General features: G+C 42.3%; 3 protein-coding genes and 1 long non-coding RNA gene across 9 annotated transcripts in view; 2 read left to right on the forward strand and 2 right to left on the reverse strand.

The window, feature by feature from the left end:
* METTL13 (methyltransferase 13, eEF1A N-terminus and K55) overlaps nucleotides 1-3,431 on the forward strand; it is a 7,280-nt gene extending 3,849 nt beyond the window's left edge. For both annotated transcript variants that reach the window (XM_067300691.1, XM_067300692.1), the window contains exons 5-8: nucleotides 238-381; nucleotides 758-970; nucleotides 1,531-1,662; nucleotides 2,436-3,431. In XM_067300691.1, the coding sequence (XP_067156792.1) occupies nucleotides 238-381; nucleotides 758-970; nucleotides 1,531-1,662; nucleotides 2,436-2,710 (764 nt within the window). In that variant the 3' untranslated portion in view covers nucleotides 2,711-3,431. The remainder of the gene's footprint in view (nucleotides 1-237; nucleotides 382-757; nucleotides 971-1,530; nucleotides 1,663-2,435) is intronic.
* Nucleotides 3,432-10,056: 6,625 nt separating this feature from the next.
* Nucleotides 10,057-204,862, forward strand: DNM3 (dynamin 3). 4 transcript variants are annotated; one of them, XM_067300695.1, is made up of 20 exons: nucleotides 10,057-10,218; nucleotides 27,418-27,491; nucleotides 41,236-41,385; nucleotides 43,188-43,391; nucleotides 43,979-44,077; nucleotides 44,798-44,958; nucleotides 49,281-49,423; nucleotides 52,712-52,847; nucleotides 54,218-54,285; nucleotides 58,186-58,324; nucleotides 62,076-62,162; nucleotides 65,860-65,930; nucleotides 69,624-69,672; nucleotides 79,380-79,493; nucleotides 133,216-133,325; nucleotides 144,286-144,397; nucleotides 177,669-177,833; nucleotides 182,954-183,180; nucleotides 184,429-184,665; nucleotides 204,684-204,862. In XM_067300695.1, exons 1-20 carry the CDS (start codon nucleotides 10,073-10,075, stop codon nucleotides 204,718-204,720), a joined length of 2,529 nt encoding a protein of 842 aa, XP_067156796.1. In that variant the 5' UTR covers nucleotides 10,057-10,072; the 3' UTR covers nucleotides 204,721-204,862. The 4 variants fall into 4 exon arrangements, with proteins under 4 accessions (XP_067156796.1, XP_067156795.1, XP_067156794.1 ...); XM_067300694.1 differs by lacking the exon at nucleotides 204,684-204,862 and adding an exon at nucleotides 202,824-203,197; XM_067300693.1 differs by lacking the exon at nucleotides 204,684-204,862 and adding an exon at nucleotides 198,665-198,854.
* On the reverse strand, nucleotides 96,621-112,883 carry LOC136992502 (uncharacterized). The gene is made up of 3 exons (XR_010884786.1): nucleotides 112,621-112,883; nucleotides 100,849-100,929; nucleotides 96,621-98,906 (listed from the first exon to the last, which is right to left on the reverse strand). It is a non-coding gene; the product is annotated as an uncharacterized lncRNA (long non-coding RNA).
* A 9,172-nt stretch (nucleotides 204,863-214,034) lies between the features above and the next one.
* PIGC (phosphatidylinositol glycan anchor biosynthesis class C) lies at nucleotides 214,035-216,589 on the reverse strand. Of its 2 annotated transcripts, none has more exons than XM_067300433.1 (2): nucleotides 216,492-216,589; nucleotides 214,035-215,534 (listed from the first exon to the last, which is right to left on the reverse strand). In XM_067300433.1, the coding sequence occupies exon 2, from the start codon at nucleotides 215,373-215,375 to the stop codon at nucleotides 214,482-214,484; it is 894 nt and encodes a 297-aa protein (XP_067156534.1). In that variant the 5' UTR covers nucleotides 215,376-215,534; nucleotides 216,492-216,589; the 3' UTR covers nucleotides 214,035-214,481. The 2 variants fall into 2 exon arrangements, with proteins under 2 accessions (XP_067156534.1, XP_067156535.1); XM_067300434.1 differs by lacking the exon at nucleotides 216,492-216,589 and adding an exon at nucleotides 215,988-216,291.
* Between the last annotated feature and the right edge of the window lie 26,481 nt (nucleotides 216,590-243,070).

Consider the following 243,070-nt stretch of genomic DNA (forward strand, 5'->3'; position numbering starts at 1 on the left):
AGGGGCCAAGGGCAGCTTTGGGGTGGCAGAGAGCGAGATTGGTACAGGGAAGAAGGTCAGAGTCCTTGTGGATGTGTCTGTCCTGTCCCAGGGTGGCTCTGGGAGCGCTTTTCTCTCTCTCACATCTGCGTCACTGGGGCAGAAGTTGGGGGGGTGGAGAGTTCCCAGAAAGCACCCCTGTCCTGAGCCGGTGCAGCTGCATTGCCTCCTCTCCACCTAATACCTCTTATAATTCAGGGCAGAAGAAGCGGAGGAAGGACAGGAAGAAACCCGGCTCCACTGAGCCGCTCTCGGCCATCGACAAGAGCTACCTGTGCTGCGAGCACCACAAGGCCATGGTGGCCGGGCTCTGCCTGCTGGGGAGCCCTGACCCCCTCCCAGGTAACGAGGCTGGCGGCGACTCGTAGCCCCGCACGCGCTGGTGGGACATGGGTGCTCAGGGTGCCGGCCTCGCGTGCCTGCGGCACCTCCCATGTGCCTGGCAGAGTGCCTGTGGGTGTTGCAGGCACCAGGTGGTGGGAGGGAGATGCTCTGCCCCCGGCGTGTCATGCCTCGAGCCATAAGGGGGGGCAGATAAGGGGTGAAGGGCAAAGTGAGCCCCAGCTTACTGGGGAAGGGGTTTCCTGACCACAGGAGCCCGACATGCCCTGCCAGAAGCTGCCTGGGGCAGCCAGGTGAGCTGGTGGGACAGGCAGCCTGATTGCAGCTCTTCTGGTGGTTCGTCCTGGTGGTTCACCCTGGTGCTCTCTGTTGGCAGGAGCCCCACTCGCGGTGCTGGTGGTGGGGCTTGGCGGGGGCAGCCTGCCCCTCTTCCTCCACGACTACTTCTCCCAGGCCCGCGTGGCTGTGGTGGAGATTGATCCCTCCATGCTGGAGGTGGCCACGCGCTGGTTCGGCTTCTCCCAGGGTGACCGGATGCGGGTGCACGTCTCCGATGGCCTGGACTACGTGGCCAAGCTGGCGGCTGAAGGTACCACCTCGTGAAGCACCCCAAGGGCTCCCACTGAGCATAGCAGGTGGGATGTGCAGGACAGGAGTCCCTGAAGCAGGGGACATGTGCAAAACCTTTATGGAGATCCCATCTGCACTCCCTCAGTGGGCTTCTTGAATCTCTGCTTCCCATCCTGCCCTCCCAAAGATCTCCATCTCTCCTGGAGGCTCCATTCCCCCCACTGCTCCCTGCCTTGCCCCTCTGTGCCAGCCCTGATCTCAGGTGATGTTACCACAGTCTCTCTGGTACCTCCTGCCATGTGTCACAAGCTCCTGCCTTGCCAGGTCTCTGCAGCTAGCCTGCCTGTCCTTGCCCAGGTGTGCAGGGGACTCTGAGGTTGTTGCTCCCCCTCGAGGAGAGGCTGTGCTGGGTTTCACTTGGAAAGAGAGACCCTGCTAGGGAGGAGTGGCTGTGACACAAAAGAGGGGTTGTATTGACTGTCTTCTTCAGTGCTTCCCCGCTGATCACACTGTGAGCACCATGCATGGCTCGTCACCCCATCGTGCAGGGCTAACGACTCTCTGCTCTCCCTCCTGCAGCCCCAGCCCAATATGACGCCATCATGTTTGATGTGGACAGCAAAGACCTCACGGTGGGAATGAGCTGCCCACCCCCAGCCTTTGTGGAAAAGCCTTTCTTGCAGAAAGTTAAAACCATCCTCAAGCCAGAAGGTATGAGGGGAGGTCTGGTGGTGCCCCTGCCCGTGCCCTGGTGTCAGTTCTGAGCTGGGGAGAGCTGCTGCGGTCCCTGGGCCGGGCTGGAGAATGGGGCTCTGTGGCTGGACCTGGTCCTGCCTCTCGGGGTCTGAGTAAGGGGCTGTCCATGGTTTCTCACCCTGCAAAACAACTGCCGTGGCCAGGATTGCTGTGAGGCATCCGTTGCTCCTAGCAGACCCAGAATCCCGTTGCTTTGTTAGTAGGTGTTGTGGTGGCAGCAACGTTGGGTAGAAAAAGAAGGTGGGGTGTAACTGGTGGCCTGCGGTGCTGCTGGGTCAGGCAGGCCGAGAAATCACTGGGGTTTAAGGCTGCTGAAAAGCAGATTGCGTAGGTGGTATCTGGGAACAGATTGTATGGCCACCTACGGCCCACGCGGTGGCAGGGACATGGAGCTGGGCCAAGGGCACTGGTGGGGTGTCAGTACTTGTCGTGCAGCCAAGGGCTGGTGCGAGAGAGGGAGCAGACTTCCACACGTCGGGTTATTCCTGGCAAATGTTTGCTCACCCGTTTGTCTGCCTGTATGAGCCACAGGGCCTGAAACTGGGTGAGAGCCAGAGTCAGCGGAGGTGCGACCAGGGGTGGTCTCCCAGCCCTCGTGAGAGCACTGAGCACCCAGAGGGGGGTTTAGAGATGGGGGGGTGCTGGCAGAGAGGGTTCAGGGGGGTTATTGCTCTGTGGGTCACCTCTACCCAGGTGAACGTCCCCATCGCTTCTCGCCCCTGCTGCAGGAGTCTTTGTGCTGAACTTGGTGTGCCGAGACGCCCGGCTCAAGGAGTCCGTCCTGGCCACCCTCAGGGAGGTCTTTCCGCTGCTGTACGCGCGCCACATTGACGGGGAGGTCAACGAGATCCTGTTCTGCCAGCCTGGCCCCAAGGGACCCCAGGACCCCGCAGAGCTCCTGGTGCGCGCCCAGGCGCTGGAGGGGGCCCTGCGACAGCCCGGGCGCCCCTGGGACAGCTCCTATGTCCTTGCAGACATGCTGCAGGCCGTGAAGATCCTGTGAGAGGGGCCGTGATGGGGGAGAGGGGTCCCTGCATGGGTGCTATGGCCACGGCCAGGATTGCTCACCCTGCCGGGGGGCCGGCACTGGCCTGGCTCTGCCTGAAGGCCGTGGCAGGTCTGAAAGGCTCCCTGCAGCGGGAGGGAGCCCCGTGCGGCTCGCAGGGGCGCTGGGGCCAGGCTGTTTGCCACGAGCCCCCTTGGTGCGGTCTCTCGATATGGGGCTTTTCCGCACCGTGGAAGTGGGGCTGGGGAAGGGGCCAGGCTGGCAGGGGAGCACACAGCCAAAGAAGCTGTGTTGGGGAGGCGAGGGGAGGAAGGTGCTCCTGGGGGCGCAGGACTGCGTGTTTGGGACTGACCCCCGTTTCCTGCAGTTTGTCCCAGGTCCTGGGCGAGAGCCCAGCCTGGCTCCCTGCTGGGATCCTCAGCTCACGCTCGGGGCAGCTGCTCTTCCTGGGCAGCACCAATGCAGCCGCTTGACGCTGCTTTGCAACGCTGTAATGTTGCAGGGACATAAAGCCCCGTTGGTGGAAAAACGCTCTGCCAGCTGCCCCTTTCCCTTCCAGCACGGCTCCCTCCCTCCGATACCGCCTCTCTCCGCGTCCACCATCTCCGTGCAACCCCACAGACCTGCCCCAAGCCCAGGTGTCGGGGCAGGGCATGCGCGTACGTGGACTGAGAGCTGTAACAATAAAGTGCTCGGGCTGCCCCACGGCCCGCTGGGCTTTGCCAGGCTTATTTCTCACTGGCGGTGTCGAGATGGGTCCTGCCGTGGGCCAGGGAGGGGGCTGAGCTCGGGGTAGGGGGTGCAGAGGAGGCTGCAGCATCTCAGGATCGTATGTGGGAGCGGGAGGCGCTTGGGTTTTACTTCCAGCTCTGCCACCGTGTGTCCTCGGAGCAGGATGGGGAACTCCGCACACCCCTGATAAAGGTGAGCTCAGCTTTGCTCCCCAAAGACACGTCCCGGGGGGGGGGGGGCAGGTCAGCACCAAAACACCAGATCTACCAAAACACGTCTGAGATACTGGAAGGTCTAAATCACCAGTGCTTCCAGGCACTGAGGCAGGTGCTCGGGCAACACTGCGCTTTGCTACCACCCCCCTGTCCTCGCCCAGCGTTGCTGTCTGCTGAGCGTGTCCTGGGAGAGGAGCCCTCTCCTGCAGCTCCTTCACCAGCACCCTTCGCCGGCCTGGAGGTGGCAACAACCTGCGGAAAGGGGCTCTAGGAGCCATCCGATTTCAGCTGAGGCACCGCAGGGCTGCTGCTGAAGCCACGTCGCTGGCTTTTGCAGCCTCGCGCAGCCGTCGGTGCCTCTCGTGCCCCCGGCAAGCAGAGCCCCACGTTGCATTGCCCACGTGCCAAGCCGCGGGGCTATGCAGCAGTGACGCAGTGGCAGGAGGAGAGAAAGGCGCTGGGCAGTTCTGACTAATTGCACCTCCAGGGTATTAGCTTGCCATGAATCATCAGCCTGGTTTTGTCAGCAGGACCCAGCCATTTTGGACCTGTAGGGAAAACCTTGATTTAGAAAGCAGAGCAGCGCGGTGGGGTGCGTGAGCATGAACCTGCTCTCCTCCTTCAGCACAGGTCGCGGGTCTGCGGCTCGGGAGTGGACGAGCACCACGCCATGTGGAGAAGGAGCCCGGGCCGCCTGGCGAGCAGGGTACAGGGAGCGTTGCGGGGCTGCAGCCCATGTCCTGGGAGGGTTTCCGATTGCCCAGCCCAGCGGGGCAGAGGGGACCCTGGAAATCGCCCCCCGAAGACTCTCACCATGCTGTGTCTGGTGGGAGTCTGAGGGAGGCCCGCGGCCGCCGCGTGGGAGACCCCAGGCTGGTTTTTGCTTAGGCGGCACTATTGCAGCCGTGCTCAGCCAGTCCAGCCCCTGGGGCCAAAGTTATTGCTGTATTACAACTTCAATTTGAGACAGGGATCTGTTTTGCAAATGGCTCCATTCTGATCCCCTGCCTGTGTTATTCTCCTTCACATAAAGGGACAAGTTCGTGCCCCAGTTTCTCCTTCAGCTGGCCTGCTTCTAAGCAGAGGGAGCAGATGCTTTTTTTAAAAAGCTCTTTAGCTCCTTTGCAGGCGTGTGGAGCTCTTGCGCGTGTCAGCATTCGGCTCCGGGGCTGGCCTGCTTCCTCCTCAGATAAGCCAGGGCAGCTTCAGCTGGTGTCCTTGCGGCGTGTGCTCACCACCTAGCCACCCCATCCACACCGCACTGCGCGCGGGGCAGTGAGAGAGACGCGGCCGGAGCTCGAGCTGTGTCCCGTCTGGTTGCCCCCACGCGCTTGGTTTCCAGATCTCCTCTGCGACAAGCACCCTCTGTTCAAGAACATTTATTATCCAGCCTGGCTTGGCACGGGCAAATTTCTCAGCTGGATCAGCCGTGCTGCATTTAATCTATTTTTAACTGCATTTTCAATTCTTGACATATTTCTGATGATGGAGATCTGTGTGTATGCCCTCTATTTTATCTAAACCACTTCGTTTCTTCCCCCCGTAGCGCATACAAAGGGCGCGTTCATCCCTGCCTTGTCCACTTCTGCGTTTCTGCTGTGCTTCCTAATTGCTGTGTAATGCCACATCCTGTTGGAAGAACAAAAGACATCTATGAGGAGCAAAGTCATGATGAAATCCCAGCTCATCGCAGCTGTCCTTGCAGTTACTGGCAGCCCCACAGTTCTGGTCTGGAAGTACGTTTCAGCTGGAAAACTGGCAAATCAGTGAGTGCTGCAAATACCTGAAATTCTCCTCAGCAGGTAAAATGCTCTAAGGCTGGATGCATATTTGGTGCGTAGCAATCTTCTTCTCTCATGGCAGCCAAAACATGTAGATAACGTGTGTGTTTGGCAACTGTGTTTCTGTTGAGTATTTTGGCAATGCACTTATGTTTATATCCCTTACTTCTCGCTTCCTCGCTTTTAAGCGCAGTCACACTGTAAATGAGGGGATGGAAACAAGCGCTGCTGTCACTTAGCAACCTCAGATGGGCTTTGAAATGTTGACTTTCTTTCTCGCTGGATTTCCCAGCGCAAGAAGAGAGTGCCATGAAAATCATCGCACAGCTCGGTCACGAGACCGTAGGCAGCCCGGGTGCTTTGCCCTGATCCAGCCCCATCGCTCCCGGAGCATTACTGTCACGTCTCGCTGCCGCTCCGAGGAGCGAGGGAGCCGGTTCAGAGGTGGGGACGGGCCAGTCCTGGTTTCCGTGGCGGAGAGGGGCCAGTTGGCTTGGGCACAGCAGTGGGGGCGCCCGCTGGCGCGGCTCCCCCGGCGGCACGTGCCCTGCTGCTGCTGCCCCTCGGTCCCCAGAGGAAGGTGAGGCTACGAGGCTCGCAGCGGCAGAGGGCAGCCCCGGACGCCGTAACTGCATCAGGTGTTGCAGCACCGGTCCCTGCTCTGCTGAAGGGACTAGGCTCCGGGGAGGAGGCTGGGGCCACGCTGTCACCAGCCGAAAGTATGTTAAGCAGCTGGGAGAAATCTTGCAGTAATGAAAGCTACAGGTACTGAGCACCCAGGCTGATCTCCTCCAGCTGGAAAGACCTCGGTGAGGGCGAGCCCAGCCCAGCCGGCCGGGGATGCTGCTGCCTGGGCATGGCAGCATTGCAGCACGGAGAGGCTGCGGCAGCCTCGAGGGGCGGAAGGCACCGGAAGGTGTTTTGCCCTTCGCTGCTTCCCTTGGAGAAGCACTTGGCTTCCTGACGGAGGAAGAAGTGACACTCAGAGGCTGCAGCTAGGGAGCACTGCTGCCTAACAGGGGCCCTTCCCGCTGCCGGGAAGCAGCTCCGCAGGCTGCGACGCAGCGCAGCACCGCGGCCGCCTCCGACGCTGCAGCGGGACGCACCGGCCTGCGGGTCCAGCACCCCGCCGGAGGGCACCGGGCAGCAGCGAGGCCGTCGCGCTGCACTGCGCTGCCCGGGCGAGGTGCGCAGGTGGCTGTGTGCAGCAATGCCCCGTGCCGGGGATGCTCGCGCTCGCTGCGGGAAGCCGGCAGTCTGGAGTGGGTCCCTGGGGTCGTGGCACTGCTGCAGCCATGCAGGCGTCTGCCCGGGCGCCCCAATCCTGCACGTGCCATCCCGAGCTCTGCGCGTCGGCACGGCCGCAGGCTTCAGGGGAAAGGCAGAAAGCGCCCTCCGCCTCACGGGGAGCATCTGTTCGTAACAGCGGCTCTGCAGCCTCTCTGGCTTGCTCTTACTGGCTTTAATTCCACCTTTTGCAGCCTCAAGGCCTTAGCAGGGAGCTCTCCTCCTTGGCAGGCACACAGGCACTGTGCCGCCTGGCACGTTAACGCCAGCCCTGCAAACCCGCACCGCGGGCGCTGACGATAACCTGGGCGCTTCCCCTTGGCGTGGGGCCGTTGTCTCCACGCCTGCTGCTTTATGCAGATCAGCCGCGGCGTGAGGAGCTCTGCCAGGCTTGGGGCTTGCAGCTGAACCAAGGGGGAGGTGAGGAAGGTCCTGGAGAGAAGGGAAAACCAGGCATGAAGGAGCTCGCCTGCTCTAAACGCTGCCGGGGGGGAGGAAGGCACCTTTCCTCTGCTCCGCTCTGCTCCCCCGCAGGGCCGAGTGTGCTGCCCTTGCAGGCAGCAGCGCCTGCCTCTTCTTTACCGGGGGCATCTCTAAGTCTCCTCTGTTATAGTTCTCGTGTAACTAATTTTTCAAGCAGTGAATTACACTGGGGCGTGTTTATAAAGCAGCCTGGGGACCTGACCCAAATGCCCTCAAGTTGTTGTTACGCTTCCTGGTTAGGAAGGGAAGCGTGTGGGTAAGTACCGTGGGCTCCAAGGCTGCCACTGCGCCCTCCAACTGGAGCTTTTTTGCCACTTATTTTTCCAGAAGTCCAGGTGGGACAAACTTGCTGTCCGTAGGCTTGATCCGAGCTGGAGCGCTCCCAGGCTAAGGGCTTCTCTCTGTGCTGAGCCTGTCACCCAGCAAAAGTAAATGATAAATTTCCCAGGGCACAAGGCTGACTGCAAGGTAAAAATAGAGCAGCGTGTTTAACTGGCGGGTGAAGCAGCTCTGCTCCCGCTGTGCCCTCCGAGATGGCAGCCTAACGCTCCCCAGGAAAATGGTTTTTGGCGTGGCTGGCTGACATGGGTTCGATCCCTTTTTTTTTTTTTTTTTCAGGGTTACAAATTACAAGAAGCTTGGCAAGGGACCCTGCTAGTATCGTCCCTGTTTCCCTTGTATTTAGCCACCATGAATCTCAAAAGAAATTCAGAAAGCCGGAGTGGGCTCAGCACTGAAGTTTGGGGTCTTTTGGAACAAACCGTATGGAGAAATACGTTAAGAAAAGCAGGGACCCGAAAATACACCGTCCTCTGCTTTCTCTTCTTCATGGGTCTCTTAGAGCTGTTTGAAAAACAACTACTTTGTGATAACATGTGCATGCATAATAAAAATATTCATATCTTTCCTAGGAGGTGGGAAGTTTATGTCCTGGCTGCTCATGGCCTTGCTTCTGGGAGAGATTTTCTTAAGTGATGGAGTAGCTGGGTGAGTGTGGTCACTTAGCAGCCTTAACTCAGCTCGAACAGAAAAAATGTTTGGTTTGGAAATTTCCTGGGTTTGGGAAGATAATTTAATCTTTTACTAACAGTAGATATTTTCTTCTACTAATAGCAGATGTTTTCTTCTTATTTAAAAATTTTTTTAAAGAAAAATTGTGAAAGCAAAGATGTAATTTAAAAACCTAATGGAAAGGACTGTTCGCAAGGTTATTAATTTCAAGGTGCGCGTAGCATTGCTCCCAAGGATTCCTGCCTTTTTTAACATTCACTCGTCTCTTGTGTCGACGTGGTCCTGCTGCCAGGCTGCTCTTTTACTGATCTTAATTATTTCGCTGAGGGTAGTACGAAGTGCTCCTACGCTCAGGCGAGGAGGATTTTGCCAGAACACAGCACTGTTATTCCTGAATTCCAGCCTCGGTAGAAACCCATTATTTGGAGGAAGGCCAAGAAGCTACTCTAATGCCCCCTGGCACAGCCAGCTCAGTCAGGAGCATGGGGGGGGGGGGGAATCATGCTGCTAATTGGCATAATTATGTCAATACCCCCCAGGCCCCATCTAAATAGAAATGATCACAACAGGCTCTTTCCCAGAGAGGGTGTGATATTTGGAAAGCCGCTGTAACCGTGATGACAAAGTAACTGCTATATAAGCTGTCTGCATTATACCGATAAAACCCTTTTTAGCCTGAGCGAAACCAAAATCTCTCCCGGCTGGGTGACGGCTGTTTGTGCTCGATGCCTCTTTTGTTGCCCCTTAAACTGCTTCAGCTTCTACCTTACGCTTTCTGGGGAGAGGGGCTTAACGATACGGCACGTTCGAAAAGGCCCGAATGCGCCGTGGTTCGTTTGCTCACGCGTCCCGGTGGTTAAACGCCGCACCAAAAGCCGCGAGCGTTACTGGGGCGCCCGTTTGAGGGCGCGTTGCTGCGGCTCGCTGCGCGGAGCGGGGCCGCGGCGCGCGCCTTCCCGTGGCGTGTCTGCCCGCAGTTTGCTTCTTGTTCATGTTTCCACTGTCACAAGTTGGTCTATGGTACAGAGCGACGTTTTACGTTTACGGCGAGCTCTGGCCAAGACGTTTTGGTAATCCCCCAGATCATTAATATCCATCAGCCAATGGATGTTCGCGGTTCCCTTCTGTTTTGCTGTTCCTGCTGTGCGAGTCTGGTGTTTGCTTTAACGCAGAGGATAACTTTTATCACCGTAGGACTCCAGAGCTTCTGTTTTGGATGTTTGTGTGTTGTGACTGCTGCCAGCAATCGCAGACAACTCTTATCTCTGCTGTTTGCGTATTGTTTTTGCTTATTCTCAGCGTGCATTTTTAATTAAACTGACTACAGTTCTTTCTCCTGTGTGCAAATGGTCTCCTGTGGAGAACGGCATTTTCCCTAATGTGGTGCACTATTCCCGCCGAGGATCTCGGCTCTCGGTCTGGAAGCCAGCGTTGGGCTCCTGGTTTTTGCAAGCTCGCAGCAGCAGCGTGCAATAGCCTTTGCAACAGTGCTTTGGCCTTGTTAGCAGCTTGTTTCTCGACCAGCCATTTGTTAGCGGCTCCCCGGCACCTGGCCGCTCCGCTCTGGTGAACGCGTGTCTCGTGTGTGTGTGTGTGTGGGGGGGGGGGGCTCGTGCCGTGCCGCGGGGGAGCAGCGCGCCCCGCCGCCCCCGCCCCTGCTGCCGCGGCGTCCCGGGCCCGCGCCGGCCGGGGGCGTGGCCTTGCTGGCCAGGGGCGTGGCCGCCCCACCGAGGCCCCGCCTCCGGGCCCCGGGCTGCGGCGCATGCGCAGTGCGCCGGCCGTTACCTGTCAGCTGCGGCGGCAGCGGAGGAGGAGGAGGAGGCGGGGACGGGACGGCGCGGCGCGGCGGGATGGAGGGGCTCATCCCGCTCGTCAACCGGCTGCAGGACGCCTTCGCGGCGCTGGGCCAGAGCTGCCTGCTCGACCTGCCGCAGATCGCGGTGGTGGGCGGGCAGAGCGCGGGCAAGAGCTCGGTGCTGGAGAACTGCGTCTCCAGGTGAGCCGGCGGGCGGCGGGCACCGGGACACCCCCGCCTCTCCCAACGGCCGCCTTCCCCTTCCCCCCCCCAACGGCCGCTCCCCCAACGGCTGCCGGCGCCTTCACCCTACCCCCCCCCAATGGCTGCCGGCCGCCCTAACGGTCCCCTCGGCGCGCGCCCCCTGCAGCGCCGCACGCGCCCCCCCCCCCCCAAATCTCGCGCCGCCCCCGGTGTTGTGAGCGCGGGCAGCAGCAGCGGCGGGGCTGGAGCTGTGCGAGCCGGGAGGCTCCCAGCGTCGCGCGCACCCGGGATGCTGGGTGACACCCCCCCCCCCCCCCCCCGCGGTGCCTGCGGGGCCGGGGTGCCCGGGCAGCGGGGCAGCGCGGTGGCGTCCTTGGGCGAGGATGCTGGTCTCTGTGCTGCGGGAGCGCCAGCGCAACTTTCACGTGAACTGGTTCGTGTGTACAGCGGGGCGGTTAATCTGGGAAAAGCTGTTAAAAAAATAAAAAATAAAAAAATCCGAACTGTGGCAGGGGCTTCTGGGTTTTGCTGTTTAAGGATTCTCATGGTATTAATGCTTACAATTCATGTGTTCCTCTTTATGCACGTATGGGTATAGCATCTTTCCTTAAAATTGCCGAAAAAGCAGAGAGAAAGCCTAAAGATGCAGCTGGTCCTGTCAATGGACTGACTATATCTGTGAAGCTCTCTTGAGATAAACATGAACTTAAGTGTCGTTTCATGAAGTTCTGCTGTATTTGCGAATTGTTGTTTGCAGGCTCTTAGAGAGCGGTTGTGTTTTCAGAGCGTAGCCACAATTGTTAGTCTGTATATGGGATCAAAAGTACTGTTTTGTCAGTGATTTGTGAACTTTCATGTGCTGACATCCTCATTAAAAATAAGATTAAATGCTTTGTCTCTACAACTGGCTGTGTGTCAAAGTGGAATACCTCCTAATATGCAGTATAAAAATACCATATAGTTGTTATTTCTATATCTCAATTTCAGAATTTACTCTCGCTGTGCTAAATTTCAGTTCTTCCTCTTCCTTCTACATGAAGGCTAGAGCTAATTACTAATGTTGACAATATTGTGAGTCTCTGGAGGTTAGAAAGCACGTGTGAGGTCCTCAGAAATCACTACTGGCCATCTCATTATTAGACTTTTCTTTAAACAAGTCTTTGAAAAGTATTTTTGTCACCTTTGAGATCTTAATCTATTTGTCCACGAAGCTCTACAAAATGTATGTGCTGAGGAAAGGCAATCTTCACACTTCTGGCAAATAAGGGTGTTTTGGTCCCTGTCTCAAAGGCTTGTCTGGGGCAGCACCCACCTGGGCCTGGGGCTCAGGGTGGTAGGCTGTGGACAGATATCTTCGTCTGGATGCAGCTGTGCTGTTGGAAGGGGTTAGTGCTCTCAGATGCGTGTTGTTGCTCCGCTGCTGGAGGGTTCTGCTCCATCTGATCCGCAGGTGGAGCTGTTGCTTTGAGTGTGCCCTCCCCCTTACCCCCCCTCCCCCCCATCTCCCCCGAGATGAGCCAGGCTAGAGCAAAAGTAATAAATGGGAAGTCTGCGCTAATCTGGCTCATTTGGACAAAAGTGGGTTAGGGCCTGCTGCACGAAGGACACACAGACATTCCTAGCAGGAACTATGAAGAAATGGTAGGGGCAATGATTTTTTTCACTTGAATAGTTATTTATTCTGCACCTCACTGATGCTACAAGAGAGTCCCTTCCCTGAAGATTTACAAACTAGTGTAAAGTACTACAGTGTTTTTGTCATGCAGGAGCTGGAATATGGTTTTTTTTCAAACCAGTCTCTGAGTTCTGCATGATTGTTCTTTGCAGTAACTTGCTGAGATACAGTATCAATGGTACCTCCGTATTTGCGAGTTTGGAGCCTCTTACAAATGTGAGATTAAAATGCATTACTTTAAATCTATTTCCGTGAGATTTGAGCAAATATATTTTACTCATGCCTTTACTGCCCGCTAAGTGAGTATGTGTGGTCAGCAGATGGGTAGTTACTTGCTAAGCTGCGAGAACTTGACTGTGAATCAGATAAGCAAATATCCATGAGATGGGGAGCGCATTTTGGTCGTCGGATCAGCAGGCAAAGCAGTCTAGCTCTTTTTCCTATGCTGAAGGACATTCCTGTTTTTACAGATCTGCAGGTGATACCTTTGATAATGAAGCTGCTTTTTGAAAACAAGAAGTTTATTACATCTATATACTACTTAATATGACCAGTACAGGCAGCATGTCTCAATGCAGAGACGTGTTGCACTCATTATTTTTTTAACACCATATGAATCATTGTTGTTAGCAGATTTTGAACTCTCAGCCTACAGAGTGACAGTTAAAATCTCCTTTTCCTCAGGAACAACAGTTATTGGTAACAGGAGGGCATCCTATCCTCCATGTGGGGTCTCTACAAACATACTGTTGGTTGGTTACCTGAATATTTGTTAGTGGAGTTCTAGTGAGAGTTAGTAAGATTCTTGTTCATATTAACTCTAGGATCAGATTTTTACTCTGTTGCCTGTAGCCACTAGACCACTGTGCCCCTATTTTAGTCCTTCATAGCGTCTCTGCTTGTGCAAAGATTACTTTTTACCACTTGGACAGAGGAAACATTTTCTAGCTTGCAAGTGGCACCACAGCTGAAGCTTTTCTGTGGCATAAATGCCAGGGAAAGATGCTGGGCTAAACTGCATTGCCCAGCATCTAGTTTATGCATTGCCATGATCTTTCAGGACATGCGTGAAGGACGTGGCTCTGGTGTAACTTTGTGGGCTGGCAGATGGTTCTGGGAGTTGGATCCAAGTTCTGTTATTTCTGAAGGTGTTGAGTGACATGCATCCTTTGCTGTCCCCAAGGCAGCACTGTTATCCAGTCATGTTTAGGTGCACGCAACACCTTTTGTTACTGACAACAATTGGCAAATAAGTTGGCATTAGTTTGCCTGTTTGGTATAAGTTGGTGCTGATGTTGCACAAGGATGAATTTTGTATGTTTGCCTGCTTCAGGAATTGTGTAACAACCGGAGCTACTTATGTCATTGTGGGTCAGCTTGGAACAAGGCTGGAGTGGAGCAGTGTCAAATCTCCCAATTTAGCTATCATCATTTGAATTAGCATTCACTAAGGTATTTGGAGAGCTTACCCTTTACTTACTGCTTCTCTGTGTGTAAGGAGACTTTGCTGCTTCTGGTAGTCTAGGACTATGTTTGAAGGGTTTCCTCTCTTAGACTTCTAGGTGGTATATTTAGAATAAAATAGAGACTCTGGAGAACAACTGAGAAAAACAGCTATTTGCACTTAGGGGTTAAACCTTCATGTGTCCCTAACTAGAGCTCGTGGCGCTCATTTGAGGAAATGCTATTGTCTGAAGAAAGAGTATTGTAAGAGCAAATGTTCTTCTATCCATTCCACTTTGTAACAGAAGTAAATATGTCCACGAAATACTGAGCCAGTGTTTAAAGGAAAGGGTGTAATCTAGTCATGGTGGAAATCGGTGGAAGAGATATTCAAAAGCACAAAAGGGAATTAAGCACCAAATATGAACAGAATGTCCATAGGAGCTGGGCACTTCTCCTAGTCCTATTGCTTTGCTGTAGATGAGAACAGGATCATGACCCTATATATCATTTATGCTTTTTAAACATCTTTCGATAATAACAGGATAACTTAAAAGCAAACTAATGGCAGGAAACAATCCTTGGAAACTGTATTTGGAGAGAAAGCATTTTCTATTACTTCATACAGCAAAATGGGCTTTTAAGATAGCTTGCCATCTGTGACTTCAGTTATCTTGTCAGGGCTTCTTTCTCCAGGTTTGAATCAGAGCCTTATTTTATTCTAACAAATAATGAAAAATTAATAATTAGATTTTAAAGCTAAAAGCTCTTTACTTCCTCTTCTGCTTAATGTAATATAAACTGTATGTGGCCAAATAATTGTTTTATAAGAGATGTGAACTCTCGATTGCAACCCTGTCATTCATAATCAAGCACTTTCATTTTGAGAGCCTGAGGTCTGGTTTTGTAATACAGCTGCACAGCTTTCTGATCTGAGATGCTTTTGATAATCTTATGGCCACTGCTTATTGGATAACTATTTCTTATGAAATTTGTGTTTTTCAAATTACAACAACTACTCATGTGCCCAGCTAATTCTTTCTTGAGATGTCAGCTGTGGAAAAAAAAAGACTGTATTGAGTCATTGGGGGGAAAAGAAAGGAGTCTCAATCTGACTGTTGAAGTAGAGCATTTCTCCAAAGAGAGAACATGTACTTAGATTGTGTGCTTCCTAGGGGAGATATAGTTAAAATCAGTGCAGGTATTTTATAGTTTTAGCTATTAGTTGTTGTCAGAAAAAACCTTTTTTACAGAATTTTTTTTTCCTCTTATGTTAAACAGATATGAAAATGCTAAGCGATAAGAGATTCAAACAGAAATCTGGTGCTGTGTGGTTTTTTTTTTTTTTAATCTTAAGGATCTTATGGAAATGAGAATTGGCCACTCCTTTTCCTGACTAATTAAGCTATTGTGCAGCTGTATTTAGTGTATTAATCTAGTTATCAAAATATTCTGGTACACTGAGAACAAGAAGTGTTTCTGGGTGATCTACTAAATAGAAACAGTAGAAAATAAGACAATGTCTTGTTTATATTTCTTCCCCAAATACTTTTTTACATTTAGAGGAAGCAGAACAAATCTGGACTTTTGGATGTGATAGAGATGGCCTGGTTTTGTCCTTATCTATAACTCTGTGTATTTTAAGTTTGTTTGTTTTTATATTGAGTTTTGAGAATTGTTATATGCAAAGTGAAGCAAATATGCAGTTCAAAACAGGCATGCAAACAACATTGCTGTTTTTTTTTTTCTTTAACACTTAAACTAAAAAGTTTTTCTCTAGAACTGTTTTTGAGGAGCATTTGGCTTTATTTCTAGCATTTAAATTTTGCTGGTTGGAAGACTTCTTCTTTTCCAAGAAAAGCTATGCTCAATAATGAGCAATAGTATAGGAAGCCCTGCCCCATATTCTGGCATTGGAGTTCAGTGTGTCAAACAGTTTACAGAGATGCTAAGTCAAAAAGTAATAAATGTAATACTTAAGACTTTTGTGCACCTATGAAAATACGTATGGTCTTAATCTAATAACATACAGTATGGCAAAGTCATGGTAGTCCTGTGATTTAGTGCACACAAGCTTGGTAGTTGAAGTCTGAGACCTAGCCTTCAAAGAAAGAGGAAAAAAAAAAAGAAAGAAAGAAGAAAAAAAAAAGAAAAAGAAAGGAAAAAAAACCCCTCTAAAAATCAACAAAACCCCCTGGTCTTGAGTGCCTTCTGGGAAACTGATGCTACTAATTCAGTGGCTATTGATAATGGAATTCAATCTGTCAAGGTACTGAAGGTGATGCATGCTACTGATGGTTTTTAAAGGTATCTGCTTCCATTTGTCTAAGCTTTCGTAATTCTTAATAGAGGAGCACTTCTGAAAATTCAACTTTTTAATGGATTGTCTGACTCTCTAGACTCTTGTGTAACTTTTATTGTATAACTTGTACAAATCCTGGTCTTTGCTTCCCTCAGGAAGGAGCCCTAACTTTGGAATTTTGCAGTGTTGGAGTCAACAAATAAAAAGTGCATTTGTTGTGTTGCTGTCTTTTGATAGGCATTGCTTCTGCTAAGGTTTCAGGCTTATGTTAGTTGTCCTTGTAAATGAAAGATAGAACAAGACTTTCCAATTTAGATAAATATATATTCAAAGTATGATTGCTTGGAAATTCTCCTGTAAACCTGGGGAGTGATGCCTGTATGGGTTACAGCAGAGAAGCAGAAGTAAGGATGCAGGCTGCTCTCTTCTCTGCTGCTGAACTACTATATGAACTTGAACTGGTTTTTACACATCATCTGCATCCGTATGTGCATTCTTCATGTCTTAACTCTGTCTTAACCGTATGTAGGATTTAGACTTTATTCCTTTAATTTCCATCTATTTTTAAAAGAAGAGGTTAGCATATAATTTTTAAATTGGTGTGGGTTAATTGTGATTGCAATCTAAAACTTGCTGTTTTCTGCTTTATTTTCTGCTTCATGTGACAGCTGCCTTAAATATCCATGTGACACCAAAACTGAGAATTGCGTTCTGCTTTTTACAACTGAGACGCAGCAGTGTTTCTTCTTTCAAAATACAGATCCTTGCTGATGTTTACTTTGTACTTCTAACAGCTTGGTCACTAAGACAGATCATGTTTGTGGTTTGGTATCCATCAATGCATACAGTTGGTCACTGAACAAATCAATGATATTAATTGGTTTCTCAAATAATGTCTGCTTAGAAAGTAAGCCCTGAGGGGCAGGGGCTATTCTTGCCTTCTCTTTTTTAAATATTGCATTACAAAATGAGGCCTACTAGTGAATACAAGCCTGTGAACTTCCCATGTTTTTTGTGCTGGTGTAATGGGTTACTAGGAATGCTTTTGATGCTGCACTGTGTGTCTGCAGTGTAAAGCCTGTAGCATAAATATGCTGAGACAGGAAATGAGCATTATTTAACTGTGACCTTGCATCTTTTTCTTCAGCAAGTTGCACTGAGATGAACAAGACAGTATTATTGAACTAGAGAGGAGCAAAATCCCATTTAACTGCATTCTGGGCTTTGATGTACTGCCAAGTACTGTTGTCTGTGATGGCCTCTGGGATGCAAAGGAGACTGTCGCTGTAGATAAGAGAGATTTTTAACCAAAGCATCTATCAATAAAGTCAGTTTTCATAATTTGTATGAAGAAGTTGTGCTTTTAATTCAACACTTAGCATAGCATTTCTGCATACTAGTTTTCTTGCAAAATCACTAAGATTTCATTCTTCAGATATGCAGAAGTTTAAGTGTTTGCTGTAATACAGCTAGATTTCCATTCTCACAGATGATATCATCAAAGCTGGATTAATCTTAAACACTCAAGGCTTCATTTGTTTACTATGTATAGTACAGATGTCTACAAGTGTAAACACATATTCAGTAGCGCTTAGATGTATAGGATACTTTAAAATGAAAAAACTTAATATCTGTATGTAAACTCTTCACCTGCAGACGATAGGCAGGATTCTGTGTAGCAAGCACAAGAACAACTCTAAGATATCTTAAACCTCTGCTGCCTGAAAGTAAATGAAATTCGGCTATGTTCAAGATCTATTCAGCAGCCAAACTGGTAACTGCTGAAGCAGGTTTTTAACATGATCCCTCAGCAGCAATGTTATGTCCTTGTATGCTCACCGTGAATTTGTTCATGTGCTACACAAACATAGAAGTTCCCCGTTCTCCATCAGGTCTAGGGCATGGCCTGGGAAACGTAGGAGTCTGTGCTCTGACCTCCAGCACTTTGACTTGCTAGTGCTTTAGGGATGTAGTCTCAGCAGCACAAAACACTGGTTTGGTCAGACCTTTAGTATAAGATTTTCTTGCAGTAATATTTCATAGTTTGGGGTGAGAGGAAGGATGGGAGGTTATGGCTGATACTAAATTTCAAGAGTTAGCTAAGCAGACATTACCTTGTCATATGGATAGTACATCCATCTGCACATATCACTGGCTGAAAAGCAAGATAAATAGGCAGGTAAAAAGATAAAATGGCTAGATAACAGAAGTAGTTTAAGAGACTTGGTTCATTTGTTTTGGAAACTGCCCCCCCCCCTTTAGTTGTCTTTCTGCCTCTAAATTTAGAATGCCTTCATACTGAGTTTCTGTTGCACATGCTTTGTGGAAGGAGTAGAAAAACTGGATCCAGTTGCATTCCAGCTTTGCAAAATGACCTGAAATGGCTTGTCTTGTACGAAAGAAGGTAATCCTGAAGCTTGACGCCTTGTCTACCGCAAAAAAGATGAATGTGTGTTCGTGATGCTTCTGAAGAAGCAAAGTTTTGGGACTTGACTGGGATATGGCGTGGCTGATAGTACACTATACCACTGGTTAAAAAATCTGTATTGGTGGATCTGAGTTCAGGATAGTGTAATTTGGGGCAAAAGGCAGGAGCTTATTTTTCCTGGATTTTTGATGACTGAAATGTGAAAACTTTTTGAGCACAGAAAACTGTAATACCTAAACTATGTCATGATAGAGTATCCAGAATTACATGCTAAATGCAAGTCACTGTATAATAGTTTGCTTCATGTAGCTGATATGTCCATAGCATGGGGACATGTTGTATCATGTTTTCTGTCTGATCCTTGCAATCAGGAAGATTTTCTGTTTATATCTGATTGTATTATAGAGGAAAACTTCTTACTCAGATCTTTTCTTAAAAAAAAAAAAAAAGTGTTTAGCAGCTGTAAGCAATCAAAACCAACAACTTCTGTTCAGAGCAATGAGCATGGTTTAAAGTGAATAAGGTATTTTTATTTTTCATTTCTTGTGTCGAGATACAAAATCTTACTGCATTTGTGTTCATCTTGAGAATGGATGTGCTTTTATGCCTTCACAGCCTATGCAAATTAGTTCTCCCCTAAGAGCTAACATATCTGATTAAGGAGAATACAGCTGTCCTGAAAAGTCTGCTTTACTCTTTTCAACAAGAAAATTCTAAGAATTGTTGGGGTTTTGTTTGTGTTTGGTGATTTATTTTCTTCCCCTGTTTGGAATTGTTGGAGAGCACCGTTGAGCAGGAAATAGCAGAAGCTTTTGTAAAATCTTAAAAGAGAGAGAGGAAAAGAGCATTTTTCACAAATGGAATGAGAATGATGCAGCAAAGTTTTGGATGCCTGCCAGGGAGGACAGATGCATCGTGCACACAGTGGCTTGCCTACGAGCCTGCACGTTGGCAGCTTCCTGATTTGTTAACACAGCAAGCCTACAGCCCAAGCATAATCAGTGCAAACAGAACACTGTTCATCTTAGCACTTTATGTTTTTGCCTGGCAAGTTTTCATAGCTGTGTATGTTGGCAAATTTTCAGCCCTATAAACAATATTGAGACTTTAAAACTTTCTATCACATAAAAGATTTTTTTAAAGTAGGGAGTGCCTTTTCTTTCTTTGCTTCAGGGAACAGGCTTGTCTTTTCTGTGCAGAAATGCAATGTAAGGTACTTTCAATGCTGTCGGAATATGATATTAGCATTAGGGTACCAATCACGGTGTGTGCCTTCTTAGACTTCTGTTCAGACATCCCCTACTTTGAAGAAACTTTTGGCTCTTGTCATCTTTAATGGTACTAGAGTAACTTTTGACACTGATTTCCGGATAGTCCTATAATGTTTCCTTTAATGGGGGGGAAGACAGTAATTTCTGGTAGCTTGTTGAGCAAGCATGCAGCTGCCGGTTAAACTTTATCCCAGATCTGGGAGAAGTATAATGACAGTGGTTTTTAAGCCTGCTCTTTAGAACATCTCCAGTCTTCTGCAGGAAAAGGGAATCTCAAACTTTGCTTCCTCACCTTAGTAGTGACTAAGCACTTTCTTTGAACATAACTGTTATGGAGGTGTCCAGCTAGCATGATTGAAATCCCTCTGCATCTTCTTTGAATTTCTTTACTAACATTTAAAAAAAAAGTCTTATTTATTACCTCTAAAGTCAACACTCACTGTATTCCCATGGGTTATTATTTTTTTTATTCATCTATTTATTTTTATTTAGTACCGTTGCCTTCTGGATTTGTATGCTTGGTTTCAGCTCCATAGAGAAGTGGGAGAATGGAGACTGAAAGAGATCTTTAAACTGCTAGCATGTAGCACTGTGTAACAGTTTCAAGATTTTGTTCCCCAGAAGAAATGGATGTTCATTCAACTTGTGTGTGATCACCTGAAAGTGATGGGTGGGCTAACTGGGGGATAATGCTTGCTTTGACTGTTCAGTTCCAGTGGATCAACAGTGGTGATAAAGGGCACTGCTGGGGCTGTTGGTCCCTTCCAACCTCAACCATTCCCTGATTCTGTAAAAATGGCTTTTCAAAAACAACAAACAAGCCTTGGAGCTGGGAGACCAATTTTTTCTACCTGCCTTGGAAGAAAGAGGTAGTTAATAGTCCTGGATGTCTGGATACCCAGTTTCTCACCCCTGGAGTCATGCACAAGTTGCATAGGCTGCAGTATGTAGTTGTTATTCCTGCGAATTGAATTGCATCTTGATTCAGCACTTATTTAAAATCATCTCTCAGTTGAAAGAAGATTGACTGACCTTAAAAGAATGGTTACTGCCAACTGAGACCAAATTTCATAGGAGATCTTGAATTGAGCACAAAAGCATGATGATAAGGATGCCAGTATCTGCTGTTTGGTTTACCAAGAAACCTGAAAAAGTTGCTTTTAAGCTTTGAGAACTAAAATATCCAAGGTCACTAACACTCCACAGCCTCTTGACACATTTAGCTTGCCTAGTAGATCTAATAGAGATCTAGTAGATCTAATTAAGATAGGTATCCTCTTCAATAAAGAGGATTAATTATTTTGCACATCTTCCTGTAAGCCCATTTATGTTAGGCTGAGATTTTGCTATCATTGAACGAAAGCTGTGGGAGATTCTCTTGACTGACAGACACTGCCAAAACAAAAAAACATTTACTCTTCTGTAACTAATGAAAGGAGGTGAGGGATCAAGTGATGACTGATAACAAGAATTGGTCTGTGTGCTTTGAGTTAATGTGGAAGAACATGCATAGCCAAATATCAGTGTGATAAAGTTTACTATTTTCTAGTATTGTTGAATAAAAATGGTGTGTGACTGGAAACATATCAAAACACAAAACAGATGTACTGCCCTGGAGCTTTTGGGAATTCTTGAAAATGTAAGTGTCTCAGGGTTATCTCTGTATTGTCATTTGGAGGGCAGGAGAACTGTGCTTCCAAAGACCCTAGGGAAGGATAAACAGAGCACTGCCTGTGCTAGCAATGAGAAGTCTGCTCTGAGAAAGTAATTAGGTAACTCAATGCTAAGAATTTAATTCCTAAGAAAGCCTCTACTAAAATACGAAGTATACTGCCCATCACTTGGGCATATCTTGCAAAGTCCAAAAGTGTGTGAAGGATCTAATGCTAGGTCCTCTGTGGTGCTGGTGAGCACAGGAGCAAGAGGAGGTAGAATGAACATATCTGTGCCAAGTTAGGTCCTCAGAAGTAAATTTTTAGGTTTAAGAATTATTTTTTTAGTCATAAATTAACTAATTTCAGTTTATGGTTTTTAAGATGTGATCCTGAGAAAAGGTGTTAGCAATTATTAATGTCTCTCTTCTATAGGCTTACACTGGACAATGTTGGGCCATGATTTTTTCCTGTTTTGTTTTTTTATAATGCTTTGCATTACAGCTAAGTATGATCCATGCAAAAAAACCCCCAAAACAAAACAACAAAAAAACGCCCTTTGTAGTACTTCTGCACAGTGTAAATTTACCAGGGAAGGGGGAGATACTTGGGCGATAAGCATGTGTTGGTGTTCACTGTGAAACAGTAAGCTCTTTTGCACAAGATATTGCCATTCAGCGGGCAGCACACGCTCGGTGCTCCTAGCGTGCCAGGCTGGAATCGTGTAGTGTTTCCAACACACAATGAAGAGTGTGTTGGAAAAAAGCCTAGGAAAACTGTTGACTCTTGGTATAATCACTTCCTATTGCAATTAAAGCTGCATTGTAGTACTTGGCAAACCTTGGGGATAAAGACCTGTGTGTAATGCTACCACAGCAGCACTGCTTATATGAACAGCCCAAGGAGTACAGCCTTTCTGCGCTTGAAGGAGGGTTAGGGACTTGTGGAGAGGTTTGGGTTAAATGGGAAAACTTTTGTAAGTGAAATCATTTGGCAAAATGAAATAGGTTTTGATGGGTGATTTGTGCTCCTCGCTAAGATAGTTATGACACTTGCCCAGAGCCACGTTTCTACAGTTTGTGAAAAATGTGGAGGCTTTTTCTTTGGAGGGACGTATTTTTTGTCAGCTCATTGCTATCACAGTTTTACATTGTTCCTAACACTTATTAATTAATGCATTTAATGTGTAAACGTTGACATTTTCCTCCATTATTTGGTTTCCTGGAGTGCCCTCTATGTTTATATAAATTTATTATATTGATATTAGTATAAATTCACTGTTTATTCTACAGAAACCTGTATAATAGTGATCATATAATTGATCAAAGTGCAGAACATTCCACGATACTATACTGGCCAGGTAAAACAGATTGAAGTGATTTTGAAATAATGATAACACTTTAAGTACTGATACACTCCTATGCACAAACTGGGGACTGTACTGTATTTTTTCTTTACTATGATAAATACTGCTAGTGTACTAGAGAGCTGCTAAATGAAAACATTTTTTGTGCCATAGAGTGAACTGCTGTAGCGAAGATCAGACTCCTAATTGTCCTGTTTACTATTAACTATTAATGTTTATTATTACAGCCACTGACAACATGTTTTTCCATCATGTGACATCACAGTTTTTGAGACTGGGGTTTTAGCAAGTCAGATTTAGACTAAGATCTGTGATGCCCTTGTGACCAGAATTGGAATATAGTCATATGTTGCTCTTCCCTAAACTTTTGAAAGAAAGCTATGTCTCGGATTTGAATTACAGCCCTATGTGTGATTAAAGATTTTTTTTTTTTAAGTAGTTTGTTTGTTTGTTTGTTTGTAGCGTCTGATTTGGGCTGCACAGAGAAAGTGTACAGATGCTGTTGCCTAGTGGTGAAAGCTGAAATTTCAAATGTATTTAAAAAAAAAAAAAGTCTCCCTATCCCTATCCCCATGGGAGCAGGCTTATTAATCTAGATCAATGTCTCTTTCATACAGGTGAAATATACATTTGGCAGCTACTGAAAAAATATGCCTATCTTCTACCAGTATCTTTCTCTGCATCTTTGTGCAATGCTGCAGTTTGGATGCTCAGGCTTCTTCAGCACTGCTGTTTGGTTACAGATATGCCAGGCTATTGGTATTTTTTCTGAACTCTCCCAATAAACCCCTTGCCCTCCCCATTCCTTGTCAATTTTTCTTCTTCAAACCATATATTTGAAGCAGAAGCCTTTTGTCTTAGCCAGCTAAACAGTGTGTGACAATGTGATCAACAGAGCTCACCTCCTCATCAAGCATGAACTGCTCTCTGCTCAGTGACTCTCCTCGGCTCCCTGCTGGTACTTCTTTGAACAGATGATGGGTTTTTCAGTAACAGCTCAACTTGTTAGAGAGGGTTGTTAGATGCCATCTAGTTTGTGCGTGGTAGGAGAATGTTTTGAAAGACGACTGTTACCTTACATTTCTCTGTAATTTTGCTGTTGAGGGAGGGTCAGTGTTGTATAACTAGGAGTTGCATTAATACGGTGTTCTTTATCTCTGGATGTGCTTAGTCTGAAGCAGAAAATTGCTAATAGACTTCTCAGCCTTTGACTCCCTGAAGAATGATTTAACTGTCTCCTGTGTTGTTGTAGAGGGCCCTAGTTTTTGTGTGATCAGTTTGTCCTGAATGGCAATTTTCTTTAGCTTCTTGATGGAAAAAATGTTTGTTTTTTAATCAGGTGTGAAATGCTTGAAAACCGAAGTATGAAACTGCCATCTTGCTAGGCCTTTTCTACATATCAGGCTACTTGTCATTTCAACGCATACAGAAAACTTGATACATTTTTGTTAGAATCTTCTTCCCAATGAGAAATATCAGTAGATGACACTTCACTGAGACACAGGCATCTCTCAATTAGTAGGTATTGAAATTGTGACGGGTATTTTGAAAACCTTTGGCACCTTTTCAAGCTAATTCTTGTATTCTATTACTGTCTCAAGTGCTGTAAAACATCGCAGCAGGTTTAAATCTGTGTGTTTCACTTTCTTTGTTTCAGAAATGACTTAAACTTCTAATTGATTACTTTTGCCTGTAGATCTGTGCTTGAGTACAGAAGTTAATGAGCTAGCTTGTGTTTGAACAGCCTCTTCTTTTATGGTGTGAGTAAGCTTTAGTTTGCAGTCATCAACATTGTAATAACTGTGCATTAACAGGTACTGAGAAACGGAGACTTCCATTTTATCTAGAAATCAACGTTGTTTCATTGCAAATGCTGGGGATTCCTAAAGTGCTGTCAGGCATGGCTGACAGCCAGTCTTTCACATGTTCCTCAGAGCCTTAGGTCTGCTTGGTTATGTGATTTTTTTTATGTCTAGATGTTATGTTTGGAAAGGAAATCTTCAGAGCATGTACCAAAAGTAGGGTTGCCATATTTCCAACAGTGAAAAAGATTGTGTCTGTGTGGTGGGGAATCTGTCTGGTGTGGGTCCACTCCCCAAATCAGGCTGCTGGGTGGAACATGTTGGGGAGGGGAATGTCCCATGTGATAATGTCCATGCTTCGTGTCCCAGAGCTCCTCCTATTACAGACACTTCTTTCTTGTTCCAGAAATGATCTAGCCAACTCATTCTTTTCCTGTTCAAACTTTTCAAACTTTTCCTATGCCATGCCATGCCATTCCAACCAGATCTCTTCTCCCAGGTCCAGCCTGCACAGATGTTTTTTGCAGCTGTCATGCAATTCCATTTTTGCCTTTTTTAAACTTGCAGCTGCCCTCTACTCTCGTTTGAAAAGTAGTGTGCTTGGGAAGGAGTGACAGAAGACCTAACAATTGTTTCTGACCTTGATCTTCAAATCTGAATACAAGATATAATTGTTAGAAATATTCCTGGGTCATACTCTGTGGGAGAGGGGAGACAGGTCCAAGAAAAACAAGTGTTTGTTAGCCTAGTCCTGACACAGCAGTGCTTGAGTTTACAGAAAACAGATTTAGATGAAGTGAAGTGAAGATGGTAGACCACATCTTATCTTGGATACTGATGATACTTTACATTATGATCTCTGAAGCATCATCACCAGCAAGCCTTAATCTGTGCTGCTGTGGTGTTTGTACAGTACAGCATAGAAGGGCTCTCTGATTTAGCAGACTGTGTACTGATCCACGTGGGAATCATTCTTCTGTCACGTGAGGCAGGTATCGCTTTGGGACAATGGAGAAGATAAATTCAACGTAATAAAACTGCTCGTACGAGCTTATACCAGAAGAAACTTTTCTTTTTAAAGCTTTTTTTTAATATAATTTTAATATTCTTTTCGCAAAGAGGACCTCTGTTGCTGAGCTTAAACGCTACTATGTGATAACTTTTGCCAATTCAGAAAAAAGTTTTTCCTTGTTCATTTTGCAGCTATTGGAGGTACTTGAGACTGCAAGGGATTTTGTGCTTTAATAGGCATTTTCTCCCCAAATAGGGAAGGGTAGTATTAGTAGGGTAGGGTAGTATTTAGTTATCTTGGAAATAATGTTGTTTTAGGAATATTAGAGGACCTCTTTCCTTGATGTTTTTTGTGGCAAGTGCAGTCTTAAGCTTCTCCGAGAAGTGTAGTGGATTCCCGGTAGCATCTGCTTGTGATGGTGTGGAGGGAGCAACTTATGAATCCAGTTCCTCATTCAGAGGAAACTGAATTACTTTTTCCAGTGAAGTCTCTGCTCCAAGGACAGACTCTTTTGGATTCATATGCTAATCACTTAGGGATTTTTACAGCTGGGTTGTGCATAAGGCTACTCACGTGCTTATGCCGTGTATTCGCAGGTATGCTTGCTGTATCATGCTTTTCAAACACTGTAATGAAGACATTACATCTTTCATGGGTTAATATACCTGTGATGTTGGAAACTTGTGTATAACTTCGGGATTTTGATGGAGGCAGTGATGTTCTAAAGGAACAAATGCTCTCTGCAGATCACCAAAGCTTTTCTACTTTGTTTCCTTTTATGGGGAGAGATTTGCTGGTGTTGCAGTCCTGAGCTGAGACTGCGTACACCTAGAATCTTCTGACTTGCACAACTCGTATCTTGAAGCTTGATGAAGTATTTGTGTGGTTTTTTTGGTTGTTTTGGGGTGGTTTTTCATAGATGTACCCTATAGGCTTGTTTTAAGCCTTGTAGGTTTAGGAGCTACCTTAAAGGAACTGCTAAAGTCAGGCATCATAAGATCGTCTAGAAATGTGAGGGTACAGGTAAGGTGTAGTTTCACAAGTGGCTTGAGCAGACCCCTCTAAGCAGTACTGTCAGAAGGGCTGACAGGGCAGTATCTTTCTTCCTTATCCTCCCCTCCCTCTCCCCACCCCTCCTAAACACACTCTGCACATTCCTTCCTCATCCTTTTTACTGGCACTAGCACTTGTGGCTACTTGGGCACCTAGATCAGCTCTCTGATCTGACTGAAATCCATGCCCTGACCATTTGTTGGATTACTTTTCACCTGAAACAGAGAGGTGATTCAGCATTGCTGCTAAGGCAGGCAAAAAGAGGTGACTTAATTGAGCTTAAGCTGATTGTGAAACTGTACATTTGCGTCTGATTTTTATTCTTCTGAAGATGCTTATTTGAAAGGAGTGCTCTGCAAAGCCCCTCGCTGCACCTCATCTCAGGGTTTTTAAGAAGTTAGTTGGTATGATGACAGAGGCAGACCCTAGAAAAAGGTCTCTGTTCATTATTTTGCTTTGGGTTTCTGATCATCAGTTTTACGAATAATAACTGATTCAAAGTTTTTCTTGGCTGTTGGTTGCATAGGGACCCTCCCTATCTTTGGAGGCATGGAAAGTATTGTGGGGATACATAGTTGCTGTCTCTGCCTTATTGCTGATTTTCTGGTCCGAGGACACTCCCTCATGCTGTAGAGTATGTCTATGGTTTGGCTTTCACTCAAGAACTCCTGGGGGGAAGTATTGCTAGAAAAGTGATTCGGGGATTTGAACTGGTGGAAGTTATGTGCGTGACAGAGTAGGTGCAGAGTGCTGGCAGTTTGGTTTGGCCAGGGCTTGGGTGTGGTGTGTGAAAGTGTATATGTTCTTATGTCTATACTTTCTGTGCATCTTCAGATAAAGTAAAGGGTGTGGATACATTTATTTAGGGAGCTCCATAAATGTGGACGTGGCTTAGGTACCCTTACTATATATGGTGAGTTTTGAGATGTTATATATGACAGTCGTGGAGAAAGGGAATTGGTAACACTTCAAGCCAGTAACTTAATTTTACCGTGTATTTGGTGACTTATTGCTATCGCAAGCCAAAATTAATAATACTGTTTTATAGTAGTGTTCGATATAAATCCGTCCTGCTAACTTTTTGATTTCATTGTACCTGGAGATACAGTGGAGCTTCCAAATTAGTCTGATATTTTATATAACTGGGCAGTGTTTCTTGGTTGTAGTTGTTTTATTTCTTTATGTTTTTTAGGGATTTTCTTCCACGGGGATCTGGAATTGTAACAAGACGGCCATTGGTTTTGCAACTTGTCACTGCCAAAACAGGTAACCTGTCTTTTTTTTTCTATTTCAATGCCTGGATGAAGTCCTGATTTACTTCAGTAGGAGGGGAAAAAAATTCTAGGAAAACTTCAGCAGTGTGAAGAAAGGTGCCACTAGACTGTCTGGAACAAAGGCCCAGTGCTTCAAAACTGTATGCTTAAGACCGGTTAGTCCTATCTAGGAAAATATTAAAATCTAAATCCTAGAGCACACAGTAAATTTAATTCAAGGTCAAACTTGAAGCAGAGGAGAAACATTATTATGTACAAACTATTTTATAAATAATTTTTGATTTATTCATTTGTTGATGAGCATTACAATTGTATTAGTTAACATACCAAAACTGCTGTATTTTTACTTTCAACTCTTTGCTCCAGCGCACACAGGCTTGGCTCCATGCAGCTTGTTTTCATGACTTATCTTTTTTGGTTGGGCTCATTGCACTAAGTAGAGCAGAAGGTAGACTTGAGAAGAATGAAGCTTCTAAGAACTGTCTGGTCAAAAATAAAAAATACAGCAAGTGTATACGCCTGAGATACTTGAGGTATTGAGACCTTTGTCAGAATTCACTGCTTCATAATCTTGCAAGTGGCACTTACCTGCTGTTGTATAGTTCGATCCCTTGGCAAATTTAAAAGCAGCTATTGTTTTCCAACATTCTCTCTTTTTTTTTTAAATCATTTCTTAACCAATGTGAACAACAAAATCACTAACATACCACTACACCAATTACATCCAGAACAACATTTAAAAACATATTTACTTTATGAAGTGGTCAGAAATTGAGGAGGAAACAAAATTGAGTCTGCCCGTGGAACTTTAGTCTGTCCCTATGTGCAAGTGTTAATAAATTTTTTTGCGTACGTTCTTTTCTTGAAAAAATCTCATTATTGTTCAGTAGGAAGGTAGACTTCAGTACTTATATCTTATGCATTCAGTGATGTGTGACCTCCATAGTGTACAAAATCTTTTTTTTTTTCTGTGTCAGTACTTGTAAAGCACATTCATAGTGTTACAGGTGGAGAGAAGGAAAAAACTGTGGAATGCAATAGGTCTGTGTGCTCAGCTTAGGAACCTTTGGATCTTAGAGTGTGTAATATGCTTGTACTGCCTTATATATATTAAAAGATCAAGTTTGCTGTAGTTGGAGATACGAATGCTTGCCGTTTCTGCACATCTGGCTTTAGATCTCTGGCAGAGCATGCAGAAATGCATGAATAAATCCTAGCTATGAAGAATCTCCATCTAATTTTCCCAGCAACATGTAAGAGCAGAAGAAAGAAAAGAACCAAATTCTGTGCTGGCATTCTTAGTACAATGACTAAACTGCAAGGACATATGAATTAGTAAACTTATACTCTAATGTCAGGTGGTTAAATACTTCACCCTAGACATCCATCCTAAACTTCTGGCTGATCTCTGTTGCCTTATTTTTAAAATCATCATCGTCCCTTGGTTAAATACCTTCTCTCTCTTATTTTACTATATTCACATTATATCACAAGCTTTTAGGTAGGTCTTTATTTACTGGATGCCATGACATGTTTTGCCTTTGGGAAATGCTGTATATAGTTTGTTTGGAATTAGATGCCAGAGCCTTAGAAAATACAGGCTTTGATTATTTTGTTACTTTCTTTAATCTTTGTTCCTTTTTCTTTTTTTTGGCGGTGAAATTCCTTTATCTTTTGAGCCACCTTTATCTCTTAAACTAATAATAAAAAAAGAATAAGAAAGTAAAGGGCAACTGTTTAGAGAAGCACAATGTTCTTTTACAGGAAGCAGATGCTGGACTGATTATCAAGTTCATAATTATCTAAAATGTTAGAAAATGTAACTAGAGGAGTGTGTGAGGTTCCTGGTACTATAGCAAGGTTAATAGATCTCTAATCCTAGGCTCTTTCTTGACTCTTTCAAGAGTAACTATTTTTAATCTTGCAGTATTCGTGGGGGAGAGAGGGGATGCTTTCTATATACTGTAACATATAGGCATACAGAGTTGATTGATTGATTACAAGATAGTTTTAGCAACGTTTTATAACAGTTGAGTTGAAGATCTTTTGGGAATGTGAATTTGACTGATGAGGGAGGTTAAAGCTTCATTTAACTGTGAGTCACGGCACTGAGGGCTGAAGGTTGACAGCTGAGGCATTTGTACACGCCCAGGTAAGAGAGAGATTATCAGGGGGCTCTCCAACATCTGGAAGGATCTGACACATCTGGGGAAAGAGCTGGACTCTTTCTGTGCTTTGAAAATGAGAATAGGCAAGTAGTAACATGAAACAATTCAGTGCTAAGAAATGTATCTCCTATGGAAAGTGGAATATTTTAATAATTTTGTTTACTTCCTCTTTTTAAAGAATTCTGTACAATTAGTACAAAGCCATTTTGTAGAGACCTTTTGACCTCGTTTAATCACTGTAACAGTTTTTTATGGGAACACAGCTCCTACAACCGCTTTACATGTTTTGCACTTTTACGTCCATGCAAATACCGAACTTTGAAATACTGGAGGCAAAGACAAAGATTTTAATTAAATATTACAACTGACAAGGCAGTCTTCCATAGTTATGACTGTTTTCCTCTCAGTTTGATAATGTCAGGAATTTCTGGTAGCACAGAGTAAGTCAAAACCTGGCTGTTAGAAATGAATTCTCAATCTTTTGGAGGACTCTAACTTGTATCTTGACTATTCTATTTTAACAGCTGCCTTTTGGGGGCTGCCCAGCTGAATTTCAAATGAAATTGTAAATGTGGCCTATATTTAATAAACTACTGTACCGTCTAGAGGAGGAAAAAAATTCTCTGTCTTGTAAATATTTTGAGGCTCCAAGACGGCTCTCTTCTGATGCTGAGATGCATAGTACTCATGACTTGTCCCAAAGTATTTCATTGGGAGTCCTGTAGGTAGGGTCACAGTTTTTCATGCTTGGTCTTCAGCTCATGTTTTCAATTCAGTTGCTTCTCTTCTACTGAAGAAAGACGGCATATATGATATCTCACTGAAAGAGAGAATTGAACCAAATATGCATAAAGTCTTTGTTCTGTGATAAACAGCTCTAAAATGCAGCTTTGTTTCCCACACAAAAATCATAATTAAAAAGAGTTCCTGTCCTACATAAAGTATGGTAAAGAATATAGAAGTACTTTGATGTTCTCCTTTGTGGTCACTGTGTTTGGCCCAGGGCAGTTCCCCAATGTTGGGAACGCTAGTGCCAAGTCTAACAAGAATCTTGCTCCTAGACACCTTCATTATTGCTAGTGACTAAAGAAGTTCAGAGTACAGAATGGTTTACAAGAAAATAGTCCCATCCGGAAGACACAATTCAGTTAGTTTTTTAGAAGGCACAGTTGTGTTAGCTGGCAGACTGTCTGATAGAGAGCTTCAGGTTTTACAAGGCAGGCAAGACAGCTTGGGTAAAATAATTACCACATTTATGTCCTTGGGAAGAATTCCATCTACTCTTTTCCTGGGTGAGAAGTTGGATGTGAGGGTAGTTCATTTTGTGAGAATCTGATGTCCAAAACAGGCAAGAGAAACACCACTGCTCTCAGTATTTGACTGCTGCAGTGAAAGGTACAGGAACTTCACTCCTTCTGACCAGAGAGCGTTTGCTTTAAATGCTACACTGTCCTTATATTTCAGCAGTTACCAATGAGTGTAAAGTGCTGGTCTCATACTTCCTTACTCATAATTCCTTTTCAGGAGGAATAATGCATTCCGTATTCCTGTAGTTGTACTCTTACAAGGATTTTTCCTTGTGTATACTTAGGATGCAAGTGTTGGCACACAGCATGACCTGGGACAGGAGTTTAAAGGACTGCATTAGTGTTCAATAGTTTTGGAGCAATATATCTCACATTCTGTGTAAGGTACATCAGTTTTGTTTTGACTCTTAACCTCCTCTCTGCCAAAATTTGCCAGGGAGCAGAGATTTGTCTTGTGTAATTATGTTTTCTTCAAGGAGAGCTAGTGAGCTGGTGGGTTTTTTTGTTTGTTTGTTTGTTTGTTTTTCTTTTTTCTTTTTCCTTTGAAAGGCTATGTTGTAATTTAGATGTTAAAACCCATTTCTTAAATATGTTCAAAGTTTTTGTGTTTCACAACTTTGTGTGTTGTCTAAGTTTCACACTTTTAGTATACTTCTTAGCTTGACAATTCTTTATAATAACGAAAATAATAAATTTAATAAAATTAAATACATATTTCTTAGGAACTAATTAATACTTTTAAACGGTGCTGCTGAGTAGGCTTTGGGAAGCTAATGACCTAAAACACCTGAGAATGTCTTAAGAAAGTTGCTTTTTTTCTGATTGCTCCTGCCACAGATTCTGTATAACCTTAGGCAGTCTGTTCTTCCTTTTGCTGTGCATTTCCTGCCTGTGAAATGGAAATAATTATCCAGATATCTTGATCATGGGTAGTTTTTCTTGATTCTGGTGGTTCTTCAGCAGCAATGACAACAAAAAATGCGCTCTGGTTTTGGGTGAAGCTATTACTGTAGGTCTACTGCTTGTTAAAAATGCTTTTCCTGCTATATTAATACTGCTTATTTAAATGTTAACATATCTTGTCTTTAAAAGGGTATTTTTCCTCATTTTGATAACTGTTTTTTGAAGAATTTCAAATTTGCTTCAAGGCTAGTTCTTACATTGCTGTGCCAAAGAAATGGCAGACTAACAGATTTTAAAAATCATTATCAGGCTGGACATTTTAGATTAATGATCCATATGTACAATACCCACATTTGTTTCAGTTCTGTTAATTACAACACTAAGTGGAAAGTAAATCACTGTAAGGTTCAGAAAACATTGCGAAATGTTTGCAAATATCGCAGATGCTCTTTTCTATTAAGGTTGCTGAACTTTAATGCAACTATCCTTTATTGTGAGACTACTCCTAATGCATACCCATCTTTTATTGCCATCTGCTGGCAAAAAAAAAAAATCCTCTAACAGAAAATGAAAAATTGATGAAAAGAATTTAAACTGGTTATTTCAGCTAATGCAAATGATCTTAAAGATTTCATTAACAGGAATGCATTCAGAGGCCTTCAAGGACAAAGAAATTAGAAAGATACCACAGTACCAATAATAGGGGACGGACTGGCCACTTTACAGGGAGGAAAGGAAGCTTGTGGCTGGCCTTTTCTGGGTCCCGCTCCCTGGCAGCCACTCATCATTCAGATGATGAGCAGGGATGCTGTGCAGACCGGTGAAAACTGAGGAGGCAGGTACCCCAGAAGCTAAGAGTCACAGTCACCATGGGGAAAAGGTGATAGTGACTGGTGACCCAAATCTGGAACAGCAGGGGACCCATCATCCAATCAGAGCTGATATGCTAGAAGAGGAATAGTGCTGCCAGTCTGAAACCTGAATTTAAGCTGTTACTGTAAGCTTGCAGAGACTCTGTCTTCCTTGCTGCTGTTTGTCTGTGTGTCCTAGCATCAGTGCGTGCAGTGACTGCTGAGGTCTGTCAGCTTGGGTTTGAGGGCTCAGCCGGCTTTCCCATCAGTGCCTTGAAACAGGGCATGGACCTCAGCTCATGCTGGGACAGATAAACCATATCCACAAATACTTGGTTTTACAAGTGGTGTTACCCGGAAGATTTTGTTTCCTTGATCTCAGGTTGATGCTCGTTGATGTGCTGAGGAAATATGGAATCCGCTCATGAAAAAGTAAAGTAACTACTATACTTTGTAACTGTTGGCTAGCCTAGGGACAGAATCACAGAATCACAGAATCGCTGAGGTTGGAAGGGACCTCTGGAGATCATCTAGTCCAACCCCCCTGCTCAAGCAGGGTCACCTAGAGCACATTGCACAGGATTGCATCCAGGCGCGTTTTGAATATCTCCAGAGAAGGAGACTCCACCACCTCTCGGGGCAACCTGTTCCAGTGCTCTGTCACCCTCACAGTGAAAAAGTTTTTCCTCATGTTAAGATGGAAGTGTCTGTGTTTCAGTTTGTGCCCATTGCCTCGCATCCTGTCGCTCGGCACCACTGAAAAGAGTCTGGTCCCATCCTCTCGACACCCTCCCTTCAGATACTTGTACACGTTGATAAGATCTCCTCTCAGCCTTCTCTTCTCCAGGCTAAACAGGCCCAGCTCTCTCAGCCTTTCCTCATAAGAGAGATGCTCCAGTCCCCTAATCATCTGTGTAGCCCTTCGCTGCACTTGCTCCAGTAGTGCCACATCCCTCTTGGACTGGGGAGCCCAGAACTGGATGCAGGACTCCAGATGTGGCCTCACCAGGGCTGAGTAGAGGGGGAGAATCACCTCCCTCGACCTGCTGGCAACACTCTTCCTGATGCAGCCCAGGATACCATTGGCCTTCTTGGCCACAAGGGCACATTGCTGCCTCATGCTTAACTTGGTGTCCACCAGCACTCCCAGGTCCTTCTCCGCAGAGCTGCTTTCCAGCAGGTCAACCCCCAACCTGTACTGGTGCATGGGGTTATTCCTCCCCAGGTGCAGGACCCTGCACTTGCCTTTGTTGAACTTCATGAGGTTCCTCTCTGCCCACCTCTCCAGCCTGTCCAAGTCTCTTTGAATGGCAGCACAGCCCTCTGGTGTATCAGCCACTCCTCCCAGTTTGGTATCATCAGCAAACTTGCTGAGGGTGCACTCTGTCCCTTCATCCAGGTCATTGATGAAGAAGTTGAACAAAACCGGACCCAGTACTGACCCCTGGGGGACACCGCTAGCTACAGGCCTCCAACTAGACTCTGTGCCACTGATCACAACTCTCTGAGCTCTGCCATTCAGCCAGTTCTCAATCCACCTCACTGTCCACTCATCTAACCCACACTTCCTGAGCTTCCCTATGAGGATGCTATGGGAGACAGTGTCAAAAGCCTTGCTGAAGTCTAGGTAGACAACATCCACTGCTCTCCCCTCAACTACCCAGCCAGTCATTCCATCATAGAAGGCTATCAGGTTTGTTAAGCATGATTTCCCCTTGGTGAAGCCATGCTGACTACTCCTGATCACCTTCTTGTCCTCCACATGCTTGGAGATGGCTTCCAGGATGAGCTGCTCCATCACCTTTCCAGGGATGGAGGTGAGGCTGACTGGCCTGTAGTTCCCTGGGTCCTCCTTCTTGCCCTTTTTGAAGACTGGGGTGACATTGGCTTTCTTCCAGTCCTCGGGCACCTCTCCTGTCCTCCATGACCTTTCAAAGATGATGGAGAGTGGCTTAGCAATAATGTCCGCCAGCTCCCTCAGCACTCGTGGGTGCATCCCATCAGGGCCCATGGATTTGTGGGTGTCAAGTTTGCTTAAATGATCTCTAACCCACTCCTCCTCCACCAAGGGAAAGTCTTCCTCTCTCCAGACTTTCTCTCTTGCCTCCAGGATCTGGGGTTCCTGAGGGCTGGCCTGAGCAGTAAAGACTGAAGCAGAGGCGGCATTCAGTAACTCTGCCTTCTCTGCATCCTTCGTCACCAGGGCACCCACCCCATTCAGCAAAGGGCCCACATTTTCCCTAGTCTTCCTCTTGCTGCTGATGTATTTGAAGAAGCCCTTCTTGCTGTCCTTGACATCTCTAGCCAGATTTAATTCCAAACGGGCCTTAGCCTTCCTCGTCGCATCCCTGCATACTCTGACAACGTTCCTATATTCCTCCCAAGTGGAGGAATTGTCCCCCTTTCCACTTTCTGTATACTTCCTTCTTCTGGTTGAGTTTTGCCAGGAGCTCCTTGCTCATCCATGCAGGTCTCCTGCCTCCTTTGCTTGACTTCCTACTCATAGGGATGCACCGCTCTTGAGCCTGGAGGAAGTGATGTTTGAATATTAACCAGCTCTCTTGAACACTCCTTCCTTCTAGGGCCCTCACCCATGAGATTCCTCCAAGTAGGTCCCTGAAGAGGCCAAAGTTTGCTCTCCTGAAGTCCAGGGTTGTGATCCTGCTTGGTGCCCTGCTGCCTCCTCGCAGGATCCTGAACTCCACCATCTCATGGTCACTGCAGCCAAGGCAGCCCCCAACCTTCACATCTTCCACCAGTCCTTCTTTGTTTGTTAGTACGAGGTCCAGCAGCACACCTCTCCTTGTTGGCTTCTCCACCACCTGTGTCAAGAAGTTGTCACCAATGCTCTGCAGGAACCTCCAGGACTGTTTGTGCCTAGCTGTGTTGTCTCTCCAGCAGATATCAGGGTGGTCAAAGTCCCCCATGAGAACCAGGGCCTGGGATCGTGAGGCTACTTCCAGCTGTCTGTAGAAGGCCTCATCGACTTCCTCTTCCTGATCGGGCGGCCTGTAGTAAACACCCACCACAGTGTCCCCCATGCTAGCCTGCCCTTTGATCCTTACCCATAAGCTCTCGACTCGCTCTTCATCCACCCCTAGGCACAGCTCAATACATTCCAGTTGCTCTCTCTCATAAAGAGGACAAGCTCTTTAAAACAAGGAGTCGGCGATAAAAGCCTGCAGATGGCACGAACACTGAGTGTCTAGAGAAGGATGTAAAAATTGAAATGTGGGTTTGCAGGAAGAGGAGGAGAAATTAGGGTAATTGACAATAAGGTGATGGAAAAGTTGAGGGAATAAAGGACTTGCATGACTGCAGTGGTGGACTGCAGCCAATTTTTGGTATGGGGTGTTAACTAGTCCCTCTCCTCCTCCCACCAAGCACTATATAGAGGAAGATCTCTTACCACTAAATGGTAGCTGATTTTGGAACATAAATGTGGAAGGCGACTTGGCTGAGAATAAGCATGAAATGCAGAAGGTTGCAACCCTTGGGAAAGAAAGGAGGAACAGCAGCAGAATAAAGCCTTCTACCTGTTTAAGTCCAGTCTCAATAAACTTAAAAGAATTGGTAAGGAAGATATCAGAGGAGAGAAGGGGGGGATTGATACTTCTTCAAACAAATACCTGAAATCGTTGAAGACCAGAGGATGGCTCTATATATGTCCATCTTCAAGAGATAATAAAGAGAAGTGACAGACAAATCAGTCTAAGTTCACTTCTGGGGGAAAAAAAAATCTGTAAGTAGTTGTAACTATCAATCTGAAAGCATTTGAAAGATAAGAGATGAATAGACCAGACAAATTCATCAAGGAAAAAAATCCCATCTATCAATCATTTTTTATTGTAGGGTTGTGGGTTTGTAGGTAAAGATGTGGTCGGTTTCTTTTATCTTGGGTTCAATACTTTTTAAATTATTATTATCTTGCATGTTTTTTATAATAAACTAGCTCAGGAAACATGGTCTAGAAAAGGCTTCTATAAGATGGGTGCACTATTGGTTACCTTATAGAGCAGAATGGACATCTCTCCAGGTCCCATTCAGTATTTTGTTATTGACAGAATGATGGAACAGAGTGTGTTTATTAAGTTTGAATTTGACAAATACCAGAGAGACTGTAAATAAACTGGAGGGCAAAATTGGAATTCAGATAGCTTGCAAAATAAGAGAAATGGTCAAACATTCGAAAGAAGTTCAGTAAGGATAAGGGCTGTGTATGTACTAAAAGCCTAGTATCTGAACAGGATCTGGCACTTACAGTGGGTCACTAACAGAATGTAAGCCAATGATATCATGCTTCTGTAAAATAAAGAAGTAAATATCGTACAAGATACATCAACAGAAGTGTAGTCTTACAAATAGTTCTTCCACTTTTTTCCATTCTGGAACGATCTTAGTTAGAGCTCTGCCTCTGCAACTTAAGAAGAATATGCCTGGAGGATAATACAACGTTTCTGAATAATCAGAAGTCTAGAAAACACAATCTGTAGAAAAAAAATTGAAAGAACAGGGATATATTTCTTCCAGAAACAAGAATTGTCAAGGGTGTAAAAGGCTATTGCAAAGAAAAGAATACTTTAAGAATACTTTACTTTTTTTTTTTTTCCTGTATGAACTTCTGCCCTAATAATTAACCATTTCACTGGTTTCTAAGAGCATGACCTAGTTACTTTCATCAGATCTACACCTTTCCAATTTTCTGTGCTTTTAATCTCTTCTGCTATGATATTCTTATCCTCGTGTGCATTAGCAGGATGTTCTGGCTTTTCTTCAGAAAATGCCAGGGCACTACTTCTTCTTGTAGCCTTGCTATAGGTTGTTAATGAATGCTAGCAGTGTAACTCATGAAGTCTGAATATTCTATTTTCAGCATCTTACCGAAATAAGACAAGTGCTTTTGAATCAGTCTGCTCTCCCCTAGGAAGAACTGTATTGAATGCTTTGCTAAGGTCTAAATAGATGAATTTATTTGCATTTGCTTTGTTCAGAAGAAGCTGATGTATCATCATTGTAAAGGTGATGCGTTTTAGCTCATATGATGTTTATTTTCATGTTTTTAGTCATTCTTTTGGAAAGCATTCTGAGGCTTGTGGAGTGCTTAGTTGAAGCTAGCTAACAAGACTGTTGTTGCCTGGGTGACTTGTTTTCTCCCCAAAAAATTGAAAGATAGAAGTTGCAGTCACAGCAAGTATTCCCCCTATATCATATATGTTAAAAATGTTTGCTATAGGCCTGCAATGTCATGTGTCAGCTTTTTTGAAAACTCCAAGCCAGAGACCTGACTCTTGTGAGTTGGGTACCACAATGGACTTGCATCAACTCTGCCTGAAACCAGGCGGGGGAGGGTTCTGAATCCAGGTCTCATCTCGCTGGGAAGTTTCTCACCTCCAGTAACGGGTTAAGTCTGTGGGCTTTGTCAGACTTTGAAAGGTCTTAGACTCGGCTGCTGTGCAACAAGGACACTTTCCAAAAATCTGTCATGTATTTCTCAGGTAGAAACACCATTCCCTGTCTTGTCACGGGGCCTATCTAACTTAGCTTTCTTTAGCTTAGAGACAGATTTATGAAAAAACGTGTGCATGCAATTAACAGTGGCTCGAAAATGTCAATAGCTATTTATTGTTCATAAGAGTATATCATTGTGCTAGATTAAATCATAAAAACATAAGGAGAAATATCTCACATGACAAATGAGTGTCTTGAGAAACGTTATCCCATAATACCTGTGTGATTTGTTTAATGTAATCAAAATTGAGAAGAGAAATAATCACTTACCATGACATTTGTGGTTGGAAATGCACTGCACAGAATTGTGATATGCTAGCCTTTTCATTCGGTATTCTCCAAAGTGAATGGTTCTGTAAAAAGATTTTGTATTCTACATGCAAAGAAAACATTTTTTTTCTGAAATTATTCTTTCTCTTGACATAACTTCAATTTTATATAGAAAATACGTGTCTTAAAATTAGCATTAGACAGAGTCCCTCTTTCTGTATGACTTCATGTCCACTCTCACAAAAATGTAAACATAATGTAATATAATACTATATACTATAATATAATAATATTTTCCTAGTATTTTTCTGTGCAAAAAAGCTAAAAAATGAATATTGCATTAAAATGTGTGCTCATCCAGTCTGGCTAGGGGCATCATTGCCAAGGGCAGGCAAAGTGCTGAAAGGAACAAAACAAAGCACTGCTTGTTCATTTGAATTTTTATTCTGCAGGCTGTGTGTGGCATCTCATATATGCCATAGGATATGAACAACAGTAAAGTCTATTCCTTCAGAATTAGTGGGACCCCAAATGTCACTGAGAGCAATGAGCTAGTGATAATTATTAACATAGCTAAAAAGTAGTAAACTATTTTTTCATTTGATTTACTTTTTTTCATTTAATTTGAGCCATTTCAGATAGGGACTCTTTCTGTTACCAAGTGTCAAGTGGGACAGAGAAGCTTCTCTGAGCATCAGCTGAGTCAGTCAGATCATGGAGTAAGCAAGCTGGCACCAAGTGTTAATTGTCTGAATTTTGAAATCTTTTTCTGAGAAAATCTAATGAGCCACTGAATAAAAATTGTAGGTGAGAAGAATACATTTTATTTTATGCCAAGAGCCGTGCATGAAGAACTCAATCAAAATAAGAACCTCTTGTTTTTTTGGTAGGTAGCTATTTTCTAAATTTGAGGTAATAAATTTTACAAGTGTGAATTCCAAAATGTGTTTAGACCAACCGAGATGTGTGGGTTTTTTGTTTTTTTTTTTTTTGTTTGTTTTTGTGCACCATGTTATCTTACAGTTTGGAATATTTGAATATTCCTTGGTTTTTAGATATTGTTTAATATTTTAAACATACAACCCCCCACTCATTGTCTATTTGTTGCTAGATCTGAAAAAGGACATAAGATATGCAGGAGTTCTTAAGTTTTCCAAAGTTAAGACAGAGGTTTTTAAGTTCTCTCTTGTTTTTAAAATAATTATATATAAATATTTTTTTCTTAACAAGGATGGGTTCCCCTGTCCTCACACTTTGAATCCAAAGAAATCGTGCTTTTGCAGGGCAGAAAGGTTGGTGTTTGTTTCCCCTCCCATCTTTCCTTTTTTGGCTTTCAGCTTGCTTTAAATGTCGTAATGGTTATGCATGTTGTTTCAGCTATTTTATTTGTTAACGTCTCCATCAACAACAGTAATCAAATAACTTCTGGGAGACCTGAGGAACAAACTCGAGTACTGATACATAAGGCACTCTATTAATCTGTGTTCTCAGATCAGCTCTGCTGAGCTGTTCTTGCTGCCTTTCTTTGAGTATCAAGCAAGCTCTTTGCCTTGCTCTTTGAGTTTTTTTTTATCAATAAACTTTTTAATGGGAAGAAACACTTAAATGGCACTTTAAGATTCGGCCTTGATTGCAAAATATAACAATACTGGAACACACACAACTATATCCAAGCTTTTTCCAGTCCTAATATTAGGGCCTTTTAGGGGAGGATTGTGGGGACAGATGTGAGCTCATATCTGTGATAGCCATTTATATCATAACCTGGTTATACCCTTACTAGTAGGCTAAACTTTTTTTATTCTGTTTTGCCCTGTTTTAAAAGAAGAAACTCCAGTTTTAAAATGCTGAGATGTGCTTTTGGTTATGTACCATATTTCTTCTGGGCAGAAAATCCAGAAGGATACAATAATCAGTGTCACTACTTGGATTCAAGAGTCAAAACAGGGACTTAGTGTCATACTGAAGTCAAACATGTTAGACTGTATTTATCTCTGAAGAAAGTGGGAAGAAAATTCCTGGCTGATACCCTTTCCAGGTAAGAGGGCAAGTGTGTGATGATTGCATAAGGCACCTTACAAATTCAGTGTTTTCTCCTACTTTGGCAAAATTGCAGTAGTATCTGTAAAAGCTTTTAAAAACTTCTTTTGGCATGGTTTGGATTTAGGCTTCAGGAAGTCTCTAGGAGATGAAGAGTTGAGTATTTTATTAATTACTTCACAATGTTTTCAAGTGATTTTATTTTGATCGTGAACTTGTACATAACTCCTGTGTTAAAATCACATGTAGCGTGGACTGTTAGTTGTTGAAAAAGTGCTAATATTCTTTCATGATACATAACTTGAATCTTTTCTTCAGTTTATTGATATATTACAGGCAAATATAATCAGATGAAAACTCAGAATGATTACAGTCTGTTTCTTATTCTATTAAATTTAATAGTATTTATTGGAACCTTCTAGATTGTTCTAGCAGATGATATGCTAAAGATAAAAGCAATAAATCATGTTCAGTCAACTTGACTTTTTTTTAATTAACCCTTTCTTGTTGTAGGCTGGTTTTCATCAGTGCAATTCCATATATAGCATGTGTTCGTATATAACGCTTTCCTGTTATCTGTGATGACATGCTTTTGTGCTTACACGTCTGAAGAATACTAGGTGCTTGAAAGCAAGTGTCTCAGACTGTAAGCCTTTGAGATACAGAGATGCTATTGATATTTTTCACAGAGTATGCTGAATTTCTACACTGCAAAGGGAGGAAATTTACTGATTTTGATGAAGTTCGTCAGGAAATTGAAGTAGAAACAGATAGAATAACAGGAGTGAACAAAGGCATTTCTTCAATTCCTATTAACTTAAGAATATACTCCCCACATGGTAGGTAAAATCATTCTTCTTCATGTTCCTGTCATGTAATATATTATCTATCTCTGTTTAGCTGTCTCCTTTCGTGTGTGTTCTCATTGCTTCATCAGAAGTCTTTGGGGATGAAATGATTTCTGAGTTTGAGTTGGACCAAAAGCGTTGTATCCATCTGCTCATTAGAAGAATCCTCAGCTTCTTCTGTGTTGTGAAACCATCCTACTGCAGAGAGCTGTTGCCACTAGAGCTGGGCAGAAAGCAGCTTCTCTGTCATGTTTAATCTTATTATGATTTAAAAGTATTCCTGTTCTGCATCAGGATGAAACCGATCCCTCCCCTAGTACACATACTGTTAGTTAGTAGCTCAGCAGTTAAGACACATTAATAGGAGTTTGGGGGACTTAGTGTCAAGACCTTTTTTTGCTGCCCTGTTACATCCTAGATGGATTCCCTGATCAGTGGTGTAGAAAACCAGTGTCTCCCCCTGCCCTATTGGATGTTTATTGTTTCCTGTCACTAAAAACATATTTAGACAATAAGGGTGTTTGAAGCTGCTTCCTGTTGTAGACCCTCAGTATAGATCAAAGTTAGTTCCTCTGGTTGCCATCTGCCCGATTTAATGAAGGCAGTCTTGAGAAAATGTTTTGCATTGAATCTGTCTTGGATCCAGGGGAAAAGTGGTACATTTGGCTGAGGCATTTTGTTTTCCTAACCACCTCATCTGATGTCTTGATTGTGAATCAAAGAACAGAAGGATTAAAATAAGAGGAGAGGTAATTAAAGAGATACTGAACCTCCCTTTGATATGCTGTGATCAGACTTGGTTCTAAACGCTTACCCCTGAGCCCTGTCTCTGCTGTACAGCTGTGGCTTAGCCAACAGGAGTGGAGCTGAACTAAATGCCCTGCCTCACAGCTCAGTTGTGGAACATGCTGACTCCAGGAGAAGGTGAAAATTTCCTGTCTAATGCTCTTACTTTGTTTTATTAGGATCAGTCGTTCAGTTCAGCAACTGTTGCCTGTATTAGTCAGACTCAAACTGTACTTTCTTGTGTTTCCTTTATAGGAATACTATTTTTCTCACTTGTCTAAAGGATACCCTATTACCCCAGTGTTTTATGAGAAAGCTAGGATGCTTCTAGTTGGCCTTGTGGCCTGGGCTGGAGGGACCGTGCTTAAGCAAAACAGCTTTTCTTACCAGATAAACTTTTTCCTGTTTTGTTGCTCTTCTTAAGAAGACACCCACAATATCTCAACTACTGGAAAATAACCCACTCCCCCAACCCCCCCTCCCAGGAATTTTGCTATATGTGTTAGTTTAGTTGTTGACTTTCAGTTGGGAAGTTCTTAGTTGGAGACACTGTTGAAAGATGGTCAGAGAAGGACAGTATTAAAAAAACAAACAAAAAAACCCGCCAAAACCCCTGTTTGGGTTGGTTTGAAAGATGAGATGGAAATGGCCTGTTGTCTGTACTTCTATTGGTGGAAAAAGCTCAGAAAGTCTTGTTCAGTTGTCTGGGATCTTTTAAGGTTTTTCAGCATGAGAATCATTCTCCTATGCCAATTCTAATGTTTAAGATAAATAGTACTCTTAAATCCAGAGATGAAAAACCAGTAGGGAAACAGCTGTGCTAACAAGTGTAACTTTCAGATTGTCAGGCATTTTATTTGAACCATTAACAGTGTTTATATACTTGTAAAGCTAATTATGTAGGGTTTTATGTGATTAAAAAAACTGTCTGCAGCCAGAGATCCATCGATCTCTTTAAATATATCTGGCATGCTAACCAGTTTTGTGATCCTGTGTTTTCCATTTAGTATTAAGCCTGACTCTTATTGACTTGCCGGGAATCACTAAAGTGCCAGTAGGGGATCAACCTCCAGATATTGAGCAACAAATCAGAGACATGATAATGCAGTTCATCTCTCGGGAAAACTGCTTGATACTAGCCGTGACTCCAGCTAACACTGATCTGGCCAACTCAGATGCACTGAAGTTAGCTAAAGAAGTGGACCCTCAAGGTAAGCATGATTGAATGGTCAGTGGCTTTTTGTTCTCAAGTACAATAACATAAATGGAAGTCTGTAATAACTAAGACTATTATGCTTTTTTCTTTTACTGCTAATGTATATTATAATACAGATCTGTGTATGCATTATCCTGTAGACTTCAGCATCAAAATAATTGTTTGTTAGCTCAGCATAATTCATATAAAGATGCTGTAAATTGTGGGGGTTTTTTAATTTTAATTTTGTCACTAACTCCTATAAGCAAGGAAGCGGGGCAATGCCTATCTAGAAAAAAGTAGCAACTAGCAAAAGGGGACTTGGATGCCAATGGGATTTCTGGATACTCTGTCATAAACATTATACAGTAGTGTCATGGGAATGCTGAACCTGGTTAAAGAGATTTGAAGAATGCATTTCAGCACTGGGAATGATGATCCCTTCTTTTCCAGGTGCACCTCAGCTTGCAGCTGTGCCTGACATTGTTTATGATGCATGCTTTGTGAATGTCACATTTCTTAATAAGTATTACGGAATTCTAAGATATAATTGGTCTTCCTGACTTTGTTATCTTTTTTTTCTCTCTCCCCCACCCCGGTCAGGCCTTAGGACCATTGGTGTGATCACAAAATTGGATCTGATGGATGAAGGAACAGATGCAAGAGAAATTCTAGAAAACAAACTACTCCCTCTTCGTAGAGGTGAGAATGTTCAATTGCCTATATCCTACACAACCCAGACAATGATTTGGGCCAGGGTGGTGTTTAAAACAGTTCTGGAGGTGAATCAAAGGTTACATGGGTCTTAATGAGTTACAATCTTTTTATCATTATCTAAACAGCAAATATAACAGGAGGCTGTGGCAAAATATTGAATATTTAAGAGACTTTTTTACTGGACCTGGAAAATAGACTGGGCTATTCCAGAAACAAGAAATGTCAGAATAAGTAGTTAGCAAATTTTCTTTTCTGTGCCAGGCTGCCATGCCTTGCCAAAAAGGACTCTTTCCTTATCTATCTTGGAAGCAAGCACCAGAGCTTTGGTAACATCACTGTCAACCAAGTTTTGCCCCTTCCAGAAATTTTCCATGTGATTGTTCCTGCAGCTACTGTCAGAGTCACTTGCACTGCTAACAGTATCAAGAATTTTGATTCTAATTACACTTTACAAGTGAGACCATCTCCTCTTCCTGTTGTAGCAACACAGAAAACAGTCTAGGAATGTGTTGAACCAGGGAATTGTTGCATTTGAATCAATGATTTGGTCATCATTAAATTCATTACAGTACTTCTAAACAATACTTGAATTGCTTTAAGTGGAAGGTTTTGTTTGAACTGAGCCAGCCTAGTTCAATTTAATGTGAATCCAGTAATTCAGGCAGTAGCTGCATTGACTTACCCACTGGCTTGCTGTTGTTTTAGGTTATATTGGTGTTGTAAACAGAAGCCAGAAAGACATTGATGGGAAGAAGGATATCAAGGCAGCTCTCCTAGCAGAAAGGAAATTCTTTCTTTCGCACCCAGCATACAGGCACATGGCAGATCGGATGGGAACACCCTATCTCCAAAAAGTTCTAAACCAGGTAAAACCTGAAGTTTGTATGGTGAGAGGCAGCTTTTATAATGATAGAACCAATATAAAATCCTTATTAGAAGGAATGTGCATCAGTGAACCTAATTGATTCTTTCCTGCCTTTAACCTTTTAAAGTTTCACAATGAAATAAACAAAGCTGTATATTGCGTGTGGCGTATGCAAATTCACTATGAGAAGTAGAGGACCTAATTTTCAGGCTCCTGTCAGTGTAGAGCTAAAATAATTAAGTCCGCTAGTCATATGTTATCAAGGATGGCAACTTCCATCACATTCAAACACTGCTTTCTTCAGAGTAAATGTTTTTTTGGCTCAAAAATAAAACAAATCAGTCAGATTTGCTCCCTTATGCATTTAGGCATAAGCTACCAATGGTGTTTTATGACTATGTAGTTTCCCAGATCTAGAAGTTCTGTAACATTTTATCCCACTTTAGGTTTTAGAAATTAAATTGCTTATTATTTCTCACTGTTATCTCAAGCTGAAGTTTAGATTATAACATCAGTCACAGTTGCAGTAAAATAATGTGGGCATACCTGTTGCAAACTCAGAGAGGATGTTGGGGAGTAATGAGCCATTAATGTACTGGTCTGCGTATAGCAGTCGTCGTCTCCCTGTGGACTTGGACTGTGCTTGGTTTGGGTGGAGCAGGTAACCCTGAGTGAGTAGAAATCTGTCATGACCATTCAGGGGTACAGAGGTGCTTTGCTGCCATGTGGAAGACTCGACATTCCTTGCAAAAACTCTTTGAAACATGAGTTTGCTCTAGCAAAGCCAAATGGTATTGATTTACAAAACTGGAAGCGTGGTTACAGAAGACAGAAAACAAAGCTGACAAATTTAAGTGGCCTTGGAGGACTGGAAACCTACCATGTACCAGCTTCAGGCTGCTATTGCATCCATTCCCTGCCCCTTTGTTCAGGATGAAATCTCTTCTGCTCTCTTGAATACTGAATATGAACATAGAAAATAAGATTCTGTTCCCTTCCTGGGTATTTCTCCAAGCATACATTTCTATTCCTTAATTACCACATTTCTTCCACTTTAATAGGTGTTCCTGCTGATCAAAATATCAAGACTAACAGTGTTTTAGAAATCATACATTCTGAGGGTTCACTGTACATCTGTACTTTAACCTCGTGATCTACATTTCATTCTAGTTTTTAGCAGAAACAATGTACCATATACTATTGATGTAAATGACAAATACAGTTATCAGAGCACTTTGTTTGCACTACCTTTTTCCCAAAACCTAGGGTCTGTTTTCAGAAGTTCATGTCAAACTGTGTCAGGTCACAGCTTCCTTTAGCAGGAAATAGAGAAGTCTGTTTTCCATTTACCTGAGGAGAATCCTGTTCCTTCCTGTTCTAATCAAGACACTGCCAACACTAGAGGAGGAGGAGTACATAATTTTCTTCACTATTACATGTTTCTCTTTATCACTGTGCTAACTGGGAGAGACACAGGAGTTAGTTATCACTGATGGATGAGATTTCTGTGATCATCTCTAAGATATTCATCAATCAGTAGGCTGGTAACTAGACTTTTGTGTCAGGAGTTGTTCTCTGTAAAGTAGAGCTCTGGAGGCAATAAATCTGTAGGTAGATGCCTCAGGTACTCATGAGTTTTCTAAAGGAAGTCTGTAGGTCACACAGTTTTGCTGTTTGAGAGAGAAATATGCCCTGTGTCCGTGATACCTGGTTCCATTCACCTAACAAGCTTATCAATCTCGCTAGCAGATTGTAACAAAAAGTATAATGAGCCTTTATTAATCTGGTTTTAAAGTCTGACTCTATTCATTTGTATTTAGTATTGGTTGAAATGTTAAGGCTAGTCTGTTCTTCAGGCCAGTGTGAGCATAGTGTCTATTTAAGAAAGATCCCACATTGTCACAATTGTAGTTAACTATGCCATTAACTCCTTTTTGGATCATCTGGTTTCTAGATGTGTCTTTGAGGAATGCCACTTTCATAGTGCGAACTTGGGCAGCATGTGCATCTCAAGGTGATGTACCTCATAGCAAGTTTGAAGAGGACAAGATCAAATCATGCATGCCTTCCTAAAATGCCTGATGATGTAATATGATTTATTAGAAACTCAGTTTATCAGCTGACCTGTGTTCTTGGCATTCCTACAAGTCAAACTTCATAAGAAGTTTTTCTCCAGTTCACTGTCAAATTGTGGCCTTTGGTCTTGGATAGACAGAGACCAGATCTACCTGGATCTATCAGTTTTTAACAGAGGTTGGAAACAGCAGAGAGAAATTATTATTTACTAAGAGGAGCAAGGCTAAACAGCTGGCCTGTTTAATTTCTTGCTACAGTGACTTTGCAGATGTGTAACTTGACAGCAAGGTTGAAATATGCTGTGGATCAATGCGAAAAGAATACTAATGCCATTTATTTGTGCTGCAGAACCAAGTTTTCAGCAGGGTGCAAGAACTCACCTGTGTTTAGAATGTTTTGCCTTTTTCTATATATTAAATGTTTAATACCATACATCTTAGTTTTGAGACCAAAACAATTGATCTTCTTATTTCTTTGGACTGTCTCATCCTTCCTCAAGTATATTACTTTAAGTACTATTAACTTTGTGGGGAACTGTTTTATAAATTTACGTGTTTCAGTATGAACTGTTTGTCTTCTGGCCTGTTACTGTATGTAGAATGTTATATATGGGGAAAACTATGTAAGTCTCATCCCTAAGATATTAAACACCTGTTAGGGTTTGTGGTTTCAGGTGAAATTTAAATTTCTCTGCATCCACAAGGTGGTGCTCCAGGGAAACTCCAGCTTTTGGTTCTGTGCTGTCACATCTGCTGAACAACTTTTATTTTGAGATTAAGGGTTTCGGTATATAACATTCTTCATTTGTAGCTTGTCTGAATGGGGGCTGGGAAGAGAGTTTGCAACAAATTGCAAGAAGTTTATTTTGGTTTTAATCAAGGAACTGTTCAGAAATGATACACTTACAGCACAGGTAAGATACTGATAGTGCTTTCCAAACACATTACAACATACATGCACAAAATAAATGAAGTATGTCAAACCCTAACAGATTTGGTGAGACTATTTTTTTTTATCTCCTTCAGTTTATTTTCTAGTGCTTGTAGGTATATTTTCAGAAATGAAAATTGATACTCTTGAAGTAGAAGTTAGAACTTCTTCTTCAGCCAAAGATGAAGCATTTAAAAAAGTTAAAATGCTATAATCTTCAGGAAGGAAAACTCTCTTCCCTTCAATATACTTCGTACAAGGGAGCAGAAAGGATGTGGAGGTGATATTTCTTAATGGTGAGAGAGTCCCAAGTAGGTACTCTGTGTGTCTGTGCTTCCTTCCATCACCCTTCTGAACTAGTTGTCAACTTTGAGCATCTCTTCCTTTTCCTGCATTGCCTTTTGCTGTAAAGGAGTCATCCAGTGCAAGCTGAGTGGCAATTCCACTTTCCTGCAACCTTGTATACAAGGGGCTGTTAGAGATGATGTTGTTACTGATGGCTCTATAATAATAGCAGTGATTTAAATACTTCAGTTTGAGAAATATGTCTCAAAAACTGAATTTTTAATTTTTAGAAATAACTTCTTAACATGGTTGACCAGAAAGCCCAGAGTTGGGAATCTGGAGGCAAGTGAGGCTAATAACATTCTAATAAGTGTAATGGTGCAGTAGAGTGTTTCCAACAATAAACACACAGACCTTTAGGCGAAACTGTTTATCACATTGTCTGAAGGGAAGCTGATGCATTTGTTCATCTCCAACCCTACTAGGGATCACAAATGGAGCATATTCAGATATTGGCTGTCTTTTTAAGTAAGACAGTATACATTCACTGCAGGAGTAAACTAAGATGTTTAAAGAGGTATTTGGAAAAAAAAACCCTCTGTGTTGTTGCTCCTTTAAGAAGGACCTATGAAGCAAGGGGCATTCATGCAGAGAACTTGCGTATCTAGGGAATTAGGAGACTACCATTAGCAGGAGAACCAGCCAAAGAGGAGGGCAGGGGCATCAAAGTGCTGAGTGGTAAGAGAGGTCATTTCAGATTAAATGTGTATAACTGTTGAGTGTGTAGCTAAACAGGTATGTAGTAATAGGGCCCAGTGAATGAGAGGTCCAAGAAAAATTTCAAGCTTCTATATAATATGTCTATGAAAGGGATATGTATTGTTCTTTAACTGTCTCCATTGCTACAAAGATCAAAAGGAAGTATACTAGTACAGTTCATGGTTGATATGCTTGGCAGTCAGAAGGAAATGTCTGTGCTTTTGCTTTCATCTGTATTTAGAGTATAAAAGGTCTTTTATTTGTTTTTTTTAGCAACTTACCAATCATATTCGGGATACCCTGCCAGGCTTCAGGAGCAAACTCCAGAGCCAGCTGCTTTCTATAGAACATGAAGTAGAGGTATACAAAAACTTCAGACCAGAAGATCCAACCAGAAAAACTAAAGCCCTGCTGCAGTGAGTGACTAGTTTTTCATCTGCTTATCCAATGCGTAAAAAGTTTTGTTTTGCTTGTTCCCCCCCCCCCCCACAACAGGTTATATTTAAAGATTAGGATATGATTAAGGATACTATGTGCAAACTCCGAAGAATTTTATGTGCTCGACGTTCTAGAACATTTTTAGCTACTTAATGTTTCAGTAGGGTTTTCCCTAAATTAATTTTAATAGTCATATGAAGGAGTTAAAGTAGAATAGGAGAAGATACAAAGATGGGCAGCATAGATGATCAAAGGTCAGAAACTACTTCTGATTGTATAGACAGATTCTTGAGCTTGGAAAAAAAGATGACTGCAGGCCAGGGGTGAGGTTGCATTAGAAGTTTATAAGGTGAGGAGGCTGAAGAAGGGAATGCTTTTTTTTCCAGTATAAGAACTTGAGCATCTGTAAGACCTTGAAGGTAGCAAGCTAAAATTAATCATAGAAGGTAGTTCTTCACATGATGTGTGTTTAAGCTATAGGAATCCTTGCTGCAGAAGCTGATACTAACAATTCATGTGCTTTCAGAAAGCAGCTAGGCAAATTCTTGGGGATGTGGAAAATATTCAAGGTTAATAAGCACAAGGACACATCTCTATGGAACCTGCAAACACCATCTTATTGAGGCCAAGAGAGTATCCTGGAGAAATACCACTGTATGCTTGTCCCATTCTTGTACTTTTCCCTGGGCGCCTACTATTGATGTCTGTTATGATATGGCTTTTGTTCCACTCTAGTGCAGCCATTCTTATGTTCATGTAATAGTGTATTGGGGTGGGTGAAAACCTCTTTGTTGCTTCTGAGGCTCCAGAACTTACATAAAAATAGATGTTGGGAAATGCCAGCCATGCTTGTGGTAAAACTGACTTTCTGAGGTCTTAGATGCTGACTTTCTGAGGCCTGAGAAGCCACAGGTTGTACACTGTTGTTGTGTGATGAATTGTAATTATTTCTAGAGCTACGTTATTATCATAAGTGCTAAACTAGGAAGCTTTTCACCATTAAAGTTGCTGTCCGGTTTCGGTCTCATCCACAAAATACTTCTGTCTGTCAAGATTTTGGTAACACTAATGTAATGTGATGCAATAGAGGTGACTGTTGATCTGACTTTGAATCAAGTAGGTGGAATCAGAGAGAAAAGAATCCTTACTGTGGTTTTAGCACTAAGGAAAAAGGGCAATGCTGACATTAGGGACTGAAGCCTAGTTAGCACCCACTGCTTCCCCTCCTGTAGCTTCCCAAGTTGGTCTGATTTCAGGGAATGCTAGCCATTCAGCATTGTGTGCCTCATCCCTCGTTGCCTGAAAGATCTGCTATTCTTAATTTTCTTTTTTAAATGTGGCCCTTTGTAGCCACTTGTATGTTCATATGCAATTAAACTTATCCATTAGAAGAGAGAGCATCTACAGAAAAGAGAGATGCAAAATAGTCCTAGCTTTTCTGCCTTATGTGACCATTCTCATATTCCTACCTGGTTGATTTCAAAGGTTTTCAGCCTTCTCAGTTCTCTGGGTCAGATGATAAAGGTACTGAATTGTAAAAATGCCTAAGTTCTGAACAGGATGCATTCTCTCATAAGCAGTCTAGAACTCAGAAGGGAAAATGGTCACCAAGACTAAAGAGGCTTTCTTGAGCCAGCTGAAGACTTTGATTTAGTCCTTGTTTTCATAACAGCCATGTCCAAAAGAGCGACATTAGTGTCTGTCCCTCGTGGCTTTGCTTTAGATATTTTTTTTCCTGCCTAAACGTCTAGGGAGATCACCTAGGACTCTTCCATGAGAGGAAAACGAAAGTGTTTTTTCTTACTATGTATATTTGGTGAATTAGCTGATGGAAACAAGTATATGAAGTGTATTGAATTGTTAGGTGTTGCTGGCATCTCACGCTGCTTCTACTGCTGTAACGCTTTCTAAAGAAAAATGAATTGAATTCCATTTCAACCTAAGTCATCCTACTTGGTACTTCTCTGCATAGTTTTTCTAATTCCTTCATCATAAGTAGGTGCTATAGGAGAAATTAACTTCTTTTGTCAGTAAAAATTGTCCTCATTTTTGCTTGAAGAAAAAAACCCTTCTTTTTCATATGGAAAATAACATATCTAGAAACCTTTTCCTGTGACACTCGAGAACAAGTTCCATAATGCATTTAAGAAAATAAAACCTGCCACCCCAACCCACAAAATGATATTAAGTTTCTGTAATCCTCTTTATAAATTCAGTTTGGGGCTCTACATTTGCACCGTTTCCATAACCCTCTTAACCTAGGCTATACAGGTATCTGGGGTTTAAGCACAGCTGATTCACAATGTTACTTTTTGGCAACTCTGTCACTTTAAGTTTTATGACCAATCACCTGTCCTTACTTTAATTAAAAAAAAAAAGTTGTTGGACTATCCCTGAATATTCCGTAACTGGAGGAGTTCTCCCGAGTGCTTCTGGTGCAGAAGTCTAAGCACAACCAGGCAAGCTGGAGCTTATGGTACTGATAGCTGCCACATTGACTTGTTAATACTGCTTCTTGGGCTACCTCATTTTGGCATGGGAAAGTGAGTTCCTTGGTCACCTCTTCCAAATCCTCCAGTACAGGATCAGCTTAGAGGCTTCATTCACATCATGCTATTAACTGTATCTTTTTGAAAGATCTTGGAAAGATCAAAGGGGTGTTGTGGAGAAGGGAGCTCTCCTCAAAGGATACCTTTTGTCATAAGACTGGCAATTTTTGTCTGCACCCTTGAGCTCTGCAGTTTCTTTAATAGCATCTAAATGTGGGCGTGCTTTTCTATCCAAATAAATTCGAAGTGTTATAGCTTAAACCTCAAGACTTTTATTTGCTTACCCTACTACAAAGATTGCAATCGCTTACTCTTTTCTAGAAAGTGTATGTAATAGATGATTGTAGCTTTTACAGTTTTGTCATCGCTGATAAAATCAGGAATGTAACCTGGTACCCTGTTCTATTTATAGTTGACTTTAACATACAGTTTCATAAAAAGTATTTAAAAAATATGAAGAAAGAAAACAGTATACTGAACTATGTTCAGTGTGGGATGAGGATTGTGCATATGTAGAGGATTGGATTTACAAAGACTGAGTAGTACAGCACCTTGGATCGGCAGCTTGACTGAATGAATTTTTGTTATAGATAATCTTGTCAGCTCCTAAACATGTTTTAACTGGGCAGTAGTCATCACATAATACTGAAATATGGGGTTGGTAGTTGACATGCCTAAGTGTTTTTATTTGTTTGTTTCCCACCCTTTGAAATTTAGGATGGTCCAACAGTTTTCAGTGGACTTTGAAAAAAGAATCGAAGGATCAGGAGATCAGGTTGACACATTAGAACTTTCAGGAGGTGCAAAAATCAATCGTATTTTCCATGAACGTTTTCCTTTTGAACTAGTGAAGGTATTTATCTTCCTGTGTGTTTTGAGTTTTATATGTGTATTTTTATGTGCATATTGATAGAAGTAAAGCAAAGAAGGTTTGATTGGAAGAACATGCTCTTAATTGAGAAACAAATTACACTAAATGATTATTGGGGTACTTCTTTTCTAGTTATGAATATTGAGACCTGCTGAGAATTGCAAAATAAAATATTTAGATAGTAACTATGGTCCCAGTTCCTACTATTTTCCATGTCTTTTTTGTTTGTTTTGTTTGTCTTTTTGTTCTAACACAATTGGCATCTTCATTCTGCTTAGATGGGGCAGGGAAGCAACTGCAGTTGGTATAATTTAGGTTGCTGTGTTCAAGTAGCTAGTATATATTAAAATGGGAGTTGCAGAAAATAGCCATTTTCTGACTTTTTGTCTTCTAAGCATAAAACAAAGCCACTTTTCAGTCTCATATTTTTATGATGAGAAGAGAGGGGAGAAGCAAATTTCACTTTCAGAGCTAGCTTCCCCTACCCCATGCCCCCTCTAATACATCTCCCCTTACCTGTCCATCCTTTGGCTAACAAAACAAGCTGATGTTCGGTGGGCTCTGAACTAATGGAAGCTGGTTTCCTATGGATTTGTGTTGTATGTTCTTTCACCTTTTCTTGCGATGCAGTGACTTCAGCTTCCCCTCACCTTGCACCCTATTGTATTTTTAGTCCCCATTCTTTCTGCCACACATTTCCTAAGCTTCCTTTTCACCTATCTTATGCTCAGCTCCCTTGATATTCCCTAACTTTCAGCTGGATTCCCTAACTTTCAGCCAGGATTGTGGCTGCTTCCAGGTTAGCCAGCAGGGCAGCGGAACAGATAAGAGTTGGGTTTAAATAATGACCCTTTTGTTTGTGACAAACTTAACTTGGATCTTTCTTCTCTTGCCAGCTGATGTGCCAAGAAATTTATGGGTACTTCATAGACCACTACTCTCTCAATTTTGGTATAAAAAATAGTAGGGCGGGAAGGAGAGGATAGATAGAGAACATAATCATAGAAGTTACACTGCTTTAGGAAACCTGGCTTAGAAAAGTTGCATCTTCCAAATGCTGTTTCTGGTTCACTCTGTCATCTCATCTTTCTCTTCGGATGTTCTGCAAAATCATTCCAGCCATTAGTGTGTCTGGAATGGGAGGGTGCATAATTTGCAACAGTCTTTGCTGCTGCCTGTAACCTTAGTGTTAAAATGTTTTAAAATACTCGTGCTTCATGCTTAGCGTAGTTAGAAATGAATATTTTGCCAGTTGAAATTGCCTGGCTTGCAGTTATACTGGGAAAAGTAATATTTTCTATTTTATTTAAAAGCTGTCCTTAATATGATCTCAAACGTTTTTGTTTCTTTAGATGGAATTCAATGAGAAAGAACTGCGGAGAGAAATAAGTTACGCGATCAAGAACATACATGGTATCAGGCAAGTGCTTCCCATGTTTACAAGCTCATACACATTATAGAAGGTGTAGTCTCTTTTAATCTGTGGACACACTTGCTATCCATTGCTAGATTACATTACAAACTCACTGCTCCCAGCACCTGACTTTTTTCTTCCAGTCCTTCATACTTTGGTTTTCTAGGTAGGTATTTTTGATTGACAGTTGCTTTGCATAAAGAGGTTTAACTTGCTTAGAACTCATGGAAAATTTTTTTACAGAGAATCAGTGACTACTATTTTTTCTGGTAGTGCTTCTTGCTCCTGCTGAAGTATATAACTTTAACTTCCAATATAACACAGGATTTCCACTGCATTGAGGCTGTTGGAACTGGTGTAACTGATTGCAACTGTGCATTCACGGTGGAGCGATTCTTAGCTTTCCCTTTTCTGCTTATTTTTAATTGCCCTATCAGTTAAATTCAGTATCAGCTGCAAATCCTATATGAAGTTTTGGATGCGTGGTGGATATCGCTGAAGGAGAACAAAGCATTTATTGAAACTGTGTTCTTTGATTATAATGCCCATGGCTTGGGGGAAGCTGGCATAGTGGCTCACTTGGGGGATTTTTAGTTTGTATGTTGAACTTTGTTCCTCTAGTAAAAAGATAAAAAGCCATGAAAAAGTATTTTAATTCTGCTTGATAGTACACAAACCCTCTGTGGACAAGTCAGAAACCTCTAGAAAGTAAATGATGAAGCACCAGTTCAAAGGCCACATGTGATGGTATTTAAACTTGAATGTTAGTCCATTGGGATGCTGCTGGAATTTGGGATGTTACGACTGTTACAGTTGAGTGAAGTTCCACTTCAAAGGCTGACTGTTAGATATGATCGTTAGATGTCAAAGATGTCAGCATGAAATTTGCTCAAGTGTTGATAACAAAGTATCCACAAAACATCAAATAAGTAAATTCTTAAACAAATGCTGTCCTACTCGGAAGTGTTTGTTCATGGCTTGGTCTGTACCTCTTTCAGTCATGATATGGTTGGCTTCTCCCTGGCTCCTTCAGTGGCAAACGTGTCTAGATATTAAACAAACGTCACCTCAAATATTTTCTACCAACACTTTGGGCTTATACTTCTAGCTATTCTGGATGCCTTATCAACATCCTAGATCTTTTCGTTAAACAGTGCCCTGCAGAGCTATTTTCTCAGTCTTTTTCTCCTTTGTACCTCATGACTCCTACCAGAGTAATTCTCACTGCTTTTTAAAAAAAGAAGCCATAATTCTGTTTATGTCTGGGTCTAAGAGTGGTGATATAGCCAAGTCCACTGCCATTTGAACTGCGAGAACAAATAGTCACACTCCTATTAAACTTTCTTCTTCCATTGTATCTTTCATAAACTTTGTCACATAGAACAAGAGGAGACTAAGAATCGAAATGTGTCACGCATCAACAGTGGACTAGCAAAGTTAATTTTTAGCTCTGAATGCATTGTGCTAATTCTTGCTAAAGACTGCTGCCTTTCTGACAGGTGAAAGCTTGCAGCTCCACCTTCTGGCATTAGATAAGAGTTTCTGCCTACCTGTTCTCTTACTGCTTTATTGACTAGATTAGATTGAATTCATTCATATATCTGCTGCTGTAGAAAATTTCTTTTTCTTGCCTTTTTTTCTATATTGTTTTTGCTCTGAGTCTACTGCAACTTCAAGGGACTGTATACATTTTCTGTCAGGGATAACATGGAAACTTTCTAGTGAATGTTATAACTTTGCTGAAATTGCATAAGCATATGTTTGTAAGTGGCTTTTGCTTCTGTGAGCCTAATGCCAGTTCTTTATCTAGGCTTAAAATGAGATCTCTAGTGTCATCATGCAGGATGATATACTGAAATATGAAAGATTATGTGCTAAGCAACACGTTACTTCAAACAATCTAAGGCTCTAAAGGTGTATGGTGTTCCTCTGGTCTTGTCTGAGATTAATATTTGTCTCAGGTGTGTGTTGGGGTCCATCTGCACCATCTTTTGGTACAAGGCATTTAGAAACCAAAGAAATCAAAGTTTACAAAACTCTGGTAACTTGCAGCAGTTTGTCTAGTACTGGTAACTTTGTTTTAAAGTCAGTGGCAATTCAGGTCAGACTTTGACAGACATCCCAAGGTCGGAGTTTGTGTTAACTAATGGGCAGAGATCGCTCCTGGCCATTTCTACCAAGAAACTGTCAGGTCTGGAAAGTGGTGCCTTCTGTGCAGTGCTGTATCTCTGGCTTTCCATTTGAATGGACAGCAGCCTGGCAGAGACGACGTCTTCTGGAATTCCAGTTTCATTATGAAAGCTTTTCCAAGAATTTGGCTATGTTGGCATTACAAAAACATAGGATTTCTTTGAAAAGCTCCCTTTGTTCTGAAGGGGAATTGTGCGTATCTGCAGTTTTGGTCCAGAGGTGTGATTCTGCATCTGTTAAATCCTTTTCTGTCCTGGGGTCATATTTTGCTTTCCATTCCTGCTTTCTTATGTTTAATTCAAGAATTCTGTGGAAGACCAAGCAGGGCCAGTGGTACCAGTTGAACTGTATCTTTCTGCATATCAGTATTTGATATTTGAATCTATTACTCTGGTCTTGGAACATCAAATCTGTCTTTCAGTTTTCATAGCATCAGAGCCACACCATCCAGCTCTGAGATTCCCAAATATGATGACTTGGAATGTGTCATGTCAGAGTCCTGATCCGGAGTCCTTCCAAGCTGTTGAGCTAGTATTCCTGAAAAATCATAAGTCTTTGAGGGAAAACTTATGTCTTGAGGTGAAAAAGAATTTTCAATTTGTGTTGCTGTCCAGCAGGCTCCTTGCACTGCCTTACTTTCCCTCATTCTTGACCGTTTCTTGAAGTGACTGATTTGCAAATGAGTTTGCTAAGATTTCACTTTATGCATATATATCTGCAGTTTATTAGGTTTGGGAGGAGGAAATATTTGGTTTGGAATGGTTTAATTATCTCACTTTGTAGTCTGTTTTGGAGGGACTTTCAGAGGCACACCTGTTTACCTGTTTTTGTCCTTTTAACAGTAGCACACATTCCAAAAGGCCTGGGTTTTGAAACTGTTGCTTACAAGCTTTGCCACTCTTAGTCTTTTGGAAAAAGTTCTTTGTGTTACTTGTATAGGAAATGCTGTGTTAGAAGTGTTATCAAGGTGACTCTAAGCCCTGAAACTTTGGAGCAATGCAGTATTCTTACCTGGTAACACGCACACACACGTATATTTATATATATACACATATACATATATATACATACATCTATATATATATACACACACAAATATATGCACACACATAAGTAAAATATTTTATAGATATATAAATATATTAAAAAAAAAACACCTTCTCTGTCAAGTATAGATCTTTGCAGGCGGACTTTGAAAGAGAAGTAATGGCTTTTTGTTTAGGACTGGTTCTGTGAGATATCTGTTTATATAGATTCATATACCCTGCAGCGACCATCTGTGTAAGTCTCCATATAGGAGGACTCTGAGTAACAGAACCACTTTTGCTGTTGTGGGTGAAGAGAAAAATGCAACTGTAGGTTTCTTACTGGTTTGCTATGCAAATAGTTGGGTGTAGAGTGCTGCAGCTGCCATTCGTCTCTGCTCTAAGAAGGTTTGATGCACTGCTGAAGAGGCTTCACCACAGAGCTCTTCAGAATTCTGGCTGTTGTCTTCAAATAGTAGGGCATGTTTCTACTTTTATATTCTTACTCCACAATGAAACTTTGTTTTTTAAGGAGAAACCAGTAAATTGAGTTCTGTGGAAGGTTGTTTGTGTAGGAATACAATTCATTCATCATTCATCTGTAAGTATCTGAAGATACGAGCAGTTCAGTAGAAAATATTCTTTGCATAATGTTTGTGTTACTGTCTTACGTATTCTATTATCTCCACAGAACAGGTTTGTTTACTCCAGACATGGCTTTTGAGGCTATTGTTAAAAAACAGATAGTGAAGCTGAAAGGACCTTGCCTAAAAAGTGTGGATCTGGTGATGCAAGAGTTAATCAACACTGTCAAGAAGTGCACTAAAAAGGTAACTTGCCAAATAGATTTGTATGGGATGATATAGTAGATAAGCCTGTTTTGCATTTTATGGTATTACAATAAATTTCGTATCCAGTTACTTGCTGAACAGATTAAGATGCTCTAACGTAATTATGACTTCTGCAGAACTCAAAACAATGTAATGCTGAAAATGTTCATTTTTTTGATTCCTGTGTTTTGACTCTGCGTACATGGTGGTTGGATTTTTCTTTTTCTTTTTCTTTTTTTTTTTTGAGTCAGGTGTTGCCCCCAGTTTCCTTTTTATAGCCCTGTTTTCATTGGTACTGCAAATGGAACGTAGACAGTGGTTCTGCCGATGTATAAATCAGAGAAAAAAGATCGTGCTCTAAAGTTTTATTATATAATGCAAGTAAGAGAAAGAAACTGTGAAACCTTTCTGGAGCAAAGGTCTCAAACGTATTCAGAGAGCAGATATATCGAGGAGGAGAAAATGCTCTGTCTATGTTGAAACTTTACTGGGTGGCACCATATTTCTTTGGTATGTAAGGGGGGCACTAAACTTTTTCTGTGCTTTCTTCGTACACAAGCCCAATACTTCCGATCTCCAGCTGTCAAGAAGTTAGAAGTGGAACGCGAGGAAGACTTCTTCTCCCTTGTACTTGTTCATGTTCTTGCATTAGAGTGTTGAAGAATGCGATTGCTGCACAGGAATGTCGAACTCTTAAGTGGAGAGAACTGTTGTGCATTGAACTTCCTGATGTGAAAGTTGTGTGCATCAATTAAAATCTAACCCAAGATCCCACAAATATAATAAATTGACCTGTTAATTTATCAAAACTAAATCAAAACTAAACATAGGCTTACTGTGAATATTTGGGAAGAGGTTTCCTGAAGTGTGTGCTTGGGTTTGATTATGCTTTTAGAATAAACACCAACCTTCCCCCCCCCCCCGCCCCCCTAAGCTGTGACTAAGGAAGAATGTCAGATGTTGATATGAAAGATATGAAGCTGATTGAATGCAATGATCAGAAATCAATTGAGTCTACTTCATTGACCTGGAGAGACTTTTTTTTTTTTCTTTTATATTTCCCCTGCATAGTAAAGTTGTCATCTGTAAATACAGTAATTCACTTGTCTGCAGCATTATCTTTTCTCCCTTTGCTGTGGGATATTCTGGAAGATCCCATTGACTCTTGTGGACTTCTTTGCTTCCAATATAAAGAATTTTCTTTGTCGTCTTTAACTGGCTGGTTTTATTTCTGTTTTGCCTTCTCTTGTTCTTCTGTCTTTCCCACCATATCAAAATACAGGGCACCTTAATAGTAGCAAGTAGAAGAGTGGTTCTGGGATGTGAGCACAGGTCTGCTGAGGTTGTTGAGAAATATCCTGGCTTGTCCTCTGAATAATTCAACTTTTTGTACCAATAAGCTGCTAAAGGAGCTATTTTCAAAACCAGGAAAGGATGACAGACTTTTGGCAAAGATCATTGAGAAGCAGACTCTCTTCGATATTTTGAGCTGAGTTTCTAGGTTTTTTGACTTTTGTCAAATTTTGGAAGATATGCACTTGAATTAATTGTGCAGATTCTTTTCCCAGTACTCTTGGCTAAACTTACTGTGACAATTTTGCTGTTCACATTTTAAAGTACCATTCTTGAGAGGTATAGATGTTGCCACAAGGTGGAGCCTTCAAAGAACAAGACACTTGGAAATCAAAGTACCACTCTGCAATAGACACAGGAGGAGAGAGATGTGGAGGCCCCTCACTACAAGGCTGATAAATGGGGTTTGCCTGTGGGTACTATAAATTGTACCCTGCTCAGTTGCTCTTGAGTTAATACACTTACAGCATAGCATTTCTTTTAGGGTGTATGCGATGTTTAGGAGTTGTATTCAAGCCTGTGTTTTGTTTTTCTTCTGTTTAATTTTCTTCCAGACAATTCAGGCATGCATCTTATTGGTAATACTGCAGCCCCGTGAGTATCTAAGTTAGTGTATCTAAGTAGGATGACTGAACAATTTAAAGATAAATATACTTACCAGTTTAAAATTTTGCTAATGTCATAATAGGCAATAAAGTAGTTTGGCATGGAAAGCTCTTCTTAGTCCTGTGATTTCTGGACAGTCAGGTAAAACGTACTTTATCTGGAGTACATTCTCCCCCTCTTAGAATGGTTGACTACTTGTGCTTTAGCTGTTAAAGCTTTGTTACAGGGCTATCTGCACCAACTTTCAGGATGTATAGATTTAGGGAAAAACCTTTACCTTGTGCCTTCATGTTAGCTTCAGTGGAGCTTTGTACTGGCAGCATGATACATACATACATATTTATTTATTTATTTATATGTATCATGATATCATATGATATCTATATCTCCATCCATACAGGGGCCATGCAATGTGCTCAGGTGGCATGCAGCATGCAAGAACAGTCAGCCCTTTCTGACCTCTTATCCCAGACCTGCATTTGGAGTCTTCCACTGCCTCTTAGTGGGGTTGTCTAGACTGTGGCGAATTGAACTGTTTCTAAGATTATTTATTTAAAGAGATCATTTTGCAGCTTTGTCTTTAGTATTGAGAACCTGCTCTGGGAAAAGAAAATATTTTAAATGTGTACTGCTAGGAAGAGCTGTTATTTTTTAGCTAATTTTGACAGCTCATTTTCACCAATCTGGATTGGAAAGAGACCATTTTAAAAAATGAAGCTAGATAAATGATAAATATTTGTTAACATTTAATTTTAAGGAGCTTGAAGTGTGGTCATTCTATAGGCATATCTCTTTTCCTTCCTTGATAAAGTATGTATATGCACATACATATGTATACACATGTGTATATCCACATCTACGTACAGGTGTGTAATACAAGCTCTTGTTGTTACAGAAGAGACTGGGGTATATCTTCCCACTAGTGAGGTACTTCTTTCTTTGCTGGAGTCTTTCATCTCGAAACACTGACTTCAAAACAGAATAATTTGTTTCCATTGTTAATGAGTCTAATATGAACCAGCTGATTGAATGAAATTCTGTATCCATCAGCAAGTCTATCAGTTATTCAAGCTTCATGTTTTTGTCTAAAGGTCATAACAATTGCCCCAAAGTTTGGAGTGTATGCTCCAACTTCTTGTTGTACAACTCCCCCCCCCCCCCAAACAAAACAAAACAAAAACCCAAAACCACAAACAAACAAAAAACCCCAAAGGAAAAACACTAGACTGATTCGGTACAGGAACAGTCTGGATATTTCTTAGTAACACCTTAGTTCATCCAGACCTTCTAAGTACTGTGTATAAAGATGGCTTTCATTCAGACCTTTTCTTTATAGCAAATCCTAAAAAAGAAAGAAAGCTGTCTTAACAGTCTGCTATTCTTGATGTATATTTATGGATCAACTTCTTTTGTCTTTCCTTTTTACATTTTTGGAGAGATTTACTTCATATCCAGGCACAAGAAAAGAGCTGAAAGTATTAGGATTCCGGTGTCACAGTTGCTTTATTCCAAAAATTTGTGTCTAAAAAGGCTCACGCTTCCAGAATCATCCTTCTTCTTGAATGTTCCATGGAGTGAAAACGCAGAAACAATCCAAGAGTTTAGGTCTCTCCAGGCTTTCTCAAAAATCACCATTACTAGCAAGTAAGGCTTGGTTTGTAGTGTAGTCAGTTTTTTAGTACCAGCATTTATAACACTTGCTTTCCTCCAAACAGGAAAGCTGGACACTCCCCTGTCTATACTCTACTGAAGTCACCTGCAGGTGTAAATTCCTATTCTTTTTGCTTTTCAGCTGGCAACGTATCCAAGGCTGTGTGAGGAAACAGAAAGAATTGTTGCTGGCTACATTCGTGAAAGAGAAGAGAAGACCAAGGATCAGGTGAGAATAAATAAGAGATTTAACAGTTTGGGGAAATGTGTGGAGAAGGACTCTCCTGGAGAATTTTTGTGCTATGTTAGGAAAGTTCTTACATACAAAGTACAGTAAGATAGTGAAGGATTTCCCCCACCAACCCCCAGCAGACTTAGGCAGGTTACACACTTGGGAAAGACAGAGAAACTGCTCCTCTGCCACCCAACTTTGACAGAGGAGACCGGAATTGTTACAGAAAATCCTAATCTAGTCTTTCAAGAGAAAGTGGAGACAGCAAGTTTAGGATAGGCACCAGCAGTAGAGGTCCAGCACTAGCTGTTCTTGTTAGTGCCTGTGGAGACTGTGACCCGGGAAGGAGGGTGGTGGTCTGATTTTTAATGCTTGTCTTCCTGAGCCACAGCTAATCAACCTAATTTAGAATAAACCTTGCATTCCCCTACTTTATGGTGAGGATCTGAGTACTCTGTCGCATATTTATCTTCCTCTTCCTCCCTATTGTATTGTGTACTTCTTGACTGTAGCTGATGAACATGCTTCTTTCACAGGAAAGTTATGAAGGATGGGGGAAATTTTCTGTTTTCTTTATTTTAACACAGTGGCAGTAGTTGTCCTGTTCCTCTTGGTGAGACTGCAGGCATACAGGACTGGGGATTACCATTAAAAAAAAAAAAATCTTCAGGCAAACTTTAATGCTTTTTTTCTCTTCAGTATTTGAGTACTTGCTTTTTTTTCCATGAAGGATTAAGAATGCTGAGTAAGAAAAGGAGTCACTGTCTCAGTGCTTGTGAGCTGGGATGTGGGGAGACAGATCTCAGTTCTTCTGCCTGTTCTGTGAGCTGCCTGGGCATGGTACAGCTCTAGGACTGCATTCAGACAAATACAACCTGCCTTGTTATAGCAGGGCTTATTGGCTTGGATACAGCATCTAAACAACTGTGGGCATGTAGACTCCAGACCGTGGTACCTTATATCCAGTGAGCTCAAGACAGGACTCTAGGATATTGGGCCCCAGTGGCAATGTTGGCCTAAAGCAGTTCCTGTGCCACAGTGTGGCATCCTCTTAGCTGTGCCACAACACCTGTTTGTGGGAAACAGATTCGTGATTAAACAAATGCACGCAGAAATATCCAGCCTTTTTTCTGCTTTGTTTTTGTTTTTTTTTAAACAAACCAGTTCCATGTTCTGATTACAGTTGGGTCCACAAACAATTGTACTGAGACACCTGAGGGAGTGACAAGCCATGTAGTGGATGTGGGAGCTCAGGCAAGCATGGCTGCTGAAGTCCTGGGTTATCGAACAGTAGTGTCAGCATGCAGGTTGAGAAACTTGGCCTGGCTCTCAGGCCATGTCAGCAGGCTTGCTGAGGTGCGTGGTGCAGAACTACTGGAGCTGACCATGTTAGTGGCCAAGTGCTATTGTGTGCTTTGAAAGTCAGTCTCTCAAATCTGAAGATCGGTAAGACAATTTCTCCTTTGGATTCTAAAACTGGCAAGAAAAAGACTCCCTCCTGTAGCCTTTCTAAAAGGGACGGATTGTTATCAAGGTGATAATTATGAGCTGTGGTGTTTTAAACTCAGGCTTTCAAAAGTTTGGTAATCAGCACCATTCCATGTTCTTGAGTATACAGCTTTTCTGACTGTTGAAAGTTGAACTCTTGAAGTTTAAAAAAAAAAAAATTCTATTCAGAGCAACCTCTCTGAGAACATTCATCAACCAGCCAAGCACTCAAATCCAGGAATCTTCAAAGCTTAGATTACATGTGAGAAAATCTACTGGAAGTGGAAGCAGGAATTATGGTCTGGAGAGTGCAGAGTTGGATGACGGAAATATTTGGGGGAAGCAGGGCTAGGCAGAACTCCTGCATAGTTCTGTACTCCTGGCTCTCTAGTCATGTTCTTGTGCAAGCTGGAGAGCTGTGCAGCATGTCCTGCTTCTTTTCTCTTGATCTGTGCTGTGAAAATAGTCTTAAAAGTAATTTTAAATACTTGCATTTGCTGGTCTTGTGCCTGCAGGGAGCTCTAGTTAGCACACCCAGTTATTTCAAAATTTGGAAGAAGATACAAGTTACTCTAGAATAATTGAGTCTTTTTTTTCTTCTTATTTCACTCTTCATTGTGTGCACATACCTGGCAATTTCCCAGAACAAAGTACAAAATACCAGCTTTCTGTAAATGCCAAGAATTGGTCAAATAGGTTATTGTCACATATTCACATAATTATTTATGCTGTTAGCAGTTATTGTTAATAAATCAAAATGCTAGTGAGGAAATTCTGAGAGGCAAGAGCTAGATGTTAAATCTTCACTATCTTTTGCTCTGGGTGAGGCTCTTGGTATCTTTTGGGATTGATGCCATATTTGTGGAGCTACACAGAAATAACTGTGTACGCTTTGAGGAGATCAAATGTCAAAGAAAAGAATCCAGGCAAACGTATTGTTTAGTGGTTAGGTCTTATTCTAAAGCACAGCAGCCTGATGCCTTGATAGGGCCCAGTAAGGCATGTAGAAGTTAGGGTTTCAAATTGGAAACAAATTGGTGGGATATTTTTGTTAGATAACTTTTTTTTGGTGAGGTAGAGCATTCTATTTTCATAAAGTGATCATTACTTGAATATTTTATCAAAATAAAACTCACTTCACTTTCACAGCTGAGGCATATCCATCCAAATGTTCTTGCCCACCATGGTCTGGCAACAGCATTTACTGATAAGTTGCTGTTCCTGAGTCATAGGCTTAGCATGTGAGCTGGATTGGATAATTATGCAATTTTATACTATTAGTCCTGGTTATGAAGCTTTAAATAGGAGCAGGAGAAGATGCTAGAAGGCTTCCTCTTTTCTTATGTGTTCAGCCAGGTTTCTTAGGAAATCTGGAGACTCTGTGGTAGCAATTGATTAGGTTTCTTCATTGCTCCCTGCTGAGAAGTGGAAGTCTGAAAAGACGGTGGGGAAGGTGCAGCCATGGTTCCCTTCAGTCTTGTGCATGTTCAAGAAGCTGTCCAAGTGTGGAATGGAGTGGGCTTTCTCCAGTATCTTATCAAGTTCTCTGGCTAGGTAGATTGTGAAGTTTCATTTAAATTCTGTCTCTGGAATACTGAAGGATCAACAAATGATAAGTTGAAACATTTTTACAAACAATTTATTTTGTTGTTTCATTGACTAGTCCATTTCTCAAGCTTGATTTGTGCACCAAAATGGCTCTTTAGTACCAGGGCTATTAATTTTCTGGGAAAGGGCTAGCTTACATATCACTTCTTAATGTAGTACCTAAAGAAAATGATGCCCTAATCTTATGTTTAAGGTTCAGGTTCATTGCTAGTCTGACTAGAATGGTACAAATAGACTGTTTTGCTTAACTTGCAAAATGTAGAGCTAGAATCTGTGCTACATATTATTAAACTCTTCTTCTGGTCGCGTGTGATTAGTCTTAATGAAGTGAGCAACAGCCTCACTGGTAAAATTGAGGTCTGTCAGGAAAAGGACAGGAGGATGGGAATCTCTCTTCTGGTGTCTAGCTTATGAAACAAGCACAGAAACAGAGGTGATGGAATTTAGGAAATATTGTTGCTTTTTGCTTGAATAATTAAGAAAGAAGCATTCAATATTGCAGCAAACTCACAGTTCTGTTCTTCTCTCTCTTCCTTTTTCTCAATCTCCCTCCACCACCTCCCCGACCCTCTTACTGGTCTCCCCTCTCTCCTAATAGGTACTACTGTTGATTGATATCCAGGTATCTTACATCAACACCAACCATGAAGACTTCATTGGCTTTGCAAAGTATGTATATAGAGATTCTGTTAAAAGACACTTTTTTTTTTCCCCTAAGTCCAAAAAACAAACCCTGAAGTGTGGCAGTAGAGATGTTCTTTCTCAGTATATACAGTGCTGAACTCTACACTTTTAGCTATAGAAGGGATTCTTTCCCCAGTTCACAAGCCTGGTTTCACTGGAGCTCAAACTTATGTCTTGGTCTGGAATAACGCGAATCTCTGGAAGCAGCTTCGGAGGCCTGATGCCCTCACTATATCCATTTTAGGACCACAGGAATGTATAATTTTGGTGGTCTTTCCACATTGCTACCAATGAATATTTTGGGAGCTGTGAGACAGTGTATGAAACAGTGTTGCCAAGGGTAATGGATGTTGCTGAATTTAAGCGTGCCTGCTGTTTGGCTGTAGAGGATCATAGTAGCAGAATGTCCTCCAGGGCACGATTTGACAGTTCTCCTCACTTAATTGAAAAGACTGTGAGAATATTCTCCAGAATATTCTCCCAGCTTCCAGCAAGTTGTGCCTCAGGGACTTCATATAAACATTTTGATGCTAGTAAAAATGTTAGAGATGTCTTCACTGGACTGAAGAACAAATGTTTCTTCAGTCATGTTCATGCCATATTTGTGACTCCAGACACGTTATGACAGCAGGTTTCATCTGTGTGTGATGTTGGCAACTAACTTTGGCACCATGGTACATGTTATACTAGGACCTATTCTAGATAGCACTGTGGAAGAAGGTCTATGTCTTTGTCAGTATGCCGTAAAGGTTTTAAACATGGAATCCGGTAATCTGAGATGGAAATTGGCAAAGCCAGACACTATTTGTGTGTTTGGTTTGAACAGATTTCTCTGGTATTGTTTGCAGATCCTACCTTTATCACTTCTCTTGAAAAATGACAGGATGTTGTAGGAATAGTAGCTGGCCTTCTAGAGGTCAAGATAACAACCTGCCTGCTATTTATTCCTCTTCATCCTTTTCTAACAGGGAAAAGCCTGCTGAAAACACTCCATATATGTATTGTATGTGTATAGACAGCATATAGAATCATAACTCAGGTTTGAGAGGACCTTGGGAGGTCATTTAGTCCAACCTCCTGCTCGGAGGAGGGTCAATGTTGAATTCCTACCATGTCGCTTAGAGTTTTGTCCAATCAGATCTTGAAAACTTCCAAAACTGGAGATTTCCCAGCCTCTCTATGGAGCCTGTTCCAATGCCTGCCTGTCCTCACTATGAATTTGTTTGTTTGTTTGTTGTCGAGTTGGAAACTCCCCTGTTTTATAGCTGTGGATTCTGGAGTGTCAGAATCTAGATTATTTATTATTTTTATATATTATATTATTTATATTATTTTATTATAATTATCTAGAGCTATCTCATTATGCCTCTCCCTAGAAGAATCTCTTTCATGGATGCTGCTGCTGAGGACTCTAGTTCAGTCTGTGGTCCCCACTGCTGCTTCTTTTCCAAGGAGCTGCAATGCCCAAGTTCAGTTTCATGGGAAAGCTTCTTTCCCTTTTTCCAATTCAGACCTGGCAATTCGCAGCCCCTGTGTGAGTGGTATAAAGAGATAACAAATGACACTCCACCTAAGTTCACTGCATATGCTAAGTTTAAGAAAGTGTTTCTGTGGAAACTGATGGGAAGGCAAGTATCTTTATTGAAGCACGCTCAATTGAAAGATGAAACTTGGATAGCTAAGAACAATTTAAAATTTAAAATGTATTAATGAGCTAAACAGTAGAAAACACATTTTAAACTATAATCATGTTATTTTTACAGCATTTATATGTTAGAACTGGATAATGAAATAAGTTTTGGGTAGCTTACAGGCTTCTGCAGTATCTAAACATCCTGGACTATAGACTCCCCAGATGCCCTAGTGTTTCGTTTCTTTTGCTGAGCCTCCCAGCCAGTTGTCTCATGTCGCTGCAATGTTTTAGAGGTATAAGTTGTTAGCCGTGTTCATAGGAAAGAATGATAGCACAAGACACTTCAAAATACTTTGCAGCGTTGCAGGGCCTAGGACAGGTACAGCACAATGTGAATTGACCTCAAAATGATTTAAGAATGCCAATATTTTGAATGATTTTGCTCTTACAGTAATTACAAAGAAATGTATTTACTTTTCTGAAATCTTACAATATTAATGTTTGTCTTGTTTAGCAGAACGAGTGGTAAAATATTAGAACTGAGTTTGTTTCCAGTTGGTATAAGCCAAGCATAGCTACATGCCTCAATCTACAGGAAGAGTAATTTGTATTTAGAACAGTAAATAAAGGACCAATTGCTGGGCTTTGTTTAAAAAAAAGTGGCTTTCTTAATATGATGTCAGCTGCCTATTTAATTAGCTTCCCTAAGGCAAGAGAATGAAAACAACCCACAAGAGTGGCAATTAGGTTTTCTAAAGCAATCTTGGGCCTGTTTCTGGAACAACTGGTCAGCGTTAGTGAAGGGTTAATGTTTTCTGTGTGCAGGTTATTTAACCATAATTTATGCAGTGCAGATGAGGCACTGGAGACATGCAATGTAATTTGGTCACAAGTATCTAGATGACTGAGAGCAAAGCCCAGCAAATAGGCACAGGTAGTAAGCACGGTTGTGGATTGTCACACTGAAAGCAAGTGCACTGCTGATTTGATAGGGTGCGGTCTTAAATGCAGGATCAGAGCTGGGACAGGGCTAGACTTGGTGCTTCAGCAATTCTTTAGGACAGCAGTTGTGCACAAAAGAGTTGCAGGATTGGGCCTGTAGGCTGTGATCCAGGCACATCTCTTACTTTTTTATAGTAGTGTTTGTAGCTGATCTAATATATATGCTTTTTTTTTTTTTAAAGCCTTTTTTTCCCATCACTTAATCAATGCCTGCTGAGATGGTATAATCTTGTCCAAACAAAACTTGCTGTCACCAGTAGCCAATCTGGTGGCTTAGTAGCCATAGCCTGCTGTTTGAACACTTTTTTCATCTTCCCAGCAATATTTTAATTGTGTGGTCTATCACAAACCACATAATGCAAATGCCTTTAGAATTAATAGCAACTTGTATGTTTTTGAGACAGGAGTGTGTTTTGTTTCAGGAATCGGAATACCAGAGTTCAAGAACTGAGCAAAATATTCTGAATACATTCTAATTTCAAATATGTTCTATTCTTTTAAGATTCCAGCTCTTTGAACCGGATTTTGCGATGGCTTCATCCATCGGTTATGTATTTACACCCACAAAGTGCATATAAATATTATAATAATATCCAAAACAAACTGTCAGGACAAAGCTGTTAAGGAGCCTCTGGCAGGGGAGGATTTTGATGAACTGCTCTAAATAACAGAAATGCCTTGCCTTTTGTCTCTTTTTAATATTTATAGAGGCTAATGTTTCCAAAGTACCCCAATGAGCCATAACTTCTCTGTGCTGTTAGTAACCTTTACCAAGGCAAGTAGGATGTAGTTATAGAGGGCATAATTAGCAGGGGCCATCTGCTGTGCATGTCCTTCCTGTGCTAAACAGGCAAATATTCCTATACTGTAAGAAAAAGTAGTTGAAAGATACATTTATATGTAATGATTTTGCTGTGTTTCTTTGTTATGCTAGCTTTCAATGCTGGAATCACAAGTAACTTTCACTGCCAAAATCTATTGCTCAGGAACTGGTTCAGTTTTTGAGTTTCTTCAGAATAACTTTTTTCCTCTGCTTTCCTTAGTGCCCAACAAAGAAGCAGTCAGGTTAACAAAAGTGCAGTGGGAAATCAGGTAGGCACCTAATAGAGAATGGATAATGGCATGTGCAAGTTAATACAAGCTGTTTTGGTTTTCTTGGCTGCATTTATTTGTTGTAAATGTGTAATTTACTTTTTCTGTTTGAAACATATAGACAATACATCATCATCTTCTTTTTTACTGAAGTTTTCAGAGCCACCTGACACTTTCATTATTGTCATCATTTATTGTTTAATAACTCAGCTACTGTTTGCACTGCTGGTTAGTGTCTCCCCTCCCATGCTATTCAGTATATTGAATTTCTCATGTTACACCAAAATGTATTTTTTCATTAACTGCTAGCTTGTGAATTTCAGAATCCAAAATGCTGGTGAGTACTTGCTTGTATGTGCTTTGTCATACAGTAATTTCACTAGTTTTCACATGTGCACAGCTTATATAACAGTGAAGGGGCAATCCAGCAAGCAAAAGCAGATTTACCTTTACCTCTTCTGAAAACTTTCAGTTGACTTCATAGAGACGTTGACTACATACCATACTCCTCTCTCGAAGTAAACAAAGTATAACTGATCTGGTCTCAGATTTAATAGTGTTTTTGCTGAGATGCATTAATTAAACTAGTTGATTGTTTCTTTTTATCATGTATGATATGGGATTGATTCTGCAAGATGCTAAGTGCTCCTGAGCTTCGCTGCTTCCTTTGCTTCTGTGCAAGTCATGGGTGCTTAGTACTTCACAGGATCAGTCCTTTGTTATTAATATGAAATTAAAATAATGAAAATGCTACAGGTGTAAAATCTATTCTTGCTCGCTTTGAGGGTTTTGCAAAGTCTTAAACAGAAAGAAAATATTGTGACATTAGTAAATTCTTTAAATGGTATAAGTGATTCTGGTGAAAAAGAAAGGCATTCAATTTTTATATAAATAACTACTCGTTGAATGCACTCCTGATGTTTTCGTGTGCAATTTGGTCAAACAATTCTGAAGAGTTGGAAGGTCAAGATTTCCAAATGTGACCGCTGAGTTTAGATCCCTCAGCTTTGGGGAGTGATAAACCTGAGATTTGTGAAAGTTTCCCTGTTTTGCTGTAATAGATTAGGGTTCCAGCATTTTCTGAAAATTCAGTAGTCGTTTGGGGGGATGGAAATCCAACCTCTCCCTCCCCCCAAGAAGCTGCTAGTCATTTCTGAGAGGTTAGTCAAAATGATCCATAATTTCTGGAATGTGATGGTCCTCTAGAGTTTGACCGGTGTGAGTGGCATTTTTGACATAATGCACTATTTGGACTAAAAAAAATAAAAAAAATTGAAAGGTCTAAACACTGAAATGCCTTCAAAGACTAGTCACTCCCCTCTGAGGAGAGACTTCCTTCTTATCTAGCTGTGCAAGAACATGTGTCAAACACAACAACCGTCATCACTTTGGAGTGTCCCATAAAAGGAAAAACAGCCAATTATCTGATTCTTCAAAAATATACAAATGGAATGAATGATTCTGTGAGTGAATGTTCTCTTTCTAAAGAAGTGGAGAAAAAAATTGGAGTTTTAAATAAGAATTTGAATCTTGATTACTTGTTATATGAAGGACTTTGCTGAACCTTTTGTTTTAAAGAGAATAAACGAGTGTTTGTAAGTTAATTTTTTGGAGTTGAAAAGAATGAGAAAACGTTTCTGAAATCAAACTTCATTTTTGTAATTTGCTATTTCAGGGAACCAATCTACCGCCTTCAAGGCAAATTGTACGAGCTAAGTTCTGTAAGCTTTATTGTTGCTTTTTCATTTAGCTTCTCAGAGGGCAAAGTTTGTCTCTAACTTATTAGTTTGTTTAATACTTGCTATTAAACTACTTAATGTTAAACTAGCTCATCCGTAACACTTCCTCAACAAAGTATAATTGCAGTTCATCTCTTAACTGCTACTAACCTGCTGTTACGAGTATGAACTAGTAGAACTTAAAATGTGCTAGAAAACTTTGAAGAAAATTAATATTTTATAACTTACTGAGTTTCTCAAACTAAAATGACTAATTCATGTTTATTTTATTATATAACTGGAAAGCAGTATTTATCTGATGTAAGTGCCTCTATTTGTAGTAAAACTTTTTGAAAGGTGGGCAAATGAGTTTTTGGTAACAAAAAGGAAACATAAGCTATTGCTAAATGAACTTACTGTTTATGGGTACAGGTACTGTTATTGGTATTTTGTTTACACAAAGAAATAACTTCTGATAGAAAAAATGAGTTTTATTAATAAACTTTAAAATATCTCAAGCCTTTTTAGCATTCTTCTTATAGCACCAGGAGGACCAATATGTCATGGACAGACTCCTTTCTAACCCTTCCATCTCATGAGTAAATAAATGTGTGAATGCATTTAATATTACTAATTAGAATTAATAGTCTAAACAGCAGTTAATTTTGTAACAAGTCACTTCTGGACCAGTGACTGTTGTAAGAGGTAAATCTCTATCATGTTCATTCTTTGGTATTATTTGTGATGAAAATGTATACATTTTTCCAGGATGTTGCCATATTGTCACATCATATTAGTTATTATTGCAAGCAAACTTAAACTCAACAAGTTCAATAAAGGAAAAACGACTAGACAGCACTGATTCTAACAGCAGTTGAATTGAATCTCTCTGGATCATTAAGTTTTTCCAAAGTGGTGGGGGTGCTCATTTGCAATGTTACTGCTTTTCTTTTTTGTAACTTGCTTTGAACTGTGATGATGCAGATAACTATTGTGTATCTCAGAAATAAGATGAGTGCAGCAGCATTATATTTTTGGAAGAAGTGTAATGCTAATTCCTCTTAACATGTTTTTGCTCCTTTTTCTCCCTACTACTAATTTATCCTCTCACGCTTAATCTTTGGCCTTTTTTGTTTGTCTTTTTTCTTTGCTACCGCCTGAGGTTTTGACCTGACTCCACAAAGTTTCTTTTTAAGCCACAGGTTAGTCTGTCTTCTAATTCGCTTGAAATAACCAATGCAATGCTTGGTTTTACGTAGCACTCTAGCAAGATCTGGATCCTGAAGGCTGACCCACTCTTTACTGTGTTTTTCATGTGGTGAGATTTGTTTTTGTCACTAAAACTTTGTGTTTAAAACTCCCCTTCCTGATAAGCCTTAGAAGTGTAAAGGTGCTATTGCTCTATGTGCCCAATGAATACCAAAGTTTGTGAGAATGCAAGTTACTCAGATTACAGAGAATTATCTATCACACAAAATTCTGCTTTTTGTTTTACTTCTGTGGCAAAATCTGGTGTTGCTGTGTTTGAAGTAGCCCCTGTAATTGGAGCAGGGACTTAATCTGAATCTTAAGTTTAAAGTCGCTGTCCAAGAGATTTTGAGGTTTGGGTTTGAAGAGTTTGACCTACATCTCTTACAATGTTACTCCAGCAATTGCATTCATTTTCTTCTGGACACAAGTAGTATTCAGACCTCATCAGTGGGCCTGAACTACTGTGCTAACTTTTCCCATAGCAATGCTCTTTTTGTTGTTGTTGTTTTTTATTTTTTTTCTGTTTTAATCCCATTTCATTAGTGTAGTTTGCTGCTTCTTGTCTTCAGATACTATACTTAATCCTATTACCTTGCATGACCCAGAAAAAATGTGTTTATAGACTTTCTTAAAGCGAGTAGATGAAAATGGAAACTTGCACCAGAGTCAGGGAGGTGGTCATGAAAAGACATGATATGGCTGTTCTGTTGAGAAATGACAATGTTTCTGTGAAAGATTCTAGAAGTGGTGCAGATTGACAACAGCATGATGCTAAATTTTGAAATGTCCTTGAATGAGACATGCTCTTGTATTTTCCTCCTATCAATGCTATAGAAATAGTCCTGTACTTTACTGGCCTTTAGCTATACTTATTTTTAGGTTGTCATTCCTTCATGGTTGACTTAATTACCTCGATGTTTCTTTAATTACATTTGCAAGAATAAATCTGTTTCTCACCACTGAGTACTTTGTTTCACTAAAGACTGAATTTTTCTTTAAAGTAGAGGTATGTTTAGGACTTAAACCACTGTCATTCTTTTTAAGTTATGCAATACATCTTGCAGTGACTTCAAGGAAGTAATGTCGTTTCAAGAAGCTCTGTTTGGATACTGAGCACAAACAAGATGATTAATCTGCTGAGGTTATGCTCTGACATTTAGCAAATTATGATGAAAAACTATTAGATTTCCTTCCAGCATGTTGTTTCTTTTTGTCCTCTGTAGTGTGAGTGAGAATCTTCATATCTGAACCCAAAGAACCAGTGGGTTGTAAGGATGTCTCGCATACTATTTTTTGCGATTTTTGTTCTCTCAGTGGGCTTACCATTTGGTAACACACATTGTATCACAATTATTAGAAGATAAAGCAGTGTAGTGCTGGCAGCTGTGCTGCATGTCCAGCATTATTTCAATGGGGATATGTAACATAACTCTACAAAGTTATGTTAATTCAACAAAATGCAACTTGCTGTACTGGTGCTGAAGTAACCAGTCTCATGATTTTCTCGCTTATGTTTCCCTGTCTGCCTAGCCAATTTCACTTATCTTTCTTTAAATCATCTTTCAGATATTACCTTTAAAGTGGAACACATACTAAATTTCTAGTACATTTCTTTCATAAATATCTTATTAGGTGTAATGGAATGAGTAAGTCATGTAGCCATATATAAAATGTACTTTATTTTGTCAAATCCTGCTTTCCTGTTTATCCATGAAGTGGTGGACAATCAGAAGAGCAGATTTTTTTTTTGTGTGTGTGTGTGTGTGTGTGTGTGTGTGTGTGTGTGTGCAATTAAACTATCAGAAAATGACTTCCTTCTGACTTGTTCGTGTGCATTCGTACCCTCTAAGTTTCATTTTTTCAGACACCCAGATTAGATATCGGGACCCTGAAGGAAGGAACTGTGTCATCTCTTGTTCATCCTGTACATGGAGCCCAACTACCGGTCGGAATATTGTCTTCACTAGCTTCTGGCAATGTTTATGTTTTTCACCTTCCTGAAGTTCATAACTCATGTCACTAATATCCGGTTTGTGCAGGGTGACATTTAGAAATATGATAGAAAATATTGAAATGAATCTCTTAAATCCAAACCAACCAGAAAATGAACTAGTGAAAACAATAAAGAGAAAAACTACTTTCCTTTTCCATGCTTAGTAACGTAAGACATAGCTAACACGATAATTAAAAAAAAAATAAATTAATCAGGGTAATGGAATTTAAAAGTCTCTTTAGAAACACATGCTGCTTATTGTCTGTGGAAGCACTAAAAATTATCATTTGAGCTATTTGTTTTTAAAGATGAAATTGGCTGGAGTCTATAGTGTAAGTCAACTCCTCTGGGAAGTAAAACCATGTTGCTTAAGCTCACTTTGTTTAAAATTTACACCTTGATCTGAGATCTCTCTCTCCCCCTGCCCCAACGTGGAATACTGAATTTTTCAAAAGTGTACCTGTTTGTTGCACTGTATTTAACAAAATATGCCTAGGGAATGTGAACAATTCAAAGAAAAGGACGTCGGGCTCCAAGATTAGTCTTTGGCTGTTACAGTGCACCTAGATTTTTTTCTCTCCCATGACATCGTGTGGAATGGCTTCCAAATATTTTGGATAACTATGATCTTTTGTAGTGTTCAGGATATTTTAGAGAACTTGGTTCTCTGTTTTCCCAGAGGGGTATAGATAAACAGATCTAGAAATTTGCACATGAAAAACACATGCTCAAGATACTGCTGTAGCTTGGTGTCCTGCTCTTGATTCAGTGTGGTGTGGGAATGACAGCTGGATCTAATCCCCAGCACACAGGATTTTTGAAGAAACAGCTGGCAAATTCCTTCTTCTACAAGACAGAGTGACCAATGTTTATATTACCAAATCAGCCTGTTTCTGTGTAGAGCCAGTGGTGGTTATGCATCTATGGGGCGATGTCTATCAGACCAGAGCAAGATGGTCTTTAGGAACTGTGCAATTGAGGTAGTCCCACATTAGAAGGGAAACATTAAAAACTTCATTATTTCTTAAATGGCTTGTATAGTTTAAATTTTAAAACGTTAGCTTGGTCTGTACTGAGACCACTGCTGCAGATGCATTCTTTGTGGAACTGAGGAGGACTGCCTGCATTAACATTCTGCAAAGCCTAGGCTAATGGGGGAAAGCCTTGAATGGAACACACACAGTAAACTACTTCCCTTACCACTTAAATTATTTATCACCTGTAAGGATCTTGAACCTGCTATTCAGGTGTTTCTCTTTGGTTTGCTTGTCTAACCCACCAATTTATCCCCGCTATGAACTCTGTCTTTAAATCTTTTCCCTCTCTAAGATCTGTGTCCAAACCAGTTTTCAGTATTGTGTTGGTCTGGCTGCCTCTGCTTCCTGTATGTGATGTGTTGCTTCCTATGAAGCACACAGCACTTTAAATTGTAGACAGCATGGTCCAACAGCATCCTTTCAGCCTCTTATTTCAGATTCTTTCTAACATGGGAATAACTATCTTTGCATGTTTGCTGTGAGATTGTTTGAAATGCTCAAGTCGCGTAGAGCCAGCTATAAAAGCACAGCTCACCTTGTTATGAAGCTAAGTTAAAGTGGTAGGAAAATCTTACCTTCCTGGATTTTTCCTAAAATTTCTTCCACAGGGCTGCATTCATGTAGTTAAGTGCAGAAAAAAAATGAAACTAGTGTGGTTCTACAGCTTAAGCTGTGGAAGTTGCCTAAAGGCCAGTACATTTATTTGCCTGTGTATGCATGTTGTTTGTTTTCTGTTAAAAGTTTTGTATTCCATATGCTTCCATAAACAGCATAAAATTAAATTTAAAAACAAGGATTTCATGGGTTATTGAATTAATACTAGTGTATTTCCCTTAACTTACACTCATACAAGTATTCCATGTCTGTTTATATAAAGTAATGTCCTCTCTCTGACCCCCCTCCCCTTTTTTTAATGTTCATGAAAATAAAAATAACAGCAAACTTCTGAGACCTTTGTGGTACTGGCTGCTCTATCCAGTCTGCTCAGCCCATACCCTTGAGTCCGTCTACAGGAGCTATGCACAGCTCTCTCATAGCTTACTGACTCTTTAGAACCATTTTAATTCATTCTTAGCAATCTGCTTATGAGCTGAAAACTCATAGACTGTTTTCAGATCTATAGTGATTTTCTTCTCTAGACTGTTGGCCTGCTTGGTAGTAAATGAAAAACGTGACCATCTTATTTGAAATGGAATTGATACTCTCAGACAAGTTCTTACGAAATGCAAGGAATGAACAATTTTTTTTCCTTTCCTACCCATTTGTTAACTCACTGCTATTTTAACTTTCTCAAAGATTTATTTCTGAAAAGGACTAGGTGCAGCCATCTTCGGTACACATCAGCAATGCTCCAAGCACTGACTAGAGCTTGTTGCTTGGATTTGGTCTGAGGTGATTTGAACAGAACAGAGCACGGCGCAGGAGCACCTCCATCTGTCAGGCCAAAGGTCCCTCTAACCCAATAGCTTTTCTATTATGGCAGGTGAAAGTAAATGCCTAGCAATCTTTTTTTTTTTTTTTTTTTTTTAAATTATCGGAGCAAGCGTCTAAAGCTAATTCCTCCGAATGCAGTTCCAGCCTCCAACAGTAATTCCCAGGGCTTCTTTGGCCAAAGTGTTATCTGATAGACCTCTGCAGATACCGGTAATGAACCAGTCCAGTCTGAGCTTGCTGGTTGTGAAGCAGCCTAGAAGTTTAGGGATTGTCAATAAACAAAACTGTGCCCCTGCCATGGAAGTGTGCAAATACCATTTTTCAAAGAAAGGATTGGTGAAATATCAGAAGAAATGCAATGAAGATTACAGTATAGATTGGCTGTCTGTTTTCTTGGCCTTGGGCAAAAATGGCATATGAAGCTTATGTGGTTAAGCCGCTTTGGTGTAAGATTATAGAATCTGAAATCTTTGTTCTGCCTCACTGGGGAGGCAGAACATGGCGACTTACCCACAGTGATTATGGGGCCCAGTTATATACAGGACTCTTACAGTCAATGATTGTGTATTTATCATGCAGTGGTGGTGTGTGCAGAGCCCTCTACCTATGCCTGAATTTGAGTAACCTGATTTTGCTGTCTGCAGGAACATGATCTTTATACAGTCTGCATCCTTCCCTGTACATACAATTTGAACTTGTTGTGTTTTCAGTCATTTTAATTGTCCTGGGCAGTGACAGATGCATATCCCCTTTGTGATATATGTATATTCCACTTTCTTGATATGTTCTTTCTTAGCTGAACTTGGAGTAACAGGGACAATGCTTTTTTTTTAATTTTTTTTAATTTGCTTAAGTTTGGAGGAAAACTTAGGAAGTAGGTCAAAATTAATAGATTATGTATTACCAACGTTTTTGCCAGTGTGTCAGGTGCGACTCCTAATCTCTTTCTTATTTGGTTTGGTTATTAAATATAAAGCAGTCTCTTGCTCTGTGCATACCAAAGCTGGTTTTCTTCCGGGAACTTACATTAACATGCATGCTGAATGGAGTGAAATTCTGACTGAAACGTCTGTAGATGGCAAGGAATAGATATTGAACCATGTTTTTTGATCTGGCTATCTGCTGATATTGGAGTTATTTGTCTTGTAAATCCCTATGGGAGGAATGTCACAGTCTCATGTATTTCCCTTAAAAGCAAGAGAAAATTCGTGTTTGATCACACAAGTCCATGCTTGTCCAGACACTGGCAGCTGAGGGACTTCTGAAGGGCTTTTCTGAGCATTTCTTCTTACCATCTCAATACCTCATAGGCAAGTATAGGGTGTTGCACTGGAGAGAAACAGAGTAGTCTGAGGTTCCCTGCATCTGTGTGATTGGAAGAATTCTATTTTCCTGTTAGGATGATGGTAAGGAACATTGGTTATGAATACATATAGGAAAGCAATAAATTTTTCCATAAAACTGAGTTTGTATCTATATCATCCATAAACCAGTTCTCATAACCTTTCTCTCCTCTGTTTCCCCTCTTGAGTTGCCTCATTCCTCTTTAGTTTTCTTTTGTGCTTCTTTCTTTTTGTGTGATATGGCCTCCTGACCTTAACATTCATAGGTATGTATTCCCCTCTGTTCTTTTGTGTTTGAGTCGTATCTGTTTTCTCCAAGTTCTGCTTTGCTCATTTTTTTTTCTCCCAACATACTCTTATTGCCCTCTTAGTTTTTTTTCTCCTTTTCTGCATTCCATTTTGAGTCCTCTTTCTTTTGAAATTAACTGTAGAAGACCTCTCTATTTTCTCAGTTGATTCAATCCTTTCTGAAAGTCTCTTATGCATACCAGAAGCCACCTGCTTCCCTGCAAGGTGCTGTTCCTAGTATCCAGCTTTACAATTGACCTTAACAGTTGGACTAGACAGTAGGAGTAGTCATATATAATGTTGTATGGGCTTTTACAATGTGTTATTATACAGCAAATAGATGTCCTCAATGTTACATTATCCTTTGTTCATTTATATTTCCTGTAAATACAACATGGTCATCCTTAGGCTTCTCTCTTCCTCCGACCTATCTTTTGTCTGAAAATACTGTTTTTACTGTATGTTACACTTTTCTCAAATGATTGGAACCTGTAAAAACTGTGTTGAACTTGCCAGGGAGTGAAGAAAATGCACCACCTCTTATTTTATGTAGCAATTCTTTATTTGAAAGAATGAATTTAGTAGCTGAACAATGTCAAATGAATAATGAACTAAACTTGTGCCTGACTGCACCTCTGCACAGGTCATCCGGAAAGGCTGGCTGACCATCAACAATATTGGAATCATGAAAGGAGGATCCAAGGAATACTGGTTTGTTCTGACCGCAGAAAGCTTGTCCTGGTATAAAGATGATGAGGTAAGGAATGAAGAACTTCTGTGTACTGAGAAAACAGTATTTATTCAGTCCTCTGATGTTAACTTGAAATACTAAATCAGCTTGAATAGACTTGAACTGAGAGAACATTTTAAGGGTTGCAACTTTATATTTTTGTTTCGTGGAGATACTGACCCTCTGAGACTTCTGTAGAAATGTTGGAAACATAAATACAGGGTGTGTTTGGGGGGTTTTTTTTGGTTGGTTTGTTTGTTTTTTCTTTTCCCTCCCTTCCTGTGGTTTCGCACATAGGACTGAAAAGAAAAAAAGAAAAAAAAAAAAAGCTGTTTTGGAATGTTCTGGTTATTGTTCTGTGCCTGTTTGGACTTCTCCTACGCATCAGCTATAAGCTGGCCATAAATTGTCTAGGTAAAGTTACTGCGATGAGCTACTACAGCAACTGATTTAATGATAACAATTGTTCTGCTTCATACTCTAAGAAGTTGCAGAGTTCGGTAGCCAGTTTGATACGGATTTCAAATTTGCTACTGAAAATTCAATAAATGCACCTTGGTAAGAAATACTGATGCTAATCAAAAATATATGGGTGAGTAATATGAGAATTAGAAAGCAACAGTTCTATAACAAACAGGACATCCAGGTTCCTCACTTTATTGAATATTGTTAGACAGCTTTGGGAACCAACTTTTTGCTAGTCTGTTCTGCTTGGTCATTTTCTTACAACAATGTTAGCAGTGTTCTCCTCTACCTCAAACTCAGCTGCAGTCCTATTTTTAATTTTTGAAGATTAAAATGGGGTTATTTGGTGCACTATCAGCTTTACAATCAAGTCCTTGGATTTTTTTTAAGGTTTATTTTGGTTTTCGTAGAAAAATTGGGCTTTCAATGTAACAAAAACATTCTAGAAATATTTTTTCCTTTCATTTTCAGATTTTTTTTAAATTAAATGTTTTCAGCAAAAAGTTAGTGCTTTTAGGTTCAACCAGTCTGTTGAATGGAAGTGGCGCAAGTAAAAAGACACTTTTTGACCAGCTCTAAAATATCACTCAATTTTTCCATCTTATTTTTAGTAATAATCAAAATACTGAATTACCTCCAACAAAACAAGGATTTAGCTGATGTGGACTGTGCAGACAATTCATATTATGTTTAAACTATATTAGCATTTTGCTTCAGTGAATTTTCTAGAGCCACTGGGTAAAGGTCCTGCACTACATGTACATAAACCAGTACCCAAAGTCCTGCAAATCCAGAGTGTGGTACTTCTGATAAGCAGTTACTTCAGTATACTGCTGATGTTGGACATTGTTCTGGTCACTAGTGTGTTTTTTGTTTCTTTGTTTTTTTTCTTTCCTGAATCAGTCTTCATTTTGGGATAGTCCCTAGGAATGAGGGAAGGTTGGATTAAGTTGGTTAATCTTGAAGATTTCCCCCTTCCCGCCCCCCCATTTTTTTAGATTTAAAGGGATTCAAGTATATTTGCTGTAACAGGAAAATGTCAGTCAAAGGGAAGGAACCAAGTGCTAGATCAAGAAGAAAAGTTTTATCCTCAAAATATTACTGGAATATAATTTGAAGTATTTTATTACAATATCACAAAAATAAATTAACAGCATGAAATGTAAAGGTTTATAAAAATTTAAAGCTAACTGTCTTTTTTCTGGTAAGTTTTGATAACTCATAGTATACCTGTTGTCTTAAATTAAGTACACATAACTGTAAATATAAATAAATATAACTGATGCATCGAAATTAGCACCTCCTGCTATGTTTCATCTCAAACACTTAAAAATGCGTCTGTGATGTGCCATGGCAGTTTTGAACTCAGGGTTTGGGGGGGACTGAGTCTGATTTTTGTTCAGTGGGAAATATAAAAATTCCTGAAAATACCTACGGATTACCTTCTGCTTTGCACTTAAAAATAAATGGTTTGTTTTGATAGACTGTTAGAAAAATTCACTCGGGAATCTTGAAACAGTACGAAAGACATGGAGGGGCTTGGCTGCTGTCTGATTTCCATAGGTGTATTTTAAAATACTGTTCCTTAAGTGCTAAACAGTTGGTTCAGATAGTCATGAAAATATCAGTAGTACATTCAGACTGATGAGGGAGATCACCCAGGAACATCTTACAGTGGTAAGAGAAGATAACAGCCCGGTATTCCATGTTTTTTCATGGAAAAGTTTCTCCTCAAGTACACGTTTGCTGTATAGTTTGGTTATTTTGTTCTGAGAAAGAGTTCACAAAGCTTTATGTTTAATTTTTTTTACTGGGTCTTTCTCAATAGGCCTTAAAAATTAGCAAGATCTGTTTTAGATGCGTTTCTGAAAATGGTTAAAGCCGCAGCTTGACCATTAGGTTAATCCAAAGACTAGTGACTTGTTTCAGAAATGAACTACCTGCTTCTGAAATGAAGAAGCAAATGTTTGGTGTCCTGGCTGAATTCCAGTTTGGATAATTGCGTTTTGTCTCCTTAAAATATTCTCCTCGCTTTCAGCTAGGTTTGGTAGTTGTCACGTCCTGTTCTCGGATGATTACTGAAATGGCTGTATGCCGTTGTGTTTCTGCCCTGGTAGATATGTAGCCTCCAGTGATGTGTGAGGTGATGCCCGTCTCTGCGCCTGGGCTGTGCCTGGGCTCTGTGCAGATGTGCGCTCCGCGAGGTCGTGAGGAGTTCACGTCCCCCCTGCCTCCCGCTCGGGGACCGGCCGCTTCTGCAGCCAGCTCCTACCCAGTGGCAGGAGCCTCTCCATCGCAGTCGGGAAAGAGGCAGAAAATTAGGTCTCACCTTTGATATCCTTGGCAGTTGGCTAGCCCCGGTGATGAGAATGTTCCCCCCTTGCCCTAAGGACTGTTGTAGCTTCTTGTGAACCACTGAGCTCCTTTGACAATGCATCGTATTAAGCGACAGCGTTTGCTAGGAGCTCTGAGGCTGTGTACCCCCTCTGGTGTAAGCTGAACCCCTTTCATGAGGTCTGGAATTTACTTTGAGAAGAAAATTGCGCTGTGGATGCGAGTAGTTGCTGGCTTAGTGCCTTTTGAAGGATGTGAATTATTTCCTTTACTTGTGAGTTACAGCTTTTATAGTGAAGAATTCACAGTGGAATACACACTGAAGCAAGTTACTTTGGCAAAAGATTTCAAAATTTGTTGTATGATTTCAGATCTTAAAATGAGTAATTTTTTCTGTTCCTTATTGACATGATGTTGTTGCTGCTCAAACATACAACAGGATTTTATTGATGAGATGGGAATCAGTGGCTAAGAATGCTTTTTGATCTTGTAATTGTGGAATTGTGGAAAACTGATGCTTGATCAATCTGGATAAAGTAGTTATATTTTCAGATATGTGAATACTAATCTGAATTAGTTTCTGATCCTGAAATAGTTGCTTGTGTTCATAATTTTGATGCATGACCAGTACCATGTCTTTATGCTTTTTCACCATGCTTAAAATTAAACATGTGTAATAGTGCCTACAGCTTTGAGGCTGTTGTAAATAAGTGCAAAATTAGTGTATTCATTCAGCTCGCAAATACAGTTTTCTTTAGTAGGGTATTTCATGTCATACTAGCTAAAGTGCTATGAGACATACTTGCAAAAAAAAAGATTAAATCTGAGCATCTTAGGTCTTGGTTACTGCTGCTTTAATAAGTGTGAAAAGCTGCAAGTTTTTGTGCTAAGGTTCATGCATTTGAGAGTCAAACTGCAAATTTGAAGTTTGTGGATTAGCAGCCGCTGCATTCACATAAAATGACCTTTGAGAATGAAGAATGTCATTCTAGTTTGTGAATCAAAAAGCTCTTTATTGTAAACAAAAATACTGTTTGTAAAGCTATGTACCATTTTTGTAAGGCATAGTCAGAGAATGTGGTCTTGTATTCTGTATAAATCTAAAGCAGCCAAGATTTCACTGGCATTGTTTCCCTGGTGTGCAAAGGATGCCAAGCTGGATCCTAGGATAAGAACTTTTAAAGTATGAAATTTACATTTATTTGAAAAGTCCCGATTATTCTTATTTCCAGATCAAGTATTTCCATTTTGTTTCAAAAGTAAAGTGCAGCATCCAGTGATAGATGCAGGTTATAATTCACAGTTTATTCTCAGTTGTAAAATTCTGTGTGGTTTGGGATGGAGGAATGAAAATAGCTAGGGGGAGGTAAGATGGTGGAAAGGGGAGGAATTACTCTAAGGTCTAACATTCTGCCTGTTTATAGAATTAACTAGCCGCAGTGAACTGCTCTGGGCCTCTGTGACTAACGGGAATCTTAGCATTTTTTATACTGACAATAATCTAAAAAAGCAAGTCGTTCAAGATAGGAGTGAGAAATATGTTTTGTTCTCCCATTTACAGTGGTGCCGCAAAGCTGCGTATAAATAAAACTTATTGTTAGTGAGTTAATCAGGACAACTAGGAAAAGAGTACTATAGAAAGCACAGTAAAAATTTCATCAGTGGGTTTTATTGTATTTTATAGGCACTGTTTGCTTGACTCTAGTGGGTTGCAACACACAACTTGGTTACTGACCGACAGTCTGAGATCCAGAGTGACTTCTGGCTGTAGCTCTTGGTGAAGATGCTCTAATGTCAGAGCTGTTTCCCACTGGCTGGCTGTCACTCAGGCTGGGTTGTCATGTGACTGCCTGTCTGTGCCTGCTGTACAGGTGAGAGGATGTTCTGCACAGCAAGTGTAGACAGGCAGACACATGACAACTCCGTCCAGCCAGTCCCTTGGAGCCATCACCGCTGGTGTGAATCAGTTTGTACCATTCCAGTTTGGGGGGCTTTGTTGGGGGGAACACACATAACAGAATTAAACTTTAAAGCATTGGGAGCTGTAGAACAAGAACATAATTTGATTTTATTCAGAAAATATAAGCATTTTGGTACCTTAGTTATCGTTGTGCTGACATGTATCAGAGATGTGATTTCAACAGACTGGTCACACCAAACATTTGTAAAAAAAAGCAAAAAGGATTGAAACCGTGGTTTATTTTAGATGCAATTCATACAGGAGTTTGCCTGCATATTGTACTTGTGCAGAACGTGGTAATTTAGCCAGATGTTTTTACTCTTCTTGGAAGCACAGAAATACTGAAGTTCAAGATAAAGGATATGTTTATACAGTACATATTTTCTAGGAGCAGATAAGTACAATAATCTTCTATGTTAAAATAAAAATCTTTCTGTATAAATGGAGGCAACCGCTTGTACAGTAACACAATTAAAGGAAATAGCCTGGAAAGAAAGCTGGTTGCATTTTAGCAACCAGCATATTATTTAAATGTATGTAACTTAGCCTATTATTTAAATTTACTTTTCTCCTGAAATCCACACTTCATAAGCAAATAACTTTATTGAGCTTCAATAAGTCTTTCTGTTAAATGTAGACTATGCTATACATCAAAAGCATCCAAATAGCATCATTTCCACAGGGTATATTACTTTGCCAATCTTCTCTGAATATAAAATGCACATAGTGAATGTGATCTACTTCTGAAATGACACACACCACATTATTGAGGTATTATTAGTTTTAAAAGGTATAAAACACATTGGAAGTTTAAAAGGGAAAAAATAGCTGTATCAGTTTTTACACAGATTAAACGATTGTATTTTATTATGGTGTTCTTAAATCACCGTTGCTCACTAGTGCCACCGTAGGTAAGTCACAAGCTAGTATTTTCAGATGCTTCTCAAACATATCCCATACAGAATAACAACATAGTAATTTACATTGTACTAGGCTGAAAACTGACCTAGCCTAACAATAAATTAATATTTAGTTATTCTAGTGTTCTGGCACTAATCATTATCTTGTCATAAAGAAAGAGATGTGTCTTTGGCTAATAGACAGGTTGAAGTATATGAATTAAGTATATCATTTATACGAATAAAGTATATAAATTTTCTTTCAAACAGGACAGAATAAGATATCTTACAAAATGAATCAAGTACAAAACATGACTAGCTAATTCAGACATCATATATTTATTCCAAGCCATTAAATATGCTTACTTTGACTTTATAATATGCTTAACTTAGGTTTTTGTAGTTTTTATAGTTCTAAGTAAAATTTTAACTGAATGCTTTAAGGTGGCGTGTTCTCCTACCCGCCTGACACGGTAAGAGGCTTTACTTAAAAAAAAAAAAAAAAAAAAAAAAAGTGACAAATCAGAAATGCTTTTAAAACAAATATAAAAAGTTTTGCTTGATTTATAGATTTCATTTAATTTGACTTATGCATGTAGTGGTTGAAGAAATCAGTGATCTTTAATTTGGGAGAGAATTAGGTCTAGGTTTCCATACTATGAATGCTTCTTGAAACAACAGAAGAATTAGACAGTAAAAATCATTGGAACCTATAGTATGAAAAGACTGGAAAAACAGAAGTATGCATTTTAATTAATAGTTTTTCTATTAACAACTATCTTTGAACTGGTGCTGGGAGGAAAAGTTGTAAGTGAAAGATTGTATGTTCTTTCTAATAACTGTATACAAGGAGAATTTGTCAAAGAAACAGCAAAGAGCTTTATATCTTGAACTGAGGCAGTTTTATTTTGCCTTAAATTAATTCATTGAGTACTACTAATGACTGAATAGCTATCTGCACTTGATTCTTATGTTTTGAAAGGAATATCAATTTTTTTAAATCAAACTTTAACTCAGTTGCTAAAAAAGGCCTAACATTTGCGTGTGCTGTATCTAGTTCATTCATTAAGCCAATAAAAAGTTCAAGAATACTTTAAAATACCGGGAACAAAGAAAGAAAAATCTCAGGATTACAAATATTCTAGTTACAGAAATGTATATTAAGGATCTGACTGTAAGTTTAGGTAGTTTGTAAATTAATTTGAGAATTAAATTCCCTCCAACTGTGATTTGGACTCTTAATTTGAGAGGAGGTTATTATTTTATTTTTAGACACTATTTTGCAATGCAGCATAAAATACATCACAGAAGCACAGTAGCATTATTCAAGAGAGTTTCATTCTTAACTCTGGTATTTCCTGTCTTTTTGTAGGTTAAGCCTGATCCTTAATATTGTCTTAATTAGGATATTTTTTATAAAGTACAGTTCAGGAAGCAGAGCTTTTTGCAGTTAAGAGTGAAGTTATAGCCTTGACAAAATTTAAAATAAAAAATTAAAACCAGAATTTATGGAAAATATCTTTTTATTTTCCATTCTGTATAATAGATTTAAAATAAAAGAATATAATCATTTAACACTATTTAGAAGTCTGGAATTTTTTGCAAGTATTTGGCTATTTTGCTTATAGAATTTTCCACATAGCAATGATACTTGGGTGGTCTGCAAAAATGTGTGTGTGTATGTGTGCGCGCATGGTGATAGTACAGGCTGTGAAGAGTAAGGCGGGCAAGGAGTATGGAAGGGACAGAAGTGACTTGTAGCCGTCTGAAAATACAGACCGATTAAACAGCACCGTTAACCTTAATACAGAAAGACAACATGCAATTTAATGACAAGCCTGAAACTTGATGAGTGACTTTTTTTAACCTATATTTTTTGTCTTTGGATGCTCTTTTCATCTGCATTTATTTCTATATAGCTCAGTGGCTTCTCCCTACTTGTCTTTCCTTTTTTCTTAAAAAAAAAAAAAAAAAAAAAAAAAAATACATTGAAGAATATATAGAAAAAGTTTTGAAAATTTTTCCCCTCTTCCCTATTTAGTTTTGTTGATTGTACTAAATAAACCATGCTCCTTAAAGATGAAAGAAAAAGTCCATCATATTGAAATGCTGACCTGTTTAAATGTTCATGCTAGTTTTAATTTGCTTTTCCTGTTGTTCATTCTATAATAACATGAACTGTATCATTTAGTACGTACAACAGGTTTAAGCATCGGTATAATGCTGGTTACGTAGAACTCTGTCCGTGAGTGAGTATGCATTGGACCTTGTTAATATTTTTCAGTCACTGCAAAATGTAACATCTTTATATTTTGGTCTTGAAAAATTTGTATACAGCTACCTTGTGTGTTTGTTGACATGCATATTTAAAACCTCTGTTTTATAACTAGAGAAGTCTATTCTTCTGTATGATTATTATCAGCTAGAACTTTTTTCAGCTAAAACAGCACTGTTTCAAGAATCACGGAATCACTTAATTCACTTTGAAAATGTTTTGATTACTGAGCTGAGCAGATACTTCCTTATTCATTCCTAACAATACAGGCTTTCTTTCTGTATCTATTGCTTTGCACGCTGCAATCTCCCTCCCTTTTTCCAAACCCCATGCCAAGGGGGCCTCCTAGATCTCAGCCTTACAGTCTAAAAATGTAACTTTGAGGAGTCATGGGTGTATGGGAGGGGAATCACTTCCTAAATACAGAAAGGTCATTTAGAATAAAGATTAATGCAAATAGTGGACTAGAGATAAGAGAAACACTAGTTGCACATATATTCATTCTCTTTTTCTATTTAGCAGAAGTTGACACAGGCTATCTTTAACAGTATTTTCATTAAAAGCCTATTATTGAGTGGATAACAACATTTTCTTTATAATTCTGATCTAGAAATAAAGAAAAAAGTAACAGTGACTATGAAAATAAGTATTATATAGAAAAAATATTTGCACACGATCATATTTCCCTTGAAAGCATGACTGAGCAAGTTTCTTAACAGGATTTGAAAACTATTTTTCTCCTGCTTAAACAAAATCTAAATCATAAAGTTTTTCAGGCTTGCTATGCCTAAAAGAACAATCATATATAAAGCAAGACTGAGAAATATTAATGCAAGTTTGAATTTTGTTCTATCCCTTCGATTTCTTCCTGTCTTTTCAGATTTTCTATTAATAACTACATATAACCGGGTGTTGCAACTTCACTTTAAATTAGAATGAGAATGAAAATTCCTTCACATGCCATAATGAATTAATAAAAATGAATTTAAATATAAAGATAATTTTTTTGAAATAAGAGAAAGTGGATAACGTTATGTATAAAATATAAATCTTTTAGTCAAAATACACGAGCTTTGATGGGAGGGTAAGGGAAATGACAGCGCTAGTTCTTGCTTCATAGGCTTTAAGACAGCCAGTAAAGGCACTGTCGTGCTAATACTACATGGCCATCTCTTCTCAGTAGGACTTTTATTGATCTTTGAAGGAGCAATGGGAAAGGTAACAATAATATACATATTTTTAAAAATTGCACAGCATCAAAGCTGTCTAAAAATATAACATGCATTCTGCAAAATAAATTGATTATAATACTAATAGCTGCATATTTATGCTAATGTTGTTTATAGTACAGCTATTCAAAGCTTTCCTAGCAATACGAGCACCATATAGATGGGATTTTTTTTCCGGTTGCAGTAGTTTGTTACTAGTGTTAACTTTAGGGGAGCTGACTCTGGAGTTCAGCTGGTATCAAATTGCAGCCCAGACTTTTTGTATTATTCTCTCCGTGGGGATTTCATTCAGCCTGAGGGTTTTTTTCCCCTACCAGGACAGCTGGAAACTCACCAAAGCAAACTTCTGCATTCGTTTACAAATTCCATTTTTATCAGTGGGATTCAGGACAAAGTAACTTATCATTTTGAATGTTAGAAGAAATATCAGCAATGCAAACTATACATGAGAGCGGTAACAATCAATTGGTGCTGATCCCTGTAAGCAATGGCCAGCCATGTATTGGGATGGAAAGCTGTTAGTTCTGTTTTATTCATCTATTGTTTTTGCATCTCATCCTGCACTTTCAGGGATAATTTTTCCTGACGATCAAAGATTTTGTATTCTACATGGCAGAAGCTTAACATGGAGTAGTAGCCATATATTCGCTATGGCTTTCCTCCCAGTTTTCATTAGCATATAGCATAGGTTATTTGCAAAGAAGTTTCAGCTGCATATAAAATCAAAGTACAATTCTCCCAATAGTGAGACAGTATATTTCACAATATTTTAAATTACTATTCATGCATTCTGTTCTATTATTTTATTACTTCAAGAGAAAATAATTTCTTAAAATTGATTTTCAGATCGTAGTCTATAACAGGAGCTATTTAGAATACATACTTCTATCAAGCTTTTTTTTCTGCATTTAAAAAAATTTACTCCTTAAATATTTATACGGATTGCTATAATTAAAAAAAAAATTAAATTTACCTTTTTAGTTTGTGGGGAAAAAATAAGCTTTATTTTAAGAGAGGAAAAAAAAAGAAGGAAATGATCGACTTTAGCTATGCTCTTGTACACCTCTCTAGGTAATATACCTCTCCCGTTTCTTGCATACGTTTTAGTAAATCATCAAAGCTCCATCTTTCTTGCAGTGATGACTGGAGGAATGGGGGAGGGGGAGTCACCTAGGTTCGCCAGGTCATAGGCCAGGTGTTCTTCCAAAGTAGGCCTTACCAGAATGTCTTCCCCGCATTATTCTGAAGTCCTCCTTTTTCACAGTGTCCCTTAGCGTTTCTTATTCCCTAGTGTGCAAAACCTGTGAAGAAAAATACTGTATATGAGATCTGAAAGGAGCAATAACTGTCTTCTCCTTGGCAATGGCAACTTGCGTCCCCAATAGTCCATCTCGCTGCTTTCCCTTGCCCAGTCTAACCAATGTGCAGACTACTGTACAACAGCATTGTCCTGAACAGGTAGTCTGAACACTGGGGCGACGGAGCAGGATCTCCGGACGCTTCTATTTATTTATTTTAAATCCTCTTTTAGTCTTTGGGAAAAACTGCCTTCCTGCATCACGGGTTGTGCTCGGCTCTCCCTCACACTCTGCAGCACTCACTGAAACACACTGAAGTGCTGTGATTTCCAGTCTTGACGTGGCACATTTGCAGCAGACTGGGGATCTGGCAATGAATTTAGGACCAGGAAAAGGGGGAGGGCTGGGCCTGAGAGTCCATATATGGGATGATGTCACCCTAGGGAGGTTTGGGTATGCACTGTGCCGCTGGTGAGACCGCTAGAATTGCCTGCTCTCAGACATGGGTCTGTGTATAAAATGGTACCAGATGTTTTAGTGTAATGTTAAGCAGTCATTTCATCTTCAGGCCAGATTTTTTTCTTCAACTGGGCAGGAAGTGGGCCCCAGTATGGAAAAGCTGTAAAAAGTCAAGATGTACAGTTTCACTGCAGCCAACGGAGAAGTGAGTTAATGTAGACGCAGAATTTGCTGTTTTGTGAAGACTGAAAAAATGAATTTATAAAAAGACTTGTGCTTGAGAAGCTCATGCAATAAACCGGTGCTTATTTTGTTTCTTCCTAATGACTCCAGTTGTGCTTTTATATTTTGGCATTTCAGACTAAGAAAAGGGCAAATAGGTTCATTTTTTCTTGGAACTGTCAGCGGCATGCAGGCTGCCGAGACTTGAACAGTAATTAGAGTTACTTCCTGAAAGTGAAGCCCCCATGAAAAGTCTGGAGAAATGTTCTTTGTCATAGCCTCTACATGAGTAATTAGTTCCACATGTGGCCTTCCTATTTCCCTTCAGCTATTTTGGCTGGCTGGCTGAATACTTTGCTATAGCTCAAGACTTAAAGAAGCTTTAAAGTTTTCATTTCAAGCATCCACTGTGAAAATAGCTATTTCTGGTGTCATAATAAATTGCTTCTGGTAGATCAGTGCTATTAGGCCTGGCATTGTTTTTCACTGGTAACCCTGCTGGTCCCATTTTTCTTTTAATGGTGCTTGATGGAATTATCCTGCTAAATTTTATCTTTGATGTTTACCAGATCTATTGAATTTTGCCAAGTATGACTTTACCGTAGATTTTAAGATATTCTCCCCACAGGCATCTATCCTTGTTCTCCTGCAGACTCTTTCTTTCTCTGTTACTTGTGCCTCTTGATTCTAAGTGTTGTACTTGCTTTTTTTTTTTCTTTTCTTTTTTTAAATGTGCCTTAACCCTTGATCTAAAACAAAGGAATACTTATCAAGTGTTCAGTAGTAAGCTCTTCTGAAGTCAAAACTCTAGGTGATTTTAAGTAGATTTAAAAATGCACATATGGAATTGTTGCTGGTAGCTTTTTTCTGCCTAGAAGCCTGGTCGATATGAGGCAAAAGTCAGTACTGGGAGTATATCCCAAAAGGTATATGCCCTCTAACTTCTTGGACAGCTTTTGAAACAAGCTGATATGCACATCTAAGTGCATGCTGTGAGCTCTGGTGTCCTAAATAGTATCCGCATGATACAGTTCTTCCTAGGTGATGGCAGGTTCACTGAGACCCGTAACTCCTAGCAGCACGCACAAAGCAGGTTGCAGAACTTCAAGGAGGATGAATACAATAAATTTGAATGGCAGGCAGGTTGGATTCGGAGTCATAGGCCAATGAAAAGAGTAGCGACTATCGGAGCACTTTGTTGTGGTGGCAGGCCAAGCACCGTGTGTCTGTTTTGGATTGTGTATCCAATTCTACCATTTTGATGACAGGAGACTAGCATGTATCCAAGCAATGGTGAGATTTTTAATTAGAGAAGATAGAGGCTTGAAGAGGCTATGCGAAGAGATTTGATATGTAGAGTGCTTGGTCCTCTTGGGAACAGCAGCACCACATCAGTGTGTAAGAGTAAGTAAATTGGTGGGTAAGAGCTTTCAGAGATGAGGCTGCTATAATGGAGAAAGTAGGGCACAGCACGGACAAACCAGGAAGGCTCCTTACCTGCACATCTTACCTGCTCCTTACCTGCAGGTGTAGAAGCTGGCTCTTCCCGTTGGTATATTCCCACTTGGCATTTACCTCATGAAAGGAGAATATGATTTTGGAAAGACTGAGCAGTGAGATTTTTGTGAGTAGGACCCCTACTTTAGAGGGTCAGATTTTCCCTAGTGAGGAATCAGTAGAGATGAATTGCTGCATGTGCCACCAGCGCAAGATATTGTTACGTTGTCAAGAAAAGACAGAGTGTTCGAGGGATCCTCTTTCCACATCCGCAGAAGAGGAGGTAGGCTGACTTTTCAGTCCCTGCAGTTTAGGTTGCAAAGATCCTGAATAAAACCGGAGGCAATGCTTTACTGATCCAAGTAGGCTTAGGGGCTGAGGGAGGTGAAGTTTTGAATCTTGCTGCTGACTGCAGCAGCGTTAGTCCGTGAATTCTTCCCGAGATGGTTAAGCAGAACCAGTAGCTCACCACATTGCAGCCTGGAAATTCTGTCCCTCTAAGCATGTTTCCTGGCAAAAGCAGAGCTCCAGAGGAATGGAGTATATGAAAAGGGGTTTGGGGTTGTTCTGGGTACCCAGAAAGATGCTAAATCTTTACTGGGAGGATCCTCTAATATAGTTCAAAGCTATTTGGCCCTTTTATGCACCTTTCTCGTCCCTTCCTAAGGGCTGATCAATGAGTTCCATGTATCTGTGTTAGACCTTTAGACCCAGCCCCTCCTTTTTCACATGATGCCTGTTTGGAAAAGAGTAGGCCCCAAAAGAAATCAATATCTCGCTTCCTTCTGATAACAGGCTCACACTATACTTGAAATATTTGAAATCTTCTGCTAAATAGCTCTCCAGTTATACTGTGAGATTTTAAAGTGCTTCTGACAAAGTTGATAAAACTTCTGAGGTTTTCATTTAGTTGTAGTTTCTTAAATGGCAAGTCACTTTCATGGTTGCAGTAATCTTGATTCAGAGTGAGAGTGTTTATATCAATAATAAATTGCTACCCAGAGCTCATCTTAAGTGCCTTCTGGAGGTGGTAATAAGCTTTCATTTTTTATGAGTTTGTCATCCTGCTGACAATTCTGTCATGCCTGTGAACTCTGCCCAATGATAAAATTATTTTCCACAAGCCTAAAATGCCCCCCCCCTTTTTTTTAATTTGGAGGAAACTAAGGGTTTTGAAAAGTCCAACTTCCTCCTCTTCATTGATGCTTATTTGCAGGGCTACCATGAAAAAGAAAATTGCTGTATTTCTGCTTATTCTTTTACTGCTGGACTGCAGTATAGTGCCAGGCCATTCTTCAAACTGAATGGGACAGGCATCTTTGAAACCGTCTTGGAGTGTGTAGCTAGCAGGGAATCTATATACTTCTCTTTTTTTTTTTTTTTATAAAGCATTCTAGGTTGTATTCAAACTAGTGAAGCAGCTGAACTGCTGCTAATGTGTATTTTTACATTAAAAACACAGTTGTTACAGGAAGTGTTTGGACAACTGTAAATTTTTTATCTGTATTTTTCAAAAGCTCTAGATAAGATCCAGGGAACTACAGAATAGTAAGCTGTATGTCTGCAGCTGATAAATTAGTTGAAGTAACAGCAGACAATTGAACATAGTTATTCTTGAAATCATTCTGCAACAGAAAATCATGTCTGCCATGATTTGTTCTAGATTTTTTCTTTTTTGCATATTCAGCAGTAAAAGTTAACCCTTTTCTGCCCTCAAGAAACTGAATCCTGAGCTAAGAGAATTAGAAACAGGTAGGTATAGGACACATGGAACAGCAGGAACAAGCTATCATTTTCATCATCGCAAAAAAACATGCAAGACTGCCTCTAGGTCAGACTTTGTAGCCAAAGTTAATATTATCTGTTTGTAAAAGGGCAGATAGTAAAGTTTATGGATGATGATTGTTTAACTTAGTCAAGGCTAGGAAAGGTGATGGTGATCTTTAGAAAACCTAACTAAACTAAGTGAGTGGAGAATTTAATGGCGACGAAGTGAACAAATGCAAAGGAGTAGTGTCAACTTGCAGAAAAGCCCCCTTGAGTTACATCATAAAACTATGTTCACTTTTATCTGGAATGCTTGGGCTATGGATCTGAGAAGGAAGATAAATATTATGTGGGGGAAGAGGAGGAGGGTTTGAGGAAGCATCTCCATGTAAGGAGGGAATATCTGATACTCGGTTGTATAGTTTGTCACCTTTCTGTTAACCAGTTGATATCAGTGACGCTTGGGCAAGGTCTGATACAACCTAGCAATCCTGTTGTTTCTTAGTACTCCACTGCAATCTGACCCACTAATATCTATCTATATATTTTTTTTACATTTGCCTCTTAGAGATTTTGTTACTTCTGGCCAATACATGTAGGAATGATCTATGTTTATAAGTAGCGTTTTCCATTATTATGAGAAATGCAGTGTTGCTCATTTTGCACCTTGAGCTTCATCTGTTGGTTGTGACGTTATATGAGACATGACAAAAAATCATGAGAATTGGCAGCAGTTTATCACAGTGCTGAGCAAAGATCCCCTTTAGTAAGGACCCCTGTATGAAGACTGCATGATGGAATAGATGCATCTTTAAATGCTGCTTTGTTTTCTGACCAGTCTGGCCTTGGTAATACATTTTGGTTTGCTTTTTTATAAGTTACTTTTGTCCAACTCCATGTGTGCTGGATACCCTTCCACCAAAGTCCCTCAGTTGTGTAGTTCCTGTGAGTAAAGCAAATAATGGACAGATGAGCCATAACCTCTAAACACTGTCTCCTGCTCCCAGTCCTGTTCCCTCCCCCTACCTTTTTTTCACTTGCCCCCCTCTGGCCTGCTCTTCCTCTTCATCAGACATTTAACTTAGATGCTTGAATATATTTACTATTCTGCCTACTCCTTAGCAACCTGCTTTTTCCTTTCTCTACCCTATTCCATTCTTCTGCTCTTCTCCATGTGTTTTGCCTCACATTTGCTGCAAGAGTTTGCAAGAGAGATGAATGGGAAGAAAGTAGAGCCAGAGGGGGTCAATCCAGCTCTTTTGGGCATCTAACAATGCTGAAATTCATAGCAGCTAAGTTTTCGAGCCTGTTTCCTGCATATGCAGTGAGCAGAGGACAACTCAGTGCCCCTGAGGTGGGTACTTCAGCTAGCTGATGTTGATATCCTCCCTTGTGTGTATATAGAAGTGAACAGTGACAGGAGATTTGGTACTGATGCCACTTTTTTTTTTTTCTCCTCATTAGCAGTCCTGGTTAACTTCACCCTAGTTGTAATGTGTGCATCATTTTGTGTTCTTTATTGTTCAGTATTTTTATTGCCTTTATAGCCAGTGGTCAAAGTTTACCAATGCATAATTAGAAATGTTTGAAAATAACCATAGTACCACAGATCAGGAATCTTCATGCATGGGTAACTTCATGCTTGCTTAAGTTTTCCCAGCTTAAGTTTTGGTGTATGCACATGTGCATGTAACTGAACATCTGAACTGATTTTTGGGGGGAGCTGTATATGTTTAGCACAGTTCAACTGTTAATTTTTTTTTTTTACTCATGGCACAAGTGATTGTAATGACTGAATGGCAATGTTTAGTTTGCATATAGGTTTTCATTCTTGTTAAAATAAATATCAGCTTTGTTGAATTGTTATGGCCTAATGGGAGTTATCCTCTCTGCCTGTCATGTTATACTGCAGGAAAGGAACAGGATATGGAATAGCTTTGACATTTCCTTAGTCACTGCTTACTCATACACAACACACAATTACTGGAGATGCAAAATTAGCTGAGCTAAGTTAATTTTCAGAGTGCTGGAGAAAAGCATGATATGCCCTGGATTAACACTGTCTTCGTTCTTGAATGCTGTGATCTCCTCAGACTTTGTTTTAGCCCTGAAACACGTTAATGTTAAACTTTTAGTTCCTTTATAAAACCCAGATGTGCAGCTGAATCAAGCATTTTTCCCCCCACTCAGACTCAAATGATTCAGTCAGGTTACAACATCACTGAAAAATCATTGTTTCTCTCATAGATCACCTCTGCCACAAAGTAATTGTAGTATTCAGTAAAGCAAAATAATTGGGCAATAAAGAGGAAGGAAGCATTTGAGTGAGTGTAGTGGGATACTGTTTACTGGCTAACAAAAGCAAAGGTAGATAATAGATAAATTTGCAGTGATATTTTCATTCCTTTCCAGAAAAAACTTTTTGAAAATAGAACTGTCTGGATGATTTAAAAAAAAAAAAAAAAAGTGCATACATTAAAGAAGTTTCTACTTTGAGAATTCTATGTGAAATGTTTTGGGTTGGGAAATGTTTTGTTGGGTTTACACTGCTGTTTTTGTCTAATTAGAAATCAAACCCCTCAAACATATTTTTTATGAGCATTCTTTCTTCTGCCCAACTGAGAGACAGTTTGTTGTTGCTTTTGTTTTTTTCTGGCAAAATTTTGCGTTGCAGCTATTTCTATGTTTCAGTAACATAATACACTCTGGGGGCAGATCTTGGAGATCTTTGACTCTAATACCAGTCACGTGAGAGCAAATGCATGATTTATTACTTGAGAATATTTTTGATAGTAAAGCATGGAGTGTGTTGTTTTTTTTCCAGGGGGAAGGGAGATCAAGGAAGAGAAAGATGCAATTGAAAGAAATTAGTGGCAGAATGATGTTAACTCTCACCTCAGTTGAAGTCTGTGGTTTGCGATGCCAACATTGTGAATGATCCCAAAACAAAAACATCCATCCTTTTCACGTTTAGGAATATTCTCAGGGGAATTCTGTTATAGAAACTGATCTTAAAATGAACACCAGCAATACTGCTCAGGGCCTCTAAAACTGAAAGCCATTTCTTCTAATATTTATTGTCTTTGGCAGAACTATCACCCTCTCTTTGTATTAACTGCTGCATGAAGTGTCGTCTTTGTCTTGCCAAAACTTCTGTTCATAATATAATTTTTTCTTAAGTTGACTTACTTTTGATAAAGACTTAGCAATAACGAGTCAGGTTCTTGAATGTGAAATAGAGAGTTCCCTTCCTGAGGCTGAATGTAGAAATCAGTCATCTGAGCTGTGCGGAGATGTGTGCTCTAAGAAGAGGTGATTGTCAAGGAGCCTCAGTGGAGTTGCATTGCTCCAGCTCCATGAAATATTTTAAGTGTGGCCACCTAAAAACTTCATTCATTCTCTTTTATGGCTTTTTGAGTTCTAAATCACATTTTCAAAGTTTAAGAAGTAATATCCAAGGAGCAGTCAGGTCATGAATATCCCAGGGTAGGTATAAGAGCTGGGTATTGTTTGGCTTTTCTGTAGGTTCTGATGATTTAATCATGTACTGCTTCCATCAGTCTTGAGTATCTAAGCATAAATGTTTAAATCGGAGTTAAGGATCAAGTTAAAAGCGTTTTGATTGTTCAGAGATGCTGAGGTGTCTTGTCAGATCTGCTCTCTGCAGAATTCATGTGAACTGTTGAATGCTGATCCTGCCATGTGTAACTCTCGTATTTGTATTTTTTTAGGGAAATTTTTTCTGAAAATATGTGAAGCAGAAGGGTTAATAAGGAGTAATAATCTTTTTGTGATTTACCACACATGGTTACTTTACAGTAAAGCTCTAGTGCTTTGCCTTTTCTGTTGCTTTACATAACAACATAAGGAAATGTGTGTTTATCTTGGCTTCACTAATGTCCTCTCAGAAGTTAAGACAAGCTACAGTCAAGATACCTGTGAGCCACTGTCCATTGTATTGGTCAGGTGGATATTTCTGAGTTTTTGACAGCACCGAACTGTCTAAATTCGCTGCAGCTATTCCTCAATAGTTTAGTAAAACATACACTGTTGAGGTTTTTTGTTATGTTGGTGGTAGAATTTCCTTTTTCTTGAATTACCGAGTATTTTCAGAATGTTTATGTAAGTTTCAAAGTAACTAAGCAACTTACTAACTGAGATGGTTTGAGAGATAGAGCTGCATGAGGAGGACTATGAAGAGCTTTTTAATGGTCAGTTATTTTAAGTTCCTGGTTTCTTTCTTTGTAGACCTTCCTAATCACAGCAGATGATTTAAAAATGCCTCTTGTGTCCTGTACTAATGATGAACACCTAGATTGATGCCGCTTGGCTTTCACTCTTCAGAGGTCAAAAAGCTGTGGGCTTTTCTTTTTTCTTTTTTTTTTTTCCCCTCCCCCCATTATTGTTCAAAATCACAGCATAACTTAACCTGTTGCAGTATAGAATCCCCAAAAGGAATAAAAAATAATATTGCACTCCTCCTTTGAAGTCTGTCTTTCTGCTGCAACATCTTTTTCCCCCCAGGATCTTTGGTGACTCTTCTCCTCTCTTCTTTTGTATATTTGCCAAGCTGATCCATGCTTTATCATCTCTCACCGATAGTAACCTTCACTGTGTATTTATGTGTTCCTTTCATGGCAATCTCCACAGTTTCATTCCAGGCCTCCCTTTGCTGGTGGAAAGACCTTTCCTTGGATCTATAGAATTACCCGCCTGTCATCCAGTTGAGGACTTTGGTCTAAGACAGCAAATACATTAAATTAAAGTGTACTCTTGTATGTATGGTGCTTAACCTGTTGAGGATCTGGTCTTGATAGAGGCCTCTCCAGGTACTATTGTAATACAAAGAATTTGCAAGATAAACTTGCCCGTATCATTGCACACATTTCACGTATTTACAGTAGTTTCCTATGTTGCTCTGCTGATGTCTATCCACTGTGTGAATTTTAGTGTGTTCTGAAGACTGTCTGAAGTTTAGGGTTGAAAATTCTGGTAGATCACTCTGCTTTTGATCCCCAAATGGACCTTCAGTCATCTGTGGAAAAAACGGAACTTAATCAGGGACTGATTAAAAGCTAGTAGGATTCTCTAACAGAATGAAGGGCTGCTACAGAGTGTACGATCTTTTACTGCAGCTACAAGGTGTGCTTATTCAATATGTCTTTTCTAAAAACGGTAGAAAAGCATTTTCATTGTACCTTAAACCAAAACATTCCCTTGTACATGCAGCTCTGTCTGGGATTGGATGATAAGAACAAGACACATTTTATGGGCATTAATGTTGCTTGCAACATTATTCACAAATGTAATATATGTAGGGTGAGACCAGGAAAAGCAGTTTGGTGGATAAATTGAAGAGAGATTCATGAGAATGGTGAGCGTAGGTGCCTGAGACGTTATAGATGCCTAAGTACACTTCTGTAAAGCTCTGCAAACAAGCAGGTTTCACAAGCATAACTGAGCATCTTTACTTCTGAAAAACCTCACCTAACAGGTCCATGTATTACAAAAGATTTCATAGAACAACATTATTTTGCAGTAGTTTCTTCTCCATGCTCCTCTCTAGAATACTTCCGCAGGACTTTTGGTTGTTAATAAGTGCATTAGTCTTCCATATAACTTGTAAATCCCGTGCATTCAAGCATTCCAGCTTTTCTGTGACCTCTAATGTGTCCATATATCAAATGGTTACATTAAGGAAATGAGAAAACACTGTCAGGTCCATGGCCCTCACAGTCACTGGTTGCAACCCAAAACACCATTTGTAAACATAACTTTCTGCATCCCATTCCAGAAAGTCAAATTTTAATGATCTTAGCAAAGTCAAACTGTCAAACACGTGTATCATGTACTTGTGCACATAAGAAAAGGATTCAGACTGTGTGCTCCACAGACCAGAGTTGGCTGGAAAATACTGGGGAGATGTCCTGGGTCTTCCCATAGCTTCCCTCCACAGATGGACCTATACAGTGGAGACCACTGGATTTTTACTTTTTGCTCAAAATAGGAAGACAAAAAGAAGGAAGACAAAATATTTGACAGTAGACATAGCACTAAATATTAGCAAACTGAAAAGAGTTGGCAGAGCTCTGGGAATTTTCTGAAAGTAAATTCAGAGTTTGGATTTGGGAAGTTAAAAGTGTAAAAAGATTGGGAAAAAAAAGTAATGGGAGAGTGAAGGGGAATAACTGATAGAAAAGTTTGTTCACTTAAGTTCGGATTTGTTTGGAGGTGACTTTCATATGAAGACACTGGGATTAGAAAGTGTTGTCCTAAGCCCGCTTTTTCAATGACCTGTCATAGCATGGAGTGCCTGGACTCTGGGCCAGCCCTCAAGGATGCCAAGATCTGAAATGCCAGCTTGAGCTGAGCTATAGACTTTATGGGGATGCTAGGTCTGTTACTGGATTTTAGGCCATGTGATGCTGTACAGATAGCTCGCTAGGTCCATACATACAAAAACTGTATTTTTAATTCCATGAATATATATTCATATATTTAATATTTTAAAGTTTTCTACTGACTGCATCTTTCCCTAGGTTGTTTTTCATTTTTTTAATGTACAATATAAGGAGATATATAATCAGCAAAACTTTCACATGTCAAAGAATTTTCAGTCCACAAGTCTCCATCAAAGATAGACCTGCATAACAGATAACCTTTGATAGGTGTGTGATTTTGCTGAACAACAGGAATAGTATATAAATGTACAGATACTAATTTTAAAGTTAAGGCTATGCCTGTCAGGCTGAAAGATGCTTTCATCCTTATTTTCTCAAAGACAAGACATCAGCACATCATGATTTCCTAGGCTTTGCTAGACTTGTTCTTTTCTTCCACCTGCAACTATGCAAAACATAAAAGTAGTCTTACCTTTTACTGGGATCTGTATTGTGTTGTTCTGATATGCTAACCAAGTAATGCTTATTGAGAACACAGTTTTTCTCACATACATCCCTTCCTACTTGGACTTTTACCTTGAAGGAAAATAGGGAAGGTATTCCAAGTTCTTCTTCTTCATTCTTGCCTCCCGTTCATGCCTCCTTCAAAGCCTTTTTCTAAAGAAGAGGAAATCAAAACAATTGTTGACTCATGGCACCAATAAAAGTGTCTGACCAACGGCAGCTCGTCCCTCATTCTCTGTCACTGACATGGAAGTCCCCTGCGAGTGGCCAGGGAAACCAGGAGCTTGCTGCTTTCCTAAACCTCCCATAGGCTCTGATGGAAGCATGGTATGCTCACTTTTGGTGTTTGTATGTCACCAGGAACAGCTGAGAGTGCCAGAGAAAAAAAATCATTAGTACAAGCAATGAGGAATAGGAGGAAAAGATGCATTTTATGTAAGCAAAGTCAGAAAGTGCTTGGAACTAATTACTTAAAGCAGCTAGGAAAACTGATGGAATATAATAGTTATGGAGGCTTCTTGGCAGAAGTACTATTTATTGGCTGGGCTTAGTATAGCACTGAGCATGTCAACTGGGTATAAAATCATTAGCACTGGAAAAATCCATGTGTCGTGAACAGGCATAAAATGCAATAAGCTGTGTGCCATGGACACAAACTTAGTATGCCTGAAAACAGGAAACTCTATGGCAGGTCCACACAGCCAGCATCATTTGGGTATGCATATTTTATATATACTGATTTACTGACCAGATCCAATAGTACTTCTTATGAATGATTTGCCCTGACGAGATAGAGCACAGACGTGCTGCGATGTTTTCATACAGAGCGAGTTGTCTCCTAACTCCTGTGCTGACAAGATTCTGAAAGTGGGCTTCAGATCCAGATTTGTGGGAGGGATTTCTCAGTTGACTGTCTATGAAACATTGCATGAAGGAAAATGGAAACCATATGCAATTCACTACACAGAGATCTGTTTTTCATTTAAATCTTTTCCTGTATTATATTTTCTGCTAGTAGAAGAGAGAGAAACAAACTGCTAGTTGGAGCTTAAAATAAAGGGCAGTGTATTTTCATATATTTAGAAAAATTGGTATTTGATTAGTAGTATAATTTTGTGTAGAATTCTGTAGAAACAGAAAAATTTTGTAAATACTATGCCGGAACATCCATTGTTTTAAATCTTAGTGGATTAGACTGATATGACATCAACAGAACTGTAAGGTTGCTGACTTAGTAGAGCTGCACCATTCTAGTAGTGGCACCACGATGTAAAAGTTTTGATGAACTCTGCATGCAGAACTTAAATATTTAGTAGACTCTAAATATTTAGAGTAGAACTCTAATATTGTTCAAAAAATTCATGACCTGGTGTGGAGTTATGGAAAATTTCACCATCTCTGAAAACAGTCCAGTCGATTTAGTCAGAGTCTCAGGGTTTGGTGTTTTTTTTTTTTTTTTTCTTCTAGTTTTGAACAGAAGTTCCATTTTAAAAGTTCACTGAGACTCTTTACGGCCAAGGTAGTCCTTTGTGTTTGTACAGATCCCAGGAAAAGCAGTGACACAGGACAAATAAAATTGAATACAACACTTTAAAAAAGCTGAAGTTTTTAATATATTGGATATGTTTTACTGTAAGTTCAGTCAGTGAATAAAAGACCTAACTTGCTTGAAAGGGAATCTGTGAAAATCTTCAATTCTTGTTCAGAATCTTGGACCTTTTGGAAACTATACAAAATGGAGATCTTCAGTGATAATTATCAGGTGCTCAGCAGTACATATGTGTGAGTAGTAAATACCTACATTTGTCCAGTGATTGCAAGCTGTTGAATGTGCTATCCAGAAATGTAAACAGCATGGTAAGGAATCTCTTTTATTTGGTCAGAGTAATAGTGAAAATTAAGCAAAGGAGAGGGATCCTCAGATTCAGTTTTCTTAGATTTCCAAGGATAGAGTTATCTAAATCATCTTGGAAAAAATAGTAACACTGTCATAAAGGAACACTGCAGGCTTTCAAAAGTGTTTCTGTACCTACTGTCAGCTGCACAGATTAAGGAAGGTTGAAGGGCCAGTTTCAGTTGCTGGATCTCTTTAAAGGAACTTTCTGTATTTATATGTAACTACTTATAAGAATGTTAAAATTGCTTCTGAGCACAAGAGATGCTTTGATCAAATGATAGTGCACATTTTACACAGCGAAGAACTTCACAAAGAGGCACTAACCTCACAAAAATAATCAGAGGAACTTTCAAAAAGCCTCAGCAGATTGCATGCCGATGACGCTACTGTCATGCTGTTGGTAGAAATCTGGCTTGATTTGATTAACAACAAAGACCTGAAGGCACACAAGGGTAAAACTGGAAAGCAAGTCAGAGAAGCTATTGAATGTTTCTGCCGTTTTGTCAATGTTGCACAAGTCACACATTCTATCAGAGTAACTGAATCCTGAACAGGAAAATAAATCTAAAATGTAATTCAATAGAATACAGTTCTGAATTCCTGCTTTTTTTAACATCAAATACAAGAGAGAATTGTTTTGACTTTATTCTTCTTGAAAAGGTGTTAATGAGATGTACCTAATTCAAGAATTCAGTCCATTTGTAAAATGCATTGAGATTTCTCTGTCCTGTGAGAGTAGCCACAGTGTAACTTGGGATTGGTGCAGACAAGCTTCATAGCAAACCAGGCATTGAAAAAAATGGATATCATGTTATTTATGTAGTGCTAAAGTGCAAAAGAGCAGACAGGAGGAGATTGAATTATTGTATGCTTGTGTCTTATTGGCAGAATGTGTAAGTTCTTATTTTGACTGATACAGAACAATTTGTAAATATATTTCACTCATCAAAAATCTCAAGTTAAACGAAGAACTACAGCAACATGATGTTATTACTTATTAGATATATTTGCCTGGTGTGTTTCATTCCCATCCAGTGCTCTTTGCTTGTGTCTTTAAACTGTAAGCACTTCAAAATATTGTCTCTCTGTGTACTTGCAGATCTCAGTGTGAGGGACTTGGACCTAAGCTATGGCATTTGGATCCTGCAATAATGAAAGTGTTTACTACCAGTAATATTAACATTTGGCTTGTGCTTTGTTTCATGGAATCTTTTGTTTTTAGAAGTTTTCTTTTGCCTCCTTTAATTTTGGAGGGATGGGAAATATTTTGTTTCTCAGGTTGGATAAATCACAGTGCTATCTTTGGTGTGAAGTTTTCATTTAGAGAGAAACATGTTTTTCTGTGGAAAATTTAGCTATTTGAATGTATTTGAATTATCTGAAATTTTATTTATATACTTTCTACCTGTTGAGAAATATTTGTGGTGTTCTTTTAGCTGTCGTTCATAATTCAAGCCCCTGTTTCAAAACTTCATATTTGTCATACTTTGAGATATTGATAGACTGTTGCCTTGACTAGGAAAAACAATCTCCTTTCTTCACTTTGAAGATTCACCAGGCATTTAATTATGTAAAGTGAATATGCTGCTATTTTAGAAGTCTGTTATGTTTAAAGAGATTATACATTCAATCTTATATCTGTTAATGTTTTGTTCATTCAGAAAAGGGATGATAGAAAATTTCCTGTGGAAGACAGCAAGCTTGTATGAATCTCCATGTAATGTGAATATTTCTTTTCATGACTCCAGTTTAATGTCAGTTTATGATGCCATTTGCTTTCCTTTAAAAAAATTTTAAAAAAGCATGATGTCTTTTGCAATTGTAATAGAATCATAACATGGGAGTTAAACAGAGATGTGTAAGTTGGTCAGTGATAGGAGAGAGAGTAATGTATAAAGACAGTATCTTATTACTTGAGAAAGGATGGTCATAACAGACTGTCAGATGTGATAGGTTACACAGCCCACTCAGTAATCACAGTGTCGCTGTCCTCCGTGCTACCACATCATCCCCGCAAATCAGCTTGTTCTGAATGACCCATCTCAAAGCAAGCTTGAAAAAACAATGAAGAAACCAGCTCCAGTGGGTAGATTGTACTCCAAAGAGAGGCTGTAGCCCTACATGATGTCTGTGTAAGCCTCTTTTCCGAAGACTGAGACTATGTATGTGTGTATATATACAGTCCTTTATATTATGAAGAAATCAACAGGATCTATTCTGTATTTCTCACTGGTTGTTCATTTTCATTATAGTATAGACATGGGGGTTAAAAGACACAGCAATAATGATGTATTCGACAGAAGAAGACGCTGAGAGCTAAGTCTCCCTTTTCGAACTCAGTAACTTGGCAACTCCTCTGTCCACCTGGTGATCGGTGGCCTTACCACCACCATACCAGCATCATCATTTACCAGTCCATTCCCCTCACCTCAAGGACCTTCAATCCATCCCCCCAGTGACTCTTTCTCTTCTGCTGTTACCTCTGCAAACCACAACCTCCTAATAACTGTCATCTCAGAGGACGTAATACTGCATTTCTTTTTGCCGCTGCAGTCCCCTTCCTTCACAGAACCATTCTAGTCCCACATAACCATTTCCATACTGTTCTCCTTCATGTCCAGTATATTTCAGTCACATCAGAAACCTAGTGGCAAATTGCTTCTGTATCTTAATCATCCTTCACCAGTACTTCACCTCAACTTCGTTGCCTGTGACATTACCCCAGTTCCCAGGGATTCTCTCTCCAAATCATGTTGCTCTTTTCAAGTTTCTTTTTGCTCTCTGCACAGATCTCTCTCCAGTGTGATTGGTGGGGTTAATAGTTCATTCACTGTGCATAAAAATAAAAAACAACCAAAAACATTCATGTGTCCTTATGGCTATATATTGAGGGCAAGTAACTACCAATTTGCCAAAAAGGCCAAAAAAAGACAAAAACCATTTCTCTCAGCTTTGGGCTATTTGTGGTGGTGTGTCTAGTTGTGATGAGCTTGAAAATTCCGCCAGAGATCTGGTTTTGATGTGCCTTTTTTTTTTTCTTTTGTATTCAACTGATCATACAGAAAAAGCCTGTTAGTTTGTAGCCAGTCTGCCATAAGCTGTGATCTTATTAGAACATGTGTGTTTGGGTTTGGGAAGAACATCTTCTAGGAAAGCAACCTGTGGAAATCATGTATCTTTTGTTCACCTACTTGCAGCTGCAGTCTAATCTCTTGCAAAATCTCTTTCTATATAGAGGTTATATTTATCTTCACTCTCTATCATAATTTTGGTATTTTAAAATAATTAATAATGATGTCTGGTAAAGGCCAAAAAACTAATGGTAAATTCCTTTTACATAGCGTATGTGCATATAATTAAAGAAAAACATTCTCCAGAGCCAGGAAGTCAGAAATGAGGGCTTGTTTTATGGTATCTAAAGGTAACATCAGGGAGAACTATTAAACACATGCCCAATTTATAGTCTTCTGTTCAGAACCTGATATTTTAGACTGTGCTGCACTCTTCGTATGTTTTTGAAGATGTTGCTGATTCATTTTTTTAATGTAGCTCTGCTCCTATCTGTGAATTTCTTTCTCTTTTATTTTATACCTGGTCCTGAACATGCTTATCTGATTGAGTCATAAATTGTCTATTTAAAAATAAAAAGCAAAGAACCCTTCATCATCTTTGAAGTGATTGTCCTTAGCTGCTTTATATAGGTAGATCATAACTACATCACATTTGTTTACCCCCTTTGGCCTGTCTTGCCTGAGTTAATTAGTGCCTTGACTTACAATGAGAGTGATGTGCTTGATTCGAGGTCAAAAAAAGTGAGGAGTAATACTAGACTGTGATCATTGCAGCTTTTATCTTGGTCCAATGGATAGCTTTGAATCCTCTATTCCTCAGTTATTTCCTTTGCATCTTTCCTGCAATATTGTGAAGAAAAAAACCTAATTAGAGGTACAGTCTTGACTGTGTTTCTGAAATCCTTAAGTGCATAAAATAAGGTAAGATTTGGCTGATTTCTTTTCTTTTTAACTGAATGCAGAAATATTTAAAATGGGATTCCTGATTTATGAAACACAATAATTTTTTTCTCAAAATACCCACAAAAATTATAATTCCCTTGCTATTTAGTGTCCCAGTCTCCTGCAGCAAAACAGTGAAAGTGAGAAAAGATAGTTGGATTTGCTAGAAACAGCTGATATTAGACTCTTGCTTAGTCTCTGAAGGTTAAGAATTTTAACAGAAAAATGGCTCTTTCACTGTGGGATTAGAACAGGACATAACACTGGCTACCTAAACATACTTTATCACTCCTACTTGTACAGATAAACCTGTAAGTATGAACTGGTTCCTTGCAAGGCTTGTCATTGAGAAAGGGAATTTCAATTTTTTTGCCCCCAAAATTTGAGTCAATAAGATATTTATACATTTAAATGTTTTTAAAAGTGCGTGTAAACATAGTTAGAAAATTCTTCAAAGAATTTTGGCAGATCCCAGGAGGAGGCAAAAAATTGTTCAGCACATCTTATGAGAGAAATGTTATCAGATTAACATCATCTTGTGGATAGTCTCCAGGTTCTTATTTCTGTGGATACACTGGGATATGGGCAGCCACCCAAAAATCTTCCTGTGATGGTTGCATGGTTAAGGATAAAAATTAAACTTGTCCATAGCTGCTAAATTCTCCAAGGCTTAGTGAGAAAAGTGAAGGTGTTAGATGGGTCCTGAAAGAGCATCCAAAGGTTGCGATAGGTATGTTGGAATATCTCATCAGCTGACTAATTAATGAAGAAGTTGGTATTTAGTTAGTACCTTCTGTCTCAGCTAAGCGGCTGCTTACTGATGGATCCTAGTTCTGTCTTAGATTGTCTAGAAACACAGATTATCAAATAAGCACCTTGTCTATTGTACATGAAGATGTGTACCTTGAATTGGTTTGAGCATATGAAGGATGTTCCCTGAATGTGCTTACTGAGCAATTAGAGTTTAGCCTTGAGAAGCTCTTTCCATATATTTGTTATTTGCTCTTCAGACTGATGGTAATATTGTTCTGAAAAATATTTATTTGGAAACAAAGATGTTACTCTACTGTGTTTGGGGAGAAATCCTGCTTTCCTGTCCTTTAACCATCTCCTATCATTTCTGAAAATAAATGCTCACGTTTGCACTATGCAGCATAGAAGATTTATATTGAGGCTGTCACTAAAGCATGATTGTGTGTATTCACAGAAGTCTGTGTTTGCTTCCATATTGCTTTTATAATAAAGTTACATTTTACCTAAAAATGCTGCATTCTGGTTTCCATCTCCGTTAAGAGCCACTGTAAACTGTGTTATGGAAATTCCAGAATGAATTGCAATACCAGAGACCTGTTTACCTGTTTCCAATAGAAGTGTCAGCCCCAATTTACCTGAAATGTTTAGTCTATTTAGTGAAAAACTTGTATTCTCTAAGGGGTGTCTCATTCAGGACTCTGTCCAGGCTCTTCCCAAAATCAAAGGGAAAGTTTAAGAATTCTTGCAAGTGCTGGATGGCATGGGAAGCAACTTGAAGAGGAGATAGATAGATATTCAGGGAAATATTATGTCTCTACTTGTATTCTTCTTAGTGCTGACTTAATTCTTTGGGGTTTGGATTTTTGTTTCACTGTTTCCTTCTCTCTGCCCTCCTCAGCTCACACAATCAAGAGAGTAGAGTAGACACAGTAATTTGCTAAGTTCGGTTTGCTTCTGCCCAGTACGAATACCCTAATGCTTGAGGGGAATTGAGCAACTAAAATTAGACAAATACCAGAGACTGCAAGGTGTGTATTACCTTGGAGATGTGGCATAGATCCCAGGCTGAGCTGGCAGAGTTTTCATCCATGAGCTCTCAAAATGCAATCAATGAGACCTGGTAATATGGGACTGTTTTACGGTCATTTTTCAAAGTGGGACTGCTGTTTACTAATCAGCACTGGTAGCTTTCCTCAGAAATCTGTTTGTGGGCTATGGAGTAAAAGTATCATATCTATATTAATCCAGTGCCACCTGCTGAGCCAGCAACTGCATTGTACACTGTCTTTTCTGATAATAGGGGCTTGTTGAGCCAGGTGACACTTACTCTGATAATCTGATTTAGATATAAAAGCTACCTTGTTTGAAAACATATTTCTGGAATCTTAAAGAGGTAAAATTGCTTTCTGTTTTTCTTTAAAGTTGTGTTGGATAAGATTTGTGCCTTTTTCTGCAACTCAGAAATTTTGCTTTACTAAATAGCACTATGATCCCTTAGTAGAATGAAGGGAAAACCGGGATTATTTCATTTATTGCTTTTTTTGCGATATTCTACTGCAAAACTGCAGTTAAAGTGCTGTTTACTCTAGGTTAACCCCCACCCCCACCCTCCTTAATTGTTTGCTTGGTGCTCAGAGAACCCAGTTCATTGCTAGAAGAAGGAGAAGAAGCCGAGCAGCTTGGCCAGTCAGCGTGCAGCTTGCTGCAATTGTTATACTCCTCTATTGTGTGGAAAATATGACTTTTTATAAGCTTGGTAGTGCAACCATGAAATGAGACTTTTTCAAAATGTTTTATCCATAAAAAGGGAGGATTTCAGCAGTTGGTCATATGCTCTTAGAGGATACTACAATGCAACCTGTAGCAGGGTTCTTTAGGTGTGTGCTGTATAAGGATTACAACCAAAGTGCACATTAATAGAACATTATTTGCAAAGTCAAGCACTCAGAAGCTAGGAAATGCCAGATTTATGGTTGTTTGTGCAAATGTACTTCTCCCCTCTCGTATGTGCTTTCTGCACAGTGAATGAGGCAGGATTCCGGGAGAAAAATAGTGCGCAATCACGTAATCAGATACTCAATCACAAAGCCTGCACACAGGGAGCAGAATTAAGGTTGTATGGGCAACCGTAAATCTGACATTCCCTCAGTCCCCGATATTTGATGTTGAAAATATTTCATTTAAGTTGCAACATTTGTTGGTTTTAGGTATGATTTTCTAACTTTGGAAAGGAAAAGGCTGAAATACTTTATTTATGCAACTGCTGGGATTGGATGCAACTGTAACGATGGTAGTTCAGGGTGAGGGGCTGAGCTTCACAGCTGGTCCCTTTCTCAAGTAACACAGTGTGTGCTACTCCAGCCACGGATAGTGCAGGCCTGGGGACATTAGCCATGCTTGCCCCAGTAATTAACCCTCTGCAACTGCAACCACTCTCCCTGCATTTGGATCTTGTACCTTCAGCACTGCGACACAAATCATTGCCAAAGGAGATAGAAGGATTAACTGTGGTGGTTGGCAGGAGGAGAAAATAGTTGCTGTGCAGTGGGAATTAACTGCCAGATTCAGGTATTGTGGGTATGAGGAGTCCCAGCCTCAGTCTCCTCCTTCTGGACTAAGAGAAGTGGAACAAAATTTCATGGGATGGAAAAAAAAAAAAAAAAAGATCCTGGGTCAAGGAGTTCTTTTCTTCTGCCATGTTTTATCAAAGGTCTGCCGCAAACAGCACGGATTTGAGAGATCTTCAAAGATAAACACAAGAAGGATTGATAATGGGAAATGTTAGGAAATTTAAGTGTTTTAGACTACTATCATCTGCTAAATTTGAAACGATATGCCTATATTACCTCTCATACAGTGCATCAGGATTTTTGGAAAAAAGAGCAGCGTGGTTGTAAGAAGTTTTCAGTTCAATGTATATTCAGTAAATAGTCCATTGAATCTGATGGGTAATTGTTAAAAAATATAACAGCCGTCGGGGGAGGGGGTGCAAGAGGGTGGAGGCAGGAAGCAAGTCTATAGCTATCCGAATGTCTCTGCCAGCAGCTAACTGCTTTTGGAAAAGCTGTGTAAGCTGGGCACAGTTCAGCTCCCCTGTCACCCTGCCTTGACAGCTCCATCACAATGTGGAATTTAGTGTGGTGTGGGAGCACAAGTGGAACCTGTACATGCAGCACTGTGTTTGGGTCAGAAAGCTTGCAGTGAAGTGCTTAAATTCTTGGCCTTCGACCCCTTGCTTTTTAATACATCACCTAAGTTCTGTAGCTCTCATGTGTAACTGCACTGATCAGAAGTGTAATGTGAAACTGATTTTGCAAAACAATAAATTGCAGAGAGTTTGAGGAAACAGGTGGTTTTGGTTAGTAAATTGCACATAAAATACAAAACATCAGTAAATGGAAGTCTTGGCCCCAGGAGAGGAGAAGCAATGTTTAGCCACCCTTGCTTTCCCTATTCTGCTGATTGACTTAAGCTCACTTGCTTTTGGCCCCAAAGGGGGCAGTTCTAGCAGCCTGGAATAGCCAGAGCACAGCAGAAGTCCAGGCATAACCTTCCTGTCAGCATGCGCTGAGGACTGTAAATAGCAAGTTATAGCAGCAAGGAATCTATGAGCTCCACATGGGAATACCTCTGATATGGGGATTTCCCAAGTTGCTTGATGTGCCAACTCCACGGACCTTGTTAGTGGCTGCAGTGGCAGGATGTGCTAGATTGTCTGCACCCCTTCGTGGTTTTACAATGTTTCTGTATTTTGTGATCTCGCAATGGTCTCAAAGACAAACAAAAGCGTAGTAAGAAAGGCTGAAAATATCCTTCCTTTGCAATTTAAACTGAATAACTTCCCACGAGGCTCCAGCTATCTGCAGTAATATAATTTGGTTGATATTGAATTAATCTTACCAACTTGGTGCCTGTGGTAAGGATGATGGTTGCTTCGATCCTTACTGTGCCAAAGATGTATAAATGTAAATTGTATTTTCTGAACTGAAGCTGCTCTTTAATGTTGACTTCTAGCTGTGTTGCTGCTAAACCCGTGCCCAATTCCAAGACTGCAGACGCTCACACACAATTAATCTCACAAATTTATGAATGCCAGAGCATGGAGCAAAATGAAAACAACTGGAGGAATGTATAAGGGGAATAATTGGACTGTATCCAGATGTGCATGTGTAAAACATCACCGATAGACTCCTCCCCCATATCCTGTCTGAAGAAAGGAATTTTTTTCAGAAATAAACTGGGGTTATTTGAAAGAAGTTGTGGTGTCTGACTGAAATCTAATAGGCAGGATTAGTAGTAATTAGGTTCATTCTTTGCTCCCTTTTATTTTTCCTTTTTTTTCCCCCTTAACTCTTTTGGTATCATTAAGTTTAGCAGATTCATTGCCAGGTTGTGTGCTACTGCTGCAGCTTTTGATACATGTATTTGAATGGCATGATAGAAAAAGAGAAGCACAAGGATCATATGGGTGTGCATGTTGAGCATTGTAAATTTTATGAGTAGCAGTGGACACTTAAGTTGTCTGTCGGGGTATTTTCATGGCAAAGGCTGATTAAGAGGCAGAGGGACACTTGAAAGCTTTTAAGAGATACTTTACTAAACTAAAAGAAAGAAATGGACCTTCCCCATTTCTTATTTGCAGATAGGGATACAAAAGAAGGTAACAATCATGCCATTACACAGATTTTGTTGAATCGCCGACTAGGAGGACTGTCACTGTGTATACAGTTAGGGCCAGCATTTTTCCTATCAGCCACTGCTTTAGACTTCTTTCTGACAGATATATGATTACAGTCGGGATGGGAAGAGTGGCAAAGAAGGAGGGAAGGAGAAAAGAAGTCTAGACTGGAAAAAAATTCAGCTCTTTCTTTACTGCTTTGCTAATAAATCTATCATTCCCCTAATGATTTTGATGCACTTTTTATGTTCTTCCTCTTTAATAAATTGCAATGCCCACCTTTAAATACTTATGTGATTTCTCAGCACAAACTTTTCCTAGACATTTTGTAACACTTATTTTTCTCCTCAAATTAAAATAGCAGGAACCTTGGCTGAGTTTCACAAAACACCCTCACAGGCTTGCTCTACTGTCTTATGTTTACTTTGGTTCTGTACCCAAATAGGTTGAGAAAAAGAAAGAAGTAGCACTGAATCTTCTTAAAAACTGCAGTTATTACTTACTGTGTGGAAGACTCGTAACGTTCTGGTTCTTTTTCTAGTCCTTGCTCACACAGCGTTGTCCTGAAGCCAAGGACATGAAAATAAAAAAAAATTCTTTCAGATTTGGACCATGAGACTCCAACCACCTCCCTCCACAAAAGCCTTTATCACAGAAGCCCTCTGTGCCGATTTCTTTGCACAAAACCGTGTTTTGGATTTCAGCTTTTATTTTAGCTCTGTTTAAAATGGAGTTGAAGTAATAGTACAGTTTGGCTTCTGTTGAAGGGATGGGTCAGAATTTATGCCTTCTGTGCTTCGAGAAGCTGGGCTTTTCTATCTTTCTTTTTTTCTCTCTTTCTTTTTTTCTCTCTTTCTTTTTTTCTCTCTTTCTTTTTTTCTCTCTTTCTTTTTTCTCTCTTTCTTTTTTCTCTCTTTCTTTTTTCTCTCTTTCTTTTTTCTCTCTTTCTTTTTTCTCTCTTTCTTTTTTCTCTCTTTCTTTTTTCTCTCTTTCTTTTTTCTCTCTCTCTCTTTTTTTCTTAATGAAAAAGGACATGCTGACTGTCCAGGCAGGCTTATATTGTTGCCAGAGATGTAAAATTCTTGTACTTAAACTGAATGAACACAGAGGCATGATACTGTTTTTATACCAGGTATAAAATTGCCAGACACAAATCTGATTTAATAGAATATGTTTTTGAACTTAGTATCAAAATGTTTCCACTAGAATATGGTGAAAGATATTTTTGAGGAAAAGCATAGTCTTTGGAAAAAGAGCCCCAGAGGTGCATCTGAATATGCTTTATACTTGGAAAGACTCTTATAAAAAATATATAATAATTCAGAATTGCCACAGCTCGTCATGTTGATTCATTGAAGTTGCAGCAGCTGCTGAGGTGAGATTGAGTTGCCTGGGCAACAGCACATATTGTATAACAGTACCACACCACCATCAAACCAGCGAGGTGAGAAGTAGTTTAAAAACGTTACTAAATTTTTATGATACGTCTGCTACATTTTCAGCCTTGTGGTTGGCTGAGTTTACCCAGCTTAGCCTTCGCAGAGCCCAGAAAGCTCGGCTGCTGAATGCTTTTTGTTGAAGGGAGGAAGGAGGGAACTCAATCTGTGTTTGTAAAATGTTGAAGTTAAGCTGTCTCTATATAACTGTTCTTGTTAATTATGCCCACACTTACATGTGGAGTTGCTGCTGTAGGTGTGTAAGTGCATTTCTCTATCCCTTTTATACCTTCTCTTACAAGCAAGAGTGACTTTCTTTCACTGTTTTGGGTGATGAAAACAGGAGGTATTTAGAAAAGCCTATTAAAACTTTGGAGAGAAAACTCAAAAAGCATGAAATTAGCCTGGTTTTACATTTCATTACAAATTCGACCAAAATCCATAAAACATTCAAATGGCGAGGTTTTTTTCTTTTGTGACACCTAGGTACCGTTCCTGCTGAAAGAAAAGGGAAATTTTCTTTCTTTCCAATCCTTTGTGTTTCCCATAGCTGCTTAATTTCACAGAATATATGATCACTTCCAACCACATTATTCACAAGGGATATCTGTTTGAGTGCCCCACCCTCTATATCATACTTTCTGCTAGAGGACTTCAAATCTATTATTTTACCAGTCTAGTGACCTCCCAAAGATACTTAAGGCTCTTTTCAGCTTTGTTTTTACTAACAAGCTCCTGTGTTGGTAAAGTGATTAGCCATATAAAAATTTCACCTACCACCACCATTGTTTCACTGCCTTTTGATTAACCTTGTCAAAGATTCAGATAATCTTGAGTCTTTTTTTGGACTGAGATAGTTGCTTGTAAGTGAAAGTGCCATAATACTCTGTAGTATCTGGATGGCTTTGATTAGAAACTAGGCAATCCACTGGCTAGGTTACTTCATATTTTTAAACGTAAACCTGAAAAACAAAAAAGCACAAAGACCTTAAGTAGAAGGGGAAAAAAAAGGCAACAAGAGGGGCAAGTGTTGTGAAAACCTTGCAAACCGTAACCACCTGGTTATAGTAGTGAGTTCAATGTATCTTAAAGGAGAACTAATTCCAGTTGCAATATCTAAAAACAAACCTGCAAGACGCTGCCCAAAACACTAGTTAATAATTACTGCATACAGCTTGGAGACTGTCCAGATTCTACAGTGCTGTTGGATCCTCTCATGGATTCATGCATACCACAGTGATTATTGAATGCTTTTTCTTCTAGCTCCTTTGTATGTTCTTACTTATGTGATTTGGTGCCTCTAGTGTTGAGCTGTGGAACTATTGAACAAAGCTGCATCAACAGGAGTATGTATGGTAGCATCTCCGCTCTGTGGTGATTTCATGGGCTGTGTAAGTTCACTTGGTTTGTGCATGCCATACAGATCTGAACAAAATGATTTCTTGTGCCTGTGAGCTGATATAGCTATTGAATATTTTGTAAAAGTTAGTCATGGTGTACTTAGAGTAGTTGGAGTCACTTGCTGCAGGCTGTTCTTGAGAAGCAGAGTGCATTCAAAAGGCATCTTTTCTGCTCAGCTGTATTTCCAGCAACCGACTTGCACGTTCAGTGCCTCGCTTGGCAAAGGGAGGCTGTGGGAGTGTCCTTGGGTACAGTTTGCTGCACGGTCACACTTGGAGCAAGGGCAGCTAGGCCATGCCCATACCATGTAACGATGCTCACTGAGCAAGCTTGTAGCTGTTCTGGAACTGAGAACACCATAACCACATCTACGCAGGGCCTGTGCTGATAAGCTTTTAAAGGTCAGGGCTGACTAACCTGGTTACAACCCCTTGGCAACAGATCTATCCTACTTGCAGATTTGTGCACGGTATCTTCATTCAGTGCTACTCTGCGCAGAGTGACACAGCACCTCTGGTTATAAGCAGTTTAGCAGGGCTTCCTGCATCTTGTTCTGTTGTGTCCTTAACACAGGCGTTGCTGTATTCTCTTTTCCAGTATTGGTCAATCCAGCTAATGTTTGACATTCTTGTCTTTACCCTCAGTATGCAGAGGAGCCAGTTCTGTTTGCAGTCTTTAGGATGTGAATAGTGTTCGCAGCTTCATTGCAGGAATTTGGGGCTGATCCTTTCAGTCTGGGAATTCCTGTAGTAGCAAAATGTCCTTGCCTCTTCCTCAGAGCTAGACTAGATGCTGGTGGGGGTGGTGGAGGTCTATTTCAATTTTCTGGGGTTTCTGAATGGCAAACCACCAACCTTTCATGGCAGGTATGATGACAAGCTGTGTGATGACAAGCAGTAATCAGAATATGGCTGAATTCTGCTGAGTTATCCCTCCCTATTAGCCACAAGCAACAGAACAAATAACTGCAGGGTTTTTTGGCTGAAACATTTTGTTAATTCCTTATTTTAGCTGCTTGGGTGAATGACTGTCTTTGCTGGCCTATTAAATCTTCTATTAGTTTTAGATAATAACTTGAATTTTGGAAACTATTTTCTATTAGATGAGACAAGCAAATTCATGTCTTGGCAGTCAGAGCAAAGCCTGAGAACCAGAGCAAAACCCATCAGGAAGGGGATTAGAAAGTTAATTAGTACTCAGGCTGTCACTTTTCATGAAGGTTCCTGAGTTCTGTAGAAGAGAAGCTTCTTCTGCCACAACTTTGAAGACAGACTTTTACCTTAGGTTCTAGAAAATATTTTATAGGGCACCACTATTTTTGATTTGTTGATAAAATTGCTTTTGGGGAATTGTATAGCAGATGCACTTGTCTGTTCCTTGTTTCCATTTGTTGTGGTGGTTATCTTACTCATAGTTCAGGTCCTTAGACCAATACTGTTTGATTTCATTCTATTTTTCTTTGTAATAGCAAATAGAAATGTTGATATTTAAATGCGCTTATTTGGAAGAATTACCATGACTTGTGTAAACATGCTTTCTTTTGCATTGATGTTTGTTCTTGGCCAATAATAGGGGCCCAAACCACCACCCTCACATGCAGTAGGCTAAGTCATTGCATCATCTAGTGATTCAGTTGTTTTTCCAGGCTTCTTTGCTGTCTGTCTGTATACGTCGTTGTCATCTCCACTGGAGATGTGCAGTGAAGCATTGTCCATGCCCTGTGGATGGAGGCTGATATGGATGTGCATGCAGTCTGTATGCAGCATCTTTGAGTAGGCTACCTGGATTCTGGAAATCCTGGATAAGTTGTCGTGTCCCTTCTTTTCCACTAAGGAAAGATTTCCATATGGGTAAAAAAGAATGTTTCCAGGGAAATGTTGTCATGTGGTGCCTTAGCTGGAACACATCTATTTTACTGATTGCTGGAATATGAGGCCTCAACAAAATTAAAACACTGAAGCAGGAATTGAAGGAAATCATTAAGTATGAATTGGTGTACACTTGGGTTCTGTTAAAGTAAAATTTGCCATTTCCCCATCCACACTGTCATTTAACAAGTCAGAGAGACTGGAGGTGGTTCTTGGATTGTACAAAGCATCAGTGCAAGAGATGACAAGGAGCCCAATCTGAAAATAAGAGTAGTACAAATAGGAATGTTCTTGTTTGTTTTTAATAGTGTGAGAGTAATCGCAGCATTGAGATGAGTTACAGGACTGGGCCCAGTATTGCTTCGATTATTATTTTTTTTTAATATGACTTTTAGTTAATCCTTGGCTATTGATGAAGGTTATGCACCAGAAAGTAACCTTCATAGTATGTGAATAGCTTTTATGAGATGCATCATCTTTTATGAGACATACCCCATGTGCTAATCCATGTTTCTAAGTACATCTAATGTGTTATCCGTGTACCTAAAAGGCTTCCTATTGGTTTTCTATTAATGTTATTACCTGACTAACAGGTGGGAAATAGAGGCAAGGTAGGGATTTAAATATTTTGCAAGAAAGGATGTTCTTGTAACTAAAGCATAGGATGAAATGTTCAAGGCTATCGTTCAGTTCCTACTACTTCTACTGGTTATCCATATCATTGGTAAAATCGCTGTAAGGAGATACTGTCAATCTAAAATCAGACTTCAATCTGTAATTTTGTTATCTGTTTTATGTAAACCAAACATTGTGTATTTGATAGTTCCTATCTTGAGTCAGGTCACTGTTTTGTCTGCTCCAGTATGTTTGTCTTGAGAGCAGCAAATGCCACATGCTGTAGAGGAGCTAAATCTAATGGAGTACTAAAGTCCCCACAGCAGATGGTTGGGTAGCATTTGGCTTACTCTCTGGTTTTACAAAGTTTTATTTTCCTTTCATGGTTTCCTCTTTTCTTTTCTAATGCGGCTGTGGTTGTCCATAGGAAAGGATTCCTGGAATCATATTGAATTCTTAGTCTCAAGGATGCTTGGCATCAGTGGAGTCCATAGCTTAAGTATGTGTTATGTTTAAAGTAACTTCTGTTTATCAGCTTTCACAGAGGAAATGCAGAAGTCAGCCACTTGATTGATTTTGTCTTCTGTTTATGCTGGAGAAAACAATATTCACAGACATAGGAAACTGATTGAAAAGCTAAAGAGTGATAGTTGGGTGCAGAGAGGAACAGGCAGAAGCTGAAATTGATGAATACAAGAGTATTGTTTTTGTTAGTTTTAAATTAAAACATCAAATTGATCTCCCTTTGACCTCTGATCCCTTATTGATGAAAGCCTCATCCATACAATACTGTGCATCTTCCCTTTAGGAGTTCAATTTAATAATATTCAATTTATGTTTACAGAGAGCATTTAGATCCTTTACGCAGTGTTGTAGAAAGACAAAGCATGAAAGCTGCCTAAGCATTTCAATGCCACTGCTCAACAATGGGTTAAAAAATACTGCACATTTTTTGGTAATGTTAGAAGCTCTGATGGGTGGAGTACAGCAATGGGCGTTTTAGTGCAGATGGGTTTACTAACCCTTTGCTGTACAATCCAAATATGAAAAACTGAGGTAAGGGCCAGCAAGAAAGTGGATTCTCAGGAAGCTGTGTTTAACGAAGGCCTGTTTGGAAATCCCTCCTGCATGAAAGAGATTTAGTGTGTCCTGCTGCAGTAGGAGCAACACTTTTAACGTTTTTTAATTATTAGCTTTTTGTTGTTAATACTGTAGGAAAAGGATTGCAAGAACAGCTTTAAAGAGTTAGGAAAGCTCACTAGCAACTAGTTGCCAAAATATCTGTTTCTACGTAACTCTACCAAAGTTAGAATAATCAAATTAAATGAAGGATGGTTTGTACATCTGGTTTTGAATCTGGAAATAAGTTGATACAGGCAGAGATTCACTGAACAGTTTAATTGCTGTCATAAATTTACAGTAAACCTTGTGGAAATAATATTTTCTTTTTTCACTGTGAAGATTGGTACATCCTTACATAAAGAGAAGACTGCTTCCTCTTTTGTCCTATTGTTAACAACTGTAAATTTTCAGTTAGATTTTGTAATTGGTAACTACACATTAATCCCATCTGTATGAAAAATTACAGAAAGTGTGAGCATCCACAGAGCTAAGATGGTCAATAAGCTGCACTTTTAATGACAAACTCTAACAAGAAATGCCTTTTAATTATGCTTTTCAAACATAGCCTCTGAAGATTCTGCATGGGTACTTTGTGGGAAGGCATTCCAAACTGTGGGAGCAGAACAAGTGCCTTTAGGCATTTTAGGTCAAAATGTGAATAAGGGCTTAAGACATTTATAGCTTTGTTTCTCCTTGCTTATGAAGAAATTTATCTCAACAGTTTAAGGATAGCTTATATAACAAGCTTAACTTGGGGATAACCAACACTTCTTTGGCACAAATTACATGAAGCTTTGAATTGTAAGGTCTCTAGTATTGCCATAATTATCTTCTTTGCTGTGTACAGTGCATATATTTCTATAGTCTTCCTTTAAGATGCATGAAAAGATTCTTTACTATAAATTATTTGCCACTGAGGCGAGAGAACAACACCCTGCTCCACCAAACAGAAAAGACAACTAGCTGCTCCTGAACTAGGCTGGTGCCTTTCCTGAAGGGGATAAAGGAAGGTGTGGTGCATTATTTCCCAGAGTCTTGGCCCTTTGGTTCTTGGAGCAGGATGAGATGTTGACCTCTGCTCTGGAAGATGACGGTGCCTGTATGGATTGAGTCTCCTACTCAGCTGGACTGGCCATTGCATGATGGGGAGCAGATGCCCCTCTTTTCAGGGTCCTGCAGTGTGGTTTGGTTTGTACCAGCAGCTTATTCTGTAGACTGGCAGCTCTCATGCTGAGTAAACATGGGGTGCTGTTGCCTTTCAGTCACTGAGAAGTAGTAGCACAGTTCTTGGTAAATCAAGTTCTATAGTTCTGCAGCTGGACCATGTGTCTCTGTTCCAAGCACCTCCACTCACCTGCAACCACCACCCAGTACCTTCTCAGGGAGCACGGCATGGGAGCTGGGACTCTGAAAAAGCAGTTCTGGGGAGAAGGAACTAGAACATGCAGGACTGCAGTATGCAAAAAAGTCTGGGGCAGAGCAGAGAGAAGAAGAGAGAATGTGCTCAAAAAGGTTTGCGAATCTCTTCCTTAGGCTGTGTTTTAGATCAAGAATTACATGTCGTCTTGTACAGCCGAGGTGCTAGCTGCATTGTCAATAGCGGAGTAAGAGTAGGGCCTAGTTCCAAGGAACTCCTGTGCTTTTAAAGTTTGCTTTTCTGTTTAGGTAAGATTTACATGTGTCAGTTGCAGAGTTTTTCCTCTTGTGAATTTATACTGTTGATTGGAAGGGAAGGCACTTCACTTGAGAGAAGTGAAAGAACAGTGAGTGTGTGTCAGTATTGAACTTAGCAGTTTATATTAGCGCTTCATTTTCTTTAACTTTTTTTTCCCCCCTAATATCTAACCTTAATCATCCTTCTTGCTTCTTAGTCTTTTTAGTGAAGACTATTGTGAGAAAGCATTGAATGCTGGAGTTTTCTCACCACTGCTTTATTAATCAGTTTCCCACTCATCTGAGCAGTTGATCAGCTTTTTTTTTTTTGGGGGGGAGATGTCTCTCTTTTAATTAGAAATACCTGATTATCATCAAGTCCTGCACTGTGAGTCGTTAGTGTGATTGCTGAAAGTCCCAGTGATGGTGATACATGTTCTTTGCTTCCTTAGTTGCCAACAGGAGCATTCAGTAGGTCTTTCCCCATGTTTGGCATAACGCTTACACCAATATATGTGTTCTTGATATGAAAGATAATGCTTTTCCAGGTATTTTCCTGTCTGGTTTCCTGAACAACAGCATGAAGATAGGTCAATTTTCCAGTTATGTGTATTATCCCGCTAAGTCTCTGTTAAGTCCTAATTTTGGTCCTGTTCTTTTTAGGAAATGGATACAAGAGTTGTAATTCTGTAATTGGCAACTTTTTTTTTCTTTTTAAGTAGTGCTGTATTTGTGCGGATGCATGCATGTGTGAGGGCAGTGATGATTTTCTTAGAGTGCAGAGTAAGTTGAGAATTTATAGGCTAATGCAAATTTGAAATGCATTCTTCATGAATCTCAGCACCTGAGATCAGACAATTTTTGTGCTAAATGATCTTAATAGTGAAAGAATGCAGTTTTTTTCTTTTCTTTTTTTTTCCAAATAGCCTCTATAGTTTAAACTCAGAGAAACTTGGTATTCCCTAACAATTATTTTTGATTAAGGGCCATATGCCTGTTACTATATATAAAATTTTCCTCTGTTTAAGTGAGCATAGAAAAACTGTTCTTAAGGAAATCCCATGAAGTGCTTCTTGTCAAGATGGTTTTGTGTCCCACGATTCTGAAGGGGTCTGCAAGTTTGTTTATGCCCACTGAAAATATCAGAGGCTGCTGTCTGCCCATCTTCACTTCCCTGAAGATGAAGGTTTTGAAAGAAGACTGCAACATATGGTTTCAGTCCCTTTACAGTGACTTTCTCTGCAAAAGACACTATCTGTAGTGGTCTTTGTCCACACATAAAATGTGTGACAGAAGTGTTCTTCATGTTGCAGTAGTTCCTATTTTTTTAAAACACCTCAAACACCAAATGTCTTCAGCAGGAGATCAGAGAGGTGAGTGGGGAGATGAAACTAAATGCAAGAAAAGCAAGGGTAATTTTGATTCACCTATAAAGATGCTGTGCAACTGCCAAAGAAATTTGACAAAATTTGTATTTTTTTAAATGTTGTTTTAATGTTAATTATGTTTAATTAACATTAAAAATGTTTTTTAATGTTAATTTCTGTTTCCAATTTTTAAAATGTTAGTTTTCTTTTCCTAGGCTAAAGTGTTTTTATTCCCTTGCCTGAATTAGTCACCCTCTCCCCACTTTTAAGTGCAATTTCAGATTGAAATGTGTTTGAAGGGTTCTGTTTCCATTAGGCAATATGGTTTTCTTTCAATTTTACATTTTCTGGGTTTATAATGCTTGATTTTTTTTTTTTTGAGTAATGACAATAGTTCTGTAATCCATTTTATTTTAATAGACATGCATTTGGCCTTAAGTCTATTGTCATAGACTTTTGTCTGGGAGTTGCTAGTAATTACATCATTTGGTAATTTATTAATATAAAACCCTCATCATTTCAAACTGTTTCAGCGTAATATATTATTGGACATCTAAAATTTAAACTTCTAGCCAATCTAGTTTTTATAACCTTTGGAATATTCTCAAAGGAAAATAGAATGTTATTTCAGCAAAGCAAATGAATTGAGAATATAATTAAAACATACATTGAATTTGGAGAATGTAAACTTCAAAAAGGATTACTGAAAATTGCAGTGCTTACTAGGATGTTTAGCTCTTAGGCAGATTTCGAATATTTTAAGTGAAAGTTCTATCTCAGCAGTGTATTTTTGAGTCTTATGGGGGAGGGAACTTTCAGAAATGTTTCCATTTCCTTTTTTTCTGTTCTGTTGTGTTGCAGGGGCAACGTTCCATTAAGCTCCCCTCCCTGCTCTGTGTCTCTGAAATGAGTGAGAGAATGTTTGTCTAAACTGTTGCGCTTTATAATCATGTATTACTTTAGGACCTGTTAGAAGATTGTCTCTGTAGAGATTTGTTAGGAATCACTGTGTGTGAAATTAGTTCTTTGACCACTAATGAGACAGATTATACCAATAAGGCTTCAGTGTATGAATTCAGTTTTGAAAATCAGTCCTAGAATGAATTTATATGTGGAAAAAGACAAAATCTTGGGTTTTTTAGTGCTCAACAGCTTGTTTTGCTGTTACAGATTCCTTACTGAAACTCAGGTTTGTACCAATATTTGTAAATTAGCTGTCATCTATACTGGGGTTTTTGTTGCCATGATGCCTCTTTCACATTGAAATACTCACAGTATATCAGTGTTAGAAAATAGTTGTAGTATATATTATTTTCCAGAAACATTTCCTTGTTGGTTGCAGTATCTGTAAAATCTAACGATGTTTAGGAGTAACGGAGTATATCTTTCAAAGCACAAGTAACGAGTAGTAGGAGTGTTTTGACGTAGTGTTTAAAAAAAAAAAAAAAAAAAAGGAATTTGGTTTCCTGCCCAGAACTTTGACTGTCTGGGAATTCAGTGCTGTATGTCAACGTTATGTAGGATTAGCATATGTACTTTGGAGTGGCTCTTTACAAATATAGTGGTGTCCTGCAACAGTAAGCCCAGTGTATTGATAGCTTACAATATTCTGAGTCAGCGTTGATGAAAACCTGTATTCTTGAGGAAATGGTGTTTCCTAATAAATACTACCTTCTTTCAGAGAAGCAGAGGTGTTACCTGTTTCATATAGCGTATGATTGTTTATTATAAAGATCAATTGTTTTTGCAGGCTTGTTTCACCTTTCACATGTCAGTACACCATTCTTGTCTGTTCTTTGTTTGCAATAATGTATTTACCTCTTGCATTGACATTCTTGCCTGTTGTTCTGAAGTTCCTGGGGACTTTCTAAGACAAATGTTTCATAGCTTCTTTGAAACAGCTGACGTTAGGCATGTATAGAAAGTTCTGCTGGAGAAAAATTGTGCTGTCATCTTGGTTATTGACTCCATAAAATATTGTTTTCATAAGATCACTGCAACAACAATATCTTATCCAAACCTCAAGTTACAAATTTTTAGAGAATGCTGGAGATGCTTCGTACAACTATTTTGATTATCAGTTAGACAATTTTCTTAGTAAAAAGCTCTTTCTAAAATTGTGTTCTTGGGGAGTCCAACTGACTGTATGTTAACAGAGGTGATTAGGTGAATGTCGATATTTATCATCTTACCACAGTTTCTAGTCTGAACAACTGTGTATTTGTTTTGTTTTTTCCTTCCTAACCAAATGGCATTGAATAAAAGAGGATGTTAGGTATGATCCAGAAGAATGCTTGGTTATAGGAATCCAGGCAAGAGAGAACTGGAATTCTTTGAAGATATTGTTATTTTATACAGAGAAGAAATGACATATTAAAATGTTATAACAAGAAATGACAAGGTTTGGTGCTAGTTTGGATTAGAAGAGATACAGATAAAAGTAGAAGAATGGTTAAAAATAATTTTTAATGATTTGTGAAGGTATAATTTTCAGATAGTAAGAAGAACGTAACTACAAGATTTTTAATCTGGCAGTCACAAGTTCTCATCCACCATGCAGAAGCAAGGGAAATTCCTTACTGTCAGGTGCTGATGCTCTGAGACAGGCTTTCATTGCCCTGTTCCTCCACTCACTGCTCACAGTAATGATGATGGAGTCTCTGGTGACTGAGATTTTGTGGCTTCTTTGCTGGAAATTAATCTGGCAGCCAGAAATGTCACAGATGTCGCCTCCGAAGGTCAGCTCCCCACCTTCCTCTGGTGCCTCTTGCACTGCACAGTGGCAGTCCTACTTTGTTCATAGGCCTTAATTGCATCAGTGCATGATCTTTTTCTTAGCAGAAGTCTGTAGCTGTCACCTCCAATGTAGTGGAACTAATACTACATCACTGAAAATTTGCTTTGAGTTTATGCTTGCAAAGTTTCATTGGCCTGTTTCTTAGCTATTCACTCTTAGCTATTTGTTCTACCTTGGTCATAGAAGATAGCCTGGGATAATCTGTTATCTGGTAAGCGTTGTCTGCTCTGGACTGCCTAACTGGGCCTGCAGGAGAATTGCTTCAGTGCCAAGTATTTGACAGTTCTCTGGCTTTGGCGTTTGAATATTATCCTGCCACTCTGTTTCAGCAAGGGCACAAAGGTGGCATATATGGCATTTACAAAGATGATCTGTCAATAACTTATTCAAATTCTGCAACCACACAAAAGGGTAGTGATGACAGTTGAGCTGTCGTTGTCGTTTCTGTTTGAAGATGTCTCTTTCATTCTAGAGGTGCTGCTCTAAGCTTCCCCAGGCCGTGGTACCTCCTGCTGACCTCTGTCTGAATTCACCATCTGTCATGGTATTCAGAGAGAGCATGTGGCCAATGCAATAGAATTTGTCCCTACATTTCAGTTGTGCATTGTTAAGGTGTGTTGTAAGCTTGGCATACTTTTCCCCTAGGGCGGTACTGGAACAGAAATTTTGTTTTCTGTATACTTCTGCAACTGAACAGCTGTGCAGCACGGTCAAAATATCTAGCAATGTGTTGAGTGTCCTTCATTGTACACATGGGCACATAAGAAAAACCAACATACTGCTGTCAGGAAAGAGTTGATTGTGGGCAGCAGCACTGGGATGTTTTGATTTAATATAGAACATCTGCAGATTGAAAACTGCTAGGTTTGTCCAGCTCCCCTACACACGCATCCCAGTGCTAGAAGTTGTTAGTAGTCCCTAATACTGTGCCTAGCACTGTTTGGTCATTTTTTAAATGACAGTAACTTTACAGAATGCTCTAATGTTTTTGCTGCTCTTCTCTAGCCCTTGATTGTTCATGATTATCTTGATTAGTCTACCAACATTTTTTCCGTGTTCCCATGCCCATCCTTGTCAGGTTCCTTTTTGTGAGTTCAGTTACTGTTCAGTGTTAACTATGATAAAGTCTCCAGTCCCCACTTGAGTTCAAGTCCTTTTTGAGACAGACACTGTACATTGACAGGAGACCTGTGTCTTGAGAGGATTACAGTCTAAGATGATTTAAGGTCAGTTTGAGGAACAACTTTGGCTACAAACTTCAGTAGTGTTTCAGTCAGGGACAGTTTCATGGAAACTGTTTTTGATAAATGTTTCTAAGGAGGCTTCAGTCTAACAGCCACTATTTCTGAGGGTAGAGAGTCGCAGGTTTTCTTGCCCATCACCACAATTGTTTTAGGATATCTTTAGTCTAATTCTAAAACATTTTTCAAACTCATTCTCTTGAAGATTTGATGGTGTATGTCACTTAGTGTTTGAAGGTAATGTCCTTCTTGATATGAAGAAAAAGTAGTGCTTGTTGCTTATGGTGTATTCCAGTGTTTTTCTTTGTTTTGTTTAATATAGGAACATCCCTAAAGCTACTTATTTTACAAAAAATTACAAATGTTGTTATGATGGACTAAGCAGGTGGTTTCCTCACTCTTTTGTTATAACTCAACAATTTTTCTTTGGTGAAATTAAGAAGCCAGAGTATGTTTAGACATATGTAGGGCAAGGAAGGAGATATCTTCAGACAGTTGTGTCTCAGAAGTTAACATTTTCCATGATCCAAGTATCTTGGCTTGCTTTAAAAAAAAAAAAAGACTGAAACGTACCTTTCAAAAAAATGCTGCTATTAAAAAAAAAAAAAAAAGGGGGGGGGTGGGAGAAGACTTGAGACCAGAAGCTCTGTCATACCAGAGTTTCTCTCGGATGTCTGGAAAAAGTCTTATACTTCTGGGATGCTTTCCAAAATATTTTCAGTGACCATTGCCACAGGCGTGAACTTCTTAATGCATTTTGCAGTAATCTCCACCACAGTGAAATTGATTACTGTCTGAAAGCTCTTAATGATAACAAGTAAGTAGAGCAGTATAAATGCCATGAATTAATTGTGTGAGTGTATTTTGTTGTATCTTCAGGAGTCTTGTAGAGACAGATATGTTGACTCAGGGAAAATCCTGCTTAAAAAAACCCCAAAACTATGCATAATTATGTAATTACATATTTATCATTTGGATTTTAGTAGGAAGGATTTTTGTGTGTACACACACACGTGCATACACACACCTGGAAACAGTCTCTCTCCAGACACTTCAGCTGCTACCTAAAGAAAGAATATGTTGGCTTCTTGAGTTTGAACTTTTCTAGCTTTCATTTTATAGAAACTGAAATGCATTCAAGAGCTAAAGAGTTTTAAGGAATGTCTTTCTAGCAAAAAAAAAAGGGAACTGTAGCAAAGGTACATCTTCTTCATATACCTATCAGGGAATTGCAGGAGCCTTATATATGAGAAGCTGTCTTTTTATGTGCAGATTGAGGGAGGTCAGGAAACTGAACATACAGCTAAAACTTGTAGGTTCTTTCACTGTTAATCTAGTATGCCTAATGCTGATGGTTATTAGAACTGGAGAGGTTAGCCTGCCCAGACCATCACCTCCTCAAGATTGAAATCTGAGCTCCACTCCTGTTCAAATAGGTTCCAGGAGTTAAGTTTTTCCTTTAAAGAAAAAAAAAAAAGTATATATCTATTAAGTGAAATTGTAAAACGTTCTAATGGAAAGCCTTACCGAGCTGAGAAGCCAGATCTCGCAGGAATTGGTATGTAACTGTTACTCTGTGCCCTCTGCCAGCACAGACATGCTGCACCAAAGCTCTTCATCCTGTGCTATCACTCCCACAAACCAATGTGGTTGTTGGAGAATCTGCAGTAGGTGAAAAATGAAAACTTGAGCACCAGTAGAGAAAAACAAGCTGTTGTAAGCAGGCTTTGTTACAATGGATAAAAAAGTCAAAGGATAATTCCCCCCCACCTCCAGAGCAGCCACTAGTCACATCTAGGAGAATTTTTCCAGACTGTTAACTGGTTCATCAGTTGGGTGCTTTCTCAGTTTTAAATGCCAGCACCACTTCAGTTCAGAGGAGTTGCTGGCCGTTTTCCCAGACAAGATTTCCCAAATTCAAAATGACCTTTCAAGATCCCAACTAATAGGAGCTAAACAGAGATTTCCTCTTCACCAGAGCCTTTCTCGGATTGATCCCTCTACTGACACCACATCCCTGCAGCACAGAATGGTGAAAGCCCAGCCCTTCCACCTGTGATAAGAAATAGCTCTTTTGAAAGAGGGGCAATCTTCCACCTGTCTTAAATCATATTGCAGTTGTTCTATATTCCAGAAACTATTACACACCTCTGTTTGCTTTTACATCATCAGTGCATCACAGGGAGTAACAGTGAAATAACTTGAATATTTTTCTGAATCAAGCCATTCAGGGCCTGCATCAATACAACGGGATGCCTGTTCAGCCACCCTTCATTATTTAGGGAGATGAGAGATGGACAGTGGGAAAGCCGTTTATCTGGGTACCACAACGTGGGGACTGCTGTGCAGCGGTCAAAGGAAAGAAACTCTTAGAAGTGTTTCACTTCCTTGCTTTGTTATAAAAAGCTAAAGCCATTTAGGAGTTTAAGGCAGGGGACTGGAGGGAGAGGTACAGAGGTGGAAGAAGCATGGTCTTTTCACCTGTAACTTATTAAGTATTTTTTGCCATGCTTTTCATAAAAGAATGTTTATGTATGCGTTGTTTTTCTGCTAAAGCAGCATTGTTCATTTTATAGGCGGTTTAGAATTATGTTTTCTACAGCTGTACCCGGGAGCATGTTCAGGCCTGAATCTCTCATTGCTAAGTTGTCTGTAACAAAGTTGCTTGCCTTGCTTTTCTATAAAATTTTGGAGTAATATGAAAGTATCTTATGCTTCATTTTTCAGAGTATGTTGTAAAGCCAAGTGTGGTAAAGCAAAGATCATTGTGAAGATGCTGTGTGCCTTTCTAAATTGAGAGAGAAAAATAAACTGAAATAGAAACACAGTAAAATTCTCTTGGTTATATTTAAAGTTAGATTATAGTTAACTCTTGGATATTGATTTAAATGCTATAAAAGTTGCTGTGAGACATTATAATAGCTTGCATTTTTATCAGAGGCCACAGAGCAGGCTATTCCACATTGGCAGTGACAGCAGCTCCTAGATGTGAAAAAGTCTAAGGCTTTCCTTTTCAGGGGTAAGCAGGCACATTTGCAGCATACCACCAGCATTTCCTTGCTCTGTTTCCTTTCTCTTCTTTCTTTAATGCAGATCATGGGCTCAGGAGGTTCACAAGTCGCTGCTTCTTGTGTCTCTTCCTGTCTGTAAAATGGGGGTAATGATCCATGGATCTAAGAGAGTACAGTACTGTATAAGATCTCCATGTTAGTATTATTTTCTGCCTCTGGTTCTTAACAGCTTTGTAAAGTAGTTGCTTGGCTTTGGTGTTCCACTTGCACATTTTAGCACCCTGATTGTAGAATACCTTAATCACATCCTCCCATCACCAGCTGCTCCACAAAACCAAGGTCTAGCAGTATGCCTGTGAGACAGGTAAGTGTTAGGCAGAGTTTCTGATGTGGAAACAAACACAGAATAGTGCAGTGTCAGTCTGGAAATCTAGTTCAGAGGCAGAAACACCAACCTCTTTATCTGCTGCTCCCAAGCTTTAATTCAAAGCTCCCTTCTTCAGTTTTTGATTTTAAGTAGTTGGCTATCTTGCCAAACCTTTGACAGAGGTGTTTCATGGATACTGATATTTGCTATCAGTGGGCAATAATTATTCTTGAGTTGTGCTTTCAATACAAACAGTGTGCAGAACAAATGCTGCTGTAAAACACCCTCTGTCGAACTTTTTTTTTTCCCCAAAGAGTCCAAAGTGTGGCCTGCACTTCCAGCTGCGAGCCTGATTTCTTTGGATTTGTGGTCCCCAGAATTAGCATAAACAGTTGTTTTTTTCTTGGTGTCATTGCCCTTAGATTGAAAACTGATGTTCTAAAAGGCATTAACAAATGTTCAACCTACTGGCCTAATTCCCAGTGATTTGATTGAAAGGGCTGTTAGTCCAATGCTCAACCTCAAATCCACCTTTCAGAATCTGAGGATCATATATTTTCATTAACATAAATCCCTGCCTGAATTTTGGTTCCATGCCTCAAGATATAAAATGGAACAGAGTCCTGGATGCTGCTGTTGTGTAGTAGCCATCTTGAAGTGAAAACCGAAAATGAGAATCATCTTTGATAACTGGAAAGATGACATTTGACAATCTCTTTTCTTTGAAGTGAAGCCTTTAGAATAATTATATTACCCTTATAACCCAGTTAGCTGAAATCAGGTCCAAGGTTTCTTATTCTGCTGTTCCCAGGGAGCCTACAAAGTTCCAAAAGCAGAGAGAGAAAACCTAGATTTAAATCACTCCAGCCTCTGGCTGAAAATGAGATCGAATTCATTAGATTTGAAGTAAGTACTGGCTGAGACCTTTCTGGGGGAGGGAAGTTACTTTTGAATTTTTTTTTTTTCATCCCTTGTGCCATTTTGGACTTCAGCAGTGTTTATTTTTAGTGTATTTAAACATTGCAGAAGGAAGAGGCAGTTGTAATATGGCATATTTACATCGTGCTGTCAGTTCCTGGCAGCACATTCGCCTGTCAGAGAACAGAGGAGAGAACTAGCCCATTAAGGATGTGAGTGCTACTTATGCCCACGAGTGGTGAAACACCGTCTCAAGGGTCGGAAGGCCTTCCCAGGCTAGCAGGTTGGTTTGTTTTTCTAACGTGTGTTATGGGGATTTTTTTCATATTGAAGAGACAGAACTGGTTCACGCCACCTCCCCCTTTTTCCCTAGCTCCTCTACAGTGTATAGAAAAAAAAGAGAAGCCAAGTCTCTACATGAGATCAGCATGTGCTGGTTTTTCCCCTCGTGTCTTGCTTAAGCTCTCTGCCCCGTTACAAAAATAAAGATCTATAAATAAAAAAGAACAAATGCTGAGGGGGACAAACTGGACCCACAGTTATGTGCATGTCGTCACTTGTAGAAGTGTGCCTAGCCCCATTCCTCCCAGGCTTTGTGCATTCTCCGTTTCTTATGCTGTCAGCCTCTCAGGATGGGAAGCATGCACGGATACAGTCCCGGCTGGAGGTTTTTTGGCCTGCCAGAACATAATATTAATTGAGCTAAGGCTGAAATGATGTTGGGTTCATCTCCTGTTCAGATGATATATTAGTTCGTGCTGTGTTTATATTCTTTTTTTTTTCCTCTTTGTTTAAAGAAAATGTTGCTCTTGATTTTGCTGCCACACTTGAATGTTGCAGTGGGTGTGTAATACCTTTCTCCTGGAGCTAAGCGGTATTTAGGTCTGATCTCTTTATGTGACATGCTGTGTCTGTTGTACTTTCAAATATAGGCACCCTATGATTTCCCTTTCTTGGAAACGTGCTCTGTCTCAGTGTGTGGGTAGAGGCCATGTAAATAAATACCAACCACATCTTAGCCTTCAGTAGGCATTTCCTTTTTCCTGGTGGCTACAGAAGAAACACTTTCTCACAGTTTGGCATGAAACATTCATAAAACTTTCCTGCTTCCAGAATTTTTGTTTAGACAATCAGATTCTTGGTATAATTTTTTCGTTGGTTCTATTTTCACACTTCTGTGGTTTCTTGATTTATCAGTAAACAGTGTCTGTCATCAATTCTTATATTTTTGGTAATAGAATAAATAAATGATTATAGGCAGATTTTGTAATAGTGAAAGGTAATAGTTAAAGAATAAAAATTAAGCTTATCTATTTTTTTCTTAGTGATGGAAAGAATTAGTAACTTATCAATACCTCTGCCAAAAAGATTTAAGTTATAACCTGTCTTAAATGCTTGAAATATAGAGCAAAGTATATTACCATACGGTCCAGCTTTCAACTCAGAAATATATGATTTGCTTTTAATGCAAAGGTTAATACGTGTTCTCCTGAACTTACATGCTACGAAATTTTATCAAGAGTATGTCACGTAGGCATGGCAGCAAAACAAACACATTGTTGCCTTTTGAATGCTACAGATACTGTTTATATTATCGAAACAGGTCTACTGATTTTGATTGATGTGACCTGTTTTGATAAACAGATGGCCAACTGAGCTTTTCTACAAGGGTCTTTGAAATAGGCTTTTCCTTCTACTGAGACTTGTTATAAAGCTGTCTAGGAAAAAGAGACATCACTGGACGTGTCACTGTAATATTTTTATAGTTTCACTCTTATGTACGTTCTCATCCAGTTTAGTTTTGTAATCTGAAGCTTAGTCAAACTGAATTGCACCTGCTCTCATAGTACTCGTATCTCAAAGTCTAGCTAGAACTTCTTCCAGTTCTTCACAACAGAAGATACTTTATATATTTCTTCTGGAAATGACTGGGAAATATGTACTGAGAAAAATGAGTCCTAGTTGGGTTTGACCCTTTTGCTCTGTTTTATGTTATTGCTTGTGTATTTCTTACTGGAGCCACCCCACATAAGTAATGTTCATGTTCATAATTCCTCGACAAGTGCAACCCATGCTGGATTTCACAGCTAGTGCTGAAGATGGCTAGAGGGAGGACAGTCTGTCTGCTTCATGTTGGCAGAAAAGGGACTGTGAAGGAATCTTGAGCTTTCCAGCCTTGGTGACCTTATTGAACTTCCTTAGAGTCGTTGGGTAGCCAAATTCATGAGAATCTCAAGCTATATTTGGTATCTGCTGCACAAATTCTAGGCCATAAATCTTCTCCCAACTCCATCACTGCCACAGTAATGGTACAAGCCTTAACAGTACCTTAACAACCTTTAAATGTTGTTAAACTCTGTACTGTGTTAGTACCTTGTCAGTAATTTTAGCATGATGTACAAAACTAAAATGGTGGTATGAGGATGCAAGTGTTGCCGCTCTTGTCTTTAGGAGATCACTTTTACTTAGCATAAGCCGTATTAACAGAGCAAAATGGAGAGTTTTGCTCTGCTTTATTCATCAGTGAGAGGACTTCAAGGAATGTTGATGCAATGAGAATAACTAATAATTTTAAGGTGTTACTAATCCTTAATTTAGAGTCATAGGAAGCAAATAATGTAGAAAAGGTAAAATTACACTGATTGTGCTGTAAATGAGAAAGGAGTTAACTGCAGCAGGAGTGAATTGGTCATTCCTGCTATTTGGGTGATGAGCTGGTAAAATCAGAATATGTTTTTGTTTAGGTATTACCACACATATGTATGTAAGCTTATCTATGTATGTAAGGTAATATATGTAAATGGTATATATAAAACCTTGGTTTTGTATGATTTTTACATTTTTAATTGGTAGAATGAAAACTTATCACTGGGATCATCAGGTGCCACCCCTAAATAATTACTCATAACAATCTTAGAGAGATATCAATTTTGTGTCACAAATTACTCCAGTTGTGATAGAACAGTTGTCCCTTGACTATGGATACTTTTATTTTAGTTAAATCTGACCTTTTTCTTTTTGGTATTCAGAGGAATGAAGAAGAAGAAATGTAGGTGCTTAGATTCTTGAGATGAGACTTTTTTACTAGGTATCATCTGAATTGGGTCAGTGAGAAATAGGACTGGAATTTAGGTTTCATTTCTGCTGCAGATATGTGTACACAGGATGACCAGACACTTCAGTCTGGGTTATTCCCTCATGATAGTAAATGTACTGAAGACATTATCAACTAAATAGAACATGCTGATGTTAGGTTTCTTTGAGATGTCTTACACAGTGTTGGTTTAATCTATTTTCTGTAGGAAAAAGAGAAGAAGTATATGCTTCCTTTGGACAACTTGAAAGTGCGGGATGTTGAAAAGAGCTTCATGTCTAGCAAACATATCTTTGCATTATTTAACACAGAGCAGAGGTAAGAAAATATGCTATATGCAGATAGTTCTATGAAAGTTTACCTGGCTGAGCATTTTAATCACTGGGAGTACACTTCTGGTATTTCCACTATGCGGGTGAACAGAGGTCTTGACACCCTTGGTTCATCTGCTTCTGTGCTGTTGCATAATCACGGAACGAAAAGCTAGCCTCCTCCTAGCCACTCATAGGGTGAAACAGCTCCATGATTAGTCATCTAGTTCTTCTGTATGGCTGGATAATCATCTCCTGAGCCTATTCCTGTTTTGTTTGGCATTCTCCTAGGCTTACCAAAACATTCACGACTTCTGTACCTTGTGACCGGATACAGTTGGTGTAAATCACAGAAGCTTCATTAGAATTTTCCACTTTCTCCAGTGGAATGTCTCACTGCCTGTAATCTTGGGAGTCATTCTATTATTTGTTTGAGTTTAAATACAGCTGAATGAAGAACAAATGAGATTCCTCTGCCTCCCTAATTCATTAGAATCTTTGCTTTCTAGTGTTTTGCCTCATACTTTTCCTTTCAGACACCATCCTCAGATCTAAGTGGTGTGGGCACTCCATGGAAGCCTATTCCTGATGCACAGCCAATTCAGATTTCTATGCACAAATAAGTCAAGAAAACACGAAAATGCTTAAAGTCATACAAGTGATCTGTGTGTGTGTGTTTTTTAAACCAAAGGGAAGAGTTGTATTTGCATCTGGCTCAGTGGAATTGCATTTTAGTAGATGAGGTGCAATTTTTGTAAGTTTTTGTTTGTTTGTTTTTTAAGAAAAATAAGTAAAATTACTTGTAGTGGTGACATTCATAGATGTCCTTGTTTTCTTCTTCTCTTATTCTAAATCTCTTCATTCCCTCTCCCCCTTCCATAACCAAAGCTTGGCAATACATTCAGATGTTGTTCAAGATGATGAGGGCTGGATGTTGCTCCCTGCAGAGCCAGCTGTTGTTGCTCCTGAACTGGCCAGAAATAGTCGTTGCAGAAGCGAGGAATGTCCCTCCCTCCTGCAAAGTAAAAGCAAAGCACAGGCTTTCTGGGATGTTCATGGTTTCTGCTGACGAAACGAGGACTAAATGTGAGTCTCTCTCTCAACTGCCCCACGAAGGCTTTGCCTACATCTGCTGACTGCTCAGCTGACCTACATATAGACATTGTCTGCCAGGAGATGCACTTTAAAAGTACGCCTCACAAATACTTGCTGGGAATAAGATTTCAAACACTTGACCACTTGCATTTCTGGAGCACAGAAAAAGCTTTGAAAAACTTATGTTTTGAAAAAACATACATGTTTATCTTCAGATGCTGAAAATTAATGCAATTCTGACTATTTTACTATAGATGTGCATGAATAGTCTCAACATTGCCCATAGGTCAGTCAAGAAAGAAAATTTTTTCCTGGTGGCTCCATGTCAACTTGTACATATTAAGTTCCTTCCATGAGAAATCTTTTAATTTTAGTGCATTGTTTCTCCTTTGTTTGGCTAATGGATTTGAATATTTTCTGCATCTTAAATATTCATCACTGAACTGCTGTGAAAATCCAAGAGAAGTATCCATTTCCCTTGACAAGTCTGGGATTTATTTGGGAGTTATATAGCTGCACATTTACATTTTCACTGGATGTTTGTGCAGACTGCATAGCAAGGATTTCAAAGTGAGATCTCTAAAATGTTTGCCGTAACTGTAATAACCCTGCCCATTTGGGCTGTGAGTAGGTCCTCCAGCATCTGCAGGCTGCTCTAAAAAACATCCTTACTTCTGTATGGACATGCTAAGACATGACAGCACAGTGATAAGATGCCAAGATAACTTTGCCTTGGGAGGGGCTATTTATGAGGAGAATCCCCTAGCTTGAAAGGAGGCAGAACTTGTTCTTGAAGAAATATTTACTGAATTCTAATTCAAACAGTTATTCCTCCATTACTATGAAACAGCTGATTTTTTTGATATTTCTCAAAATCTCCCTTCTGGCATAAATTGAGCAAATCAAGTTCAGTATCATTTTGCTGTCCCCTGCCTCCTAAATTCATAGGCTGTGGCTGCAGTAGCGGGGATATTGGGGCTTGTGTAAAGTGATCCAGCCCTCAGCTGAGCGCTGTGTTCCCCCTACCTATCCCAGATTACTGGAGAAACTGAAACATGGAAATGGTGGAGGTCTGCTGATATAAAGACTCTCATCTTTCTTTTACTTTATGCTAATGTGTTGTTTTCTGGTTTTTGAATATATGGGGAGTTGAACATTCTTACCTTCTAAATTCATGAAATTATTTTCTGCTTTTTTTTGAAAAGCTAGTAAATGAGAGACAAATCAGCTTTCTCTTTTGGAGTCTGCCTGCTGAGGGTTCTGGCTATGGAAACATTTTGCTATTTAAGATGTAGATTATTAAAGAACAAAGGCAAAATCTGCTCTGGCATCCCAGGTAGTGTGGGGACTGTTCTGTATCTCTTTTTTTTAAATTTTTTTCCCTAATCTGCAGAAATTTTTTTCATTGATTATGCAAACTTTCTTAATGTATAATTAAAATATTTTAATATTCAAGCAAAAATCTTTTTAGGAAAAGAATTTTCATAAGCTTGTTCTCTTCTTTTTCATTCCCAGGCCCTCACTGCATAGGTATTTGCTACAGCCATATGTTTCTGATACTGTACATTTCAATAGTTTCCTGGATTATGCACAGCATTTTTTCCATTTATGAAACCTTTCCAGTTGTGAAATACAGTTACCAGGGAAGTCCTCATTTCACTGAATAGAAGGAGAAACCAGCTTGAATTAGGAGGTTTGGGGATAGAGGCAGAAGGAAACTAACAGTATCTGTCACTTTGATTTACTGCAGAAGTCAACAGTTCTCTGACAGAAATCAAACTTGACTTGGTAATGTGTAGTAAATGGAGACTGTGATGATTGATTTCACAGTGAAGATAAATTCTCATGAAATGAAACATAATTGCATGTCTATGAAAAGCCTGTGTTGTGAAATAATTAAATTCTTTTCCTATTACTTTCTAATTAACATTTTAAAAAATAAAGTAAAAAAAGACACACACACCCCCCAATGTGAAATAGAAGTAGTATTGCTTAAAGAAGAAGGGGGAAGGGTTTGCCTGTCGGCAAACTAAATAATTATTTAAAGTTTTTGAGTGGGCCCATGAACTTAAGTTCCATGTACTTTATAGACACCATGGAAGATCTTTGGAGATGGACTCCTCTAGTTTACTTATCTTAGCAGCGCTGGATACTAAAGCAAAGTACATTAGGGCAACTGCCCTTTGGCTCATGGGTCGCTTTTGGCAGTGTCCATCTACATGAGTCTGCCTTTGAGCAGTTGAGGTTGAGCTGCAGGATTGAGCAGTATGTGTCTATACCTAAGGCTGTCAAGAAAGTGAGACGTATTTTGTGTTGACTGTCTTTTTCTCCTCCCCTTCTATCTCCACAGTAGACTACTGGTGAGTCTTTTAGACTGTAAAAGCAATCAAATATATGCAAAATATTTGAAAATAATTAACCTGTAGAAAAAACCTAATATCTGCAGCATTGCTGCAGAACATAAAGTGAAATTGTGCACTTTCACTCCTATGAGAAGTGGAAGGATAGTAAGTATCTAACTGTCTTTCATGTAATCAGAGCATGATGAGGAGAAATTTGTGTAAACAGCTTGAATGCTGACTATTTCCATAATTCCTCACCGTGCAACGAGGTATGCCAGGATGCTGCTCTTGAGTACTGGGCCAATATTCCCGGAGGCCCAGAGCTCAAGGACTGGAGCCAGCTTTAGAGACTCTTGTGAACACAAGGCAATTTAAGGTTTTTCCCTGGTGGGGGAGGAGATGAAAGGCTGGCAAGGTTGTTGTGTAGATGTAGCCAGTGGTTGGGTTTCTGAAGTGGGTTTAAGAATGGAGGAGGGAGGATTTTGTGAGCCCATGTGCTTACATACAGTAGATTCACCTGTAATGTCTGAACTGATGAATGTGTGAGACTCTTGTGCAGAGTTCAAGAACAAACAAAACAAATTCTATCTATCCCAGGAAGTTTACTTTTCTTCTAGGATTTCAGTCTAAACACTTTGCCTGTTCCCCACCTATTTCCCGTAAAAAATTATTTGCTGATTGGCACTTTTTCTTTTAGGTAAGTACTGTAATTTGGGATAAGAACTGTAGTCTTAAAAGTGCCTCCCTTTAGGATCTATGCAACAGTCCCAGTTCTCCCTAGTTAATAAGGGCAAGCAGTCATCATATCTCATGATCTTGCCCAGTGACTCAGAGTCCACATGGCACAATTTTGCTTGTTTCTGTGCTGCCCTAAAGTAATCTTCTGACTTTGCAGTAGAGTAGTTGCACTTTTTTGCTGATTTATTGTGTCAGTAGCACTCCATCCAAATACCACATCCCCTTTAAGCAAGGAGGAAAGAGGAGTAAAAATTATCTTTTCCTAAAGGAGAGAAGAAACCTTCCTTCCATCTCTTCAGGTTTGAAGAGATGAGTTCTTCCTCTTCTGTGGGAGAATAGATTGTACCAGGTAAAGATTTTGAAGTTATAAAATGATAGTAAGCTGAAGTGTTTGTTGAACTGGTGAAGTTTCATGCCTTTCCCACCAATGCTGGGAGTAACAACATATAAAATGAGGAAGAATTATCCAGTGAGGAGTCCCTTATCAATAGCCTTTCTTATGCAGGCAGCTTCTGTTCCTGTTCAGGCTTTTCCTTTCCTGGGAGGCAAAGAAGAAGAAAACAGTGTGTGAAGTCCTCCCTTCCTTCCAGAGGAAGATCCCACCAACTCTCCCTGCTCTTCCAATTCCTACCCAGCCAGTATCCACATTAAACAGAATAACCATGTTGCTTTCCTCTCTTCTATGGTTCTGTATAGTAAGGGGGTGCGAGTAGGGAATTCAAAGCACAAAATCGTTCCTTTGTTTATCTGCATAAGAATTGATCCTTGAGACCTAAATGCACCTTGAGAATTGTGAAGCAGTGTGACAGAATCTACCATCTCTGCATGAGAGATGAGTATTTGGGGCAGGATTACTGGAGAAACAGATTCTTAATCTGAGAAACAAATGAATGCTGAGAGAAGAGCCATCAAAAGAAAATTTTGAGGGCAAACAACAGCTTCTGAATCATGAGTGCACTCCAACTGTCAGGAATCATACTGCCTAAGGAGCTGTTGTTCAGGAGGATCCAGGAAAGTGCACTATGTCTATTAAGTGAAAGGCGTGACAATATTTATCTTGGATGCCTGCTGTCTCTTTCATGGTACTTCCAAATGAGCAACAGCAGATAGCAAACCTTGCCCTATTCATAGGGAACCTCAGCTGCAATCTTCCTGCTCGTAGGCTGACCAGTGCAGATCATCTCCTACTCATTCACTTTGGCAGTAATCTCTGCAGAGCACAACAGTCTTCCTGGACTCCATGGGGTATTTAAGTCGCTATGAGCTTCAGCTAGAAGTTTGGGACAGGAATGCAATTAAACAGGGACTGGGCCATTTTGAGGAGATATGAGAATTCAAGAGCTGGGCCCTGCAGAAATTCCAAAGAGGCCATGAAAGCTGAATGTTGTTCTGGGAGGGGATGGGACTCCAAATGCATTAGAATTTTACGTAAAATTATGGAATATCTTCTTATGGCAGCAACTGGTTAACTGCTATCCATATATATGGGAAATTGGAACAGAGCCAAAATAAAGAGAACTAGTGAAAGGAGACCGGGTCAGAGGAGGTGTTGGATGGAAGCCAGGCTAAGGGAGAAAGCCTAAAATGAGATGTATGTTTAGTTACTGTTTTTGAATTACTAAGAAAGCTAAGCCCCAGGAAGAGCTGGACTGTAAGCTATTCACAGCCCTCTGTTAGAAATGGAAGAATGAGAATCTAATTAAAAATCCCATGAATTTAATCCAGAAAAAAACTGCTGAGTTTTTTAAACAAATAAACTTCTAAGACACTGGTGAATACAATATTTAAGAATAGAAAAATATACAAACCTGAAGAGTAAATGGCCTTTATACCCCAGTTCCATTCCATTAACAAAAAGTTGCTTTTCCTGGGATATTTCATTTTTGTCATCACTGACAAGAATACTTTTTACAATAAGCAAAACATAGGGCCATGGTTAGGTGGTGCAGGTAAAAACTGGCATTACAGAGCAAAAGTGGGTTCTTGGAGAAAGAAACAGCAATGCCAAAGCCATGGAATACATGCGATAGTTATACTGTACTGCAAGAAAATTGACGAAGTGATTGTGTAGGATTGGAACATTAGTGACACTTACTAGAGATACGAATGTGGTGAACATGGGCCAAGTCATGGCTGGTAAACTGGACTCAGCCTGCAGGACAGCTCTACCTTGCTTGCTCCCTGTAACCCGGAAAGGCCACCACTGCCCCATCCAGGGGAAGCAGAGAACTGGAACAGGAGACATGCTCCCTCCAAGCATGATGAGGCTCCGACAGCGGTGAGCAGCTTATGTGTCTGCGTAGCCCCCAAGGCAGGTTCCAACACAGGCTTCCATCCCTTACCACGAAAACGATCAAACTCCCTTTCTCTGGGGAGTTATGGAATATTTTTGTGCCAGTTACTATCACTACTGCAGATTTTGGCCTATGTGATGTTAATTTTGGCTGCAATTCTGTTTTGAATTACATATAGAATTTTAGACACTTTGTTGTCCAGGCTCAGCTATATACTAATCAGCATATCTTCTCTTCATTTTCACCTTAAAACTTTGTGTGTGTGTGTCTGTGTAGACTTGAAAAGATCCCTATACTTCTGGGAGACCGCCTACATGACTTAGATGGTAAAATCCTTAAGTGCTGTTATTTTATGGCATTGTCTCAGAGAGATTCTCTTTGGCTTCTCTGGGTATTCAGAAAAAAAAATTGTTCAGAGACATTTAATTAATTTTAATTAACATTCACATTGGACTGATCTGAAATGGCACGCCTTGGTAGAAAATGTTAGTCATTGCTGTTAACTCATAGCAGATGGCCAGTTTCATTTCTTTAATACATATGATTTGCAGAGCTTCTAGCAGAGCTTTCATATAAGAAAAATGGTGTGTATATTCAAACCAGCCATTGTGTAATTGCAGGTGCCTAAAATGGTGCACTTAAGGCTGAATAAGTAGAAGATATAAAGTGAGTTGCATTCAAGATTGATTATCTTCCTCAATAACGCATGTTTATTTGGAGTGTGTGGATTTTGTTATTTTCTCCCTTTTTCATCTTATGTGGCTAGGTATGCAACCCATATTCTTTATGATTGCATTTTCAACAATCAAAAATATTTAAGAATTGAATCGTTTGTCTTTTTCATGGAATAAAGTGGGCCAGCTTGCATTTGGTTCCACAATTTTGGGTTCATTTTAATTCTGATTGCATCCTAATAAATAGACCGGAAGTTTACAAAAGAGTAATTTCAGATGATAAACACACTTATCTGAAATTCCCGTACACTCCTATATCTTTCAGTCTGTGAGTAGTTTCACTCACTTCAGTGTGACTATTCAGGTTAAATGTGTTTGTGTGTCCTTTGCAGGATTAGAGTTAAATTGGCTTATGAAACATGTAAAAATTTCACTAATATTCTTGTTCTGTAATTACTGTTCAGTCTCTTCCTATATTGGCAGGTTTAGGGGCAAGAATAAATGCAACTTCATTTAATCTTGATTTTTATTTTCTCTGTATATTCAAAAAAATTACATGCGCTTATGGTACATCTATTTCTACTGGATATTCCAGGCCCAACTTGATCTAAAGTGTCTGAGAAGCTGCCTGTGCATACGGTTAATATGTGGATATGCATCACATATCTATGCATGTATATCATTTGCATTTGTAATGTGTGTGCATACAGTGGTTGCCCTTAAACTCTTTCTAGGTTCGCTGGAGATAGATATATAACCTTATCTTAGTATTAAGAAATTGCAAGAGAAATTGTGGATCTTGAGGTCTAACTGTTGAGTCCACTTAGTGAGCAGTTTTGAGGTGCAACCAGTGCAGAGGGAAACCTGCTAGTACTGCCTCCACTGCAGTAGGCAACCAGAAAGCTCTTCGCTTGTGGTTTTCAGTTCAGTTTTATTCCACTGTTGGACCTGGATCATATAGCTCTGCTGTTTTTGTAGGAAATCTAACTTTTCCCTATGGAACGTTCAGTTCTTCAGGTATATGTATTTAGACTATTATAAAACTTGTAGATGATAAATGGGAATCTTCTGTATTTTTCATTCTGGGAAAAAAAGTATTATTTTAATTTCCAGTAATTCAATTATAGATATATTTTCATGTTTGTGATGCTGTACAGGATATTAAATTACAATGGTGAAACTCTACAGGAGGAAGTAGTATAGGTAGATGTAGTGTATACATATAGTTTTGCAGGCAGTTTCCTTGTTTGTGTGTTTCCTTGTTTGTTTCTAAATTTAAAGTTGTCTGATTTCTGCTGTTGAGAGTTCTCCTTTCTTGCTTCTTGGTATCCTGTATTATAGTATTCCTTTTGATGCATAACATCCGATTTAGCTGCTATAGAGATGAGAATGAGAGCGTGACCTCATTGTATTCCATATGGAGTAAATAGGTGAGGACTGGGTAGTAACATTTTGTGCTGATACCTTCAGCAATTTTAAAAAGTGGAAGAAAGAACAAAACAGAAAATTTGAATTGTTTTCAAGAACTTTTTTACAGCTTTCCATAAAATGCCAGCAGATTCCTAATGAGTAAAACATGCTAATGTGTTTTTGTAAGATTCTGCTAGTAACAGAAAAAGGACAAACTCTCTTCAGAAGTTACCTTGGCTTTATTTGCTTTGAAAAATTCCTGTGCCTGTCAGTATTTCTGGAAGAAAGAAAGGCAAAGGGAGTCCATTGGCAAGGGAGCTGATTTAGGAGACATGCATCCATTTACCCACCTGCAAGCTTCCTATGAGTTCTGCCTTAGTGTGCCTTTAGTTCCTCATTTATGCTGTGAGTGAAACCTGTCTTCCTTTGTGATGGTAGGGTAAGGTTAGCTACACTAAAATGGTGGAGTTCTCAGGCACTGCAGTGAGATGGGCCTCAGGTAGCTGGAGGCATCCAGCAGCATGGTCATAAGATGCCCCTAGACCTGAAAAATTCATGATATGGAGACTGGAATCCTGGACTCCTGACTTGCATCTGTTCAAGGCAGTAGGCTAAAATCCCTTTTCCTAAATTGGTCAATCTGTGCAAGTCATAAAAATGTCGAAAAATTTAATATATAACATGACAATCCTGAAAAAAGGTTTTCACAAGCTGGTGTCATGTTGTTTTGCTCTTGCAGATAAGTGTTTTTGGAACTTCCCTATCACTGTGTTTTAGAGCCTTTATTTGCTCTATTGTTATTTTTAGTCATTTTTTCTGAGCGTATCCTTTACTATTTCAGCTTCTCTTTCCTTCACTGTTATAGCTGCCTAGATAACTTAGCCAAAAACTTATCTCAGTAAAAGCTTCTCCTAACAATAAATTAATGCACTTTTCTCTGGGGATTTCATCTTACTTTTCATTTTCATTGAGTCCTTTGCTTTACTCAGTAAACACTGACTCGGAGTTTCACGTATTGTGCGTTCACGTATTTTGAGTGCAATCTATAAGCTTGCTGGTAATACCTGATTTCTCTCTCTTTGGTGGTGGATATATTTTGTCCATTGTGCCATACTGTGGTTTCACTGTTGATAATTTGATGGCTGGCTTCATGGCCTCTTCGTGCTCAGGCGTGAACACCTACTGTTCAGTATCGATTTTTCTATCCATCTGTTTCCTGTGACATCCCCTAAAAAGCATGGCTAGGAGCTGTTTGTAGGTGACATTGCTGATAAGGGAGAAGCACTTCTCTGAGTGGGAATTACATCAAGTCAGTTGTATGTTTGAAGGGTGAAATCTCTCAAGTCTCTGAATCCTGTAGAAATTGGTCTATCCAATACTAATAATGGCTTTATTTCCTAGTTCTACAGTGTACTCAAAAAAATTTTTTTTTTCAAAATACGATGGTAGAAAAGGCCTCTTTAGTTGCATAAAGGACCTCTTGTTGCTGTCTTTGAGAGTTAAATGATCCTCTTGCTAAGGGAAGGAAATAGTCTTGTTGCAATGGAAGATTGATTCTTGTGCATCTGTTGAGATCTAGCAAAATGTGGTTTCATAACCTTTGTCAGCTAAGCTTGTGGCCTTTCCTAAAAAGACTGTTGGCTGACAAATTTACAGCAATCTGTTCTATGTGTGGACTTTGAATTCGGAAACTAATGGCTAAACCGTAAGGGGAAAATCTGTTCTGTTTGTTGGAGAATTTACAAGTACCACCTTCCTTCGTATTAAGTATTTTTTTCCCTATCTCTATTTTCTTCCATTAAGTGATACCCTATGCACAGTGCTTGGGTTTTTGTGATTATGTTAATTACCTGCAATAGGTATTATTTAAATGTATCCCAGTTTTTTTTATTGTTATGACAGACATCAGAGGGTTTTTTTAATCTGATAGGTATTCATTTGTTTTCTTTCCCTTTTAACTGAAGATGTCTAAAAACTAAAAGGGTATATGATGTACTGAAAGGACCTAACATGGAAAAAGATTCCATCATTAATTATCTTGGTATTTATTGGTTACAGCAGCAGTCAGTCACAAGACACAATTTGTTGTCATGTCTTATGTGAGTGTTTGTTCTCTGCATCCCAACAGCATTTTTTTTCCTAAATGTGCCCCAATTTGGCAAAAAGTTGGAAAATTGATTTTAAGTAGTTACACAGTCCTTTCAGATCATTATTTCCAGAGCTCTGCTGTAGCATTCTAAGATATTTTTAAGTTCTCCATCTAATTATTAAACAAGCACCTGTCTCATAAACTATGTTGTCCAAAACAATTACCAAATCATTTCTGATCCCAAAGGATTTTTAATTTAAAATGCTGTGTGCATGATACAGTGTAGTAAAATTCTAGTTTTACAATGTGGTACTCTTTGTTCTAGGAATGTTTACAAGGATTACCGTTTCCTTGAGCTAGCCTGTGACTCCCAAGAGGAGGTGGATAGCTGGAAAGCATCTCTGCTACGAGCCGGTGTCTATCCTGATAAATCCTCAGTAAGTTAAACAGCTCACTAGTTTTTCAGTAGCTGCTGTGTTTGAGTCAGAACCACAATCTCATCATCTGGGAAGACTCTGTGTCTGCAGATATTTCAAGAAATTATAGCCTTCTCATTAAACTCTTCTAGAGTTATTTTAAAATATTCATAATGAGATATTTTAAGATTAATTTATGTGTCAAACCTCAATATAAAAAAAAACCTTTCAAAATATTATCCATTGGTTCTGAGTAGTAAAAACATGGAGCAATTTGGGGTTTCCTGATCTTTATTGTTTCTATTAATGTCTTCTAAGGTAAAGATGTGTTCTGAAGAGTTTATTCCTGCAAGCTCTATATCACATAACTGACAGAAGCATCCAGGCAATCATGTTTGTTTTACTGATTCACTGGATGTTTTTGTGTATGAAACACATGCTAAACCTTTCCGAGATGGTTTTACTCAGCTAATCATAATGTAAAGCAAATTGAATAGGGAACAGAATAGAGGCCTCTATTAATCAAACAGAAAGGAGAGAAAGTCAGGAAATAAATATGCCCAGCAACCCTTTCACATTTTTGGGGCTTTGTCTTTTTGTGTTGTTCTTATTTGTACAAGTTTGGGAGGAGGGCGTTGGTCCTGTTCCTAAAGCCCAGCTTCCTCAAGTGCCAGTGCAGCTGAGGCCATAGCAATATGGGCTATAGCACCAGAACTAAATCTCAATACTGAACACCAGTGTTGCTTAAGCACCATTCAGATATGGCTACTCCATTTGAATAAGATTTCAGTTATGAAGTACCTTTATTACTCATGATGAATCTACAATAACAACGGGGGGGTTTGTTTCTCTACATGGTGGAACTCCCAAGGGAGTTGATCAGTGTGGGAGGAGTTCTTCATTTTTAGGTTTTTTTTATAGTTTTGAGCTTTGCGCTTAAATGGTCTGAAGTGAAAATGTCTATGGTACTTTTCTCCACTCTTGTTTGCAACACCTTCTTCTGCAATATTGAGTGAAGTTTTGAGGAGAGATATCCAAAGAGATGGCTGACTTTAGTATAAATACCTGTCATTTGAGCCTTTGAAAGTTTTTTTTCTCTCTAATATATGGTTCGCCTTTCTTCAGCAAGTCTACTACTGTGCTAGATCCCTTCAGGGGTAGATCTGTTCTGAGAAATGATGCTTTATTTTGATAAAATTTGTTCCTCTTCCTGCTTGTGTTCCATGGAAAGGCCAGCCCCCTAAAGTCCACTGCTCCGGCATCTTGTGCTGTCTTCCACCTTGTCTTTCTCTCCTAATGCTTCCCTTATACCTGTGATACCTCCACAGCTTCCAGTATAATTCTGTTTGCATCTCTTCCTGCTGCTATGTATGCACACAAACAACCTGTGGTTTCTTCTCTTCATACTGAGTTTTAAGGCTGTCATCGAAAGCTAAATCAGAGAATGAACTGTTAGATTCCCCAATTATTTTAGGAATGAGCAGTGACGATGATGATTTTTTTAAATAGGCCAAATACAAATTTAGCTGGCAACCTAACAGATATCTGAGACTTTATCAGTACTTTTTTAAATTTTTCAATGACTCTTCAGTAGGTTGCCTGTACCCATAGATCAGTTCTTTTCTAAGACCATCAGAAGCAATTTCACAAGAATTAATTATGAGAGATTATCTACTTAATTACAAGGATTGAAATATTATATTGTTTCCTTTTCTTGCTCAGGTTTTAATGATGTTAAATCAGATGTAGCAATATGCTAACTGTTTTAATCTTTTATTCCGTGTCATTTGTCATATTCATACATTTTATGCTTTACCTTTAAGCAAGACAGACTAGTTGGATTTCCAAATGTCTCTTCCTTACCCCTAAAAATATTTTGCATTCAAGAAGTTTTCTAAAGATTCTTTTTGTTTTTGTTTAAAGTAACTTTCTTAAAGGAATCTTAGATATAAGAGAGAGGTTTCGTTGTAGGTTGAAAATGAAGGGAGTCTTCGAAATTCAGTTCTCCTTTGAGCTGGAATTATCTTTACATTGCAAAAAGAGTGAGTATTACTGTTCCAAAACCCTATAGTCTGAAATTCATCTGGTATTTTACTCTGCAGGAGTAGCACGCTCCTGCAAGCTCTGCAGGAAGAGATCTTTGATGCTACTCTAGTCTTGCAAAGTACCTTGTACCTACGAGATTGGAGCTTCAAATTGTGTACTGAAAAGCTGCTTGAAGTTTTAGTTTTGTAGAGCAAAAGTTCCAAGGCCCATGACACCTTAGGAGCTGCAGTATAACTTCAATAAAAATCGGCAGTATCTTTTTCCATTAAAATCATGTGCATGCTCATCAGTTTCAGATCTTCCTTTGACAATGTAAAATAGTTTTAGAGACATCAACTAGTCTTTTATTCTTGAAAGGATTAAAGGCCCTGTTTTTGTGCAAGTGACACTGCTAGAGACTAAGTGCAATTCTCACTTCAGTGTTTCCCCGCAGCTTTGCAATCCCAGAGTTAAAAATGCAAAGAGGTACCCTCGCACCTTCGCAGGGCGACCTTCTCATTGTTTCACATGTACAAGTTACAGCTGGTAACTTCAAGTATCTAAGGCTCTGGCACCAGAAGTAGAAAAATTGCTGCTTAGAAATGAAAAATAGATTAATAGTGCTGTAAACCTGGAGCAGTGCAGTGGTGAAGCTGGCCTGCTTTCTGTAACTGCCAGAGCAGTGTGCACAGCCTGGAATTTGAAAGTTAAGCTGTGTGTTTTCATCAACAGTTCTGCTACTCATGTACAAGAACGCTGATGTAAAATCCAACTCATTTTCCCTTAGCTGAGATACCTCTGTAGTGGCAGGAATATTAGGAATTTGTCATTGTATTCAAGAGATTTGTTCTGAATCCTCACTAGGAGCAAATCTCTCCAATAAGAATATTTGTTTTTCTATTGTTTTTCTAGTAGTGCCGCTTGAAATTGTGTAATTACAGGTGTAATGGGGCTCAACACTTACTGCCACAAACATGAAGATATGCTCTATTTGTCCCTAGTACTAATTTAATTCGTAAGCTAAGTCCAAGGTTGCTGATTCCCCCCCCCAAACAAAACTCCTTAATGTATTAAAAATTAAAGGCCAGATATCACTCCATTCCTCCATTTCCTCGCTTCCTTTTGCCTGCCTTTCCTGACCCTCTGCACATGCAGACACACACTCACATTCATATATTCACTCTCTAGTTATCTTCAGCCACCCCAAGAAGTTGCTCCATGTGCCCCTGAATTCTTTTGCAGTTTGCCAAGTCATCTCCTTCCCCCAGGGAATTTGCTTTTGTCAGGACTTGGGTTTTGACAGCCACCCAGATAGCAATGAATCAGTGTTTTTATTTTTCCAACCCATATGCAAGTCAGCTTGCTTGATATAGATCACACTATCACCAATTCACTTTGAAACACGATATCCATTTACCAGCTGACATTACTGCTGGGTTTCGGTACTGGTGCATCCAAACCTCCTTTTTTAAAAAATGACTGCAACTTTGTGACTAACCTTTCCGGACTGTATTTCTCAACTGTAGGCTGGTGTTTATTTTGGCTGACTTCCCCCTGTATAATATATACTGTTCATGCCAGCTTATGGCAAAACCCACAATTAAAAAAATAATAGCACAGATGTTCGTCGTAACTTGTTCTGCACACTTTACCTTGCTAGCACTGTCCATTCCTTTTACTCTCTTCCTTTATGCCATCTCCTCCCTTTTTTTGTTACTAATCTAAATATACAATATTTGCTTTTTAAAAAGCATTGGATAATGAAACTCTCCGTTCATTAGCATATCGTAGGGAGTGGTTGTCGTGAAAGGTAAGCGGACATGTTTAGTGGGTTGCTTTGTGTACTAGTTCAGTATTACCAATGCATGAAAATCCCTCTGACTTTGGTCCCATCCCCAGATCATTTCAGGCCTCATTTTCCTGTCCCTTGTATTAGTGTCCACGGACTTCTCTGGAGCCGCTCCTGATTCACACTGGAGGAAGGAAAAGGAGAATCAGAACATTTGGGTAGAGAGGAAATTTTGAAAAACAGTGAATTTACAACTTCCCCAAACATCTTCAATCCTTTGCGAATCCCCTGTGCTCCCCTGGAAGCTGCCTAACCAAAGGATTCAGTGAATGTTGTTTGAGTCAGTTCCTCATTTGGTTTGAGTGATTTCCAGAACTGTACAAGTTAGATTGAATGCATGTAAAATTAATGTATCTAATATTTCTTTTTTTCCCTCTTTCCTCCTTGCTGCATCCTGCAAAGGGGAACAACAGAGTAAGTTCTTTGTCCTTTTACAAAATCCTTTTGCAACCTGCCTCAAGGCTTTTGTCAGGAAAATCAGTTTCTCTTGTGGTTCACACAACTGGTGCCTTGCATACTTTTTGGAGCAAAATCGTATTACAAATGTTGGTGCAAAAGTGTCATCTATAAAATTATTAACAGCTTTTTGTTTTAATTTGGGGGAAGGAGATGTGTTAAATGTTGCTGAGTGTTATTTTTTTAAGGCAATTCAGTAAGAATGATACTATAAAACAGTATTGGGACCAAAGATTATGAAGGTATAGTAATAAAGACCTTCTGAGGAAAGGTTACTACAGTCTGATGAAACTCATTACAGCTGGATTTTTTGACCATACATCAAAGCTTGTATTAATGGGCAGTTATAAAAACTCAGCACTAAAGTCTTAAATAACAGATTTGCTGGCGTTGTTGGCTAAGCTGAACTAGATCAGTGTACTGGCTTTGAAGGTGCCTTAAAATGGATGGAGGAGGGTGGGGTCAACATTTGACTTGGCTTCTAGACCCTTGATGTGTTCCAGCTGGACAGCAGCAGAAGGGTGTGGGGTGTGGAGAGGGAGAGCTGAAATATGCATGGTAGGTTTTTGAAACTAAGCAGCACATAAAAAGACAGTTTTGCTGATGTTGATCTGATAAACTAATAATCAGGCAGTTCCCAAGGTTAGTACTTTTTTGATGGCACTTTTACTGAGCTTAAGAGTGGAAATTGCACATCTCACACTTTGGAAAATGATGCAGAGAGAGTTTGTCATGCAGTGGAAAGAAGTTACACAGCTTTTGTGCCTTTTTTTTTTTTCTTCCTTCCTCCTGTTTTGGTGTATTAACCCTTAGGAAAGATGTATTTGGAGCATCAAAAGATGTTTCCTAGCAAATGTTAAAACTAATCTCTGAAATATTGCCTGCTTCATCACATTCTGAGGTTGAAGCATTTTGGGGGTATTTGGGAAAGACTATAAAGTGGGTTTAAAATGTTCTGAAGGTTTGGGAGTTTGTCTGCTTTCGTTTTTGTATTTTTAAGCAATTGTTGACTCCTCTGTCTCCATAGTAGCTGGGCTCAGAAGCACCCCAAATCCTTGGTTTTGTTGGCCAGTCTGAGAAAAGAGGATTTTAGTGTTGGGTAGGGAGGAGTTAATGGAAGTGGTGCGTGGATGGCATGGAAAGAGGGACTTTACCTAGGAGATGATGTGAAGCATAAATGTTGCTGTGTTCACTTACAATATCAAGCTAATGTTTATAATGGTTCTTTACCATATGCTGACTTTAGGCTGTGCTGCTGCAGTGAATGCTCGTCTGATCTGCAGATGAGAGAGAATAGATGTAGGTGCTCCGTCAAGGGAATGGAAGTAGATGGGGCACCAAGGAACTCATGGGACTGGCAGAGCAGATCCTGGAGGTCAGGAGTTGCATAAAGAAGTTGTGTTCTCTGGAGACCTGAACTATGGGTCACTCCAGGGAGGTCAGGACTAGTAGCCCCTGATGAAGGGAGAGTTAACTGCTAACACAAGGCAGGATACGTATAGGCAAGTACAGGAGAAACTTGTGATGTTTGAGAGATGATGAAGCTGCCAGCTCTCCTTTTGCTCCAAGCAAGGAGAAATTCTTGCTCTAGGTTCTCCTGCTGGCCTGGTCTGTCAGCCAGAAAGTAATTCCAAGAAATGTCCCTGAAAGCTGTCCTGGTCTTTCCCTTGGACCTGGTTCATCCTGAGGATCCTTGCATCATCACCTGTGTCCCCAGTCATCCCCCTCCTCTTTGACACAAGCCATTCAGGCTGGGTTCTGGGGGTTTCATTATCCCAGTTAGGCAGGTATAGTTAGACTGCAGCTGCCTGCAGGGGCTCAAACCCCACAGCCTATGAGACATTGGGAGACTTCTACCATCTAGTTGCATGGAAAATGGAATGGGTAAACCTGAGGGGTGATGACAAAGTTTGAGGAGGTGTCAGGAGGACAGAGGAGGAGCAGGTTGAAGATCATAGTGATTTTTCAAAGCAGTATAATCCTTCCTTACTGCTCTGGGCATTTAGCAGAGCTGTAACGCTCCTGTTACCACTGCCTGGTATAGCGTTCACACAGTCCATCATGTCATGTGTACATCCACCCATTCAAATTGCGGCTGCTTCTATACCTCTGCCTTTAGGTTTGCACTCTTAGATTTACAAAAGTAAAAATAAACATTGGAGTAATGAGATCCTAAAAAAAAAAAATAAAATAAAAAAAAAGAAAGGGGGAGCACATTTATAATCGTCAGTGGATCTACTAATCATTTTTATTTTTACTTTTTAGTGTTGCACAATCATTAACGTAAGTGAGATTTCTCACGTGGTTAAAGATAAATATATCTTCAATAGCTTTGTTGGATAAGATCTGTAAAGGGGTCTTTTAGAATGAGGTAATGGAGACCTACCTCATTCATCAAACACATATTGGTGAGCCACATCTTATTAATATTAAAACTGAACTCCACTCTGCAATCTCACGTAGAAACAGGAGAGCACTGAGAAGCTGTTTGTTGCTTCAGTCCAGATACTGAAGACACAGCAGTTGAGTGTCTAAATACCTTTGAGGATTTGGATCTTCCCCTATGCGCCTTCATCACCTTAAAAAAAAAACAAAAAACCTCCAGAGCATTTCATAAAAAAGAAAACAAAAAAATGCATGAAATCCATTTTAGTTACACTTATAACATGGTTAAATTAAAAGATAAGTTAGATGCTGTGTCCTCATGAAATTTTGATTCCAAATCCGTAAGTACTTAAACCATAGGAAAAAAAGGAAAGGAAAAAAAAAAGAAAAAAAAAATTTAATATGAAGGTTCCTTTGTGGCCATCAAGCCCTGAATTCGACAATCATTTCTGCTTGATTTGAAGAGTCAAACACTTAATGCTGTGATTGGACTTGAGAAAATCCAACCTAGAACCCTAGAAAATAAAAGTCCGATTAAACTACTTCAGGTGGGTATAGTGACTACAGCATTCTTTTCTGAGTACTTTGCATTACTATGCTTGCTGATATCTTTTACAAAACATAGAACTGAAGTATAATAAATAATGTATCTGCATCTTGGTTAGTGAAATTGTCAAAATGTGGGTAATGGTGAGCATATGGAACATTTACTGAATACAAAGTCAGTTAGCATAATTTAGTTTGAATTTTCTCTTGAGAAAAACAAAATTCCCTTTGAAAGGAGAAGAAAAATGTACAGAAAAATACTCTTCTTGCCGGGTCAGTTTGCTTGTTATTCCTTAAAATAGTTCTTGGTGACATCTTAATTGCTTAGATTCAAGTCTCTTTTTTGGGGGTGGGGGGTTACCAAACCCAGATTCCAGATCAGCTACTTCATTAAAAAGACCAGATGTCCTGATTTCTCTTGAGACAGTCCTGGAAAATGGGAACTTACATTTAGTGAATGCAGGATACTCATTCAAGTTAAGTATATCACAACGGCTCTCTCGGTTCATCTATTTCTTGCTTGGCAGTTGACATGTAAATGGAGAAATTGTTCCAGAAGTCATATGTGTCTTTGCATAATAAAAGCGCTATGATGCTTCCTTTTTCCAGTTCAGCCATATTTCTGAAGGGTCTTCATCCACCTCGTAGATATAAAATCTGAATCAGCCAGTTACTGGCTGCGGTGATGTTGTACGAGTGCCCCAGCCAGATACAAACTGAAAGTAAGTGGTTCTGCTCCGAGATTGCTGAAGTCAATGTTTGAGTTAAGTTTGTGAGTTATAAAAAGTAGAGACTCGTTTGCATTTGTTGCAGAGTGAGAAATTGAAAAGCAAACTGTGCTGATATGGTAGAGGGTAGAACAGTGTAGGTATAAGTGTAAACTGTGCATTTACTATTTTTTACAGTTTTTTTTTTTTTTTAAACAAACTAATACATTTTAGAAAAGGAAGGCATTGAATTCTAAGGAAAGACGAATCCACTTCAGTTACGACAAACTTGGTTTTAGGCCAACTAGATTTAAAAATAACTTTTAAATGAAGAAGTGTTAAAATATTTTTTAAAGTGGAAAAATGCCATAATTTTATAGACAATGTTTCAGTCATTGCTTCAAACAGATGAATTGAATTTTACAATGAAGTCACGGTGTAAAGGAGCAGAGCGAGAGAGTGAGTGTGCATGCGCACACATGCTGGGTCAAATGCAGTCCAAAATACAGGCAGGAAAGGAAATGGCAGGCTGTTTTTCAGTCCCTTTCTTGCTGCCTCACTGTTTCAAGGATGTGAGAACAAATGTTTCAAATAAAAACTATCTTCTCCTTCTCCTAAATACTTACTAGTTCAAACAAAAACTAGATGCAACTAGTGCCTTGTTCACCAAATGGCAGATGATTTCAATGCCAGAAGCAAAGGAACAATTCAGCCCTGTTTTTTAATTCTTAAGAGTAAAATAATCCCTGGCATAAGAGAGTTAAAAATGTACAGGGGAAAAAGAGATTCATAGCATTGCATCAGTTGCACTGACTGTAACAAGATGCAGCCGAACTAACTGAATGATTTCAAAACCAGTCCCAGCGAAGCCGGTAACTGCCTGTTAGTGGTCGGGGGTTCAATAGCTGTTGCAGGGTTTTACATTTCTGCTATTAAATGGACCTGCTGACATTAAGCAAGCTTCAGGAAATTTAGAAAAGAGCAAACATTTTTTTATTTCTCTAATGTATTCATGGTGGGCTCTTTACTGTGCTTTTGGCAAGGCATCTGCATATTGAAAATATTTTGAAATTCTTCATTTTTTATGGCACAGCTAATTTTTGCACCACTTCCACCCTTATGAACGATTTCACTGAAGCTGTACAGAAAGGTGAAAACTCTCTGGCTGTAAAGTTTCAGCTCATGGAGCAAGACTGTTAGTCCAGTTCTGGACATACGTGCCTATCAAAAGTGTTGGAGAGTGAGATTTGCCCTGGGGCAGGTGGTGCCAAAGGCCAACCTCCAAAGATGCTTTCCTAGCTCAGGCAAATGAGTGCAGAGAGTTGGCTGGCAGAGAAGAGGGGAATGTCTGGACTTTGCTGCACCACCCTGTGCTACAAAGATCCTTTGGCCTCCCAGGCTGGTACCTGCAACTTGGGTCCCTGCGTCTCCAGGTCTCGGAGTGGCCATGGTCAGGAAGGTCCAATTGCCTCTCCCTCGCTTCTGGTGCAACACTGGGGTGTCTCCCATGAGGGGAACTGAACGGAAGGAGAAACCCACTGGCAGATATCCCAAGACTTTGGGACTCTCCTGGAATATCTTCCTTGTCTTCCAAGACACAAAAACCTACTCTTGAGTAGCGCTTTTTAAAAAAAGTAATGGGGAGTAAATAAAAATTTGAAAAAAAAAAATTCTGTCAAAAATGTCACCAAGCTAACACTTCCATAGCATTTAAAGTGTAACGGGAAATGTGGTCATTGGACATGAGGGTGGAGGGCAGTTGGTAAATAGCCAGATATTTCTTTTCTGTCTTTCATTTGCCACAGGCAACAAGATGATCAAGACAAACTGAGTGCTGTTTTCCCTGTCTCCTTTTTGGACAAAAACTAATATATGCAGTGTCTAATCTGATACATGGTTTCATCCTGGATTTTTTTAACCTATCCTACCTGTATCTTATTTGTGGAAATAGGTTTGTAATTGGTCTCCACATGGAGAGAAAAACTGAAGTCTTATTTTCTGAGTGTAGTGCCCTCCATTCTGAAACTTTATTCTCATTTAACTCTCCATTCATGCTGTCATTTGCTCCTGTTCTGCAGTCACTCCGCAGCTCCTGTCCCACCTGTTTCCCAATTCTGTTGTAGCCTTTGCTTGGCTGATATTTTCCCTGTCCTTCTCTACTTGCTGTATGTGTATGGTGCTTGATATATCAACTGTGCTAATTTGAGATAATCTGGTTTTGTCGCTAGGAAAAACTGCCTGTGAACCTTTTGTGCTGTTTGGGATGTGAAATTCTCTCACATCGGTGACTTTTGTTGTTCTTAAAACTCTTGCTCCTGCTGTTGAGAGAAAAGTGGTCTTACTCGCTCTTCTCCTTTACGTTCTCTCAGAAAAAGTGTGGGTTTTTTTTTTGGGGGGGGGGTTGTTTTTACCCAGTTGCTGCTTTTCCTCTTTTATAACCAAATTATTTGTAATTCAAAGATAGAATTATGCATGTTTGAATATGATACTAAGTTCAAATGACATATATGAAGTTATTTGGGTAGATAAAAGCTCTGTGGCATGTAGATACAAAATTACCATGAGCCATTACACAAGGTATCAGGCCCGTGCTAGACCCTTTAAACAGCAGATATTCAAACTTCTCAGTCATATATGTTGTATGATATTATCTTATGTTTGGCAGTTGGGGTTTCTGCACTGAGCAGCGCAGCTAAGGGCATTTAGGGAAATCAACTGAAGAGATGAATCCAGAGCACGGAAGGTGAAGTGCATTAGAAAAATTAGTCTTATTGAATGTAATTTGCCTTTCAGTTGTAGCTTGGTGGTTTTAAACTTTAATTCGCAGACCTAGATATTTGCATGGACCCCTGTATAATGAATAGAAGCCTTTCCAGTCACAGTTTAGTTGACGCTAGCTGTGTTCTGTAGATACTGTAGAAGTAGCCTGTAGCTGTTCAGGACTGTAGGCTGAAAACATCTGCTGTAGCATAATTCTAAATTGTAGTTATTAAAAGATACCTGGATGATTTGCATAGGTAAATTCTCAGAGACACTGCAAGCTAGATGGTCCTTGGCTCTTCTATGAGGGCATTGAAGAAAAGGGCAGAGGCAGCCCCTTTATCTGCTTTTGCAACTGCATGCAGTCAAGCATCTTCAAATAGCTCAACCTCTCTTTTGCGTCACCTGTGACCCAAAAGATGTGGCTGGAAACACCCAGGAGATGTGAAGTTTTCAAGCCAGCGCTGCACACCAAGGAGCTCTATGGTCATGGTTCCTTGCTGTTCCTTCACTGAGCACTTCAGTATAGGTGACGGTCTAACTGTGAACGACACCAGCAAACATCTTGGAATGTGTAGGAATCTATAGCCATGATACTGGTTATACATGAACCAGAGTTAGTATATTGCATGTGAGTGAATGTATGTCTCTGTGCAAGTAACCAATGTCCCATGCAAAGGGAAATACTTACCCTTACTTACAGAACATCTTCTAGACCAGTGGCTTCCAGCTGAGAGCTCAGAGCTGATTAAAATGTTAAAACTGAGGCTAATAGAGCAAAATACAGCATTGTCTGCAGTCCGTAACACTGTCTGTATTGTCCTTGGGATGGTGAAAATTGGTGCAATTGCTTTAGAAAGCTCATCTTTCAGCTGTCTCTGAACATTTGAAAACAACTCTTTCTCTCTGTGCAGGAAATACCTCTTAAACTGATGAGTCAATTCATATGCTTAGAAATGGTTTAACTGCAACCACCATAGATCACTGAAAGACTGGAAACATGGGTGAAATACTGGGCATAATGAATTCAATGGCAAAACCCCCATCAACTTCCAGAGGGCTAGGATTTCATCTGTCATGAGTGGGTGTGTTGTCCGTAGCATTGGATGTCTTTTTAGGAGACTGCATTTTTTTTTTCCTCCTGCTTTCTGTAGTCTGATTAGTGTTCTGCTAACATAAAGTTCTCCTTTCCTAGAATCAGTCTTGGCATTGTCTGACAGGGGCTGTGATTTCTGCCCCATGTCATATTTTTTCTATTTTATTTAGTTCCTTCTTATTTGTACAGTTTCTTTTGTGAGCCACAGCATGATGCTTTTCTAGCAGCTGTTGTTAATATTGTGAATAGATATTATTTGTCTAGAAGCCATAGTTGTGGACCAGGGTCCCATTTTACAAACTTTAAAAACATGCTTCCTGGCTCAGAGCATACAAAGAATGAGATGAGAATAGGTGGATACTTAACTGAGCAGTGTCCTGTCTGCATTCTTGGTGGAGGCTTGTTGCTGGCTATTGAGTTCCTCTGGAAATAGAGGGTCTCAAGGCAAACTACCTGTTTACCAGTGGTCTGACTAGCAGAGGACATGGGATTTGAGATTGTTTTGTTACTAAAGAATTCCATTCAGAAGGAGCACGATTTCTTTCCACAGAAGTTCTCTCTTCAAGCCTGAGAAGGCAGTATTGTGTGCTGTTTGAAGCAGGCTTAGCCAGATGTCTTCATCTTCTATTCTTTAAAAATACCTTGCTCCAACATCTTTTGCATATTAAGTGATTTCTTTCCACCTGTCTTTTAAAGACAATCAGTGATTAATCCTTCTGTTCTACAGAATCCTAATCCTAATCCTTTACCAGGCTCTTTTCAAATCATTTCTAAAATTTGACCAGTTCACTTGAGTGTCACTCCTTAGCTGGTGAACTAGAAGCATCTCAGCTTAATGTATAATTGGAAATTTGCTCAAGTGGTTTTGTTGGGTTAGTTGTTCAAGTGGTTTAAGCTAGTTCACCAAGGTTACTGATTTTAGATGTCAGCATACATATGAGATTCTTCATCCTCTTTTTGGTTTAATGAAGGAGGAAAGGAAAAACTTTGGAACATGATTGTACCCAAGACATCGTGTGTGTGTGTTTTCAAAGAACTGTGGTGTCTTTGCTCAGATATGCTGAATAGATTTTCTTTTTGTATACAAGTGTCAAAATTCAGATCTTTTCTCATGGGATCTTGCTGGGGAATTGCAGGTATTACCAGGCCTCTGGGTCTAGGTAGAAACAGATGATTCCTTCCAAGTTTGAAGCTTTTGACTGTAGGCTACTTCACAGTCTCTCTTTGTAGACCATGTGACCTTGGAAGCAGAGTCTCAGTTATCCTGAGTACAAGGTGCCATAGCCACATCACCCAAATTCATCTCACTGGAGGACCTCCTAGGTAACTGTCTATGGGCAACATGAAGTAAAACAGAGAAACTCAAACTTACAGTGGAATACTTAAATACACATCCTTTCTCTGACCGAGCTCAGGAAAGTTGCCATTCCATAAAAGTCAAAATGATGCAACACTTCTCAGAATGACCTATTCCCCTCTTGTGAATTCCTGGGTTCTGAAGCAAAGTCCTTCCTCCCTGTGCTCTTTCTAGCTAAATCCTCCGTTTCTGATGATGGAATGATTTATCTGACCTAAAAGATGCTCCTATTTTAAAGCAGGTGCTTATATCTTACTAGCCCCTGCAATTTCTCTGTGCAAAGCTCATGCTTCATCAGTATTGGTGGCCTTTAAACTGTTCTTTCACAGATTTTAAAAAAATATATGTTTTATCATGTGTAGAAAACATTAAGCTATCTCCCAGAGTTTACAGATAAACAGGGTGTTTGTGACAGTCTTTCCGGTTATTCCAAATTCAACCCTTAACTGAAACTGGAAAATTACAGTTCAAATATCAGTGATACTACCCCTTTTGTTGCTGAGCATTTTGGTAAAAAAAACTGCTTTACTATGGTAACTCCACAGTCCCTTGAGAATTACTCTAGGGTACTTTCAACCTTCCTTTTTTTTCTCTGCAAGATTCTGGCTGTATCCCTGAAAACTTCTGGGGGCTGCTAGGGATCTGCAGCAGCTGAGAATATGGGGATCAGCATAAACTGAAATAAAATCGGTGGGAAAAGGAATAACTTTGGGCAGGGGATGTTTCTGGGCAGGTTAGAGTGTCCACATACACATTTAATGAGCTAAAAACTCATTAGAGAGAGAGAAAAAAAAAAAAATTAACAGTTGTTACCAGCTTTCCAATCTGTCTTCCTGGACTTCTGCAAGAACTAGGAGGTTTTGCCGCAGAATGTAAGCTCTGCTTGATGCAGAATATGTGTGCTTTTGTTAATATTCATACCTGTAATCTCCAACAGTAGAAATTTTAGCTAGTCCAAAATCAGGCATCACAATGTTCAGATCTGATTGTTTGTTTGGAAACCACTGTGATCTCTCTTATTTTTATGAACTTATTTTACGGAGTTTAAAATCTCTTTGCTGGAAGATACACTTGAAAACACACAACATGCTTCCAAAATGTTGTGCTAATTAAAAAAAAAAAAAAAAAAAAAAAAAAAAGCTCTTAAGCTCATAACCAAAGAATTATACATTGGAAGTCAGATCCAGCCTTTCTTTGGATAGAGTACTATTTCTTGCGCAGCCTGCTGTGTGTCTGATAACATATTCCGGAGAGACTGTGCATGCAGAGAGCTTTTCATTTAGTTTCTCTGGGTGTAGTACGGCAGGATATTTGCATCCGTAAACATTTAGTTATAAAAGATGAAGAATGTATTGAAATCCAGGCATTTGTATTTCTTGATATTTCTTGAGAGTGTGACTGCATGTAGTCAACAGAGAAACACTCTCCAATGCTGTAGCAAAAAACATTCTTTTCACATTTCTTCCCAGTTTCATTAGTCGTGTCATACAAGAGCTAGAATACGAGGCAGACTTTTCAAGGAGCCATGGCACTTCTTCCTGTTTTTGGGTTTCCAAAGAGAACTGTGCTTACTAGGTTGTTCTGTTGCCAAAGGTTTTATCATGTGGACTGAGTATTGCTACGGAACAGACAACACCATCTTCATGTGTTTTTAGACATGTTATTTACTGGGGTTTCCCTGAAGAAAGCTTAGGAATTCTTTCCTTATGAGTCACTAACCAAGTGATTGTTTTTATATAAACTTTCCTTCAGCTGGTTAGAATTGGAACACGGTGTCTTCTGCTCCTTCTGGGGCCTGACTTTTCTCTTAATTTCTTTTAACAGTTGTTCCTGCAGCCAACAGGATGATTTGAACCTGGTGGCCTTCCCACCCCTTCCCCCCTTTCTGATTTCCATAGTCTTGAAAATGACTGGTCTAGCCAGCAGACGTGCTGGTGGCAATCATAATTTGTGTATAATTCTGCTTTTCAGCTTTCTGCCTGATGGTGCTTTTTCAACTCTGAACCTTACATGTGGCTTAGGCAGAATGTGTTTTGACACTAGCCAAATTGGAGTATGTATTTAATGTGCTGAAATTAAAACAAAAAGTAGATGTTTGACTTCAGCTGCATAAAGGTTAAAAGCTGTGAAGCACTGTGTTTCCATAATGGAAATCACTAAAGCTGGAGAGACTCATGCATTCTCTTGCATACTCCTGAATCCTTTCCCACCCTCCTTCAGTGGCTGCAGCGGAGTCGTCTTTTGCCAGCTGAGTGGTGTAGAGTCACTTTTAATTACCTCCTTCCACTGCTTTTGATTTCAAGCCCAACTGATGGCGCCAGGGGCTGAACCACAGGGAGATCTCCAGGCAAGTCCTGCGTATGTCAGGCAGCCTTGCCAGGCAGCATCTATACAGCCCGCTGCACTTCCTTGTGGTGTTTTCATTATTACATTTTAATTTTTTAGCCTGACAGGAGCTATGTTAAAATCTCGTAACTCTATAATGTGCTTGTACATATGAAATTCCAGGTTATGGTCACCGACTTCTCTTCCAGTGCCTGACTTCACTTCAGATATTTATACTCTGTGTGTACATGTGTGTAATTATATATATGTTTGACCATGTAGATAAAATATCCTGTGTATAGAGGTTTCTTAAAATACACGGCATCATTTTAAGCCAGTAAGTATGCAAAATTCTTTGAGTCTTTTTCATAACCCAGGATTGGATTTCTTTATTTTTACAGGAACAGGAATGGTTTAGCTGGAATGAAAATGTTCATTCCACTGCATCATTAGCTACAGCCAGTCTTGAGTTGAAGCCTTTCCCATTTTTCATGTTAAAGCCCTAGTAGTTTGCCTATTAATCAACATGTAGGATGAATTTCTGGGGTTAAAAGAGCTTGTCTGCATGCCTCTCATTTAAGCTGAACTTTTTCTCTTTTTTTCTTATAAAGGAAGGTAGCCAGAAAATAAATTATGCTTTAAAGTTCACCTCCTATCATTACCCTCCTGACAAACACCCCAGAAATTTTCCCTTGACAAACATGGAAATTTAGCTGAAGTAACAGATCCTCAAATGTGTCATTTGATCCTCTAATAATTCGAAAGTAACCTTCTGTTAGAATAGATTAGTCACTGACATGGTGTTTGTCTCAGGTGGGATATCTAGTACTGAAGGTCCAGATTCTTTTATCAAATTAAACATGAATTTGTGGGTCTCGAACAAAGTTTTTCCTCCCTTTTCCATTACAAGGAAGCTGTAACCAGTGGTCCTTGTCCTAATGCAAACATAAAGCCCCTTTGGTCAGCTCTTTACCTGCTTTTCAGCAGCCTGCTTTTCTCACGCAAGGGTCACGTGTTCTTACCAAACTGGCAATGGCTTCTGGAGAGGCATGACAGAAGTCAGCCTCTGGGACCAGCTCATTGTACTGACAAGGGCAGTTTTTGCTCGCTCCTTCTGTGATTCAGGTCAGTCTCTCTGTGGCCAGGCCCCTCTCCTCTATGCATACAAGCCTGTAGAAGGTGATGATCCGATCTTCCAGTTCAGAGACAGGAGTGGGAAAATTGCACTTAGAAGGAGAGGAATTTTCTACACCACTTCTCTACACTGGTCTTGCCAGGCTACATATATCACTCTTTACAGATCTGTGGAACATGCATTGCTTCTCCAGCCCACCCTGAAGAAAGTGGTCCAACAACAGTCTCCATGCCAGGTGGCTTCTTAAGAAAGTAGGTCTTTTCCAAAGGCCATATTCATCCTTTCCCAGGCCCAGTAAACAGCAGCATGAGGTTGATCAAGGTATACACGGGAGTTTTCGGTCACCACTAATCAAGTACCTTCACTCTTTCCTCCCAAATATACTCCCCAGCTTAATGGGAGAACTGACTCAAAGCCCTTTGCAGCTCTGAAGCAGGGGGGTATGCTTTGGAACATGGACAAGAACTTTGTAGGGGAGGAAGGAAAAGGGCCATGTAGTTCATATAAGATGTAGAGCTATTTCAGTTTAACTGTCTAGCGGTCTCAAAGACTGCAGGGCTGTATCCTGCAGAGGCTGAAAAGCAGTTTCAGTGCTGTTGCAATAAAATCCTTTTGTTCTGGCCATACTGTTTCATTTGTCTATTAAGGAAATACTACAGTGAGCCTGGAAACAATGGGAATGTAAAACATATCTTTCACCAGAATGCACATAGGCTGCTCCATCAGTGATCCAGACAAGCTCTCATCAGTACCTTAGAAAGGCTATTATCCCTACTGGACCTGTATTGCTTTAAGCAGCGATTACTAGCTCATTTGGTCTTTTCATGGCCACAGTATACTGGTATCTCAAAATTATCTCATGGTTAGAGGCAGTAGAGCTTTCTTTTCCTTTGTTTTTGCTACCTTGATGAGGTTCCAGTCCAGAGCAGCAGCTCTCAGTTTGTCAACATATAACTATTATTTTATCCTGTTTCTGTTTTTCCAATCCTTGAAGTTGTCCATATATTTCAGGACACTGTTGCAGTCCTCTGTTATGTTGACAGTGCCTCACAGTTTTGTGTTATGGGGAACAACAAATTTAACTGGCAGGGTCACACTGTTTTGTTCTGTAAGACTGATCCATGGGACACTTTGAAATCCTTCAAGGCTACTAGTTCCTCTTGCAATACTATGAATTATTTATGTTAGTTTCTTACTGTACTATGCTTCCATTAATGCCCATCTTTACCAGCATAATTTCCAGTCTTCTAAGGGTGCAACTTTGCTGAAGCAAAGATATATTAAGCTTTCCTTACTCAGGAAATCAGTTAACTTATTAAGCAAGTCTGGCATGTTCTGCCATTGTGCTTTTTTGTTTATTTTCTTGTTTTCTTTAAAGCAGTCTTTCTTTTAAAAAGTCTTTGAAAGTCTTTCTAGACAGTTAAGGTCAGACTAACAGACCTGTACTTTCATCACGTTTTCTCTTCTTTTGGTGAATATGGGCCTTGTACTTGCCCAAGTACCTTGCTGATACTTTCATACTGTTGACTTTTGCTTCCATTGTGTGGGCAGTAGCAGGAGCTGGTTTTTTAGCCCTAGTGGGAACTGATGATCAGATATGCATGAAAATCAATGAAAAATTTTGAAGATGATGCACAATGTAATTGTCTTTTTTGAAGGCGCAGATTTATTCACTCATTGCTTCCCTTCACATCTCTTGTTCAGGTTAGGAAAGAATGATGTGGTAAGTTTTGTTTCTCCTGAGACAGTTGGTGCAAGAGTAAAAGAGCCTTTATTTGTGGAATCTTAGTGGCCTAAATACTTAACTGCTATGAGGAACCCAATGAAAATCATCTTTTCAAACAGCAGGCTTCAGGGCTGAAGAGTCGGATTTTCCCTTGCTCTGGCTCTGGTCTGGATGACAAGAAACTGCCCATGACAACCATGAGGAGCTTAAAGTAGTGTTTCTGGCTCCTGTGACATAGTAACATTTTCTCCTTTGAATTTACCAGTAAGTCGGCCCCCTGAAATTCAGCCTATGATTCAAGACCAAGATCTCTCCTCCATACCTTCTTTGCTCCTTACCTGGCCTTCAGCTGGTTTTCTTTTTCAGGTCTTTTCATTTTCATACTGGTTCAGACCCCATTCCTCCCCTCAAGTCTTCCAAACATATGATCACAGTCCTTCAGCCTTTATCTATCAGTGCATGTTTCACATAAGTCTTCCCTTTCTCCCATCATGGTTTGGGTACACATGATTGTAGATTTTCTTGACAATAACCACTGCCCCTGCACGCACATGTTATCTGTGTGTGGATTTAAGGAAGTATATTTGTAGGCATCTAGGCATCTGTTAAATTAAAATGTGTTAGAATACTCTGAGGTAAGTTTATCTCTATTTTAGAGAGTATTAGGCACAAATAGGAATTGTTTGATGTGACATGGAATATGTCGTTATCATTTGAAAAATCTGCATCCTCTCAGTTGCCTTGTCAGCATTTCCAATCTCAGAATGTATGTGGTATCCAAAAAACTGTGGTGTTAAACCTTCTCTAGTCCATGCTGAACATGTGAAAAATCAGTACTTTTTCTGTGTTTGCATGGGATCTTTGTTCGCTGTGATTAATGGTCCACTAACAGTGTCCAGTACAAGTTCAGTGCAGTGTACAAAGTGCCTTTGATGCCAGACATTCTACAGCGCTGTGCAAAAACTAAAGCTAATAGTCATAAGTCTGCGAGGACTGGAATGTTTTCAATTTACTTTTAAACAAATGATTTTATTGTGCCATTCTCACATGGGAGCAAATTCCACAGCCTTAGCGCTACATTAGACAAAGGTTTTTTACCTGCTGATTTCTGTTTGTACTTGGAGAAAAGAAATTAACCTCACTTAGGAATTGGGGGGAATAGGACAGAACTATTAAAATTGGGGGGAATTTTGCCAAGGGCTTCACTGAGAGCAGGACTGGATGCAGTAGTACAGGATGTAGCTGACGGTTGATTTGTGGTGCAGAGTGGACTTCCAGGAATTCTGTATTCCTGAAAATCAAACTCATGAAGGGCACCTGTAGGAAAAGCTTTAAACCTGATTTTGTCTCTCCTGAATGTAAGGAAGCCTTTGTTGTAGTCCGATTATATCCCAGTGGATGTCAGGAGGAGGATTCGTGCCACTTTAGTTGGAGATGATGAGGCCCAACTGCTAAAAGTAGCAGTTGTAGAATAAGTAATGGAAGTCTGTAGCAATATAGGAATGAGATCTCCTGACCACAGGGAACTATCTCTCAGATCACCATTTTGACTGCTGTTGTTATGGTAAAGAAAAGATTTTCAGACCTAGAAATAGAAGATTTCAATGAACGAATCTTTAATACTTTTAGGATGGTCTAATATCTTATATTTTTCATGAATCCATAGTATTTACAAAATGGCTAAATAAGGAACATGGATCCATTCAGCATTGTTCAAAGGGAGAAACTCTCTAGAGGTAATAAGTAAGTGCATCATATTCTTCTAATAAGTATAATACAGAATCCATTTCAGTAACTTCTTTCGATCAAAACACAAGTGTACATTAATTACCAACAGAACCAAAAACACTGCTAGGCTTTTATTTTTAACTAAGTCTTCTTTTACTAGGTTTTTGTTCTGTGCATGCTGTATGATTTTATTGCTTTATAAATCCATAAGCAATCAAGAGAAAGTTTGAGTTTTGTTTGACTAATGTTATACCTTCCAGAGAAAGACATTCCAAAAGGTTCTGTAGACTATCCAGAAAGATATAAAAAAGGGGCTTAGAGCTATTTCCATTTAGACTTGTAAGGCAGGGGAATCCTGTCCTGTTTGGCTCTCCTTGCTTGGTCCTTTTTCACAAAAATAGTGTATGTTAATCATTACTGGAAGGAAACCATTATGTGTATAGAGGGTGACAGCCAAATGCTGCCATGAGTCAAAGCTGAGATCAGAAGTATACCAGCCTGCTAGCTTTTCTTGAGAGTGCTGAGAAGCTTTTGGGGAGGGAAAGGCTGTGTTAGTTCCTTCCCAGGTGATACCTGTGCATAACTTATTTCTATTAGATCGATGATTTTATTAAAAATCTAGGTTTTCTGAAAAGTCCATGATGTGTTTCAGGAGCTTTTGTAAAGCACCTCTCCTCCCAGTGGGGAAGAAACCACACAGGAGAGGGCAGTATTGCTTCTGCATGAGCCAGGTTGGATGTAGCTGGGCTGCAGCTCCCCATACTGTCCCAGCAGCCGTGAGCTTCCTGGGCAGTGCCAGCAGATGCCCAAGTGACCTGTTCAATGGCCATCTCAACATGCAGCAAGGGAGTATCACCAGGGGCTGAGGCTGTATTAGCCATTATTCCAGAAGGGGTAGAGTAAGGGGTAATTATGTGCTTTTGCCTAAGAGTCCTCAACTCTATCTCTAACTGCTCACTTCCTGCCCATCTGGAAATGCAAGCCTCCGACTTGCAAAATGTCTTGGGAAAAGAGAGGAGGGAATACACTGCAATGGAAGCATCTGATTCCCTTTTCTCCCAAATGCCTGTGTTCAGTAGGGGTATAATCTGTGTTTAAAGGCTGTTCCCTGCGGGCCCCCAATTTGGCAAGCACACATTTAGGGAACACAGGCTCTGAAGCCAGAGGGTGTCTCAAATGTAATGATATTTGAGTCTCACTATGCAGGTCTTAATAATCCATGAGTCTTAATATGGCCATAAGGCCATAAATTCAGGGATTTTGACCTCAAAGCCTTTGAATGTGTTTAAAAATAGCTCACCCATCCTCATTTTATCACTTCATATACTCTGACACAATTTTGGAACCTGCCTCCATCCCATCTAGCAGGGGAACACTATAATTAAGAATCAGTTTTGAAAGGCTGTTCTCTTTTAGCTTAAGGCAGAATAAGGCTTTATGTATTTTGCAGATTATAAACAATTCATTGGCTAAAATTAGCAGTAAAAAGGGAGCCCCAGTTCTTTCCTGCACTGTGTTTGTACCACAAAGGCTTAGTGTTTTTAAATCATGACAGAGCTCTCTAAAAACCTTGAAAGCATATTATATATGTGTCATTTTGGCTCAGTTAGGAATAGTCTCACCTCTAAGCCAGAAGGCCATGAGTTCAAGTTAAATGCCTGGCCTTGGATTTAGTTGTCTCAAAATAATTTTATTACAGAAAACATTTTAAAATAGAACCGTGGGGAAGAAGAGTGCAACTTTTGTATCTGTAACTGTACCATGAGACACTTAATCGCTGGGAAGAAATGTTAATCCAGTGCCCTTACTACCCATCTTTGCCCAGCAGGCATAAACCATCTAAACAGAGAGGTACTAGCCCTGATGTTGTGGCTGTTTTTTCTCTTTTTGACAAAAGAAGTTCTAATCCTTAGGGCTGTGAGTGTGAGCTACCGCTCCCTGTCTAAAAGGAAGTTTGTGTGTTCATCCTGCTGCCACAAGGATGAGGTTCTTTGCTTGTACACTGCTGTGCAAGAGTTGCAAAATGAGAGATGATTTCTAGTTAAATAAATCTTGTCTTTATTGTACTTTTTGCTGCTGACCAGTAACAAAAAGAAGAAAAATTATGAAAACTTTGAACTGAAAATGCTACGGGCCACTTTAAAAGTTAATTTGCAAAATTATGCCGTTAGGGTTGCTTGTAGCAAAAATATAGCCAGGTGATCTTGACTGCAAAGGTAAACTCCATGTCATGTCTGTGTTGTTTTCCTGGTGGACCTCGGGATAGAGTGCTAATCACTGATGTCATTTAATTTCCCCTTAGAAAAGAGATTAGAGTGACTTATGGCTTAGACTTTATAGTTTCATTTTGTTTTTTGCCAATAAGCACATAGCTTTATAACAAAAGTGCTGTTACGTTTGTTGTTTATAGGCATGCATATGAACTTACCAGAATCTTACTGTCTCTTAAATAAAATTTTCTTTTATGTTCATTTTTTATTGGTTTTGTAGAACACTTGGAGGAGTTTTGGAATATTCAAATAAAATGGAAGCCATGTAATAAAGTAATATCTAATTTCATTTGGTCTGGTCATATGTGCAGCATAGTTACAACTCGTTTCTTCCCTTAAAAATAATTTTACCTGATACTTTTCAATTTCTGTTCTTGCGACATGAATCCAAAATGCTCCTGGACGGGTGAATTTCTTTTATTTAGCAGTATTTGCTATGCTTCAGTAAAGGTCTCATTGTTTTCAGATTTGTCTCCTGTTCTCTTGTGGGGCTGTTCCACCATAGGAGTATTACAGCTCAACTTTTTATTTGCTAAGTTGAGGGAGTTCTTAAATGGGGAACACTGGTGGTGGTGATCGGTGATGCTCTACTGGGATAAGAGTTCCTGCCAGAATTTGTAGACCGTTGTCACTCTGCCTGACTGCAGGTTTATGGAAAACTCATTAATGTATAAGAGAGGCTTTGAATCTTAGGACCTAAATTATCAAGTGAAATGTTTTGACCAGAACATTCTGTCTGGCCAAGATGGTTGGCATATGACTAACATCTGGGAAAGGTAGATTTATCTACATAAAATGCTGGTTTCTTCTTGTATGTCCACTCACTAAATTAGATGGAAAACATTCCTGTTATTAATTTTTGTCACATAAGCAACTGCTGGGGGTGCCACAGAGACTATGGGAATTGGGGTGAGAGACAGGGGATAATCCATCTTGTCGTGGCAGGAATGTCGACCCATTGATTCGCATCTGGCATTTGGGTGGGGTAGTGTGTGCAGCGCTTGAGTTGGTGATAGTCTGTCAGAAACAGGGGTAAAGCGTGGGCTAGCCAGCTACACTTGGGAGGGGGAGGTGTCCAGAAGACAGATTTCTCTATTAAGATGTGGTCTGTGCTGGGAGAAAAAGATTGAGAATCCTTCCCATACACCCCAGCTTAGTAGTGTTGACTGAACGCAAGGCAAAGGGGAAAGGAAGTAGTGGTGCTCTGGAGCACAGTGATCCAACTGTGTGAAATCAGTGTGGGTGCTATTAAAATGCCATCTTCCTCTCCCTCCTCCTTCCCTTCCTCCCACCCTCCCCCCTCTGCTGTCAGCCTGGCTGAGGAAAAGTCAAATAACGTACGACTGTGTTCCTTGGCATCGCAACTGCAATTTCCCTTTAGGGGCTTCAGACTTGAGAATCTTGCTGATTCGTGCTATTCCAGCAAGCATATGTGTGAGGAGAGAGAACAATGCCAGTTCAAAGCAGAACTCACAAGTGAGAAATCATTGCTGCTAAATCAGGTGTTGCAGAGGCCAGTGGAAAAAATCAGACACTAAGAAAAGTCGGAAGTTGCTTTGTTTAGAGCTGGGAAGGTTAATGAGAGTGAATTAGAAAGTACTTTCTGTATATTCAGCCCCTAAGGATTTGAGCAAAGTTAGAGGGATTTATTTACTGATTATCCAGACTATACAACTGGCAATAAGATTAAGTGAGGAATTTTGGAACATGCTGACATTTCTTATTTGCATCATTTACTGTGGAGATCATTTGTCGGAGCTGCACTGAGGTTGTGGTGAACCAGGGCTTAGTCTGGCCCAGCAAAAAGAGATCTGGTACTTCTCATGACTAGAGGGATGTGGGGGTGAAAGCAGTTTAATGTCCTCCTCTGTGCCTCATAGAGGAAACATCAAGTTTGTCTAGGTGCTTATCAGAGGAGAATTTCAGAATATTTTTTTTAGACATTATTAATTATGAAAAAGAGTGCAGTTATAGGTGACACATTACATTAGATCAGCTAAAAATAAAAGGCAAGGCTGTAATTTATAGAGCCCATATATTGGACACTGTGCAGAGCTCCCCCACTAGAAGGCCTCCTCCAAGTCCACCCCTCACAGAATGCAAGTGCTTGTGCATACTGCCCTTCTCCTCCTGATGTTCAAATTTATTTAAACCAGGATGTTAAGTACTGAAAAGTTACTGTCTCAGCTGAAAGAAATTGGGGGGGGGGCCATGGAGTAGGAGCTCAGTACTAGATCTGGGAAAAACAGAATAGTAGTTTTTATTCTTCATTCTGGTGCCTACCTTTAAGATGATCACACTTTGAGGAAAGCATGCAACTCTTTTATATTACATACGTAGGCCCATGAAGTCATCAGCCATGTTTTAAACATGTCATCTTGGGCAATGTGTTTTCCAGGAGTTGCCCCCAACAAGCCACTGTCCCCTCACTGAGCACTTACTTGCCCCTTGTTAACCCCATAGGATGAGACACTTCCCTCCTCCCTAAGGGGTTCCTCCAGCCAAGGCTGACACATGGCTGCTGGAATAAGGAAACCTTTGTTAGTCACCCTCTCTTGCATGGGTACTGCTAAGTGAAAGGCTTCAATACTGAACTTTTTTTGCCAGCATTTCAAAGGATGGGCTTTTAAGAATTTTACTGGTGAGGTAAACAACAGAGGAAAAGATGAATGGCTAGGTGTTATTTCAGTCCTCATGACTCTGAGTACTTCTCCGATCTGCATCATGGATGGTTGTTTGATTCTTCTGCTTTCTGTTTTCATCTTCTTTGGCAGAAATTGAAAGACTCATATTTTTTTTCATTCTTCGGGGAAGTGCATAGCGCAGCCACTGGCTTTAACCCTCAGATGTCTGGCTGGTGCCTCCACCATTGATTACCTTCTCCCACAGCAAATGATTCTGTTCCCTTTACAAATGATATTCACTGCTGGCTTGTGCTGTTTGTTGTCTTTGGGGATTTGTTTCATGCACTTGGTAACAAATGCATAATGAAATCCAGCCTGAACATCTTTTAGGCTAATCATCACACTTCTAGTCTTTATCATCACGGCTTGAATTGGTGACACACCACTATTTGAGACTTCCCAAGATTCACTGACCTCCTCCTACCCTGAAATAATGGCAAATACTGTGCCAATAGTATCTCACATCTTAGATTTTTTTTCTAGCCTGCCCCTATAAATATGGGGCACTTCATGTGTTGTTATGATAAGGAAATTCTTTGACTGAAAAGTTTGCAAATTCCAAAGTAGTATTTGTTTTATAAACAAAGGTGCTGTTTTCCTTATGCCAGCTTCTTTTTGCTTTTGCTTGTCCAGCAGTCTGTTCTGAAAGGCACGAAGCAGCTGTTGGCCCTGAATCAAAACTCACAGTGCAGGGAGGGTTATGTAAAAGTCCTTTGTGTGAGAGATGTACATGGCGGCAAATGGTGAAATTGCAGCACAGGTTCTCTGAGGGGAGACTGCTATTCACAGCAATGTTTTATTTGTTACTGGTGTGAGATTTACTTGATTTTTGTCTAGAACAGAAAGAAAAGTAGATGATGTTGTCAGGTTTTTGTGGATTCTCAGAAACGTGCTTTCTTGTTGCAGTATTGCCAGCTTGTAATTTCATGCTGCTTTGCACCCAGTATCACCCAATAAACGGGAGGGCTGCAAGAGGTTGTCCAGTTACTTCCCCTGTCTCAAGGCAGGATCTCCATACCATTTCTGAGGGATATTGGTCTAACTTCTTGAGGAGACTCTGCAAGTCTCCCAGGCCATTTATTTCTGCGCTTCAGTTCTTACCGTACAGTATTTTCCAAATATTTGTTTGCCATCTTTTTTTTAATCCACAGACACTCATTTCTCCCCTTCCACAACTGGTTTCTTCTGAACTCATCAGTCCCAATTGATCCTAGTTTTTCCTTACAGGTAATATTTTACAGAGCCCTGAACATCCTCAGTGGTTTCCTCTGAACAGTCTCCAAATGTGCCGCAGATTTCTGGAAGTGTCGTGACCAGAACTGCATGCACTGTTCTTGTACTGAACAGAGCTTCCCCATCAGTCTGTCCTGCTTCTGCTCCCTCAGATGATGTTTTCTTTTTCATAATAGCAAGACAGTGTTGACTAATACTCTGCTTATATTCCACCCTAGCCCCAGTTCCTTTTCTGCAGAGCTGCTACTTATGTGGCCATTCTCATGCTGCATGTGTTTAACTGATTTATTCCTTTGTAAATGAAATACTTTCTATTCATAATGAATTTCATCTAAATTTTGAAACTATTTCTCCAGATCACTGTGATCATTGTGAATTCTGGTCCTGTCCTCTAAAATACTCACAGTCCTTCCAGTTTCTTCTCATCTGTAAATGTAATAAGCACAGGCTGCAATCTGTCATCCTGGCCTTAAGGCATTAATAAGCACATTAAATAATACAAGCTCGTATGGAGCCCCCTTGATAGACTCTTCCAGTTTGACAGTGAGCCATTGACAGTTTTTCCATGGAAATGTGCATCCAACCAGTATTATACCTGCCACTACAGTAATTGCTGGTAGAGCACGCTTCCCTTTATGAAGATGCCACGCGAGATGGTGTCAGAGCCTTACTGAAGTCTGTGACATCTAATGTTATTCTTTCCCTTATCCATAAGGGCTCAATCTCTATCCTGGAAAGAAATGAGATTGATTTGACATGATTAGTTGACAACCTTGTTGGTTGTTACCTGTCTCTTTTTCTTTCTGTTACGTGCTTAAAAATAGATTGATTATTTGTTTCAGAGTCTTTCCAGAAGATAAGTAGACTGGTCTGTAATTCCCTGCCTCTTTTTAAATACTAGAATAACTTGTAAATTCTGAAGAAAAAATAGGAAAGCTTTATAAAATTGACCCTAGAAGACTTACAAACTCTAAGACAAAAGTAACTCCGAATGTGTCGGAGTAAATTATTGCTTTCAGTCTCATAATTTCAAATCAGTTTCTTGATCAAAGAAGGCAGGGACTGAGTCTGATGTAGATTTTAAATGTTTGGGATCACTAAAGCTATGCAAATATCTGGGGACCAGTATGTGGATTCAACAGAGGGTTTTAGTGAATGATCTGTACTGTACAATGCCTGTAATCGCAAAGAGGAATCTAAGTAGAAAATTATTTAAACTTATACAGATAGTTAAATACTCGGATCAAATGGAGCTAGGCTATGTCTTTCTTCTGCAGGGGTATGAAGTAGGAATGCAGAAGGGAAAGCCAGAATCATAAGCTCTGTACTTAGGCAGTGCAAGGCTGCTAATGAAAGCATGGTAGCTTGCGGGGGGCAGCCTGTGGGTGGCTCAGCGAAGGCAATGGCCGTATGGTCAGGAGAGGAGCGAGTGGCGAAGCCCTCTTCTGTGAGGGAAGAGGATGGCTTCCAAGCTACCCGGGGAAATGTTCTTTTTCTGCTGCTTGCTTTGTTGTAAATACGCAAAAGTAGTGTACTGTCATTTACTTGTTGTTCCTTCCAGTAAGAAGAACTCGCTGTGCGAAGCCGTCCTGTGGTTTGAGCAGTCCTCTGGCACAAAATACATTATGTACAGCTGAGAGTATATTAACTAAATTATATATACAGCATCACAATGCAATGAAAAGAGGATTTCAAGAACCAGTTGTAAAGATTTAGGAAAAGGAGGGGGATTTAGGACAGCTACAATTTGCTGAGTGTTGGTATATTAAAGAAAAACCCTGTATGGGTAGGAATAGATAAAACTATGTTCAGCAGCTGTGAATTAAAACACAAATACAATTTTGAGGGAACAATTTATTTTCAGATTTGTTCTTGTTATGAACTTGCATCTCTGAATGAAAGATATGAAAGTAGCTTTTAGACTATTGGTTTCTGACAGCAGTCATGGATTTATTTCCTACCCTTGCATTGCTTTGCTGATGCTTTGACTTTTACCCTTTAGCCAGTCACTTTCTAGTCTGCTTCTTCTAGGTCATTTTTAATAGAATGCCTTTTTGATTACAGAATATTCATTGATACACTTTTCTAATGAAAACACTAGACAAATGCTCCTTGGAACTGACATCAGGAACATTATACAAGACATTCTTAAATATGCTGGCAGCTGCCCTGAATTTAATGAAATCATGGAAATTAGAAGTATTGCGCTCTCTGTGTGGCCAGCTCAGGACTGTTTTCAGTATGTTATCCAGTTTTGCTGTAAATTTCCAAAGGAATTAGTCTTCCTGCATTTTTCTTGGGATATTCATCAACATACTTATAATTCCCACAATCAGGAAAATTATCCTGACATTCTGAGGTACTATTCCTTTTTTGAATGGCATGTAATTACTCAAAGCTACATCCCGTTATACCACATTAAATCATTCCTCATGCACCAGAGAGTTTGCAGTATTCAGTAGACTGATATAATTTCTGTCTAATTATGTAGACAGGCATGTATAGGGTGAAATCCTAACCCCATTGCAGCCAGCAGTAAAATTCCCACAAACTTAAGTGGTTAGAATTTCACATGCAGTTTTTAAATCTCTTTTGCGATGCTTTCATTGATCCTTACTACATATAGCTGTTTTCCTGGGATGCCTTGCACCTTACTTGTACAGAAGGTGCCTAAATCTGGGAAGGGTAGGGTAGTAGCAGTGATGCATACTTCATGTTTCACTAGCACCTTTCCATGCAAGGATCATAAAGCAACTTATGAAAGACAGTTAAGACATGCTGCAGAGTGTAAGGAACATGCATTATTTTCATTCTTCTAAAATGTGGAGAACATAGAAGGGAAGGAACGTCTCCTTACCTCTGTGGCAATGTACATCTGCATACAAATGAAAGCACCATCCTGGCTCCCACATTACCTTCTCTTCTCTGTCCTCTCTGTCCTTTTTTATTTATTTATTTATTTATTTTTTAAACCTATTGCTTGTCTGTAGCTGTGGTATATTTCCATCAGAAACTCTGAGCTTGAGTTTTCCAAGATGAATCTAATTTTCTTTCCCTGGTTTTAGCTTTCTAGATTCTTCTGTAGTTTCTCTTTGTTGGAGGCTTGCAAATGTTCCCAAAGTAGTTGTAATTGTGTTGATTTGAAGTAATAATATTCTGCTCCTGAGAACACTTGACAGTATTAAAACAGACTAAACTGAACATAAATAGGTAGCATCTAATTTCAGGAAAACTTAGCCCAGTTTCATGCATTGTCATTTATCACCTGCTAGCAGAACTAGCAAGTTCTGGCTAGAGGATGAGGAGCACTGAAAGGAGACTTGTGGCTGCCTTGCCTGTCAGGAAAGGAAGCACAGAAAGCTCTTTTTGGCTTCTTCATTCTCCTTTTCTGTTCATCTCACCAAGGTGGTATCTCTTGGCCTTCTTGCAGTTTCCGGCAGCACAGCACGGGAGGTACGTGAAGCACTGCCTCTGGTCAGAGAAGTCACAGAGGTTGTTTGGAGACAATGGCGGTTGTTGTAGGACTGCGCAGTTGCCAAACCATTGGAACAGTTTATACACACCAAGAGAATAAGGCAATAAAGCCCTGCTAGGCTGCTTATTAACGCTAGTGAATTTTCAGTCTGTATGTGAACTCTTGTTTCTCAGAGAGGTAGGATGATATTTTCCAAGGAAGATTCTGAAGAGCAGCTATTTATGTAGCAATTTTGATTATAAAAAACTGTTGGTGATCAGGTACCATCATTATCATTGTTTCAGTGACACCATTGCTGACTGCCTTGCTCTCTTAACTAAACTGAAAAAATGCTTGGTAGGCTGAAAACACAGGGCTTACGGCTTGGTCATCAATAAGATAATGTCTTGAAATGTTCATTCTTGTCTTTAAATGTATTTTTTCAGTGGTTAGACAGATGTGAGGATTTTTTAAGTATTCTTGTTCAGGTTTATGCATTGCAACCGACCTGCAAATGCATTTCTGTACTGTATGGCAGCATGCATTTGGGCTGAGGGGTGTCTTGTACTAAAATGAGAGTCACCATGATGCTCAGTGAGAAAATTAGCCATTTTAAAAGATTGGAATGTAGGTGGAATAAGGTGTCTGCATCACTTCTATCTTGTTGTCATACACAGTGCTACCAGGCAGCCTTATTCTCAAACATTGCTGTTGGCACAAAGTGGAGACCATTTAGAGAAGAAAGCCTGGTAACTTTTATAGGTATACTATAGCACCGTAGAGATAAATCTGTTAGAAGCAAAGATTTCTGTTGCTCAGGGTGTTATGCAAACACTAACACGAAGATGATTCCTGGCACGAAAGACTTCAGTTGAGACAGCTAATGATTAAGAATACTATGGCCAGAAGCTTTTATAATAAATTACTGTAAACTCATGGAAGATTGATCTTTTTCGAATTTAGAGAAAATAAATCAACAGTACAAAGTCAACTCTATTACAGTTTCAAACAGGAGACTGACTCCTGAAGTATTGTCCACTTTCTGTAAATATCACCTATGAGTCTGTATGTAAAAGGTTAAATGTTTGCAGACTATTACCCTTTGCTGTAAAGATCAGAGAAAATTACTATTTTTACTTTACATTCCCTTGATGAGGATAATGATAAACATCTGTCACTCTGCTGCTTAGCCAGCTAGGAATCTTATTGCAATCTGTTATTTAAATAGAAAAAAAAAATTAAAAGAAAAAATGCACGGACAAACTATATTTTATATAGACAGCAAAGAGGAAAAGAAAGAGAATACAAGACAGGTCCAGGGGAGCTGGGAAGGGGGCATTTTCTGTCTGTAGTTGCTTGGCTTGAACCTATGGATATATGATAGATGCATGATTTTCCATTTATTTTTGGTATTTCAAGGGGAAAATTACAGTTAGTTTCTTTTCAAACATGGAGGGAAAGGAAAATACTGCATGCTGTGACTCTTCTACATATGCAGTGCACTAACAAAATGATTAAAGTTTGTATGTTAGTGTGTCTGTTAGTGTAACAGAACTGAAAACAAGATTTGCATCAAGAGCTCTTTTGGTGTCCTTCACCATCCCAAGATTTTTAGGAAGTGCTGCTAATTGTTTTTAATGTCTTTAGATTAGCTGTTTGTCCAGTAATTTGGCTGTACTTAAAAAACTGTCTGAACTTTTGAAGTTGTTATAACCTATTCTTTTACAAGCATTTAGGGGTTTGTTTTTTTTTAATGGTATATTAGATCTCCTTTCTTAATAAAACTACAACTTAACAAATCACAACTGTGGCCATTTAATCTGGACTGGACAGATCCAGCCACTGTTTATAAAGAGTAAATATGAAGCAGTCTACCTGCCAGTGCTGCATGAGCAGAGTAGGAGGTCAGATTAGGAATCTCTTTGGTGGCTTAGTAAGGATGGTTTTTCATGCAAGGAGAAGCCTCTTTTTTGGTGACACGTTTTCATATCTAGCTCTAATGTTTTTTCACTTACCAAATCCATTTCATATGAATGAGGTTCACTCCATCGTGAGACTTATTACCGCTTAGGAACTGATACAGATTGTATTTTCTGGAGAAGGGGAATGGTATGGTGTAGCTGCTTGAGACCAAGGTCTCCAAGGTGACTGTCATTTTTGACATCTCAGTTGTGTTGACATGCTGTAGTACAGTATTTGTGCGATTCAGATGTGGGTTGTCCACGTGCTAAAAATCAAGGTCTTTTAAAGCGTCTCAGTTTGGGCATTGCAAATTGGAGGCACTCAGGATTTAGAAATATCAGCCAATTTAGAAGTCTTCATTTGACACCTACTCATCCTGCAGCCAGTGTATAAAAAGTATAGTTTTTTATATTAATTTGATATCCTAGAGAAGAGCTGTAACAGAATACCTTCATATACCACCTACTTCAACTGCTCAGGGAAACTGTAAAGCACTAGGGATTTGCAAATTTTAGCTAAATGCTATAATCTAAATGGAGTTGTGCTAATATTGATAAGTCTAGCTGGCATATAACTAGTTCTTGTTAATAGGTTATTCATCTTTTGCAGGTAATTTCTGTTTCCTCATGTTATGTTTTTAGCTACCAACAGAACAGGTTTAGATTTTGTGCTAGTATGGCTTAATTCGTTTTCCTAATTTTCGGGGAGAAATACTGTAGGTTGGAGTCTGGGGAACTTTCCAGGTTGAATTCCATTCTTTTGGAGTCTTTGAGCCTGAGAAAGCAGTTTGTTTTTTGCCAAAAGGATTTTTTTTTCTTTTGTTAAGTTTTCTTGTTTTTAAACACTCCAGACTGTGAAGTAAAGTACATACCTTTTAGCTTCCAGTTAAAGTATGTGGTATTTTCTTTAATTAGGTCAGCTATTTACATACAAATAAGTTATTTCTGTCCGATGAAAGAGAGATCTCTAATATGTAAACCAGCCTGTGTTATGCTGAGCCATGAGCACTGGAACCAAAGATGCTTTTACTGTTATCCATCATAAATCCTTTGTTTATAGAGGTGCTATTCACATCTAACAAGTTTGGGGCTGAACTGCTGAGTTTGTCACAACTGAATCAGCCTTAAGTAACAAGGATGGTTTTTTACGCATAGGAGGGTCAAATTCAAAATCCAGATTTACAGTGCTGCTCAGTGCTTGCATGAGTCAGGCTGGCTGAATCTCAGTGGTAAGAGATTTGGAAATAAGTAATGCACCAAGTGGTCTGAAATAATTTCTTGGGCTTTTGTTTACCTTCACACACCTGTGTCCCAAAACTTTCTTTGATATAAAATTCCAAGTTTGTGCAGAAATATATAATGTACTTTCTGAAAATACTCACATGTCTTATATTACATTAACCTCTAAAAGCCCAGATTTCATGATGCTAAACACTAATGTTAAACAGGCCGGTGCTTCATATTTTAACCTCCAGGCGTTCTCTGTATGAATTATGTTGCTGGATTACTACAACGTAAGTCCAGATTTATTCCCGATATGTTTCCAGTTTTCAGCATTCTGAAAGACTTGACTTTTCCTTTTTGCTTCTCTGTAGACTGAAAATGATGAGAATGGCCAAGCAGACAATTTTTCAATGGACCCCCAGTTGGAGAGACAGGTGGAGACAATTCGCAACCTTGTGGACTCCTACATGTCTATTATCAACAAGTGTATCCGAGATTTGATACCGAAAACCATCATGCACCTTATGATCAATAACGTAAGTAACAAGGTTCAAAATTACTTTTACTTGTCTGTCAAATCTCTGACTTTCATAGAAACACACCTCTTGAATGTAGCGGTGACAGCAGCATGTAGCAAAGAGGGGAACAGGCTCCTAAAATTTCGCGCTCTAAAACAAAATATTCCAATCTTCTGTAATAGCGCTAACAAAATTCTGCAGCTTTCTAAAAGGCTGGTGCAGTGCTTTGTGTCCTTACTCCAGAATGCTACAGTGCTTTCAATATAAGATTGAATTGGCTTATGTCGTAATCAGTATGTAAATTGTTATTTAAAGGTAGGATACTTTCCTTCCGTCTGCTTTTGATGTCACAGGACCAGTTGGGGTTGGGAGCTCCATCTAGGCAGTTTGTGTGAGCAGCAGAGCAGAGTTGTGCTCCTTCATTTTCAGTCTGCAGCCCTTTGTGTTGGGTTCTTAAGGCAGTTGTTATTTTGTTTGGATTTCTTTATTTTTGCAGATTATCATTTTTTAAGGAAAAAATCTAGAAGCCTTGGGCAGTATTGTTTAGATAAGCAGGTGTAGTTGTTTGATTTATTGTGTGTGTCTTTCTTTGATCTGAAGGTTATTTGATTAAGGGAATAGCTTGCGATATCATTGTTTTTCCACTGCGCTAGGATCTCAGCCTTCACTTCCTGGCAGAGTTCCGAATAGACCGTGTTGAACCAGGTTTGCTATTACTGCCATATAAATTAATAATGGAAAGCACAACTTCTGTTAGTTCTGGATGACACCTTTTCTGTAGCCTGTTAAGTCATCAAACAAATCAGTTGTTATGAATACAATACACTGTAAAGCAAATCTGATTAGAAAGTAGCATTTACTTTTGACTCAGAGCCACCTTTAGCTTTGGACTGATGGATCTCATTTAACCCTGTGGAATTTGTGTTATACTTAAGAATTTTAGGCAGTTGGATAGGAAATTTCAATAGGATTTCCTCATACATACAATACAAGCAAAATTTTCACACAAGGGCAAGACAAATTCTGTTAACTCCTTTAGGTTTAAGGAAGTCAGACTCCAGATTATGCTCTAGTCATGGGTGAGTTTTTGCAAAAGAGCATGGGAACAATGGAAATACCTTTTTTTCCCTGAAATCAGCAGTGATTTTTAATTCTTATGGTGGGCCTGTTCCCTTTGCTCTTTCCAGATCACAGCTGGCAACTTGCTTCTTAGACTTAGCACAACTTCAGTGCCTTTTGAACAGGCTGTTTTTCAGCTCACATTTTGTAAAACGCAGAGTTCGGTGAGCAGTTCCTTTTGAAAGTTTACATTAAATTTTCTGCCACTCACATCCTCATATGGAATAGTTTAAGGGTCTCTGAAGTGCGTGCTTTACTCAGAAGTAGAATACTGTAATGTTTTGTACTTTCAATCTCATCAGAATAGTTTAAGGGTCTCTGAAGTGCATGCTTTACTCAGAAGCAGGATACTGTAATGTTTTGTACTTTCAATCTCATCAGCTGTTCCATTAGTAAAGCCTGCCACGCTAGGTGACAGTGGCACACAGTAACAGCATACTTTTAACATGATCTTCCTTTCAAGTGATCTCATAATGTATAGCCTGTGTTTGGACTTGCTAGTGTTAACTAAGACCTATAGCGCAACCCTAGAATTTAAATTTGTGCCAAAGAATCAAAGCTTTTTAAAAGACTGTGAAGAATGAGACTAAAAAATTAATGTGCTTGTTTCTGTGCAGCATGGGCAGTATAATACCGTGTTAAAAAACAGTAGCTAAGATACGAATTTAAAAAATCAACGCTGTTTAAAAGAGAAATAAAGGCTTCAGTTAAGGCTGCTGAGCCAAGCCAAAAGGTTCTGCAAACACCCGGAAAGCTGTGGAGCTGTGAGGGAAGGTGGGTCCTGTTAAACAGTGCACGTGTTGCAGTCTTCAAAAGTCCACCCCATCCACCAGGAGTTAAATGAAAGTAACCCCCGCCTTTAACGATCATATTCTGTACTTTCTGTTGCCCCATCACATTGCCTCCAAAACTCTAGAAACAAATTGATCCCAAGGAGTTTGTTTCCATGGCAATTGTAACCTCCCAAGTACTCCTAGAACTTCCTTTCCACTTTGTGGGCCTGTAAATGAGCACTTACAATTCAGGGGAAGTATCAGATTCAAATGTAGTGTACAGAAAATAATTAGATGCTGTCACTAAAGCATGTTTTGAGGCCTTAGCCTAGACTGTTGTATTCCAAATGTATCCCTTGTTCTTCCCTTAGGGTGGATGCTGATTACCTTAAAGAAAATATATTTACCACAAAGAACTGCATTGAGTTACCATTAGAAATTCAAACATGCACAAACAAAACACACATTTCAGAATTTGTATTTCATGGTGCCTAGATGTCACAGATTATACAAGAGGGGTGGTCTTGCAATAGACAATGTATACTCCATAAGCGGTGCTGATATTAATCTTATCTGAGTAGGCAAACTCCAAAGTAAATGTTAATAGCAAATGTAAAATCAAGGAATGAATTGTCCTTGTATTTCAGCCATTGGTGTTTGTAGTGGTCGGTCCCACTGATCATCTGGGCCGATGGCTGAAGTTTCCTTGCAAGCCCGTCTCACCCTGTTTTGGAGTGACAGGGCAGTCTTTGTGGTATTGGCATATAGGATGCTTGCTCTGGTTCAGCTTTGACTGCAGGTCTGATGTCCGTGAATGAACACATTTTAAACCATTCCTGTGATTTTGTTTCTGTTTTCTCGAAAAGAGCAAAGGCATGAATAAGTGTGACTTTCCCTTTCTTTTCCAAGCTGAAGAAAGCAGTTATTGTGGAAGATCTACTGCTATCTAGTAAAGTGCCTCTGACTATAGAAGGAAGGAGGTTGACTGAAGGACTGTCCTTAATGTAGCAGTCATCTCCTTCCAGAAGAGTTTAGGGAGTTACTTGAGTCTTGTGCAGACAGGGATCTCATGATAATTGTCACAGGCTGATTTTTTTCAAACAGATATTTGTGGTTTAACAATGCCTTTACAATCAGCCCTGGCCTTAATTTAATTTTAGGACTATTTCTTCTTCTTTTTTTGAAGTGATGCCATTAAAATGCTCACTTCATCAAGTAGAATGTGATGCTGTTTAACTATGATATCTGTTTTTAATGTGGAGTTTTTGGCAATCATAAGGAAAGTAGTGTATTCTGGCTCTTGATCAGTACCATCTACTGGAAAACAGCATGAGACTCATGGAAAATTTTTTCAGGCTTTGCTAAGAATTTGTATATCTCCTGTCATACGTGAATGGGAAATGACAGCAGAGCATAGTCAATATGGTTTTGTTCGCCTGAAAGGTCCTTCCTGGCCTCCTTTTTATTGCTAGGTGACAGTAAAGGGTCCCATGCCCATGTAGTTTGCCTGTTCCTACTGACCTTGTCTGAACACAAACATTGTCGAACTGTCAGATTTTAAATCAATTTAGTTAAACCAGCGCAACCCCCCTTGCAAATGCAGCTCAGGTTTATGTAATCAGAATCTTGGGAATGTATTATCGTTAGTATCTCCAGCTCAAATAGGCTTTATAGAGCAAAAAGCCAGATGAGAAATAGATCAGAAAAACAGCAAAAGTCTCAAATGCGAGGATTTAGCAGGTCAGCAGTTGGTCTGTTTACCACAGTCTTATTTAATCAGAGTACCTCTAGCTTTTTATCTCTCTTAATGTGGCCCAGGTTTCTATAACCAGGGCAGGCATAACAGGAAATCAATATACTAAATTAGATTACTTTGAGACTTCTCCCTTGAGTTTGAATGTGTGTGGATGGGATATTTGAATCTCTCAACTGGCAGAGATGAAAGACATGGTCTACAGTAGGGTAACTGTTGCTAAGAAAATAATTGACAGAGATGTTATGAAGTCTGAAAATTCCCATTCCCAAGGGAACTTAGTATCTGATGGCATTGGTACTGGCTGTCATTTACTGCTTAGTCAGTAACTCAGAATTGGGCCAAAATGCCAACACCTGGGAGTCATTGGGAAATGAATTATAATCATAGGTGTCACCTGGAGGCATAGATCAGTGTTGACTCCAGCCATGTCCAGTGTTTCAAAGACAAGCAAAAAAAGGCAACAGTGCATTGTGGAGCGACTGCACAAAAACACTTTGTTTTGAAACATGAAGAGTAGTCTCAGAATGTGGCTTCCTAATTGCGTTAAGCCCATCTACATGCAGGCAGCTTCTATAATGTCCCGTCTATCCTTTTTCATCTGCTCTGCCCAGCTGCATGTGCCATCCTTTCCTTGGGCCACAGCTAGCCCTCAGGCCATTGCACAGTCAGCTGGATCTGAGCTCAGCGTTTTTTAGCATTTCTCTTCTGTAGAGAGTTTTCAGCTGGATCAGTCCCTGATCTAACCTGGTACAAAGCTGCATAGCTGCTGGAATTGCCATAAACAAGGTTGTAGGAAGATGTAGCCAGAGTAAGAAGAACCTGTACCTAGATGGGCTGAAGCTGACTGTGAAACCACAGGGAGATCCTACACAGGTGTACATAGAGGGGTATTTCATTTTTGTCCTGTTGACCTCAACACATTTTAGAAGTCTGATAAGCAAATATGCAAATTCACCAACACCCTCTACCTAGTTATATATTCTAATCTCAGCATTTCCATGATCAAATGTTTGCCAGTTGACTTAGCAAAGAGCAGTGTAATTCTGGGAGCTCTTTTTTTTTCCCCTTCATGCCAAGTATTTAGAGATTAGGAGAAAGCCACTGTCACTAATGGTAACCCTGTGAGTTTTCTATACAGGGCTATGGAGAACTGAACTGACAGCTGCTGATTCAACCCCTTTTTATTAGAGGGGAGAAAATTCATGCGACTAGTATTGCCTTCTCTTTCAAGTTCATGTCATTTAACAGGCAACTTTCTTTTCCACCATGGTCTACCTGGCACTCATTATGAACACAGTAATTCCTCCTGAGCTCTGGTTTCCTTGTGTATCTTCTACACTTTCTTTTATATGATAGTATTCTTGGAGTAACAGATTAAATTTAGTTGTGCTTTGTCTCCTGGTACAGTGGTTCTCCCACTGTATTTGTTCAGTACTGTATTTTCAATGGCTAGTCTAATAATAAGGGGGTTTTTTTGTCTCATCAAATAGGTAAAAGAATTTATCAACGCAGAGCTCCTCGCTCACTTATATTCTTCTGAGGACCAAAACACTCTAATGGAGGAGTCAGCTGAACAGGCGCAGAGGCGAGATGAAATGCTACGCATGTACCAAGCTCTTAAGGAAGCTCTAGCAATCATTGGCGATATTAGCACAAGCACTGTGTCAACCCCTGCACCCCCTCCTGTAGATGATTCTTGGCTTCAGCAAGCCCGCAGGTAAGGATCTCATATGCATTTTGCAATGAAAATTAGGCCAGGCAGACGTTGTCAGCATCAGCACTTCCTTCCCTGCCCCTCTTTTTGGGCAGGTAGTCCTCCAGGTTTTTAATGACATTCATGAGGGAAATCAGAAAATCTTGCTGCTATCTAGATGATGTTTTGAGTTGCTTCAAGTACTTGAGAGATGAAGAACATGCAGATAAGCTTCTTTTCTTGCATACTGCCAAGAATCTCGGAAGCAAGCTGGACTTTAAATACCAGTGTGTTCCTTCCAGGCAAGCCATCAGCCTTCTTTCCTAATATCATGTGTTGTGTTCAAGAACATCTTCGAGGAAAGACTGCTTCTAGTTCTGGTTTCAATGAGCAGTGACCTTCCTAGAACGTGAAGAGCTTTGTGTTCTACTATACTATGCTAGCAGGAAGCCAGATCCAGAAATCCAAATGACAAGCCCCAGAGCAGATGAGGACCAGCATTCATTCTGTATGGTCCAATTTAAATGCTAATATTTTAAAAACATTTTCCCACATATACATGTTCTATGGATGTGTATGTAAATGCCTGTCTTTGAGAAGACCATCCAGTGGACTTATAGGTTAGCTGGTATTTCAGGTAGCAGCCACTTCTGTCACCAAATACTGTTTTGTTTTCTTTAGGAGTACAACTCTTTCCCTTCCCTTATTCTAGTAATCCCACCTACATCTGCAAATTAACCACAACTGTGTACCCACAAGGCTGCTACTTGCAATCCGTTAGAAGAATTCAGTGCTTCAGGCTCTGCATCCTAGAAAAACCACTTAACAAAACTTTATTAGAATTCTAATACTAAAATCCATTTTATTTACCTCATTTATGTTTATTTTTGACCATCTTAATGCATACTATCTGTGGGAAAGGTAAGTGTGTGTGTGATATCTTTACTTCAGCTGCAGGGGGAATAGTATTTGGTGGGGAGGGAAGTAGATGTTCTTGTGAACATCCAAAGTATTCCTAAATAGCCCTTTCAAATGGGATTCAAAGCTGGGAAGCAACATCCAGAAGAAACAAAAAAATGAAGGGAAAAAGAGAGTTATCAATTTAAATATGTGATGCTCATTCAGCACCTAAGTTATACTTCTCAGATTCAAGACACTATGCAAGCAATGGAAAATGTTGTCACGGATATAAGAAAATTTTTTCATTTCTGTAAAACAAACAGACAAAACTCCAAAACTTATTGAGCTTCTTAATCTCTGATATTTCACTAGATCACCTCCTCCAAGTCCCTCAACTCAGAGGAGGCCTACATTAAATAATCCCCCAACCAGACCTATATCTGGCCGAGGACCTGCTCCTGCAATCCCATCTCCAGGCCCTCAGGCGGGGGCTCCCCCAGTCCCATTCCGCCCAGGACCATTGCCTCCATTTCCGAGTGGTGGTGAAGCCCTTGGAGGACCTCCCCAGGTTCCCTCTCGGCCAACTCGGGCTCCTCCCAGCGTCCCCAGGTAAGACATCCAAACCTCCTGGTGCTGGGCATGGTTCTCTTCTTTTAGCATAACAGACTGGTTCTGTACGAAAGTCAAGTATCGTTGTTGAATAAGTATTATAACAAAGCAAAATTAAGCATTCCCTGCAGTGAGTCAAAGACATTTTGAGGAACCTATTTTTAGCACAAATAACACTTTTTGAAAAGATAGAAACTTTTTTTTCATTTAAAAAAACAGATATTTTCCAGACAGTTGATTCAAAGAAAGTAGATTCTCTTGCGTTAAGAACCACTGTTGTGTTGCATCCGTGTGAGGGGTTCGTAAAGATAAAAGTCATCTATTCCTCCACTAGAACAGTGGCACTGGGTACAATAACTCGCTTTAGTCATTCTGAGTTCTCACCAGAGGAAGTAATGGGTCTTCTGGGGGAGAACAAGAGCAAGCCCTTGTAGAATCAGCGGAACAAAGTGATCAGAGTCTGACTTTTATTCCACAGTGCAAATAATTTACAGCCAGCTGAAAACAGTCCATGGTTGACTAATGGTGTAGGTCATATAGCACAAAATGGTTGGTTAAGGAGCAGTATTTTCATGATCACATTGTTTCCTTTCCTTCCAAGGGCTTTGTATTTATCAGTACTTTTAAAAGTAGCTTTGTATATTTTATAATTTTTCTGTGTGGCATTAACTGGAGTTTGTTTTTGCAAAATATTTGAATAAAATATCCGTAAGATTTATTTTCACTATGACCTAATACTCTTAATCACTCATAAATGTGAAAAGTTCTGATTCCAAGGGCTTCAGTAACTTCCTAAATTATGAGAGGCATGGGCAGATTAGGCCACATTCAAACCAAAGGGTTTCTCCATTTTTAATGAATTTACTGTTACACTGAAATTAACAGTTTGCAAGAAATGCAGGTTAAAATAGAAGCAGAAAGAAAATGTACACATTTCCATTTTAAAAATAGCAATTGAAAATAAAACCATAATCTGCCTTTGGAGAAAAACTACTAAATGCTTTCTTTTAAATAGGCAAGATATGTCATAGCTGTTAGTAACTTAATTTTGAGGCTCGGTACTTCTATTATAATTGCTCTTTATAATATAAAGAATAAATAAATGAAGTATATCAAATGAATGAAGCATTTTTATACATTTCCTATGAAAAGTGTGTTGCATCAGCGCCCAATTATGAAATGCACTCTTTCACCTTAGTGGATATCCTAGCTCAGATTAGGACTACTGAGGAGAAACACAGATTGCCTTTCTGGGTACTAAACTTCACACTGAAAAGATGGAAGTTGAAATGCAGTCCTCTAGATGGAAGATTTTTGGTCTGAGCTGAAGGGCAGTAGCATCAGTGTTTCCACTGTGCCATCAGAGAATAAATCCACACACACGAGAGAGAGAAATGAAGTCCAGTATTTGGTCAGTTGTACTACTGGAGAGAACCATAGCTCCCAGCAGCTCTCACCTTGCCTGCCTTGCGAATGAGCATGTCTCCTTGGTCCTGCCTGGCTCTGATTTTGCATGAATCTTGCTTTCCTGAGAATGCTTGCCAGGAGCATGTCTGATGATGATCTTTTTGATGCTAAACTGATAGGTGAGATGGAGATCAGAAAGGGATTTTCTAGCTTACAAAAGCCACTTGGGTAAGCAGCCTGTGAACAGCTTAATTCAAGGCTGCCATTGATGGCATGCAAAGCAGTGGCTGATAAAGGAGGTCAGTGCTTTTAAAATGCTGTAGCTGGATATATAATTGAGTGTATGACTGCCTGACATTTTTGTGGAAGAAATGTCTGCAATACCCATCTTCTGGACTGGATCCTGGTTCTCCTTTTTTAGAGCTATGAAAGCCTCAGATATAAAAATCTCACATGCTTAAGAATGAAGGAAGGGTTTGCCTTTTTGCTGAAACTTCAGGTTTCTCCTGCTGACTAAACTCTGAGAAAGGAAATCCCAGGGAAGGGGCTGCAGGGGAAATCACCTGAGGGGGACAGTGTGGCAGGCTCTGGTGCCTATTAAAAGTTTCTTTTGAGCCTTGGAATTTCTGCTACGCTTCGTCTGGTTTTAATAACAGCCTTTGCAGGATCGTAGGAAATTGACTCAGAAAATGGGTCTGAGATATTAAAAGGAAAGAAATAGTTTTGAGGAAGAGTTCTTGTGGAAACTTGAGCTTTCTCTGTGACTTATTTTTTGTACTGAGGCTCTGTGCTCTCTCTGCTTTACCACCATTTTCTGCAATGATTCCTTGAAGTGTCAGGATTTGTCATATCTAGGGAAATAGCTTAGCTTCCTGAGAAGAAACATGTATTTTTAAAGTTGTTCTAGCTTTCCAAAGAAGCTTTCTTTGCACTCCCATCACTGTCACGTGGAGCTGAAAACCCTGATGTGCCAAAGAAATATAAGCATTCTTTTTTCATGTGTTCTGCCGCAAGATATAAAGGTCATTTTCGGGGGTAAGTTTTGAACCATCCTGTTCCGATGATAAAGACATTTTGTTTGGAGAATTTGCCGCTTTATTACTGAGATGTAGCCCCTGCCTTTAAAAAAAAATCCTTTTTTTTTCAACTTTATTAGCATTTAGTCATAGCAATTGTGCAGAAACTGAGCTCTGCATTTTCTCGCTGTTCCTCACTTACTGTACAGGGAAAGGAAAAGGGTTAGGGGAGCAGGAAATAATTTCTTCCTTGCTTCGCTCTGATTCTAAAGCTGGTTTGGGTTATGTGCTCTGACTATTTCTGTAAGGAAACAGAAACTATTTGCATGATACATGCCTCTTTTAATTAATCCCACTTGATGTGGGTGGATCTCTCCCAGCAAAGCCTGTGAGTAAAGGCCCCTGGCTTTGTTAAGGGCTTGATGCCAAAGCATATATGATTTGTGAAATATTCCCCACTGCCAGAATTTAGATTATTTCCCCTCTCTCTTAAAAGGCTGCAGTAGTATTTTAAAAGAAAATGCAGCTGTGCACTCGCTTTGGTAAGGTAGCTTTAAGCAGACACTTGAACCACTTTAGCTTGCCATGGTGTGTGTTTTCCCCCCTGTTAGGAAAGCCTGATCTTGATCAATTTTCGTTCTACTGTAGATGCTTTGACTTATGACATTTAAATGCCCTGAATGGGAATCTCAGCTTTGTCACAAGGAGAACAACTGAATTGGAACTGTTTTTCTGCTGGCAGCAGGGCCCATGGTGGCAGTGGAGGTGCGAGGGTGCTCCCCTTCTCTCTCTAGCCTGCTCTGCTGTGCTACCGTGGCTTCAGGAAGGCTTTCCCAAGGAAGGACCAAAGATTATTCCTCACTTTGTCATTAAAACGCACATGATCCCACTTGAGGTGAAACCCTGGGACCTGGTTAAACATAGGTCTCGGAGGGCTGCAATGTCTCTTCAAACAGGCAGGAAAATAAATGCTTTTGAGCACATATGTTCTCCTGCTGAGGCCTGCTGGTGCACAGTCCCTGCAGACTGAGGATGATCTTTAAATGTGAAGCAAGCAGGGGAGAGAGAATTCATATCATGCTGGTCATGAACAGCCCCATACCCTGCCTACCACCTCTTTCAGCTGTCTCCCTGCAGTTCACTTCAACGCACGGCCAGTCAGCAGGGAAGGGGGTGGCTGTGCAGCTACATTTTATTATGTCACTGAGGTTAATTACATGACCTACTGTGTTTGTAACTAATCTACGTGGTAAGCTATCGTTATGTATTCCTGCCACCCCAGTGCAGAAAAATACCTTTATTTGATAGTAATTACGGTTAGAAAATTCCAGACAAAGCCAGAAGCACTACAGAAAGTATCACTGCTTGATGTTTTCTGGTTTCCAGGCTCTGTACTCAGTTCTTTGATTGCCAAATATTGACTATTAAGTTAAAGTTTTCTGTGATGGATTTTTAGGGATCGGAGTTCTTTGGAAAGATCTAGTGAAAAGTCTAACCCTGTGCACCAAACAATAAGGGGATCCCTTGCAAAAATTGCATGTGATCCTCTGACTACAATCTGTCATAATGCATAGGCATGTAAGGCCAGAAGGGTTATCCTTCCTTACCCTGGGAATCCTCTCTCTTCTGAGAGTTTGACCTTGCAGCCTTAAAAACATGCTACTATATTTTAATGGAATATAATTAATAGTCAAATAGCCATTACATCAAACTCTTCTGGCAGGATGAACAGGTGCCCACCTTTAAAGCATTTTCATGCTGAGTTCGATGATCTCAGTCTGAACATGCAAGCTGAAGAGCACGGCACTGTCCCACAGCCATGTCAGTTTGCCTTTTTGAATGACATTCAGTGAAGGTTATAGTCAAAAAGTATAATCAGTAATTAGAAATGGTTCATGCATGCAAAGAGGCAAGAGTGTTATCAGGAGGGATTTCAAAATCCTGCTGAATTTAAAGGGGGACAATTAAGCCATTTCATGTCTGTGGTCAAAAGAACATACAGCTGTATGGAGTGCTGCAAAGCCAGAGCCCATCACAGCTGAAAATACTGCTGTTCCTTAGTCAGTATGATTCTAATTCTGCCTATCCAAGTACTCAAAAATCATGAGATTTGTGAGACTATAAATTATTCTTTCTGTGATTTCTGCCCTGGGGGAAGACACCTCTGTGTAATTTATTATCAGTCTAATTTACATTTCTTGTTCAAATGCACACACAGTAATACGTCCCTTTTGCTGCTGGCTGCTTTGAGCAGGAGATTCCATTTATTTTCTCTTATATCTTAGAAAGGAGATCTGATTTTCCCCTCCTTCGCTCCCACCTTTATCACTATTTTGTCTTTGCCTCTTTCTGCCATTCACTCACTGTCCCTTTTTTGCCCATCCTGTTTGCATCCTCTTTCACATTCTCCCTTCACTTAGTTTCCTGCCTAATACATGTCTCCCTTCCCCATATATTCCCTCCTTTCCTTCTTACCATCTTATGTTGGTTTCTTTCCAATTTATCCCTTCCCTGGCACCTTTGTAAATCTGTCTCCTGCTCCTTGCGTTTCTATCTTCTTTTAATGTTTTCCATCCAGTTTTCAAACTGCAGTATCTGGCAATCTTTCTTTACAGCAGCCTGGTGTCAGTGATTGTGATGACCATTAGAAACACTAGCTGTCTTTACTTAGGGTAACCATACTAGCTTGTGCAAAAAACAGTGGAGGAATGCTTGTCATCTTAACTAGGGTCATCTGGCGGATTCAGTCCTAATGGAAGCAACAAAATAAGTAGCATTCTGAATAAGAATGAATGTTGGAGGGGTTGGCCAGAAAGCAGGTCACAGCACATTTAAAAACATGTAAAATATCACAATACATCAACTCTTGTGGTTTCATTATAACTCTGCAATGCTGATCGTAAGAGAAATTTGGAACAGCATTTGCACAGAACTGACTCTTCAGCTGCCTAAACTGTAATGCTGTGAGAGAGATGCAGGAGTCTCCCCACTTCTGCTCCAAGAGCTTCATTGACCACTGCTCCCAAAAGGATGGTTTCTTCTACATTAGCAGTGGGGTTTTGCTCACCATATTCCTTCATATACTTCTCCTCTAGATAGCTGTCCTAAAGGTCAGATAAAACAAAGTTTATTTGATGTTGGTCATTCCAGTCTAGGTACTAAACCTATTGGCACTGAATCTAACTCCCACCAGCATCTCCTTTCATAAGCCAGAGGCAGGCTCTCCACTTTACTTCTTCAGTGGTGTAGGAATTTTCTGATAGGTTGTGATCTTCAATGTACTATGACGGTTGAGCAAATGTTTCTCAAAAGTCACTTATTTACGTGTTTTTTAGGTTTAGTCTGTTTATTATATCTCAAATAGTTTCGATTGTCTTTAATATCATTCCTGAGCTATTTTCTCCTGCCTGTTTTAAAACTTATTCAGCAAAATTTGTTTTTAAAATCAGGTGAACTAGGAAAGATCCATTTTATCAGAACTGTTGCAAGTACTTTCCCAAATCAGCAAAGTGGGTCAGGCTGGGAAATGGCTCCTCATTACTGTCTCAGTGTAGACCAATCCCACAAGATGGGGAAGGGTATGTAGAAATGATGGAGAGAAGAAGGAACCTGGGAAGAGTTCTAAGAAGTGATTCTGGGATAAAGATACTGCTGGGAGTGCAGTCAGCAAGCACAGCTGAAGCTTGCTTTGGGAGTGTCAGCTGGTGAGCTGGATGAGTGAGTAATTTATTCTGTTAGGTATTTTCAGCAAAAGCTTTTTTTGCCATCTTAGCTTTTTCTCTCTCAATATACTATTAGTAAAAGGAAGTGGTTTTTATTTTTAGCAACTCTGAACTTGAAAAAGGAAAGTAGAGTTGAACAATAGCAAATGCTGTTTGCCAGGAATACTGACAGGAACCCAAAGATATGTTTTGTCCCTACTATTTATTTAATCTCATAACAGAGTAGCTAAATAATGGTTGCCATAAAGGCTATGCAGGACTAGAGCAAGGGTGTCTAATAGGAAATTTCTTGCCATGTTTGGAAGAGTGGGCAGAATAGCAGGGCCTTTCTAGATTTCTTTATGCTGGAAGAGAAAACATATGACAGTAAATAGAAAGAAAGCAGTGTTAGTATAAGTTTTCTGAATCTGCAGGCAGCGTGAAAGGCTGTAAACTCTCCTGTCCCCTGCAAACTGTGTTGGATCATTAGTGAAAAGAAAGGCACTCAATGGTCACATTAATAACCGTGACACTGATAATCATCTTAGTGGCTGTCATCATGGATACGAATAGGTGCAAGTCCAGCTGGAGGTGACAATCAGGATGTTTGCTCCCTTCCTTACACCAAGGTAAGTAAAGAGGAGAGAGACAAAAAGACAAAGGGAGGTCAAAGAGAAAGGAGAGGCGAGTAAGAAGGAAGAACAGAGTGGGCAGAAGTAGATGTGATCTTTAAAGACAGGATACACATGATTCTTATTGACACTGAACACTGCAGTTGAACACAGAACAGTACACAGGGCTTCAACTACTATTCCAAGATAGTTTCTCCTGCTGATTTTGTGGCCCTTCAGTTGACATCATCTGCTGTGGACAGAGGAAGGAAGAGCAGCGTTGTGAACGTATGCACTCAGCACTCCTAGCTTCCTCTTCCTCCAGGCGGAATTTTGATCTTCTCAACCATCCTGACCCAGGGTTTCTGAAGGGTTGGGACAGTCCTCCACTAATGTGTTGCACACTTGCTTACTTGACATGTTCTCTGCTGAAGGGCAAACAAGAACATACGGTTTGTTAAGAATAATAGTCTTTCTTGGTTGCTCTGTTCAATTAATTTCTTTGTTTATTCAAGCTGAATTTTCCATATGACGTATAAATTCCCTAAAATGACTAACTCCAAAATGCAACACCCACATAAACATAAATATATTTGTGTGTGTTTGTGATAGAAGTTAATTTATGATGGTCATATAGAAAACCCAGCTTAAGTTGCAAAGGAATTAGTCTAGTGGAGCATATTTTACATCCCTTTCAGAGGCAATTCATATTATGAATACATAATAAGTTAAATGAGTGGAACCTCAATAATCCTAATGCTTTTGAACAGTGTTAGTATTAGAATTAATGGATATATACATTGCTGCAGTGTAGTGGTGGCTAGTGGAAGGACGCATTCTTCAGATTCACTATTACTTTTTTTTTTCTTTGACTGAAAAGGAATAATTAGGCATCAGACAAAATTGAATAATCTGGCAGTGCAGTCACACACTCTATGCATTTGTGGAGCCTGATATATATGTGTTCAGCTGGAGAGCTACTTCAGAACTGGCATTTGTCCTCAGAGAGTGTGCTGTGCCTCTCAGTCCATCTGTTCCTGACTTGCCTTACAATAGCAATCCTCTGGGCATGCTTGCTAGAAACATTTCATGTTTGACAAAATGGCATTTTCCAGTACAGAAACAAATCAGAGAAATTTTTACTCTCTTGAACCATTATGTTGGGATAAGGGACAATCTCAGACATATGTTCCCCTATTACTTTTTCCTTTCATCACCATTTAGTGCTGTTTCTCATTTCTCCCATAATCTCCTGCTCCTCCTGATTCTTGGCCATGAGTCCTCCTTTACTCCTTTTACTGTCATCATCCTTTTTCTGCTTTTCCTATTTTCATGTAACCTGTGTCACTAGTGTCAAGTCTCTTTATTCCTCTTCGTTTTCTTCTGCTGCTCAAGATACTTCTTCCTGAGTTGTCCTGGAGACTCCACAGTTCCCGTGTTGCATCTGTTCTAGTCAAGAAAGAGTTTCTAAGTACAGGTAGTAGGTAGACTACCTGATCAAACCTACAAACCATGTCTCACTTCTATTCTTTGACCATCATGGTTTACAGTAGTTTCACTCCTGGTTTGGATTTTCTGCTAAATCCAGAAGCTGATGGAGGTCTAGAGGTACCATATAAAAGATACAGAGGTTGATATAAGAACGGGGAAAAGTAGAGGATAAGTTGTGTGGGTCTCTTAGGATCTTAGTGAAACAGTGAAACCTGTATAAAAATCAAATGAGTCAAGGCATTACAGTAGTCCCAAGGAGAAGCCTAGGAAATTGGCTACCTATTCTCTGTAAATAAATCACCTGAATGAGGAAATGATATTTATTCCTTACCTAAAGAAAGCAAGTTACTCTTTAATCCCATTATTGTATGCTTCACATCCAGATTTTTATTCTCACCTAAAATTAAATCTGCCTGCAGGCAGATTTAAAACCGCTTAGAGATTTTGTTTAAATATTTTCTTGTTAAATTCTGCAAAGACAATGTAAAATATCAGGGTACTCTGAGAGAGGGAGAATAATGGACTTTTGTTTACAACTTCAAATCTATAGAAATGTATCATAAAATATGGTTATGTGCATGCCTTCTGCAAGTGTTCTCTGGTGGTCACAAGCAAACAAGAATGTAAAATGTAAGTGGAAATGAAAGCCTTTTATTTAGAAGTATGTTAGCTGCACTTTGAAAAGAGAAGCCATCTTCTTAAAGCTGGGCCTCCCATGGTAATTACAGCTGTGCTTTACTGAAAGCATATTTTGTGGACTCTGTGTGTGGAGTGATAGCACTTCTCAAAAAGCAAAAGCTTGAAGAGCTCCCATATGTTTCCGATAGAATTTTAAGTCTAGACTTGCTTTATTTAGTTTCTTTTGCTCTGCATTTGCCTACCTAAAGTTTTTAGGAGTTCTCTTAAAACTGAAAAATTAGGGTGTGCTGTTTAGGTTAAAAATAAATATAAAACTTTTCCTTTTTAAAGTTTTTTGGTGGGGGTGAGAGTTATCCTTCGTTCAAAACCCCACTGAGCTCTTCAAAGGAGGAGTCTCTGCAGCAACATCAGGGAGTTATTAAATACATACTTAGTCCACAGTTTTCATTGGTAAATTCTTTATGTCTGCTTAATGTGTGCTAGTTAGAAGAACTGATTCTTTCTGCAGACTCGTTTACTCAACCCTGGGGACCTATGATCCCCTGCCCCTTTAGCACTAACTTTTGCAAACACTGTTTCCCTTTAAAAAAAAATGGACTCAGCAGACCCTTAAAGGGGCCAGGCTGTGGGACTCGGCCCCCAAACTTGGCAACACGGTTAAAATGTTTGAGACAATAACCAAATTGGAATTACCACAGAAATGGCATTTTTATAAGAAGGAGCTTTCTATGAATCTGGACCAGCCTTTTGTAGCCTGGGAACAGCTAATGCAGCGAGTCCCCTCCCAGGCGGAGGGAATCACAGGCTGATAAAGCAGAGAAATGTGGTCCATGTTGTCTCTACCAGTATCATCTTTGGCCTCAGACTAAACATTTAGTTGGGCTTAGTCACATATTTACTCACTGACACGGCAGCTAGTGCAGAGCACAGATCTGGGGGAGGTTGTTTTTCTCCGATTTTCCTTTGCGCTGTGTCCAGAAGCGGATTGGAGCTCCCCCTGCTGCTCTTGCTCTCCGGATTACTGCAATTTAGAGGGTCTGGCAAGCGCGTTTACGTAACCTTTGCTTGCCCTTCACACTCGGAGCGCAATCGTGCTGGAATCACGCTAGGCTTCCTCAGACTTTCATTTTTCAGAAGAGCTCAGAGCAAAAAAGGAAGGTGGGACCGTGGTTTCCACGTGCTGTATTTACAAGGAGCAGCCCAGTGCTGGTTTGCTGGCCCAGTTATCCCCGGGCGACGGTTTGGATGCCCAGGCCCTCCCTGTCCCTTGGTGCTGCTGGAGCTCTTTCAGTCACTGCTGCACACACAAAGTGGGGGGAATAGGCAAGAAGCATGTGGGGTTGACCTCTCCTCCTGACTTTGCAGCTGAGATCTCAGGGCGGGGGAAGGACTGAATTGCACTCCCAGTGTAAAACTGGTCACAGAATGACTGTTCACCTTCATGGGGAAAGCTAGTGACAGGCAACTTCTGGGCTTGTCCTTTCTCTCACCTTGACTTGATCTTCAGCTTGGGCAAATTGCTTCTGTGTGCCTGGGGCTAACGAAGCCAAGGTTTCTGACCCTAGCTGGCCGTCTCGACTGCGCCCCAGCCTAGGATCCGGGAGCACAGCCTCTCTTGCTGTATTTACTGGCATGTGCAACTAGGGACTTCCCACGAGACTGTTAGGGGAGAGCCTAGAGGTGCTTTTGCACATCTCTCATGTGCCTTCATTCCAAAATGTGAGACATCACCATTGTCCACCGGGGGCATATCCAGGGCTTCTGGCCATTTAACGGGAGGCAGACTATGCAGGGTCCTCTCTGAGTTGCACTTCGCCCTGTAACACAACACCACAGCCCCTCTCCCACATCGTGGCCACGTGTGCTAAGTGCCTCTGGTTGCTGGATCGCTGAGATGCTGTGTGATCACAAGAAAGAAGCTGTAGAGGTACCCCAAGACTGTGAAGGACAAGCCTGGCTGCAGGTAGGATGAGGCCGGTCTCTGTGTGTGTTGTGTTTGAATGGCTGGTGAGGTGACCAAATGCATTGCACGGGACCAACTGCAGGATTTAAATCTGGGAGTCAAAGTAGTGCAAGCTTTGCTTCAGACTGCCGTGTGACTGGCATCTTGTTTTCTAGTTCGCACTCGCATAGCAGTGTGTTAACAGCAGAGTAAGCCTGAATCAATTTGGACTTGTTCACCCTGAGAAAAAGAGAACAGTTAAAAATTTGGAGGGTCACATCACCATGGCATTTCAACCAGAGTGGCAATAGGGCCTATCTACCACTCCTCTGGAAGGTACCTCCGATTTCCAGGATGCAGGACCCGCTCCCATGACTGTAGTGTGGGGGGTTACAGAGCTGAAAGGCAGCCCCATGCGACCACACTGCCCTGGGAATGAGCAGCATCGCTGAGGAGCAGGAGTGGAACTGAAGTTAATGAGAAGTCTGCCCTCTTCCTCACATATGTCCATACCCAGGCCCATATGGAAGGTGTGCACAAATATTTGCATTGCCCAGGGGCCCAGAAACATGCATGCATCTCCTCCTGGGAGGTACCCGCAGTGAATCGCTGGGGGAGAGCGTGGGCTGAGGAGCCCCTCGCTGAGCAGGGCTGCCCGGGGGCAGCGTGGCAGTGTCGGCAGTGCTGCAGGGAGCCGTGAGGCTCCGGCAGTTCTGCCTGGGGCAGGCTGAGGAGAGAGGCCCAGGAAGGGAGCGCGGAGAGAGGCTGCAGTGGCCGCTGCGCCACTGACCCTCGCGGCGGCAGCGGCTCCGTGCCAGAGAGGGCCCCTTGGGAGTATCAGCTTCTTCTCGAATTGTTAGTCTGAAGCGGGAACGAGAGCTTGTTGGGTTTTTTTTCTGGTTCAGTTCTAGATTGAGCTTAATGAAAACTTCAGAATAATAGTTCAGGTGTAGTAACGGTTCTGGTTCAAGGAGAAAATGGCTCAGATCCATTTTTGGTTCAGGTTTGGTTTGACTGATTAAATCCAGGATGTTCTCCCACTGTGCTCTCTAGTTTCTGATCCAGCTAGTCTTAAATGGCAATTTGACTAAATTACGTTATTGGAAGTCAGTGTGCTACATTCAACCTGGTATTAAAATACAAGGCTGGGCTTGTATCTTTTAAATTTGATATGAAGACAGCTGTATGCGTTTTCCCTTGTTTGTAAATTGTATACACATGATATGATGTTTTCAGTAAGCACTAAACAATGCAATGTGAGGCATTTCAATAAAGGAATAATTTAATGTAACCCAGCAGAAATGCAGAGCCTTAGAAGTGGTTCTTTATGAAACTACAAATTTTGGAAATGGGTCCAGAAGACCTACACTGGAGCTGCAAAAGAAACAATAGTTAACACAGTAACATTCTTCTGTAAGAAAAATACACCATGAAAAAATTATAATTTTTCCATATAATGGTTTACATGAACGCTTCAGTTGGCATGTTTTGTATTTGTTGCATAGTAGGGATTAAAATTCTCATTTCTTCACCAAAGGAGAATATTGCTGTACAAGATACACTTGGAGCCAAACAAGCTTTTTTTTTTTTTTTGTCAAGTGTAAATTTGTCTCATATATTATGTTCTGGTTCACAGAAGATTAGCACATTCTTGCATTCTGTTCATCTTCCATATAGTTTTGACAGAATGAGACACATTTTCTTTGTTACCTTCTGAGATAGGAACTGTCTCTACTGTCATAGGTGGAGGACAGAGAGAGGGCTGTATGATTTGTCTTGGTCATTAATGAAGTCTGTAAAAGCTGGATTAGAACTGAAGAGTTCTTGGCTCCCCACCTTGAGTTCAGACCATGAGTTTATGCTGTTGTAGAACCGCTATACCATTGTGGTGATCTGGACTGGATTAAGGAATGAAGAGAGCACAGATACTTCCTGTTAAAGAGGAGCAAAAACATTGTGTAAGAGACAGATTGGAATAAATTGCATCAACAAAACCCTGCTGCAGAGTGCTAAAGAGCTAGCTGAGGGAGCAGACTGGCTGTGAAGAGCAGTCACTTAGATATATCTTTAAACAGTACAAAGTGGTGCTAGGCAGAACCGTCTGAGCTAGGGCGAGCACTGAGGGCAGGAGGGGTACATTCACCCCAGGCTCTGTGCAGGCTTTGCTCAGCAGTGGGCTGTGTTAGCCCAGGTGGAACAGAGTATTTACAAAGTAGTCTTCATAACTACGCTGACTGGATTATCTCTGCACAGCACTGAAGTGGTCCACTTAGATGCACTCTAAATACACGCAAAAATGTAGAAGGCAGACAAGCAGTTAGCAGAGAGAATCCATCTACAAATCTAATGGAGTTGATGTGTCATCCTTTGGCCAAGGAAGGGAGGGGAGTTGTGTACTACCCCTGCTCAGCTTGGGCTGCAGGTGGAACACATTCAGGGGTTATGCGGCTCCTGTCTAATTCTTGTTCTGTGGTCTCTTATTGGGTGCAGCCCAAATTGAAATGCAGGGTTTTGCAGTGCACAGGAGCCTAGGCTGAATCAGCCATTTGAAATAGGGGGATAAGGTCCCCTGAGCCCTCCCAAGGAATCTGGGTTTCTCTTAGCAGTTACTGAAGTTGATAGATGAACACATTAGTGGCAAGTGAATGAATCCAGAATCCATCGCCACAGCTGGCATTTTTAAAAGGGGCCATTGATAAAAAGCTTGATATTTGGTATTCAAGCACAGTTTATGTGGCATGGGTCCCGTTGGACCAACTGTTGCAAGAAGTTGCAGGTTTTCTGCTTCTGCAAAAGGCACCTGAAGTTGCTCCAGGCTGTCTCCCAGATTCCCACTGGCCACTCTGAAAAAGTGCCTGTAAGTCCACTCTGTGGCTGTTCAGGCTGGGAGTGACCCTGAAGAAGACAGGAATAATGATCATCCACTGATCATTTACATGGCACAGAAGGTAATTGTGTTCAGAGAATACACAGACTTGACCAGAGAGAAGAGCTGTCTGATGTGCGAGAATAAGGCACAGTTTGCAGAAGCCTTTTGCCTTCTTCCTTATTGTAGATGCTTAGGACTGGCATGCTTCAGTGTAAATGAGCATAAGAATATAATGTTTAGGTGCATGTGCATGTTCACATAGTTATAGCAAAAGATCCATTCTCAGTGTTTCCGCTTAATGTTTCTTCTTTCTTTCTCTCCAGTCGAAGACCACCCCCTTCACCTACTCGGCCCACTGTAATTCGTCCGTTAGATTCGTCCCTGTTAGACTAAATGAAGTTTCTGGCATGCCATTCATTGTTAACCAAATATGTGGAAGCAAATTGCTTTAACTGTTGCAATAACCAATGTATAGTGGCATGTATGGACATCTATAGGCAAGTAACCAATTTTACTGATATACTCTCTGTCCATTCTGCATTGCTTATGAGGTCTTAAATGTTTTGGGAAGGTCTGTGCTGCCTTGACTTTTCCTTGTGCTGTAGCTGATGTTAGCTAACCTACTGACATACATACTCACCCAGACAGCTGTGCTTACAATCCTATACAGTCAAATGAGGGATTGACTTTGTGTGTGTGCGCATGTGTGCACGTGTTGTCTGAGTCTACTTTTTTTCTTTTATCTGAATGGCATTTTGCTTTTATATGTAGCTTTCAGATTTGTAAGGCATATCATTTAAAGAAAGGTTTTCTGTCATTTGGAATTAGAGGGTTATGCCCATTTTCTTCTTTAATGGCTAAACTGGGCTGAGAAAAGCAATGTTGTTTTTTATACAAGCTCTTTGTTGGCCCAACACTTCCTTGTCTCTCTTGCAAGTCTGCTGGATGGCTGCTTTTCCTATAGTTCTCCTCATCAGAAGCCTAGTTTATAAAGAATGTCATTAAACAAGAAGGCTACATATGGTACAATCAGTGTTTTACAACATCCTTCTTTCCACATTGGTGACTGACATCCAAAGTTGTCTTGCTGATCAGCAAGGACCAGGCTGCAGTACCCTGGCTTGGCCTGGGTAGTGCTCTGTGGAAATGGAAATTCAGAAGTCCCAGCAGATAACTTGGAAGTCTCAGTGTGGAGCTGCCACACCCTGCAGCAAGGATGTGAGAAAAACAGTTTGAAGGGCTGGTACATGACAGGCCAGCATGTGCCAGCTTGCTTTGTCCTCTAGTAGCACTTACTCATGTTAGTACTCCCACTGAACTCATTGGAAGCACTACATGTGTGTGAGTGCAGGTGATATGTATAAATATACTGCCTGGCAGGATCCAGAGAGCTGAGTACTGCATTTAGTCATTATGTGAAACGCAAGAATACATATATACGGATGCACAGCTGTAATGGGCTACTATTCCTCTGCCCACTGTGTGAGCCCGTCGACAGAGCTATGGCCTAGGTTTGGATCTGAGCTTTCCAAGGATCCAGTTTGGATTCAAGATACTGGCTCAAGCCCGTCAATGAAGTTCCACTATATAAAGATTTTCTGTTTGCATCTCTTGAAGTCCCCCATGCCTCAGATTGGCAGTCCCTTTATCCAAGTAGGTACTGAGAAGCACTCAGCTGTGCATCCTGGCAATGTATTATTTTAGCAGATGTTCACTTTCAGAGGTCTTCTCTGCCTGTTGTTTTACAAACTGTATATTAGTACATTGTAAAAAAAAATTTATCTTAACTGTATCACTTAATTTTAAAAACTTAGGGCTGGTGTCATCCTTGTGGCTTAAAACTTAAGTCAATAGAATTACACTAGAGATTAATTTGGCCTTGTGTCTTCAGAAAATATTAATTGTTGTTATTACAATTACAGTTACAGATCCCTAGGCAAAGCCTTTGGTGGTTTCAAAGGCCACTTGTATAACCAATCTAATAAATTTATTTATGGAGACTGCATGTAGGGCTACAGTATGTTGTATCTCCATGGTTAGGAAGAATCCAGTCAAAGAGCCACAACCAATGGAAATTTTCCCTGTTAATTAGTCCCAGGCTGCTGATTAAATAACAGTTATGTTCACCACTGAAGCAAATCATGTTTCTGCTTACATGAGAGAGATGAGCTTGGAAAAGCACCATGATTTGTATGTTAGCTTAACTTTAATTTCCTGTCAACCTCATACCTGTGACGCACACCTGGGGAGCCTAGAGGTCAGCATTTGAAGTGCAGTGAAGATGGAATTTGTCAGTACAATGGCATCTTGGCAAACGACTGAAATGGCCAGTGTTTGTCTAGAGAACAGGACCAAATCTTCAAGACCAAGTGCACAAAATCAGCTTACAAGGGAAAAAAGGGTGCAAACCCAACTGCACTTACATTGTTTTTTTACTACAGAAAAGTGAAAACATATTTTGATGATTTTTCTTCTGTTTTCTGCTGTGCAGTGCTCTCTTCTGTAACGTATAATGAATCTATTAGATGTGTTTTTATAAGCAGCTATAGTAGTCCATATTGTTGCCTAGCCAACAAACCTGTATATAGATTATCAGAACTCTCTGTTCCTGGGCTGGCAGCTGTTTTCTGTTAGAAAGCCATGCTTAGCACCTCTTCCACCTCAGCCACTGAAAGTCGTCATTTTAACCCCAAATCTTAATATTCAGTAATGTTATAAGGCCAAGGTCTGGCTTCACCCCACCCAATCCTGAATGCTTGAGTACAGCCGTAGTTGTCCAAGGTCTCCTTTGCTCAGTGGGAAGAGACAGTGCCTCCAGAAGGTGATTCAGGCTGGTGTGACTGCATGGGACACCGGGGTGGTAATGATGGTAAGTTAAGAGCCTCAGTTAGATGGCATAACTCTTGGTCTAAAAATGTTTAATTAAATCTTCCATACTTGAGACTCCTTAATTTATGTTACTCATGGTTTCTGTCAAGTCTAAGGAAATACACAGTTATCACAATTCAGTGTTACCCTTAACTCTGCCTCACAAGAAATTGTATTTCTCCATGGTAATCTTGAATTATAAATGAAACTCTCAAGTGTAGATTTACCAGAAAGAGGAAGAGGGATGAGGGGTCTGTAGCCCTAATGTTAGCACCATCTGGTTCTGCACTCATTTTTGAGGTCGTGGGACACAGCGTGCAGCTGCACAGCCTTTCCTTCTTCTGCATCTCCATTCAGATCACACCTAAATCTGGCCCTACTTCTGAAATGCAACACTTCTGGGTGTACGGGTTAATTAACCTTGAGCACAGATCCAGAGTTGGATGATTTTTATCTCTAACTTCTTGCATATACACTTTTCAGAATAAATTGCATAGCATTTTTCCAAGAAACAACAATTCTAAGTGCTTCCCCAAAAAATTGCTACTTCTAGTTGACTAAATTCTCACCCTCTAACCATGGTCCCTTTCCTCGTGCTGTACAGTGCCTGGAACAAGTTTGTCTCTCTTGCTCACTCCAGAATCTGGTGAGTTGTGTCTCTCCCCATTCCTTGTTCTTGGAGGAGCAGCCTTGGCAACAGCTCGCTCCAGGCCTGAAAGACAGCAGGACAAGCTCACCAGTACATCCCCGTGGATCTGCTGGAGGGACTGGCTGGCTAGAACAGGCCACTTTCCCCTCGGTGGACACCTGTACGCAGGGTGAGCTAAGCCTGAGTTCCTGTATCTAAGGAGCATGGCTTCCTCTCCCGTTGTCTGATTCCTTCTGGGGAAGCTCAGAAGATTGACAGGGAGTAGTGGAGACTCCTGTTAAAAAACTTCTGTTGCTTGAGTTTACGTGAGCTTGGTAATTAGCTGGATGATATATGTAGCTAAGTTTCAGGAGGGTGCTCATCTGTTATTGCATTTAGGCTGAGCCTGGATCTCTACATAAAGAACATGTTCCACCTCATCCCATCATGGATGACCAACAGCTGAAGAGCTCACTTGTGCCATAAATAGCTCTCAGTCTTTAATCTCAAGGGATCTTGTGTTAGGATTAAAAAGATTGTATGTTCAATGAAAAGGTTTATGTAAATAGTTAATGTGTGTTTATTTTGTTGCTGATCTTATTGCACTTTTTGAGTAAGCCTCATAAAAGAAGATATTTATTATATTAGAAGAGATACATTATATGTTATGGCATTTTGTGTTAATGTATAGCATAGAAAATATTATACTCTATATTGCAGACAACTACACTAGACAATATGTATACAGCATATTGAGATTACTGGCTAGCTCTGTCTTTCTGTCTTAAAATAGTCTAAACCTCCTGAATTCAAAGCAGACCTATTTTGCACATGTGACACTGGGGAGGCACCTCATGTCTTGGTGTGCTTAAAGCACGCTGTCTCCTGCTTTTGGCATTGAACCTCCTCCCCCGGGCTCTAACAGAACAGCTCCCTTGTGTAAATGAATGCTACTCTGCCTGTCTTTCCTCTTGCTTTGTCTGCAGGCGAGCTGATACCGATGGCTCCTCCCGTCCAGACAGTCCTTCACTCTTGCTTGATATATGATTTGTTCCGTCTTGCTGACCGTTTGTTTCACTTCCTATTTCTTTACTTTTCCAGAATGGTGTAAACAATGTCTTCTTTTTGTAAGAAGCTAATGCTTAATTTCTTTCTGAATTTTGCTCTGTATGTTAATGCCCTACTTCATATGAGCCAAAACATCTGCCGTTGGCTTCATTGTCTGTAAATGGTTCCTGGTGTTGGCCTTTGAGCACAGCAAGTCGGTTCCTGAAACCATGGTCATTACTGAGCATTGCATACACCTGCTGTAAAAATGTTATGCTGCATTTCTGAACCTGAAATAAACTGTAACTCTTGATGGGCTTTTATTTTTACTTTCTGGATGCGCATGAGTGGTCTTCACCATAATCTCAGTATGCTGCACTCCACTTCTCTGTTTGGACTGCAGTAAGGATTCATCAGAGACACACGCATGTTGCAGTTCATATCACTGGAGATGTCACTTAAGTGTGTGGGGAGATGGGAGGGAAGTGACCCATGGAAAGTATTCAGCTTGCTACCCTGTTAGGGGCTTGGAGTGCTGCAGAGATGTTTTGCTGGGAAATGGGTAAGTGTTTTTCAGGCAATATCTGATATTTGTTTCACTACTAGGGAAAACGTGTTTTGGGGGAGAGTCAGAGCTGAGCAGAGGGCCAGGCTGAGTCCTCAAGAGCAGGAGTTGGAGTGAAGTTGTGCATGTGTGTGCATTCTGTCTAGAAGGGATTTCTCCCTAAAGTGATTGTGTATGAACATGCAGATGCCTCAAAATGTCTCTGTTATTCATTTCCTCCTTCAGATTAGTAAGAGCCAAGTAACTGGAATCAGTGCTTGGAAGAGTGGGTTTGGTCTGTTACGGCACAGCAAGCAGCAAACGCACAACAGCTTCCTACCCAAGGGGGCATTTCCTCACTGAGCACAACAGTCACTATGCTAGTCCTTAGGTATTGGGAAAATGGGGGGAGCAAAACGTGGGATGAGCAAAGCAGCAATATCCCATTGTATATGCAGCAAGTTTGCTTTAACACTTAGGAGCATTTTTTTTGAATAGCCTTTGATGGATATGCCTGAGGCAGTCTCTGCACTCACTTTCAGTAGACAGGAGTGTCACACACATGTCCTGTCTGGCTGGAGTACATTAAATATCCCTGTGTGAGTTGTTTCCCTGTGTATTGGCCAGCTAATATGTCAGTGCTGTCTGCTGGATACTAGGATGAGTGGCCGCTCTTCTCTGACCGCTGCACTAAGCCATTGACTGCCAAGGGTCTTTCCTGCTAATTTTGGCAGTAGATTCATTGCACTGCCATCACCCAAGCTTTTAGCCTTGCTTAGCAATGTCCCCTCCAAATACTGCAATCCAACACATAGATCATCTTGTTTGATCGTTCCTCGAATCCATCAGAATCTCACTTAAAAGGTCTACTTCAAGAACAATGTTTGAAACAAACCGTGATCCAGATTTTAAGGCTGGCTGGGGAAAAGCTCTTCTGGAGGATATTATTTGCTGCAAGAAAATTAGAAAGCTTCTGACCAACGACCTCGGCACTCGTGATGTGATTGTCCTAGTTCTCTGGCGCCAGCATGTCAGATGGGAAGCGGTGAGGATGAAAGCAGAGGCTGTGCTGATAGCCAGCTGATTCTAATCTTGTTCTTGCTCTTTTCCTTACTGTGCATGTTCTGTGCCTTTTTTCTCTTAACCCATTTTATAATTTTGTATATGAGCCATTTTGTTGTATCTTAACCTTTTGTTTTAATTCTGTTCTCCCCCCTCCCCATGAATTTTGGGTTATTTTTTGTTTTTTTCCTAGGCGACCTCCTCCAGCTGTTCCAGGAAGATCGTCCTAACACACGCATTTCATTTCTTTTGTGTTATATACAATCTGTTGTCTTTTTGGCCAAAATTACCTTTAATTTGCACTAGACTATTTGTAAATAAAAATTTTATTTTCAGATGTCAATGATAAGCTTGGTGATAAATAAAATAAAATGCTTTTCCATTAAAGGCTCTACCCACTCTTTCTTACGTGGAGCCATTAACACCCCATGAAAGCAATTGCCTGGGTCCTGTTGAGACTCTGGCCATCTGATGGGGAGGGAGGGACATGCTGCTGGGATTCTACCACAGCTTCTGAATTCATTAACCTCTAGGATTGCTCAGGAGAAGTGGCTTTGGCTTAGTGGTAGCAGGAGGAAGAATAGACAATGACTTTAACAACAGAGACTGAAAGAGAGTCTCTGAAGAGATGTCTAATAAACCAGCGGTGACACCAGACTGTGTGCTGAGCGGAAGGTCCAAGGAGAAGATTGTAGCAGTCTCTCCACTGATGAATCTGCATGATTATAAAGAAATAGCAGCTGCTGTGACCATTTCTCTAGCTGAACTCCTGAATTCTTTGTGAGCCAACCTTGCTGGAGCATCTGAGCTCAAATAACTGTAAGTAGCTACCTCTGGAATTCCAAATATGTCTGTCCCTGTGGCATCCAAGTGAAAGATAAATTCTGGCATTTAATGATCAGAAAATGTGTTTGTTTTGGGTGCTGGAGAAGTATATAAAGGAGTAAGCCTAAAGGAGTTAATCAATCTAATCTAATCAATGTTCTCATTTACTTTTTTCTCATATTAAAACAATGAAGAGGTATCTCACAAACCATGCAGATAAATTGGGGGGAATTTGTGCAGGCATGAACTGGAGGCACAATGTAATGTCAGGATGCCAGCTTGTTTTTTGAGAGGCAGGAACCATATGTTTCTTTGTAGGAGGAAGCTTACAGGGAGAGGGACGTGCAGCAGTGCTGCTCTGGGGATGGGGGCAGGAGAGTAGGTGAAATTAGTATAGTGTGTAGAAGAGACCTGACAATGCACAGGCTGTGCTAAGTTTCAAGCCAGGTCTGACACACCTCTGCTAAGTTCGGGCAGTTCCTCCAGTTCCACCTGATTTAGGTCCCTGCTGAGACCTCATATATCCAGGGAGCTGCTGACTCACCTGGATGTGCTGGTAAATGCCACACACTGTGTTTACTCAAATGATAAGGGGATGCAAGCCCAGAGAGCTGTAGACTCATGCCAATTTTTGTTTCTTCTCACTCAGACTTTGTTGTTTGATAGCGCACAACAGGAAAAATAACAAAGGGATTAGCAGGAAGAAGGAAAAAAAAACAGAAGTACAGCAACTTTTAGGAGAGGGAGATAAACAAGTAATCATTCTTACTGGACCTTTGAACTGCACGTGCTAAGCCAGGAATCCCTGTGCTAAGGAGATTGCAGTGATGGGCAGTGTGCTTCCCAACACCTGGGAAAAGGGAGGAATGGAGGGTCCTAACAGCATATTTGTGAACACTATTGCCTCCAGAGTAGGGAATGGGAAGGGGAGCTCAGACTGGCTAACTTTGCCACATCTTTTGTCTGCGGAACACACTGCTGCTCGCAGTATCTCAATATTGAGGCAAAAGAGCTCAGTAGAATTCAGAAATTGCTTATTTCAGGACTGTTCCTGACAAGCGATGGAGTTTGTACCCAGGGGGCTCTTCAAGAGGCAGGTGGTTCTGGCCATGCTTCACCTCTCAGGTAAGAGTGAATGCGAGCAGGCTGAATTTCACAAAGTGCTTTTCTCCAGGTTGCTCAAAAGTCTGTTCTGCACTGGGGGAAACTTCCACTGCATTCCCTCTGGGCTATGGCATGGTACCAAGAGAGGAAGCAACAGTGAGTAAAAGGTGCCTGATATTTTAGTTCTGTGGCCTTATGTACTGCACCCCAACCAGGAGCTGCTGCTGGTCCTTCCATCTGCCAGCCAACACCCATGCATTAGGCTGTAAGGCACAAGCTTCTTTTTAGGACACTCTGTGGTGTTAAATCTTTCAGCAAAATCCTTGCCTTCTTCTGAAGTATTTAGTAAAAGCTAATGTTTAAGGTAGGGCTATGAACTTCATGGATTTCTGGTAGTTATTCCTAAAATCTCCTAAAAAGAAAGAAAAAGGTATTGGTTGTTAGTGTAAGGGACTTCATGACTGGAAACCTGGGTGACTCTTTGGCATCAGTGCATGTTATGACTTTGGAGAATTTTTTTTAACCTTGTCTGGGCTATTTCCATCCTGCAAATGTGGCATATATTCTGTGGATAGGTGGAGAAGGCTAACAGTGCAGCACACCAGCTGGTGGCATTATGCATCGTAGGCTGCTTTTCAGTGGATGTGTTAGGACAAAAACCCTAATCTTTGTTTCCTGATCATTCAAATTGTTGCTGTAGCCTCTCATGTCACTAAGCTATCTGATGCACAAAGAAAAGGTTAGTGATTACAGTGTGAACTGGAGAGAGAAAAAGATCCTGCTTTCAAAAACTAAAGCTTCATTGTTGCCTGCTTCCCAGGTCCCAGTCTCCTGCATGGGAGAGACGTGGGCCTCTGACAGCCTGTTGTCGCTGTTGTGGTGACTGACGCTTGCCTTTCCCTGCTGCAGACTCTGTAGATGGATATTCCAGGCAGCACATGTCAGTGATTCCCCTGAGCAGCAAGGTTTATCCCTGGCCAGTTTAGAATTACTTAAATTTGGGCTAGATTCAAGTTGAAAGAAAATGTCTCATTGAAGTACTGTATCTCAGTGGATTTGGAAACCACAACTTCAGAGAAAGAAACTGCACCTGCTTTGTAATGCAAAGTAACATTTAACGCTTTCCAGTTGGTTGATAATGATTCGGTTGCATATAAACCAAGAAGGACTAATATTTTTGTTTGGTCCCATCATGTGCATCAGACAAGGCCCAGAACAATGTACTCGGATAGTGAATGCTTAAAGGACATCCAGTTTCACTGCTGAGACAGGCCACTTCCCCCTCTGCAGAAACCCTTATGCAGGGGTCACTGAATTGAATGGAGAGTTATGACAAAGTTTTCTCATATAGAGTATATTCTGACCTCAGTCATAAAGATATATTCTTTATGACATTTATTCGGCTCCTTAAATAACTGCAACAGTGTTGCAGAGTGCGTTTCCTTGGGAGAGAAGGTCAGAGAAGTCCCAGGGAAATTCTGCCTGGCCTTTGCATCTCCTGCTCACCTTTACCTGGCTCTCTCTTCCTTTCTTCCCTCCTTGAAAGTCCTCTCCTGCTCCCACACCATGGACTGAGCTTCATCTTCCTAAAAACTCCCGGGTTAGGCAGAGCAGGGTGGCTGCATGGGCAAGCTAACGGGAAGGCTTTTTCCCAGGGGATCTCTGGGCAACAACTGAGGCTAAGGAGAGGTGGTGAAAGGAAGGAGCTGGTCAGAGCAGGGAGGCTTGTGGCTATGTGTGGGGAAGGGACCGCCTGTGGTGAGCCAGGTGGCGTGAACCCTGCAACTCGCATGGCAGCCGGGAAGATGTGGCTCCTGCCTGCTGAACTGACCAAAGCCTGGGGATTTTGGTATGAAAGACAAGGATGTTGCATACACGATCCACTGGGTTCCCAGCTTCCAGATGTAGCCGAGGCAGACGGTGGCACAGCCACCTCCTCCTGCCTGCTGGTGCTCTGCCAAGCTCAAGGTGTCCTGTTGGGAACCCATCTCCTTCCACCTCCCAGGAGTGAGTGTCCCTGAGCAGTTCATTGTCCTGAGTCCTCTGGGTCTGAGGTGTAGCACTGCTTGGGGCAGCAACACAGAAACACTGATTCTCTGCCTGTCGTTGTTATTATAGATCCCTTATTTCCCAGAGACGTGTCAGTTTGTGCCTATTTCTACCTGGTTTCATATCTGCTTTCCAAGAGGAGTGTGTGGCTCTTTCTGCTGTTTGGATTTTCACTATCAGCTCCTCCCATAAGAAAATGTGACAGACTTGTTTCTTTGAGCTAGGTAGCAACCCTTAGTTTTAAGCCATTCTATTAATGCCAGGTATTTGTGCTGTAGCTATAATAGCTAACACACTCCTTCACCTCGTGGTGCTCCCAGATGATCCCTCTCTCAGGTGCTTTAATCATGCTCCCTTTAAAAGCCTCAAAGCTGAGCATGATGGCAGTTTAGGTCTGTTGCCTAAAACAAACAAACAAACAAAAAAAAACAACCAAACAAAACCCTTCATTTTATCACCATTATCCTGGATGTTGCATATTCAAAATGCAGTCAGGCCTGTGCTACATCTAAGATGTACCAGCAATTGATATCCCCAAAGATTTATGGCTGCAGTTAATAACAATTCTGGGGAAGAGGTGTGTTTGCATAGCAGTGAACTTCAAGTAAACCTGGCCACAGTTAGCGTGGCCTCTACCCGTGGCAGACATTAAGACTACAGAGGCCAGGCAGTCAAGATTTTATTTACTTCTTTGACAGAAACAAAGAGAAGTGGTTATTTACCTTCTTAAATTTGAACCAAATCCACTGAAGCCTTTCCCTACTCATGGACTTTGTGAATCAGCTCTGGATGGCACAGCTAGAAGGGCTTTAGCCAAGCAAGATGGGGTATCCCAGTCCTTGGCAGCAGAACAACTCTCTTGGGAATTTCCTTGCGAAGAAATAGTCTTCTCTCAGGAGAACTGAAAAATGTTGTCCTGACTGTGAGCATCTGGCTACTCTGCTGCTCTCTGCGAGGTTGGAGCATGTGCTGTAAGCTTTTACAAGTTTTCTTTAATTAAAATAAAAATGAGATGTAGTTGTCACCATGACAACAACAACATTTAAAACTTGGCAAGTGACATAACACCTCCAGTGCTTTGTGCAGTTAGGGACTCTGAAGTGGGTTGCTCATTTCCTAGAAAACCCAAGGAACATGCTGCAAGTGCCTGCTCGCTGAGATGAGAAAACAGTTCTCAATGCAAACTGTTTGCCTGCAAAACCCCTTCACACTTGATGGGTTAAAAAAGCAGAAACTTGCACTTCTGTAGTGTCAGGTTTCCTTGCTCTTGTAATCTTTCATCCTTCTAATCTTCTACTAAGCCCTTTTGAAGAGTGCCATGTTAACATCTTTCTAACCAGTTTTCAAAACAGGTTTATTCTGACAGGTTTGCTAAAAGTAGGCCATAAACCACAGCTGTTTCTGTCTCCTCAGCTTGGAGATTCCCAGTTCTTCCTTTCTACCTGATACTATCGGTTAGCTGATCTGTGAATGAAAGGGAAGCTTTGTTTTATAGCTGTGCTGGATTTAACAAGCCACAGATGCCTCATGAAAAATTAAGAGAAATAATGTATTGTGCGTGAAATAACCTCCTCTCTGATGGCAGACCCCTATGTGCACGCCTTCTGTGCCTTCCAGCTCCAGAATTCCCTGCCCAAAGGGTTTTATTGCTGGGGATGATGAGCAAGGAGCCCAGCCAGCCTGCGTAATCCGCAAGTGCACGTACAAAGCTGGCAGTGAGGCTAATGTGGAGGAAAAGCAATCAGCTCCTCCTTCATCAGTGGTTGATCCTGGGCACTTGGGTCCTGCACTGTATGTCACTGTATGGCACTGTATGTCACTCTCCAAAAATTCCAGAGTTAGCTGTTTTGCACAAAACATTGCAGTGCTTTGCATGGGCTGCTTTCTCCAGTCAGTGCTACCATGCTCCTGAAACAATTCTGAAAACACAAGTGAAGGTTACCTGCTGCTTTAGATATGGACATGTTTCACAGGGAATATGTGATGTGATCATTCAGATCTTCAGCTAGTCAAGAGCTAAAAGCAGGTGCTGCATCTTACTGGAGAACTAGTTACCTGTGTGTTTGGATGTTGTAAGTATCTCCTTCTACAGCCTCCTGAGTAAGAAGGATCTGACTTTATCCCTTAAATTGACAGGAGCAATGTTTACTCCTTCCCTAATGTTAGAGAGAAACGCCATAGGAATGAGAGATGCCAGCCTGAGTTTCCTCAGTCCCTGTGGTCTGTCAAGGCGCTGATTTTCGGAGCTGTGTGGAGATGTCCACTGTCAGCAGAGCATGAAAGGGCACTGAGTGCAGCAGAGGTTGCCTAATGGCTCAGGTGGTCACTGTCCTCCTCCAGAGCAGGTGAGTACATTTCCAAAACAGAAATGTTTCAGGTTAGGAAAAAGGTTTGTATAGAAGCACTTCTGTGTTCTCTTTGAACCCCTTTTTATCTGACACTGCCAAAAAGTCCTCCCTAACTGTTAGGTTGGCCCTGCTAGTTGTCATGCTGTCAGCCATAACCTGGTGGGTCTCCACCTGCCATCTCTCTCCTTGGGAAGGGAGCATCTTTCTGTTCTGCAGGCTGCTGCATGGTGCATGGTCCGGCTCTGGGACAGAGCTGCCAAGCTCCACTGCAGTGCAAGTGATGAGTAATAGGAGAGCACTTGTTAGTGAAACATGGGCTGACATTACGAAATCTTGTGTGTGACTCAGGGGCAGAGGGCTGGTTTTCTTGGGGAAGGTTTCTCCCAGTAGTGTGGAGTCCAGATGTGCTTCTTGGAAGCCCTAAGTGAATGCTAGTGCTGTTACTTGGAGTGCAACTACTTTCTGGCAGTGTCTGAGCTTGTTTGATTTCCTCCTCTCCTTGAAGTACTGTTCTCTGCACCACACCCTGGGTCCAGGTAATCAGAGACTCATCTCTGCCAGGGCAACAGTCTCTCCCAAACTGATGCTTTAGATTCACAAAGACCCAGGTGAGCCATATGTCCCAAGTGTTCCTGTGATGTGGTATGTAACACTGGGGCTGTCGTGGTCACACGTGGCAGTGTGATCACACATGCAGGAGGTGTGTGAGCATGTGCAAGGGGCTGTGGGTGTCCCCTGTGCTCTTGTAGTACCTCCTGTATCGCACTGGGAAAGTCTCCAGTGGGCCCAGGAAGCCTGTGGCACTTCTTTTCCTGAGTCCAAGCTCTGCTTAGCTATTTGCCTTCGGTGGGTGCTTTTGGCTAAAGCCAAGGGAGGATGGGGGAGTCAGTGCTACTGCTGTCCTTTTTGGAACTGCCTTTATCCCCAGCATCCCAATGCCACACAGAGCCTGTAGTCACTGCAAGCTGGCATCTAGACATCGTGCTGGAAAACAACATGAACGCACAGGGCGAGGAGGGGAAGAGGCCTCTGTGGCCAAAGGCACGTCTGCAAAATACTTGCGCAGTTATTGTAGCTCAGATCTAAGGGTCAGCAGTGGCCAAAACAAAGAGAGGGCAGTCCAGGGTGCTGCTGCCCGTGGCTCCATGCCGTCCCCTCACCTTGGGCAGAGGGAGCATAGCCAACTCTCCTTCAATCAGCACTGTGCCGCCAGGATGCCCGCACTCATGGAGCTGGACGCTGAGACTACTTAGCTCTCCTCGCCAGCTGGGGATAACGCCGGGGACGGGCCAAAGCCCTGAGAGTGGCTCTCGGGACCCCGAGGCGGCAGTGGGTGCCAAAGCCCCAGGGGTGGCTCTAAGGGCCACCAGAGCGGCGGCCATGGGCACCTCAGATCCGGGGGTTCCCTCTTGCTTGTAGCTGCTGTGGTATCAGCCTACCTCAGGCTCTCTGCTCCCTAGCTCCCTGGTAGGTGGTGTGGAACAGGGCAGGAGTGGTGGGGAATGGTCCGCAGATGCAATGATAGGAACAGAAAAGTTGGGCAAGTCCTCCCAGCACACATCTCAGCTTGTCCCAGCCTGTCCTGCGGCATGACTTGTTTGCCAGCAGCGCCCTCTGTTGTGGTGTGTGCCGGAGCTGGACAGACAGCTGCTGGACAGGACCGCTGGACAGGACCATGCTGGGCCTCTCCACCATCACAGCATTCGTATTGGCAGGCACGAGCCTGGCAGAGCAGGGAAACTGTCCTGCACTTCCCAGTCCAGTGTGGCCAGCCCCCTCCCCAAGATGGTGGGTGCACGCGTTAGGAGGTCTGAGGAAAGGGGAAGGTTTGTGCTGAGGTGGGGCCTCGTAGCACCACAGCAAAGGGAGGAGGGAGAGATCTTGCTCCATGCCTCTGACTCTGCATCCATCACTTGGGATGAAGACCCCAGGGATGGCCCCTGCCCCTCAGTGAGGTCAGAACAGCCTCTGGGAAGGGAACTAGGGAAGGGAGGAAGGCCTCTGTCACTGCATCTCGAATTTTTACCCACCCTTCTCCTAAGGGATTTAGGGTCGTGTGATATTTGGCAGCATTGTGAGACTTTTTTGCTATCAGTGGTGTGACCTGCTGGGGTGTGGCTGAGCAGCGTTCTGCATCACTACCCTTCCCACCTCCTCCCCAGGTGCCTTCATGGGTCCTGCAGGACCATGCCTCTTTGCACAGCGCTTTGCTTCTCTTAGCCCCTTTACTTTGCTTGCAGTAGCCCTCACCTTTTGCCCCACAGTCTCCCTTTTCTCCTCCGTGACTCTGGCCAGCCTTGGCCTCTCTTGAGGAAGCGTCATTGGCCCCGCTGCCTGCACTGACCCTGCTCTTGTGCTCTGTGATAGCCTCTTCCTGCAGAGGGTGAGGGTGAAAACTGACCCAGCGGGATGGGGACAGGAAGGGGGCAAGGGTGGGATGTGAGAAGGTTGGATTCTTCTCCAGATGTTGGACAGCTTCTAGCACATACACAATACTTGTGTGTCACCATTCCTGTGCTGTAGGGCAGAAGCTGCCTGCATTGGGCTGCCGCATCCATTTGCACTGTGGTCTCAGGGGCTGAGGATCTTTGTGCACGCAGCCAGGCAAGCTGTGGGGCACGTAAGCTCCAGGAGCACTCTCAGTATCACGGCAGTCGGTTGAGTTACTCATGCTGCATACAAGGTGGCTGGCTCGCTCTCCCAGGTCCCCTTGTTTTGCCTCCCAAGAGCCAGTAGTTGGGGACAAGAACCAGTGCAACCCCCCCAGGGAAACGGAGGAGGCCTCCCACAACCAGCCCAGCCTTATCGGGGCTGCACTAGATTTGCAGCTCTTCTGAGTCATATTTCTGCTCAGGGAATATACCCAGCCCTCCATCAGCACAAGCCACCACCACTCCCCAGATAAGGGACCCAGAGGTCCTTCTGGTTGCTCAACTAGACCCACTGTAAAACCAAGTTGCCTCACTCATGTTTCACACTGAAGTTGGGGTGTGTGTTCCCAGCTTGCTGAGTACCACCTGGCTAGCATCTTCCTATTGCCAGGGGTGTATCTCAGGGGTACCTCAGCTTTCACCAACTTTAAATATGTTTGTGAGTGTGTGGAACCTGCTATTATTTAGTGGGACAAAATACAACTATGGATCTGTCTAGTCTGCCAGTCCAGACACCACCCCTGCTTCCCTGTGCTCCAGAGCTGTTACACAGACTGGCCACTGTGATGGGTTCAAGATCTTTTATTAGCCAAAAACAACCGGGTCAGATCTTGGAATCACATAATCTGTGTGCTCAGTTGGCCTTTTCCAAGGTAGCAAATTCTGATTCAAAACTTCTGTCTGTCATCATGACTTCGCCAGCAGCAGCTGCAAGAACAGAGGCCATGGGGAAGTGTGGAACTCTGGTGAGTGGTGGCTTGTTTAAGCACCAAATATTACAGACCAGGTGAGCTACTGGCTATGAGTCCTCTCTGTACCCAGGATTGCAGCCACAGGACCTGACCTAGTGTTCCTGAAGGTAGCACATGCAAATGTGCCACTATTTCTGTGCAAGAGGCTTTATTGGGCAAGGTGTCCAGCTCTTCAGGAAATGTCTCTCAGAAAGCATCCTTTGTATTGCTTACAGCAGAGGGTCCCTTCTTCCCTCCCTCCTTCTTTTCCTCCGAGCTAGGCCTACATGAGGAACCTGGAGAGATCTTCCTTGATCTCAGCCTCATCCCATGGCCCATGAATATTGTCCTTGAACAGCTGAAGACGAATTAGACAGTAGGGGCAGAGGCAGGATATACAGAGCAGCAGCAAGGCGAAGAGAACGGCACCCACGCTGGAAATGGTCATCAGCCCCACCAGTGCTGCCAGTGCAAAAAGCATGGTGACTGCCACATAGCATCGGGGTGTCTGGGCTTTCAGCTTCTTCTGCAGCATGGGCCAGAGGGCAAAGATCTGCATGGCGAAGGTGACCATAACAAAGGCATGGAGGGAGCGAGGCAGGCGGGATGCCAGGCACACAGAGGCAAAGATGGCCATGTTGAGTGACAGCGTGCTGGATACAATGGCAGCGTTAGCGCCGTAGTCGAAGAAGATGAGGTGGCCGAGGAGCATGAAGGCTGACATGGCGTAGATGGTGTCCGTGCTGATCGACTCTGTCAGTGTCTTAAGCACTGGTGAAAAGCCATAGGTGAAGGCAATGAACACTAGTGTGCTCTTCAGGTCTGCCCACCACGTTCGCCCGCTCTCCTGCCGCCCAACCCCAGCGTCAATGACATTGAACAGGATGTAGCCAAGTAGGGAAGAGACCAGGCCTGCCCCAAAAAGCCTCTGTGGGCTCAGCATCCCAGCGTCCATGTACCACCAGGTAACGACGAAGACGCAGACACTGCACAGCTGCTGTGCCACTGCCCCTGACTCAAAGACCACGGCCCAGTACTGGTACTGGCGGGCATGGATGTTCTTCCGTAGCTCCTCCAGGAACCGCTGGTCCACGTAGTTATCCGGGAAAGGCTGGCGCTCATAAAGCACTTTCTGCCAGCGCCTCCTGGGGCTCGTCTCCACCTGGGCACAGACCATTCTTCCGTCAGCGCTTGGTCCGGATGCCTCCGTGTGTGCCTGGGAGTGCTGCAGGTGTAAGACAGGGCTCCTGGGAACACCTGAGGCAGTGGCTTCGTGAGGTCCTGCTCCTTCTCCAGCTGGGGCCTCCTCCAGTGAGTAACCTGCAGCGCTGGACTCCTAGGAAGAGCAAGGTACGGGGTTACTCCATGTTGGGAGGCGCAGGGAAGGGCTCTATTGTAATCTCTGCAGCTTCCCTATTCTGTCCCGGCTCTGCCCACAATTGCAAGGGAGCAGAGGAAAGGCCCAGGCTGTGGGACAGGTATCACACAGCCTCCACGTCTCCTCACAGCCTCTGTGTCTCTTCACAGCCTGCCTGAGTTGTGCAGGGCTAAATGGGAACCAGGAGGAGGAGGAGGCTGGCGTGGGGCAGCAACTCGAGCAGCCTGCGCCGGGCGAGCCAGCCCGGGGCTAGTGCGGTCCCCTGCCACCACAGGGAGGGGGCGACTCTGGAGGCCCGGTCTTATCCCTGGGGCAGCCCGTTCGCACCGTGGGTGGTGAAATCCCCACGGCAGAGGGCAAGGCCGGGCCCCCCCGTCCCTGTGTCACGTCGGAGGCGCGCGGTGCTCCCACCTGGCGCCGTGCAGCTCTGCTGGGGGACGCGGCACAGACCCCCCGGGATAGGGGGAGCGAGAGGAAGCGGGATCCTCCCCTCCTCCCTTTTTCATCAGTTTTTAGTTAACCCCTCTGCATTTCACTAGCCACTGAGGATTTGGGGAGGATATTCGGATACTAAAGGCAAAGCGCAAGGTCCAGCTCCTGCCCGCAGAGCCTTCGTGGGGGGGGCTCGGAGACGCGGCGGCGGCGGCCGCCAGCGTCCGAGCCGTGCGGGAACGCGGCTTGTTTCAGCGGCCGCCCCGCTGCTCGCCGGGGCCAAGGCTCGCGGTGGGGCGGCCCCATCCGGGATCCCAGCGACCCCATCCGGGAGCCCCGCGGCCCCCCCGCGCCGGGGAGGCCCGAGCAGCACCGGCCCCCGGCCGGAGGCAGCCAGCCCCCAGCCCCGCCGCGTGAGCCAGGCCCCCCCGCCCGCCCGGCCCGTCCGCGGCCCGTCCGCCCCGCGCCTCGGCCGCCACGCACCGAGGGCCCCGCGCCCGCCCGGGCCGCTCGCCCGCCCGCCGTCCCCGCGGCCTCCACCACCGGCGCTGGGCCCCGCCGGCATGGCGCAAGGGATGCCGGGGCCTCTCGGAGCTGCCATCTGCTGGCTCCGCGCGCGGGCCCCGCCTGCCCCGCGCCCCGGCCCCGCCTGCCCCGCGCCCCGGCCCCGCCTGCCCCGCGCCTCGGCCCCGCCTGCCCCGCGCCCCGGCCGCACGCACCCCCGGCCGAGCAGGGCTGCGGGGCCCCGGGGCTCACGTCCCTCCGAAACGCGGAGTTAGCGCGTGCAGGCACAGTGCAGGGGGATGCGTCGTTTTCAACCACCTTTTTCTTTTTAAAGGCTGGGCTGAGGCACTGGATCTGGATAAATGCATGCAAAAACACCTTTTTTTCTTTCCTCCTTTCCTCCTTTCCTCCTGTTTTTTTTTTTTTTTTTTTTCCAAAGTGGGAAACCTGTTTGCATTGCTATGGTATAAAATCTAAACTATATAAACAAACTGGTAGTAACAAGGACACAGAAGTCCCCCAGCATCCAAGCAAAATATTATTGTTTACCCTGAAGTGACCTGTTTAAGAAAGTTGTTTTGCAAGAGCTGTTTAAGCATGGGAAGCTTTGCTTTGGGACATGGCAATGACATGCCCTGGGGCTGGTGGCTTCTGCCCCGCTTGGTGCTGGCCGGACCCAGGACCCGGCTGGGAGCCAGCCCGGACCTCTGCGGAGGCGAGCCTGCCTGGCCGCCCTGCACTGGGAGCCCGGAGACCCTCGGGACCAGTGGGGAGAGGCAGTGCCCATGCCAGGGAGCGCGTGCCCTGCAGTGAGGCCTGCGCCAGTCCTCCCACGGCTCCCCCCGGAGTCTGCTGGGACCCCCTTCGAGCTGAGGATGGAGCTGTGCCAGCCTGGGCTGGGCAGTGCAGTCATTAGCGGCTGGGAGGGGATGAAGGCTCACAGGGATGCTGAGGGCTTGGGGTATCTAGGCTGTGGAGCAGGGCTTCAGGAGTTGGAGGGGTCAGGCAATGCAGCAGCAGGATAAAAACAACACAACGCCTGTGGGGAGCATCGCATGTGAATGTCACAGCCTCAGCAATGCTCTGAGGCGAGCTCTGCCCCTCCTCAATAAGCCCTGGGTCCAGGCAGATGGTGCCATGGAGCCTCGGCCCCCTGCTCGGTACCTGCTGACATCTCAGCATGGGACTCCGGCTGGGCCAGGGCAGCAGTTTGTGACCTGGGACCTGCAGGTGGGACGGCCCGTGGCAGCAGAAACCTCACTTGCAGTGCGTGGAAGTGGCCACTAGGTCTCAGCCTCCCTCCATCCTAAATCCCGCAACCCCTGAGCTGGGGACCAGGCTGCCATTGCCCCCTAGGGCCAGGCAGAGCTGGGCAGAGCACAGGGCACCAGCAGGTTGGAGCGCTGGCAGAGGCTGCGCTCATGCACTGGAGTGAAGGGCTGTCTCGGGGGACCCTCCTGCAGCCGCTGCTGAGCCACCCTGGAGTGGGCACCGAGAAGGACACAGCCAGTCTGTGGGACGTTGGTTCTGGTCCACCTCTGTGGTTGGAGGGCAGGATCTCTTGGGCCCCAGCCCAGAGTGTTGGCTCACTTGCACCTTCAAACACTGCATAGTTTGGAGACCTTTTCCTATGCCCTGTGTGATAGGGGCCCGTCCCTCCTCAGCTAGGCTGGGCTCACCCAGCAGTGCCACCACACTGACTCCTCCTTCCCAATGCCTCAGTCTGGACCTGGGACCCTGATACTCACGTGTGTCTGCCTCCAGCCTCCTGTGTCACAAGCCCCATTCCCCGTTCTGGCCCAGCGAGCTACCTGCTTTTCTGGCCAAACCAGGCTGCTCGGCGCCCACGTCCTGTGAATACACACGTCTCTGTGGGTGTGATGCTGCAAGGCTCAAGACACCTTTCACCAGCAGGTCGTGGCTGTTTGCAGCTTGTTTGGTCCTTCCCAGCCCTCTGTGTCTGCAAACCCAGAGTGCCCTCTGAGTCTGTGTGTGGTGGGGAGAAAAGCAGGCACCAGGGGTATTCTTGCGTGACACCTCTATGTGGATTTAGTCACTGCTAATATTTAGATGATTTGCAAACAGCAAGTGGGTCACCGGAAGCAGCACCGGTCGCACGCTCAGTGCATGTGTGCTGCCTCTGCTCAGGGCTGGCCCCTGCCGCACCATACTCCCTGCAGTTGGCTCAGAAATTGGCTGTAGCCCGTGTGGAGCTGGGGAATTTGGGCAACCTGCAGAGGCTCTGGGCTACAGCTGCCCTCTCTCCACAAGACCTCTGAAAGGGCAGCAGTCATTGCGGCATGGCCACCCATTCTGCTGCAGCTGTGACCTGGGGGGACAGGCAGCTGATGGTCCTGCGGCATGAGGTGCCCCTTCCCAAAAGCAGCAAGTGCGACAGGAGCAGCTCTGCTCAGGTCTGAATTGAAGTCTCCTTCCTAGCCCACAGTGAGGTGCTTGTTGCAGAGGAACTGCTTACTTTGGCCTCTAGTAAGGCCATGATCTAGGACCTGAGAGGCCTCAGACTGGGGTAGAGCAGCCCTGAACACTGCCCTGTTTGTACTTCAGGAAAGGAGCATTCATGGCTGTCCTGTTGTGGCTGCTGTGCTAGGAGCAGATGAAAGAGCTGATGGTTGTTTTTTCTTTCCACACCTCATGCAGTTCATTCCTCTTGGGTACAAGCAACAGTCAGCCTGCTCCTACCATGGAGGACTCTCCAAACACAGGAGGACATCAGGGACTCCGCTGTACCCCCACCTTTCCTCCAGAGAAGTGCAGAGCAGCAGGTAACCCATCCACTGCAAATGTACCTTCTGCAGGGGAGCCTTGGGGAGGGTCACCCCATGATCACATCTAAAAAGTGCCACCTTCTGGCACCAGGCCTAGCTACGTGTCTTTGCCCTTGCAGAGCAGGCGTGAAAGCAGTGTCAAGGCCAGTTCTGCGTCCACCCTAGCAAACCTGACGGAGACTTTCCCTATGCACGTGGACATGCGATGTTGTGCTGCTGACCCATCAGGGTGTCCTAACCCACGCTCTCCCTGCTGGGCCGCGTTCCCAGCTTCCTCGGCTGGGGACACATGTGCCATGCTGCAGAGAGGCAGCCACCTGCATAGTGACATGGGGCCATCGCTGCCCAAATCAGACAAGACAGTTGTGATTCCTGCTCATCCCAGTACTGCCCCTTCTCCTCTCCCCTGGATGTTCACAGGCAGGAGATGTCGCTTACCCAGTGCTCCTGCAGAACAAAGCTGAACTAAGTTTTAACTATGCTGGTTAAAAGCCCCCAGTCCTCTTGCTTTGTATGTGGCCATGCCTCTGTGCACACAAGCTTGCGCCCGCAGGGAAGGGAAGTGCTGCCAGCTCCTACAGTCACTGGCATCACCTTGAAGCCCAGCTCCCAGAGCCCAGGAATTACAGAGCTGGAATTTGATTTTGAAAGAAATTTCTTTCTCTCAAAGTTGCAGAGAAAAGCTGTGGTGCGTAAGAGAAAAGCTCAGAGCCCGGAAGGAGGGGCAGCTCACCCCTTCTCCTTGCAAAACAAACTGCTTTGGTTTTATTCTCAACTGGCGCATACTTGTACTGTTTGGAGAGGGCATTACCAAAATCTTACAGGTTCCCTATAACAGGCAGTCTTTAACTTCCCTGTAAAAAGCAATGCATTCACTAGGACTGTTTTTGGTGGAAGGACACATACAGGGACATTCAGTAAAGAGGAAAGCCCTCCGCCCTGTGAGATAGAAATCTGTTTTGTTAAAGCAAGTTATACTGGGATTCAGTCCTGCTTCAGCTGACACCAAGTTTTAGGGTCAAGAAAATGGCACCAGAGTTGGTGCCTTTGTCCCAGGGTCAGCACAGCTCTTCTTCAGCTGCATCATCATCCTCGCATGTCTGGAACGAGCTCTGGCCCAGGCTACAGACATAGATAGCAGACCTGCTCCCCTGCTCTTAGTGCACCCAAGGTGTCAGGGACGCCCAGAGCCAGTCCTGAACTTTGCAACTCTGGTTGTTTCTCCTGGCACCCAGCTATTTTACATTTTTAATTGCAGCTTTCTGGCCATTGGTTCTCCAGAGCAGATTCATGCCTAGGAGGATAGTTTTGGCCATCCCTGTGCTTGGATGTGAAGTAACACTGCAGCCACCCTCAGGAGCCCTTGCAGCCCCTGGGCACAAGACAGGACAGTGCTCTGCTCTTGCCGTCCTCCCCAAGCCCAGTGACCTTCCCTCTGTAAGAGGACCAGCCCAGGCCCCAGGCCTGTGTAGCTGCCAGGGGGTCATATGGCCCCCCACATGCCAGCTCCCAGTCAGGCCACCCAGCCCAGCCCAGCCCCACCATCCTGACATTGCTTTCTCCTTGCATTTCAGGCTTTTGTCTCTCCACCCCAACATCCCTGGAGCCCCTGCTGTGTTGTCTGCAATGTGTGCATTATAGCAGGTTTGGTTTAACTTATTTCTGGGCTCTTATACCTAAGCAGGATGCTCTGGGGACTGGAAATAATGGGCTGGGGCTGGGACACTTTATGTGGTCAGGATGCGGTCAAGTCTGTCGGGAAACCTCATCCAGCAGAAGGGGTAGAAGAGAGGCAAGAGGTGCTTCTCATGCCCTTTGAAATTCCCTCTGTCTGTTGTTGGGTATTAAAGTCCCCATAAGAGGTAAGGAGGTGTGGAAGACAACTGCTGTTTTGCAACACACAACATCCTAAAGCAACGCCGGGCGATGCCAGCCATGGTGACCACAGAGCAAAGCTCATCCGGGAGGTGTTTGTGCAGCACATATAGGTCCCCTGCCTGCGTGCACAGCCCCAGCGCGGCTGCACAAGGGGATCATCCAGCTCAAGCAGGTCCTGGCTTTGCATGCTTGAGGCAGCACCAACCCAATGCTGAGACTTGCTGGGCTCAGCGCCTGCTCAACGCTTTGGAAAGCCAAACAGATTCTGGAGCAGAGCAGCTGCCTCTGCAGGTGGGGGATGCTAGTCCAGCTGCTGTCTGAGAGCTGGCTGTGACTCATGTCTCTCTCTGGGACTGTGTCCACGTAGGACAGGACTGTGCATGCTTTCCGCTGTGGTGCACACATACTCTCCAAAGTCTAAAGGGCAGCTCAGCCCTTCCCAGGTGGCCCAGACTTTGCCTGCAGGGGAGTGATTCACCTGTCTGCCTGACAGCCCTGTCCCTGTCAGGGCCAGCCAGGTCATCGTCAATCCCTGCTGCTCAGAGGTGCCACATGGGCTGTGGAGCTCTATTGTCAGGAATAGCAGAGCAGCTGGGAAAGTCCCCTCAGGCCCCACACAGGCCCCTGAGCAGTAGACTAAGGTCAAGGATGCAAAACCTCCTTGTGAGTGTCTTAATTCCTGCTCTCAATTCCATGCAACAAGGTCTCTCCCACCAGCTGCAGATAAATCAGATGACAGTAGGGGTGTTTGGACAGCAGACTTGATCAGCCCTCCATGATACAGGAAAATATTTGCTTTATATGGTCTGCTGTCTGCTGAGGACTGGGGACTTTCTGTAAGTCTTCTGCTCCCATAGGCGGTAGCTCCAGCTCCTCTGCGTGATGAGGCTGTCGAGAGCAGGCGGGCAGAAAGCAAGGTTGGGGGGTGCTGGCCTGGGTGGTATCAAAGGGGCCTGAATCAGTGGGATATCTAAAGGGCAGAAGTCAGGACCACCTGCGTTTGTTTGAGCCCCCTTTCAGCCCAAAGGGGCAAATGCACACAAAATGCTGTGCAGACTTGGTGGGGGTAGTCTGCCTGTCCCGGCTCAGAAAGAGCGGGAGCAAAGGCCTGTGTGTCCTGGGCCCTTTTCTCCCCCATGCCCACCCTCTCTCCCCGCTCTGGTGCCCGTGGCAGCAGATAATTTATGCTTCCCTTTCCCAGAGGGGTTGCATCAGAAGGCCAGTGCTTCCCAGCACCACCAGTTGTTCCCACACCTTGAACCTGCTGAGTGTCCTCCACCTTGCTCTACACCCTGGAGAATGCTGGGAACCAGGAGGCACCGCTGCAGGGAAAGTGCACCAGGAAACACCGTTTGCAGGGCCACATGCTGTACCCAGCCTGGGGCACACAGGCTGCAGGTACCTTTCACACCACTCTCTCCTGTGCGGTTCATGTTTCCATATTACAGCACTGAGTGGGCTGAGCTGCTGTCTGACCCTAACCCCAAACCCCAGCTTCTCTACAGTGTCTGAACTCCCCCTTACAGTCCTGTGAGGCCTGTGGCTCCCTCTTTTTGCCCTCTTGCTGCCTTCATGCCCAGGCTAGGGGCCCTCTCCTTTTGCTGCCAGGACCCTGGGTAGATGGTTATTAGCAGCACGTGGAGCAATCATGGTGTTGCCTAAACCCCCAGCTCAGAGTGAAGAACCCAGGGCCAGACCACTTCCCACCAGCTTGTGGTTCAACTCCCTTTTGAGCTACTCGGCTGTCTCGGGAACTCACTGCCCTGTTGCACAAGAGACCTGGGGCTGAGCTGTTTGCCCTACAGGAGCCAGGAACCCCAGCAAGGAAGTGCTGTTCCCCCTTTGCTGGGTCTCGCATCTCTGGAGAGGCTGTAGGAAACCTGGAGTCCCCCTTCTAGTCATGGACATGCTGGTGATTTGGGGCATGTCACTGTTCCAGGCCTCATTTTCCCTTTCCAGAAAAGGAGGGTCCCTATTCCCACCTTCCCGTGAAGCTGCGGGGATCTGCAGGTGCAGAGCTCTGTATGGGGCAGCACTGGTATCCAGGCAGAGTCGCTGAGACATTACTGCATATGGGCTCTCCCATGCTGAGGTGTCAGGGTCTCTCCCATTTACTGGAGCTTCCTGGGAAGAAAGGAGTGAATCTCAGGAGAAAACCCAGTGAGCAACCATACAGCCACTGAGCGTGGCAGCTGTGCCATATGACTGGGAATCTGTTGACAGAAGAGGGTATTTTCTCAACAGAGCAGCCCAGGGTGGTTTTTCTTACCCTGGTCAGGATTGCTGCAGGCAGCCGGCTGGAGTATTTGCTGGAGGGTGTCCTGTCCCAGGTGACTGCCCAAACCATCAGGCTTTGGCTGTTTTGGCTGGGACCCATTCAGGATATCCTGTTTGAACAGCTCCACTTCGCACCCGCATTCAACTGTTGCCTGGGCCAGTCTTTGCATAAGGGGACGGCCAGGATGGCAGAGTGGGGGCTTGAAGGAGGGACTTGGCCACGAATTGGCAGCCGTGTCCTGCATAAACATGCTGCTTCTGCAAAATGACTGTGGGCATCTCTGTTTTCCCTTTCATGCCTCTGTTTATAAAATGGGGGTTATGAGGCTGACCTGCCTTGCGGAGTGCTTTGAGATCCACTGCTGAAATGCAGATCCTAGGAGCTAGATGTCATGTTACTGCATACTCTGCATGCTTCGATGACCTCCTGTTTGCTTGTTAGACTCCTGTCTTTTGCAAAAGGCCCCACTATGGATCTGTTTAATTTTTGTGGGTCTCTGACTTTTTAATATGCTGCTAAAATTGTTTGGAAGTAACACTGGAAGAGGTGACAGGCTGAGATTTAAATAGCTGTGACTGATCTAGGCCTCCGTTGGAGAAATTTGAATTTCAAAGTATTCAGGGCACTGCACCCCCCTTCTGCCAGTGCACGCAAACCACAGTCTCATGGGTCGCTTTGAAATATATCTGCTTATTCTCAGACTGGGATGATTGGGTGTGAACTGACATTTGTGCCACAAATGACTAGGCTTCAAAATAACTAAACGACCCACCCTGCTTAAGGTATTTGCGCTGCTAGTTCTCAGAAGAACCTACAGACTGGTCGCACAGTGCAAGGTGCTGCACAAGGAAAAAGGACAATGGCTGCCCCAAAGAATAATGATGCAGAATTTGTAAAATGATACAGTTCACATCTGTTTCGACCCAAAATGCTGCTGTGAAGCCTCCTGAGCATTGCCCTCAGGCTGGACACATAATGGGCACTGCTGTGCACCGCTGTAACGACAGCAGGAAACTGCGGGGTCCTGGGAAACCATCAAGCCCTGTGTGCACACCACACTGGCTTCTTGTTTGTGCAAGAGTGATTGTGTAATGTAACATTTCTGGCTGGCACAAACCACCCAAAAGAAATTGGAGCCTTGCTGGGACCTGGGGGGATCAGCGAAGTGTTAGGGCCTGGAGATTCATGCCGTTGCTCTGATGCATCTCTACGTTTCTCTTACATCCCCCCCATGTCGGCCCGCAGGGGACCAGGCTGCCCAGGGCAGGAGGGGATGCACAGAGGCCATCCCTGATGCGCACTGGGTCTGGGGTACCGACCCATGAGCGACTTGCCCCCCCTTTGAGGGGGATTACACCCCCCCCCAGCTTGACGGTAGCTCGAATCGTGAAGGCAGCAGGTAGGAGAACCGGGAGCCTTTGAGAGTGCGGGGTCAGCTGAGCCCTTGGCAGGGCCCTTGGCTGGGGCACCATGGTAGAGGGAGGGCTGAGTCTTGGCACACGGTCCCTCGCATTGCCCCCTCCTCCCTCCCACGCACACTCACATCATCCTTAACGCCTTCGCAGCACCCGGCCTGTGCCCCAGTGCACACGGCCAGCCACCCTTGCCCTTACTGGGGTGTCCCGAGCCAGTGCAGCAAGCCAGGGGGGTTGCAGTCTCCTCTGCTTCTCTTCCAGCCGCTCCATGGCAGCACCGGCCGTACCCTGGTCTGCACCCGCTCCGTCACCCTGCGCCCGGATCCTGCTCCCGCTGCAGCCAGCACTGAGGAGGCTGCGGGAGCACCCGGCGGCTCCGCGCCCCCAACACCAGACCTGAAGTTGATGGATCCAAGCGGTCCCTAGTGTGAGTGACACTCAGGGCTGTGGGCTCAGCCCTGAAAGCTTTAAGGAAATAAATCCTGTCTGTGCTGTGCATGTTCTCAGCAGTGTCCCTCTACTGCACTAGTCACCTCCATCACCAGGGTGCCACATCGCCAAGTCTCTCTTATCGGGGACACCAAGTGTCACTTTTGGTGCTGTACGAGGGTTTCTGAGCCACAGTGGCCGTAGCAGCACTGCTTTGCCTCACCCAGCCCCTCAGGAGCCAGACCTCCCTCCCCAGCCTCTAGGCAAAAATGCAAGTCTGAAATGCTGAGAGGAGCTTTACAGGATGCCCCATGGTGCAGGCTCATTCCTTCTCACCATTGGTTTGCAACGAGAGGCGCGTGTGCTTGTGCAGACGAGGGTTGCTCCCGCTTTTCTGGGTTGCCACTGAGGTCTGTCTCGGAGCTGGCTCAGCCATGGGCAGGTTTTGCTGGCTGTGGGGGCCTGGGGCAGTGGGAGCGACAGGGCTGCCTGTGAGTGCAGCTATTCACGCTGGGGCTTCGTTTCTGTGACAACTGATCCCTGGGCTTTTCCCTTTGACCCTGCAGCTGAAACCTCCCTTTGCAGGAATGTTTTCGGGGAGGGGGAGGTTGGCGCAGCTCCAGCTGCCGAGTTTTTCCATGACCAGAGAGTGTCTCCTGCCTTAAATGGCCCCATAACATTTGCTGCTTCTGCTCTCCTGCAATCACCTACTAAGGATTTTCTGGATCCAGTCCCCAGCCGGGTTCGCAGAGAGCCAGGCGACACCAGCCCAGCACTCTTAAACCTGGTTAGGCTCTGAGCAGCCCTGCAATAGCCATCAGAGCAAACCAAGCTGAGAACTGAGCACCTCACAGCTGAGCTGAGCCCAATGGGAGGATGCTGGAGCACATGAGGCTGGTTGCCGCAGGAGTCTTCCTGCAGCAGTGTGCCTGGGTGAGCAGGGGGCAGGTTCACTGCAGCCAGCCTGCCTGAGCAGCCCAGCCCTTTAACACCTTCATGTGAGCTCCTGATTTCCTCCACACTTGTCCTCCTGTGTTTGCTTTTCCTAAAAAGGACAGACAGACCCGATCAGCACTGGTCCAGCTCTCCTGATCAGCTGCCTTGCCCGTGCTGGCGGGCCAAGTTTCCTGGATCCAGCTCTGCATCCCAGTCCCAGCAGTACCTGGGCCACCGCCAGCATGTGAAGCCTGTGATGGCATCTCCTGTGCAGAGGCACCCTCGCCATGGCAAGCCCATGCCAAGGAGAGATGCACGCTCCTGGGCTCACTCATGTACAGATATTGTGTAGGTGAGCCAGCCTCACTGGCCAGACCCAGCTGAAGTCACCCTGACCCTCATGCCCTCCTGCCCCTCCACAGCATTTTCTATCACCTGGGAAACCTCCCTGGATGCTTGGGCGAGGGATGCTCTGGCCCGGTATCAGATCAGTGGTGGCCCTGCTGGCCCTAGACACATGCTGTAGTGCTGGTTTGCGTTGGGGGTGCACCCACGGCAGGGAGCATGCTGCGATCCCCATGGGTCTCCACCCTGAGGCCTGAATGTGAGAGTGCTGGGTGGCAAGGATGTCACCTGTTTCAGTGTCCGAGCTTGCTGTCCTGAGCGAGTTGTCTCCAAAGGATGAGGGTGCCTACAAGGAGGTCGTTGCCTACTGCCATAACTCTGAGAGGGTGCTGTGCCAGTTTTGGACCCTCACTGCACATGGTGTCACCTGACCCACCATAGGGAGAGGAGCCTGCCCAAGGATGCAAGCCAGGAGCTTGCTGGAGTCCCCTTGGAGGCATTCCCAGGTGAAGGGCCCCTGCACAGGACAAGACCTGACTGCTGAGTCAACATTTTCCATCAGGGCAGTGTCCTAGAGGCACTTCATGCATGGGGGACAGGGTAGGCAAGACAAGGGGGCTTGCAGGAGGAGAACAAGGGTGGCTGGGGAAGAAGGAGGCAAAGCAGCCAGGGCAAGGGGAGCACTGGTACCCACCAGGTAACGAGACTGAGACAAGGAGCCACCGAGGTTGTGGGAGAAACCCAGCGATGCCACTTAGGGCTGGTGCTGAGGCACTGGATGGGGCAGCTGGAGATTTGGAACTTGCTGAGCCTGTTGAAGGGGGAGAAGGATGGAAAAGCAGGACTGCTGTGGAGAGGGACTGAGGAGCTGGGGCAGGATGTGACGTGGAAAGGCACATACTTACAGGGAGATGACCTCTGGAAATCACTGCCTCCGTGGCTCGGCTGGGAAACTGAGCTCCCTCAGTCCTGGCATTCCCTGGTGGTCAGCTTGTATCTGTGAAGCCCCGTGGCAAAATGCCCTCCCCACCACTCGTGCTAGTCTCCAGGGAGAGGGACAACCCACCCCTGGTGGGGTCCCCTGCCAGGTTGAGGGCAGTGGGTCAGTAGCATCCCTTTTCATAGGGGGAGCTCTCTGGAGGTCAAGCTGTCACCCAGGGAAGGTGCTTCTGTTTTAATCTGCTTAAAAAAGGAAATGGCAGCCAAAAGCATGATGTCAAAGATGCGTTCTGCCAGCCGCAGGTCAAAGTCTCCAAGGTAGGAAGAGTCCAAATGTGAGCCGTGCAGGTAACCTTAGCTCAAACTGCAGGCGTACATGGCGTGTCCTTAATGCACAGTCACAGGGAGGAAACCAGGCCTAGGGAGTAAAAAGCTAAAAACTGCCTGCAGGACCCAAGCTTTTGTTGTTACTGAAGTTGGAAGCTGAAAAATGCCTGAGACTCGAGACTGTCTTATGTTTCATACAGCTGCTGGTGCCCCGCAACCCAGAGCGTGTCCTGGGCAGCACCTGTGTCCGTGCCGGCCTGGCCGGGCGCGTCGCTGACCCGGGGCAGATTTGTTTGGTGAAGAAGGAGTCTCCACTCAGGTCTCGCATGACCGCCAGCTGCGGTGGCACACGTTTGCCTCTCTCAGCGGACCAGGGCTGGGTGTCTCCTGAGCAAAGCTTTTGTCAAGCTGTTACTGACCATACGTTCCTCTGCCTAGCCCTGAATTCGAGATGTGGGGATCAGATATGAAGTGCTGACCCAGCTCTGCTGCGGTCAGTGAAAATGCATAAAGAACTGCAGACTGCAAAACACTGAAAAAGTCAAGTCCCTGGAGGTCAAAAGCAGGCACATGCCATTTAGGAGTGCCTGTAAACGAGGGGTGGTGTTTGCAGGGTGCTCCCCAGCACGGAGGCATTGCTGGAGACGTGCTCCAGCTCTCAAGCACCAACTCATCACCCCAAGCCTTGTCCAACATCCACATCCCTCCTTAAAGAGGGATCCAGAGTAAAAGCCATGAAGGGGCACCGTGTTTCCTAACTAGGTTTTTACTATTCGCCTAGGGGATATTTTTGTTCTTTATCTGTGTAAGCACAGAAGTAGATGGGGGATATTTGAGGAAATGGCGTATGCAAACAGTATGGCTTTTATAGGAACTGTGAATGGGGCTGTTTCAGAGATGTGAGTTTAGAGAGATTGTCCCAGGAGAGCAAGAAGAAAGCCACTTTCCGTAGGGGTGTGTGTGTGTGTGTGTGTGTGTGTGCTCTGCAAAGCTGGCTGCAAAGTGCTGAGCTTGTCACTACAGCATCGTCACGCAGATTTCCCCTGGTTCCCTGTAGGTTTCCGCTGGTTCTGCAAATCCCTCATGCTATAGGGATATTAAACTCTGCAGCAAGTCCAGTGAAACTTGGATCAGCTGGCAGAGAAGGGGGGGGAGAGGCAGCTCCCTTAGCTCACCCAGAGCACTCATTTCGGTAACACATGCTCACATTTCTTTCTTCTCTGTTGTTATTCCCTGTAACTGCAGTGGGGTGAAAAGAGGCATGTCGGGGTGAACCGGATCTGTAACATTTCTCCTTGACTGCACCAACATGGATTTTGTTCCTGCCCTCTTAGATCTATGGGCTTCAGCCTGCATCTGGGGACCGCCAGGCATTGTGGACTACTGTATTGTAATGTTCAAAAGGTAAAAGTGGGAACAGGACCCTCACAAGCTTCAATTCCCTCTAGAGAGATCTGGAAAAAAATTTGGAATGCACAAGCTGAAAGAGGTGGTAAATCACGGCTTTAGCCTGGTGCACTCTGAGAGGGTCCTCCTCTCCTCCCACCTTCCCATTTTACCAGTAAAGAAGCATGTGTTAAAACACACCGTGGTCTCCTAGCCTGGAAACACACTAGCCTGAGAGGAGATGTTAATCCCAGGAGTCCTTCCTTCCCTCTTCCCCCTTCCCACCAACATTTACCTCCAAACAGGAGCCCATACGCTTGGGAAGAGTGGTGCGATGCCGGCGTCAAGGTGTGTTTTACGCTGCTGGGAAATGCCAGCTTAGACAGTGCTTTTCCCTGCGTGTCCTACACCTGGAGCCGCACGGGTCCCCTTGGCGCGGGGCAGAGCGGGGGCCCCGCTGGACATGCCTGTTCCCTCATGAGCATGTCTCCCCCAAGGAGCGCGGCTCCCTCAGGATCAGCCACGGGGCACTCGGTCATCTGACTCCCTATTTTTAAATATCTTCTGGAGACGGGAGGGGATGGAGCCAGGTGGGAATTTAGTTAATTTTAGTGCTTGTACAAACAGGAAAGGAAGCAGCTGGTCCCGAGGCGTTGTCCCGTGTGTGACCCGCTGTGCTTGCCGCAGCGGGCCGGGTGCCACCGAGCTCTGCCATGTCCCTGCGTCGTGCCCACAGCACCCTCTGCCACTGGTCCCCAGGGTCTCCACGAGGCCTTCGGAAATACAGCAACCGGCCAACCAACGGACCAGCAACTCCTCGGCTCCGGACGCTCGGCACCTAGCATACCTCCAGCGAGACCCAGCCGGGAGGTGTCTGCAACCTCTGCTCCCGCCCATCCCTTCTGGGCGCAGTGCAGCACACGGCAGCGTTCCCGCGGGCGCCGCGCGCTCAGCGCTCGCCCAGAGCCGGGGCCGAGGCGGCAACGGGCAGCGGCTCCTCGTGCCCTGAGCTCTCCTCAAAATGCAACGGCTGGTTTCAGCTGGCCGTGGCAAGAGGTTTTTAAAGGTCAGCTCTTGCAGCTCCCTTCTCCAGCCAAAACAAATGCCAGCTACAACTCAGTACGACGCATACGGACACACGCCTCCGTGCCCATGGCCCCGATGGTGTTTGCCAGCGCCTGGGGTGCCTGTGCTGCCGAGCAGTCTCCCTAAGCACGTTTGCCCTGGCCTGTTCGACCTGCTGCGGCTGTCACTTGGACAACGTGGGCGATTTGGTGGCACTTGCCACCTCTCCCCCCTCACCGCTCGCGTTTGGAGGGGGTGCTCCTATTCCCGGGCAGGCGGTGCTGCCTCCTGACGCCGCTCCTCGTGACGCGGCAGCTGTCGGCAGCCCCAGGGCCGCCAAGCCTCGCTGGAGCGAGCGGGGCCAGCTCTGCCGTTGGTGCCCACCCTCGCCGGCCGGGCGCCGGGGGGCTCGGACAGCCGCCCGAGCCCCGGGGCATTCAGGGTTGCGGTTTTCTGTTGACAAAGCAGCAGCAGATGTCAAGTCATGCCAGATCATGTGCCTGCAACTTTGCCCAGCTTTGGCCACGATTTGCATAGTGCTGTGGGAAGAAAATCACCGGCGCGTTGTCTAGGGTGCTTTCCAGGCCCCTCCACTTTCCCTTGGTGGGTTGTGGGCAGCTTCAGCCCACGCTGCCCTCCTAGAAATAAAGCCAAAAAAAGGTGTACACCTGTGGTCTAAGGCCAATGTGGCCTTTTCTGCCTGCATGCCCCGATGCTTCGTGCCCTTGACACACAAGGCACGCAGCTCCCGCTGTGGGTGTGCGCCAGACGCTCCCGGGAGATGCGGTGCGCCGCCGAGTTATGCGCTTTGACGTGGTTCCCAGGGCAGCCGCCTCCAGCCTTAACTTTTACCGTTTCTCGGTTTCTGTAGTGAGACTTGCTTTCTTTTTTTCCTCAGGATGTCTCAGCCCATGGGCTGCCGGGAAGCACCGACAGAGTTAGTACGTGTCTGCCGCGGATGCAGCATAGACTCACAGCCTGACGGGGGCTGGGAGGCACCTCTGGACGTCCTTGGCCAACACAGAATTGCCTGCTAACAGAGCCCAGCTGCAGTGAGCTCATGCCTGCAATGAGCTGGCACAAAGAGCGGCCTCTGCCCCGGGGTCGCCTCAGCTGACGGAGGCCAGGGCAGTGCCCTCCGGCTGCGGCGCAGCTGGGAGACGGCCAGCCGGCGCTGCCGCAGGCAACGGCAGCAGTCCAGGCGCTGTCGCGCTTGCCACTCGACTGTGTTGACGCAGCGTCCTGGGATGCAGGGGTGTGCCGGGGGGGCCATCCTTTGGTGGGAGCGGGGCTCAGGGGCTCTCCAAGCGGGCACCGAGATTTCTCCCCTGGGTGGGATCTGACCAGTTCGGTTATTGCTCTGCACTCGTCCAGGTGGTTGCACTCTCCCCTTCTGCAGATCAGGCACTGCAGCCCAGGGCTGCCCTCCCATGTAGCACCCGAAACACGCTGCCCGGGAAGGAGGTGAACAGATGTGGCCGGGTTTATCTAGGCTCTCCTGGAAGGCAGGTGCTATCGGTGATAGGAGACCCGGGAGACCCTGGCTCAGCTAGCACGGGCCCAAGCATGCCCCGTTTCACCCACAGCTGAACCCCCTCATTAAACAAGCAACCCAGGTCCCTCGCAGCGGCTTTCCCCCGCTGGAGTTTGACACGCTGCTTGCCACAGCGCCGGGGTCAGCTGCCACCGCCACAGTCCTCCAGACTCGGTGACTTGCCAACGTGAGTGCCAAAGTCCCTCGGTGCAGCACGCGGGAAGCGCACCTGACTGCACCGGCAGGGCTGGGCAGCAGCCCCGCCGAGCACGAGCACGCTGCTCCCAGCCAGCAATTAACAGAGCTGCAGATTAACAGTGGTGCCTCAGCTAGGCTCACGCCTTGCCGGCTGCTGCTTCACCCGCTCGTTTGCCTTCTGACATGTGGTGATAGGCAAGAGGCTTTGAAAAGCTACTTGCTTTTTCAGTTCCCGTCCCCTGTGGCTAAATTCATCTTCAGCCCAGGAGCTGCACTGGGCCAGGTGCTCCTGCCCTGCCCTGCCCCAGCAGCCCCCTTCCCTCGTCCGACTAGAGCTATTCACTGAGGAAGGTCAAATTTAACAGATAGGGTCACTGCTTTTATGAGTTTGGGGGAAGCAAGGCATTTGGAGAGGCTATTTCAAAGTGTCATTTTCTCTTACTGGCTTAAAAAAAAAAGGGTTTAAGATAGCAGAAGAAATCCTCAGTAACATGCACTAATTCATTTAGCTCTTACCGAGTGCTTTGTTGTCCTCCCTCCCCGCTCTCAGCTGGGCTTGTGTCCCGCTTCCCCCAAGCCCCCTCAAAAACACAAGAAATAATAGTAAAAATCCGAGCAAGCTGTTAACATTATATTGGGGCTTGGCTACGTAAGTGGACACCCCAGGTTTGCGGAGCCTGTGCGGGGCGCAGCCTTCCCGCGGCCGTGGGACACAACCACACGGTGCAAATCGGGGACTTGCAGGGAGAGCTCAGCCTGCCGCGGTGAGCGGGGGCGGCTGCTGAGCCCCCCGCGCGGCACGAAGGGCCCCCAGCGACACACGCTGCCGGCTCCTGGGACGACTTCAGGCTCCGGGAGAAACTCCTGCCTTCCCAGGGATTTCCCCAGGGAGCTGCCGGGCTGCTGCAGCCTGGAGTCGCCAGCACAAACCCCGCGGCCAGCGAGGGGCCAGGCAGGGCCCTGGCTGTGCCTGTACGGCCGGGGAGAAGCCTCCTGCTAGCCCAGGACCCGGAGGTTCACCTCTTGGCGCTCTGGGCTTGGCTGCTCGAGGTTGCTTGGGTTTGCAGAAAGCGGCACTTGAACCAAGCTGCACCAAGTGTCGGTGTGGGAATCGCTTTGATGCCGGTCCTTCCTTCCCTTTGGGATAAGTTTCGATCATTAGGGAGCGGAGGTGCAGGGGAGCAGAGAGCCGCTGCGCGTCCGTGGCCGGGGGACGCAGAGCTGGGACACGCGCCCTGGCCCAGCCCCTCGGCATTCGGCCCTTTCCCGTGCTACGGCAGCGAGTCCATGTACGGTTGGGATCGTGCTCAGTGTCTCGGGAGCGTTTCGCAAGCGGAAGGCAGGGCAGGATCTAGCTAAGATGATGCTGAAAGATTGGTCAAGGCCTTATCCCTGCTGACTGGTGTAACAGAAGCTGGTAGGTACCATCTCCTCGCAGAGAAACCACATGGTTTGAACCAATGGTTTCTCTTGCGGAGGCTCCCTGGGCATGGGTTGGGGTTAGGAAACGGTACGGCTTTCCACAGTGCTTCATCTGGGGACTCCCTCTGGAGAAATCACTTCATTTTCTATGTCTAGTCAGAGTTAAAATTCAGATGAAACAACATTAAATGATCAAAACAAACTCCAATTTGTTCACAATTGAAATTATAATTTCAATTTTTTTTTCATCTTACTTAGATAAAAGTTTTTACTTTAGGGCTGTGTTTTTCTCTTGTTCAGGACTGGGAAAAAAGCTCCACAAACTTCTTTCTTTATTTTACTCTGTGACAGAAAATCCACTTGCTGGTCAGCTTTCTGGACCCCCAGTCCTGCAAAAACATTCACAGCCAGAGTTTTTGAATCAGCGCTTGGGCACGCCCAAGCAGGGAGTTTGCGTTTGGCCATGCTCCTAAAGGCAGACCTGTTTTAAAGGGGGATCACATCCAAGTGGAGCAAGTATTTCTGCTTATGCTCCTGTGCTCCCCGAGAGGCACTCGGAGCAACACCTGGAGCATCTGAGCCTGCCGCACCTCTGCCTGGAGGCCCCGGACGTGCGTCTGTCGGTGTTTCTGGGAGCCGTGGGCCCCTGCCACGCTCTACCTGTGCCAGATTTCAAGGCTCTTGCAGCCCGGATTAGGGTCGGCTGGCTGGAAATCAAAGCAGTCTCTCTCCCACATCAGGTCATGTAGCCCCAGCCAAATGTCGCTGTTTGCTGTAATCACCCGCCTGCCAAGCGGGAGGGCTGCTGCTCCGTCGCTCTTCGGCATTTCGTCGCGCCGAGACCTTCGTGCCGGCTGAACTTAAGGCGCAGCCCGAGGCTCTGGAGTGGCCGAGCCCGTGGCCGGGGCAGGGTGCAGGTAAAGCACCGGGCTGCGAGTGCCGGGCTGGTCCTGGAGGGGCTGGAGCGCCGGGAGGTCGCAGCCTTGCTGGGAGCCCTGCAAGGAGGGGCAGCAACAGGAGCAGCCTGTCTGTCAGCCACCACCCCAGCGTTCGGAGCAAGGGAATGGCTCTTTGCCTGTTGTTTCAGCTGCGCGGGAGAAAGGGCTCCGTGAGCACCCTTTAGCATCAAACAAGACCGCCTCAAGAAATGACCGGCCTCAAGTTGCTGATGGAAACAGCTGGCAGGACTGGGAGCGCTGAGCCGCGACCTGCAGATCCAGGACGGCGCCGGGACTGGGGCCGTTATTATGCTCGGCAGGCGCCTGTCTGCCCCAGCTCCAGGAAGGGGACGCCAAAGAGACCAGAGCAGTGCAACGGCTTTCAGAAAAACTGGTTGCAAAAGTTGTAGTTATAACTTTGGAAAGCAACGGGCCGGTTGGGCAGGGTCCCCAGGAGCAGGGCATGAACACGCTCATCGGACAGGAGGGCTGGGAAGCTGTCAAAAGCGATTTACAGCGATGTTCCCTCTCGGCAGCTCAGTGCAGTCTCACGTTAAGCAAACATAAGGAGACTCTACGCAGAGCAAGCATTTCGGTGACCTGGCCCGTATATTTGCAGTTTAATCAGCTGGTCGCTGTGACTGTTGTTTCCAATCCAGAACTGACATCCCAGCGACGCTACTTGGCACGCTATGGGTTTTCAGTAAATGCACAAGAGGGATGTACGAGAGGAAATCAGCACGTGCGCACGAGGAATTTCAGGGACACACGCCTGCGGTCGCACAGAAACACAGGCATCTCTCCAAGGGACAGCAAGGGGCAGCCCGAGTTTGGCAGGGAGGTGACACAAGCAGAATCAATGGTACAAACTCAACCGATAGCCTTCCTGGTGCCTAATCACACGGGGGAAATCTTTCAGTAACCCTCAGAAAAAATCCGTACTTCAGAAAGAGATTATTTAGCGATGAAAGAGCAATTATCAAATATGCTGTAGGCGGAGTTTCTCCTATTTGGTTTCACAAGTAAAACAATTCCAACCCGTTTTTCACACAGCTCATTCCCTCTCAATGTGAACCACAGAAGAGTTTTCAGTTGTCTGGAAATCTCAGGCTATTTTTTAAGTTTTACACTATTTTGCTGGATTTTCTGCTGCAAATGGTTAATGGTTCATCTAAAGATAGAGCAAGTTATCTGGAGCAAACTTGCAATTTATAGCTTTTCCTGCACTAAATAAGAAATGGTCAGGAAATTGAACAGGAAATTGTATCTGGAAGGAAAACGCAGTTAAAAGTTGCATTGTCAGAACATGCTTAGGAAAGATTTATTTCATTTTAAGCAACAAGGAGCCAGGATCAATAGTTAGAAAAGGAATGAGTTTGTGTGAGCTAAATCACACATGAGGGGGGAAAAAAAAAACACTTGAAAAAAAGAAGCCTTTGTAAATAGAAGATACTGATAGATCAGAGATAAGGCTTAACATTTTCAGCAAACAAATACTTGAAAGTGCTGAAATGCAAAGGCCCCAACTGACAATTTGATTTCAGCACATATCCTCTTGGTTCTTGGCACTGCCGCACACAGCAACTGGAAGGTGACAGCCCAGCGCTGCCTTTCACATTTTGATGATCTTCTCTCTGTATGAGGAGCAGAAGCTAATGTGCACCTGGCAAGATGCAGCTGCAGGAGTGTTTCCAGGCCACGCTCCTCCAGCAAAAGCTGCCAAGATGCTCCTTGCTCTGGGTCTCTGATTTTCTGCAGAGCAGGCCAACAGAGAGCGCGAAGGCATGGTGCGGCCCAGCCAGTTGAATCCCAGCTAGAAATGAGACAGATTTCTTTGTTATTGCTAGAAGATAATTCACTCCATGATCTGGGCTGTGGTAACATCTCCAGGTTTAATTCAGCTGTCTCTCTGGAAGAAGTCAGACCCCGGTCTTTGGCCTCAGTGCAAAAATCACTGGGTGATATTCAGTGGCCTGGAAAATACTCCCAGTGCATTTGAGCGTTAAAATGTAAGGGAGAAGGATTAGCCCATCCCTGTGCCTGGTTTGCAGGTTCTCCGGTAAACCAGTGATGCCTTTTCTTACCTCCCTCTCAGAAACACCACCCAGAGGGGCGCCTTAGCCATCTCCCGCCCTCCCTGCCCGGCACACTGAACACCACGTGCTTTCTATTACTGGAGGTCACCAGACCGACACTCATACTGCCGCCACCCATACGCGTTGTGCTCTGCGTGTTCACGTTGCTCTGCGGCTGCAGATCGGCACATTCTAAAGCCTGTGATCAGCTCGTCCACCGATGGTTCATGCGCTACCAGTGATTGCCTTTGAAAATACAGCTTCCAAGCCTGCTGCTAAGTGTCAGGTTCAGAAAGATGTGACTCTTCCTCACCTATCAGAGCTCCCTTCTGGGTTAACTTAACACAGCAAGTCCAACTCAGATGATCTGATATCTTCTCTCAAAACATGGAGCTTTTTTTCTTCATGCAGTTGCTGATACAAATCTATCTTGCAACATTTTCTTAGCAAATTCTCCTGGTAAGGGAACAATGAACCAGCTCTTCTGGAAAAAACAAGCTATCTGAACACTGTGTCTACAGGGAAGGAGAGTCCTCTCCCCCCAGAGAATATATATGCACAATTGTGTAATGTAGTGGTTAAAGTTCAGCCTTGAGGCAGGACTTACCCTCCCTGAGAACTGAACTGACTTCATCTCTGAATGTCGCCAAGATAAATTTGTTCTCGATCTCTAGCTGCTGATCAAATTATTCTATTGATGAACAGGACTTTTGAGAAGGAGAAAATGCAGCTGCAGGCACTGATCTTCCTTCTACAATGTGTAATGCTTTTTAAGAATCCCATTCAAATATTTGCTTCCCAGGTAACCTCTGGTACATTGTTCTGTGCATTAATTATAGGCTCTAGTTGGGAGATTGGGCAATCTGTAATATTTTTACCATTGTACATCTCATCTTATCAGTGTTCAAGAAACAAGCCTAGCAAGTACTGAGCCTCTCTGACGTGCTACAGCTGATCAGCCAGAACCTCTGCCTGTGTGATGGCACGGCAGCTCTTCAGGTGTACGCCAGTCTGCTGTCCCAGGCAGGTGCGTGCTGAAGCACCTTGCTGATCCCCTGCCACATCGAGGTGGTGCCGAGATGGCATGTAGCTCTCCTGGTGGGCTACCAGGCTCCATGGGGCTGCATTCTGTTTGCACATGGTGGGCACCAGTGCTGTTCTAGGGGCTCTCACCTAACACAAGGACTGGAAACCTCCCGACAGTCCCAGCGATGAGGCTGAGCTGTGCAGACTTACACCTGGTGGGGATGGACTCAGAGAGGCTGGGCAAGGAGTGAATTTGGCTGGGGGCACACAGAAGGCTTTTTCTCCAGGATCCTGCCTGGTGACTGTAATGGTTTCCCTGAAATGATCTCTCATCTGTGCCAGCTCTTTAATTATGCATGGTGTGAGTTGTATTTGATTAATCCCTGGATGACAACAGGACTATAGTGTGGGAGCCGTGCTGCGCTAGAGCAGTCACACGGGCCGAGCAAATGTGGCTTCAAAGTCTTTTTTCCCTCCTCAGAAAAAGGATCTCTGGCGTGAAATCCCTGCTCAGTTCGCTAGCAGAGACCAATGCCGGCTCCGGGTCCCTTGGCCCTGCTCTCCACCCTTTCACCCAAGCTCTTGGTGAGGGGCTTGGGGGAATAACTATCCTGGGAGCAAGACAGAGGCTCACGGTGGAGATGATCCCACCTGTAGCTGTGGCATAGCCCTGAGCAAAGCATGCCCTGCCAGCGCTGAGGGAAGGGCTCTGGCTGGAAATACTTAGCAATGGGTTAATAAATATTTAACAGCTCTTCTAACAGACAGCTAAGCAATTGTTTAGATTTCCACTGCCTGGTGGGTGGATTTCTCTACTGCTCTGGTCCTGGCTATGCACAACACACATGGTTTGTGCCTGTAACAGGCTTGTAACCTCAGCTAGGAAGGCTTTGCTGGTGGGGCCTGACTACAGCACGTGCCCCGGCTGTATTGGTTGTTAGCACCGGTACAGTGAAGCTGTTCAGCCACCAAAGCCTGCCTGCTGCCCTGACACGAAGGGATTCGCTCTCGCTTCAGCGTGGGATCGGTGGGGGGTGCTCAGTGGGGCGCTTCCCATAAAACCTTCGCCGGCGACAGGGACACGGGCTCACGGGAAGGAGAGCCCAAGGCGGACGAGCAGATCGTATGTGCTGGTGTGCATGCCACCGCTGGCACTCGTGTGAGCAGATGGGACTGGACTGCTCTGGGGTGGCCCTCGGGGTCATGATCCAGTCTCATGTGGTGCATGCATGGCCATGGCAAGGACCAGGCCAGGATTCGTGTCCAGGAACCAGCATGTTGTGTCAGACACAGCCAACCTTCCCCTGCGTGTTCAGCGAGGGTCTGAGCCTCATGCTGTGCTCCAGAGCTGCCCACCTCCTCCTGGCCTTGCGCTTTTCAGCAATGAAACCAGTGAGTTGGGTTTCTGTGAGCATCAAGCCCTGGGAGCAGAGCAGCTCCCAGGAAACTGTCTGCCTGTTGGATAGAGGTAGCCTGAGGTGGATCTTCCTGCTAAGAGCCAGGTAAGATTGAGGACGCGTGTGTGCATGCGAATACCTTGCCTGGCATTTCCCTGCGCGGACACGCAGCTCTGACTCAAAAGGGAAGGTGCCATAACTGACGCCAGAGTGTTTCCTGCAGGAAGGAGACGAGCCTTACGGGCTGTGGGGAGAAGGGGGTGATGTCCGGGGGAGAGGTCAGTGCCTCCTGCGGTGTGGCAGGGAGCAAGGACAACTGCAGTCAAAGCTCGTGTTGCACTGCATCCTGTGGCACCGTCTTCACCCCGGGTGAAGATTTTGGGCACTCCCTGACATGGTTAAAATAGCTGCGGGTGTGACGTGTGCTTTTGCTCCCACGGCTCTCTGACAGCGCTGAGGAAGTTTAGGGGAATTTCCCGCTGCCGAGGCAGCTCCCCCGGGGTGGATGGGGAAGTGCTCTGCCTGGCACAGAGACTTTCAGCACCGGCTCTGCTCCGAGCATGGAGATGCTGTGGTGGATCCCCCGGGGCCTGGCTGTGTCCTCTGGGCTGCCTCTCCGCTCGGGAGGTACCCAAGGAGGGCTAGACACCCACACGATAACGGCTCCACACCGCTGCAGTGCTGCGTCTTAGCATTGGCCCCCTAAAAGGGCACAGAAACCCTCGAAGTATGTCAGTGTGACAAAGGTGGAGGCTCACACCCAGCAGGTGCCATGAAGAAGTTTCTCACTGAGTTTTTCTGCGGCACACATAGGACTTCACTGCGCTGCTGTAACCTGTTGGGCCAGTCCTGGGTCCTCCCTGCTCCCGGGGCGACAGGACCTGCCTGGGGAGTTGTTAGAGGTGCGTGGAGCCGTGTGTCCCGGGCACCCAGGGCTGCCACAGACCTGCTGGGAGAGCTGCCTGTGGGCTTTGCAAGGGGCACTGGCATGGGGATGCAAACCAAACCCGCTCGCTGTTAGAGCCATGGCGGGGCAGGTCCCAGCTGGCACCAAGCTTCGAGCTTCTCAGCCAAAAGGTCCTGCAGCCACAGGGGAATGGAGAACTGTTTCAGCCAAACAAAGGAAGAACTTGGAGCCCTCTACATATGTCCAGGGTGGCATTTTAATGTCACTCTCTGTCCTCCTGAAAAGTGCTGTTGTTTGACTTAAGCAGCATGTCCTGAAGGTGATCACTGCTCTCTTGGCATCGTGCTGCCACTGCCAGTGCCACTGTCCTTTGCAGGCTTAGGTTGGGTGGTTCGGCTGCAATTCGCTCCGCAAGGAGGACATCACCACTTTATCTTCGGTCCCTGCAGGAAGTTACTAGAGCACTATTAGAAAAAGGCAAAAATTAGCACAGCAACAAGTCATGTGCTTGTGGAGATGCTTTCAGACACTCTGCACCCTCAGCTGGCTGGGCCACGTGGGAGCAGGGATCCATGACCCCAGGATGGAGGGAAGGTGGCTGGTGAGCGGCTCTCCCCGGCGTGGTGACGTGGCTCAGAGGTGGATTCAGATACAGCTGTGCCCTCGGCTCCAGCACCGTGCCCTTTGGGGCAGCTGTGTATGCACTACAGAGCTGCTAGTAGAAATCCAGGTCTGAAAAGACTTTCTCAGGACCCAAAACATAACCAGTTTTCAGGTATGCCAATTTTTGACAAGAAAAAAAGCAGCCTGTGTGTGTGATTGTCCTGGAAGCACATGTTTTTGTGAAACATTTTCTTAGGAAGAAAACTGTTTCTCTGTGTGCTAAAGGAAATGTCTTTGCAAAATGTTTGATGGGAAGCAGATCCATAGGGCCTGGATACCTCTGTACAGGAACCTCGCAACAGAGAATGAGAACACAGCTATTTCCTGGCCATTTTCATGTCATTATCTCACTTTGGTGTAATGAGTCCATTTTTCTCTGCTAAAAGTTCATATTAAATCCCGTGGGATTCCTACAAAACCTACCAGTGACTTTCAAAGAAACCTCTCCCTTTTCAGCCCGAGCCACAGCCTCCTTCAGCAGCTCGAAGCCAGGCTCCTAGCTAAGCTGCGACGTGCTGGTGCACGGTGTGCCATTTCGCACCCTGGCTCTCTGCCCTCTGTGCTGTTATCCCCCGTGCCCCAGCAGGGATTCACCTGGCCCCATGTAGCTGTATTTATTGCTGTCTGAGCCCTCTGTACTGGAGAAGGGGAATGGCTGCGCTGGTCGCAGAGCTCACCAGCCTAGCAACGCAGCCTTTCAACCTCCGGGTTCGCTCTTCTCGCACTAAGGCCCCGGTGAAAGGGAATCTGGAGGGTGTTTTGGAAACTTGGCAAGGGGTTGGGCCAAGTAACTGTGTGATGAGAGAATGATTTGGGGGTCTGTGCCATGGGAGAGGTCTTCCCTTGCTTGTACCAAGGGGAGGTGGGGAGGGCGCTTGATGTCAATGGGAGACCTAACTCATGTAACAACCATTGAAAAGACATTTGTATGGGAGGCAGAAGGTGCAGGGAGTATCCAGGCTCCTGCCTGTCCACAGGATACTCCTGTGACAGTGTGGAGCACCACGCTAGTGGGCTGACACGCTGCCAGTAAGACTTAGCTGTAAGGCACTCGAGCCCAGTGCTCTGCTTGGTGCCTACTGGCATTGCTCACACTGCTGCTGCGCAGTGGTGTGACAGCTAAAACATCTGGCGGCTGCAGGGCCCGCGGCAGCAGGGGGAGCATTTGGCAGGGCAAGGGTGCGAGGCCTGGGTGCTCCGTGATCTCCAAGGGCCGTTCGTCTGCAGCAAGCCTGGGACGTTCCAGGGCGGCTTGGAGAAGAGCAAGGATGCAAAAGCAGTCTCCCTCCCACGGACACGGCCTCGTTCTGGGCAGATCTCCCCTCCACTGGCACAGCGGGACATGCTCTTTCCGTCACTGGGGCAGCCCTTGCTTTGCTGCCCAGGAGGGTTTAAACCCTACGTCATGTGTGGATATGGCACAAAGCTGGATTGTCTACGTTTTCCCCTCGCTTCAATGTGTTTCCCAGCAGGCTCTAAGGCCCTTTCCACTGCCTGTGGCACACAGAGCCGTCAGAAGGGCTAGCGACGCCAAATGTTAATGAAAACACAAAATTACATGGTAAAAAGGTGGAAAAATAAGACAGATTCTGCTGAGGTTTTCATTGCCAGCTGGGAGCATTCACCTCCATGGTCACACCAGTCTGCACCTCGGCAGCACCAAGCCTCAGGATGAGCTCTGCACGCGCACCCCTCTCCTCTGTGAGCACCTGCAGACTGCTGTAACAGCAAATTCAGAGGGCTGGTGCTCTATGCTTTTTGGGGGAAACAGCAGATCTGGCTGGGGAGGGCTCTGCTCCTCAAAGTGCAGCAACAACTGCAGTGATTCATACCCATTCTGCGCCTCCCTTGGGGCAAAGCTGTCCTTCCTTGTTCAGAGTCCTGACATGTGCGCACGTTTCCATTGCAGAGCACTCATGACTAATTCACCTGTGAGTTTCAGGCCTTTTGTAACATCCTGCAAGCTGGGAGAGTTATGGGCTTGCAGTGTGAGCGTGGGGGTTGCTGCCTACTGTGGCTCTGATTACACTGCAGCAGGAGCCCCGTCCTGAGCTGAGCCGTCTGCGACGTCTCTCAGGGAGATGTCTGTTTTGGCCCTCTGTTCTGCAGGGCTGTGTTTAAACCCAGAATGAGTTTTGTGACCGTGTGGTTCACACATACCTGAACTTGGTCTGTCTATCAGCTCAAAGGCTGTTCACTACAACAGCAGCCCTCTCCCCCACCCTGATGTCCTGTTCCAAATCAGATGTTTTTTGTTAAGAAGAAGCTGCTATGATGGTTTCCTTGGCTACTGTAGATAGCAGCTAATCAGATCATTTTACAATGCCATGCTTCAGATGGGCAAATTTAGGCCTGGCTATCAGCAAAATCACTAACATTTTGATAACAACAAATACATTTTGCACCAGTCTGCCCCAATATACCAGCGCCAGGGTAGGCAAATCCTTTCTCTCCTGCATCAGGAGCAGATGCACACAGCTGCTGAGATCTATGTTTACCACTGTGTGACCTGTACTACCTTGAAAAATCTCCCCAAAGTACCCTGCAAGCCCCAGCCTCCAGAGCGAAGACAGAGCTGGGGGAGAGGCGGGTGGAGAAGCTCTGTGCACTCCAG

Source organism: Apteryx mantelli, chromosome 8 (assembly GCF_036417845.1).
Source record: "Apteryx mantelli isolate bAptMan1 chromosome 8, bAptMan1.hap1, whole genome shotgun sequence".
Classification (NCBI taxonomy): domain Eukaryota; kingdom Metazoa; phylum Chordata; class Aves; order Apterygiformes; family Apterygidae; genus Apteryx; species Apteryx mantelli.

Excerpts from the sequence above, each read along its gene's own strand:
- PIGC (XM_067300433.1), bottom strand. The coding sequence starts at position 215,375 with ATGGTCTGTGCCCAGGTGGAGACGAGCCCCAGGAGGCGCTGGCAGAAA.
- DNM3 (XM_067300693.1), top strand. The coding sequence starts at position 10,073 with ATGGAGGGGCTCATCCCGCTCGTCAACCGGCTGCAGGACGCCTTCGCG. Across the intron at positions 52,848-54,217 it reads TTCCTTTTGAACTAGTGAAG|ATGGAATTCAATGAGAAAGA; the intron begins GTATTTATCTTC and ends TTGTTTCTTTAG. Across the intron at positions 183,181-184,428 it reads TGGCTTCAGCAAGCCCGCAG|ATCACCTCCTCCAAGTCCCT; the intron begins GTAAGGATCTCA and ends ATATTTCACTAG.